This window comes from Meriones unguiculatus, chromosome 16, assembly GCF_030254825.1.
Source record: "Meriones unguiculatus strain TT.TT164.6M chromosome 16, Bangor_MerUng_6.1, whole genome shotgun sequence".
Taxonomy (NCBI): domain Eukaryota; kingdom Metazoa; phylum Chordata; class Mammalia; order Rodentia; family Muridae; genus Meriones; species Meriones unguiculatus.
In genome coordinates this window covers 396,834-678,515 of record NC_083363.1, presented here as the reverse complement: position 1 = coordinate 678,515, position 281,682 = coordinate 396,834, and the positions used below count along the sequence as shown (strand labels likewise).

Genomic DNA, 281,682 nt, shown 5'->3' with positions numbered 1-281,682 from the left:
GGGGCGGCTGAGGACCAGGGTGCATCAGGATCTCCGCTTTCCATGGAGGCTCCCGAGCTGGGCCCGGGGTTGGTGGAGCGTCTGGAGCAGCTGGCGACGTGTCCGCTGTGCGGGGGCCCCTTCGAGGACCCAGTGCTGCTGGCGTGCGAGCACAGCTTCTGCCGTACGTGCCTGGCGCGCTGCTGGGGGACCCCGGCGGCGCCGGGCGCGGAGGCGGCGCCCCCTTCCTGCCCCTGCTGTGGCCAGCCGTGTCCCCGACGCAGCCTGAGGTCCAACGTACGGCTGGCGGTGGAGGTGCGCATCAGCCGCGGGCTGCGAGAGAAACTGGCGGAGCCCGGGGCCCGGACCGGGAGACGGCGAGGGGGCCGCATCCCCACCATGGGCTGCCTAGACCCGCACGGAGAGGTATGGCGGCCGCCTTCGGGGGTCCGGGTTGTCGGTAAAGAAGAGGTCTGTGGACGTCCTAGCAAAGGTGGAAGCGATGCTTTGCTCTCTGAAGCGCTGACAGAAACGTAGATAGTTTCTGTCTTGGCACCGGGAAAGCAGAGGCAGGAGGACTGCTGCAAATTCAGGTTCAGTTTGGTACACAGAGCGAGTTCCAGTCCAGAGATGGCTACATAGAAAAGAGAGACGGATTTAAAATAATTTTATTTTATTTTTTAAGAAAAAGAGGGAGAAGAGGGGAGCTAAAGGAGGGAGATAGTCCAGTCTTGAGTAAGTAGTTTAAGAAAGGGAGTCAGGAAAAGCTGGAGGGAGTTGACAGTTGGTCAGGGGAGGAGGCTGGACAGATGCCTGGAGTCTTGTCAGAGCTGGAGGGAAGAGGTTTTAGAGGCAGAATCATGCTGGTGGTAGTTAGAACACGGAGGCCCTTGGAGATTGCAGAAGCCTCCTGCAAAGCCAGGACTGAGCAGGCTCACAGGTGGAACCCAGAAAGGGAGAGGGGGTACAGACACCCAGGTTAGGGATCGGAGCCCGGGAGGGTGGAGATAGGACTGAATGAACAGTCACTGGAACCAAGGCTGAGCCTGGGTACAGAAAAAGCAGAAGTGGGAGTGAGGAAGCAGGAAACTGGCAAATGGGGTGCGTGGTGGGGGGTCAGATCCAAACGCAGCAAGCGAGGCAGGGGTTCCCCTAACAAGCCCTAGCCGAGCTGTGGGTTGTTACTGTTCTCAGCTCCTCCCAGCTCTCCAGGCAGGGGCGGAAACAGGTGGAGGCCAGGTCCGGGTGAGCAGCTGGCGGGCCTCCGGGTAATCATTGCAGTTGCAGCCCTAAAATCTTCTCACTAGGCCTTCCCCGAGCCCCTTTGTACATCAGCCACTCCCATTCCTTTGTGGTACCTCAAGACAAACGCATATGGCTCCCCCCCCCCGCCGCCCCCGGTTAGCAGCCCTTCTGCCCCGGGTCTGGCTTCCACACTTTGAAGGCTTCACAGTCCTGATTAGTCTAGGTGTAGTTGCCTTCCCTTTTCTCCCTCTTGCCTCAGTGGATTTCTTAGCCATCCTCTCTAGGCAGCAGAAAAGAGGGACGGAGGAACCCCAGTGTTTGGAGGGGAGGGAATCCAGCGTCCTCTTCTGGCTGCCAAGGATCTCTGTGAAATCCGTAGGGCCTCTTGGGGCACTTCTGAGTTCAGGGGCCTGATGGTAGACAGACATAAAACAAAGAGCCCAATAAACGCCACCGAGCTTTTAAGACAAGAAAGGAAGCAGCTTTATTGTTAGGCTTGTATATAGCGAACGACTCCTAAATCAGGGAATATGAGTGTGTGCTCGCCTTTTGTGGTGAAGGGGTGGACATTTGTCAGGAATACGCTCGAGAAACTGGAAAAAGGATAGCACTACAGATAGAGAGCATGGGCCCAGGGAGGTCAAACAAGAGGTAAGAGGTCGGTATGTTGAGGCTGTGGAAGGGAGAACCCTCGGAGGATGGAGAATGCGTATAACAGTCTGGATGGAACTAGGAGCATGAGGAGAAGGTGATTTTGGAGTGAGCAGAAGGGAAGGCCAGGAAAGAGGGAAATATAGAATTAAAAAATGGAGCAGAGGTGGGGGTGAGGGGATCGTGTTAGGGGTGGGAGGGTGCCCACCACTCAGAGCTCACTTCAGGCAGAGGGGAGGACCTCCCACAAGATGAACCCGACACTCACACCATCTTTTCTTTTGCCCACACCAGGATATGAGGAAAACATGGAGAAGGTGAGTTCCATTTTTACTGTTTCTTCCTTTCTACTGCTTGCAGCTATAGCCATCACTTCCTCTCCCTGCCCACATCTTCATCTCCACTCACCAACAGGCTTTCTAGAATGTAGCCTTGTACCTGTTTCTGTCAAGAGAGAGTGGGTTAGGAGTAGGGAGTCATCAGTACCAGCATCAAAAGACAGGAATGCTAATAACTTCCTGACTCTTCCTTCATCTGTCCAGATTTGATGTTCCAACACCCAAGCCTTCTCACTCAGAGGAGGATCTCCCTGAAGATTACCCTGTGGTGAAAAACATGCTTCACAGACTGACAGGTGAGAAGGGAAGAGGAGAGTGGATCACACTCCATGTTCTGTTTGCTCTTTTTTAGCTCCCCAAAGTGCTCACGCTCCCTTTGGTATCAGTTTTGATTTCCTAGGGCCAAAACAACAAAGTGCCACAAACAGGTGTCTTTAGCAAACATCCATACCTCAAAGTCCAAAGGCTTAGGAGAGGTCTGTCTGTTCCATGCCTCTTTCCTGGCTTCCAGAAGCCTTGATGCTTCCTCAGCCCAAAATGTGTCCAAGTGTCTCCTCCCCTTTTTAGGGTAGCAGTCATAGGACATCAGAGTCCATCCTAATGATCTCATTTTTTTAAACCTCATTACCTTTGCAAAAATTCTTATCCCACATAAAGTAAATTCAGAAAAATTGGGGAACAAATTGAGCCAGTCCCCCACCTCACTCCCTCCTTTTTAAAGAGTGTCTTTCTGTGTATCCCAGGCTGGCTTGGAACTCTAGTTTCTCCTGTCTTTGCCTCTAATGTGCTGAAGCTGTGGGCATGTGACACCACACCTAGCCAGGAGGCACAATTTAACCCAGAACAACATTCTTAATTCCTCAGATCTCTGCCACTTTTGCTCATTCTTCTGTGTACATCCAAATAGTATAAGATGTCTCTCAGGGGCCCCTGCTGCTACCCTCTCCCATTGCTCTTCTTGGGAAGGGTCCCAGGACTCCAGCATCTCTTTCCCCTTCTTTGCTCACTCCCAAGATAACTCTCCGTCCTTTAAGTAAGTGCCTAGAGATGCTCCACCACTTCCTTAGTCACCCATCCATCCTACTTAATCCAAATTGCTTCTAGCTTCTAATGCAGAAGCATTTCCTTAAAGTGCCCCATAGCTAAAAGGTCAATGGCTCTTTCTGGTCTCCTTGGCGATCTCTCCTTTGGCCACACCTCCTACAGAAACGCGCCTGTTCATTCCCCTTCCGGAGAGTAAGTGGGCTGGTTTTACTGAGTATCTTGGATTCCTCCTTTGCCCCTCCCTTGATCACTTTGGTTCCTATCAGGTATCAGTCTCTCAGTAATTTTGCAGACCTGGCTCCCATGCCCCACCCAGATGCTGCAGATTCAAGGGTTTCTGCTTTGTGTTGTGCTCGAGAAAGGGTCTTACTGTGTAGCTTGCTATGCAGGCTGTCCTCGAATTCAGAGAGATCTGGCTGCTGGGATTAAAGGTGTGTACCACCACAGTCGGCTTTCAGGTTTAAGTATTAGTCCCCTTCTCTCTAGAGGTTCCATCACTCTTCCTCCAACAATATCAATACCAGACAGCCTCCCCTCCTGTCTCCATGCCCTGGACCAGCATAATTCCTGTCAAAGTCCAATTCCACAAAGATGGTGCCTCAGAGTACAGAGTGGCCAGCCTCCATCCGCTCGGTGCCTTAGTCTTGTCCGATCCCAGGCGCTCTTTGAGTTGTTGAGATGACTCATCAAGCTCTGCCCTTAAGTGCCCTCAATGCCCTTCACGCGTCTCTCTCCGGACTCAAGAAACTTCTCCTGTGTCCCCCCCCCCTCCCCCCCCGTCTCCTCTTCTGCAGCTGACCTGACGCTCGACCCTCGTACAGCGCACCGCGGTTTGCTCATCTCCTCTGACCACCGCGGCGTGAGTCTGGCTCCACCCGGAACGCCGGCGCCGCTCGACAGTCCGGCTCGCTTCGATCAGCTCCTGGCGGTGCTGGGTGCACAGGGCTTCGCGTCAGGCCGCCACTGCTGGGAGGTGGAGACCGCGGAAGGCGTGTCCTTCAGAGACTCTACTGCAAAGGATGAGGACCCAGAAGGGAGCTGCTATGCGGTGGGCGCTGCTGGGGAGTCCGTGACGCGTAAGGGCCTCATCAAGCTGTGCCCATCGGAGGCTGTATGGGCCGTCGAGGGCCGCGGCGGCCGCTTGTGGGCGCTCACGGCCCCAGAACCCACACTGCTAGGCGGCGCCAGGCCACCGCCGCAGCGCATTCGCGTGGACTTGGACTGGGAGCGGGGCCGTGTGGCCTTCTACGACGGCCGCTCACTGGACTTGCTCTTCGCCTTCCAGGCGCCGGGCCCGCTAGGGGAGCGCGTCTTCCCCCTTCTCTGCACATGCGACCCCCGTGCCCCACTGCGCATCGTGCCGGGAGAAGGCTGAGCTTTTGCTCTCCAGTTCCTACCCCTAGCCTACCTAGCTGGGATGCTTGAGACTACTCTCCAAGCAGAAATCCCCGTCTATTTCAGTGATCTTGTCTGTACACCTGTCGCAGCAGAATTAATAAGCACCCTTCACCCACTCACACTTTTTTTTTCCCTCCCAAAACAAGACCTCCTCTGGCTTGTACATCCGTGCCTTTAAGGCAGTGTGGTCCTGGGTCTGCCCGAATACAACCTTTTTCTTGAGTTCTTTCTGTACCATTCCAGGCAGGGATAGAGTAAGAGGCTGTCTGTACCACCAGTACTCGGGAAAAGTCCGAATCCCAATCCCAAAAGGTCAGAGGCAGATCCACAGCAGGAAGGCTGGAGCTTCCTCCTGACGTCCACTCTAAGGATTTCCCTCAAGAAAAACAGGTCTTAAAACTAGATGCGTAACTCACAACCTAAGCCTCTTGGGACTTGGAAGCCTAAAACATAAATGTTGGGATGCATAAGCAAGCCAGTCTGTCCTCCACCTTCCTTCTGTGACGCTTGCAGCCTTTTTCCATTGAACACCCTCCAGGAACTTCATCTTGCACACAAAAGAACCAATGGTGCTACCTCCCTTCTGTGCCTGGGAGCAACCGAGGCACCCCAAACGTCCTGTAGTCATCCATGCTCCCGTGTATAAATGGGCCTGTATTTAACACGTTGTGCAATGTTGGGTTATTTATTTTTGTGCATCTGTGGCAATAAAAGAGATCTCAGAGGTGGCATGGGTTTTGCTGATCTCTGTACTGTGCACAGCTGGAGGCCTACAGAACAATGCCAGAACCCAGCGCCAGGTGAGGAGCGCTGGGAGAGCAGGACATCTGGGTTGGGAGAGACATCAAAGCCTAGGAAGGAAAAGGGTAGGAGTGTACTGCAGGGGCCCATCCCCTCATCTCTTTGCTTTCTCCTTCTTTCCTTTCAGGGACTCAGGCCCCTCATATCAATGCTGAAGCTCAAAGATTAAAGGCTGAGAAAATCGTTAGCTCTAAGTCAGTGGTCTCAGCCAGCTTTGTCAGAAATGTATTCATGACTATTTTTGGTTCCACTTTCCATTAGAGGCGTGAATAAGAAAGACCTTTCCTAAGTCCTTTTGAGGGCCAGAAGGGGTAGAGTAGAAGGGCTGGGAGCCCTATGGTCTCCATACAACCTTACATCCCACAAGCAAGAACTAAGATTTGGAATAACTGCATAAGTGGAAGAACTATAAGCCAGGATTAACACACAGAGCTTGAGTGCAAGATTGCCTGGAGTCTGACTGGGGCCCTGGCAGTGAAAGCTGGGACTGTTGAGAACCCAGTTTAAGTACTTGGGACTCAAGCTGAGGGTGCAGGTGGCCAAGGTAACTGGATCCCAGGACAGGTATTTTGGCAGTGAGAACAAAAGGGACAGGCTAGGACAAAGATGCCTGGATCCCAGGCAAGGGAGCAAACTGTAAGGAAGGAGAACCCAGATGCTTGGGTTCTGGAACAGCAGCAAGTCAGAATTCCAAGACCTCTACCTACCCTCCTCTCCCTCTTCTCTATCAGGCAGGAGAGGCAAGAAGGGGGCAGGAGAAGGGATCAGACCATGGGTTGAGTCCCCATGTAGCCAGATGGATACATTTGGGGCCAGGCAGACACATGAATAATGGAGACAGGGATTTAGTGCTGCATAGGTCCTGGAGGGGGCTGGGAGGGGTCAGGAGGCTGTGGAGGAGTGGTTGGGGTGGGCCCTGGGGTTGTGTGGCGCCGTCCTCTGCGGTGACCCCGTACACAATGTGTATGACCACAGCCTTCCTCTTCATCCTCATCACTCTCAGTAGAGCTCTCACCAAAGGCCCGAGGCTTCTCATAAATACAGCAGCCTAGATGTAGAGGGAGGGATCCGGTTAAAAAGGACGATGAGCATAAGGTTCAGTCAGGTCCATGCCACCAGACCTGTGTGAAAATTCTCTCCCACCAGTGTCTCCTCCTACCCTTCCAGAACCCAGCTTCCTCAGCCTCCCACCCCAGAAACCCCAGGGCAGCCATGCATGCCCCTTGTCTCTTCAGAGTCAGAGCACCTTTCTCCCACTCTTGCCCCTCATGTCTTGGTACCTCGTGGTTTTATCCCCACGCCCACCTACTTTCCTTTCTACCAGTGAGAGCACTGTGAGACGGTGGCTAGGGTGCTGGGACCCCCACACTCACATTTTGAGGAGCGGCGCCCCATGTGTTCATTGTCCACAGTATCACTCGTCCATTCCACCTTTTTCTCTGGCTTCCGTTTTCGAAGTTTAATGGTTAGGCTCCGATTCTCCTGTAAGGTTAAGAGGTATGGGCCCATCTAGCTAATCTCCTCCTTCTCCAAAGAAAGCCTTCATTCTTTCTTTTCTCATCTTTAGGCCCAGGGCTCCCTAGTCCTAGCCACTTATTCTCTAATGTTCTGGCATCTCTGGTAATAATTACTAAACTAATCAGCTCCTTCAACTCGACATTATTAAAACCAACGCACCTTTCTCCCTTTGAAAGCAATTTGTTTTTGCAAAAATTATGGTGGCTCATTTGCTTCTCTCCTCTCTGATCTGTCAAAATACTACCTTCACCTTATTTTTTTGTTTCCTCACTCCCTCCGCTTTAACTCGCATCCGTTACATGACTAACTATTGGTAAGTACTTGTCTTTTACGCTTGTCTCCAAAACCGTACTTTCTCAAATGGCGTTTCATTTCCTCCCCGTACCGTACTTGCTCTTTAACCCAGTTTCTGTTTATTACGTACACAGACCGCCACTCCAAGCCATAGCAGCTACACCCAATTTTAACTGCGAGTTAAACGTTCCTTGACCAGTCACTTGCACCATCTGAGCCACTCCAAGCATTTCTAGTCCCTTGCGATTTTCCTAACGAGAGTCAACCCCACATGTCCCAGATCCCAAACCCTCCAACTTTTCAAACCCCCATTTTCCTCCCGGTACCTCCCAGACCCCTAAAGAGGCCCCCCTGCCCGCCTTTCTCACGGGCTCGGTTGTCACGGTAACCGTTGTCTCAGTGACGGTCTCACTCAGCCCGGCCCCTGCCTCCGCCATGGCTAAAGCGAAAAGCGAGGAAGCGAGATGAGACACCCTTCCCTTTTTCTGCGCCTCTGAGATCTAAGAGAACCGGTACACGATTCGGAGTAGTGGCCAGGACCTCTAGCTTCTCATCCCCCCCCCTCCTCCAGGCCCTCTGCTTCCCCACCCCTGGGGATAACCTGTCCAACCCCACTTCCGGCCTTTCACTTCCGGTTGTGACGCAGCCTGCAGAACCCAGTTTCCCTTCCGCAGCACCGCTTGGGCCAAAGCAGGCGTAACCAGTTTAGTTCCGCCGTAATGTAACAGTGCGCAGACGCCGCAGGTCGCAGAAGTGATGTCATTGTCGGGTGTGGTAAGGCGGCCCAGGGCCTAAGTTCATTGGAGCACAGAGCACGTGAGGTCTGTGCGCCTCTTCTGTGTGCTTGTGTCCTTAAGCGTGGGTGAAAAAGTAGGTGGGTCAGGGACATCTTCGCCAAGTTCCATTTTATCATTCTGCCGAGAAGCAGTTTTCCAGGAGCAGGAAACGCATTGGGTTCTAGTCCTCTCCCTGTTTATAGGTATCCGAGCGAAGGCACAGTAAACTTGGGGTTTTCTGACGTGGTAGGCCCTAAGAAGAAAGGATGAGAACACCCAGACTGCCATTTAAATCCTACTTCGAGGGATACAAAGGCTAGGTGCGAGCCAACAATTCAAATTCATCTGGGTAAATTTTGTTGAATCTCACTATCCATCCCCAAATCCCAGTTTTTGTTTCCTTACAGTGAGAAACTAAATTTAGATAGGATATATGCATACTATGCATAACTGCTTTTTTAAAAAATTGTGATGGTTAACGTTACATTTAGGCTTACTGTGCTTAACATTAAAAAAGCAAAAAATGCCTTTAACTTGTAAGCCCCTGGCTTTTATAGGTCGTACACTAGCAGCCCATCCACCCACCTCTCTTGTTTAAACTGACATTGAAGATTCAACCAGCCCTTCCACACAGGGTTTTCTGTGTAGCCTTGGTTATTATGGAACTCGGTCTGTAGACTAGGCTGGCCTCAGAACTGTGAGATTGACCTGCTTCTGCCTCCCCAAGTGCTGGTATTAAAGGCGTGAACCATCACCACCTGGCAATGAACTACTCTTGAATTGACTGATTCTATAAGATAGTTCTAGTAAGCCTAACTGCTATTTCTGCTTTTGTATCAGACTTGCTTACACGGCTCAATGGCTGGTACAACTGCAGGCATGTATGTTAAGACCCTGCCTACATGTAGACAGAATACGTGTAATCTAAGTCTTGAACAGATGTGATGGGATGCTGCACCTTGGGAGCACTCTCAGTTGCAGTCCTGGTGCCATGAATATTTGATAAAGCCCCTTAATAAAATGTATTTATGGTCAAGGGAATCTCTGAGCAACCTCGGACCAACAACAACCTCATTCTAGACTCCGTATACCTTAGCCTTAGGTTTCTTGTTGTTTTGGTTTTTTTTGGACAGCTGTATCTCTGTTTCACTTAAATTTCCTTTGGAATAGACAGATTATTGTTATTTCTGGTTGTTAGGCATTTTCTTAGGTAGCCCAGGCTGGCTCTGAACTCCTTCTGTAGTTCACCATCCTCAAGCTCGAGACCTTGTCTCTACGCCTGAAGTGCTGGGATTACAGGGCATATACTAACAGCCTGATCAGAAAGGGACCACGAATAACACACATAATGTCAAGGTTTCATAGAAAATAGACCTTTAGTAAATTCAAGTAGGGGAAGGAGTATTCCGGGGGCAGTGATTTTATTCTGAGGACAAAGCACTGAAGCCAGAGAGGACAGAGCAGGCATCAAAGTCTTCACCTTCCAAGAAGGAAGTATTGTTGCTGAGTTGCCAGAATAAAAAGGTCAAGAATCTTCCTTTTCCTGAAATCTATGGAGAGAGAAAAGACTTGTTATATTTAACCAAAAAGAATTTCTAGCAGTGTGAGATGAGATACAACCCACAAGGAACCCCCCTCCCCCCAAGAGAGGGTTTCTCTGTGTAGCCTTGGCTGTCCAGGACTCACTTTGTAGACCAGGCTGTCTTCAAACTCAGAGATACCCCTGACTGCCTCCCCAGGTGCTGGGATTACAGGCGTGCACCACCATGCCTGGCTTGAAGGACTTTTTCTTATGACAGGGATGGATGAGCTTCCCCCAAACAATCCTTCAACTCTAACCTCAAAATTACTAAAGTCTAATTATTACCTTTGAAGTATGCAAAGATTTTCTGGGACAGAAAATGACTAGCCAATAAAAAGAAAAAAAAAAAAAAAAACACTTAACTGTACTTCTTAAAAATGAAAAAACTTGTAGCTGGACATGGTGGCACAGATCTCAAAGAACCCTACAAATGCCAGAAATGCAGCCTTCACCCAGACCTTAAGAAACCCAAAATTTAAGTTCTAAAAACCTAGCATACAGTCAAAAAAATTACAAGGCAAAAAAGTACTATGAGACAGTCAGCAGAAATAGGTAGCATTGGACCCACCAAAATGGTGAATTACCACACACAGAGACATGTTTATTCAATATATATGTAAAGAATAAAAGAAGCAATTCTAGATGGTTAACAGGAGCTGGGAAGTCGGCTCAGTGTTTAAGAGTACTTGTTGCTCCCGCAGAGAAATCAGGTTTAATTCCTACCACCTACATGGTGGTTCACAACCGTCTTTAACTCTAGTCCCAGGGAACTGGAGTCTTTTTCTAACCTCTGTAGCTACCAGGCATGCACATAGTGTACTTACATACATGCAGGCAAAGCACTCCCACACATAATAAAATGAAATGTTAAATAAAACCGATTGGAAATGTTAAAATGACTAACAGGCTAATTGGATGATTCATGAGGCTTGAAAAAAGGGTAGTGAGAACTGAGGTGCTGAGGAGACGGCTCAGTGGGTTCAGTGTCTGCTGCACAGACATGAGGACTTGCCTTTGGCTTCCTAGCATCCATTTCCAAACAGAAATACTGGGTGCGGTGGTCCACATGGGCAGAGTGGGCTCTAGTAGGGCTGGGAAGCATGAGGCAATGACAGGCAGGATGAATATCCAAAGCTCATTGGGTAGCCAGCCTGAACTCCAGGCTCAGAGACTCTGCCTCAAAAGATAAGGCTGGAGAACTGGAAGTAATGGCACACACCATTAATCCCAGTACTCTGGAGGCAGAGGCAGATCGGTAGCTATGGGTTTGAAGCCAATCTGTTCTACAGAGAGTTCCAGGCCAGCCAAGAATATAGTGAAACCCTGTCTCAAAAACAAGAAATGCAGAGAGAGAAAAAAAGACACCTGATGAAGCCACCCAATGTCTAACTTTGGCCTCTAAAAGTACACGTGCACAAATACATGCTACATCCACATGAAGACATGAATATACCACACATACTAATAGAAGACGGAATTAGTGACCTGCAGGAAAGATATGGAGCAGTTACCCAGAAGACAAGAGAAACAGAAATGGGATGGACAATACAGGAGAAATGTGAACGTCTAATAAGTAATTTGAGAACATGGGGACAAGCAATATTGGAATGAGATAATGGCTGATAAAGTTCCAAGTTGGTAAAAGATAAGTCAGTTCTCAGCTTCAGAAAACTAGTAAGGGCTGGGTCTGTACTTCAGTTGGTAGCTGCTTACGTAGCTGTCATGGATGCTTACATAGCTGCCATGAGGTTCTGAGCTGGATCCTCAGCAACATAAGAAACATCTGTGGGGGCACATGCCTGTATAAGAAACAGCTGTGGGGGTACATGCCTGTAATCCTTGCACTGGAGAGGAAGCAGGGTAAGAAGATCAAGAAAGAAAGGGGAAAAAGTCAAATAAAAATCCTAAACAGAGCAAGTAGAGTGCTCAGGGTACAACTGAGCGTAGAACACTTTTTCACATGCCAAGGCCCTGGCAGGAAGAAGGGAAACAACAAAAAGCTACAGAAAGCCACTCACTAAATGTTCCACAGTGGAGCTACACAACAACAACCAACACAAAGAGTGCTTCTAACTACTCAGACCACACACGTTCTTTCAATCATGCAAGATTAATTATGTGAAGTCACCCCTTTGCAGTGGAAGATTTCAGCAGAGCATACCACCATGCAAAGAGATGTATACTTCCTGTGTTTTAAATTTTCCCTTCTAGTAGTTTTTGTTGTTTCTTTGTTTTGCTTTGGTGTCAGAATCTCAGTGTCGCCCAGGCTGGCCTTGAATACACGATCCTCCTTAGAGGCATGTTTTACCACACCCAGCTTTCCTTTTACGTATCTTAAAAAGTTTAGTTCCCAGGCTATAAAAATAATGAGAGCTGTTGAGATAGCTCAGCAGTTAAAAACTCATACTGTTGCAGAGGGTCCAAGCTTGGTTCTCAGCACCCACATCCAACAACTCAGAACTATCTGCAACTCCAGCTCCAGGACCCGCCCACCTGGTGGGCACCTGAACATTCGAATATGCAGATACAAACACCTACACGTAGCCAGGCAAGGTGCCGCACACCTGGGAGGCAGAGGCAGGTAGATCTCTGTTATGAGTTCGAGGCCAGCCTGGTCTATAAAATGAGTACAGGACAGCCAGGACTACACAGAAAAACCCTGTCTCAAAACAAACAAACAGAACCCATCTACACATAAAGAAAATAAACATCCTTTTAACAAGTCAGGTGGAGTGGTACATGTTTGAATCTCAGCATTCAGGAAACAGGTAGGAAAACTGCTTAAGATTTGAGGTCAACCTAGACTGGTTGGCTGATAGTTCAAGGTGAGCCTGAGTATTTAGTGAGCCACTGTCTTGAAAAACACAAAGTAAATAATAAAAAGGGTTACAAGCCTCCGTATTATGGACTGGATCAAGTTAAATACTTAATACAAGTCTGTCACTGATTTCGTTGTCTGCAAGCATTGAAAAAGAGCAGAGGGAGGGAAAGAGTCTCACTTGCAGTTAATACAGGTATAGAAGACAGTCTGTCCTTCATCAGCTGAGCGCATCTGTCTCGTGTGGTATGCCATTCCCTCGTGACCGCACCGAGGGCAGCGCCTGTCAACCTAGGCAGAAACAGAAGCATTACGGAGACCTAGTCACAAGGTCTGCTTTCGTACAGGGATCAGACTACTACAACTCTGACATTCTCTGGGAGCAAGTCCTTACCACTGGTCCCTGGGATTCAGGCCCTTCGTCCACAGACATAGGTATGACCGCCCCCAGTTTGTGGAACACAACTGAGGTCTTCACTACCTTCCCTTCGAAATCTGCGCAGGAAGTTAAAAAAAAAAAAACAAAACCGTAGCAATGGCGGAGGAGGCAACGAATCCCAGCAACTCTCCCCCCAGGTGGGTCACAGCCTCCCTTCGGGTTTACCCCCTGGGTCAATGTCTCGGGGACAGATTCCTGTTCTGGCTACCGCCTCCGGGAGGCCAACCGAGGCCGAGGTCACCCCCACCGGGGACCCTCGGCCGGGTCTCACCTCGCACATCGATGGAGAAGGCGCAGCGAGGGCAGATGACAGTATCCTGAGCTCCAGGCAGCGGCAGGACCGAGCCACAATCTGGGCAGAAATCCAAGTCTGACTGAAAGTTGGAGCAGGGGCGGGCCAGCTCCATGGTGGAAGGGAACTGAGAAAAGTTTATTAGTGAGGCGCAGGAATCTTGCCTTGGAGGCGACTCCCCATCGCGTCCCAGGCGTAATTACCCGAGTCCTCCTCTCACCGACTCGCCTCACCGCAGCGTCGGAGGGACGCAGAGGGGCCAGAGGCGGCTCACAGCCGCGGGAAAGAGCGTCGAGGCGCGGGGCAGCGAGTGCGCTTGGCGGGCTAGAGCGCCTCCGGGCCCTGGCGGCCGTTGGGTCGTGACGTCATAATTAATGGCGCAGTTAGCGAGTTTAAGGGAGGGAGCCGCACCTCGAGCGGACGGAAATTAACGGCGGCACACGCTCTAGCGCTGTGACTTGGATTTAGCAAAAGCGGAAAGCCAGTGTTAGCCACCCTGCTACTTTCCCGCTCCGCAGTAATCCTCGATGTTATTTGCTTTCGCAGGGAATCCTATACATAGCAGGGGAAGAGGGCGGGCCGAAACGCCCCCTTAACACTGTACTGATTTTCCAGAGCAACTGATTGCGTTGGACTGAGAGAACCACAACTCTGCCATTTCCTGAGACGGTTTGGTCTTTGGGAAGTGCAAAAGCAAAGTTAAGAAGCGTTCTTGTTCATCCGTTTGGACCTCCTGGCCGATTGTCGCTCCCTTCCGTCATTTTTGGGCAGTTCTGAGCTCTTGAGTGAGTCATTTTCGTAAGGAGCGTGGAATGGTGAGGGTGAAGACAGAGGACGAATAAAGCATTTGAGAAGGAGCTTAGAGATTTGGCAGTGGTGTAACAGGTGAGACTAGGGCTCTTCTTCCCTTAGGCTCCTGCTAGATGAGGGAGGCTAGCGTTAATCAAAAGCGCCTCTGGATTTACTAGGGATTAGGTTTGGCTTTCACCTGCAGACCGACTCCCACATCCCTAAGCTCCGTTCACTATTGTTTACATACCTGCCGTCCACTAAGTGAACAATTGGCTATCTAGAAAGTCATGTCGTTTCATTCATTTGACGCCCACGAAATAAGGAAAACTTGTGTGCCGAAAAAGGACCAGCTTGAAGATGTGTTCCTAGCCCTCCAGCAGCCAACCTGATTGCCATGCCAAGTCTGGCCTCATAACTACTTTCTGAAGGACACAAACTCGACTGTTTCAATAGGAGAGGCCCTCATCTGTCTTTCTGTGCAATTAATGTAAGAGCAAACCATGGGGAATGCGTTAAAAACCCTCAGCAATATGCCAAAGAGGGCAGACCCTGTCTTTTTACTTAAGGGTGTCAAAGTGCTTGTCTAGCAAAGTTCTATTGCTGAGCCCATGATGGTCAGACATCTTAAATTTAACCTGTGTCTTCTTTCAAAGTAGAAATTGAAATTAGCCCAACTTTTCCTTTAAAATTTGATGTTCATCAGACATTCACCATGGTTTGACTGCTACTTTACTGCAGTGGAGGAACACAAACAGTAGTAGGCATGACTTTCCTTTCCCAATATTTAGCTAAATATTTAGCGCCTACCAGGGGTAGAGCTGAGACTGGGACTCCATAGTTGAAATCTGTGTTCTCTCTTTCAAAACGGATGAATAGTCAGAATACAGAAAAAAAATGACTAGGTGCTTGAGCCAGGGTTATAAAGTCCACAGGGATACTTGCACATGCGTTAAGACAGGTGCAGCACGCATGCCTGAGTGGTGGTGCATGCCTTTATCCGTGCACTGGGGAAGCCGAGGCAGGAAGATTGTGGGTTTGAGGCCACAGAGCAAGGCCTTGGGCTGCAGAGCAAGGTCCAGCCAGCCTCAATATGTAGCAAACTCCTGTTTCTAAAATAAATATGGTCCTTGTATCCGTGTGGGTGTGGGCATGCACACATGACTGCTGGGAGGGACCCCAGGGCCTTGGTACATCCTTTACTACTAAACTAAAAGATGCTTAGCTTCTGTGTGATTAAAAACAATCAGAAGTTTGAGACTTAAAATCATAACACTATATTTAATGCCTTGTGCAGGAAATGAATGAATGGAGCTGTTGAAATGGCTCAGTAGTTAAGAGCACTCACTAGCTGTTTTTCGGAGGACCCTGGTTCATTTCCCAGCATCTGTGGGTGCTCACAACCAGTTCCACTGGATCCAGTCCTCTCTTCAGACTGCCACAGACACCTGGCATGCAAGTGGTGCACAAACGTACATGCAAGCAAAACGCTCACACACATAAAAATATAAAGAAAAAAATGCAAGTGTGATGGTCATTATTAGTTCATGGAGGCAGGGTCTCACAGCCCAGGCTGACCTAGAACCCACAGTGACCCCCACCACAGCCTCATCAGTGTGATTACTGGATAAACCCTCCACGTCAAGCTCTAGGATGGTAGTTTTTTCAATCTCAAACTATACGCAAATGAAAATGTCTAAGAAGGGATGGAGGAGATGGCCTAGTGGTTAAGAGCACTCCTAGGGAAGCCAGGTTCAATTCCCACCACTCACACAGCAGCTAACAATTGCAATTCCAGGGAAGCTGATGCCCTCTTCTGGTTTCTGAGTGTACTACATGCATGGGGTACACAGACACATGTAGGCAAAACAGCAGTACACATTAATGATAGAAATAAATTTTTCAAAAATCTCTAAGAAGTCAGTGAGAAAAATATTCGATATTAGAGCCTCTCCAATATTATAGTTTATTATTTGTAAATAGGCATTATAATTCATACACTTCCAAAGATAAATGATCAATTTTTACAGATATTTTTAGGTTTACTTACATGTTTCAAATGTTTTGGCTGCATGTATGTGTGTACCACATGCATGCCTAGTGCTCACGGGGGTCAGAAGATGGTGTCTGATCTCCTGCAGCTGGAGTTACACATGGTCATGAGCTGCCATGTGGTTGCTGAAACTCGCACCTGCTCTGAAAGAGCAGCCAGTGCTCCTAATCACCGAGCCATCTCTCCAGTCCCAATAGTGACTGATTTAAAATATTTTAATATATTCCTCTCTCATCTATTACATCCCAATTGCAGTTTCCTCTCCCTCCTCTCTTCCCAGCCCCTTCCCTTCACCTCCCCTCTCCCCCAGATCCACTTCTCCCTTCAGAAAAGGGTAGGCCTTCCAGAGATAACCATCTAAACATGACATATGTTGCCATAATACTAGGCATATCCTCTTGTTAAGACTGGACAAGGTGACCCAGTAGGAAGAAACGGGTTCCAAAAGCAGGCAAAAGAGTCAGAGACAGCCCCTCCCCTCCTACTTTAGGTATCACACAATATCACCAAGCCACACACACAACCATAACATAAATACAGAGGACCTAGGTCAGACCCATGCAGGCCTGGTCTGTCGATTCAGTCTCTGTGAGCCCTGGTTAGTTGATTTTGTGGACCATTTTCTTGTGGTGTCCTTGACCCCTCTTGGCTCCTACAGTCCTTCCTCCCATTCTTCTGCAGGCTTCCCCGAGCTCCACTAATGTTTGGCTGTGGGTCTCTTCATCTGCTCCCATCACTTGCTGGATGAAGCCTCTCTGATGATGGTTATGCTAGGCTCTGGTCTACAAGTATAGCATATATCATTAGGAATAATTTCATTGACTTTATTTTGGTTTTCATTTTTCAAGACAAGGTCTCTCTGTGTAGTATCAGCTGTCCTGGAACTCTCTGTAAACCAGAGATGGCCTTCAAATCAAAGAGATCTGCTGGCCTTTGCCTCCCAGTGCTTGGATTAAAGGCATATGCCTCCACCGCCTGTCCACTTTTTAATTTATTATTTTTATCATCATTAATATTTATTTACTTCACAGTAGTGTTTGGTTTGGGCCTAGGATTCTAGTTTCTGGCCCTCTAGGCAGTGTCTGACATGGGCTCTCTCCCATGGCATTTTATGTCTATGGGTACCATCATGTACATCTGCACACCAGAAGACAGCATTGGATCTCATAGGACTACAGTTAAGACAATGTCAACTGCCATGTGGGCGCTAGGAATTGAATTCAGACCTCTAGAATATCAGCTAATGCCCTTAACCACTGAGCCAGCTCTCCATCCCCTAGTAGTAATTAGTTTTTATGTGAAATGAAAATTCCCCCAAAGGAAGGGAGAATCACTGTGATGAAGTAGACTAGGAAGACTTCATGGAGACCTAGGACTTACCTGTAGAGGGCAGGTGGTTGACATTCACTGAGGATTTCCCATGTGATCTTCGTAAGCCTAAACCACATGTGCTCTTTAGGACCCTGAGAGGCGGGTCCTTATATCTGCACTTTATAAACAGGGAAACTGGCACAGACATTGGCTTGCTTTCCCTGCATCAGACCTTGAGGAAATTGAATTATGGTTCAGTTTTATTGCCGTCAGTCCCCAAAGCCTTTGTTTTTGACTGTAGTTTGAGGGTCCCCAAGCTGTGTGCCAGACAGCTTCAGTGCCTTAATGCGACCTCACAGTAAACTCAGGTTTGAGCAGAAATGACTCATAAAAACTTGGTGGGCTTCATCTGTGGGGCCATCAGCCTGATAAACAAACTCAGGGGGCCACAGCGCTCTGCCTGCAGGGTTTCAACAGGGAATGGCCTGGAAATGAATGTAGGGTGAAGGATGATTGGAAGCGTCAGTCAGTCAAACAGAGGGCCAGATAATCAAACAGGAATAGACTTTTGGAACAAAACCAAGCAAAGATGCTATATGTGCTGATAGAGGCACAGAGGGCCTGGCTGGAAAAGGCGCACAAAGACAATGAGCTGCCCAAAGGAGAGACTAGAACTATCTCAGAAGATAATAGAGGCTCTGAGACTATTTCTTCCCTCTGTGAGTCCAAAATACCTGATTCTGAGTGGTTTACATTGAGTCCAAAGGAAAGGTATGTTTCATATAAAATGAATGATCTTCATAATTTTGCACTATGGGAAATGCAATGGTTTCTCAGTGGAGAAATGGCTCTAGTTCTTGGCCAAAACAGTTCAGTTCTTTGACTGGGATGATAGGTGAGTAATTGTGGCATCTCCCACATTCAAACCTACCTTTGCTTTTTAATCTTTCAGACTGGCTTGGGCAAAAGCATCCAGAGACCCTAGGATTGCAGAAGGCCAACTGTCTCCACTGGAGAAAAGGATCCTGGTAAACTATCTGTATACTTTACAGTTTGGAACTACTCAGAAAAGGAACCCAAGGTTTAAAATCCTTCTGCGCAGGTGACACTTTGAGGCAGGGCTCCTCCAGCAGCACCTTCTACTCTTGTAAATTATCCCAACACCAATTTCTATATATTTTAAAAACAGCTATATATTTTAAAAACTAGGGAATACTGCATGCTTTCAGAACATCCAGGCTTGCCTGGGAGCATGGGGCGTAAAATTTAACTTGTTACTGTAAAGTAAATGAAAGGTGTCTGTGTATTTGTGTGTGTATGTGCATGTCTGTCTGTCCACCTGCTTATGATTTCAGGGTTCTGTGTTTGTGCCACCACTCCAGTCCCAAGACTCCTTTGTTAATAGTATTGGGGAAAGGGAATTGCTTTTAAATGTGTTTAAAGGAAAAATTATAAAATTCTGAACCTCACTTTAACAGCGTTGTGGTGGTGTGCATACAACAGCAGCAAGAAACTTGGTTACTCAGAAACGCCAAGAGGAGAGGAAGGTGCTCTGTGGGGAACAAGCTCATTCTCTTGACTACTGGCTTGCAAGAGCAGAGTCTTACTATAATAAAAGAATGGTGGATATGATGAAAAGGGAAGGTGCAGGGGTTAAAGCAAAGAAGAAAGTGGAAGAGGAAACATCACCAAACATAGAGGGGCAAGAAAAATATTACTGTGTATCTGAGAGAGAGAAGAAACAAATAAAAAGGCACATTCGTAGAGCAAGCCAGGCCAGAGAATTTAAGACCAAAACCTGGAGACAGCCACGATTCAGTGAAACACTACCCAAAATAATTTTGCCAGAAAAGCCTAGCATCCCAAAAGAACAGAGAAGAAGGCAGGTAAATGAGAGAGAACTGCTCCAAATTAAAGACCATCAAGAACGCATGATTCGAGGGAGGGAACTTCTAGAGCAAAGACTCAAAGAAAGAATCTTGAGAAAAAGCCAGAGCCAGATTCCACAACCAGAGAAGCGCAGTCGAGGGAAGAAAGAAGGAAAAGAGTTTGAAAGGGTAGTTGCATACCCACTTTTCCAGCCGTCCAACACAAGTCGGATTAAAGTGGATATTCTCATGGAAAAATACCCGGATGAAGAGAAAGTGAGCAGAATTATAAAACCGTATGGAAGGAAATTCTTGGCTGTACCACCCTTTTTGAGAACTCAAATAGGAAAATTAAAGGATCAGTAAAGTTTCAGACCTTTGATAATGAAACCATGTTTTTTGGGGGTGGTGGTGGGAGGTTAATACAGGGTTTCTCTGTGTAGCTGGCTGTCCTGAAATTCACTTTGTTGACCAGACTGGCCTGGAACTCAGAGAACCACCTGCCTCTGCCTCCTGAGTGTTGGGATTAAAGATGTGTGCCACCACCTGAAACAGTGTTTCTTATATGAACCTGTCTTTTGTGTTCTGGTTGTCTGCATAAATTGATAAATGGTGCTATTTCTATTACATACATACATAGTTATTGGGTAGTTATTTATGGTTTACCTACCTATTTTTTAATTACTTTGTGTTTGTTCAAATTATCCTTTGTTTGTTTTTCAAGACAGAGTTTCCTTGTGTAGCCTTGGCTGTCCTGGACTGGCCTCAAAGTCATAGCAATCTGCTTGCCTCTGCCTCCCAGAGTGCTGAGATTACAGGCGTGCACCACCACACCTGGCATGCAAATTATCCCTTAAAATTTTTTTAGATCATATTTTTGTGTATGAGTGGTGTGTGTGTGTGTGTGTGTACACCACAGGTCATTATGGAGGTCAGAGGACCACTTGCAAGAGTTGCTGCTCTCCTTCTATCATGTGGGTCTGGAGATTCAACTGAGGTCATCAGGCTTGGCAACAAGAGCCTTTGCTCAATGAGTGATGTTGCCAGCTCTGCTTATCCTTTTAAACAGTTTCCTTATTCGTAGTGTGATGGTATTTATGGGGGATTATGACCATTGTGGAACACCATTATTCACTGTTGTTTCAGAGATGTTAGTTCCCCAAGCTGGGAAGACCTAATTGCACAATAATGATGAATAAGGATTTTTTTTTCATCTGCCAGGGTCTCTGGTTCCTCCTGTTTCCAACTTTGAAAGTTATCTTAATAATGTTACCACAGTTCAATATAATCTTACACTTTGATGGGTACTTTGATGCCTTCACTAGAGAAATATTAACCAGGCTCTAAAATTCTGGCTTACAACGTGTAATTTAGTTATAGGAAAGCTTTAATTTTGAGACTCTTCCTATGTACTAGGCATTGGGTTCATTACTGGAGATGAGGCAATGTTATGGGAGACTTTTCCTGGGGGAGACATGAATAAACATCTACTCGCCCAGATAAGACACCAATGGCAGACCAAAGAAACAGTTCCACAAAAGTCCAACTTGGCAAACACGTTAGTTATTGGGATGACTTACATGAGCATGGATGTTTAAAGACAGCTCCGTATCACCAAAAAGCCTACCATACTGTGAGTGATAATTTTTGAAAGCTGGAAGCCTGCACCTCTCTGCAGCACTCGCAGATATCAGACAGGTCAGAGAGTCTCCCCTCTCCAGGTGTCATTGCTTTGGGAGGGCTCTTGTGGATCTTCTGGATTTCAGGAACTTCCTGGGAATCAGCAGTGTGTACTGCATGAGTCTTAGTGCCCTCCTCCAGAATGGAATGCTTAATTCAGCAGAATCTTCTCCACAACCCTGAAGAAAAGGCCTTGTCGTGGAGTAGTGAAGAACTCATGGTGTGACTCACTCTGCCACCAGGTAATGTGTGTTGAGGGTGATGATAAAGGGATGTACAGGTGCTGTGCGAAGAAAGGCCCTGCCCACTTGAGCAACCCTCTCTTAGCATACGTTCAACTTCAGGGTTAGGCAAACCCAACCTTTCACAGACACATGTCTTCAGAACTTATTGAAAACCATGAAGCAAAAACTATGAATTTAGTGAGAATTTATTCACCAAGGTGAATGCAATTTAGTATTTCAATTCAATTATTTGCCTGCTTTCTCTTGAGACAGAGTCTTTCTATCACATAGCTCTGGCTGTTCTGGAACTCACTGTGTAGACCGGGGTGACCTTGAACTCACAAGAGATCCACTTGCCTTTGCCTCCAGAGTACTGGGATTAAAGGCATGTGTCATCACACCGGACTTAATTTTCCCTTCTTAAAAATGTATTTGTTTTATGCATATGGCTGTTCTGTCTGAGTGCATGTCTGCGCCAGGTGAATGCTTGGTGTCCAGGGAGGCCAGAAGAAAGCATCACATGGAACTGCGGTTACAGAGCGGTGCGGGCACTATGTGGGTGCTAGGAACTTGGATCCTCTGGAGGAATAACCAGTGCTCTTAACGACGGAGCCATCTCCCTAGCCCCATCAACTCATTGTCTTTATTATTATGTTTATTTTGTGAGTGTGTATGTATGTATGTACGTATGAATGTGCATGTGTTCGAGAACAGCATGTGGGAGACAGTTCTCTTTTTTCACTGTGTGTGTGGTAAGTGTGGTGTGTGTGTGTGTGTGTGTGTGGTGTGTGGATGTTAGAGAACAGCATGTGGGAGTGTAAGACCTGGGGTCTCACAGCTCAGGAGCTCAATCGCGCCCTTCCCAGAAACTCCCCCAGACCAAGACTCGTTGCAAAAGCAAGAGGTTTATTAACCATTGTACAATGGGGTCACCCTTGCCGGTCAGCAAAGAGTGGCACCGGGAGACAAAGGCCTTTAGGTTTTTAAAAGAAAAATTGCGGGAAATTTGAAGTTGCAGTTTTGGCAATTTAGGATTGGATGAGGAAGTTATAAAGTAAGATAATTGGTTAGTCTTAGGTGCTCAAGCTTGGCCAGTCCTGCCAAGTGTGGATGCAGCTGCAATTTAAGGTGGGGGTGGTTAGCTCATCCTTGAAGATTAGGGGCTGCGGACTTTTGGCTGGAGGTCAAAAGCTACTCAGAAGAAGTCTAGGTTCGTTGCTAAGAAACGCTATCTCAAGGACAAGGGTCTGGTCCTCCTTTTGCTGAGTGAAGGTCATTGCTTGCTTGCCCTTTTTTTTTTATATCTGTCCTCACAGATAGGGTCACATTCCTTTACTCTCTGGAAAGGTACTAAGAGGCTTTAGCTTAACCTGGACCTAAAACTCAAAACTATAGGCTTTAGAAGACATATAGGTTACAAAGTTAGCCTAACCCTTTCAGGAGATAGTTGTCTTTTTTCACTCTGCGAGTTCCAGAGCTTGAGTCTTCAGTCTTGGCAGGAAATGCCTTTGCTTGCTGAGCCAGCTCACCGATTCCTTTTCTCAGTACCAAAAGCTGAGAAAGTAGAAATGCACAGTTGCTGAATGGAGAAGCAGAGACAAAGCCTTGGTGTCCTAAGGTTGCACACTCAGTCTGTGGCACTTCTGACAGGGTGTGCGCTGGCTATCACCGGCTCTGTGCTGGCCAGTAGGGCGTCTTGCAAGAAAGCAAATGTCTGTATCTGTGTTCTTCAGAAGAGTAGCCGCTTCCTGTATGTGGCCATTGACCATCCAAAATGTGGCTGGTGTGCCTGAGGAAATGAATGCTTCCTTATTTTTTGACAGAGTCTCTAATGCGGTTGAATTTAAATGTCCCACGTGGTAAACATTGTTAGGGTTTGGGCAGCCGAGTTATATGGCGGGTTCTAAGTCAAGTCACACGACAAGTTCCACGTGGGAGGTTTTATTAGACAGTCTCTGGGTGAGGCAGAAAAAAGAGGAGGGCCTAAGTCTCCCGTAGGCAACCCAGGACAATCGTGTGCTTGTGTCACTTTGGTGTTAAGGGGTCCTGTCGCTGCTGAGTTTCTGGCCACAGAGATGCCTGATGTTCTGCTTGTCAGGTCCTCTGGGGCTGGTCATAGAGATGCCTGTTTGCCAACTCCAGCACACTGTTCCTGCCCCCCCCCCCCCCCGTCAGCTGTCTGTGTTTGACACTGTTCGCTGGTTTGAGAAGCTGCTCCTTATCGCACATTAGTATCCGTCTAGTTTCCTTTGTAATTCTGAGGTTCACTAACCCCTTAAAGAGACTGAAGTGTGTTATAGACAACTTCTTTATGGAAAGAGCTGACTTTGTTGAAGCAGTGATGGAGAGTTTCTCAATCAAAAAAGCCCAGGACCAAATGGACTCACTACTGAGTTTGAACAGACTAAAGATCCTCAAATTAGAATATAGAAAAGGAACACCATCAAACCCATTTTATGAAGCTAGCCAAACTGAACAACACTAACGTGCTGGTAAGCATGGATACAAATTTCTCAAACATACCTATAAACCAAGTTTAACACAGATTTCTAAATCATATACCATGTTCAGGTTGGCTTCATTCTAGACACACAAGGATAGTCAGGGTTCCTTTAACCAACATTCATCTGTGTTGTAAATGTGTGAAAAAGAAAAGTAGCCAATTGTATTTGAGATTTTACAACATTTGGACATTACAACATTTCTTACTGAATTAAATTTAGCACAAGGACAGAGGAGGACCCGAAAATGATTGTGTAAGTTAAGGATGAAATTCCTTGTTAGCAGAGGTGGAGAAATTCAAATGAAGTAGTGGAGTTGGGAGATATTGTTGGGCTAAAGGAAAACATGACATGTTAAATGACATTTAAAATCTTGGAAATGACTAAAATCAAGAAAGGAGTGATTGGTAAAAGAAAGGAAATGAAGATCAACCCCCGCCTGTATGCTGAAGTGACTACCCAGCTTGGGGCTTTCCTGTGCACATGAGTCCTGGAACAACAACATTGGTTGTGCCTGGTGTAGAGTGGGATTCTGTATGGCTTGGGCTGAGGTTATTGATCACACAGCAGCAAGAATGTAGGCCAGCAGCCTCTAGGCTATATGCGTCAGCCTCACAGCTTGTTGCATAAGTGATTGCCATGCCAGCTGTGGTCATTCACACTTGTAATCCTGGAGGATTACCAAGAGTTCAAAGTCAGTGTTGACTATTGTTTGCTTTTCTCATTTTTCTGACCAAATTCTTTGCAGAAGCAACTAGAGGGAAGAGGAATTTATTTTGGCTCATGATTTAGGAGAGCAGAGTTCATCATGGTGAGGCGATTGCAGGAGCACGTGGTTGGCACTCCATGCATCTTTCTGTGTCAGGAAACAGAATAGGAATGCTGGTTCTCATCTGCCTCTCTCCTTTCTCTTCTTTGACTCAGTTGGGGGCCCCAGAGTATGCAATGGTGGAACCCAAATCCATGGTAAGTCTTCCCTTTCAGTTAATTCTGTCTTGGAAACACCCTCAAGGACATTCATTCTAAGGCTGCGTCTGTGATTTCCAAGCCAGCCTGGCATACAGTATGAAACCTTGCTTTAAAAAATGTTCAGCAATCTAAATGGTGGGTCTTAGAAAAGACATGAACAAGATTTGAGGCCACTGATATCAGGGATCAAAGCAGCACACATGACACATATGAGTTTCAAATGGGCGTTTAATTCTTTTTGAGAAACAAAAGGGAGGAGGACATGTCATCAGTCCTGAAATGTCATGTAAAGAGATATCTTGTTTCCCCACCCACAGAGTAGAGAATTTATGAAACAGTTCATATAACAAAAGTCTGTGACTACTTGATACCTGAAAATTCCCTAGAATGATTTCTTGTTTTATATACAAATAGTAAAATCCAATTTCTTATTTAAATGCAAAGGAATTTTATGTGTGAAATTGGTGCTTAACATTCCACAGTTATGCACAGAACCCACAAATGGATCAACATCTGGTCCCATTCAGAAGCCACTGGGCACAAAAGCTACTGACCACTCTGGAGCTGGTCACCGTGGATGAGGCAGCATCTGCGACTCCCCCTGGAAACTCAATGTGGCAATGCCAAATGCATTCTATGCAATTCCAACTTTTCTTTATCACCAAGTAATGAATCAAGGTCAAGCATGTGGTTATGCCCATCTACCAGAATGTTTGGGAAAGTGATGGAGGGATGTGGTCTCTGCCTCACCTCTAGTCTCTAATGCACTGTTTCTCAACCTATGGGTCATGACCCATTTGGCAGTCTGTAAGTGTAGTGAGAATTCTGGAACTTTGGCTTCTTTAAAAAACATAAGGATGTGTTTTCATTTTAATCCCAGATGTGGGGATAGGGACTTCTTCACAGCAGCTGACTATGATTGTCTCATGCTCTAGCAGAGGCATGATTTTGCCACCTGCAGACAGTTACTGTGAATGTGTGATGTTTGGAATTCTGGGAACTTTTCAGAGGGTATCTAAATGCTAGAGTCCTGATAGGTGGGGTTGGTGGTTGGTGGTCATTTAGGGGGCTTGATTGTGGTTTGTTAGTAGTCATGCTCAAAGAAGAAACAAGAAAAAAATTAGATTTGGGAATCTCTCTCTCTCTCTCTCTCTCTCTCTCTGTTACACACACACACACACACACACACACACACACTCTCTCTTTCTCCTATATTATGACAGGAAGATGAAACCAGGGGGATAAATGGGGAGGGGAAGAACCCACAAATTACCAAAGACCCACTAGAAGCAAAGAAGAAATAAGAGGAAAGAAGTTAGATTCAGGGATCTTTATTTCTTCCCCCCCCATCCTTCTCTCCTATCTAGTGATAGGGGGTGGAACTGGAGGTGGAAATAAAGGGTGGGAAAAAGAAGAACCCACAAAGTAGCAAAAGTCCGGCTACACCTAAGACCATTAGGAACTGAGACACGGCTCTTCTGGTTTCAGGTGAGACCACCCGCAGGCAGAAATGCCCACATATGGGTTTCCAGAACTGTATTAAAGGGTTGAAGAATTAGGAAGGTTGAGAACTACCTTTCTAGTATGTGAAAAGTGTTCAAATGCTGAGACGTGTCTCAGGAGTGGATATGGAATGGAGAAAATTGAGTGTAAGGACATTATTTTACAACTATGGAAAGAAAAAAACCAAAAAGGGTATATGATTATGGGTCCTAGAGGAAACCCCTAGCCTTGGATCTCAGATCAGGAAACATGAACGAAAACACTTTCTTTAAGCTTTGTAGGGTGACAAATGCCTATAATTCTAGTGCGTAGACAGGATAATTTGGGGGCAGAAGCCAGCGGGGCTTCATAGTAGTACCCTGTAACCAGTCAGGGAAAAGTAGAGCATTACCACACCCCAGGAACCATTATCCTCATTCATAGCCTAGAGATAACTCTTAGCCATGATTTATGGTAGTTAATATCTAGATTAACAGTTTTTACTACACAAGAATGTATTTTAAGTGATATTATTTACAGTTACTTTATGAAAATGAAATTCTATTCATTGATATTTTAACTCATCCCTGAAGATGTATAGAACTATAAATGAATAGGATAAAAACTAATTACATGGTCTGTTTACATGTTTTGCATTATTGATACTTTTTATTTCCCTTAGAGTTATACTTTTACAAAGAAAAAGGAACGATAATAATTCTATCCTTATGTTTCTGGATCATGTGTGTAGGACTTCCCCCAGACATGTTTGTTGTTCAGTCGCATAACAAACCTTCTCATTCCACTTTTCTCATTCCACCGTGGTTATATACACATAGTGAAGACGTCTGGGCATGGTGGCAAACACCTACATACTCAGGAGGTAGGGGCAAGAGAATTGTTGGAAGTTCAAGGTGCTGTTTGGCTCCATAGTGATTTTCAAGCCAGCTTAGGATACACAGTGAGACTCTGTGTAAAAACAAGAAAAGAAAAAGTCAAATTAATAAAATTAGAGATGAAATGGGGAACATTAGATAGTAAAAAATTTTCAAAATATTCAAGAAGTTACAGGACCATCTCAATAGATGTAGAAAAGGGTTTTTGACAAAATTCAACATGCTTCATGATAAATTTAAGCCCTCAAGAAACTAGAAATACGAGATGTATCTTAATATAATAAATGCTATATAAGACAATCATAGCCAACATTACACTAAGGGAGAGTGGGGACTGAAAACATTTTTTCTAAACTTGGGGTGAGATAAAGAATGCTTACTCTCTACTCTTTTTGGTTTTGTTCTTTTTTAGATATGGCCTCATATGTAACCCCAGTTGGCCTGGAACTCACTGTGTCCATGAGGCTGGACTTGAACTCAGAGTGATTCACCTGCCTCTGCCTCCCAAATACAGGATTAAAGGTGTGCACCACCAAGCTTGGCTTATTCTCTCTACTCCTATTCAAAGTAGTTCCTGAATGAGCCAGAGCAGTAAGACAAATGGACCGGGACACCAGTAAAAGAAGAAGTTACATGATCTTTATTTGCAGATGACATGATCGTATGTTTGAAACATGTAAAATAATTTCAGCAAAGTTCAGGGAACAGAGTTCACACACAAAACTTAGAAGCTTTTCTATGTACCAATAAGAAAGATGGTGAGAAAAATCAGGAAAACAACTCATTCATAGTTGCTGTGAAAGAGTCTAAATACTTAGAAATAATGATAAATATGGAGGTTAAAGATCTCTGTAAGGAAAGCACCAAATAATCCTGTACATGGTGGCTCATCTGTAATCTAGCACTCAGGAGGCCAAAACTTTGGGCCCAGTCTGGTTTACATAACTAAGCAAACAAACAAAAAACAGTTAAGAAATGGAAGATCCATTGTGAACACACAGATACATACTAGAAGATGCTCATGAATATACAGAATATTGTGGCTATGGCTGTAATACTGAAAGCAATCTAGAAATTCAGTGTAATTCCCGCAAAAATCTCAATGGCATTCTTCGAAGAACTAGAAAAAGGCAATGCTAAAATTGATATAGAAGAAAAAAAAATTCTTGAATAGCCAAAGTAATTCTTGGCAGCAAGAACAATGCTGGAAGCATTATAGTATATCTCTAATCAGCATGGGACAAGCACAGAAGCAGGCAAATAGACCATGAAAAAGACTAGAGGATGTAGAAATAATCTGGTTATAGCCACTTAATTTTCAACAGTAGTGTCAAAAATAAATTGGAAAAACAAACTTGTTCGACAAATGCTGTAGAAAAAAAAAACTAACACTGTATCCTTATCAGCCTATAAACAGTCAATTCAAAATAGATCAAGAATTTAATATAATACAAAATTATGACACTGCTAGAAGAAAACACTGGGTAAAACACTTCAAGATATATGAATAAACCAGAACATTAGGAAAAGTTACAGGGCACAGGAAACAACACAACAGAACAGAATGGAGAATAGAAGTCTACAATATACAATTAAAAAAACAAAACAAAACATCATGAGCCAGATGTTGTGGTACTTGTCTAGAATCCCAGCATTTGGCAGGCAGAGGCAGGAGACTCACAAATTCAGCCTCACAGACTGTGTTTAAAAAACATAATGATAAAAGTAATAGATGATTCTTCTGGTTGAGATGTGAATGGATTTGTGGAGAGCAAGCAATAAAGTGGAAAAAGCAATCAGAAAGTTATATTGGACTACTAATATTCCCCAGGTGTGAGCAGAGAAAAATGAGTGGAAAATGGCTTTTATATTTATTTTAAACGTGGATAATGTGAATACAACATTTCTACCAGGTCAGTACAGAGAATAGAATGTGTGTAAGATGACACCCCCACACACACAAATTAGGGCTATATATTATGGTTTTAATATCAACTTGTCACTAACTAAAATCACCTGAGTAGGGAGCCATACCTAAAGAATTGTCCTGATTGCCTTGATTGGTGTGGGAAAGGATATTCCAATTGTGGGTGGCACCTTCAGGTAGCAGCCTACATAAAAATGGGCATTTCAGAAAAGTTTATCTCTAGTTTTTGCCTCCTTGGCTTTCCCTCTTTCGACTGAGGGATTTGCCCTGTTGCTGTTGCTACTGCTGACTCCTTTGCTGATAACAGAATGTGTGTTTCCAAGCTTTCTAGGAGAAATAGGGAAGAGCAGCTCTTCGAGAACTTTGTGGGCTCCCTGTGCCAGCCTGGGACTGCTGAGGCACCTCGCTAGAGGACTGAGGACACCAGTTGTCGTCCCACAGAGAGACCACAGCTGTTGAGGCAGCAGCCTCAAGGATGGAGTAACTACTGGCTTCTCAGCCCTCACTTGTTTTTAAAATCATTTAACAAATTCATTTCGGAGAGAGTGTGAGTGTGTGTCTGTGTGTTTTTCTCTTGAGAATCCTGACTAAAATAGTCTGGATTATAATAGCAGAACAGAGTTGTGTTAGAAGACAAGGAAATGGCAATGAAGCAATCATGTTGGTCTTGGCTAGATGAGTCTGGAGGTATTTGGGAGACTTGTCAAGAATAGAGAAATAGGTTTGAGTGGCATTTTAAATGCTATTTGAAACCTTGGAGAGGAGTAGAATCACAAAGGGAATGGTTAATTGTTGAAAAGAAAGAGCACAAGGACTGAATCTTGGCTCAGTGTTCAATCATCTCATTAGAATGTACACCTGAAGCAGAATGCATGGCTCTGGAGTATGTCTAGAAAGCTCAAGACCAGAAGCCCAATACTTTCCAAAGCACAGGAGTCTTCTGGATACCACAACAAGATTCAGGAAGTCTGCTTTAGAGCTGATGTTCTGAATTTATAACAGGCTTTGGACAGAGGCTGCTGGTCTTTAGATCCTATAGAAAGAATGACATAGAAAGGGATTGCTAGGCTATGTCACCATTGTATCTTGCTACATAAATGCCTTCTGGAGCTAGTGTGGTAGTCCATACCCATAATCCCCACACTCTAGAAACAAAGGCAGAAAGGTTGCTGGGACTTCAAGGCCGGTGTTAGTTTCTGTATTAATAACTTTTCTCACTGTTGTGACAAAAACATGACAGAAGCAACTTAAAAAAGGGTTTATTTTGGTTTGTAACTTAACATACAGAGCACCTTGGCATAGAGGTATGGCAGTGTGGCTGGGGCACCTCATCTCCACTGATCAGGAATAAGGCAGTCAGGAATACTTGCTCTCATACAGCCTCGTATAGCTTTCTCCATTTTCTATTTTTATTCAGTCTTGGGAACCCTGGCTATGGATGGTACCAACCAAATTCAGTGTGGGCTTTCCCTCTTCAGTTCACCCTGTCTGGAAACACCCTCACAGTACACTCAGGATATATTTCCTAGGCGATTCGAAATCCAGTCAAGTGGATGCAGAACTCTGCAGAACTGTCCATGCAGATCATGACAGTTACACAGTGAGTTGGAAGCCTGTCTGGGATACAGCATGAGACCCTGTATAAAAAAAAAAAACCAACAAAGTGAGTCCTGGGCTCTACGATCCATATAAAGTATGGATCTGGGAAGAGACCTGGTTAGTTTAGAACAATATTTGTGGTTAGTGATGTCAGTGATCAGAGCAGCACACGTCTGGAGAAGGGTCTTGGGCATTTTAAGAATTTTTAAGAGAAAAGGCATATGTCCTGAGTTATCATGCTGACATTGTTTTCCCTCCCATGGGGTGTAGCCTCAGATGGGAGATTTAGGAAGCAATTTACACAACAAAAGTCTCTGAATGGTTGTTATTTGAAAATTCCCCAAACTGGTTTCTTACTCTTGTTAGAAATAATGAAATCCATTTTCTTATTTAAACATAATTTTTATATATGATATTGGGGCTTACTTGATTTAGAACCAAGTTTAAGACATCAGAACCTAGAAATAGAACCTGTAAGCCTGTCCACACCTGGTTCCGCACAAGAGCTGGGGCATAGATGCCACTAATCACTCTGCTGGTGCCCCTCCCTGCTTCTCCTGGTAAATATGTGGCAATGTCATCCTTGCCAAAATGTATCCTTTGCAGTTCCAATTTTTCCTTATCTCCCTTTGCTGAGTCAGGGTCCAGCATATGGTCCCTCAGCTTGTGGAGCTGAGAACTCATGCTATTCCCAGTTGCAGGAATATTTGTAGAGACTTGGTCTTTGCCTCCTTGCTAGACTCTCTTGCAGTATTCCCTAGTGTGTGAAGAGAATTAAGTGCTGGGTGGCTAAAGGGTGAAAATAGAATGAGGAAAGTCAATTCCTGGAGAAATTATCTGCACAGAAATATGTCATCTTTCATCTATGGGAAAAATGACCAAGAATATGCAGTATTATGAGGTCCCAGGAAACCTATGCCTGGACATTAAGCAAGTGTCTAAAAGTGTGGCTACAGATGTACAGCCGTATCAGGAAACATGAGAAAAGACACGTGGGCAGAAAGAGGACCAAAGGCCCTCATGAAGCTGTCCCTTTAGCTGTCATCTCTCTGTTTAACTGATAAGAATCTACAGAATCACAATATGAAATTCCTGTCCATCCTTTTCACAAGTGCTTTACAAAAAGCTATGTTAATACACATGGTCCCAGATCGGATAAGCATGCTTGCACATATGTGCCTTGTGGTAACAAAATATGAAATAGGCAGATTTTAGATAGGGCTTGGAATTTCCCAGTAAGACAAAAATCCTCGGATACAAACCCTTCCCTACCTCTGCTCCTCTTCTTCCTTATCACAATGGCAGCCACAACTCCAGTGACCAAAACTCCAAAAAGCATCAGACCAGCTGTGATTCCCATGATGTGGATGATGGGATGAGGTGTCTCTAGGAAGTGAAGGAAGACTGAAGACCTGATGTCAGCTTTCAGCCATGACCTTGTTCAGGTCTTCAGACTGGATTGAAATTTTTCTGGCAACAGATTCTATGTCTGTTCTCCTCCTTACCCCATTTCAGGGTGAGGGGCTCAGGCAGCCCCTCATGCAGCACATGGCACGTGTATCTCTGCTCTTCTCCTGCAGGCACCACCACAGCTGCCCACTTCTGGAAGGTCCCATCCCCTGCAGGCCTGGTGTCCACAAGCTCCATGTCCTGGGTCAGGTCCTCCCCATCCAACTGCCAGGTCAGGGAGATGTCAGCAGGGTAGAAGCCCAGGGCCCAGCACCTCAGGGTGGCGTCCCCTTGAGGTCTGGGGTGGTGGGTCACATGTACCTTCGGGGCATCTGAAGAGGAAAAGTGGAAAATTCAGTCATTTTGTGTTCTTACTAGAATAATGCAGTTGTACTCATGTGACAGGAGAAGTGTGGTGGAAGAGGAGTACAAATTGGCACAGTAGCCTAGATTCAGTCACCTGGAAATGTATTCCTTGGCAAATTCTAGGTTACACTAGCCTAGGATAGGGCACTCCATTTTTCCACTGGCAAAATGGATTTGGAATACTGACTAGGTAGGGTCTGAGAGAGTTCAGCACCACTGGAATCAGTCTCCAAAGATACTGGAAACCCAGAAGCACTCTTTTCCTTTCCAATGTGAAAGAGAGAGGTGATATTCTTCCTTGGGAGACTTGAGCCCAAGTCCAAGGGTAGTGCCCCATGGTCCCTTCGGCTGCTCTGTACCTGTGCGCAACAGGATCTCCTTGCCCAGCTCCAGGTAGCTACGGAGGGTCTGCACACACTCCACCTCCAGGAAAGCCCCGACCATCTCAGCCACACCAGAGTCCTTCCACCTTTGCTGGGTGATCTGAGGCGCTGAGTCAGCCACATTCCACCTTTTCAGGTCTTCGCTCAAGGCAATGTAATCCTGGCCATCGTAGGCATGGTGACTGTACCCTCGGAGGAGGCGCCCGTCCGGCCCAACGGTGCAGCCAGTTATGCACTGGAAAGTGTGAGAGACTGGCCCCGCCTTCACAGTTAGCTCTGAGTGCCCACCTGGCCCCAGCCCAAGGGTTTGGATTTAGACCTAACCTGGATTAGCCACAGTCCTCAACTCCCTAGCCGAGGATCTCTATGGCTCCTGCAACCTCAAGGCTAACTCTCAGTCCCAGGGATCCCAAGAAACTAGAGAGGGTAGGGGGACCTGGGTGGGCCGTGACCTCTGACTCCGGGACACTCACCATCCTGGCTCTGGTTGTATTCTTTGATTGCGTCCTCTAGGAGACTTTGGGCATTCTGTGCGTGATTCTTGACTCTCAGTGTCTCTCGCTCCCAACGCTCTGGCTCTATCTGCTTCACCCACAGCGCTCGCGGCTCCAACCTCTGACTCTGCTCATTGCTGTCGAAGTGCGCAAACTGCAACTCATCCACGTAGCCAAGGGAGATGAACCGGGGCTTCAGGAGGCCAGGCCCGGACATGGCGATTTCAAAATAGCTTAGCGAGTGTGAGCCTGGGATGGGTGTGCACGGTAAGAACTCAACCCTCTTTCCTTCTCTAGGGACTCAGTGCAGGGAGGGAAGCAAGGCGAGGGGGTGGAGACCCACGGGCAGAGGCCTCTCATCTCCAGGAGCCCAGAAAGTTCATACTTCCGTAGTGCTGCGCCCACTCTGCCCATTCCACACTCTTCCCAGCAGGACCCTGTACTCACCGGCTTGGGTGGGAGTTGGAGCTAGGGCAGCCAAGAGCAGCAGGAGGAAACTTTGGGGAGCTGGAGTCCTCATCCTTGGTGTTTCAAAGAAACTGGAGAAATTAGGTCCTTGTTCCTCTCTGTGGCTTTTATAGCACTATGTGGGAAGAGACTGCGGTGACTCTGATTGGCTTTCTCCAGAATTCGGACATACACCGAGAGAAAGAACACTTGTTTAAGGCAGGAAGACAAAGGAAGTGAGTGGAGAAATAAAACCCAGGGCTGAGGGAAATTCCCAGCCTTTGGCTTCCCCACTCTGAAAGACAAAACCTGAGACACAGAACCCTACCACCACCCCATTCCTCCTGCACTCTTTATCGCAGTGTCTCCTTGCTCCCTTCCCCACCTTCAGGAGCCCTGCCAGTCAGAAATTCTCAGTGTTTTAGTTTTAAGATCTTTATTCGGCTTTACAAGATAGGTTCTCTCTCTCTTTCTTTTTTCAAGTATAAATTTATTATTTTTGTTAACTTTTTATTTTTTTATATTAATTACAGTTTATTCACTTTGTATCCCAGCTGTAGCCCCCTCCCTCATTCCTTCCCAATCCCACCCTCCCTCCTCATTTCCTCCCATGCCCCTCTCCAAGTCCACTGATAGGGGATGTCCTCCTCCTCTTCCTTCTAACCTTAGCTTATCAGGTCTCATCAGGACTGGCTGCATTGTCCTCCTCTGTGGCCTGGCAAGGCTGCTCCCCCCTCAGGGAGAGGTGATCAAAAATCCAGCCACTGAGTTCATGTCAGAGACAGTCCCTGTTCCCCTTACTAGGAAACCCACTTGGACACAGAGATGCCATGGGCTACATCTGAGCAGGGGTTCCAGGTTATCTCCATGAATGGTCCTTGGTTGGAGTATCAGTCTCAGAAAAGACCCCTGGGCCCAGACTTTTTGGTTCTGTTGCTCTCCTTGTGGATATCCTGTCCTCTCCAGGTCTTATTATCTCCCCCTTCTTTCATGAGATTCCCTGCACTCTGCCCAAAGTTTGGCTATGAGTCTCAGCATCTACATTGATACACTGCTAGGTAGAGTCTTTCAGAGGCCCTCTGTGGTAGGCTCCTGTCCTGTTTCCTGTTTTCTCATTCTTCCAATGTCCATTCCATTTGTCTTTCTGAGTGAAGATTTATCATCTTACCCAGAGTTCTCCTTCTTGATTAGTTTCTTTAGATGTACAGATTTTAGTATGTTTATCCTATATGATATGTCTAATACCCACTTATAAGTGAATATATACCATGTGTGTCTTTCTGCTTCTGGGATACCTCACTCAGGATGATCTTTTCTAGACCCCACCATTTGCCCACAAATTTCATGATTTCCTTGTTTTTACTTGCTGAGTAATATTCCATTATGTAAATGTACCACAATTTCTGTATTCATTCCTCAACTGAAGGACATATGGGTTGTTTCCAGGTTCTGGATATTACAAATAAAGCTGCTATGCAGGTTATATCGATCAGCATTTACCATAGTAAAAATGTAAACTATAGGTCATGTGATGGTTTGAGTAGGAATTGACACCCCCCCCATAGGCTCATGTATGTGAATGCTTAATCATCAAGAAGTGGCACTACTTGAGAAGAATTAGAAGTTATGGCCTTGTTGGAGTAGGTGTGTCCTTGTTGAAGGAAGTGTGTCATTAGGGGTCTAGGATTTCAAAAGCCAAAGCCAGGCCCAATACTCTCTCTTCCTGCTGCCTGTGTATCCTGATGTAGAACTCTCCACCATGTCTGCCTGCCTGCTGTCATGCTTCCTTCCCCTGTGATAATAACAGACTAAACCTCTGAAACTGAAAGCAAGCCTTGATTAAGTGATTTCCCTTATAAGAGTTGCTGTGGGGGCTTGAGAGATGGCTCAATGGTTAAGAGCACTGTCTGCTCTTCCAGAGGTCCTGAGTTCAATTCCCAGCAACCACATGGTGGCTTACAACCATCTATACCCTTAACTGCTCTCTTCTAGCATGCAGGTGCACATGCAGATAGAGCACTAATATAAATGCATAAAATAAAGAAATAAATGAAATCTTAAAAAAATAAACATTCTTTTAGAAAAAAGTGTTGCTGTGGTCATGGTGTCTCTTCACAGCAACAGAGACGTGATTAAGACAGTATAGTAGACTGTAACCCCAATACCCCAATATTTAAGAGACAGAGACAAGAAGCTTGTCACAGTTCAAGGCTAGACTGTGGTATATCCTGTCTCAAAAAAAGGGGGGGGCAAGGGAGCGGGCTCAGCAGTTTAAGGCAGTTGTTGCCAAAGACATTATATGAGTGTATCCTGGGAGCCCACATAGTGGAAGGAGAGAACCAGTCCCTGCAAGTTGTCCCCTGACCTTTGCCTGGCACTGTGATGCAAGGAACCATGAAGGTGGCCTGGCCAGTATGCCTTGGTATATATCATAGGTTTTTCAGGTGAGAGTTCATGGCTCTTGGGGCACTATGTGCCTCCAGTTCCTGAGAGACTGAGGCACTCCCTCAGGCAGTAAAGTGTTCAGGCCACTCTGTAAGCTACTGTATGTTCCCTTAGAAGTCAAGGAAGCAAGGAAGCTTGACAGGACAATGGTCTGAGGCATTAATCTTGCATTCCCTGTATAGCTTACAAACATCCAACTACAACTTAGCAGTTGCCATTATATTGTTTCTGATAGGGGTATAAAAACTCTCTCAGTAAAAAATGTCACAGTCTCAGTCTTGCTGTGCTCCCTCCAACTAGAGCCTGGTTTAATTCCTGGACCAGCCATATCAGGTAACCTTGGCCCAGTAAGTAAGAGCAGATGCTTACACTGTGGCATACTTGGACAAGTGGACACACACACACAAACACTGAAGGTGAAAAAGGGAAAACAGAGCAGAGTAAACAGTGCTAGGGCTATAGAGTTTGGTAGAGTTTGGTAGAGTGCCTACCTACATTGCCCTAATCCCTGGGTTCAGTCCCAAGCACCGCATAAGACCAAGTGTGACGGCAATACAGTGATATGATCACAGGGCGTGATTCCAGAAGGCCTGGATGTTTAAAAGCATGCTCGGTTCCAAGCTGGGGGATGGTGGTGCACACCTTTAATTCCAGCACCCAGGAGGCAGAGACAGGCAGATCAGCCTGGTCTACAGATATCCAGGGTATCCAGGGCTACACAGATAGTTGTTTTGTCTCAACAAAACAAAACAAAACAAAGAATAGCCTAAGTTTCATAGCAAATTGGAGACTAGCCTGGGCTACAGGGGATCCTGCGTCAAACAAAACCCTCCAAATTTGAAAAACTCAAAACAACAAAAAGCTAAAGTAGTTTTCACTTTTTAAGGTTTTTCATTGTGTGCATTCATTTTACATGGTAATGTGTTACAGCATAAGAATGTGTCCGTCAAGTATATAGTGCAGGTTGGACGTACCCCCACTGCCTTTCCCTCCCTCCACCTCTCTGCTATTACCCATAATCTGTACATTATGATTTTATCTACCTATATAAAATCTAGAAATCACAAGTGACAGAAAAGGTGATAATTTGTGTTTCTCAAACTGCTTAATTCAGTTATTAGGATGGTCTTCAGTTGGCTATTTTCTTGCAAGCTACATAACTTTTGTTATTTCCTTTGGCTGAAAAATTCCAGTGTGTGTGTGTGTGTGTGTGTGTGTGTGTGTGCACATTTTCTTTATAGCTTCTGATTTGAACACTTGTGTTAGTTTTATAACTTAGCTACTATAAATAATGCTGCAGTAAGTATTTGTGAAAGTAGCACCATGATGTGTTGGCCTTTCAGATAAATAGCCACGTGTGGTGTAACTGTGTTGCTCATTATATGTGTTTTTATTTTTGTCTGCTTTTTTGAGACAGTCTCCTGAGGCCAGGCTGGCCTCAACTTAGGATGACCTTGAGCTTCTTATCCTTCTGTCTCCAACCACTAAGTGCTAAGGTTGCAGCCTATTGAATCATGCTGTTTTATGCTGTGCTGGGGATAGAACACATAGCTTTCTGCATGCTAGGCAAGGCTCCTCCAAATAAACTACATCCTCAGCCCTATTACTAGACTAGTTTATATTTCCATATATGCACTCTTTATTCATATTCTAGACAGCCAGTGTGTGTGTGAGAGAGAGAGAGAACGAGAGAGAGACCTGGGGTATCAGTCTTCACATGCCACCTTGTTATAGACAGTGTCTCCTTTTGCTCTCAGAGGCATATGCTAGCTGGACATTCACCTTTTGGGCAATTTTCCTGTCTCCATTTCTTATCTCCCTGTAGGAGTGCTGGCATTGTGGATGCTCTAAATTCTAGAGTCTAGAGTGTTCATCTTTACCTGGATTCTGGGTTGAACTCAGGCCTCACACTTAAGCAAGCCATATCCAGGCCCTATTTCTTATTTCATAAGAATGAAGTGGAATGGAATGAGATGGAATTTCAAAATAGGTTTAATTTACATTCCTCTAACAACTAATGAAATTGTACATTTCCATATATTTATTGGTCATTTGCATTTTATAGTTTAAGAACTATTTCTTGAATTATTTCTTAAAATATTTGTTGATTATTTGACCTTTTTAGTTTTGTATATTTGAAATATTAATCTTTTGTTAGATGTACATCTTTCAAGATTTTCTCCCTTTCTGTAGGCAAGCTCTTCACTCCATTACCTGTTTATTTTGCTGTTCAAATGATTTTTTAATTAAAAAATATTTTCTGTGTGTGTGTGAGAGAGAGTGTGTCAGTAGGCAACTTGTAGGCATCAGTTCTCTCTTTCCATCTCATGGATCTTGGGTATCAAACTCATTTTTTGGGCTTGATGGCAGGTATCTCTACCAACTAAGACATATTGATGGCCTAGATGTTTTATAGCTGCATGGGGTCCCATTTCTCAAATTTAGGCAGTATTTCTTAGGCAACCGGAGTTCTACTCAGAAAGTCCTGAGTCAGGCCTGATGGCATGCACCTTTAATGCCAGTACCCAGGAGGCCGAGATAGGTAGATCTCTGTGAGCTCAAGATCAGCCTGGTCTATATTGCAAGTTCTAGGACAGTCAGGCAACATAGAGAAAAAGTCCTTCCCTATGTGTATATTGAAGTATTTTCCCACTAACAGTTTCAGTTTGATCCATTTAGAGTTTATTTTCATACAAAGGGATAGAAGTCTAGTTTCACCCTTCTACATGCACATATCCAGTTTTCTTGGCACCATCTCTGTGTCTGATGTTTTATTAGTATATTTACCTTTTCTTTTAGTCTTTATATTTCCTTTTATCATTTCCGTTTCTTTAATTTTTGTCATAATCTTCATTGCTTCTTTCTGTTTACTGATTTGGGAGTTTGTTTGTTCTTTAAAGGTCCTCCGGTGTGTTAGATTATTTGAGATTCCTCTGACTCTTTAACATTGTTACTTGTAGCTATAAAATTTGCTTTCAGAATTGCTTTCATTGTATTCCTCAGGTTTTGGTATGCTATGTTTTCACTTTCATTCTGTTCTAGGAGTTTAATTATTTCCTTCTCTATTTCTTTGATAGCTTGTTTGCAATTTCCATGAATTTGTATATGTTCTATAGTTCTTATTTATATTAGTTTCCATTATGAATGGATAGAGTAAAAAAACATATTTCACATTTTTTAATATTTGTTTTGATGTGCTTTGTCCTATTATATAATGTGCTTTAGAGAAAGCTCCATGGGCTTTCTGAGAAAATGTATTTATATTTTTCATTTTTGCAATTCTCTTGTCTGTATAAATAAAAGGTGCTGGATTTTCATACCTGCTTCTTCGTTTAATTATCAAAAGTGTTTGTTAACATCACCATACCACTGCATCAAAAGTTTTGTTGATATGGGTAAATTGTCATAGTGGATATGGATATAAGTTTTTTAAATTATAGTTTTTCCTTCTTATTACTGGAAACAAATATTGCCAACTGATGTTCATTTTTGAGAAAATACTCCTAGAATTTCAAGTGTAAATCATAGTTTCTCTGTCATTAAGTCTTCCAAGTAAATGGTATTCCATTATAGAAGGCAAATTATTGTTATCGTCATTGTTATTATGTTATTGTGTTTGTGCGTGATGTGAGGGAGGCACATGTCATGTGCACTTGTGGAGGTCAGAGGATGAATTGTGGGGCCACTGTTCTTTCATCTTTCTGTGAGTCAAGTGTCTTTACCCACTCAACCATCTGACTAGTACAAGAAGTGCAGTTTCAGGAAACAGTTTTTTTGAGACAGACATCTTAGAATGTAACAAAATTCATTGCGTGTATTTTCTACACGACCAAAGACACAAAAAAGATGAAACTCAAGGGGTTAATCTAATGAAGTTAACTTTTATTTCTTAAAGAGGCTCTTAAAGAATACTGTAATCTCAGTATTCGGGAGGTGGATGCAGGAAGATCAGGAGTTCAAGTCCAACTTCAGCTACATATGAAGTTTGAGGCCAGGCTGGCTACATGAGTGTATTTCAGACAAAGACACACACACACACAAAATACATTTTTAATTTGAAACTTTTTTTAATCATGTAAGTAACTGACAGACGGTGTATGTGCCAAGTAATTGCTATTATAATTCAGCTCCACAGCTTAACTCATGTCAAGATACCAACAGACTCAACTGTGAAGCTCAGCACAACAACATGGCAGGTAAATTCTAGAAATGAAAAAGAGTTTGATCTAATAGAGCTCAAGAAGAGTATCTCAGTGACTTCAGGTCCATGGGACATGCCTCAGCAACTACTTTCTGAGTCAGGTATGGCACTGGCCACTATTCCCAGTATTCAGATGCCCAAAGCCAGAGAATGCCTGTGAGTTGAGAACCATCCCGCATATGGTTTAGAAGCTCTGTGCCCTTTCTAAAGGGTGAGGGTGAGAAGAATGCAGAACATTTAGGGACAGTTAACTATTTTTCCAGGGATTCAGTGAGATTAGAGAACATACAATTGACATGGGACCCATAAGATGAACCTATTTGCAAATGATTTGAAAATATTATTTTTGAACACTGAATAAAATTTAAATAGATAACAAAAATATGTGGCAAATGTCTATCTATGATGTTGACAGGCTTTCTGCCATATAAGGCAATTAAGGAAACAGAGGAAGAGGACCAAAGATAGTTGGCTTCTGTTTTTGTGATTCAAGACATTAGGCAATTTGGGGACAAAGCCCTTACTCAGCATCTAGTACTAACCTCCCTTACTATAAAACAAGCGGCATTCCAGAGCGCCATATTTAAAGGTGGCAGTCCTTGGTCTCTTTAGCTTCCGATATCTGAGACGTCCCTAGAAGTCTCACACATTGGCCCCTTTGAGGTGGTTTATCAGATAAAGGTGCTTCCCACCAAGCCTGAAAAAAAATGAAATTTTTTGAAGTGAAACTTGAAATTCCATCTCAAGTTCTGAAATAGTGGAAGGAGAGACTCTATCTTCCTCCATACCCGCATCATATTGTGTGCACAGGACACACATGCACACATGCGCACACACACACATGCACTCGCACAAATTAAAAATAAATGCAATTTTAAAAAAGAAGTTTCCCACACTAAAATCAAGTTGATGGATGAGGACAAAAAACTCAGGCAAGGAATCAAAGAGATCTTTGATCTCAGGCAAGAGATCTTCAAAGAGACAAAAGAACATAAATTAGAATAAGGACAAATAAGGATTAAATAATAAATCTAATCTATTTCCCCATCTTCTACTAAACCAGTCTTTGTTTCTATTATTTTTATTAATTTTTCATACTACACATATATGCATACATGTATACACATATTTGGAGAGGGAGTTGAGACAGGTGTCTCTATATAGGCCTGGCTGTCCTGGAACTCACTAGTAGACAGCCTGGCCTCTGACTCATACAGATCCTCCTGGGTCTGTCTCCCTTGTGCTGGGATTAAAGGCATGAGAACCAAACCTGGCTTTTCATACACTATAGTTCGATCATGGTTTCCCTCTCCCCACTTCTCCCCAGATCTCTCTCTCCTCTCTTTTTCTCTAAAAAAAAGAAAAAAACAAAACAAAACAAAAAACAGTAAGACAAAAAAAAAAAATCAAAACAAAGCAACACCAGGGTTAGGACTGTGTATCCAGTCCTCCTTTTCGGTGATGAGATTTTTGTCTGTCTTGAGCCTCTTCAGGTCTTGTGCATGCTCTCACAGTCTCTGAGTCCCTATGTGCATCAATCCTGTCATGTCTAGAAGACGGTTTCCTTGGCATCACCCACCACTTCTGGTTCTCTCAATATTTCCACTTCTTCTTCTGCATACATTTATGGCCCTTGAGGGGAGGGGTTGATGAAGACATCCCATTTAGGACTCAGTGTTCCAACGTTTTCCATTCTTTACACATTGTCCAGTCATGGGTCATGTTAAGCCAGTCTTTCATTTCTCAGAATAAGTTAGAAATAGTTCAGTCTCACTTATCTTGTGTAGGAAGCATATAAAGAATGCATATCTTTTCTCAGCGTGGTGATATACTTCTGTAATCTCAGTACTTGAGAGATGGAGGCAAGAGGGTTAAGGTCAGCCACAGGCTCAACTACATACTTCCACCTGGCCTGTGTGTCTAAATCTGTGTGTTTGTTTGTTTGTTTGTGTGTGTGTGTGTGTGTGTATGAAACAGGCATGGTAGCCCATGATTGTATTCCCAGTACTCAGGAAGCAGAGTATTAATAATGGGTACTAACTCAATTCAAGACCACTTTGGTCTATGTAGAGATGGGGAAAAAGTCAGTGAGTGACGCATTAAGGAAGAACTTGAGAGGGATGTTTACAAGTTTCCTGTCTTTCCTCATGAAAGAGGCTTAATAGAAGAACATTGTGTGGGAGGAAGTGGATAGAGGTAGGCTCTATGATTTGGGGAAATATCTGTCTAGTTTGGGTGTGCTGTCTGACTCTGGTATTTGGGAACTGGACCTGGCAATCTTTACAGTCACCTATAGGGTTGGCCCTACAATTATCCCGATCAAGTTTGCTTTGCGGTATGTCAATCTAGATTTCTCTCTCTAAACATAAATCAGAGTAGCTGGGTGTGGTGGTGCACACCTTTGATCCCAGGCAGAGTCAAGCAGATTTCTGTGAGTTCTAGGCTAGCCTTGGCTACAAAGAGAATTCCAGGGCAGCTGTGTCTGTTACACAGAGAAACCCTATCTCAAAAAAACCAAAACATAAATCAGAGAGAAACAAGTTCAGGTGTAAGGAAGATGTAAAGAGGCTGCTTACTACAGACCAGGGCACATTTTCCTCAGGGAATACAAAGAATTATGGCACTTATATTTTATGTAAGTCCAATTTTATTTCTGAATCCAATTTCCTTCTTTCTTTATTGACAAGATTAGGCTTATAGGAAAAGAAGTGAAAACAGAAATTCTGTTGAAAAGGGGAATTTATTACCTGTCCCTTCTGTATCTTTCCTCTAGAGTCTGGTCTTTTCCTGGGCCACACTCGTGAGTTCTGTGGTCAGCGGCAGTTCAGCCTCGTGTGTGTGAAGCCCACAGCGGAAGAGACTTCCTGTAAGTCATCATTCTCTTCAGAGAGTTTCAAGTCTAGACAGGCTCTCCTGAATGAAGGACTGGAGAGGTGGCTCAGTGGGTACGGTGAGTGCTACACAATTATGAGGACCTGAGTTTGGATCCGCAGCATCTATACAAAAGTCAGGCATGACAGCATGTGTATTTTAAAATTCCAGCACAGCTGAGCTAAACAAAACACTGGAAATTTAGAAATGAACAATAGAAGAACAGAGCTGCTGTATAAGGACAGGAGGAAAATCAGTCATGTTGGTAGTTGGGAGAGTTGTCTGGAGAAATAGGTTAAATATTTGAGACCATGGAGTAAGTGATTAGCTGTTGAAAAGAGAGAGCAAGGACATAACCCTGGCTCAGTGCTCAGTCATCTCATCAGAACCTGAAATGGAATGCACAGCTCTGGGACTGTGTCTAGAAGGCCCGTAGACCAGAGACTTAGCATGCACAGGAGTCTCCTGAACATCTCAGCAAAATTCAGGAACCATGGTGCAGAGCTGAAACTCTCTGAATTTATAACAAAGTTGGCATAGAGGCTCCTGGCATCACACTAAGAGCCCCAAGGCAATGCATCACCCTCACTATGGGCCCACTCCTGAGGCCAGGTACGATAGCTCATGCCTCTATACCCGACACTCTGGAACGGGGACAAAAGGACTGCTGAGACTCCAATGTTCACCTGGTTTTCTGTGATACTTTCTTTTCTCATTATTGTACCCAAAATACCTGACAGACGCAGCTAAAAAGAAGAAAGATTTACTTTGTTTCATGATATAAGAGGGTGCCATCCATCATGATAGAGACAGTATGGGTGAGCGCATAACAGCTAGAGCGTGTGACCGGGATGCCTAAAATCAGTGGATGATGAAGCCAAAAGGATGCTGCTTCTCATCTGGCTTTCTCCTCTGCCCCCAGCTCAAGGGATTGCTGGGCTTGGGGTGGAGGCCGAGAAATCTCAACTTCAGATACAGAAGCTTAAAATAAAAAGTTTATTTCCTGAGCTCAGGGAGGCAGTCAGTTTGGGATCTGAACCGCCTCACCTAGGTGAAGCTATATTACATACTTAAAGGTGAAAACTACAATTAGCTCCCATGGGGGCGAGTAGGATGGGGGTACAGTGGAACAGGGTAGTCATCTCTGACTCAAGTTTTTGTTTGGTTAGTTGGGTTTTATTTTTTCTATCTAGACAAGCATTTCTAGCTGACATTTAGTTTGATTGGTCCCAGGTAAAGTTTGTGGTTAGGCCAGCTGTGCTTATGGTTAGGGAATTTCTGAGAACAACAAAGACCATAGAGTATGCTGAACATAAAAATAGGTTTTGGTCAACCTCACCTTGGCAGAGATTTTTTTTCTGTATCAGAAACAAGCTGACATGTTGTGGCTGTTAGGCTTAAACAGCTGCTTAAGATACAGTTAACTATAGCTGTTAACTATAGTTAACTATAGCTGTGAACTATAGTTATGCTACTCCAAAAGAGCAGGCCTCGTCAGGATGATGTCATCTACACTTAAGGTGGGTCTTCCCTCCTCACAGACACACCCAGAACTGCATCTCCTAGGGTATTCTAAATCCAGTCAAGTTGACAGTGAAGAAGAGCCATCACAGCTACATACTGAGTTCAAATCCTGAGGGTATACTATGAGACTCTGGAAAAAAGAAAACTGGCCATTTTGGTGCGTGCCTTTAATCGCAGCACACAGGAGGCAGAGGCAGACAGATCTCTCTGAATTAGAGGCCAGTCTGATCTACACAGTGAGTCCCACAACAGTTAGAGCTATATAGTGAGACCCTGTCTTGGAAAACAAAACAAAAAACAAAAGGACGGGTGCTGTTATAAAGAAAGTAAATCCCAGTCATTCGATTTCACCAGTGAAGACTCAGGAACCAGATGCCGGGATTAAAACGTACTAGCTCAGAGAGGCAGAGAAAGCACCCAGCTAACATTCCTAATCAACCCATGTCCCAAAGGAGAAAGCCAAAAAGCTAAAGAGCCCAAGGCCAAAAGCCTGCTAGCTCAGCTGACAGCCCAGAAGGGAAAGACAAAAGCTAAAGAGCTCAAAAGCTAGAGAACTTTTTTTTCTCCATGCTGTCTTAAACACCCTTCAACTCAAAGCCCCTTTTTACTGCTTAATCCCAGTCAGCTGGTTTCTTGCTCCACCTCTCAACCATAGGGTTTACTTTTTTAAATCCTGTGTACAGACAGCTTGGATTAAAAGTGTGTTAGGGTTGAACCACACCTTAGGTTTTTGCAGCTCACAATCTTGGGGCTCACAAGGGGATCAAATATCCTGCAACAGGCAGGAAGTAAGTCTTGGGCTCCATGATCAGGTATCTAAATGATGTGTCTAGAAAGAGACCTGAGTGTTTTTGAACAAGATTTGTTACTGATGTTAGCAGTAATTACAGCAATATGATGGGGAACGGTCATATATGGGTATATGTGTGTTTTTAATTAATTATTTTGGGCTGAGAAGGAAGGGAGGCATATATCATTAGCCCTGAACTATGTTAAAGAACACCATGGGTTTAGCCTCAGATAAAAGATACAGGAAATGATTTACACAAGGAGGTTTCCTGAATGGGCGCTCTGAAAACTCCCTAACCTGATTTCTTGATGCAAACAATGTGTCGGGGAAGGTGCTTTCAGTTTACCAAGGAGGAGGAAATGTATGGTTGAAGAATTTGTCATAGGCCTTGTTGTCTTCTGACATACAGACGCTGTCTCGTGGAGATAGAAGGAACCAGACAATCATGAAGAACATCAGCGTAAATTTGGTTCTGGTGTCAGAGGCTTAGGTCAGCTGGGGTAGCAGTTGATGCCACTGCACTCTAGCATTGGAGCATGCCTGCTCCACATGAAAACATTTACTGGATGGGTCAAGGGCAGCTTGACTTCTGAAGCCTAGAGAGCTTGGTGAAACGTCTGTGAGATATTCTCGTTAGAGAATTTTGCATCTAGGCAGATAAGGAAAGAAAGTAGGAGATACGAGGTGGACGAGATGGCTCTGATGGCTTTTACAGAGTGCCTGAGCTCTGTTCCAGCCCCACATTGGGTGGCTCACCCCTACAGGGAACTCCATTTTCAGGGATCCAAGTCTTCTGTCTTCATGGGCACCTGTGCTCATGTGCATATACCCCAACAAAGAACATATATGCATGGTTGAAAATAAAAATGAATATATGTCTTTTTTTAAAAAGAAGAAAGCAGGAGGTTTGAGGTTTGGTCTGAGGTTGAACAGAACCACTTTCTTATTATTCTACACAGTCACATTAAACTTAGACTTTCTGGTGAGAATTCAGTATTAGGAAGGCGTGGTGGATGTTATGTGGGCCTGATGACACAGGATTGTTCTTGTGTGTGTTGGAGGGGGGGTCAGATAGGAGGGAGAGCTTCTTGAAATGGTCCTGGCTGTCCTAGAACTAACAATGTGACCAGGCAGAACTGCCTCTTTCTGACTCCCGAGTTAGGAGATTAAAGGCATAGACCACCACACTCAGTATCACTCAGGACTGTTCTTATCATTGAAACCCGACTCTGGATTCAATTTAGATTCTGAATTCTTGTAATCTCCATTTGAAAAAGGTCAGATGAGACGCACAGATTATAGAGTTGAAGATTTTCAGAGTAGAGGAGGAGAGTAGGCAGTGGTTTGACCCTTCCAGGAGAGGCGATTGTAAGTCTGTCTTTATCGGGAAACCTTCTGCTCTGCAGTAACCCTAAGGATCCAGGAACTAACTTCAGGTAGCTTTCAATTAAAGGTCCTCCAGGCAATCCAAATATCACTTCTTCTCTGTCTTAGTGACTGGTTTATTGCCAATAAATCAAAAACCAATATTGCCAATAACTAATACAACTTAGAAAAGAAAGCATTTGATTGGGGCTTGCTTACAGTTGCAGAGGGTGAATGCATGACAGTCTTGATGGGAAGCATGGCAGCAGGCAGGAAGGCAACAGTGACTAAGAATTTACAGCTAACCTACAAGTTGGAGGCAGTGGTGGGGCTCTGGTGGAGGGGGGGCAGAAAGAGAGAGATATAGAAACAGAGAGAATGATGACTGGGCCTAATGTGAGTTAAAAAAAATCTTTTAAAGATTTATTTATTTATTTATTTATTTATTATGTATATAGCGTTCTGCCTGCATGTGTGCCTGCACACCAGAAGAGGGCACCAGATCTCATTATTAATAGTTATGAACCACCAAGTGGTTGCTGAGATTTGAACTCATGACTTTCAGAAGAAGAGACCTCTTAACTTCTGAGCCATCTCTCCAGCCACTGATGTGGGTTTTTTGAAACTTCTTCAACAAGGCCACACTTCCTAATTCTTGACAAACAATTCTACCAGCCAGAGAACAAATATTCAAATACATGAGTCTTTGGGGGCCATTCTCATTGAAACTACCACACTGAAACAGATTTAGATAAGTTTTAATTAAAGATCTTTTCAGGCAATTCAGTTGTCACTCCTCCCAAAGCCAGAGAAATAACTCAGGTCTCGTTGCTTTGACCAGTATCTGGAGGCTTTCGGTTCCAGTCCTTGTTACTTTTTTATTTTTGACAAATTTATTTAGTTTTATTGTAACAAAGCAACTTGTATAGTTTTCATGTTTAAAACTGAGCATTTTTGCTTTCCAGTGGAAAGAAAAAATTATAGTAGAGTGTCAATTCCAAATAAAACCTTGCGAGTTCTGCTGGTTCTCTCACTGAATGGCAGTGCTCAGGGTATTAGGAGAGGATTTTATTTGTAAAGTGTCATCTTAAGCTGAAAGGATATCTGTTAGACATCACAATCAAACATACTAAAGGAGAAGCCATGTTGTCACGAAATGTCCACTTAACCCATGCAGACAGCTCAAGTCCAACCTTTGCTGACCTCTGCCCTCCTTTAATTTTTTTTTTTTTCATTAAGGGGAAGTAGACAGACTCTCATGGTGGTAAACCCAAACTGTCCATATTCACATGGGAAATGGTGCAGTCTCTGAGCCCACTATGCAGAAAGAAGGAAAAAGCTAGAATTCTGTGTACTGCTTTACAGGGGCCAACAACCCTCCAGCGTCCAGCAGAGTGAAAGGACCCAGTTTCCTCCACCCTCATCCCCACCCCACAGCACAGCGGTGGTATTGATTCTACAGGTTTTTAAAAAATTAATTTATTATTTTTATTAATTATAATTTATTCATTTTTGTATCCCAGCTGTAGCCCCCTCCCTTGTGCCTTTCTAATCCCACCCCGAATTCTACAGTTTTTGAGACAAGAAGGGATAAAAATAAATGTAGAACACAAAGGTGGAGATTCTTTTCCCATTTTATTTTGCTTAAGATATTTTCAAAAAATAAATTGAAAACATGGTGTTGAGAAAAGGAAACTCAAAAACAGCCAAGTGAGCACAAGAGGCAGAGGGAAGAAATAACGGCAACTCACTCCCAGGGACTCGAGAAACTTGAGAGAGAGAGAGAGAGAGAGAGAGAGAGAGAGGGAGAGAGAGAGATTTTTTTAAGTTCATTTTTTTTTGTATTTTTTTTATTTATTACAATTTATTCACTTTGTATCCCAGCTGTGGCCTCTCCCTCATCCCCTCCCAATCCTGCTCTCCCTCCCTCTTTTCCTCCTGTGCCCCTCCTCAAATCCACTGGTAGGGGAGGTCCTCCTCCCCTTCCCTCTTAGCCTAGCCAATCAGGTCTCATCAGGATTGGCTGCATTGTCTTCCTCTGTGACCTGGCAAGGCTGCTCCCCCATCAGGGGGAGGTCATTAAAGAACCAGTCCCTGAGTTCCTGTCAGAGACAGCCCCTGCTCTCCTTACTAGGGAACCCTGAGCTGCCTTGGGCTACATCTGTGCAGGGGTTCAGAGAAAGAAATTTTTAAAGTTTAGAATCAATTTGTGGGTCTTAAATTCACCCTCCTTCTTTCTCTTGTCTTCATCTTCTTCACTTTCATCCACATCCCCTCTTCAGTCCTTCTTCTCCTCCCCTTTCTTCTTCTCCTTCTTCATCATCAGTCTTTAGTTTTCTAAGCTACTGATTATGAGGGCAGAATACTGCTAAAATTTAACTAGCTACCTAGAATTCTGGCACATATAAAGAGAAACAGGGTCAGTATTCATCATTTCTCTAACCAAAGATTAGAGGTCACACCACTATCATTAGAACTTCCAGTTCCTAATCTAGTAAAACTGTGCGTAGTCTTGGGGTGCAATTAGGGTTGTTGGTCCCACATGACACATTTAACCCACATGGCATGTACTAATCCTTAGGGGATATGTCCTCTCATTTAAAGACAAGTCAGTTACTCTTCCACTGACCCACTTTTTATAAAACCTGTAAACATTTGAACGCAAACTCTGTGGTTCATGCATTGAGGGGACTTAGACTCTCAGAGTTTTGCTTTTGTACCAGGCATAGTGTCTTGCACCTCTAATCTCAGTTTCCAGGAGCCTGAGGCAGGAAGATGATGGGGAGTTCCTGGCCAGCTCCACTACATAGTAAGACACAAAACTGGAGCAGGAATTGTATCTCAGGAGAGAATTTGCCTGGCAGGCAGGAGGACCTTGATCATCATCCCATAAAACTTGGTGTGGTCGTGCTCATCCAGAATCAATAAGTGGAATCAGGGCCTATTGGAATGAATCAGCAGTTAAGAGCACTTGCAGAGGACCTGAGTTTGTTGAGTGGCTCATAACCATCTCTAAGAGATCTGAGGATTCAAGAATCTGGTCATCAATGGCACTTGCAGAGATGTACACACACACATACACACACACACACACACACACACACACGCACACACACAGAGAGAGAGAGAGAGAGAGAGGAGAGAGGAGAGAGGAGAGAGAGGGAGGGAGGGAGAGTAAATAGATGCATTTAGAAAATAGAAGCAGGAAAATCAAAAGTTCAAGGTCATCTCTGAATACATATAGAGTTAAAGATAAGCCTGGCTACACTGGACCCTGTTACAAACAATGGCAACAGTAACATAACTTAAGAAATAAAAGTTAACCTTTGTGTCTGTAAAGATTCTATCTATGAGGCAAGATTCATGGATTTTGTTTTTCTTTTTCCTGAAGTGATTTTCAAACACTTGTATAGCTACTTATAATCCAACTACATTGTCCTGGGTTTGTCTCTTTACATCAAGAAGCAATTCCTGACCAGAGCAAAAATGAGATTTCTATATTCTGTCCTTTAGGATCTAATGTACCAGGTCTCTGAAAACTTGTATAAATCTTTCACCAAGAGGCTTGGGTGTTCTTTCTTCCGGGTCCATAATTTTACCTTTTGCCTGTTACTATCTTATGAGAGAAAGCTTCAGATATTGTCTCCTACAGGTTTCAAAATCAGAATCTAGTTGAAGTACTCTCTGGTGGGAGAGAGGCAGAGCCCGGGGACTGCGTCTCCTGAGGACGTCAGGCTGTCATGGAGCATCGCTCTGCTTGCTGCCTTCATGGTTTCCAACCCCTCATAACCTGTGAGCTGTATGGAAACTGAGGGGCTTCCAGCCCCTCGCTGGGCAGTGTCATTGGCAGTTACAGTAATAGTGCTTGATCTCTTCCAGGCATTGCTGCTGGAAGCAGGTTCATCATTCAACCACCCTTGGAAAGAACTTAGAGGTGTAGATCTTATTAATGACCACCGACCTCAGAAAAAAATTGAAAAAATAGATTGTTCAGTAAGGTTAGGTAAGATATGTTTGTCAGTGGTTCTGATGCAGGAAGTCTTGAGGAACAATTTGAAGTTCAGAAAGGCACACTCTTAATAGTTGAGCCAGGGATTCAACTATTTGAAGTGTTTGTTTGTTTGTTTTTAGGTTAGGGAGAAAGAACAATAGCCCAAACTAGCACTGGCTGATGTGACAATCTCACTGAAGCTGGGCTGGTGATCAAGATGATGATTAATTTCTTGTACCCATTTTTTCCCTCAGCTTCCTGATATGATTTAATAAAAATTGTTAATGAGTAGCTGTGCACCCTGAGGATTTAAGTAGAAATGAGTGATTGTTTTTATATAAAAGTTTGGATTTGTGATACTTTTAAGATTTTTATAAGATTACCTTTTAAGATATATAAAAAACGATTATTTCTTTGTAACCACAATTGCAGCCTACCAGTAAAGAGAAATTCACTGAAAAAAATTACCTTGCTTGCTTACACTTTGTTAATCTTTGCTTATACTTTGTTAATAAGTTGCTTAGTGACAAATGTGTGTGGGTTCTTGGGAATAATTTGTTTTTCACCCATAATAAATAAAACATTTGATCATGTGAAGGTATTAGAAAACATGTTTTTCTATATATTCATTGTGATCATTCACTAGAAGAAAATAGAATGTAATCACGTTCTAATTTTTATGCTACTTGAGAGTTTTGCTGGGATATATAAGCTGTGGGATATAAAAATAAAGTTGCTGAAGCTTCCTCTTTAGGGCTTCCTCCATCCATCAAGTGTGTGTATATATATATGTATGTGTGTGTGTGTGTGTGTGTATGAACAGTTGCTGGAGTTTGCTACGTCCCCCCAATATGTATGTGTGTATGTATGTAAAGATGGATGAAGCTTTGCTCCAGCCACCCAGTGTGTGAATCTCTCTCCCCCTGTGTGTGTGTGTGTGTGTTTGTGGTTTCTTCCCCCACTCAATTTGTTGTTGTTGTTGGCTAGCAGCAGTTCTGGCCAATAGAATCAAGCTTTGAATTCTCACAGGAAAGTCAGCTGAGTGATCAGTCATCAACTCTGTTTCCCACCTCGGTTTACCCTTGTGATGCTGGGGCTGGCCTTCATCACAGGAGACACTCCTGTGTAACATGGGAATGCTGGGATCACAGCTCTAAGATAACACACTTGGACTGGGGGGATTCAGGATCATCAGGCTTTCCGAGCGAACATCCTTACCTGCTAGAAATCTTGCTGGGCCTTCTTCCTTTGGGTTTCTTCATACTGAGGATTAAATATAAGCCTGGTCCATGATAGGAAAAGGCTCTACCACTAATCCACATCCCTAATACTCTTTACTCACTAACTTTTGTTAATTGGCCTCAAATTTACAATCTCCCTAATTCACTCTATAATCTATAATCTCTCATAGATGAGATTACCAATGTGAGTATAGCTGGCTTTCTATTTTTTTTTAAGCTATCATAATATCACCTTCACTTGTAAGGAAATATAATTAGTTTTGGTATAGTGGTGCATACCTGTAATCCCAGTCTCCAGGAAACCGAAGAAAAGGGATTTCAAGTTTAAGATTAATCTTTGCTATAGCTCAGCCTGGGCCATATAATGAGATCTTGTCTGACACACAAATAAAACAAAAAGAGAAAAAGAAAAGAATGTTAGTGACATAGTTCAGTGGTAAGGTGCATGTGCTAAGTCTTGTTTCAATCCCCAGGTCTCAAAAAAATGCTCAAAAAGAAAGGAGGGAGGAAGGAAGAGATGGGACCACAGAGGATAATGACAATTCAAGAAGTAGAGGACTTCAAAATTCAGTTCAATAAAGAAAATGACAAAGCTTCCAAGTTGAATGAATCCTAAAAGTAAACTAGCACAAGTCTGTTATAGTTGTTTACTATAAGCTGGCCATGACGGCGCACACCTTTAATCCCAGCACTCAGGAGGCAGAGGCCAAGGGTGTGAGTTCAGGGGCAGCCCGGTCTACACAGTGAGTTTCAGGAGACTTTGTCTCTGTCTGTCTGTCTGTCTGTCTGTCTCCCTCTCTCTCTGCATACATATATTTTTTCTTTGTTTTGTTCACTAGGGGGTCGGGACTGTGGCAATATGCTTATCTTGCTAGCATTAGACCCTGAGTTCGACCTCCAGAACCGATGTAAAAACGCTTGGCAGAGTGACATAGCTTGTAATCCCAGCACTGTGGAGACAGAGGGGTGGATCCCTCAGACTCACTGCCAGCCAACCAAGCCCAATTGGTGAACTTCTGGCTTTTGAGTAACTCTGTCTCAAAAAGAGGTGGGTTTGTTTTTGTTTTGTTTTGAATGAGAATCGGTGTGTTCATTTCCCAGTATTCTCCAAATCTAGCATACAGGTAACTTACAGCAGTGGGGCAATTTCACATCCCAAAATCCCAAAAACAAGTGTAGCTGGTCTTTGCTACCTTGTAGGTTCTTCTTTTCTGCACCCTTTATTCCCCTCCCCATTTTACCCCATGACTAGATATGAGAGAAAGAAGGATGGTCGGGGGAGATCCCTGAGTTTAAATTCTTCCTTGTTGTTTCTCCTTTGGACACACCCCCCTGAGTGACCAACAACCAACAACCTCCCCGTTCAGGGCTGCAGCATTTACCTTCTGAAAAGCTCCCAGGGTTCCAAAAGCAGAAACTGTCTGCAACTGGAAAAACCACACCTCTGCTAGAGCACGAGGCAAACTGTAATCAGCTGCTGTGAAGCAGCCTCATGGTCCCACGCCCAGATTAAAATAAAAGCACGTTCTCAAAATATTTCTGTGGTTTTTAAGGAAACCAAAATTTGAGAATTCTCACTACAAGTAAGAGCCCGTGTAAGGGTTCCGTTTATCCAGATATGGATCCTTCATGTCCATTTCACAAGCTGCCTTTTTGTCTCCTGTCACTGTATATGAGTTGTGTCATAATACTCTCAGGGAACCATGTTTAAATCCCAAGTCACAACCAATGCTGTTTTTTATCCTAAGTGTTTTTCTTGTCTGGGTAAAAGGCAATATGTAAGTGAGCATGCATATACACAGGTGAAAGGCCAGCAGTGATCAGGTGTCCACAAGTCAGGCTGAGCATCACTACTGCCAGGACTTTCTGTGTGCTCTCCCCACACACAAATGTCTCTCTCACACACTTCTAAAGGCAGTTTCTGCCTAAACTGAATGGGTTTTGCCATTGAAATATGTATATATAAATGATATTGTTGTCTACAATTACTTATAAAGAACATTTATCAAACTGGAATTTTACTGACTTTTTTTGATCTGAGTTGCTTGTAGGTTGTTGTTTGGTTTTATTATTATTATTATTATTATTAATCTTTTCATCACTGGGAAGTAAATTTATAGCCTGATATATGCTACACAAGTGCTCTAACCTATGTTTCCAGCTTCATTAGAATTTTTAAAATATATCCATGTAGATGTGTGAAACTGTAGCTCTTTCCATAAATGAATGTTACAAATTATTTTGTGTGTTTGCACCATCTGTAACTTTTGTTTCCCTTTCTTTCTTTCTTTCTTTCTTTCTTTCTTTCTTTCTTTCTTTCTTTCTTTCTTTCTTTCTGAAAAAAAAGCAAGTAAGCATTCTGTGTGTTTCTGGCTCATATGTGCAGGGCCTTCTCGAGGACACATTTGTTGCTCATTCACACAGGCCTGTTCCTAGAGCTTGCTACCTTTCCATATCATTGTGGTTTAAACCACAATGAAATTGAAAAGCTTCTGCTACATGAGACCCTGTGTGTCAAGAAATGAAAAAAAAAAGACTCAATAAAATCAGAAATAAAAAATTTACATCAAATATTAACAAAATTCAGAGTATCATTAAGAAGTACTTTCAAAATCTTTCAATATATCTTGAAATTTAGAAGAAATTGACACATTTCTTGATATTTGTGAACTTTCAAAATTAAACCAGGAGGACATAAACAACATTGGGAGAACATTTTCAAATATATATAAAGGTCAGGACTTTAGGAAAAGGACTCATGGCTCAGGAAGTCATAGCAAGAACTGACAAATGAATGCAATTAAAGCTTCTGCACAGGAAAGAAAAGAGGAAGTGGGAGAAAATCTTTACTAGCTGTACATATGAAAGGAGATTAATATCTATAATATATAAATAACTCAAAATTTTCTACTGGATTATGAAAACAAGGTAAAGATGACAAGAAAATTTCAGAACTGTGTGACAGACATGGAGAAATGCACGTCAAACACTCAGGTGCAGAAACTGCTTGCACACAGATAATGCAGCAAGAAGAGTGTAGACAAGGAGCTCCAGAGTCAGCCTCACTCATGCTAAGTCGTTGCTGAGGCTACATGTGGTAGGCTCTACACCCAACATCCCAGAAACAGGACAAAGCGTTTCTGGAACTTCAAGGCCAGTCTGAGTGGCTGTATTAGTTACTTTTTTTCATTGTTGTGATGAAATAACTAACAGAAACAAATTTAAAATATTTATTCAGATTCATGATTTAAGAGGGTCCAGTCCATCTCAACATAAAGCATGGTGGAGTGCTCAGCAGCTGTGAGCACGTGGCTGAGACTCCTCAGACTTGAGTGGTTCAGAAAGCCGAGAATAGAGAAGAATAGAGATCTCATCTGGCTTTCTCCTGTCCTTCCTTTTAGTCACTCTTGGTCCTAGCCCAAGGGATCGTGTCACCTAAATTCAGACTGGGTCTTCTCTTCACATTTAATCATCTCTGAAAACATTCTCATAGTCACACCCAGAATCGTTTATCCTTGGAGATTCTAAATCCAGTCAAGTTGACATCCAAGAGTAACCATCACAGCTACACAGTGAGTTCAAAGCCAGCTTGAGGTACTGTGGGAGAACATGTCAAAAAGTAAATAAACAAAAAAGAAAAAGAATTAAGTCCTGGATTCCATACTCAACAATCTAAATGATGGACACAGAGAGAGGCCAGAATATTTTGGGAAAAGGTTTGTGACCACTGATGTTAGTGGTGAGAACAGTATACATGATGAAAAGGGTCTTGCATGGGCATTATCATTACTATCATTATTATTGTTTTTGCTGATGCCCAAGGAAAAAAGGGAGAACATATATCATCACTGTAGATCTGGAATGTTCAGAACTGCATACTGTTTTGTCTATCATGAGGTATGATCTCAGATGAAAAGACATAGGATGTAATTATATAAGGAAAGTCTATGATTGGTTGCTATCTAAAAACTTTCTGAACTGATTTTGTTTTGGTTTTGTTTTGTTTTTCCGAGACAGGGCTTCCCTGTGTAGCTTTGGCTTTCCTGGACTCTGAACTCATGTGGTAAAGCAGGCTGGCCTCAAACTCACAGAGATCTGCCTGCCTCTGCCTGCCTCTGCCTCCCAAGTACTGGCATTAAAAGTGTGTGCCACTACCACCCAGTTGAAGCCTAAATTCTTATCATTTAAACATAAAATAATTTTATATGTGATATGAGAATTGGAGATTATTTTGTTTTGGAAAAACCCAATGAAGCAAATTTTGACCCATCAACACCAGGTCCCACTCAGGGTCCACTGGACAGAGGAACCTGAAACTGATCATTTCACTGACACCCTGGTCACTATGACAGAGACAGTTCCCCTGCTGCTTCTGAAAAGTGGATATGACAATGTCATCTTTGCCACATACAATCTATGTGGTTGCAGCTTTGGTCAAGGTCCAGCATGTGGTCATTAAACTGATCAAGCTAAGGACTCATGAGGTACCCAGCTGTAGGAACATTTGAGGAGGGGATGAGGGGCGTGGTCTCTGCCTCATTTCTACACTCTAAGTGGGCATTTCCCTAGTATGTAAAGAGGTCAAGAGCTGAGATATGGCCAAGGGATGGAAATAGAAGGAGGAAAGATCTGGGAAAAGAAAAAGACTGGGGGAGAAGCAGAATGATGATGTCCTAAAGTACACCTATAGCCCTGGAATGTAAATGGTGCTAGTACATAGAGTCCCATGTTGGGTAAACACTCATGTATAGACGTGTCTCCGTGTAAGAAACAGGAGATAGGCACATTTCCATGTAGGGCTTCAACTCTGGAGATAAACCCTTCAGACACCAATCCCCTCCCTACCTGCACTTTTCTTCCTCATCATTACAATGGCAGCCACAGCTCCAGTGACCACAACTCCAAAAAGGACCACACCAACAGTTATTCCAATCTTGGGCCAAGGAGGCGGCTCTGAGAAGAGAGGGTGGGAAGAGAGTAGAGCTGAGGAGCCCTACTCAGCTCAGCTCGAAGCTTACTTGGGGTCTCCAGAAGGCTGCCTGTTTTTCCTGACAAGAGGCTCTGTGCTCAAGCCCCTCCTTACCCCATCTCAGGGTGAGGGGCTCAGGCAGCCCCTCATGCTGCACACGGCACGAGTATCTCTGCTCGTCTCCAGGAGGCACCACCAGAGCTGCCCACTTCTGGAAGGTCCCATCCCCTGCAGGCCTGGTGTCCACCACCTCCATGTCCTGGGTCAGGTCCTCCCCATCCCTCTGCCAGGTCAGGCTGATGTCAGCAGGGTAGAAGCCCAGGGCCCAGCACCTCAGGGTGACGTCTCCTTCAGATCTGGGGTGATGGGTCACATGTGCCTCTGGGGGATCTGGGGGAGAGTTGTAAAGTTCAGGCATTTTCTACTCTTTCTAAGGATTTAAGCAGCATTCGTGTGACCACCCTGGCAATGCACAACAGAACCGAGAGTCTACAGGGTACAAATCCACACAGTAGCCTGCACTCGGGCATAAGGATAATATATTCCCTGGGAAATTCTGGAATCATGAGGAGCCAGGCCAGTAGAAGACTCCAGGTTTCCCACCACGAAAAGAGAATTTCAGGTCCCAAGTAAGCGGGGCGCTAAGAAATTCAACATCACTGAGTCAGGCCTCCAAAAACATTGGGTGTGGACAGCGCACTGGGTTTGGGAGAGGCCATGGTTCACAATGGGGTGCTGGCTGGTTATTTCAGAGATCTCGCTTCAGTGTCAGCGACCCTGTGAACGTTCCCGAGAAGGGTGGACCCTTGAGAGAGCCATGCTCTGGTTGGTGTTGGGTCGGTGAACTCAGGAGCACTCTTCCCCTCCAGGTCAAGAGAGAGAGCTAATTGCCTTTTCCCAGCGCAGACGGAGGAAGTTCCCGGCTGTCCCTCTTACCTGTCCGCCGCAGCGTCTCCCTCCCTATCTCCAGGTGTCTGAGGAGGGTCTCTGCGCATCTCCCCTCCAGAATGGCTCTGATGCGCTCTGCCACGCCGTCGGCTTTCCACTGGCGCGCGGCAATCTGAGCCGAGGCGTCGCCGGCGCTCCAGGTGCTCAGGTCCTCGTTCAGTCTGAGGTAATCGTTGCCGTCGTAGGCGTGCTCATAGTACCCTCGGAGCAGCCGCCGGTCGGGCCCAACATCGCAGCCGATTAAACACTGGATGGTGTGAGAACCTGGCCGCGCCCCTGAGGTCAGTACTGCCCGTGTGGACCCGCCCCCCTCGCCCTGGGCGTTTGGACGACCTGATACCACCCGGGTCTAGGCTCCAGGTGAGAAGGAACCTTGGGCCTAGGGGCCTGAGGAACTCGCTTGGGGCCCGCTCACCGTCCTCGCTGTGGTTGTAGACTCTCATTGCCAGGCGCAGGTTTTCTCGGGCCCTCTCGGCGTAACTTTCGGCATATTTCACCTCCTCCTCCCAAAACTTCTGGCCCATTCGCTCTACCCATGACCCCCGGGCCTTTGTCCTCGGACCCTTCGCCTCGCTGTCGAAACTCATGAACTCCGTGTCGTCTATGTAGCCGACAATGATGACTCGGGGCTCCAGGACGCCGGGTTGGGATGTCGTGGTAACGAAATAGAGCAGCGAGTGTGAGCCTGGAGGCGACAAGCCATAAAGATGCCAACCCTTCCCCGGGCACCCGCGGTCGGTGCTCAGGCCGGCGGGGAAGCGGACGCCGGACGCGGGACGCTGGAGAGCGGAGCACGGGCGACCCGGTTAGCTGGGCGAAGGCGGAGACGCGACTTCCCCGGAGCTACCCTCGCCCTCTGGGCAGAGGTTATTTCCCTACGGACTCTGCACTCACCCGCGTGGGCCTGGGACTCGGTAAGGGTAAGAGCCAGGACTGAGAGCGGTAGGAGGATGGGACCCAGGGCTGCAGCCCCCATCCTGGGTGTCTGGAAAACCTGGAGGAACTGAACCTTGTTCCTCTCTGTGAAGTTTATAGCCCTGTGGGTTGAGGGCAGATACCACAGTGACTGTGAGTGGTTTTCTCCAGAATTCAGAGATGCAGTGGGACTGAAAATGTGTGTCCAGATGGAAGGGCTGAGCAGCTGACACAGGCGGTGAGCTTGAGTAACAAACGCAGAGGCGAGGAGGAGAAGACGGCTTTGGGCGCCCTCTCTCTCCTGTCAACAGCGTTCCTTTAACATCCACTCTCTGAATCGCGATCAGGATTCAGGGTCTCTTGTGTTCGGACGTTATTGAGGACCTCCAAGGGTTTTTATGTAGGTTAGGTTATGACATTCACCATGTTAACGGCGGAAACTTCTGCAGCCAGGCGGGGTGATGCACCCCTCTCAGTCCCGGCGCTTGGAAGTGAGAGGCGAGGGATCTCTGAGCTCCAGAATCTCTCTGGTCTACAGAGTGAATTTCAGGACAAACTCTCCAAAACCGGAACCAAAACACACACACCACCACCACCACCAACAACAACGAAATCCTGAAACTCAAGTGGCTCGTGACTGCTGATGCCTTTAAACCCAGCACTTAGGATGCTGTGTTGAGGCAGAAAGTTTGGTCTGAGTTTGAGGCCAGCATGGGCTACATGAGACTGAAAATTTTTTAAAGATTTTATTTATTTATTTGTTTGTTTGTTTGTTTGTTTATACATATAGTCTTCTGCCTGCATGTGTGCCAGAAGGCCATAAGAGGGCACCAGATCTCATTATAGATGGTTATGAGCCACCCTGTGGTTGCTGGAAATTGAATTCAGGAACAGCCAGTGTGTTTAACATCTGAGCCGTCTCTCCAGCCGGTGACTGAAAATTTTTAAATTTATTTTTATTTATATTTATATGTGTGATTGTATACTAGGTGCATGTGGTTATCCTCAGAGGCCAGAAGAATGGGTCAGATTCCCTGAAGGTAGAATTGCAGGGTTATGAGCTGGGAGCCCTGGGTGCTGTCAAAGCACTTTTTTTTTTTTTTTTGAAGATTTACTTATTTATTTAATGTATATGAGTGCTCTATCTGCATGTACACCTGCATTCCAGAAGAGGGCATCAAACCCCAGCATAGATGGTTGTGAGCCACCACATGGTTGCTGGGACTTGAACTCAGGACCTCTGGAAGAGCAGACAGTGCTCTTAACTGCCGAGCCACAACTCCAGCCCCTTGAGGCTGTCTTAAAATGTTGAAAAAAGACCATTTACAGATGTAACTTCTTATTCTCCAAGTGAGTGGTGGAGAAGCCTGTAGTGACTCCTAACTAGTTTTGTTTCACAGACTTGATTCACAGCATCAACAGATTAACCTCACTATGTCAAGCACAAATAGGACAAATAAATTCTAGCAGCTCTGTCTTTGGCTTTGTGCATCTCATGGAAGTATCTAAGTAACCTCATGGTTTCCTCGAGTTTCAAGAGCTACTGTTTTCACTGAGCTTAGTGACACCTGCCTTTATTCACACCCTCCTAAGAGGCGGAGGGAGGGTGCTGCTGAGACTTAAAGAACAGCGTGGGCTATATAAAAGCCTCTGCACCCCTCTCTGCACCCCTTCTCTGTGTAGGAGAAGAATGCAGAATGTCACAGAAGATCCACAGACTTGGAGAACATCAGTGGTCTGTTGGATCCAGAAAACAGGCTGGTTTGTAAAACTGTTGGAAAATTTCTCTCTTGGGAGCAGAGCCTGGGACTGAAGTAGATGACGACGGCATGTGGCAAAAGTCTGTCCAGGATGCTGGCAGCTTCCTTCCACAGAGCCAGTTAACAAAACTGAGGAGAGGACCAAGGGTAATGGCTCCTGTTTCAGTGATTCAAAACCTTAGGCAGGTCAGGGGACACTAGAGTAAAGCCTTTGCTACTAAACATCTTTATTTAACATAATCGGCCTGCCAGGGACATTATTCCAAAGTGGCAGTTCCTGGACTTTGTCGTTTCTCCTATCTGAAATTCCCTTAGAAGTTTCACACAGAAATTGGTAGATGAGGAGAGGAAAATCAGATAAGTAATCAAATGGCAATAAAATTTCAAAGAGAGAAAAGAACATAAGTTAAAATAAAACTAAATAGAACAGAACACATCTAAACACATTTCCCCGAACCCCATTAAACAAACATCACATCCCTAATTTAGTCACAGTGGTTTGGCCTCATGTGTATGATGAATATATATCTTGTGTTATAAGAAATTCCGAGCAAATCTAAGGCACACGCCTGAAATCCTAGCACCTGAAAGGCGAGCTTAGTCCAGTTGGCATATTTGTGTGTACATGTGCACACCTGTGTGTGTGGTCTGTTGGGGTAGGGAATCAGTGAATGACCCACAGAGAAATGTGTAGAAGTCTTCTCTTTAGGAGAACTCAGCAGGGAAGGAAGTCTAGCTCTCTACCCTACGGTGCTGTCTGCCTCTAGGGCTTGGGAATTGGCACCAGCAGTCTATGATTATCTGTAAGGCTGCTGCTTTAATTGTCCTGGTCTCATTTTTCTGGAGAAATAGTTTGGACCAAGTCAACTCTAAGCGTTTTGAGGTGAGCTTTGGATTGCCCCGAGCTGTAGCATGTCATAAGTTACAGCAGGTTTTTGCAGCCATTGATGTTTAGATTTAGAATCTTCATGGCTTCATTTAGCACGAGCTTTCTGAAATATGAGAGCCTGGAAGGATACCCTGTTTGTTTTGTTACATGATAAGAAATTATCAATGTAAGGTATGTGACTGGAGCTCTTGGAAAAAGCTATAGAATATGAACTATAGGTAAGTATTGATGAAAATACTGAGGGAAATTCTCAGTATACTTGAGATATTCAACTCCAAGTTAATATTCTCCCTTTACAAATTGAAGAGAAATGACAATTCAGGGCATAAGGTAATCTAAAAGCAAGATGCACACGGGATGGTCATTGGACCTAGGACACATGAGGGAATAAAAATAATTCATGGTATTTGAATATTTTTCTAATCGATGGATTTGATGTGTGAGTCCATTTTTTTTCTTCCTTTATTGAAAAGATTGGAGTTAGAGGTGAGGAAATAAAATTAGACATCCTGTTGAAAAGGAAAATTTTCTGTGTCTGGTGAGGGGTGTTGTTGGGGTTCTGAAGGGAAAGCTTTGTGTCTTTCCTAGGCAGCATGTTGGGGGTTGGTCTGGTGGTATGGTGGTATACAAATACTACATTCTGGGCCCCAAGATCTGATTACAGTCCAGACAAGTGCATTCTCACAAATGCTACTGTGTAAACTTTGCTCCCCAATAGTTAAATGGTTAAATAAAAGAGGATGAACAGCCTAGAACTGTGAAGAAGAGAACTAAGCTGGGATTCAGTTCCTGGGCTTGGGGTCTCAGGTAGGGACCATGAGGCCAGGAGAGGAGCAGAAGAGGCAGGAAAAGACGGAGAGAGAAGACATGGCCTGATGAAGCAGAGTCAGCCCAGACAGGACGAACGAAGATTGGCAGGTAACCTGGGGAGTGAGGCTGCCAAGTAGCTTAGAAAATTAGTTTAACCCATACCTGCCCATTGTGCTTAAAGCTTGTTTAAATAGGTCAATAGGTCTCTATCTCAATTATGGGGGAACTAGCTGGCCTTTTTAGAAGTAATAAATATTCAACAGCAGCAGCACCCATTGGTCTGTGGTCAGCAACAGTCTCATCTCCATGTATGCTTTTCTTAACACCTTGATTCTTCAACATCTTCAGCATCTTTGTTCTTTCTTTAAAGCCTTCCTTGCCCTGTGGCTGCTTGCCTGGCCACGTGTCTGACCTCCATGCCAGTATTAAATGGCCTTTATCCCTTTTTCCTCCACTCCCCTCTTCCTGGAAGCTGTTGAGGCTTTGCAGCTTGCTTAAAGGTTTCCCTTTTCAGCTTGGTATTGACCTTGAGATTCTTGAGTCTAGTCTTAGATTACTTTATTAAGAACCCCAGATGGAGACCCAAATTCCTCCTGTATCCCAAATTCTGCCTGTGAGAGGTGGAAGCAGAAAGGTAAGGAATTCAAGATCATTTTTAACTACACAGCAAGAGTTTGAGGCCAGCCTAGCCTAAAACAAAAGAACAAAACACAAGAGGGGGAATCCAAATGGTCCTGTAACCAGACAGCCAGCATGACAGTGGAGCAAAGGGATGACTTAGGGTAAGATATAGGTAGACACATCACTCCAGGTGGGGCCCTCTGGGACATCGTGTGTCCATAAAAGAAAGTTGGTCGGGCTCCAGATGTGTTTGAACATGTGTTCATACATGTGCATATGGGTACATGTTTATGTGTTTGCTTGTGTGTAGCTCAGAATGGCCTGGAATTTTCAGTCTTCCTGCCTTCTGTGTGCCAGCAGTGCAGGTATTTGTCACTAGGCCTCGATCTCACCGAACATAGCAAGGGAGATCTGGACCCTGGGGAATAACAGGTACAATGCGAATGAAGTGTATTTGCACTGCTACGACAACACGCCAGGGACGGCGTAGCTCATACAGAGCAGCGCTTCATGTCTTAGTTCTGCAGGCTGGCTAGTCCAAGGTCAAGGGTATGGCTAATTCAGCGTCTGGTGGTGCTCACTCACTGGCACGTGGACACTGTCTTCTTGCTAAGTTCTCAACATGGCAGACGTGGGAAATAAGCTTTCTGGGTTTGCTGTTGTGTGGGGATTAATCCCATTCATAAAGGCTCCCCATCCTGATCTCATTATTTCCAGTCTGTAGCCTAAAATACCACCACATCCAGGATTAGGCTGAAAATATGAACTTTTAGACCAACTGGCCTGGCAGGGATGAGAATAACACTGTGCCCTTCCTTCGAACACATGACTGAATTAAGGTACTCAAGGAATTGGAACTGTCCCAGGAGTCTCATGCTGAGAGACATGTGCTGAAACCTGGTGCCAACGGAGGAGGAATTTGTCTCCAGGAAAGATCTCTCATACACCTCTAGTAACTTGTGCCTCCTTGTGGGATGAGACTACAGACAACGGGGGGTTAATGATAAGCTAGGCCACACCACAGTCACACAGTTAGGTCACAGCCTAATTATGCATGTCACTTCTCTTCTGTTTAAATATTGTTCTCAAGCGAGGATCCTGAAAGTAGTCTTGGGGGCTGCTAGACCTCTCTATCCTTCTTACCAATGTAATCTCCTTTCTTCCTCCTGCTTTATACTATTTGACACTTTTAGTTACCTTGTTGAACAGGCAGCTGACCACGGCTTGTTAGGGCTATGAGGGGCATAGGCTCTGACTTTAACTCTGGTAACAGCCTAGGCTAGCCTTACTTTCAATCTCTCTCTCTCTCTCTCTCTCTCTCTCTCTCTCTCTGACAGCAAAGGACTCCATAAGCCCTAGGGAGTAGGTAGGGCCCTGCTTACTACTGCTGAGCTGCTGAACTGAGTATGTTGCTTTCCGAAGCCTGTTGCTGCTCTTAACCTTATTTTTGCAGTTAAGACAGAGCCTAACTGGTACTACATGCCAGTGTCTGCCAAATGTTCTGTCCTAATAAGATCTTGACATCACGCCCTTCAAGGCTTAGGTAATGTCATGCCGAAAGAACATCAGGGCTGGAGGACGGGGGGGGGGGAGTGCTGCTGTGAGGTGCTGTCTTTCGGACATGACACAGCCATTACTCTCCAGACTCACAGTTCATGCATGAAGCAGGTGGGAGCTTGGTGGGAAGAAGGGGTACAGCGGGCATTGGAGGGTGAGAAAGGGTAATGGTCTTACATGAAAATGACCAAAGTGCATCAAAAATGTGTACAATTTTCAAAGAATAAGTAAGGCGTGCTAGAAAAGAAATGTTTGTGAAGAAAGTGGCCTAGAAGTATACAAAATAAATGATGCAGCATTGATCTGCCTACCTCTGCCTCCCAGATGCTGGGGTTAAAGGTTTGTCCCACCATATGGCACTACCGGCAACCACCTTCTAGAGCCACACTTCACCTCCTAAACATTCCAGAGCAGCACCACCACACAGGCTCAGGTGTACAAGCACATGAGCCTAGGGGATATTTTATAGTCAAACCGCAATCCTGAAACAATGCACAGTTTTAGAGATGAGCCTAGAAAATGTTCAGACATTTCCTCTACAGGGAGCCCTCCTTGTTACTTAGCCTCTCCTGGACCTGTGGGTTGTAGTGTGGTTATTTATCCTTTACTTAACTGCCATCGTAGCTCACGTAACTTGAGGCCCAAGCCACAAGAGGGAGCCATGCCCAACACTGTCTGGATGGTCAGGAAGCAGAAGCTAAACAGCTCAGAGGCCTAGGGTAGAACCAAACACACAGGGCAGTCAAAAAATAAACATCAACGCACTGATCCTAATGATATTCTACTATACTCACAGATGGGGAGGCTGTGTGGGATGGATTATATGAGAAAAGTCTAAGGAAAAAGAAAGGAAAGTGGACAGGAAGTCTCAGCTTTCCTGTGTAAAGGAGTCTCCTGGACATCTCAACAAGATCTAGACTGTCTGGGCTGAAGTTCTGACCATACAGCTGCGAGAAGGTAGACCAGAATCTCCTAGGTGATACATCAGTCTCACTCACAGAGGGAGCATGAGTTGTTCTTAAAGCAGGTTGTAGACCCCCACAGTTGCAATAGAAGCAAGTGTTAACTCAGGTTAAGACAGAAAGGTCCACAGGAGCAGAATTTGTATCACTTCTCTCAATAATTTAACAAAACAAGACAAACACCTGAGAGAAACAGCTTAAGGCAAGAAGATTTATTCTGGTTTTAACAACCCACACTGGCAGGAAAGACATGGAGGAGTTCATGGCAGCTGGAGAGAGTGGCTGGGAAGACTCCCATCCCCACGCATCAGGAAACAGAGTGTGGGAATGCTGGCTCTCCTCTGGCTTTCTCCCTTTGCTCTTGTCTTCAGTCTGGACCCCCAAATAGAGTGTTGATGTCACACACACTCATTGCAGCTCTCCCCTCCCCAGTTAATCTTCTCTGGAAACACCTTCACAGATGTCTCCAGAATCCAAGTCCTGGGACATTCTAAATCCAGTCACGTTGACAGTGAAGATTAGCATCACATCTGCATAGTGAGTTCCAGGCCAGCCTGGGGTGCAGTGCAAGGCCCTGCAGAAAAGAAAACAGAAAGGAAGTAACACCCTGCTTTATGTAAGACAGTGGTGTCAGGAAAGAGGCCTGAGAATTCTGGAACAAGACCTGAGGCCACTGATGTCAATCACCCAAGCAGCACGTACAACAAAGAACAGTCCCAAATGGGACTGCCCTGAGAACTTACAAGTCACCAGCCCTGAGTTGCCATGTGAACAAGTACACATGGTTTTCTCTGCCACTGAGTTCTCTCTCCTTGAGTTTAGCCTCAGGTACTAGACTCAGTAAGCAATTCATAAGGTAAAAGTCCCTGACTGCTGGTTGCTATCTGAAAATTCCCTAGAGTGATTCCTGACCCATAGGCACAAATAATGGAATCTAAATTCTTATCATTTAGACATAAAGAAATACAGACTTTTTTTGTAATCCAAAATCCCAAGCTTGGGTCTTCTTATCTAGGAACAGAACACAAAAGCCCAACAACACTGGGTCCTATGCAAATTCACTGCTCCTGCCACTGGAGCCAAGACTCAGGCTGTGCCCAGCTGCAGGGAGGTCTTAACAGAATGATGGAGGAATAGGTCTCTGCTTCCTTTCCGACTTCCAGTGCTGGGTGAGACTAGAGGTCAAGGAGTGGAAACACAATGAATTACCTAACTACATCCTTTTCCATCTCAGACGGCATAAGGGCAGGGGAGAATGCAGAATGATTTGGTTCCAGAGGAAACTCCTAGTCCTAACCTCAGGTATACTCCAGGGGCAGGCGTGCAGACAGACCTAGAGCAGGCTCAGGAAACGTGAGAAAATGCAAAGGAAAAAGGTCAAGTAACCCTCCCAAACTCCCATTTCCTCCTCCTGAGACTCTTCCTCAGATTTCTGTCCACATCACTAGAACCCTCCATGTGAAACCTCTCCTCTATTTTCAGGTGTTCCTTACAAAGTTAGCTTAAAAAGTGGCTGAGAAACATGAATGGAGACACTTTATAGTAACAAAGCAGAAGATGGGCACATTTGTATCCAGAGCTTGAAATTTCTCAATCAAAGCCAAGTCTCAAACTCCATCCTTACCTGCACTCTTCTTCCGCATCACAATGGCAGCCACAGCTCCAGCGACTAAAACTCCAAGGAGAACCAGAGCAGCAATGATCCCCATGATGGGGGTGGTGGGAGAGGGAGGAGGCTCTGGGAGAGAAAAGAGGGGAGGATAGAAGTGGGGGACCCTGGCCCTGCTCAGGCTCTGCAAAAGGGCTCCTCTTTCCCTAAGGACAGACTCTGCCCACACACAGCCTCCTTACCCCATCTTAGGATGAGGGGCTCAGGCAGCCCCTCATGCAGCACATGGCACGTGTATCTCTGCTCTTCTCCTGCAGGCACCACCACAGCTGCCCACTTCTGGAAGGTCCCATCCCCTGAGGGCCTGGTGTCCACAAGTTCCATGTCCTGGGTCAGGTCCTCCTCATCCCTCTGCCAGGTCAGGCTGATGTCCGCAGGGTAGAAGCCCAGGGCCCAGCACCTCAGGGTGATGTCACCTTGAGGTCTGGGGTGATGAGTCACGTTTGTTTTGGGGGGGTCTAAGGAGAAGAATCAAAGAAAACCAGTTCCTTCCAGTGGACCAGTTGAACACTAATCATGTGATCATCCCCAGAGCTGGGTTGGAAATTTAGAGACCAGCACTTCAACAACATGGACTTGGGATGTAGAAATACCTATTCCTTGGAAAGCTACGACAGAAGCCTTGTGCCTCTGAGTGGTTAAACTCCAGTGATCTGAATAGTTCTAGTGTGGTCTGTGAACACTGGCAGAAAGGGAGAGATGGAAAGAGGGCTGCCAGTCCCTCTTTTCAGGGTTGGTACCCCTTTATCCTGGAATTGATAGAATCTCTATTATGGTTTGAATGTAAACTGTTCTCCCGTGGCTCAGGGGGATGCCGATGATTGTCCTGGCATACTTAGGAGGGAGTTGGTCACTGGGAGGTGGGCCTTGAGGGTTGTAGCCTGTTTCTAGCTACCCTGTGCTTCCTGGTCTGCCCAGAGGTGAGCAGGGTTCCTAGGCTGTGGTCCTGAGCAACTCCCACCCCTGTGTGCTCCCTTAGGAACTGAAAGCTGAGGGCTGGAGAGCAGCACTGTGTTCTTCCTCCTGGAAGCTGCTCCTTGTCGGGAAGTAGTCACAGAAATGAGAGAAGCAACGAATCCAGCCCTTGAAGCAAGGGTGTGTCCTGTCAGATCTGGAAATGGAGGGAGGCTTCCTCTGCTCCAGACCAAGGAGAGGAGGGTGTTAGTATTTTGGAACACAACCTGCTCCTGTGTTAGTTACCCAGCAACCTATGGTGTCATCATGTGTTGCCAGCCAGCCAGATGACCACACCTGGAAGGCGTGACTGTGCCCCTTAAAGGGCCGATACCGACAGGTGGTCCCTCTCTTAATTCCCTCTCTTACCCTCTTAATCTCTCTCTCTCTCTCTCTCTGCACCCTATCCCTCCTTCCCTCTCTCTCCCCACCATGTCCTGCTTCCCACTCCCTCCTTACCCTCCTAATAAACTTCCTGCAGAGAATATCGGTTTACCAGCCTCATTGCTTTTTAAATAATAACAGAGGGTGTTTGATGACTTTCTGGGAGGCATGAACAAGTAAATGTTCATCCCAGATACGGCACCAATGACCAGTGTCTTAGTACTGTTCCATTGCTGTGACAAGACAGCATGGCCAAGGCAACTCATAAAAGCTTGGGAACAAACTGCTGGAGTTGGCACTGGCTTTCGAATGCCACACTTCTCCAACAAGGCCACACCTCCTCATCCTACACAGTCCACACTGAAAACCTAACAGTCAAATATGGGGGTGGGGGCGTGTGCACGTGCCAACCCCTGCACATGCTCAGCACATATATGAAGGCCAGAAGCAAACTTGTGGGAGTCAGTTCTCTCCTACCAAGTGTGCTCAGGGTTCCGAACTCAGGTTGTCACGCTTCATGACAAGCACCAAGCACTGAGACATCCTGCTAGCCCAGTAATTCCTTCCCATTGCCTCAGATCATGCAGTCTTCGGTGAGTAGTCCCAAGCACTGGATTTCTCTGCTTCACAGCACTCAGCTCCCATCTATAAGGATGCCCCACAACCTCGGGAGCCCTGGGAGAGGGGCGGTTATTTAATCTTTTAAAATGTTTTGCTCGTTTCAAGAAGTTTAGAGCCAGAAGATTCCTTAATCATCATTAAGGCCCCACAGGCATGCTGAATTGTAGATTTTTGTCTGAATTAAAGGCTGGCCTGAGGGGTGTTCTATTGTTTTTACTTTACTTTCTTTTTATTGTTTTATTCTTATCACAGTTTCCAAGTGTTTGGATTCCAGAAGCTCAGATCTATGCTTCCCTCACCCCCACCTACCCAGCCTTGAGGACTGCTAAGCCAGCACCTCCATTCTGGCTCCCCTCCCCCTTACATTTTGTCTCTCCAATTTGAAGTCAGTACAAAAGGTATCATTTGCATTTCTTCTTCCCATTGTACTTCCTCCCTTAGGTGGGCAAGTTCTCTCCAGGAAGATGGCTCCGCCTCAGCTGCAAGTCTCATGGCCCACTGCAGAGGCCACACAGCTGCTGCCACTCACTGCCTGCTTAGGAGCCTGCCCCACAGGTGTTACTCCAGAAATGGCTGTTGTTAGTGCTCATGCCATGTAGAGGAAGACTACCCAGGATTCCCAGTACCTTCAGCTGGAGCAGTCTCAGGTGCAAGTACTCTCCTCCATGCCAAAGGCCATGCAACTGTCAGCTGCCATCCCACTCCCAAGGAGAACACAGAGCCACACCAGTATTTCCTGCCCCATGGATGGTTTAGCTTCATTTGCATGTCTAACATGCTACAGCAGGAACCATGAGACTTTGTCCAGGCTTTGGAAACATCCTGCTGTGTCCACTCAGATATCAAATGCCTCATTACTTTCTCTGGAGAGATATGATCAGACATCTATTTATCCCAGCTAGGACCCAACAACAGATCAAAGGATGAACTCTATCCAAGTCCATCTTTACCATCCAACACTAGTTGGACAAACTTGTAAATTTATTGAAGGTTAATTACATGAGAGAGGAGGTGCTTAATACTCAAATACAACCGCATCACTGAAAATCGCACTCCAGCATGAATGGCAAATCACAGAAGATGCCTAACTGGAGTTTGCTACCTGTGGACTTCATCAATTAAGCTCACCCCATTCCCACCCTCACCCAATCCTGCTCTGCTGGAGTTTGCTCTGTAGACAAGGCTGGCTGAGTTTTCCTCTGGGATTAATGGCATTAGCCATTCCACCCATCCCATTAATTAACCATCTAACCCTATACACACTGGCATTTCTGTAGACCAGGTGCAGCTGGTAGAATTCCTTGTGATTGGGGAACAAGGAGGGTGTGAAAGCCTAGAATCCCTAGGGAGGGCTATCACTGACACTCTCATTTTGTACCATTAACAGCCCATGTCATGCCTGGGGAACAGTATTTCTCAATAGCTGGTTTAGGAGATGGTCCCATTCTCTTTTCTTCCTACAAACCCTTCTCAAGGGACACTAGAAGCTACCTCTCATACCTGCACGCTGCAGCGTCTCCTTCCCTTTATCCAGGTATTTGAGAAGCCACTCCATGCACCTGCCCTCCAAGAAGATCCTCATTACTGTTGCAACACCAGCTGCCTCCCACTTGCGCCTGGTGATCGGAGCCTCCTTGGTGTCCACCACGATCCAGGAGCGGAGGTCCTCTGACAGAGAGATGTAATCCTGGCCTTCATAACCGACATGCTCATACCCACGGAGGAGGCGGTGGTCTGGCCCAATGTCACAGCCGAATAGCGACTGGACAGTGTGAGACCCTGTGCAGCCAGAGTGGTCAACAAGGCCTCTAGGTTAGCCCAGGGTCTCTAGGTTAGCCCAACACACAGCCTGCACGCGATTGGTCAAAGCCTATTTCAAACTAAAATGAAAGCCCAAAAAAATTCTGCAGGCTTCTGCAGCATGGCGGGAACTTCCGGCACTAACCCAAAGTATGTTTCCAGGGCCCCAGGAATAAGAACTGTAGAGTAGCCTTCCCGCCTAGGGTCACTCACCACTCTCTCTGGCTGTCATAGCTGAACGGGATCAACAGTTTAATCCCGGCGATCACTAAGGTGCTCCTGCTGAGGCGTGTCACTTCTTCCAAACGCTCTGGCCCTGGGCCATAAAAGGCTCCCGGGGCTCCACTCGCAGGCCTGCCTTGTTGCTGTCGATGCTCAAGATTTGTGTGTTGTCCACGTATCCCATGACTATGAACCGAGGTTTGGGGTAGCCACGACCATACAAGGCGGTGACGAAATATTGCAGGGAGTGTGAGCCTAGGGGTGGCCCGCGGTGACCCTGCATCTGGCTGGACCTGAGGACAGATGCACCCTCTGGGAGAGCAGGGCGCAGGGCTCCTGACTGGAGAAGGGAGCCTGGCAGAGCTCCAGGAGAGAGGAGGTCTGGCTGGGCGAGGGCAGAGAGGTAGCTTTCCTGGTGCTCTCCCTGCCAGGTGCCCCTGCGCCTCCCCTCAGAGGCAGTTTTGTTCTCCACCTCGCACTCACCTGAGCAGGCCTGAGTTAGAGCCAGGGAGGCTGACAGTAACAGAAGGACCCGCCCCAAGGACCCCATCCTCCTTGTTTGGAGAACTTGAAGAAACTGGGTCTTTGTTCCTCTCTAGAGTTTTAGAGCTTTGTGGGTTTGTTGGGGCGGATCACCATGACTAAGTGGTTCCCCGAATTTCCCACATATAGAAGAAACTAGAATGTGGGTGTCCAAACATTACTGGGGAATAAGCGGTTCCCTTTTGAGTTCTTAGAGTCTTCTTGATCAAAAATAAATAAATATAACAACAAAACCAGACTCAGAGTGAGGCTCCAGGACCATTTCATTAGTTTTGGCAGGGGTGGAGGAGAAGACTAAAGCACCCATTAGGTTAGCAGCTGCTATCAGGAGTAACAGAGAGGAGAATAAAGCCTTTTGAGTTAGGGTCAGCAATGAAGGACTGTAAGCAGCTTTAGCAAGTGTGGAGGGACTGCTGGTGGGAATGTAAACTTGTACAACCACTTTGGAGAGATATCTGCGCTTTCTCAGAGGATTAGGAATAGCGCTACCTCAAGATCCAGCTATACCACTCCCAGGCATAGATACAAAAGCATCTCAAGTACACAATAAGGACATTTGCTCAACCATGTTTGTAGCAGATTTGTAATAGCCAACACCTGGAAACAACCCAGATGTCCCTCAGTTGAGGAATGGACAGAAATTGTGGTACATTTACACAATGGAATACTACTCAGCAACTAAAAACGAGGAAATCATGAAATTTGCAGGCAAATGGTGGAAACTAAAAAAGATCATCCTGAGTGAGGCATCCTAGAAGCAGAAAGACACACATGGTATATACTCACTTATAAGTGGATATTAGACATATAATATAGGATAATGATACTAAAATCTGTACACCTAAAGAAGCTAATCAAAAAGGAGAACCCTGGGTAAGATGGACAATCCTCACTCATAAAGGCAAATGGGACAGACATCAGAGGAGAGAGAAAATAGGGAACAGGACAGGAGCTCACCACAGAGGGCTCTACCAGCAGGGTATTAAAGCAGATGCTGAGACTCATAGCCAGCCAAACTTTGGGCAGAGTTCAGTACTATGTCAGATCTTATGAAAGGAGGGGAGATAGAAAGATCTGGAAGGGACAGGAGCTCTACAAGGTGAGCAACAGAACCAAAAAATCTGGACCCAAGTGTCTTGTGAGACTGATATTCCAAATAAGGACCATGATGGAGAAGTTAGAACCCCTGCTCAGAGGTAACCCATGGCAGTTCAGTCTCCAAGTGGGTTCCCTAGTCAGGGGAACAGGGACCATCTCTGACATGAACTCAGGGGCTGGCTCTGAGTTCTTTGATCACCTCTCCCTGAGGGTGGAGCAGCATTACCAGGCAACAGAGGAGGACAATGCAGTCAGTCCTGATGAGACCTGATAGACTAGGTCAGATGGAAGGGGAGGAGGACTGACCCTATCAGTGGACTTGGGGTGGGGGGGGGGGGATGGGATGAGAAGAGGGAGGATGGATGCAAATGGGAAGGGAAGAGGGAGGGGGGTACAGCTATGATACAAACTGAATAAACTATAATTAATTAAAAAAGAAATTATTTAAAAAAAAAAGAAAAGAAAGAAAGAAAAAGAAGCTGTGTAGGGAAAAAGCCAGGAATGTCAAAGAAAGCATATTGGAGATTTTGTCCCAGATCAAAAGAAGATATAGAAAAGGGAAAAGAAGAGGTTGACCTTTGAAGTTGGAAATCAGAAAAGCAACAGGCTTAGCAATGAATATCTACAAGGAACTGAATTGAGGAAGAGCGTCCAAGAATGTAGAAAAGTACATTATCTCATTTGGGTTAAAATTAGTTTCCATTTTTTCGAACAAAAGGAAGTTACACCAATGGCCTGATACTTCCACCTTTTCCACAGAGCCCTGGCTGTTCTGGCTTCATTTTGTAGACCAGGCTGGCCTTAAACTCACAGAGATTCACCTGCCTCTGCCTCTGCCTCTGCCTCTGCCTCCCCTAGTGCCACCATGGTCAGTTGGGTGTCCATTCTTAATGACCCCCAAGCCAGGCTAGGTCATGTTTGTCTAGCTGCCTAACCCTGGCAGAAGGTCCTGACAACTGACAGTTTGTGAGCTGGAGAAATAAACCCTGGGACCATGAGGAAGCCTTGATCCTTAGACATCTGAAAAACAAGGTCTGAGACCTGGTGCTTTCCTAGCGCCCCTTCCTCTTGTACCTAGACCTCTTTACCAGCGTTTCCCAGAGGCCTGGTGCAGAGCTGTGTGTGTCAGGAAGTCCCAACATTTTGGTTTCAGGATCTCTGTATGTTCTAACACACTACTGAGAACCTCAAACAGGTTTTAAGCAGGGTACATCTATCCATCTTTCCCAGGATAAAACCAAAACAAAGTCCTGGAAAGATGGCTCAGCAGTTAAGACCATGTGCTGAGTTCATTTCCCAGCATCTATGTCCTGAAGCTCACAGCTGTTGAGTTTCAGACCTGGGACAAATGGCTGAGGTGCCTATTTAACATATGAAAGCAGCCCTGGCCTCCAAATCTCCCAGCAGTCCTCAGCCCCTACCTGTTGGGAGTGGGGTGGCTGGCATGTTCTGAACTCTCCAGTCTGGCTGTCCTTTGCCCCCACCCCCACCCCCACCCCCAGGCTCTTCCCTATATTAATCCAGACATTTTGGTTACCTTTGGCCTCCTGGCTGCTGCACCTGGTTCCCCTCCCACTTCCTTTCCACCTCTCTCCACAAGGCCCAGCTCAGCCTGGTCATGTCCATGCTGGACTCTCCCAGATGTCCCTGGCTATGCTCTCCCTTTCATCTACAATAAACTTTCTCCTCACCATATGTAGGAGCAGTCACGTCCATTCCTTTGTATTTCTTTCCTTTCCCCCATTCAACAGTCACCTATAACTCAGCTCTAGGGAATCTAAGGTAGGGGCCCTTGAAGTCAGTGAAAAGAAAAACAAAACCTTGCTTTGTGTCCCAGCAAGGTCTCTGAGCATGCATCACTTGACCACTCTCCTGTAGGCCCTGCTTGCCCTGTGAGTCCTCTGAGACCTTGAAGAGCAGAAGCTAGCATGCAGTTTTGTCTCTGCCAGAATGACTTTGCCTCATCCACTGAGCGGCCTTCCCCTCTTCTACCTCCAAACCATCTTTATTATTTTTCCAGTTTGTTTTGCTTCTTACTCTATGCACATGGGTGCTTTGCCTGCATGTATGTATGTGTACCCTGTGAATGAAGTATGTATGTGTACATGTATGTATGTGTACCCCGTGAATGCAGTATGTTTGTGAATATGTATACATGTATACCCTGTGAATGCAGGATGTATGTGTACATGTATGTATGTGTACCCTGTGAATACAGTATGTATGTATACCACATGAATGCAGGATATGTATGTATATGTATGTATGTGTACCATGTGAATGCAGTGGCCACAGTAGCCACCACATCCCCCAGGACTGATAGTAGAGATGGTTGTGAGCCACCCCAGATCCTCAGGAAGAGCAGCCAGGGCCTTAACTGCTGAACCACCTCTCCAGCTGCATGGGCCATCTTTAGGATCCTGCCTTTCTTTAGGTTTTAAGGTAACTAATACAATTATGTTACCATGAATGGGAAACAGAGAAGCAAAAAAACAACAACAACAAAAATTGAAATCTCTGTTTTACTGTATTTCTTGCTCTTATTTGATTTCTTTCTGAAAAGGAGTTCATCTGAGTCTGTGGAATGCACATGAAAGCTGTTTTCCTTAAAAAACCTTTGATCAGAATCACAGAACATGTTTGATCCCACACAAACATGGACATAAAAATATTTTCAAAATTATGTAACATTTTAAAAAATATGTAAAATATGGTAGTATGTTATGGCCTGTGACCAAAGGATGAGCATGTGGGAAGCCAGGCTAGGGAAGAGGTTTGCCATGAGTTTGAGACCAGCCTCAGTTATAAGTGACCTTACTCAACCAAAGAAACATAGAAGAGTCTGGGTAGTGGTGGCACATGCCAGCCTAGACTAGTCAATGTCAGGACAGTCAGGGCTACACAGTGAAACCCTGTCTTAAAAAACCAAAACAAAACACAAAGAAAGATAAACAAGCATTCTTACATTTTTCTGCCATGCTACAATTGAATAACAGTAAAATTCACTGAGCAAATTTGGTTTCCACAGCAGGAATTTTGCAGATAGTTCTGCTTTCCTTGGTAATTTAATTGAAGCAAACTCATACCCTTTGATTCTAATCTTAATTGCCAACATTAACTCAAATATGACATATCACCCAGTAAATATATGGATATATGATGCTTACAGAATGGATTCAAAGGTTAGAGAGGTTTCAGTAGCATTTCATGATACTTCAGAAGTGGGCTTATAGGAATGTAAATCGGGAGCTGGAGAGATGGCCCGGATTAAGAGCATTTACTGCTTTTATGGAGGACCTAGGTGTGAGGTTCAGCATGGACCTTTGAAAACTCCATATGAAAATGGATTTTGCCCTTTCTGACCTCTCTCCTTTTCTTTTCTCCTTTATTTTTTTATTTTTTACTGTTTGCACCCTGCTTTGCTAACCTCTTCTCTACATTCCTCCAGCCAAATGCAAAGAATCTCTAACCAAACCTTTAATCAGTTGCTTTTACAGGACTATCAACCTGTCCCAAGGAACCTGATGCTGATGGCCATCCGGTATACTGTGATGGTGGGAACCAGCTGTAGCTTGAGAGTGACAACGTCCCTAATTGGCAGGAAGCAACCTGAAGAGCCAGCTATGCCCCCATTCCCACCTCCCACCATCTCATCTTCAGTTCCTCTTTTTATCATAACCAAAAGGGAGGAATATTAGTAATCAGGCAGCTCTGCCATCAGACCCAGGAACCTGGCAATAGCAAAGCATGTCAACATCAGTGCATCATCGTGGGCACAACACCTTCTCTAGCTGCCAGAAACCACGTGTTGGTGCCTGAACACCAACGTGCTTGAAACCACGTGTTGGTGCTGAGCTGCGACAGCTCTTCAACAGCCACAAAGCACGCTCTACCTCTTGCACATGCACGGTCACCTTATAAAAGACACCGTCCACTTTGCTCTGGCCTTTTCTTCTTCTTTCCACTCCCCCCAGAACTGCTTCTGTGTTCTCTTCCCTCATAAGCCAATCACATGAGGCCTGCCTTGTGGTGTGACTCCGTGGATTACACCGTTCAGCTCCATCTTCAAATTCCCAACCATTATAGTGCTGGGTGTCTACTTCTTTCTGGGATTCCGGTGAAGGAGATGTACCCTTTCCCTGGTTGGGTGTGTCCCATAATTCTTGGGCCTGGTTTCCCTGATACAATTCTCATACACCCACGTGCTCCCCCAACACTCAGGATGAGACAGCATGGTTCATGGGAGTAGAAGGTCAAGCTAAACTATTGTACCACTCACTTTTCTCATTAGCACTAAAATAAATACCTGAAAGAAGAAAGAAGCAGCTTAAGGCAAGAAGATTTATTCTGGTTTTAACAACCCACACTGGCAGGAAAGACATGGAGGAGTTCATGGCAGCTGGAGAGAGTGGCTGGGAAGACTCCCATCCCCACGCATCAGGAAACAGAGTGTGGGAATGCTGGCTCTCCTCTGGCTTTCTCCCTTTGCTCTTGTCTTCAGTCTGGACCCCCAAATCAAGTGTTGATGCCACACACAATCATTGCATCTCTCCCCTCCCTGGATAATCTTCTCTGGAAACACCTTCACAGATGTCTCCAGAATCCAAGTCCTGGGACATTCTAAATCCAGTCACGTTGACAGTGAAGATTAGCATCACATCTGCACAGTGAGTTCCAGGCCAGCCTGGGGTGCAGTGCAAGACCCTGCCGAAATAACGGTGGGGAGGGTTAGAGGATGGCTGAGTAGTTAACAACACTTTTGATCTTGCTAAAGACCAAGGTTCGTGTTCTACCATCTACACGGTGCCTCACAACTGCCTGTGACTCCAGTTCCAGAGAACCTAGGCCGTTTTCTGGCCTCCTCAGGACAGTGCACACATAGTGCACATAAGCTCAGGCAGGCAAACACACACGTACAAAATAAAATAAAGAAATCTTTATTGCCATGGACCGGCCCAGTCGGGCTCCCATTGTCCTCGGGAGAACAAGGCTTTGGACAGGAATATATGGTTTCGGCGATGAATTGACAGAGAGACACCTTGATGGTTTTGACTCTGCTGTGACTTTACTGAAATCAAGCTAGTATTTTTATAATGATTTCACAAAAGGCACCTTAAAATTGGCATACTTCCCAGAACATTTAGTCTTTTACCAAGAATACAAAGTTTACTTTTTAACTCAAAATGCAGTCAAACATAAAGCAGTGCCCAACAAGAAATCTTGGCCTAAAAACTTTTTGATCAGAGCAAACAAAGAAAAAGAAACCTCAAATGTAGTTTCATTATTACTAACCAGTGAAGAGGAAAGTCATGAGCTAAGTCAGATGCCTGCCAAAATCTTTTTCTGTATCAAATTCTAACTACACCTTTGTTAACCATCCTCCCATATGTCCTAGGCTCTATGCCCAACTATCTAAAACAGGTCTGGGAAGAAGCCCAAGTATTTTATATGACAAAGTTCATGGTCATTGATGCCAATCATCAGATATCACCCACAATAAAAAACAACCTGAACTAGGAATATAATATTTTCCCTGAGAGATAAGAGAGAACTCGTGTCATCAGCCCTGACTTGTGATGTTGGTAGATAAGAGGCTTTCCCTCTGATGCAGCCTAGCTCCAGGTGAAAGACTTAGGAAGCAGTTAACATAATGGAAGCCTCTTACTCTTTGCTATCTGAAAATTTCCTGAATGATTTCTAACTTTTAGGTAAAAAATACTGCAATTCAAATTCTTGCCACTTATTAACATGAAGGAATTGTATATGTGATATTGGAGGGCTAAAGTTTATTTTATTACAGCACCAAGTTTGAGAATTCACAGCTAGGAGATACAAGCCTATCGAAGGTACCACACAGAATACATTGTCACTGCCACTGGACACAGGTGCTGGTCGCTGTGGGTCCCTGCAGCTCCTGAAAACCAGATGTGGCAATGTTCCCTTGCTACAAAAGCATTCTTTGCAGTTTCAGCTTTTTCTTCTCACCATGCTGAAGCAAAGTCCAGCATGCAGTCATTTGACTGGGGGGGACCAAGGACTAAGGCTGTGCTCAGCTGCAGGAATGTTCTTGGGAAGGTGATGGAGAGCTTGGTTTGTCCTTCCTTTCTAGACTCTCAGAGGGTGTTTCCTTCAAGTATAAAGAGAGTTTAAGAGCTGAGACAAGTGGTCAAGGGAAAGAAATAAAGTAGGAAAAGTCAACTCTTAGAATAGACTGAGTAACTACATCTTTTTCCATCCATAAGAAGAAAAAGATGGAGAAAGATGCAGGGTGGGAAATCCCAGCAGAATTCCTGAGTTCAACACCTAAGGAGTGTTTTAAGAATTATTATCTGAAGACCTGGAGCAGAATCAAGAAGGGAGATATGCAAGAAAAGCCCAACTGCTGGCATGTCCTGTTCAATTACATCAATGTGAGATATTTGTCACTTCTTTTCAAATGCGCTTTAGAAAGCGCTACAACACGAGATCCTAGACTGGGAAAGCACGTGTGTATGAATATACCTTCCAGAAACAGTAAGACAAAAGCCCTCAGACACACCCCAGTGCCTACCTCTGCTCTTCCTCATCACAATGGCAACCACAGCTGCAGTGGACACAGTTCCAAGGAGAACCAGGCCAACAATGATTCCACTGGTAGGGGTGGTATTCTTAGGAGGGTCTGGGAAGGGAAGGGAAAGAGAAGGTGTGGGCTCTGGCTCTCAGCGCTCAGCTGTGACCTTCTCAGGGTCTCCTGAAGGGCTCCCTCTTTTCTTAAAGATCATCTCTGCACCCACACCACTCCTTACACCATTTCAGGGTGAGGGGCTCAGGCAGCCCCTCATGGTTCACATGACATGTGTATCTCTGCTCCTCCCCAGAAGGCACCACCACAGCTGCCCACTTCTGGAAGGTTCCATCCCCTGCAGGCCTGGTCTCTACAAGGTCCATGTCCTGGGTCAGGTCCTCCCCATCCCTCTGCCACATCAGAGTGATGTCTGAAGGGTAGAACCCCAGGGCCCAGCACCTCAGGGTGCTGTCTCCTTCAGGTCTGGGGTGATGGGTCACGTGTGCTTTCGGAGGATCTGTGAAAAAGAGTTGGATAATTCAGGCATCTTGGCTTCCTTCCTGAACTGAAGCAGTGGGAATGGCGAGAACTCGGGTGGTTGAGGGATTTAAGCACCATGCAGTATTCTAGACTCAGACATCCAGGACAATCTACTCCTTTGGAAAGCTCTAGAATCAGAATGAGTCAGACAAGATGGGCTTCAGGACTCCCATGGGAGAAAGGAACTTCTGGTCCTGATTGGGTGAGAGCCGAGAGTCAGACTCCAAAGTGAGAACAGGCCAAGAGAGGCCATGGCTCACAAAGGGCTGTCCAGCGAAGGAAGCTGTTGGTTACTTCAGCCATCTTCCCTCCTGAGACAGACTCTCAGCAGTCCTCAGGAGAGTCGCTCTCTGTCTGGTGTCTGGGAAGCAGCACCGCAGCCTAGCCCGTTTTCCTCCCTTGTAGGAAGCTGGAGCCCCAGCTGGAGGGTAGGTGGAGGAGATCCTCTGGGAAATTTATATGTCTAAGGTACCTGCCCGTAGCAGAGGCTCCTTCCCAATGTCCAGGTAGGTGCGGAGCCACTCTACACACTCGCCCTTCAGGTAGGATCGCCTTTGCTCGGCGACACCAGCCTCCTCCCACTTGCGCAGTGTGATCTGCGCCGTGGTGTCGCCGGCAATCCAGGAGCTCAGGTCCTGGTTTAGGGCGAGGTAATCGCGGCCGTCGTAGGCATGCTGCTCGTACCCGCGGAGGAAGAGTCCCTCTGGCCCCACGTCGCAGCCAGACACACACTGAAAGACGTGAGAGCCTGGCCCCGCCCCCGGTCGTGTTTGGACCAAAAACCATACCCGAAACCCAGTCAAGGGTCCCCTGCGATCCAGGGTCCCGCAGCCTCGGGCCAAACCTCGGACCTCGTGACCTCACTCCTGGCCCCCGGGTCACTCACCATCCTCGCTGTGGTTGTAAACGCCCATCGCCTCCCGCAAGTTCACTAGGGAATTCTTTGCAATGTCCTTGACGGTCCTAGTCTGCCGCTCCCAATACTCAGGCCCCATCTGCCTCACCCACAGTGCGCGAGGCTCCATCCTCTGACTTTCCGCCTGGTTGTTGTAGCACAGGAACCGTGTGTCGTCCACGAAGCCGACGAAGATGAAGGAAGGCTCCCTCAGACCAGGCTGGGACACAACGGTGGCAAAGAACTGCAAAGAATGGAAGCCTGGCGGCAGGCAGACAGCGGTGAGACCCAGCCGTCCTCCCGGGACCGGTGGAGGCGATCCTGCCAGGAGAGGAGCAGGCACGGGGCTGGGATGCAGAGTGGAGAAAGGGGCTGGTGGGTCCGGCTGGGGGATTCTGGGTGCTCGCTCCGTCTGCCAGCGGCCATTTCCCCCCTGACCCGCACTCACCAGCTCGGACCTGGGTTAAGGCCACAGCCCCGGTGAGCAGCAGCGGTAGAAAGGCGGTGACCATGGGGCTTCCCATCCTCGGTGTTTACAGGCCCAGAGCGATTGAGACTTCTTCCTCTGTGGACTTTATAGCATTGTGGTTTGTGTGGAGAGAATGAATGGCTTTCTGCAGAATTCAGACATGCAGCGGTGTGTGTGTGTGTGTGTGTGTGTGTGTGTGTGTGAGAGAGAGAGAGAGAGAGAGAGAGAGAGAACACGTGTGCAGGCAGGACAGATCCAGGTGGTGAGCTGGCACAGAGCGAGACAAGGTAGCATTAGGAGTCCAGTGGTTGTAGTGGCCAGTTGCTCCCAAAATGTACATAACTGCTTCTTTGGAGGACTAGTTTGGACAAAAATCAAAAGCAGAGTTGACCTGTGGAGTGCCCTAAGGTAGCTCAGATCCTAAGTCAGAGCAGGTTTTTGTAGGCATTGACGTTTGCATCTGGAGGCTTCATAGCCTCATTCAGCAGGAGCTTTCTGAATAGTGTGTACAAGGACACTCGGTTTTATCTGGCCAAGAAATTACCAGCATGTTGCATGAAGCTGAAGAGTAGGTAAAGGCTATGGAGTCTAAAACATCTTTAAGTACTGAGGAAAACCCTGAGGGAAATTTATATGTCTAAGGTGTTGGACTCCAGATTGATTTTCTCCCTCCAGGTGGGAGTGCACGGAAAAATAGCAAGTTGGAGTGTGAAGCAATCTAAAAGAAAGAGGAGCAGAGGCTAGTTACTAAACCAGGCACGTTACCCTGAGGAAATACAAAGAATTACCATACCTAGGGGTTTTGTTTGTTTGTTTTGGTTTTTGCAAATCAATGCATTTGATTTTTGAGTCCAGTTTTCTTCTTCCTTTGATGATAAGTTCAGCTTTAGAGAGTGAAGAAGTGAAGAAATGCGACTGAAAGGAAGAATTTATTCCAGGTTCTGCATCTGGTGAGAGGTGGGTTAGACGGGAAGGTGTGCTTCCTGCCCGGGAAGGGTCATGAGTTTGTGGTCAGCAGCAGCAGTCGCCACGGTCATCTTGTGATCCTGGAGCTAGATGTCACGCATTGCTCTCCTCTCAGATCAGTTTCCAAAAAGACAGCATAGCAGGAGGCTCGAGGTCTCCTCGAGGACATGGAAATAAAAACACTTTCTTATGATATTATACGGTGACATGAAACTTATATGACAAAATTTTCTCTAAATATACACTGGCCAGAGACCTAAAGAGCCTGAGGCACTTAGAGTGCCTGATAATATGTGGTTGGCGGTGATAGTCGGACAGTTTAGCAGGTAGTTCACAGACTCCAGCAGCTTGAGAGGAATCAGAAATGTGAGGTACTCACAATCCCTGTGGCCCAAGACTAGGAAAAAGCACAGCTCTAGTTCTGAATCTTCCACTTTCACTTCTAGGATGCGACTAAGGATTATTGACTCATTAGAGTATGTGGTTTCATCTTTATTGGAGGGGAAAAGGAACCCTGTGGGTCCTGATCTTTAGGGAGTGTGCCCTTTAAACATCCCCCAAAAGCAGTGATGCTGGGTTTCTCCTGCAAGATTTGTTTTCTTAAGAGCAATTATTTAAAAAACATTTTAATTAGCCCTATTAACTTCATCTTATATGTGTTTTGCCTTCATGTATGTATGTGTGCCTTGTGTGTGTTTATGTACGCAGAGGTCAGAAGGCATAGGATCCCCTGGGACTGGAGTTACAGGTGGGTGTGAACCAGGCAGATGCCGGGAATTGAACCAGGAATTGAACAACACGTGTTTTAACCTCTGAGCCACCTCCCCAGCACCAAGATTTGTTTATTTAAAAAAAAAATCTTTCTTGCTGAGTGTGGTGATGCATGACTTTAATCCCACTAGTAGCAGGTGGATCTCTGTGAGTTCAAGGCTAGCCTGGTCTACAAAGTGAGTCCAGGACAACCAAGGCTACACAGGGAAACCCTGTCTCAAAAAAACAAAAACAAAAACAAACAAATAAACAAAAAAAAAACATAAAAAAAAGAATGTTCAGCAGGAAAGCAGTGACCAAAAAATTAAATCAACTCAAAGGAGAAAAGAAAACAGACAATAATGAGAAAAGAAAAAGAAAGAAGGAAAAGATTGGGGGGGGAATTTATCACTACAAAAGCAGTGAAGATACATAGAAAGTGAAAAATGGAAAACAAGCAAAGGACAAAACAAACAAACAAACAAAACCATGGACAGCTCAAAGCTCCCGCGCGAGAAGATCACAGCAGAGGCAGGGCTGCCAGGGGAAAGCCAAAGACTGCCCTTTGATACAGACCCAGAAAAGCATAGTTGGCCGAAGCGCTCTATCATAAATACAGAGTGGAAGTATGAGTGGAATGAGGACATGGCTACAACTAGGACCAGTTGAAGGGAAGTTTGTGTTGTGGATACGAGGGAGAATTCTGGGAAGGTGCAGACTGAACTGGAACATGGAATGGGGATGGCAGGAAAGAAAAGAGAAACGGGGACAAGAGAAGGGCCATGAAGCCATGGACAAAGAGGCCAAGAGTGACCCAGGAGACCAAGAGAGCACTGTAGCCAAAAGGCTGAGTTACAGAGCCATTTATGAGGGAAGGGAAGTGGGGAGAGGGCACGGGGGTGTCATGAGAAGTGCTGGGAGGGGCCACAGGTAGTGAGTGAGACTTGTCTTGGGTTTCTCTGAGACCTAAAAAGTAGCCACACAATTCTTTAGAAATGATGTATAGAAAAACAAGAAGTGAAAATAATTTTGAGGGTGAGGGCGAAGGGTTGAGACAGGGTCTAACTACGTAGCCCTGACTGTCCTGGAACTCACTGTTAGATTCTGGCCTGAGTGCCTGGATGAAAGGTGTCTGCCTGCATCCCTAGCCTGTAAAAGGATTGATTGATTGATTGATCAGGTTTTTCAAGGCATGGTTTCTCTGTGTAGCCCTGGCTGTCCTGGAATTCACTCTGTAGACCAGGCTGGCCTTGAACACACAGAGATCTGCTTGTCTCTGCCTCCTGAGTGCACCACCATGAGCATTCTTACTTAGTAATAGCAAGCTATTTCTTTCTTATGATCTTCAGTTTCTTCCCCTGGACTAGGGAGATTGCTGGTTCTGACTTGGGAGCAGCTTCTATCTCCTCCCCTCCAGAATCAAGGGTAACCTTTTCTCTTTCTGCCCTCCTCTCAGCCCCTCTCCTTGTCTGTTCTGGCCTCAGTGCTTGGTTGAGTGAGAGTTTTCTGGATATTCCCTCACTGGCCTTGGCATTTGAAATTCCTGTTGAAGCTCTGAGAAGTTGTGGTTTCCAAGACTGACTTGGCATCACTGGCTGCGTCAGCCCTGGGCAGGAGCAGATGGAAGAGCCCAGCTTCTCTCACCACCAGGAGCTGGGCCACCAGTTGCCTCCTCCGTGATTCAGTGTGGCCAGAAACTCATGCACAGCTTTTCCACCTGAGGCCTGAATGTAAGGTTGATCTTTGGATATACAACCTGAGAAACAGCAGACTCCAGCATTCCTGATTTCAGAACGTGCTGTTGGATATTGTTTCTCAGTGGTTCTTGTTGAGGTTCAGACTCTGTCTATTCCAGGATGTGAGTTCCTGACCACAGTGTGAAAAATAAAAATAAGAAATAAATAAATAATTATACTCAGGTCTAATACAAACATGTCTGAAAAGCTTGTTTAAATCTTTCAACAAATTCTTAAGGTAAACAAACCATGACTCAGATTTCTGACAGGTATGTCACAGTTCATTCCCTGTAATTCTGAAACTGTGGAGGTCAGGCAAGAGGCATTGTCTCAGGATCTAGGCCAACCATGGGTGACACAGCGAGAACCTATTTCAAAACAATCAGAACAACAACAAAAGCAGAAGGCACATGGTGGAGCCAGACTGGAAGACAGGCCACAAGTGCTTCAGATGGCGGAGCTGGAGAAGCCGGAATGTTGCCACAAGACACCAGACATAGATGCTGGGCACACAGCTGCAGGATATTATGAATTAAAGTGAGTTTGGGTGTAAAGTTGACATGGATAGACTTACAATTAATTTTTTTAAAAATAATTTACTTTATATAATTTTATGTGCATTGGTGCATCCCCTGGAACTGGGGTCACAGACAGTTGTGAGCTGCTGTGTGGGTGCTGGGAATTAAACCCAGGTCACCTGGAAGGGCAGCCAGCGTTCTTAACTGCTGAGCCATTTCTCCAGCCTCATGATTAATCTTCTTTATCAAGTTGTCTGAATTCAGAATCTCCTAGGAAGCACCCTTCTGGGCATACATTTTAGAGAAACAAAGTCCCGCCTGAATGTGAATGGCACAGGCCTAGTTCTCAGACTGAATGAAAATGGAAAAGGAGAATGCCAGCTGAGCTCTGTCATCCCTTTTTCTTTGCTTCCTGACCCACCCAGATGTGAACAGGCTCCCACCAACAGCACTGCCAGCTGCTCCTGTAGCCTTGTCTTCCCTGCCTCAGTAAACTGTTCCCTCAACTGTGAGCCAAATAGGCTTTTCCTCCCTGTGTAGCTCCCTGTGAAGCATTTGGTCACAGAAATGAGAAAAGAAATTTTGTAGCAAGTATTAGTAAGAATTATAGGCAACAGAAGCTCTCATTCCTTGCTGACAGGGTTACAAATAGCACAGCCACTATTCCAGACAGTCAGTAGTTTCTCTAAAACTAAGCAACTTACCATACAACATCCAGTGGCCACACACCAAGAGCAGGGTGCACAGCTCCATGCGGTGCGGGCAGCATTTCACATCTCTGGGCTTCTTACCTGCATGGTCCCAGTCAAACTGAAATCAGCTGACGTTCTTCAGTATGCTGGCCCAGTCCTCCTCAAAAGTGCCAGGGTTATCAAAATCATGGAATGTCAGAGGCATTGTCACAGCCAGAGGAGTCTTACAGATCAATTGAGACTGACCTGTGGATAATGTCCTAGAAAAGAAAAAGGACATTAGTAACAACTAAAGAGGTAAACAAAATATTTGTAACTTAGTGTCCATATAGTTTCATGAATTACAAATGTATGATGATGTGAGATGTATTTTTATAAGAATTTGTTATTGTTATTTTTTATATTAATCACACATTATTTACTTTGTATCCCAGCCGTAGCCCCCTCCCTCATTCCCTCCCAATCCCAGCCTCCCTCTCTCATCTCCTCCCTGCTCCTTTCCAAGTCCACTGATAGGGGAGGACCTCCTCCCCTTAATCTGACCCTAGCTTATCAGGTCTCTTCAGGACTGGCTGCAATGCCTTCTTCTGTGGCCTACTAAGGCTGCTCCTCCCTCAGGGGTGTCAAAGAGCCAGCCAGTGAGTTCATGTCAGAAATAGTCCGTGTTCCCCTTACTAGAGAACCCACTTGGATACTGAGCTACCATAGGCTATATCCGAGCAGGGGTTCTAGGTTATCTCCATGCATGGTCCTTGGTTGGAGAAACAGTCTCATGAAAGACCCCTGTGCCCTGATATATTTGGTCCTTGTGGAGCTCCTGTCTTCTCCAGGTCTTACTAACTCCCCCTTTTTTCATATGATTCCCTGCACTCTGCCCAAGGTTTGGTTATGAATCTTAATATCTGCTCTGATACACTGCTAGGTAGAGTCTTTCAGAGGCCCTCTGTGGTAGGCTCCTGTCCTGTTGTTTTCTCTTACATCCAATGTCTATCCCATTTGTCTTTCTAAGTGAGGATTGATCATCTTACCCCAGGTCCTCTTTCTTGTTTATCTTCTTTAGGTGTATAGATTTCAATATATTTATCCTATCTTATAGGTCTATATAAGTGAGTATACACCATGTGTGTCTTTCTGCTTTTGGGATACCTCACTCAGGATGATCATTTCTAGGTCCCACCATTTGCCTGCAAATTTCATGATTTCCTCGTTTTTAATTGCTGAGTAGTATTCCATTGTGTAAAAGTACCACAATTTCTGTATCCATTCTTCAACTGAGGGACATCTGGGTTGTTTCCAGGTTCTGGCTATTACAAATAAAGCTGCTACAAACATGGTTGAGCAAATGTCCTTGTTGTGTACTTGAGCATCTTTTGGATCTATGCCTAGGAGTGGTATAGCTGGATCATGAGGAATCACTATTCCTAATTGTCTGATTTCCAGAGTGGTTGTACAAGTTTGCATTCCCAATAGCAATGGAGGAGGGTTCCCCTTTCTCCACAACCTCTCCAGCATGTGTTGTCACTTGAGTTTTTGATCTTAGCCATTCTGATGGGTATAAGGTGAAATCTCAGGGTCATTTTTATTTGCATCTGCCTGATGGCTAAGGACGTTGAGCATTTCTTTAAGTGTTTTTCTGCCATTCTACAACCCTCTACAGAGAGTTCTCTGTTTAACTCCGTGCCCCATTTTTTAAATTGGATTACTCTATTTGTTGCTTTTTAACTTCTTGAGTTCTTTATATATAGTGGATATTAGCCCTCTGTCAGATGTAGGGTTGGTGAAGATCCTTTCCCAGTCTGTAGGCTGTCATTTTGTTTTGATGACAGTGTCTTTTGCTTTACAGAAGCTTTTCAGTTTCATGAGGTCACATTTATTGATTGTTGATCTTAGAGCCTGTGCTGTTGGTGTTCTGTTCAGGAAGTTGTTTCCTGTGCCGATGAGTTCTAGGGTCTTCCCCACTTTTTCTTCTAATTGATTTAATGTGTGTGGTTTTATGTTGAGGTCTTTGATCCACTTGGACTTTAGTTTTGTGCAGGGTGATAAATATGGATCTATCTACATTTTTCTACATGTAGACATCCAGTTAGACCAGCACAATTTGTCGAAGATGCTGTCTTTTTTCCATTGTATGGTTTTGTCTTCTTTGTCAAAAATCAAGTATCCATATGTGTTGGGTTTGTTTCTGGGTCTTCTATGCGGTTCCATTGATCTACCAGTCTGTTTCTATGCCAGTACCACGCAGTTTTTATTACTATTGCTTTGTGTATATCATGAGATCAGGGATGGAGATACCTCCAGACGATCTGTTGTTGTACAGGATTGTTTTGGAAATTCTGGGTTTTTTGTTTCTCCATATGAAGTGAGAATTTTTCTTTCAAGGTCTGTTAAGAATTGTGTTGGTATTTTGATGGGAATTGCATTGAATCTGTAGATTGCTTTTGGCAGTATGGCCATTTTCACTATGTTAATCCTACCAATCCATGAGCACGGCAGATCTTTCCATCTTCTGATGTTTTCTTCAATTTCTTTCTTCAGAGACTTGAAGTTTTTCTCAAACAGGTCTTTCCCTGGCTTGGTTAGAGTCATCCCAAGGTACTTTATGTTATTAGTGGCTATTGTGAAGGGTGTTGTTTCCCTACTTTCTTTCTCGGCCCTTTTATCTTTGGTGTTCAGGAAGGCTTTTAATTTTCTAGTTGATCTAGTTGATCCTGCCACTTTGCTGAAGGTGTTTATCAGTTGAAGGAGTTCTCTGGTAGAATTTTTGGGGTCACTCAGGTATACTATCATATCATCTGCAAATAGTGATACTTTGACTTCTTCCTTTCCAATTTGTATCCCCTTGTTCTCCATTAGTTGTCTATTACTCTAGCTAGGACTTCAAGTACTATGTTGAAGAGATATGGAGACAATGGGCAGCCTTGCCTTGTCCCTGATTTCAGTGGGATGAGATGTATTTTTATGTACATGTGTGTGCTTGCCTGAGTTCATAAGAAGCACATACCTGCAGTGCCCCTGAAGGTCAGAGGTCAATTGTGAGCCACGATGTGCATGTTGGAACTGAAAACAGTCCTGTGCAAGAGCAGACAATACTCTTGGCCTCAGGGCTGTCTCTCCAGCCCAGCAGAAGGTTTCAAACAGAGAAACTGGAGTACCACCTTTGCAGTTTCTCTGGAAATATAAAAGCATTCTAAGTTTCATTTCTTTTTAAGATTTATTTATGTGTATCTGTGACAGAGGAGCTGGAGTTACAGGCTTGTTGTGAGCCATCCGATGTGGGTGCTGAGGATCAAATTCAGGTCTTCTGCAAGAGCAGTACTTACTTGACCTCTAAGTCACCTCTCTAGTCGCATACATTCTAAAATTTAATAGTTCATGTTTAGAAAACAGTCTTCATGGGACAGCCAGTGTTGTTCACTCGCTAAGCAAGTGCTCTGGGTTGAATTCCCTGGTTCTGTATTCATTTGTGCGACCCCTGACCCTCACCCTAACCTCACTAACCCTTACCCTCGGAAAGGAAACACAAAGTGGAAGTAAACAAATAAACAAAAAAATCCGTTCGGTTTTCCTGTTGACATCGAGGGGTTGGAGAGAGAAATACTCAGAGATATGACAGGATTGCTTCTAAGAGCTCTAGTGCTGGGCTCTCAGAAGCGTGTTTATCCCACTATACCCTTGTCCATGGTCAGTAATCATTCCAGGCTGATTCCCAGACAACCCTGAAACAATCTAAAAGGATAGAGCAGCAGCGCCCTCGTGTGGCCGTGGTATTGAGAGCTTCCTGCGGAAACTCGCCCAGGGTCACCTTTGGCTTTCAGCTGTACTATACCAGACCCAGAACTCAGAGCAGAGTCAGGTTCGGAGTCTGAATGCTTCCTACCTCCACACAAACTCGTGCGTTCTCTCCACTGAGTGAGGGCGGACCCTGGCTCCCGACAGAAGTCTCCAGCTTGACTGCACAGCTAGTAGTAGCTCCCATTTGTACTTGGACTTCTCTCCTTCTGGGAAGCCGCCCCGAACTTTCCACAAATAAGATGGAGGAGGAGCCAGAACCACCAGGGCTTTGTCCTGGGAAGACGGGGAGGTCCCAGAAGTCAAAATGGGAGAAGTTGAGACTGGGAGGGAGGCCTAAAGGAACGGTGGGTGGAAACCAGAAAGAAGGGGCCACAGGAAGCCTAGTCCGGGCTTCAGTACCTCAGGGGTGGTTCTGTTGGAGGCAGGCTAAGAGCTTCCAGCTAGAAACATAGATAGCTTTTCACACAGATAGCGACCCACTGAAATGTCAGGTTATGAAAGGCGGAAAGCATGAGAAAAAAGATATCAAAGCATTTTAAAATAAGTTATATTTTCATTGTGTTTTATATGTCTGGAGTATTTGAGTGATGAACAAAGATTTGTCCAGTTTCTCTTCAGGTTTTTTGAATGTTTTTGTGGTCATTCGGTTTCTATAATTTCCAAGCATACTAACAGCTAAGAATTCTGGAGGTTAGCCGTTTATAGCGTTATGGTTTTTGTTTGTTTGTTTTGTGATTTTAAACAGGGCCCTTCTCTGTAACCCAAGCTTGCTCCAAGTGTGCTGCAAGCCCATCTCCTAAATGCTGAGATTACAGGCACGTGATAGCATCTGGCTGTTCATCAAGGTGTTTTCTGCTTCAGTGTGTGTTGGCTGGGGGTGGGATGGGAGAATAAAGGACAGACTCTGCCTTTTAAGAACAGACCTCCGGCATGGTCTGGTTTCCTGGAACCCAGGGTTTCCATACATTAGCCAAGTATTATACACTGACTGCATCAGCAGCTATATTCATATTTTGGACTTCAGCCTCTCTGTGCTTCCCTTGTGAATACTGTCAACACCAGAGCTGCTGGGGCTGCAGTAATTTGCTTAGGGGTTGGTAAACACACATAGCTGCTGTGTTAGTTTCTACTGCTATGACGAAACACTATGACCAAAAAGCAAGTTGGGGAAGAAAGGGTGTATTTGGCTTACACTTCCAGATCAGTGTTAATCCTTAAGAAAGTCAGGACAGAAACTCACACAGGCAGGACTCTAGAGGCAGGAGCTGATGCAGAGGTCATGGAGGGTGCCTCTCACTGGCTTGCTCCTCATGCTCAGCTTGCTTCTAGAACCCAGAATCACTAGCCCACGGGTGACACCACAATGGGCTGAGACCTCCCCAAAAAATCACTAATTAAGAAAATGCCCTACAGGCCTGCCTACAGCTGGATCTTATGGAGCATTTTCTCAGCTGAGGTTCCCTCCTCTCAGAGGAGTCTAGCTGGTGTCAAGTTGACACAGAACTCTCCAGCACAGGTACAGAGACCACAAACTTGGTCAGAAGACAATTTGGGCAAGTTGGTTCTTGTTTTCCACTGTGCAAGTTCTGGGATTCAAATTCAGGTGTTTAAGAAGGTGGACAGTGCTTTTACCCAGTGAACCATTTTGCTGGCTGTTTTTTGTTTGTTTGATTGATTTAATACAGGGGGGAGGACCACAAGCACTGAAAACAACATGCCCAGGGCCTTCACCAACATCCTGCTAAAAGACAATTTCTGCAAGAAATCATCATGGTCCATGAACTGATTTTGTTATACTAATGTGAATCCAGGCCCAAAGAGTTCCTATATTTAAATCCTTCTGTCCCCTCCCTTTCCCTCCCCTTTCCTTCCCTCCCCTCCCCTCTCCTCTCCTGTCCCCTCCTCTTCTCCTCCCTTTCCCTCCCCTCCCTTCTCTTCCCTCCCCTCCCCTGCTCCCCATCTCTTCCTTCTTTTTCCCTCCCCTCTCTGGCCGGCTTGCTTTCTTTCTGAAGAAAATATCTTACAGTTTTAGAAGCTTCACTTAATCATGTCAGAGAGGGTTCAACATGGGAAGACAGAGCAGTTCACATGACAGTGAACAGAGTGGAACACTAACAGGAAGGGGCCAAGGCAAGATGTATTCTCCAAGTACATACTACCAGTGGCATACTTCCTTAAACCGGGCCCTGGCTTCCACAGCTCTACCACTTCCATTGGATCAGTCTATTCAAACTTTGAATCCATAACTGACTTAAATTCCTTAATAGGTTAGAACATTTGTGATGTAATTGTTTCTAGAAATAACTTCACATGCATACCCAGATATGTGCTTTATCAATCTCTGAAGTATTTCTCAATTCATCAAGTTAACTGTTAAAAACGGATCTCATAGTCCAAGCTGGCCTGGGGCTGATTATGTAGAGCAGGATGCTCTTTACTTAACGTTTGCTATCTTCTTGTCTCAGCCTTTCAAGTGCTGGGCTTGCACTTGTGTGTGACTATGTCTGGCTCCCTATTCAGGTTTCTCAACATAATTAGGCCTATAGTCTGAGCCCACACTCTGGCAGGGGATCCCTGGCGTTTAAAGTCTGCAATGGTAAAGCACACATCTAATGGCTTCCTGGTTGAGGTAGAGTCTCAGGTAGCCCAGGCTGGCCTTGCACTCACTATGTAGCTGAGGATGACATTAATCTTCCTTCATCCACCTTTCCATGCTAGGATGACAGGCAGGCACCGCCACACCCCAGAGATGTTCTTTTTAGTAGTGAAAAAATCATATTTCATAGCCAAAAAAAAAAGTCTGCATTCTCTAAATCAAGTTGCCTCTGGAAAACTTAGTGTAGAGGCACTGAAACTGAAGAGTCAGACAAGTCCAGGGTTATGAGAGTGAAGTTTACCAAGGATTTATAGACAGAAGCCTTTCTTAGACATCAGCAAAACAGGTTTCTGCTTTTCCAAGGCAGGAGGAAGGCTGCTGAGCTTGACGAAGGTGGGGAAGAATGCACCGGGGCTTTCTCGAAGGTTCTGAGCACATCAAACGGATGGGAAGAGTCTAGGTGGCAATGGAGTGGCCAGCATGAACCCCTGAACTGTTGTAAGGGCTTCGTTTCCTGTAGTGTTAGAATGTGTGCGTGGGCTCCCTGGTGGGCCAGATGCCCTGTGCAACCGGGGACTTTGCTCCTCTCAGCTACATCCTTGTCCTCACCTCAAGAGCTACGGACCGAAAGCAGGTACTGCAGTCCAGTGAGGAGAGAGGAAGTCAAGGCCAGCATGGGCCTGCTCCCTGGGGTGAGGCGTAGGTGTGTGCTTCACGGTGAGGCACTGGGCTGGATATCAAGGCCCTGCCTCAGAATAAATAAACAAATAGATGCAAGGCGGACAGACAGACAGATGAGTTTATTTAAAATTGAAGATCAAACTAAATCAATTAACTATGGATGCCCAGTTTTGTGAATAAATTAATTTGAAGCCAGGATGGAGAATAGTCATTTCTTCATTTTGACGGAAAGCGAGCCCGTTGACCTCACTGCCTCCCTGTCTCATGTAGTCTAAAGGCAGCGGTAACGTACATGATTGCTTCAACCTAGCACCTACTGTGTTTTATCAACGCTTTCCCACCTACTCTGTGCTTTGGCTGCTTGAGCCTACAGATAAGGGCTGAGTGTTATGATTCAATTGAGCTTGATTAAAAGAAAAAAGAAAAGACTGCAGTGAATTTGGGGCGTGATGGGTTAGTAAGAATTGCCCCTGGTGTGATATAGGCGCTGTCTGCATTTTTTTATATCGTTTTTATTCACGTGTGTCTGTTAGTGTATGCCACATACGGACAGAGAAAGTGTGGGATCCCCTGGTTACAGGCGGTTGGGAACTTTTGGTCTGCGCTGGAAAATGCCTTGGGTCGTCTGGACTCCCCTGTAACTACTGAGTCACCCCATAACTACAGAGCCCCGTATGTGTCTGTTGAGTCTCCTTGGGTGCCTTCTTGGTATTTACTAAATGTTGCTCCTGGTTCCTTCGCTTGTCTGCGAAGCGCTCCAGTTTTCCTCGGGTCTCACCAGGAGAGAGCTAAAGCCTTAGTAGTTGTGTCTTTTTCCACTGTGCGGCCGGGCTGGCCAGGAACTCAATTCCATCTGCCTAGTACTGGAATTATCCAGGTTCAGTCTCCGGTCCCTTCTCCCCTCCCCCTCCGCACACACCCCTGCGCCTCACCCCAGGCTGCAAATACTTAATCTTGGGAAGTGGGATTCCCTAGCGCAGGTGAGACCCGTGGTGATAGACCGTGGGCGGGGCGAGGAGCCGTGGCGCGCGGGCATTGGGCTTCTCGCCTACCTTTCTGACCTTGGCCCCGGCCACCTGAGGTGGGTTAAAAGCGGATCAGAATTGAGGGATTGCGTAGCGGACTCCTGACTTCGGGCGGCACCGCCTTCCTTCTGGTTCAGGCTCGAACGCTCCCGGCCTTTGGTGGGTTGTGAACCGGCGTGGGCGTGCGCGGGCCAAGGCGACGGCCCCAGGAGCAGCGCTTGGACGGCAGTGCAGCGGGGGACGGCGGGCTGCGGAGCTCCGTGCCGGGTTGCCGGCCGCGGTGAGAGCGTGCGGGCCCCGGGCGGAGCCTGAAGAAGCCTCCCCGACCCGCTCCACCGGGTGGAAAGGCTCGCGCGGCTGAATCCCCGGGGTTTCGGGGCTGGGGGCAGGCAAATCCAGCAAAGCATTTGGTGTGCGAGCATTTCTCCCCAAACTGTGTGTGTGAGAGAGGCGGCGTCTCAGAACGGAAGACAGACAGACAGACAGGATATCTTGAGGTTGATCATCCCGTCTCGGCATCCTGAGCGGAGGGGTTACAAGCAAGTATTACTGGGGCTGGCCCTACTCCTCAGATTTCCGAAACCGTAAATGGGTTTTAGTTGGAGAAGTGGGCCCGGGATTGAGAGATGGCCGAACATACCCTCTCGAAGGGCGGGCCAGGCCAGGGTGCAGGTGAACCCACTTGGGACCTGCTGCCAATTAACAGCCAAATCTTACTCGGTCTCCTTCCTTTCTCAAGGCTCCAGGACCAAGGAAAGTACAATCGGAGGTAAATGAGGGAGGAGGTGGGTGAAGGGAGGCAGTAGCTGTCGGTTGAGCGCAGGTCCGGAAGGCGCTAACATAGAACTGTGTGGAATGTGGATGGTTGGGGGGGGGACAGGACCACATCTGCACATTTCAAGCGACAAGCGACAGTCTCAAAGGAAGAAAGAAAATCACCTTCAGACCCTAGGAACGCAGCTTTCCTGGTGACTTTTGGGGGGTTGAGTTAGCAATTGTTCCTTGCTGGTATTTTCACTCTTGTTAAAGAATTGAGAGGAGAAGGGCAACAAGCTTTCAGCCTTTGCGCTTCCTTAGCACAGGGAGAGGAGAAGTGGAAACGGGTGACTGTCTGTCACAGGAAGGCGGCTTCTTTGTCCTTTTAAATCAGAGCATACATTTTTTCAGAATGAACAAGGACCTTAAATGCTGTCAGGTTATTGTCACTGTGCTTTACAGGAGTCTGGTTGTACAAGTGATAACCTGACTCACGATGCCAAGACCGAAGATGATTCAGATGATGGGAAAGACGTAATCACTCAGTAAAGTTTCTATTTGCGGGTTTAAGAAATCAAACTTGTCCCTAGACTAGCTCTGTGTGGTGTATGAGGGCAAGTACTCTGGCAGCCTCTTCATGCTGTGTAGCGGCCACAGGCTGCACTCTCTGGGAGGGGACACACACGCTACAGTGTGCCGTGTTGCTAAGCAATGAGGTTCTGTAGGTTTCAGCCTACGAGGTCATCAGGGAACAGCTCCGTTGTGAATGGTGTATCTATGTGTTAAAAGGCTAAGTCCTAGCTAGAGCTTGGGTATATAGAAGGCTCAGTGGTACAGCACTTGCTTACTGTGAACAGGCCCCTCATCTACTGAGCCTCAGAATATCATACACACATTCAGGTCACAGAACCCGTATTTTAATTTTTGGTTCTGGAAGAGATACTTACTCCCATGTTTCCAACGAAATCAAATCAGAAAGGATGAAGAGACGGACTCTGTTACTCGACACGTTTAGGTATGTAGTTTTCAGTGGTGCTGAGTCTAGAATTAAAAAAACAAAACAACAACAACAAACCTCTCACAGATCAAATGTCCTGGGACAAATGACTTACCACCTACACTTGAAGTCTGTTAAGATGGAACCATTGTGACCACACTTGGTACTGCCAAGAAGGCTCCATCACAGGGCAGGAACTTAGTAACTGCGTGCAAAGGAAGCACATGTTTCTTATTCTCCTTTGTCTGATATTATGTATTTTTCTCTAACCTCAGATTTCTAGAAGTGGGGACCAACAAATAGTGGCTAGACGCAGTCTGGAATAGAAGGCAAAACACCTAGGACCAGCCTGGCATTACAAACAATGGCAGCTAAGGAAGAGGAGGTAACCAGAGCCCTGAACTGTATGGCCTGGGCTTGGAGGGAACTAAAGTTGTCAGTTGTGAAAGAGGAGAATTTGGACAGTTGACCAATTAAAGAAGACCGTCTCTTAGAGTAGAAATTTCTGTTACAAGAAGCAGCACCATGTTCTGGGGCCCTTGCAGAAACTCTCCTTCTTCCCAGTCCCTGGAAGGCAGAGAGTCACAAGGAGCCCATCAATCTCAGTGACCAGAAATAGATGCCACTAAACACGTGTTGCTCCATAGGGTAGGTAGTATGTTATCTACTTGATGGAAGCCCAGAAGAAAGATGATGGTGGAGGAGTTGAGATGGCTCAGTGTATAAGTTCTTGTTTCACAAACATGAGGACCCAACTTGGTGTCTTCAGCCCCCACATCAAAACATCATCATCAACAGAAAGAAAGAAAGAAAGAGAAAGGAAGAAAGAAAAAACTAGGTGCAGCAGATAGCCTTGCTCCAGGTTCAGTGAGAGATTTCTCAAAGAAAAATAAAAGGTAGAGAAAGACAGAGGAAGATACACATGCATATAACAAAAAGATTAAGACTACCAGTGAAATCCAGCAGCAGAAGGGAGGAAACGTGGTGGAGATATGGTAGGGCCTAGACTCCCTGAGGCTTCTACCTGCCTGTGGATATAATAGAACCTCAGACTATCCCAGACCCAACAGTAGGATAAAAGAGGAATTTCAAGATTTTCTTCTATCTTCCATACCACCCTGGCTGGGATCCTTTCATGGATTTCATCAGAGTAGCAACCAATTTTACTTCGTTTCTCTTCTTAGTTCAGAGATTTCTTTCTTCCTTTTTCTGCATCCATCCTTTTCTTTCTGGCTTTGTGTCCTTCCTCACACTTGTTCTTTCCACTCATGGTATTATCTTTCTCTTAGGTATAAATTCTCAAAATCTTGAAAGTAAATCAGTATTTTATAGTCTAGATGAGAAAGTTGCACACCACCATACATATAAGGTCAAATAAGAATCCTTTATTTTAGCTGGTGACCAGGAGCAGGCTAGTGCCTTGTAAAAACTCTTGGCATGGAAGCTCAGGGGTCAGCAGTTAATCACGTAGAAAGGCAAAGCCACGTCATCAGGTATAGGTTAGGGGAACGTGTAGTATGTGTACACTCAACAGATTTTGGTTATGCACTTAGGCTGTGGTCAGGATCACAGAGCACCCTGAAGGTATTGCCAGGGCAGATGTGACAGTGCAGAGGCTTAGGGCCTAAAAGTCCTGAGCAGACGCAAAGCAGAATTGGAGAAGATGGTGTTGCCCCACTCACTTCAAGTCTTATTTATGTTCTAAGGCTGCCCAGCTGATCCAGATAACAATCACTTTTGAGGATTTGGAAGTGAACTTCACCCAGGAAGAATGGAAATGTCTGACACCCACACAGAAGACCCTTTACCAGACAGTGATGTCAGAAACCATCAAGAACCTGACATTTGTGGGTAAGAGACTGAGATACCCCCAGCACTCTCCCTGTCCTGTAGCCTTAGACTATATGGTTGTATTTTCTGCTCGGACACATCAGAGTTGGTCCCTAGTTTTATGTCTGAAAGATTTGAGTCACAAAGTTCAGGGGTAAAAAGTAAAAGAAATGCAAACATGAATGGTGGGCGGGGCTTGGAAGTAGAGGTCGGAAGACCAGGTCAGGGTGATTCTCAGCTACATAGCAAATTCAAAGGTACATGGGGAGAAAAAACTCCCCTGAAACTGGAGTTATGGGTGGTTGTAAGCCACCATGTGGTTACTGGAAACAGAATCCAGCTCCTCTACAAGACCAACAAGTATACTGAACTGCTGCGCCATCTCCCCAGCCCTGGATTAATGTTCTTAAAGCAAGTGCACAGGAGATTGCCTCTGGTCTGCATAAGACATAAAGGGGCTTAGCATGGGACCAGTTTGCTTCATTTCCACACTACACACAGTCTTAGTAATACATCTCTTCATTTGAAAGGGTGGAGAGAATCTAGAGCCAGATTGCCTTGTATACTGAGAATTTGTCGAAAACAACAAAAGTGTGCCACCCACCCCACAAAATATGGCTCCACTCACAGCTAAAATATTTACCTAAACCATATTAGAACACCATGTAGAAAGGAAAAGAACAGAGGAGTTCGAGTCTCTATCCCCTGAAGACAACAGGTAAGAATTACAAAAGAAGCTGGGTGTGGCAGCTCACATCTGTATTTGAGGCTGCAATCATCTCACAAGACCAAGTGTCAGCAAAATGGTTCAGAGGTTGGAAGTGCCTACCATCAAGGCTCACAATTAGAATTTGAAATGAACTCGGTGGAAGGAAAAAAACAATCCACTGACCTCCACAAGCACGTGGTAACATGTATACTTGCACACATGCAATAATAAAAGTGAGATTTTAAAATTGAAAACAACTGCAAAGAAGAGAGGTAAAAAGGACCCAGGACAATCCCAGAATGGTGAGCATCAAAGCTCACTATAGCATTTCAATATCTTTATATCTTTCCATTCTGGTTAGACTTGGGACTAGAAAAAACACTTGAGATCAAACTTTTAAGTGCACCGACTTAATGCTGAAAACAAGTAATCTAGTTTCCAGAACTGGAGAGGTGATGTGTGTGTTGCTTGCCAGTGTTACCCTTTCATTAAGAAGTTCTTCCCAAGAAAAAGTGGAGAAACAAAGTTGACAATGTTGAGCTGGAGAAGGCTAAGCTTGTTCCTGAGGTGAGAATGAGGAATTGATAGGAATGTTAATTTACGTTGGCCATACTTCCCAGTTTGCTGAGACAGTCCTGGTGTGGTGCTGCTTATTCCAATGCAATAATTAAAATCATCACTTTTGACTCCCAACTTGCATCATATAGTAGTCATCCCTTGGGCTAGAGATTTAGCTCACTGGCAGAACACTCGTTTCCACAGCACTGGCGGTGAGTCCTGATACCTGAAGGGGCTGTGTCTCAGTGGTTCCTGAAGCAACAACCACAAATTTATGTGTTTGTTTTACAGAGCTCTGGGGACTGAACCTTGGGCTTTGTGTATACTAGGCAAGTGCTCTAATGCTGAGCTATATCCCCAGCTCCTGAGTTGTTGTTGTTGTTTTTTTTTTTTAATACTAGACACAGTAATAAATTAACTATAAGATAGAATAATTATAATCTACATTAAAAAGTTCTATGAGTCTTTTCAGGAGGGAACTTTCCATTTAATGATTTTTGTACTGTGGCTGACACATATGAAATCAGGGATGAGGGGAGGATTCTTGCTTCATCATGCAGGGATATATATGAGCAATATTGAGAGTGAGAAGATTGTTTTCAAATATATAAGTCACTATTTAGATATTTGAGACTATAGAAGACTCTTATGAAATTTTTATTAGCTGCTATTATTATTAATTTGTTTTTCCTATTTCTATATAAGGTTCAAGGGTGAATGGTTGAGTTTTAAAGGCTGGGAAAGAAAAAGTGACTTGTATGAGTGCAAACCTTGTATTGGAATTCTCATAGTGAAGTGTGTTTTTTCCTGTCTTCTACCATAGCAAGTATGCAGAAACCTCAAGAACCTGGCGCACATCTGAAAGATGAGGAGAGTGCTGATGAAGAGGAGGCTTCTGTTTGCAAAGGAGTATTCAAGGGTGGACCACTCCTTTTCTGCCTGACGTGTGGCAAATGTTTCAAAAAGAGTGCCTTCCTCCTTAGTCACCAGTTTCCTTCGATGTCCCAGAGGGCTGCTAGCCACGAGCCCCCGCTTAGTGAAGACAGGCCTTTCTCTTGCCATATCTGTAACAAGACTTACCGTGATGCTTCCGGACTGAGCCGTCACCGACGCATTCATTTAGGTTTCAAGCCCCGTGCGTGCCCTGTGTGTGGAAAGTGCTTCCGGGATCAGTCTGAGGTCAAACGCCACCTGAAGGTACACCAAAACAGGAAGCCAGTGGCTGGCAACCAGCAGCATACCGTTCCACCTACTACACCTGGATCCCAAGCACCCATCCTCAGGCATGTAAAAGTGATTCAGGGACCAGTGGCCAGGGCGAAGGCACGTAACGGCATGGCCTCTTGCCTGGATGTCAGAGCCAAAACTGCTGTAGTGAGGCAGACAAGAATAACGATCTCTTGCCCCTTTTGTCCCGTAACTTTTATCAAGAGGGTCTGTTTCTTAACCCACATCAGCTTGCACTACAAGGGTCAATCCAGCGAAGAGCCCTCCCACTCATCCAACACACCCAGGAAGCCAACGATCTTTTCTTGCCCTGTTTGTGATGACTGCTTTAGGGAAAAGGAAAGCCTGCTGGAACACTTGTGCGAAAAAACATTGTTTACATGCGCGGAAATCCTGGGTCATTTGCTTGGCTTTCTTCCTAATCCCTTGGTGCTTCAGAGTAGTTCACAAGTAGAGGAATCGTCAGGGGAAGTAGCGGGATCGTCAGGGGGAGTAGAGGAATCGTCAGGGGAAGTAGAGGAATCGTCAGGGGGAGTAGAGGGATCGTCAGGGGGAACGGATGATGGATAAAGACAAGACATAAAGAGGAAGCATGTACGCAGTGAGAAATAAAAGGCCTGTCTGGGGATGGTGAGAGCTAGTGGCTAAACAGCCGGACCTCCGGAGTTTGAAGGAGTTTGAAGCCTGAGGCTCCTGTGACAGAGAAAAGAACTGACCCCTGACCTCACACATATATGGGTGTGTGAGGTCACACACACACATCTCCCCACCCCACAAAATAAATACAGTTTTTAAAACTAAAAGAAGTGGGTCTAACTGAGGTCTTTGTGTTTTCTGAAAATTGGCCTCTGGCCTCAGGAGGCTTCAGTAGGAAAAGGAGTAGATGATGAAGGAAAGACACGACAAAGAAAGGAAAAGAAGTGTGCAAGGATAAATTTGTATTAATTAGCACCTAGCTTGTTTGTGTCTGGTAGACCATCAGGTAGTAATTGTTGGGAAAAAAATAACAGTGTGTTCTGAGAAAAATGAAGGAGAAAATGAGAGGCAGGAGTATGAAGGACACAAAGGTGCAGAAAGTAGAGAAGCAGACCCGGTTCTCAGCCCTTGTTTCTCAAGGTCCGCCAACCATGCTGCCAAAGGAAGACGGTGGCTGTCGTCAGTTTTCTTTACTTTCCATCTCCAGGTTTTGGCTCAGGTTTTTATATTCATACTCCGGCTCACTTAGCTTTCCCTGACACTGTGGGCTCTTCTCTGTCCCTAACCCCCTACTCTCTACATTGCTGTTCTTCACAGTCTTGACTTGTTTCTTTTTGGAAGAAGCAGTCACTATTTGCAGAGTTGATGTTCTATAGTTTGTAATATAGAAGTTCTGGATATCCTGTTCGGTGCAATCATTCCTGTATTTCACTGGTACATGGGTGTCTTCAGATAGACTATCTGGCCTTAGCCATGGGGTATTTTCTGGAGGAAGATTGAGACAGGAGTAAAAAGATGTGGGAGCAAAAATTAAAGGAGGAAAGGAGCTGAGGAAAGGAAGATATTTCAAGAAGGGAATTCAAGTTCTACTTGGAATCCAGAGTGCTTCTGTAGATGTATATTGGAGAGTCTCTGTAACAAAGAAGCCAACAAGAGACATCCTCAGGGACCTGCCAGGCTCTCCTTCACTCCAGGAAGATACACCATCACTCAAAAGGGGTTTCCTAGAAAGAAAGACAACTTCAAAAATCTGCCAGTGAAGTCACTGAACCTAAGAGATAGAACGTTCATGGGTCATGTTATCTCTGCCTCCCTCCCCAACCTCCTGGTTGGTCTTGAAGGAAGGTGAGGTTTAGGATAACTCTTATGGAGCATGCCCAAGGAGGCTGAAGAAGTGGGATTCTGGCCAAGTGGTACTGAAAGCTCTTGGGTCAGCAGGTAAGAGTGGCTCACCAGCTTCTCTGGCACTAAAAACTTGTCTCTAACAGTTATTCCCTTTCCTTTTTCCTCAAAGAGTCCTTCCAGCCCTTCCTGGGAGTATAGTCTCTCAGTAACCATCTTCCCTGTGCTGGCTTTTTTTTTGTCCAGTTTAGAAGAAAGAAGAGAAAGGTTGGGTATGGAGGCACATGCTAGCACTTAGAGACAAGAGGCAAGAGAATTGCCATAAATTTCCAGACCAGGCTGGTCTACATAGTGAGTTCCAGGGCTGCACACTGAGACTTGTTTCAAGAGTGGAGAGGGGTGTTGGGGAGAACTTACTTAGCTCTTCAAGAAACTGTCCTGTAAACAAAGAGAAATGAGATGGTGGGTGATCAGTGAGATTCCTCCTCACCACCTCACAGCCTCCCCAGAAAACCCTCCATTTTCACTAAGGGGTCCATGCATCTCATTTAGTGGTTCTCAGTGTCCCTGAGGATTCTGATGGTGAGCATACAGACACACCAGAAAGGTGGTCCCTGCCCTTCAATTTAGAACTTTGGTTCCACTCTTTCCCATCCTGGTCTGCCCGAGTTCCCGCTGCATAGTGGTCCTGTTTGCTGCCCACACACTGCACCTGCTAGTCTTCGATGCAGCCAGTTGTAGCAGATGATCAAGGCAACCAGGGGTCCAAGAACGGGTACAATAACAAACAGTGTTATCTTCCAGCAGGGCACCCTCAGGAAGTGAGGATCTGAGTGGTAGAGCAGAACAGAGTGTTTCCCTTTATCCCCCACCACTTCTCAACCTGACGCCCCAAATACCAAAGGACTTCTGGACAAGCTATAGACTCCATGTTTTGGATGAGCTGTGCTGTGCCTTTATTTTCATTAACTTCTAATTGAATTTAGCTTTTTCAGCTGATTTAGTGTAGAAAATAATGGGTTTCATGATACTTTTCATACATTGTTCATACCCGCTATGCACTAGCCCTCCTTTATCCGCATCCCTAGCATTTTTGTTTGCTTTTTCGAAGACAGGGTCTTGTGTATCCCTGGCTGGCCTTGAACTTAAGAAATCCTCCTGCCTCAGCCTTCCAGGTACTGGGATTACAGGTCATCAATCCTGCTATCCCTAAGGTTTTATACATGTGTCTGTGTGTATATTATATATACATATATACTATGTATTTAGTATAATATATATTTACTATATATATTATAGTAATACAATAATTTTGAATATCTAATATATAGGAAAACAGCAAGAAGCAGGCTAGGGATGCAGCTCATCCCACATGTTAAGGGTTCCTAGGTTCAGTTCTCAAAAAAATACACACAGTATTAGTACTATGTATTAGTATTATAATACCAAGATATGAAAATGATTAAAAATTTAGACATTCAAATCTTTTACGTAAAATCCTGGGAGCTGGGAATGTAGCTCAGTTTGTAGAACTACATTCTTGTAGCTTGCCTACCATGCACAAAGCTCTGAGTTTCATGCCCAGCACAGCTTGCGGCTAGGCTTCATGGCTCACACCTATAATCCCAGAACATAGGAGGCAGAGGCAGGGAAATCTAAATTCAAGGTAAGCTTTGGCTACAAAGCAAGTTTGAAGCCAGCTTGGAATACATGACAGTCTGTCTCAAGTGAATGGGGTCAGCGAGATGGATTAGTTGATAAAGGTGCTTGCTGCTAAACCTGAGGGCCTGAGGTGATCCCCAGAACCCACATGGTGGAAGAAGAGAACCAGTTCCTGCAAATTGTCATCTGACCTCCATGAGAACACCTGCCCACGCTCACCCACTCACACCACACACACACACACACACACACACACACTCACACACTCACACACTCACACACTCACACATGCGCATACTTAAATTATTTTTCTCTCAGGATGTTCAGAGACTACATGTGTGACATCCACTAGCCCAATGTCAAGTGCTAAGGTGGAGCCATTAAGTGTACCAGAAGGTCTGAACAGGGTTGTTCTTGGCCTCAGAAAGAAAGGCTGCTTAGGAAGATTGCTCAGGGCAGACATTTTCTAATTTGTATGGAATCTATTCAACAAATGTTTGGGTACCCTTCTGTTGTTGCTGTTGTCCTGTGGCTGTGCGATCTGAAGTAAAGAAAATGCAAAGATGATTCTTGAGGAGTTACTGTTCTAGTTGGGGTATGCATGGTTGCATATGCATTTTCCAGCAGTGGGAGTTGAAGGCAGAAGGATTGGATGCCCAAGGCCATCCTTTAGGACATAGCAAGTTTGAGGCCAGCACAGCCTTATGAAACCCTGACTCAAAAAAGGAAAGATACTAGTAGTCTTTATTTTTCCTTAAAGGAGCCTTCCCTGATGTGCCTTTGGGCTGTACTCCTGAAAACTAACCCTGCCATATAAGTATGCCAGATGACTTTTTAAAAATTTTCTGGCTGTGGTGGCACATATCTTTAATCCCAACACTGGGGATGCAGAGGCATGTAGATCTCTTTGAGTTCAAGGCCAATCTGGTCTTCATAGTGAATTCCAGGTTAGCCAGAGCCACATAGTAAGACCATATCTCAAAAAAAATATTTTATTTTTATTTATGGTGTATGTCTTGTGTGGACAGATGTTTGCTCTGGGGTCAGGAAATAGAACTTAGTTCCTCTAGGGGAGCAGCAGACACTCTTAATGACTGAGCCGTATCTTTAGCCTTAGTAGTTGTGCCTTTTTAAAGTATATTTCATTTTTTCCACTAGGCAACCAAGTTTTTGTGCAAAGGATCTGTTATCTAATTTTTATAATTCACAAGGTGAAAAGTATATAAGAAGTTTTCATTTGTAAAATTTATGTAGTGCCTGACCCTGGAATGTGGTAATACATTTTTGCTATATTCCTACAGATCTTGAATGCAAAGAAGTAAGATGGAGGGACCTTACAAAAAGCCACTGGTCCTGGTCCCCCAGGCCGCAAGTGAAATCCCACAGTGACTTGGGAGGGCTGGGGTATGTCTGAACTTACCAAAAGTCCGATGGAGATTCTCTGAAAAGAACAAATGAAAAAGGATTCAGCAGGGCACTGAAAGGAGAACCTTTTCTGAAAGGGGATCTATTTAAATCACTTAATGATGGTTTTAGTGCTGACACAAAGGAGCTATTGGATTTTATGTCTACACTGGCTAAACTCAAGTGAAACAATGACATTTCTAATTTTTAACTGCTTATAGTTTTAAACATTGAAGTTCCCAAATGAAGGAAGCACAGAGCATTGGGTGAGAGGCAAAAATGGTCTGAAGAAATGGTCATTTCAGGCAAGCTAAAACAAGACAGGAGGAACTGGGGACGGAGGGTGACTGGAACTCACCAACTTCTGCTCGAAGTTTTCCTAAAATAGAAAAAAACAACAGTTTTTTAGTTTGACACTATGAGGACCCTTCCACACCCATCACCTTGAGCATTTTTTGATGGTCTGGGAGCCTCTTTGGAGAGTGGGGAGAGCTCTGGATTTAAAACCAAGGATTCAGGCTCTTTCTGTGGGCGTTGTCTGAATTAGATAATAAAGACTACAAGAGCCTGGAGGTGAGGGTGATCTGGCTGTCATCCCAGTGATTGCCAGGGCTGGTTATGTTGATCTAGCTGGTTTCTTTTCTTACAATGCCATGGATGTGTCCCTCCCAAAGCCGCTTGTTTAGCTGGAGAGAACAACCTTCCAGAAGAGCAGAGCCCACTCTTCTGTGGTCACTGTTCTTCGGTTAACGGTATACAAATAGCTGTACTTCATAGATAGAGCCCCCTTTCCCTGCCCCAACATTTAAGAATGCAAAACTCAGAACTGTCCCTCAGGAGCCAGCAATACTCAAACCACACGAATTGTTTGTTTTTCTTATATGTAATTCTCAGTCTGCGTGTGCACATGTGAGTACATGTGTCCCTGGAGTCCAAAAAAGCTTGTCAGATCTCCTGAAGTTATGGGTAGTTGTGAGTTGCCTGACGTAGGTGCTGGGGATGGAACTCAAGTTCTCTGTAAAGAGCACCACAGGCTTTCGGCCCCTGAGCTGCCCCTGAAGCCCTACCATAAGGCTCTACACCTTCTATTATTCCCTGCTCAGCTCATTTGGCCAAGTAGACTGGCATTTTGTAAATATGAAGCCGCATCTCACTGGAAGGAGGAGCTAGATGTTTAGTGAGCGACGGCTTTATGATTGAATCTGTATTAGGCATTTTCCTCTCTACACTTCCATGGTTTAAGAGGGAAAAATCTGTCCCTACCCAGAGACTTGGAGAACCTAATAATTTTCCTTATAGTTGGTGTCTACAGTAGAGTTGGATCCTAGCCTGCCTAGCTCTGTCTTTCTGCTCTATGCAGCCATGATGGTAGAGGGCATTTTCCTTGCTGTGGAGCAGGTAGTCAAACATTTGGAATGATTTTAAGGTAAAAAAACAAAAACAAACCCCTCACTGTGGGGCTGGCACAGTTAGTACAGAGTACTTGCTGTGCATAAGGCAGGGCCATTGTTGATCTGACATTTGCCTCCTTTCCATGGCCCAAACCCTCCTTGCTGCTCTATTCCTATCAGCAAGAGGAGGTGGAATCAGAAGACCTTATGCTTTGGTCTGGGAAGGACATAGTGTAAGGAGACTCTGACTGCGGGTTCTGGCCTGAACAACTGTTCACAGTCGAATGGAAAAGACAAGGGGACAGTTTCTTTAGTGCATTCTATGCGGCAAAGACTTTCATTTCAGAATCCTTACTAAAATGTGAAGTAGCGGGGTTGGAGACATGGCTCAGGGTGAAGAGTGGCTGTAGCTTCTGTAGAGGACCCAGGGTTCAGCTCTTAATACCCATGTTCCATTTCCAGGGATTCTGACACTCTCTTCTTGCCTGTATCACACCATTTGAGCAAGTCACTGAACCACCCCTAGACTCAATTTCTTCCTCAGCAATGAGGCTGTCAGTCTTACTTCACTGTAAATACAAGGTCCTACTATTATCTGAAAGCATTCAGTAAAACATGTTATGTAGTTTTGAACCCAGAAGCCTTAAAACTACAGACCAGGAAAGGATCCTGACAGACCTGACCGCTGTCCATACCTCTCAGCCTGTGCTGCAGGAAGAGAAAGACAAGGCCCACAGAGACCTGCAGGAACAGTGTTGGCAGAAGTGCAATGAGAACCAGCACCCCAGGGTTGATCCAGTAGAAGGGATCTGAAAGGCAAAAGTAATGTGTCACCCAGCCTGCTTCCCCAAACTGCAGAGCCTCTGTTAGGGCTGAATAAGGGAATGAACATCAAGACTTAAAAATGCTGACACATCCAGGCATGGTGCCACATGCCTGTAACCATAGTATTCAGGCATGGCGCCACATGCCTGTAATCATAGTATTCAGGGGGCTCAGGCAGGAGAATTGCTGCAACTCACAGGCCTGTAAGACCTGCCTGCCTTAGCCTTATTCTTGATGCTAATGTGGGCTTGTTTCTAGAAAGGGATAATGTGGCCATTGGTTTTTCTTTCTTAAACAGAGCACGTCTGATCTTGAACTCCTTGTCCTCCAGCCTCTACCTCCCAAATGCTGGAATTACAGGCCTGAGCTAAAACTTCCCAGATTTTATTCAGTGTTGTGAATGGAACTCCAACCCTTCCCCTCTCTCTCAGACAAGCAAACCAGGAGATTACTGAAGGGATGTGGAATGTGGAAACCAACTCAAAGGAAAGCATTCTCCCCTGAGGCAAAACGTTTAGTGTGTTCAGTGTGTGTTCTGCTTCACTCCCCAAATCTTTCTTGTGATGAGTTGGGCCTCAGTGAGTATGCTGGAGTTGGCAGTTGAACTGGGAACTTGCTGAGAGGAAGAGAAAAAAATCTGTATGCTGAAGTTCTGACCCTTCACTTCTTTGTGAGTGAAAATTCCTCAGCAAAAACAGCTGTGTGAAGAACATTCTGTGGCACAGCTATTTTCATGTCCCTGCAAGCTATCTCTAGAAACAGCGCTTTGTTACTGGGCATACAATGTGTCTTCTGGTCTCGGCCTGGCAACAGTCACCCCCACCTCAGATACAAAGATGATGGATTGTCTGATGTTGGCACTGCAGGTGGTGAGGAGAAGGGAAGGGGTCAGAGGCTCAGAACACTTTTGTTCTTCAATTACATAGCAATTAACTCTCAAAGCTCCCTCTGTCTATTTTCCTATCCATGATTTAACCACTCTGAGCAAGACAAATAACTCCAGTGTCAGCCATCACACGAATCATACTGACAACGAAGTATGAAAATGAAGCAATGGTGCTAAAGGTCTCCTCCACCACTGTGTGTGCATGCGCTTAATTTATTTAATTTTAATTTATGTGTATATTTGTGTGTGGGTATATGTGGGTGGCTTTGGAGACCAGGGGAAAGTATCAGATCCCCCAGAGTTGGAACAAAATTCTGGTCCTCTGCAAGGGCAGCAAAAGCACCTAACCACGGAGCCATTTTGCTAGCCCCTTGATTTTGTTTGTTTTGTTTGAGACGATCTCTTATATCCTAGGCTGGTGTCTGACTTTTCATCCTCTTGACTTTAACTTCTAAGTGCTGGGTTTACAGGCTTCAGTTTCTAAGATCAGTTTATGCAGTGCTGGGAATTAAACCCACAGCTACTTGCATTCTATTCAGTTGGTAAGCACTCTACCAACTGAATTATTTCTATTACACGTACACAAATTATATCCCTGCCATACAATGCACACACAAATAGGCACACATACACACAAGAATTATATCCCTGCCATACAATGCACACACAAATAGGCACACACACACATACACACACAAGAATTATATCCCTGACATACAATGCACACACAAATAGGCAGACACACACATACACACACACACCACACATATGTGGAGTATGTGTTATATGTATGATGTATATATATGCATTTATTATGTATACATATATTTAACTACACACCCAAACAGGGACATGTTTTTATGTCTTGCTCATGTCATTCAGCAAGCTATCATGGGAAGCACCCACGCTCTCTGGTATGGATCTAAAGCAATCATTGCAAGCTGAGCATGGTGACTCATGCTTTTAGTTGCAGTGCTCCAGAGGCTGAGGCTGGAGGATTGCCCAAGTTATATATACACGTAAGCTAGTTGTGGTGGCACATGCCTTTAATCCCAGCTCCCAGCACTTAGGAGGCAGAGACAGAGGGACCACTATGATCTTGAGGCTAGCCTGGTTTATATAATGAGTTCCAAGCCAGCCAGGGCTACATGTTGAAAAGTCACCATAATCATAATAATACAAACAACTGAAGTGCACAGGCATTTGTTTAGCTTAGATACCATCTTTTATTTAACTTCGCTTTCTTAGCCATGAACACTAACTCTGATTTCAGTTTTCCAATTCAAAAAACAAAGTAACTAGCAGCCACAGCATAGGAGTCCCTGTTTACTGAAGTATCTGTTCCTTTGGAATTGATCTCAGAATTGACGTGTTTGGGTATCTTACTTGAATAACTGAGGTGTGAAGGGGAGGTCACACTGCAGATTACCTTGGTGGACTCACCTTCCACTTTCAACTCCATAGCTGCCTCCTCTTGGTAAGAGTGGTCTCTGAAGAAGCAGGTGAAGCCTCCTTCATCTGAGAACCTCACGTTCCGGATCCGGAGAGTAACCTTCCCCTCAGCGATAGTCTCTTTCAGAAGCTCTGTGCGTCCCCGGTATTCAGGTGCTTGCTCTGCATCTTGGTCCTTGCCGTTTCGGTAGAGATGAACCACTCTAGAAAAGGGAGGGCGATACCACCCCACCTCCATGCCAGTGGCATTCTTCCCAGGAGATATGCGGCACGGCAGCTCTGCTTCATCCCCAACTAAAGCCCGGATGGGATGCCCTGGTCCTATCACTCTGAACTGTCCTGTCCAAGACATCAAAGAGGGGAAAAGAAAGAGTCAGATGTGACAAGTTCATCATAGGAAAGCTGCTTCAAAAAAGGGGAGGAGGGAGGAGACACAATTTTTTTCATTTTATTTATTTTTAAGACAGGGTCTTACTACGTAGCCTTGGCTGGCCTGGGACTCAGAGATCTTCCTGCCTCTGCCTCCCAAGTGCTGGGATCAAAGTTGTATCACCACACCCAGTGATTTGTTTGTGTCTACATCAGCACACATGAGTGCAGGTGCCCACAGAGGTCAGAGGCATTTGGCCCCTCTAGATCTGTGGTTACAGGTTGTTGTGAGCCACGGATGTAGCTACTGTAACCAGACCCTAGTCTTTTGTAAGAGAAGTAAGTTACCTCAGAGACCTCTCTCTCACCCCTGATATTATTTTGAGACAGGGTCTTGCTCTGTAGCCCAGGCTGGCCTTGAACTTACAGCAGTCCTCCTGTCTCAGCTTTTTAAGTGATGGCATTGTGAGCACATGCCACCATTCTTGGCTTAGGACAATGACATTTTTTCTTTTAAAGGTTTAACATTTGTGCCAGTGTGGGGGAAGCATATCACCTTTGTGCACTCTTGGAATCCATAAGAAGCTGGGGTTACCGGAGGCTGTGATCTGCCCCAGGTTGGTGGTACTGGGAACCCAACCTACAATCCTCTGCAAGAGCAGCAAGCATGCGTAACAGCTGGGCCATCTCTCCAGTGCCTTTTTCCATTTTTGAGAGCTGGCACTTATAGCTCAAGCAGGCCTTAATTTTCCGTGCAGCTGAGAATGATTTGAATTTCTGGTCCTTCTGCTTCCATCTCACAAATGCTGTGGTTACAGGGGCTCACTAGCATGCTGGGTTTAAAAGTTGTAAACGGAATTAAAGAGCCTCAGTGGGGATCCTCTTTTTTTTCTTTGACAATGTATGAAGTAAGCAGTCTAGTTAAAGATATGTTCTGAATGCCTGAGACAGAATACTCTCACATGAAATCATCTGGACAATGGCTTCCACTTTTCAACCAGCTGTGTTCACCTCTGACTCATCAACTGGGAGTCTTGCCTCCTTCTTGGAATGTGGCCTACTATTTCTAAGTGCTTTCTAGCCCTCTATCCTCACACTTTGTTCCCCACAGTCGCTGTGGAAGTCACATACTCTGGGGATAGCTGCTTCACTCTTCTTTATCAACAGGACCTTCAGCCTTGTTCTGGACCATTCTCTGAACATCTCCCCAGTGAGATTCAGCTACTGGCAAGTAAGCTAGGTTCTTTCTTATACCAAGGGCTAATCCTTGGGGCTAGGCCTCCATCAATCACATGGCTCCCTGAGGTGTACCTCTGTCTTCTATTTCTTTATTTTCTTCCTAGTTGGGAAACAGGCTCCTGTATAACAACTCATTGCTGCCTGATTCTGCAGAGCAAGTTGTCAAACATAACAAGATGTTATAACTGAACTGTTTATTTCTAATATTTATTTTTTGTGCTATTTTATTTTGTCATTCAGGTCATTTGCCCACTGAGCCATTTCACGGACTCTCAACAAACATTTGTCGAATTTACCACAAATAAGCATAAGATGTTCTCTCTCATTAACTCTGCCAGCACCTCCAAGATGTTATTGTCCTCTTTTGAAAAGTGAAAAAGACAAAACTAGGGGCTGGAGAGATGGCTTAGCAGTTAAGAGCACTGACTGCTTATCCAGGGGACCTGGGTTCAAATCCCAGCACCCACATGGCAGCTCACAACTGTCTGTAACTCCAAGATCTGACACTCTCACACAGACATGCATGCAGGCAAACACCAATGCACATAATAGAAAAATAAATAAATGTTAAAAATTAATTTATTAAAAACAAAAACAAAAGTAGGGCTGGGAATAGAGCTTAGCTTGCTCCAGGCCCCAAGTTCAATTCCCAGCACCATATGTTTGAATTTTATTCCACAAGAAGCCTAGAAGGTTACTAAAGAGAGAAAGCATGCCAGCAGATCCAAGTGTAGACAGGACACTCATATGGCCGTTGAGGTTATTAAAGGAGGTAAGCCCCAAATACCGCATTCTGGTGGTCTCTTCCCGGCTGGAAGGAGCATGCTTACCTGCAGAGCTGGATGACAGCTGGAGGAGAAGGAGCAGGGAGAGGAGGCAGCGGTGCTGAGAAAGGCTCCACAGACTGGTCTTCATGGTTACTGGGGAGAGTCCCTGGCAGTAGGGTCAGGTCAGGCTGAAGCCCTGGGGGTGCATGTCCCTCTCCCCAGGAAACCTGAAGGGAGAATCTGGGAGGGCCCTATGGTCCAAGCCCAACCTCCATGCAGGCATCATCACAGCTGTGCTCAGGGGAATGGCCCCTCGGCACAAAAGGACTACAGATCCATCAGTGACCAGGGCTTGCCTCCCCTCCCCTCACAGCCCTGGAACAGTGGCTGCCTGGTACTGGGCCATTTCTCTTTTCCCCTCCCTGCATCCAATCTTGGGAAGGACATGTGGTGCTGGCAGTCAGAGGGGCTTGTTTGTGGGTCTGTAAGGCATGTTTAACCCCCCTGCCACCAAAAACTATCTAGGGGAGAGGGATTACTGAAAGTGTTTAAAAATATCAGCCTTGACTTGTTGTGTCTATTGTCTTTTTGTGGGTGGAAGTCTTGTGTATACCAGCCTGCTCACAAACTAATACCACACAGGATGACCTTCAACTGTCTTTATATCCTGACTACTGAGATGATACAGCAGCCTGTAATTACCACACCCTCGCCTAGTCTCCTCTTCCTTCTCCCTACCCCAAGTCTGAGACATGCTCTCCCTATGGTTGGCAGTCCTGGTACTTGACATATAGACTAAGCTAGCCTTGAATTCACAGAGATCCACCTGCCTCTGTGCTGCCATGCTATGTGCTATGCTGATAACAACCTGAACCTCTGAACCCGTAAGCATTAAATGCTTTCTTTCACAGGAGCTGCTGTGGTCATGGCATCTGGTCATAGCAACAGAACACTGACTCAGACAGTAGAACATAACTGATTTTCTACAAGGTTTATTAAAAACACAAACCAAACAGTTAAGGGACAAGCTAGAGAGATGGCTCAGAGTTTAAGAACACTGGCTATTCTTCCAAAGGTCCTGAGTTCAATTCCCAGCAACCACAAGGTGGCTCACAACCATCTATACTGAGATCTGGTGCCCTCTTCTGGTGTTCAGGCACACATGCAGGCAGAATGCTGTATACATAATAAATAAATAAATCTTTAAAAAAATAAAAAGACTCCCTTTTCTTGCTTGGTGTGTTGACCCATGCCTGTGATCCCAGCACTAATGGAGGCAGAGGCAGGTGAGTTCAGGGCCCACCTGGTCTACAAAGCAAGTCCAGGATAGCCAAGGCTATACAGAGAAACCCTGTCTTGAAAACAAACAAACAAACAAACAAACAAACAGAAAAGACCCTCTTTTCTTCAGCTAGGACTCAAATAGGAAAATTATCTGAGACAACGGAGAAGCCAGGTCCCTTCCTCCTAGGAAAGGATCAGTTACCCTATCCCACAGTTAACTGGACTTTCTTAGCCTTTGTCCCATGGCTTCCAATAAATTTTAACATGGCCTAAACGTACTTTGGCTAAACTGTAAATTAATTTATTTTCCATTTATCAGTTTGCGTCTTTTTTTTAACATAGAGAAATTATGCAGGATATGTATTAAAGGATCTCAGGGCAGAGCAGCGGTGGGGCATTTGCGTAGCAGGGTGGGTGGCGGCACCTTCTGTGCTTTTAATAAACACAGCGTAGAAAATCAGTTATGCTCTACTGTCCGTTCAGTGCTCTGTTGCTGCGACGAGACGCCATGACCACAGCAGCTCCTGTGAAAGAAAGCGTGTAACGCGGCTGGCTTACGGGTTCAGAGGTTCAGGTTGTTACCAGCGGAGCGCAGAGCATGGCAGAACAGAGGCAGAGGTGGTATCTGAGAGTGCTACAGCTGGATCGGCGCCCGCAGGAGTGAGACACTGGGCCTGGCTGGAGCGTTTGAAACCCCCAAACCCACTCCAGCAAGCCACACCCACTCCAGCAAGGCCACACCTCCCAATCCTTGTCAATTATCACCGCTCCCTAACGATTAAACACTTACATTTGTGACAGGAGCCATTCTTTTTCAAAGCACCACATCAACTAATGATTAAGATGTTACGTTTCAGATATTATCAAGCAGGGCAGGCAAGGTGCTGCATGCTGTGATGTCAGCGCTTGGTGGTAAAGGCAGGAGATACAAAGTACACTGAGATGGAGGACTGCCTGGGCCTAAACAAGAAAAGCCCAAGCAAAACAAAACAAATGAAAACAAATAATAATAAATAAATAATAAATAAAGAAATGTCTTATGTGTCTTCTGTTATTGTGATAATAATAATTATGATGATGATGAAGTCACTGTATTTTTGTGTTTTAAGAAGAAAATCATGTAGCGTAGTGAGTCAGGAGAGCCAAGCATCTGCTTGCTTTCCATTCTAAATGGGAGGCAGAAGTGCTGGTTTAATCAAAACCAAGCCAGGGCTATCCCGTGGAAGAAGCATTTAGCTGTTCAGAATGTGGGCCCATGTGTGACTGAAGTATGTGGGACAGCTTGAGAAGAGAACTCGAAGGCATAGTTTATTTTGCTCTTCTCACAGTGTAAAGAGTTTCTTTAGCCTGGCCTACATGCAGGTTCCAGGACAGCCAGGGATACTCAGAAAAATCCTGTCTCGGGGGAAAAAAAAAATAATTTGTTTATTGGAGCTGTAGTCTCCATGGGAAAAGACTGCCGGAAGAAGCTTCCCATTCTGGATCGGAAAGCCAGCGCAGAACGTTTTCCTTCAGCATCTTTTCCCTCTCTCTCTTCTCCATCTCTGCATTTCCAGGATACCTTTGCAGCAGGCCCTTGACTGGAGGAGGCAGGAGAGGTTTTTAGTCTGCCCAGCAACAGTGACGCCCACGGCCTGGCCACTCGCTATTGGTTGCCAGGGACCTTTTGGGGTGTGGGCTGTAGCGTCTGTCCGCGTCGCTTTGACACCCATCTCCTCAGGAAAGACCTTGCTACCCTTTTCGCTTCAGGGTCGCTGCTTCTGGTCACCTGCTTTTCCTCCACTCCCGTTTCATTTCTGTTTCTGTGCAGTGTGGACCCGGCAGCCATCCAGACCAGGCTGGGGAGGCCCCGCCCCGCGGTGGGCTGTCAGTCACCACCGCGGCTCTGACGCCGGCGACGTGTGCGGGCGGTTTCCGAGCTGAGAAGCTGTCACGTTGCAGACGATCTTGGAACCTCACAGACGCTCCCGTTTGTTTCCTTTTCTGGGGATCGACCCAGGACCTTACAGACTAGGCAGGCACTCTACCTCACAATTATAGCCCATCTCAGCCCATTTTCCTAGTAGAGAAAACTATAAAACGGTGTACTTATGTGACCTGGAATTCCTAGAGCTCTTTGAATTCTTTTTGTTTGTTTGTTTCTCTTTTTCGAGACATGGTTTCTCTGTGTAGCCTTGGCTGTCCTATACTCGCTTTGTAGACCAGGCTGGGCTTGAACTCACAGTGATCCATCTGCCTCTGCCTTCCTGAGTGCTGGGACTATAGGCGTGCGCCACCATGCCCACTGCACTATGGATTCTCATTCCAATATGAAGGACCTTGTTTCCTCATCTGTGTCAGAAGTGGAATTCTCAGAAGTGGAATCCTCAGAAACGGATTCTGGGTCTACACCTTCCTAGCTGAATGAGAAACGTCCGAGATCCTAATCTTGCACATGAATTAAACAAACCTCAACTTCTGTATTTATAAAACGGGAACTATTAAAGAACCAGCCTACCTCCATCTTAGACGTAAAAGCCATTTATAGTAAAGATAAACTAGGTTCATTCCTGTTTATGATTATGATTAAACCTCTGTTTCTCAAGGATGGGGCGAAAGCCCCCTAGTAGCCTTAGGTACACATGGTTCTGCACTGCCTACTCCAGGAATGGCGTCATATATAACTTTGTTTAAAGAGTTGTTTATTGCTATCTTGCACCCCTACCTTTGTTTCAAAAGGTTTTACGACCACGTAAGGCTGCCCTGTTAGTCTACGCCTGTAATCCCGCCTACTCTCCCCCTTTTGGAGACACGGTACCCCCGACCCATGTCTTCCTCACAACCAATGCTGACCTCCCGAACCCTGCCTTAGAGGGAGGCAGCCCGTGAACATGAATGAAAAATCTTGCTTTAATTAATCTAGCCGTGATGATTTGGTCGGTAGTCCTTCTCCTCCCATCTTTGGGACTGACGCTGCAACACTTCCTTCGTGAAGCAGAGGGTACATAAAGGTGTTTGGTGCCGCTCTTGGCTCTCAGTAGGCAGAACTGCTATGCAGAGTGCTAGCCAAAGAGGGCAACACTTTGCTTTATTTCCCCCTGAATACTGATCGCACTTCATTCTCACCTTCTTCCAGGAATGTAACAGTGAGGAACACAGTACAGAACAAGCTGTGAAATGAACGGCAACCTCCCCACCCTCTCTTTACATACTCAACCTCAATAAACTTGTGAAAAGGATGAAAGAGAGGTATAGAGGGGGGACCTAGGCGGATCGGGGGTGTGAACACGATCAAAATACATAATATGCACATTTGAAATTCTCAGTGAGTTAACAAAAATGTTATATTAGAAAAGAATGACTGGGGGGCTAGAGACGGCTCAGAGGTTAAGAGCACTGGCTGCTCTTCCGGAGGTCCTGAGTTTAATTCCCAGCACCCACATGGTGGCTCACAACCATCTATAGTGAGATCTGGTGCCCTCTTCTGGCGGGCAGGCACATATGCAAGCAGAACACTGTATACATAATAAATAAATCTTAAAAAAAAAAAAAAGAATGACTGTCTAAAGGTTGGGGCTGCAGCCCTCTTGGAACTGGGATGTGTCAGAGCTCAGTTGGAAGCATGCAGAAAGTCCTTGCTCTGAGCAGGAATCCAGTGCCAGCCTCAGAGGGCTGAGGCCAGCCTGGCTAAATAAGTTCATTTTTCAAACAGATGAACAATTAGACAACCAAGGACAAAATTTCTACCGTCTCATCTCTAGCCTTTCTATTCAATTCTTTTTCAGGCAGTGATTTTGTCCTCAGACACCTTCCTGAATTGTGACTATAGGTCAACAACTTGGTCTAGATTACAACTAATTCATGTTTCCTCAGGGTTCTCCTCCTCCCTATGGCACCCAGTACTGGGGATTGAAACTAAGGGCTTCCGACATGCTAGTCAAGTGCTGTACTACTGAGAAACGCTGCTAGCCCTAAAGAAGTCATTTTCAACAGGTTGGGAGAAAGAGGATGTGGGAGGGAGGAAAAGGTGATTGACCTGTGATAAAAGAGCTTTGGTTACCTTTCAGGGCCCAGGCACAAAGGTAGGTACCTAGAGTTAGTGCCTCTCACCGTACCTTTTCTCTTTCCTTACTGTTATTCTCCACATCCATTTCTACAGCTTCTGAGTCCACAAGTCCCTTCCTAAGTCCTTTCCCTTGTGTCATTTCCCCTCCTACTTCAGGAGGGGAAAAACATTAGTTTTCCCCACACCAAACAAGATACAGGTTTTTACAGTTCACAATCTCCGGGTTCACAATGGGATCAACAGATGGCCTCATTGTCCATCAGAAAGGCATAATCAGAGTTATCCAAAGTTGCATGAATGGTAATTATGAAACTGTTGAGCTCAACAACAGTGGTGGAAACCTGGGGGTCTGTGTAAATGGAGAACTTGAACTTCTTTCTATAACCAACAGAAGGTCATTCTATCAGCAAAGAGGTGAACCCAGAGCCATGTTCTCTGCCAAAGCTGTGGAAAACCAAGAAGCCCGGAAGACCTGTGTTTTGGTCAGCCTGTGTGCGAATTCAGTTCAAGACAGTCAGTGATCTCTTTGCCACTGAGGTAGTAGCCACAGGCATAGTTATTGGCAGCGGCTCAGGGTGGAAGAGCTGATAATTTCATCAAAAACTGTGGGCTTCAGGTCTAGGAACTCTTTCCCTGGGCATATGTTTGCCCACACCTATCTCACTGAAGAAGATGCTGAAGGAATTATCTCCCACGATGGTCTCTTTATTTGGCATGTGGCTATCAGGCTGGACTCCATGTTCTAGGCAGTAGAGCTCTTAGCAGGCATTGCTCATCTGGATGTCAGCCAGCCCAGTTCGACAGCATTCACATGTGGTAGCTGCAGTTTAGGAGGTAAGGATGACAGAAGCAGACACAATCTCAGTTACTATCCCTGAGGAGCTAAGACTTGTAAGCAATGCAACAGTAACATTCTTAATGTAACTCATGGCACTGTTGACTGGTCATGGACTTATGGCACAAAGGCTGAGGCAGCTTAGTCTGCTGACACTGGAAACTAGGGGGACTTTGTAAGAACCTGCAATCTATAAAGAGTCTGGAACCAGAGCTGAATGAGGATGTGATAGGAGGTAGGGTTGATGTGGCCTCTGTGATTCTGAGTTATCCTGCTAGTCATGTCCTGAACAGAATAGCATTTCAAGCAGCACAGCCCCCACTACTTCTCTGTAAGGTCTAATGTAGCCTAGGCAGCCTTGACTGGCATATAAGGCTCACTACAAACTCTAATCTTCCTGTCATTATCCTTCAAGTGCTGGGCTTTCAGGGTTTTTTCATCATGCCCACCTTCTAGTACAGAGCCTGCTAAACTGGGTTTAACTAGGAATTTATGCCTAGTTGTATTCAAATCATAGCCAGAAGCTGTCTTGAAGCTTACCAAAAATGTATTTTTGAGGAATGTATTTTTTTTATTTCATTTAGTGTTTTTGATATATTTTCACAGTGAACATATGGACTTTATAATAATAATTTTTGAAAAGATGTTATACAACAAACAAAACTGAAAAAAAAATTTGCTCTTTAGACTTGCTCCATTTCTAAAGAGTTGCCTTGTAACTAATGCCATCTAATGGGCTAATTAAATAATCAAGCTCTGCAGGATGGCACACACTTATAACTCCAGCATTCTGGTGGCTGAGGCAGAAGGGTTACCTAGAGTTTGTGACTAGTCTGATCTATTTAGTAAGACCTTGTCTTACACACACACACACACACACACACACACACACACACACACACAGGTGTTCTTCTTTCCGGTGGTACAAGAGCACAGAGAAGTTGCATGCATGCAGGAAACTTCAAAGGACAGGGTGAACCTTGACAGAACAAAGCCCCTCACTGCAGTTACACAGAGTTCACACTTAATGCGACAGCAGGCCATCAAATGATGGTAAACCATCTACATGCAACTCAGCAGAGAATATTAACCACTGATACCTGTCAGATAGATTTTTACATCCTTACACCATTTTTCTGTTAGTGTGTTTATTTCTCACAATAGTTTATAAGATACATATTCTAACGTCATAGATGAAGAAGTAGAGGCCAGAGGGATTGTGGAAAGACCATGAGTAAGATGATTATTGTCTTAATAAGGTCTAAGGCCTTAGCTCTTAGGTCACCAGATTGGCTTCTTCTTAGAGACATTTCTCATATCCATGTGAGTACTTGAACTGAGACTCAGGAAAAAAAGAGTTAAAATGTTCTCTATCACATAATGTGATAATAATATCCCATAATTCTCTATCACATGTTCTTTCCTCAAAATGTTTTTACTGATATATACTCATGTTAACTATGTTTGAAAATGCAGTTTATTACATTATTGCCAACACTTGATTTAATTTTTTTGAAATTATGTGCATATGTCACCAAATAAAACTTCAAGTGCCATGTGTGGATTACATTTTTTTTCTGGTGGTTGCTAAAGGGGTCCTATATACCTACCACCCCCAAAACATCCCAGGTTATTGCCCCTTCCTATTGATTACTCTCCACAGCCTGAGGTAAGGTCCTGTTGCTGAACACACAATTTACTTATGTGGTTGAACATGGAGAAATCCTGCTGGTGCCCAACCAGAAATTTCACCCCTACTGACTGGCATTCCTGGTGCTGGAAGGCACTCTGCAGGCTACTGGGGGAAAAGTATTCATTAGGATCTGCCAGCCTTGAACCTTATGCCCTACAACAGCAACCTGTCTGCAAAACAGACCAGCGCAGTAGTGGCACAAGTGTTACGGGAGTAACTTTGTGGGTGTGAATGAGAATACCCTTCATAGGCTCGCATATTTGAATGCTTAGTCACCAGTTAGTGGAAATGTTTGGCAAGGATTAAGAGGTGTGGCTTTGTTGGAGAAGTTTATAACTGGGGTGAGCTTTGGGGTTTTAAAAGCCCACTCCCGGCCAGTCTTGCTCTTTCTCCTCCTGTTGCCTACAAATCAGAATGTAAAAACTCTGAGGTTCTGCTCCAGTGGCATGTTTATCTGCTCCTTCCCGTGATTGCCAGTTTTGCTCAGTGCAGTCACGTGAGTACATTAACCACACTCCAGGGCAGCCTCATGCTCAGAAGTGGTTGGCGAACACAAAACAGGCTCTGGGGTTTTTGTTGTTGCTTATTTTTTTTTCCCCCACTTTTTTGTTTTGTTTTTATTTTTATCTTTTTTTTGGACAGGGTTTTTTTATGTAACCTTGGCTGCCATGGAATTCACTCTGCAGACCAGGCTGTCCTTGAACTCTCAGAGATCTTCCTGTCTCCACCTCTGCAACGCTGGGAATAAAGGTGTGCGCCACCACAGTCTGGCTTTGTTTTGATTTTTTTCTTTTTTATTGATCGAGAGGAAGAAGAAAGAAAATGAAATTGGGTAAGAAATGAAGGATCTGGTAAGAATTGAGGGGGGAGAAACAGTATGATCAAAATATATTGTATGAAAACAACAATAATAAGATTAATATATATAAAGGAAATGATGTGTACGTATATGGGATTTGTGCACTCGTATATAGTGCTAGCAGAGTGTGTTGGATCTGCTGGAGATGGAAGTACAGGGTATGTGTGTGACTGCTGAGAAGTGAGCTCTGGTCCTCTGTAAGAGCAGGGTGTCTATTTCCCTTCCCACCTCTCACACATAATCAGTACTGACTTTGTGCTGTTGAGCTGTAGACTTAGAGTGAGGAACACATCACCCCTAACTCCTTTAGGATGCAGGAACACTTGTGTGGTGCATTTATCCTGATATTTCTTCCGGAGTCCATCTGCTCAAGGCCTCCCTTTTTTCCTGGCAATCCCTTATCCTCTGGCACTCCTTATCTACAGAGAATGAAAGGTGGACACTGGCACAGGTGAAAATTCACTACCCATGTATCTGATTTTGGAGCAGGCACTTGGGATAAACTCAAGAACCACGGTCCTTTGATGGGCATTTTCGGAAAGCAACTAGAGTGACAACAGCCAGGCACACAGGTCCACATTACAGAACCCTGGTACTCAGGAGTCTGAGGAAGGAGGATCTTCAGTTGGAGGCCAGCCTGGACCATATTAGACCCTCAAAATCAAACAAAAAAGGAGAGGAGAGAACCTTAGGAGAGGAGGGAGTGGGAGGAGGAAGAGCAGGGGCAAGAACAGGAGGAGGAGGATTGATTAGGCCCCCTTCTTGGTAGGTACTGTCTCACTGTATTAGTAATCTGACTTGGCCACATTTATTAACACGGCTATGTGAAGTAGAACTTGTGTATGCATCACAGATCATACAATGTAGGCAGGGCCCAGAGATCCTCCTACTTCTAGTGCTGGAAAGAAACTTCAGTCTCCTAAAGACAATAGCTCTGGGCAGGAAGTAAGGTCCCTGGCATATCGGCATCCTAGACAGCATTTATAAATGAAGCAAACAGGCAAAGAGACTGATAAAAGATGCCAATGATAAACAGCAGAGGAATCTACCAGAGAGCTCCGCGTATAGCCCAGCTACACTGCTGGCAGCTCCACAGAAAGATGAATCTACTCCCAGGAGAACTGTTATCCAGGTAACGATGGCCCTAGTGGATTTATCTGTAGCAGCACTACAGAAACACAGAGATGTCTCAGGAAGATGGAGCCTTGCGATGTTTCCAACAGCTGCACCTCAGGTCAAGTAGGTTCTTTGCAGTCAGTGTTTTCATCTTCCCGTGCTACATGAGTCTGAGCTTCTTATTAATAGAACAGAAATAGTAGTGTCTCTGTCAGAAAGGTCCCCCCTGCCATCTGCCCTGGGGCTAGACTACATTGGAGTAGCTCCCACAACCACCTTCTGCAGTCAATCTTCCTAGTGTGATTAATTACTTAATCAATCAATTCATTCATTTTTTCACATATTTAGTGTGTGTGCGTGTGCACGTGTGCGCAAGAGCATGCACGTGTGTGTGTGTGTGTGTGTGTGAAGAATATGGAGGTCAAGATTCTGTAGTAATGGGAGCAGGGGTTGTCTCTGAAATGAACTCAGGGGCTGGCTCTTTGACTACTTCCCCTGAGGGAGGAGCAGCCTTATCAGGCCACAGAGGAAGACCTGATAGGTTTGGGTCAGAGGGAAGGAGGACCTCCCCTATCAGTGGACTGGGGGAGGGGCATGGGAGGAGGTGAGGGAGGAATAGTGTGATTGGGAGGGGATGAGGGAGGGGGCTACAGCTGTGATACAAAGTGAATAAACTGTAATAAATAAATAAATAATTTTTAAAAATAAAAACATTAAATAAATAAATAAAAAGAATATGGAGGTCAAAGGACAATTTGCGAGGGTGGCCTCTCCATTAAAACATGTGCACCCTTGAAATCAGTCTTAGGTCTTCAGGCCTGGTGACAAGTAGCTTTACCTGCTAAGCTATCTTATTGGGCCCTATTTAAAATTTCTCAACTCCGTTTTTCTCATTTGACATGTGGAGATGTCAGGACAGGACAGAAGAACTTGGGAAATATGGCTCATTGCTAGAGTGCTTGGCTATATGTACAAGGCTCTGAGTTTTGTTTCCAGCATAACACACACACACACACACACAGAGAGAGAGAGAGAGAGAGAGAGAGAGGGAGAGAGAGAGAGGGAGAGACAGACAGACAGACAGACAGACACTAAGAATGAATTAGAAGAGAACATAATGTAAATTACCCACCATTAAAGGTGTTCTGCGCAGATTCAAGTGTAGCAAATATTGAAAGCATCTGAAGGTGTGTATGAGTCATGCTGTTGTTCCAGAGTGACGGTTTGAAAAGACAGGCGAGGAAGAGTAAATCCAGCAGGTGTTTATTTACTCTCAGTTGCTAAAGCACTGCTAGTAGCACACCTGTTCCTGGCTTTCTCCTCCTCTAGGATCTCATGTGGCTCGTGGTTTTCAGGGTCTGGGCAGGACCTGCCTGCTTTGCTGTGGTAGGCTCACCAGTATATATACACACACATATATAATTCTTAGTTTATTTTAAATATTTAAAAACCTGATAATTTCATAGTTACGGGAGTATGAATGTGCACCAAATTTGTATTGGTAAAAACTGAGGCTGGTAAAAACTGGTTTAGGCTCTACTCATCAGTTAGCCTATATTCATCTATATTGTAAAGATAAGCTTCAGTGATTTGTTATTGCTTTGGCTACTCTAACACTTAATTAAACTGTGCTCTTTCATTTATTACATAAGCGCTTACTTGTGGAGACATTATTTATAGAGGTACTTCACACTGCCAGCTTGGTAACCTGGCTATTGGCTCAGAGTGTGCCTGAGGCAGGGAGATGTGAGCTGGAGAAAGGGTTATTTCACTGATGTTCTGTGAATTCTAGACTAGACTAGACTTACTTGTGTATGGTTGCAATGGCATGACAGCAGTAAGCAATCTTCCCACCCCCTTTGCCTGGATGAAGAAGCAAGGCCAGACCGTCAAGAACGCACACTGTGGCCTGAATGTTTGTTTCCCCTGGTTCCCAGTTCATATGCTAGGACCTAATGCACACACAGTGAGATATAGTCAGAGGTGGCCATTTGGGGAGGTGATTGGTGTTTTTAGGAGAGCCCGCTTTGGCTGGGGGATTTGGCTCAGTGGGAGAATGATTGCCTAGCACACACAAGGCCTGGGTTGGATTCCTCAGCATGAGGCGGGGGCGCAGAGGTCCAGGAAGAGGAGCTTGTGCATCCCCTCCACAAGCACACTGTCGATGCAACTAGGTGGGCAGCATCTGTGAAGAAGCCATGCAACCTCAAGCTTATGCTTCCAACTTCCAGATACACCAGCAATACATTTCTGGTTGTCGTTGTTCTGTGTGTGTTTTGTTTGTTTTTTAGAAGCTGTCTGGGGTAAGGGAGAGAGACAGTGTTTCACAGTAAAGCCCAGAGGCCTAGCCTGGGACTCACTATGTAGCCCACCCTGGCCTCTGACTCTATCATCTTTTCAGCCCCAAGCTGCCCAAGTGCTGAGATTGGAGTCATTACACAGCTCTCTGCAAGTGTTTAGTTACACACACACACACAAACCGAAATAGTGATGCCCAGAGTGGAAATAAGACCAATGCCTTAATTTTGAAGTCTTATCCTATACATATTTTTAAATAACACAAGATATATGGGACAGAAAGGTCCCTGAAGAACAGGTCCTTCACTCTGGAGGAAAGGAGTTCATGAAGACCAAGCAAGGGTCTCAGTGCCACTGGCACATGCCTATAATCCCAGCACTCAGGAGGTGTAGGCAGGAGGATTAGGACTTTAAAGTTATCTTTGCTACCCATTAAATTTGAGAGTTTGGGACCAGACTGTGCTACATACTTAAGACCATCTCTCTAAAACAAAAACACCAAAAAACAATACTTTAAACAAAACAATAACAATACAACCATACAGACAAACAAACCCCAGAGACTAAATGCCACCTTGGTCTCAAACTGTGCGTGACACAGACTGGCTTTGAGCTGGTCTTTCTCCAGCCTCATTCCTCCACGTGCTCAGGTTATTGGCAATTGTGCTATGCTTGGACAAAAGTAAACTCTGAAATGTAATGTGAAGAATTTGAATACAAGGATAGGCATGATGGTACATAGCTTAAGCTCCAGCACTCAAGAGGTAGGTGCTGGAGGATCACCATTAGCCAAAGGCTGCCCTATTTTATCAAGTTGCAAGCCAGCCAGCACTGCACGGTGAAGCTGTCCAGTTTTTAATTTGGGTGCAGAATAATGAGCTGAAGTTCGAGGGCTTCGCTGACTTCTACCTGTGCTGCCCTGTTTTGCTGTTTACTCTCTCCAAAGCGGTTTAGAGCAACTATTCACTGTGGTGATGTGAGGGCCAGGCGGCATCTACCCAAGGAACCCACTGTTTTCTACATCATCAACAAACTGGGCTACTTTGGTTATTTTGTTTTCATGGCTTCCGATGCTGTTAAGCTTTATGCTCTCTGGGGGTGGGCAGGAGTTAGAAGGGGAATATGGGAAACAAAATAAACAAGAATATTGGCCACTCTCTGGGGAACTAAGTGGAAACTCCTGTTTCCATAGAAAAATGACAAGAAACTGCAAAAAGGAGCCAGCATTGTGAAGGCAGGCTTTGTATAGAAGGGATTGTGCCCGAGGACCTTTCTAGAAGAGAGATACTTTTATATTTGTTGTAGAAGGAAGTGGAGGGCTAGAGGAATAATGGAACACTTAGCATGTGTGAAGCCCTAAGTCCAGCCCCAACATTCTATCTCCCACTAAATACATTATCTGCGGGAAGAATAGTGCTAACACTCTGTGATTTGGGGAAAGTTCTAAACAGATGTCTTGAGGAACATGGACAAGGTATTCTGGAAATCATAGTGGAGAATGCAAAGGTATGAAAGGAGAAAATGGTAGCTACAGAGTGTTGTAGAGATGAGTGTATCAGGATGCTTATACAAGGATTTGTATAAGCATTTGTCTGATAGTGCTTTGTGATCCAGAGAGCATGCTTCCTCATGTTTCATTGTAGCAGGGTCCTGCTGGGTCTGGAGGGGTCCAAGATCACATGGTAACACTCAAGACAGGTATATGGCTGAACAGAAGGACTAGCTTTCAGACCCCACCCAGAGCCAGCCAGCTCTTCTGACTGTCTGGGAAACTTCTCTTGCTGGTGTCCATAACTTCAATTGGCCAAATTTCCTTTGTTTGGTCCTGCTGAGAGGGTAGGCCTCTCAGAGAAGGATGGCTGTTATTTCCAGTTTTTAGAAATCCGTCCTACTCTTTTGTTTATTGTTTATCCCAGCGGTCCTCAGTCTCTTTCCAGGCAACATTTAAAAGTTTATTTGGTTTCTTTTTTGTGTTTAGTGGTGTGAGAGGTGGTGCACTTATGGGCTGAGCTGGTGTAAAAGCTATCCTCCTGCCAGATAAAGAGTTACCTCTTATCCAGATTTTCAGAAGTCCCCTGGGACATTCATGTAGGTGAAAACTTGTGTTTAATTATCTGAGCCTAGAATTTAATAGTTTTTCTTTCAATGGTCTGAATATGCAGCTAACTTTCTAGGAATGCAATTACCGTTCTGTGAGAGTTTGGGGAAGCTTGACTTTGCTACCAAGAGCTGCTCAACATTTCCTAAAGTCACTTCATTGATGGCAACATGCCGGAGGTAGTTGAGTCACTGGCTTTGCACCTGTATCAGTGTGTGTTGGTCGAAGTTCCATTTCTGTGATTTTATGGGGAGGTGTAAGCATCTGCCTGTTTCAAGGGAAACTGGGCACTCACACATTAAAATACGGTTTATGTTCTTTTATTACAAATTGCTATGCTCCTCCTTATAGATGGGGAAATATTTTGATCTTTTTAGTTGCGTGAGCAGGGAAGTGATGTAATCTATTATTACCAGTTCGTGGTTTGGGAGTCATTACAAATATTTGTTCTAACAGGGCTGAAGGTTGGGAGCCTCCGTTCTTCTGGGTCTCACAAATATCTGGATTCCTCCCACCTTTTCAGAAGAGCTAGCCAGCAAAGGAGCGTCCCTCCTTCCTTCTCATCTTTCTGTCTAGCATCATTATTAATGAGGATCGCAAGACAGGACCTGTCTTGGCTGCCAGTCCACCCTTAGTCAAGAACCCCTGGCATTCGGCATGGTCGAGTGTGGATGGTCACTGCTCACCTAGAGGTTCTCTTTTCTTACTGTCCCCTCCTTCCTCCATCTACCTCAGTTTCTCTCCTTGACGGCCCTGATCTTCTGCTCCCCGCATAAGTCGGCAAGTAGCCTCCCGCTGGACCAGGGCGCCACTCTGGGCTCCCAGGTGCGGCTCTCCATTTCTCTCCCGCTCAGGGGGCTCCACCCTTGGCTGCCCTTCGGACCCTTGCTCTTTCAAGGTCTGTTCTCCAGGCATTGGCACCTGCTTCCCTCCTTTTCCCAGGATTCAGGTCTGCCTTCTTTCCCTTTGTACAAGCATCCTTTCTCCACCTTCATCCAGGCCCCTGTCTCCGTGCCAGCTCCTCCGTTTAGGCTTGGGTCGCCCCCCCCCCCCCAAGTCTCCAGCAGTCTAGACTGCAGGTGCTGTCCCCGCCCGGTGCGTGAGCGCCAGGGTCCCCTCCATCCTACCTCTACGCCCTCCGGTGCCGTGGGCGGTCTAGGGAGGGGCCGGGATCCGGGGCGGCTCCTGGGGCTCCGGTTGTGGGAGGCGCCCTCGCCCGGTCTCCCCCTCCCTTCCCCCGCCCCGTCTTCCCCAGCACCCTCCTTCCTCCCTCCGCCCGAGAGCTTCCCCGTTCCCGGCGCCGCCTCCTTCCCTCCCGGCACCGCGCTCTCGCGGCCGCCGTCGCCCCGGGGAAGGAGAGACGGGGGTGGGGTTTGCGGGTAGCGAGCGAGGAGGGGAAAGACCCCAGCCGGGCTGGAGCCCGGATTCCTGGGGAAGAAGGACAGGGGGAGGGGAAGCTGGAGGACCGGGGGGGAGAACCGGGAGCAGCGGCCGGGCCTGGGGCCTTGAGGCCCGGGGAGAGCCGGGGAGCGGGACCGGCCGCCGAGGTAAGAGCAGGGCCCCAGGAGCCGGGCTTGGAGAGGGGCGCGCGAGGAGGCCGGTGGACGCTGGGCAAGGCCGACGGTGGGGGCGGGGGTCGGGTGCGAGCGATGGGGCAGCGGGACCCGAGCGTCGGTAAGCTGGGCTAGCGCTAGCCACAGGGGCCGCAGAGAGGAGGTGGAGAGAGGTGGAGTCCCGGGAGGGTGGGGGGCCGAGGGAGGCCGGAGGAGGGTGGGGACAGGCGCTCTCTCCTCCTCTCCCCCAGCCCGTGCGGCTCCGCCCCCGCCTCCTCCGTGGGGCGCCCTCCGCGTCCCGAGCCGCGCGGTCGGAGCCTGGGAGGCGCGCAGAGCGAGATCTGTCTGTCGGCTGGTCCAGGCCGCTGCCGGCGGGCTCCGCCGTGCTCTCACGGCCGCCTTTTCCTCAGATGCTGCTGCTGGTGCTGCTGCTGGCGCCTCTCTTCCTCCGCCCCCTGGGCGCTGGCGGGGCGCAGACCCCCAACGCCACCTCGGAAGGTGCACCCTCCTCCGGCGCCCCGACCTCTTCACCCTGCAGCTCCTTTCCCTGCACGTCTCCATCCCTCATCACTCTCCCGTCAGGACACCCTCCCCCTCCGGCTTCCCGGTCCGCAGCCACTCCACTACTCCTGACCTCCTTTCTGTCACCCCGCATCACCACCAGCATCCATTTCCTCTGCCTCACGTCTCTACACTACACTGCTCTTCTGTGACCCCGAGTTATCTTCTCAGCCCCACCTCCCTCTCCGGGCCCCACACATTACTACAGCGCCCCCGTTCCGTGGTCCACCTTGCTGCTCAGATGGGCTTGTGTGGTCCTCTTCTCTTTAAGCTCCGGTATTCCTCAGCGTGGTCCCTCATTTTAACCACCGAGCATTATGGTCCTTATGATTTCCTCTTAGCTATTTTTTCCCCATTACACTTCTCTGCCAGTGGACTCTCGCATCACCGTTAACCCTAACCTATGACTCTGGGTTCTGTAGCTTGGGGTTCTCAACTCTTCCCACTCCCACATTCCAGTCGTCCCCCCACCTCCGTTTCTGTCCCCACCCCGACCCTACCATTGACCACGCCCTGCTCTTCCTCCTTCCTCTGCAGCGCTGCCTTCTCGCTCCCACGGTTCCACTGTGCCTCCCTATTCCCTCTCAGGTTGCCAGATCATACACCCGCCCTGGGAAGGGGGCATCAGGTACCGCGGCCTGACTCGCGACCAGGTGAAGGCCATCAACTTCCTGCCCGTGGACTATGAGATTGAATATGTGTGCCGGGGGGAGCGTGAGGTGGTGGGGCCTAAGGTGCGCAAGTGCCTGGCCAACGGCTCCTGGACGGATATGGACACGCCCAGCCGCTGTGGTGAGTAGCCTGGGGAGCCAGCCCCCCTCCATCCGGCCATTCCTTTCTCGTTTGCAAACCAACCTTGGTTGTTTTGCCAGGCAGCAATTTAAATCCAGTGGAACGAAATCCACAAATACATTTAATGAATGAGTACTATGTGGGAGGAGGGGTGCCGCTGTGAGCAGCTAGTGGGAGGCAGCAAGCTAGCAGCCAGCACGTTCATTTCATCCTCTTCATTAGGGCATTCATCATTAGATGGAATAATTTTGATTTTCATCTGAGTTGGCCTTTGAGAATCATTAGTGAGAGGTAGGGTTTTTTTTGAGTTATAAAAATATTTTGTTACATTTTGTGACACTTGTCTCCAACTCGATGCCAGTATGAGTCAATTTAGTAGCAGTATAGACCAGCCACGAGAAAAGCCTGGCTGCGTCCAAATGCACGTACATCGACACACCTCGAAGGCGGAGAAGAGCCGCGCTGCTGCTGTTTTGTGTGCTTACAGCTCCATCTTGGGAGCTGTTTCTCTTTTTCTGACAGGGTGTGGGTACAGGGGCTGGGGAGAGAGGGGGAAGCAGGGAGGCATAGGCATCGCACACCTGTGCGGAGCAGGGTGCTTGTGAACCCAGACAACCTGAGCTCCCTCTTCTCTACAACTTGCCTTTCTTCTTATCTTCCTGTCTCTCTACAGTCCGAATCTGCTCCAAGTCTTACTTGACCCTGGAAAATGGGAAGGTTTTCCTGACGGGTGGGGACCTCCCAGCTCTGGATGGAGCCCGGGTGGATTTCCGATGTGACCCCGACTTCCACCTGGTGGGCAGCTCCCGCAGCGTCTGTGGTCAGGGCCAGTGGAGCGCCCCCAAGCCCCACTGCCAGGGTGAGGGGAACAGCTGCCCCCTGCAGCTGAAGGGGTGTTGGTACTGAGTGGGAGCGGGTGGGAATGGATGGATGCTGTGAAGAATGTCAGGGAGGACTTTGCAAAGATGGAGGTCAAATCCCAGCTCTTTACACCATCCATCTGCCCCAGATTTGGCTCTACAGTCCTTTGAATTCACCTTGTTGGACTTCTCTCAATAACCTTTGGAGTGTTCTTTCTGCTTTCAAATCTTGAACCTTTTTTTTTCTTTCTCTTTTTCATCATTAATTTCACTCACTCTCACCTTCTTACTGTTTAAAGGCCGTTTCCCCCCTCCCCCAGAAAAGCCATCCCCATTCTGTACACTTGAGTATCACTCTTCTAGAATTGATCCTTTGCTTTATTCTATAATGGAATTACTGCAAATATTCAGAAGTAAATCGTAAATTACATTTAGCAAAAAGGTCATTGAGATCTGGGATTGGAAACATGGAAAAGGCAAAAATAGGGGCAGAATGATGAGAATAAGATCAGAATTGCTCAGTGGCAGATGGCAAGACCGTGGGCCTTGTGCATACCTTTTACAGCCTCGATCATTCCTTGAAGGAATAATGATTTTGTGTCTACCAGCTCTTTCCCACCTCTTTGCCATTTCCCCAAACATCTCCCTTATCTGAGCACCCAAACACTTGTATATTTTCTTCTCTTCTGGAATGAAAATTAAACTTCAGGGTTCTTCAGTTTTGACTAAGACTTTATTTTGAGCTCTTAAGAATGTGTTCATATGCTGACCAACTTTTGAAGAATTTGCTAAATTTAAATAGCAATCATTTAAAACCAATTGTATTTGTAATTTTTTTCTTAAAGAGACCATAGATTAAAAACAACAACAACAACAACAACAAAATCCAAGCTCTGCAAAACTAAGCTATACCCCGACCCGACCCCTTTTACTTGGTGGCACAAATTCTGTTGTCCTTTGAAAATTAGAAACACCAAGTCCTGACCCGCAGCCCCGCCTTGCTCTTATCCCCAGGCACCCTTCCCTCAACGCAGTCTTCGCTCCGCATGAACAGGTGTGGGAGGGGGCTGGGGAGCAGGCCTGGGAAGCTGGGCGCCACTGGTAACTCTTCTCTGATCCCCGTCTTTCCTGCTGCCAGTGAATCGAACGCCACACTCAGGTGAGATCAGAAACCCTTCCCGCGTGCGCTGCCACCCCACCCCTCACTCTTCGCCCTCCAGGATTTCTTTCCATAGGTTGTGGGTGTCCTGTTACTCATCTCCCCCCACCCATTCTAGTTTGCGGTCCTGTCCTCCTCTCCCTACTTGTTTCTTGCCACCAAAACACGGGGTTCCGTGGGTCGCGCTCCCTCCCCTTTCCCTGCCTGGCCACACTCCTCCGGCTCCCGCTGCTCTCGGACTCAGCTTCCACGCGCGAAGCCCGGTAGGGGGTAGCCTCGCGCCGGAGGACCCCAGGTCTCCTTCGCGGGTGCCTTCAGACCCCGCGGACCTATCCCTGCCACCCGCTACCCAGGTTTTGCAAGGGAGGTCCTCACATCGGGACCACTCACACGGCCCACTCCCGCGAGGCCTCGCCCCCTCCGTAGACCCTTCTCCCCATCACCCTTTCCTCAGCCGCACCATCCTTCCCCTAATCCTCACTTCTCCATGCCAGTCCTCCCTTTCTCCACACGAGTCTTTCTGCAAACCCTTACCCTGCGCTCTCGCTCTTCCCACCCTCCGCTCCATCTCCCTCCTACCCTCTCTCGCTCCCGATCACATCCAAACCCCCTCTGTATCCTCCCCTTTAGTCTCCTTAGTCAGAGACCCCCTCCCTTCCTTTCGCTCTCCCTCCTCTCCCCTCCCCTCCGGGCCTCGGCACTGGCTCCTATCCCCGCCCCCTTCCCGTGACGTCAAGGCCCCCCTCCTAGCTCCTTTTCTCCCTCCTCCCTTCTGTCGGTCGGTCAGTCGGCGAGGAGAGTCCGCGGTGGCGGGAGCCAGCGCCGCCTGGCCCTAGGAAGCCCACGTCTCTGCCTTCCCCGGGCTCCGGCCCCCTCCTCCCCATGAGACCGGGGATGGAGGCGCCTCCCCGACGCCCTCCCAGCAGCCTTCCCCGGAAGAAGTGTCCCCCCTGAGCTGCCCCCACCACAAAGAGGCCTCCCCCGCCCCTCCCCGCCATGGGCCCTGGGGCCCCCTGTCCCCCGGTGGGGTGGCCGCTGCCTCTTCTGCTGGTGATAGCGGCTGGGATGGCTCCGGTGTGGGCCTCTCACTCCCCCCATCTCCCGCGGCCTCACCCGAGGGTACCCCCGCACCCCTCCTCAGAACGGCGTGCAGTGTACATCGGGGCGCTGTTTCCCATGAGCGGGGGCTGGCCGGGGGGCCAGGCCTGCCAGCCCGCGGTGGAGATGGCGCTGGAGGACGTGAACAGCCGCAGGGACATATTGCCGGACTACGAGCTCAAGCTTATCCACCACGACAGCAAGGTAGCTGGGGTGAGGGACAGTGGCCAGGGTGGTGGGAAGCGAGGGCTGTGGATCCTCTTTGGGATCGCGAGGCAGATCCCTCCCCAGTGTGACTGGCCGGGGGAGCTTAGGGATGCCTCAGTGGCTCTCAAGGCCGACTGGACTCTTTCGCAGGCATAGGAGACTCACAGAAGTGGTCGGGGGTCTTAGGTGCTGATCCTTTGGAGTAAGCTATGCTTGGTCAGGGCTGGGCTGGAAGAAACGTCAGAGGTGGACAGCTGGCTCAGGGGTTTACATTTGCCATGGTAACAAGGTAAATCTTGGCGTAGGTTGGGACTGGGAGAACAGGGAGAGAAGGGGAGGATTTAGAGACGAGAGGGCTCTACTTTCTATCAACAAAACAGCGAGGTAAGGCTGCCTGAGTCCTCTTTTCTACCTCGTGGGAGATTCCTGTGAGGATGTGTGGCCTACAGCTCTGGGAAAGAGTAATAATGGTTAAGAGATGAGCTGAGGCACTGGGAGGTATTGGGGTCATTAAGCCGCCCCTAAAACAGCTTTGGGGGTGGAGAGTCAGTGTACAGGGAGGTCAGAAGAGAATGGAGCAGGGGAGGGGCTGGGGAAGAGGGTGGTGACCCTGAGGAACACTGGGCTTCCTGTGGAACTTGGGGTCCTGACTTTAGCTTCTGGTTTTATTATTGTGGCCTGGTGGGTCTGAAAATTGAAACAGGGTGTAGGTTTGGGAAGAAGGGAAGGGAGAGGGTCATGGTGAAGAAATTTTGGTGTTAGAGGATGGTCTATAGTAAGATTTCTTATGAAGTCTCTCCCTGAGTGGGACCTGACATGTCGGAAGGAAGGAGGTTTGGGTCCTCTCTGACACGCAGCTGCAGAGACTTGAGGAGGACAGCACAGGTGGGAGATTTGGCCATTTATACTCGGGGTGTGTGGCACATTGGTGGCACCTAAAAATAGACATGTTCCTCCGAAGGGGGCAGAGTGCTGGGGAAGGGTCGTTAGGGTCTCGGGGAAACTCCCCTCGGGTTGTTTCCTTCCCTGTGGGTCTCACTGAACAAGGCTCGCCACTAGTTTAAAATGCTAGTTTGAACTCCTTAGTCAGGAAGGGATTCCAAGTAGTGTCTTCATTTTCACCCACAGAAATCCTGCCTAAGGAGATGCCTGCATGCAGCTTGCCCTCTGGATGCCTGTGGCGAGAGAGGCAGGGCGCAGGAAAAAAAAAAAAACAAACAAAAGCATGAGTTGTGAGGGTAGGGAGGCAGAAAGAGAAAGTGTCTTGATCTATTTAGAGAGCGAAATAGATAATTGGCTATGAGGGGAGACTGTAGAGAGCCCAGAGAAGGGGCGCTACAGGAAGATAGAAGCCTGGCTTGAGCTCAAACTCATCCTCCATGACAAGCGATTCCCTAGAGGTGTTGGGGACCAAATGGGGTGCGGGGACTAGAAGAAGGTAGAAATGAAGGAGGGGATTTGGCAGAGGATAGGTCGAGATTCTTGGCAGTTGCAGGATGGGAAGTCCATGGAGGGAGGCCTTGCAGTGAAGAATGGGGTGTGGCAGGAATATGTAAGAACAGGTAGAGAGATGAAGCAGGAGATGGCACATACTTTAGGCCCTGTTTTATGTAACTGTAGGTTTCTGAGTATCCTCATTGTTCCTGTTAAATCATTTCTTCAGAAAAAAAGGTAGAGGGACACTTAGGAGCTTGGGAGAAGCTGGGGTCAGTATCTGCTCTAATGTAACTTGAGAAGGACCCCATAATGGGTGTAAAAAAAAAAAAAAAGGTAAAGTTGAAGGCATGGAAATGTTTCAAACCTACAGGTGAGCCCTGCCCTTGACAGAGCAGAGCAGGCAGCAGAGTTCAGAGTACATTTTTTTGGGTGCTCAGACTTGCCAGCTCCCCTGGCTCCCTGGGCTTCATGTCTCCAACTTCCCAGTGTCTCAAATGTCAGGCCTCAGTGGGGAGCAGGCAGACTCCAGTACCTTCTTTATTCCATTTCTAACCCCCTCCACAAAGTTCACTCTCTCCAGACTCCTGTGCCTCCTGTCTCCATTCCCTCTGCTCTGACCCCCCACTGGCAGTCATTTCTTCTCCACTTCTTTTTTGGGGGCTCCAGCAGCTTCTGAAATGTCAGGCTTCAGCAGGAGGGGAACAGACAGTGGGGACCCACGGCTGGCTTTTCCTCCCCCCAATTTTCCCTCCTACCTTTCTTTTCGTCTCTAGCTTTCTTTCCCATTGCGTTTCTTTCAAGCAGATATCTGGTTTGTGGAGAGTTCCATTCTATGTATTTTCTCTTATCGTCCTCATTTTAGATTCTTCCTCACCACCACCCCCCTTTTTCTAATGGACTTGTCAAATGTCAGGACCCAGCAGGAAAGGATAGGGTGCTGAGCAGACCTCCTACTGATCTTCTTGTTTTCTCAAAATGAAGGTGGTAATTTCATTGAGGAAGCTGTCTGGGGATCTGGAGAGAATTTGTTTGTGTTCCTGCAGACTTTTCTAGGCAGATGTTCAGAGCCTATAAACATGGGATGGGGTTGAGGGGCCAGAGAAGACTGAAGAGAGTGGGCTTAGGAATGACTGAGAATGAGCAGAAATGGGAGAGGGTAGAGTATGCATTGATATGGAAGGAGGAACATATAGCAGTGGATATGGCTAAGGTACCAGGTGGAAGACAAGAGAAGGGGCTTAATGAAAGAGGAGAAACTGGAAACTTGACAGGAGGAAGAAGAATGTGGTGATAATGATGGACGTGAGTGATTGAGGAAGGCTGTCTAAGACACCAGGCATAGCACGATGTGTGTATGGGGGATGGGGGAGTGTGGGGCAAGCCTTCATTTCCTTCTTCCCTCAGTGTGACCCAGGGCAAGCCACCAAGTACTTGTATGAACTACTCTACAATGACCCCATCAAGATTATCCTCATGCCTGGCTGCAGTTCTGTCTCCACACTTGTGGCTGAGGCTGCCCGGATGTGGAACCTAATTGTGGTATGAAAGGCGTGCGCCGCTGGGGGTGGGGGTGGGGTCATCTTCTTTTGAGCTATTCTATGTAGAGAGGTTGTTATGTTTAAGAGGACTAGGGAGCGGGACCACTGCCAGGACTCAGCTTATGGGGAACCTGGGCTGGTTGGCTTTCTGGTAGCATTGCCTGAAGGAGCTGTGGGGATCCATTGATGAGGACTTGTGTGTGTGTGTGTGCTCTTGAAAATCACTTTTCTAAGGACAAAGCTGGGGAAGTTTGGAGAGTTGGGAGGAAAATTAGGACCAAGAAAGAGCTAAAGACTAGCATCTTTATTCTTTTTTTCATGGACACCTCCGATCCTTCTGCCTCAGCTCTCATATGGCTCCAGCTCACCAGCTTTGTCAAACCGACAGCGTTTTCCAACATTCTTCCGAACACATCCGTCTGCCACACTCCACAATCCCACCCGGGTGAAACTCTTTGAAAAGTGGGGCTGGAAGAAGATTGCCACCATCCAGCAGACCACAGAGGTCTTCACTTCAGTGAGTCCCGACGGGATGGGACACGAGGTCCCAGGGGCGGTGGCTCTACTGGGGGAGACCTTGATGGTTTGTCAAAAGAGAACACATTCCAAGTGGGCGAAGTGCTTGTTCTTGCTGTAGCCTGGGGAGCACAGGGGTTGGATTTTTGGAATCCTCTCCAATGTCTTGCTTTGTTCCCCAGGCAGATAGGACTCTGAATGAGAAGTAGTGGGTCCCAGTGCCTTCAGGGGTGCAGAGGAATTGGCAGCGGAATGTGGAGTGGCTGGATCGGGTGGGAAAGAAGACGCCCCAGGCAGACAGATAGACAAATGACGAGAGTGCATTTGGTAGTTGACACACAGAGAGGCTTACCCACAGTTTAAAGAGAGATGGGGAGGTTTGCAGAAGTAGAGAGGAAATGGCAGGCTCCACAGTTGAAGAAAATAGCCCGATTCTTCTCTTTGGCTTATTCTTTGGGTCTTCTATGAACTCATTATGTTCAGTGGCCCTTTAATCCTTCCTTCCCACTTTTTCTCAGTGACTCAGTCCATTTTCCTGTGATCCTTTTGTCTGACTGCCCACTTGCCTCCTGAGCTGGCAACATTCTGTCTATTCCTGCTTTGGTTCTCTTTGTTGTTTTTGTTTTTGTTTTTTTTATTTGTTTTTTTCTCAGGGTTAGGAATGGGGCGGGTGGGGCAGCATCCTTGGATATAGACACTGAGGAGGGCCTCATTATGCATCTTGGAAGCTGCCTCTTAAGCCTGGGGGTTCTCTTTTTCATCCTTCCCTCATGGGGTTCATCAGTTTTCACTGAGGCTCTGCCTTACCCTGTGTGTATACCACTGTGTTTCTCATTCCCACCAAGACTCTGGATGACCTAGAGGAGCGAGTGAAGGAGGCTGGGATTGAGATCACGTTCCGACAGAGTTTCTTCTCAGATCCAGCTGTGCCTGTTAAAAACCTGAAGGTGGGTGAGCCGGATGGTGGGCTGCACCTGCCATGGGGTCGGCGTGGGAGGTGGTCGGCTGGAGAGGGGAGCCTGGAAGAGGCAGCTGTTCATCCTCCTAGGAAGGTTTAGGTCCATCTTCCAGTTGCCATTTCTCCACTGCCCATTGAACATTTCTTCGTGCTAAGCACTTGGAGCTGGGAAAGCACTGGCTTAACCCCTCAGGTGCTTTCGGCATCCCCCAGGCGCTCTGTCTCTGCTTCTGTTTTACAGCGTCAGGATGCTCGAATCATCGTGGGACTTTTCTATGAGACTGAAGCCCGGAAAGTTTTTTGTGAGGTGGAGATGGAATCTGGAGCAGGGAGGGGCTGGATGGGTGTCTCCTGTGGTTTTCTCCTGGGTCCTCCTCTCTGCATCTCTGCTCAGACTGACAGCAAAAGACCTGAGGTGTCTGTAGACTCTGACTCCATCACTTGTCTACACTCGAGCACACATGCACATACACTTTCTTATTTACTCTCTTGTGTTTTAACCCCGTCTTTTGTGAGTGGGTGAAGGAGGCATCTTGTTGCCTTCCCTGTGATTTGAAGATTTTAAGAACATATTATTAAATTTTTAGGTTAGCATACAAAATAGTGGGTTTCAAACCTCAAATGCTCCCCTCCTCACTTTGAATGCAGGTCTATAAGGAACGGCTCTTTGGGAAGAAGTATGTCTGGTTCCTCATTGGGTGGTATGCTGACAACTGGTTCAAGACCTATGACCCATCAATCAACTGTACAGTGGATGAAATGACCGAGGCAGTGGAAGGCCATATCACCACGGAGATCGTCATGCTGAACCCTGCCAACACCCGAAGCATTTCCAACATGGTGAGGGTGGGGACCTGGAACCTGGCACTGGGGTGGAAGGGCCTGTGGGAACACTGAAGGGAGGGGAAGGGAAGTGAGTGGAGTCAGGTGGCACGAAGGGGCCTGTGCCCATTTTGTGCTTGTTTGCGTCATGTTTTGTGGGTTCTACCTGTTCTGTGATTTCCTTGGGCGAGAGAGAAAAATCGTGGAATGTACAGTAAGCTCTGATGAGTGGAAGGGCTGTTACCATGGAAACAAGGAGCAGCTGGTGAGAAGTCAAGTGAGGGAGTGGTGTTAATGGTAATGTAGAGGCTTGTACGCACAAGCACACCTTTTCCAGGGAGCTTCTCTAGGGCACAGATGTGTTTTTATTTATTATTATTATTATTATTATTATTATCATTTGTATGTGTGTGTGACTTATGTAAGTGCCTCAGATGGTTGCTTAATATTCACTTTCTTGTTTTTTTGGAGACAGTTTCTCTGTGTACCTCTGGATATCTGGAACCAACCATGTAGATCAGGCTGGCCTCAAACTCATAGAGATCCTTCTGCCTCTGTCTCCCTAGTGCTGGGACTAAAGGCATGTGCTAGCATACCTCATTTGAATACTCACTTTTTATTGATGTGAAATTAGTTTTTAATCATTCTCACTCTTTTCTTTTTTTTAAAGGAATTTTGGATGTGCACGAAATATCAGAAATTCTTTAGCCCCAGATAGTTTTCTAGTGATAGGGCACTTTGAAGACACATGTCACTGTCTTGATTTGAGGGAACCAGGGTAGCCCTGTGTGGGGAGCCATGAATAAGAGTGGGTGTGGGCATGCCCCATAGCACAGGAATCTCCATAGCTCAGCAGGGTCAGCTGGTGTAAGTCCAGCTGTAAAATACCTGCTTTCAGAGAGGTGAACTAATGATGCCTTTAACAATTTTGTGAGGAAAATCGGGATTTTTGATACATAATTTCAGGATCCTAACAGCAGTACTCTAAAATAGATCCGTTATTTACAGCTAGAAAATTGGAGCCAGGGAGGCTTAGCAGTAACTTGTCCTGGGCCGTGCATCTCCTAGTGCCGTGTTGAGTTGGACTCCAGCCTGCTCTGCCTCATCACTCACCGTGGAAAAGCACAAAGCCTGATCAACACCTTCACACCTTGATGTGCAAACACTGTTAAAGTAGTGATAGTGTTTTATCAAAGGAGAAATAAGATTTGGGAATCTGCTTCTGGCAGGAGGTTGTGATTGTAAGTGGGCTGCCACATGGATCCTGGTTACAACTGTGTTCTGGAGTGCTCTATGCTTAGAATACCTCAGTTAAAAACTACAGTGATGAAACACTGGACAAACACTTCCCTGCACAGGACAAGAAGCACAGTCGTGTTCCAGAACCCAGGGTAGTGGAGTAGGTCACCAAAGTCAGAAAGGCTTACTAGTGTCCTAAGTCCAGACCTGCCACTCAAGGGCTCTGTCTTCACCCTGGGGAGAAGGAACTACAGAGACCTTAGAGTTGGGTGAGGGTGTTGGTTGATAGTTGGGCCTTCAGGTAGGATGCCTTTTCTGGCTTTTGGTTTTCAGAGAAAGTACCTTTAAAAAGGTACCTTTAAAGTATCTTTAAAACCTTTTAAGGGCACACAGGCCTTTCTTGAGACCCAAGCTGGAAATGTCAGGTGAAAAAGCCTAGATCTTTCAATAGAGGAGGGAAGCAGCCTTTTCAAGTGATTATCGAAGATTGTAGGTGAGTCAAACAGCACCAAAAGAAGTGGATCAGGGCAGGAGGTGGACTGAAGGGTGGAGTGGACAGAACCATGAGATCTAGAGGAATAGCAGAGTTGCTTTTATCCCGTAGGTATGGCCTCAGGTGTGTTTGGATCAGTTCCCAAACTTCCATCAGGGCCACCAGGAAAATTAGGTTAGTACATAGGTTACTGAACCCAGTCCCTGGGGTTCCCTAGATCAGAGGTAGGACCTGAGGGTTTCATTTCTGGCAAATTTCTGGAGTTTCTGATGCTGCCGATCTGGTCTTGGTGGTTTTCAACAGAGGTTGCAATGTCTGGACGGTGAGAACAGGGGCACTCCTAAATATCCCACAATGCACAGTTCAGCCCTGGCAACAAGAAGTAAACAGTAACCTTTGACTCAAAGGGAAAAATCGGTTTTCATGATTTTCCATGGTACTCTTCTTGGCTGGCGGTCTGGGGTAACGTCATGCTGAGCAGACTAATCCCTTCCCAATATGGTGATTTTCTGATGTAATCTTTACTTTGAACTGGGGATTGGCCAGGTCAGAAAGCTGAAGGACTTGCTGCTCGGAACGTGTTAGCTCGCTGCTGTCTGTGGACGGTTGTCCCTCAAGCGCTTTCACTACAGAAGCAGCACAGGATAGTGCACACAGTAAGCACTTGTGCCAGACACCCCGGGCTGGAACGCCAGCATCGCCGCTCAAGGCAGCCACAGGGCTCTGTGTCTGTGCTTCCTCACATCTAAAATAGACATAATAATAAAGTGCATTCATTGAAGTGTTTGTGGGTTAAATACGACGATTTTGCGCCCGGCACAAAGCAAGGAGAGTCTAAATGTTAGCTGTCACCATCACCATCTTCACCACCACCGTCATCAGCCTCTTTTTCCTCCTCCTGTATAGAGTGGGATGGTGTTAAATGGAACATTAGAATGAAGAGCTTACGAAGATTTGCTGATTTGAAAATATGTAATTTACTTTCACTCTTACGAATTGAATAGTGTGGTAGTCTGAGGAAAAAGTGAGCTAGGTTTTGTATTTTTTCCCATCTTTGAGTTTTTTTAAGCATGTTTGAGTGTGTGTATGGAGATGCCAGTGGAGGTGAAAGGCATCAGATCCACTGGAGCTGGAGTTACATGGGTCCTCTGCTTGACCACTGAACCATCACTCCATCCCACCTGCCTTTTTTGTGTGTTTGTTTTGAGATTAGCCTTACTTACTATGTAGATCTGGTTATCCTTGAACTTCTCTATGCACGCCAGAATCGTCCCGAACTTGCAGTCCTACTGTTCTGTCTGCCTCCTGAGTTTGAGGGTACACACCACATGCACCTCCCTCCCCTGTCTCTCCCAGCGGGTCTTACTGTGTTGCCCAGGTTGGCCTTAGACAGACTCAGACTCACACCCCCACTCCCTGCACATTAGCATCATAAGTAGCTTGGACTACAGGTGCTGCTACTGTTCTTTTTTTGAACTTGAGAGCAGTGGTTATATATAGCTACAATGTGTTAGTGTAAATGGGACCTACAAGATGGAAGGTCGGGCTAGAATTACAGGCCTGCGCATTGAGAACAAAGACGAGGGTGCAACCAGGGAAACTCACAGAGAGAAAGTGTAATGTACTCATACCCAGCATTTTATGTGTTCTTTCTGAATCCTTACAGGAGCTCTTTAACACAATATTATTCCCATTTTAAGGCTGAACAGCCAGTTTAGTGAGATTTAATAACTTGCTTGAGATTTCTTAGTAGGTAAGTGGTTTAATTAGAATTAGAACCCATTCATCTACTTACCCATCCAATGGACTTTCTTTTTATTTAAAGATGTTATTGTTTTAGATTCACAGTAAAATTGAACGGAAGATGCCGCGTTCCTGTGCTTCCCATATGTAACCTTTCCATTTGTATGACCTCTCCATTATCAGATTCCACCACCACATGAGTGTATTTGTGACAGTTGATGATCTCCAAACAGGCCATCGTCACCGAAAGCCTGTGGCTTATATTAGGGCCAGCTGTTGGTGTTTGTATTGTGTGGGTACAGGTGACAAGTGTCTACCTTTACAGTGAGCTGTGCGCAGTGCTCATCCCTGTCCTTGGGCAATGTCAGGGCCCAGGCTGATTCTAGAAAACTGAACAGAAAAGAAGATGTGTTGGTGACTTGGGAACAAGGCTAAAATTTTTTTTTAAATTACATTTTATCCATTTATTTTGTGTATGTGTGCCACAAGATGCACAAAGGTTAACTTTTGGGTGTTGGTTCTCTCCCTCCACTATGTGTTCGAGAAATCCAGCTCAGGCTCGGCAGTAGGTGCTTATGTGTGCTGAGTCATCTCACTGGCCAGGAACAAAGATTCTTCATTCATGTATCATTCCTGCACTAAAATGGCTTGTGAATGTTCTAAATCCAAACAGTTTTCTGTGTAGTGATTCTGTGTACACGTGTTTTGCAGAGAAAAAGTTAAATGTTTTCCTATGTGCTTCTGGTGGTAAGGAAGGGAAGGTGTGATGTTATGTGGAAGGAAGTTCTGAGAGATTCAGCAATTCATTCACCCAAAAGTAGAAAGCCATGCATGTGAGATGTACGATCAGGTCTCTTCTTCCGTGAGACTTACAGGGGTTGCCATTGTTGAGTGCTGAGAGGGGTCTGAGTGGGACAGGGTACAGACCTCTACATCGTGAGGTATGTTTTCCATGGCTGTCACCACTGCTAGGAGGCAGCAAACGGAAGTCATACAAGGATAGCAAGAAGTTAGCACCCTAAAGAACAATCCCCTTGGTTGGCAGGCAGAGTGCAAAAGGCTGTGGTGTCGCCTTTTCTGGATCTTTAAAATTGGAGGAGGTGTTAGCTTTGGGTCAACTCTGCTGCGAATGTCTGAAGGGTGGGAGAACACCAGCGCTGCCACTCTTCATTTCGAAATCCATCTCTTCCTTGGCTCTGCCTCTGCTTCTCTCCTTTGCCATTCATTTTCCAGAGTGTTTATTCATCAGATTTCTCTGTTGTTTGTAGCTCTGAGCTAGCAGCTGCACACTCTTAAGACCATTGGACTCAGCTAATCCCCGTTTAGTTTTGTAGCTTCCAACCCAAGACAGACACATGGGTATAGCTAACGATTTTGTCTGTACATATGGTCTACCCGACAATATGAACACAAACCATCCGCTCAAGTCACAGTGTCTGAGCCAGAACTGAGGCCTCTTCCCCTGCGCCCACACACATTTCAATGCTTTCCTCTTGTTCTCCCTTTGCCCAGACATCCCAGGAATTTGTGGAGAAACTAACCAAGAGGCTGAAGAGACACCCCGAGGAAACTGGAGGCTTCCAGGAGGCACCACTGGCCTATGATGCTATATGGGCCTTGGCTCTGGCCTTGAATAAGACCTCTGGAGGAGGTGGCCGCTCGGGTGTGCGCCTGGAGGACTTTAACTACAACAATCAGACCATTACAGACCAAATCTACCGGGCCATGAACTCCTCCTCCTTTGAGGGTGTTTCTGTGAGTTACAGTAGCTTCTGTTGTGCACCCCATGGAAAGGGCAGGCACTCTTGGAGGACCTCTAGATACATGCATTCTCCTGCTTTCTCAGTTACTTTTCTGTAAAAGTCAGTCTTAGACTCAGGGACGAGGAATTCCCAAACCACAAAACCACACAAACGATGACAATGAAAAGAACTGCTGTGTGTTTTTCAAACTAGACCAGGTGTTTACGGGTCAGGTGAGAACTGAAGGGTTTTTGAAAGAGATTGCAACTTGAGAGTTAATCCCACTCCTTTTAAAGTAAGAAAATTAGTGCCTAATAGGGTTTGGTGGTTGTTCCTAGCCGTCTCTCTGGGAGCTCTCCCTCAGCTCTCAGGGGTGAGGCTTTACCTCAGAAGAACAGTTTCCAGAATCTAGGGTATGTGCATCTGGGGTGTGTCCTACATGCTGCAGACGCCACAAATAGCTTTCATTCAGAAGCTCAATTACATCAAAAACAGGAGGGTTTGGAGTCCCTGATGTTCTCTTTTTCTCCTGCTTTTATCCCTTCTGCCTTCCCTTTCTCCTCAGGGCCATGTGGTCTTTGATGCCAGCGGCTCCCGGATGGCATGGACACTTATTGAGCAGTTACAGGGTGAGCCCAGGCCTGGGAGGCTGGGAAAGGGGCAGGCAGGGGCCTGGGCTGAGTGCTCTCTTGGAAGGAGAACAATGATGAGTCTCAACAAGACTGCCTGGTACCTTTTGCCTACCTTGTGCTGTGTTTGTTGGGCTTTAAATAATGATAAAAAGAACAGTCATGGAGAGGTCTTTTGCAGTTAGTCTGTCCTTTCAGAGAGGCATGCAGGTTAAAAAGAGCTGTTCTTTTCCCCAGTGGCTTCAGTTTTAGTTGAAGTTGCCTGCCTGAGGCTGGACTGGGGGGTTAAGAGTTGTTAGAGTGTCCTGAAAGATCATGGAAAGTTGGGCCTAGGAAGCTGGTTCCTTTGGAAAGGAATCCACTCAGTTTCTTGCTGTGTGAGAACAGCGTTCTAGTCATACATATAGCTGGCTTTTTCCAGATAGCATTTCTCTGTAACTTAGTGCTGAGGAGTCCACAGAGCTTCTGTGAGGTAATCTTTCAGCTCCACCTGACTCAGCCTCTTGTGCTGTGGCCAAGAGACCCATTTCTTAGCCTCCTGTGAAAAATTTCTTTCTCCCTCCACCTCTGCCACCAAATCCTCTCAGCTGCCTTTGTATATGGGACAAGTGAGTCTGGACCTCAGCCAGGGTGAGGTGGGTGTGAGTAGGTGTTTGGAAGAAAGTTGTATTAAGTGTGGCCATGCTGGAGGAGAACTCTTAGGAGTGACTGCATTTTGCTTTGTGGCACTTTGAGATGTATCTTATCCAAGGCATTAGAACCCAAGCCAAAGGGAGAGAGCTTTCTAAAATTAAAGCCACTGGTGGTGGGCGGGAGGTGGGGATCTGCAGTTCTGTCTATCACAAGAGGGAGAACAGGCGGAAATTGTTCAAAGCTTTGTTCAAAGTGAGAGACGTGTTGCTGGGAGAGGTGTGAGGCTGTGGAATAGGTGGTTGGTGTACCCAGGCACCTTCCTCTGTGCAGAGCCTTGTTAAGGGTTATTACTTACTCAGCTTGCCCTGGGAACCACCTTGTGCTGCTGCGAGGCCAGGCTGCGAGGCCAGGCCGCTTGGCTTCTCACAGCACCCTTGAGTTGCTTAGGTCAGTGGCACTATGCAACCACGGAGAGCAGCTCTGAGGGATTAGAATTGAAAAGGCCCAGGGTGGCTTCTTCCTACCCATGGTAACACCTGTCCTTGCTCAGGCGGCAGCTACAAGAAGATTGGCTACTACGACAGCACCAAGGATGTTCTCTCCTGGACCAAAACAGATAAGTGGATTGGTAAGTTCTCCTTTGTTGCTTCTGAAGGACTGTTAGACATTTGATGAGGGAGGGTGCTGCTGGTGTGAGGCTGGTGTGAGGCTGCTGTGACGCCCTGCTGCAGCGGAAATTACAAGAAAGGAGAGGTGAGCTGGTGTGAGGCTGCTGTGACGCCCTGCTGCAGCGGAAATTACAAGCAGCACAGGGGTTCTGAGAAGTGGAAGCTTTCCTCCAGCCTTGATGGTTAGAACTGGGGAACCTCCGTTCCCTATCAGGAAAACAGCTGCTTAACTGTAGCAGAGAAAAAAATCTCATGTTGTTCTTATTGGTTATTTTGTGCATTGTTTTTGTTTTGTTATTTTCCCCTCATATTTTATATATTCATTTGTGTTCATGTGGAAGTCAGAGAACAGCTCATGGGAGACCTCTCCCAGCACCATGTAGGTCCTGGGAATTTAACTCAGATCATCAGCCTTGGTAGCAGGAACCTTTATGCCCCGAGCCATCTCACCAGTTTTTGTTTCTGGTTTTTACTCCCTCGTACCCCCCTCATTTTTGAGCCAGGGCTTCATCCTATAGCTTAGGCTGGGCTTGTACTCCTTATGCAGCCCAGACTCATCTTGAACTCAGAGTGATCTTACTGTCTCAAGTGTTGGGATTTCAGGTGTATTCCACTGTGCTAGGCTCACCTTTCAGGTTTCTTTTTTCTTTAGGGTTTGTTTGTTTGTTTGCTGAGTGTCTCATTATGTAGCTCTGGCTGTCCTGGAGCTTGCTACATAGACTAGGCTGGCTTCCAGCTCAGTGCTGGGATTAAACGTGAAGGCACACCTGACCTATCAAGCCTTTATTTTTAAATGTGTGGTGGCATTTTGTCTGCATGAATGTCTGTGTGAGGTGTTGAGCCCTGGAGTTGCAGACAGCTGTGAGCTGCCATGTAGGTTCTGGGAATTGAACCTGAGTCCTCTGGAAGAACAGTTAGTGTTCTTAACCACCAAGCCACCTCTCTAGCCCCTATCACTCACTTTTTAAAGAGGGAAAGAAAGCAGTTATTTTTGTTGTGCTAAATGATAAGAAATGGGAAGTTACTGGAAGTAGGCAAAAAGGAAAGTTCCTACTGGTGAGGAAGGATGGAAAGGCCACTGAAGGCAGCCTTGTCCAGTGAAGTCTCATTCCCAGTGTGTGTGTGTGTGTGTACATGCATGTGTGTGGCTTGTGTGCCATGGTGTTCTTGTAGAGGTTAGAAGACAACTTTGTGAGGTCGGTCCCCTTCCATCTTTACCCGGCTCTGCAGTTTGAACTGAATATTGCCAGGTTTATATAACAATTGCTTTTACCCACTGAGCTGTCCTTCTAGCCCAGCTTTATTAAATTTAATTAACTTTTATGTATCAATAGGTGTTTTGCCTGCATATATGTGTGTGCTTGCTGCCCTTTGAGGCCAGAAGTGGACACCAGAGTCCCTAGAACTGGGATTACAGATGGTTGTGACCTATCATGTGGCTGCTGGGAATTGAGTCCAGATCCTCTGGAAGAGCAGAGAGTGCTCTTAACTGCTGAGCCTTCTCCCCACTGCCCCTTTTATTTTATTATTGTTGTGAGACAGACTTATTTTGTCAACCAAACTGTCTGCAAAGTTGTTTCCGTCTTGTCCCAGCCTTCCAAGTGTCGCTTCCGTTACTGTGTGAGCTAACATGCCTGGGCTTTGCTTCATTTTTTATTAGGTATTTATTTTTGTAGCTTGAATTAGGGCAGTGTTCTATGTAGTTATAAATGTTCATGGCCTAAATTGGCTTTTTAATTTTTTTTTAAAGCTAAGCAAATTGAAACTAAGTAGGTGTTTTGTGTCTGTCCCCTCCACCCCGAACAAATTTGAGCTTCGTCTTAATAGTAACTGGAAAACCTCGTTGAGACTCTTCTGGCTTTCTGCTTCTGGAGTTGTCTTTTATCCCTTTTAATGGGGTGACAGACAGCCCTATACTGGGCTGGTTCAGCTGTTCCCTTCTTTCATCTCCCTTTTCCTTTGCTGTAAGACAGAGAAACAAAAAACACTAAAAGCTGCATGTGGTGGTGCAGGCCTTTAATCTCAGCACTTGGGAGGCAGAGGCAGATCTCTGAGTTCGAGGCCAGCTTGTCCAGGCAAATCGAGTTCCAAGACAGCTAAGGCTACACCAAGAAACCCCTGTCTCAAAAGACAAAAAAAAAAAAAAAAAAAAAAAAAAAAAAAAAAAAAAAAAATTAAAAATCCCAAAAGGAACAGCAGTCAAAGAATGAGATGCTACAGCACAGGCGCCATCTTCTTATTTTCTGGTTGTTTCTCAAGGTCCCCAGTGTCCTCCAGCCTTCTGCCCACCAAAGCTGCTCAGTGCTTTGAGGGCTTCGTGTCTTCAGCCCACACTGATATCCCTCAGCAGCTTGTCTTTCTCTTTCTCCTATCCTGCCTTTATGCCACTGTCCTCCCTCCCTTTTCTCTCCCCTCCTCCCCTGTGCCATGCAGGAGGGTCTCCTCCAGCTGACCAGACCTTGGTCATCAAGACATTCCGTTTCCTGTCACAGAAACTCTTTATCTCCGTCTCAGTTCTCTCCAGCCTGGGCATTGTTCTTGCTGTTGTCTGTCTGTCCTTTAACATCTACAACTCCCACGTTCGGTAAGTTTCTCTTCTGACTTGAACCTTGGCCCGGCTGCTTCTTCAAGTACCCACCATACTCCCTGAAGACTTTGTGTCGTAGAGAATGGCATGATGACTCAGCAAAACGAGGGGAAACCAGGCATGGTCCCCACCCTTCAGAGCAGTCATCTAGAGAAACAGAACATGCCAGCAGGGCCTTGTGTTGCAGAAGCCCTGTTGCTCCCCTAGGTCCAGCCCCGTGGCGCACCAGTGTTCTTATCCTGAGTATTCTTTCTGCCTGTCCCCAGCTTGTCTCCTTTATCAGTCCTGGGGATAGGGTCGTGCTGTTGATGGCATTTTTGGAGAGCCAAGCCTCTCTGGAGGAGATGGGGTAATTCTGCTCTTTCTCCCACCCTCTCCGCCTCTGCCCTAGTTATATCCAGAACTCTCAGCCCAACCTGAACAATCTGACTGCCGTGGGCTGCTCACTGGCACTAGCTGCTGTCTTTCCCCTTGGGCTGGATGGTTACCACATAGGGAAAAGCCAGTTCCCATTTGTCTGCCAGGTAAGTAGATGGTGGCCTAATGTAGACTTTGCAGAATATGGCTTTCCTAGCCCTCTGAGGAGTACCCTCCCTGTCTCTCCTCTTTCTCTGACTAGCGTTTCCTTTCCTGCCTCCTCGCATCACCCTTCTGCTCTCTCTTTGGCTCTGTCCCTTCTTTCTGGGTGCCAGATCTATTCCATTCTGCAGTTCTCTGGCTGTCTGCAAGGTTACTGGGCATGCCTTGCAGAGAAGAGGGTGAAGTACTGAAGACAAAGGAAGGGGTCTGCGTACAGAACCTGTGAACAATGGTAGCTTGTCTGTGGATTGTGGGCTGAGAGACAAAACTGTGGGCTTTCCCGTGGGAACCTTGGTTGGAGTTTGACAGAAAAACTCTGAAAGGCAGAATCTAAGCAGATAGAGTTGGGACAAGGCACACACTGTCACAGAGGGAGGAGGGCCTTTGGGACCTAGCTGATGGAGTTTCTGGGACTTTAAGGAAAGGCTGGTTTCAAATTTTGGATGTTTCTCTACTATGAGAAGCATCCACTCTTTCCCTGGCACTCTCTCTTTCTTCCACTGTGTTTCTGTTTTGATCATGTATTATCCACACAACATGTGCACACACAGATGATGTGATGAACTCACATCATCAAGAAGTGTCTATTCCTAGTGGGCTCAGCATGCAGCAGGAGAGATAGACAGCTAGCTGCAGTCTGACAGGAGATACACCTAAGGCGGGAGCTGTGGAAAGAGCTGTGGACACAGAAGGGAAACAGTGCCAGTACATGTTTGCGTGGGCCTCAGGAACAAGGTGGTGTTTGCTCACTGAAGGATGACACCTGAAAGGGAGTAGGTAAGGGAGATTGGGGGCACGGGTGCACAGTCAGTGAGGGCCCGAGAGATAGGCCAGGCTAGTGGGTGCTTCATGCTGTGTCACATTCAGCCGTGTGCAGGTAGGTGCTAGATTAGATCGGTAGGCTTTGGCAAGAATAGCCTGGTGCTGTGGCAGTAGTAGAGACAGATGCAAGGAATGGATGAATGCAGAGTCCTGCTCTTCCCTTCCCTTCTGTACTCCTCCTATGCCTGCCTGCGTGTTGTCATCTGGTCATTATTCCCATTGCCTCCTGCAGTTCCATCCACCATGGCCTCAGTCCCACCTATTTCCAGTATCCTTTCTCCCCTTCTAGGCCCGACTTTGGCTCTTGGGCTTGGGCTTTAGTCTGGGTTATGGCTCTATGTTCACCAAGATCTGGTGGGTCCACACAGTCTTCACAAAGAAGGAGGAGAAGAAGGAATGGAGGAAGGTGAGCTACTTCCCAGACCTAGCCTTTGATCCTGGGCACAGAGAAGACCTCTTTCTGACCTGTCTTCTCTGGCTGTTTGCTCAGACCCTAGAACCTTGGAAACTGTATGCCACTGTAGGCTTGCTGGTGGGAATGGATGTCCTGACTCTTGCCATCTGGCAGATTGTGGACCCCTTGCACCGAACCATTGAGGTATCTCATCACTTGAGAGGAGTTGCTGGGGTCAGAAAGCTGGGCAGGGCTAATCAGCTTGGCATCTCCAGGGCTATGTGTGGTCTTGAAGGAAGGCTGGGTGTGCTGGCACATACCTTTAATTCCAGTATGCCTTCAATCGTAAAACTCAAGAGACAGAGGCTGACAGGTCTCTGTGAGTTGAGGCTAGGTTAGGCTACATGGTGAGTTCCAGGCCAGCCAGGACTACATAGTGAGACCTTGCCTTTAGAAAGAAAAGGAAGCTACATAGAGGAGAACTTCTCAGTCTTATGTGGATTAGGGGCACTTCTGTCTTTCCAAGATGGAGCCCTGTCAGAAGCTGCTAGGTTATCTAAAGAAGGGAAGTCTGGGGTCTGGGAGGATGTGTAGGGTTTCCAAGTATCAGAGAAAGTGGGAACAAGCCCTTCTAGTGTATGCAGGGGAATGACACCAGCCTGGAGTAGAATCCAGCACAGTACTGACCCTCATGGGAGCTGGAGAAGATAACAACCACTCATCCTGTCCCTTTTCTCCCTCAGACTTTTGCCAAGGAGGAGCCAAAGGAAGACATTGATGTCTCCATCCTGCCCCAGCTGGAGCACTGCAGCTCCAAGAAGATGAATACATGGCTTGGTGGGTAGGATGTAGGTGGGAGGAGGTGGGGCTAGGGTGGGGGAGCGTAAGCAGGAGGAATGGGTAAGAGCAGCAGGCCAGAGGAGAAGACCATTCAGAGGAGACAATTTCAGTACCCTTGTCACTACACTAAACTTTTCCAAGAAAAGGAGAGCTTTTGCTGTGAGTAGTGTTGTTCAACAGAGGGCCAGTGAGGGTGGGTGACCCGTCATTTGTGACCATCAGCTCCTGGAAGTTTCAAGGTTGTGCGGTCATGGGCTTAGCCTCCCATCAGCCTGACTAACATTCCTCGAATCTATAAACCCACAAGGTGAACTAAAACCCTTAGCCTGGACTTAGTGATCCTGCCTGGAGGGAAAGGGTTGGATATTCCAACGCTCCGGCTCCGTAGGAAGCTGAAGAGAAGTATGGGACAGATGGGTGGTCAGGTGGATAGGGCCACACTGAGAATTTGCTATGTCAGGGTCTGGAATGGAGAAGAGGGCTTTCCTGACACAGGGTAACACAGAGGAACAATGCAGAGCGCCAGTAAGGGAAGGGCAAAGAGAGGGAGAGGATTGAGTTGGGAATGTGATGGTCCTTGTTACCCAGGTAACCCTTTCCTGCTATCCTAGGCATTTTCTATGGTTACAAGGGGCTGCTGCTGCTGCTGGGAATCTTTCTTGCCTATGAGACTAAAAGCGTGTCCACTGAAAAGATCAACGACCACAGGGCTGTGGGTATGGCCATCTACAATGTTGCGGTAAGCTCCCTGACACCTAGGGTTGGTCCTGGAGACAGACAGTAGCACTGTTATGGTGGTAGGATTAAAAGAATCAGAAAATCAGATCTAAGATCATTTCTTTAGAAGTTATAAAACATCGAATACTTTTTGATTTATAAAGTCATTGTTTATGAATTTCCTGAGGAGACAGGAACAAATGTTGATTCACCCTAGATAGGGTACCACAACAGACGAAAGAATTGATTCTACCAAACTCTGACTTGGTGTTCTACTTTCATCTCTGTTGTGATAAAATCCCCTGAGAAGAAACAACTTTGGGGAGAAAATTATTTTAGCTCATAATTCCAGGTGATAGTCCATCACTGGAGGAAGTCAACACAGCACCTTGAAGTAACTAGTCATCCCGAGTTAAGAGCAAAAAGAAATAAATGCATGCATGCTTACTCTTGCTCAGTCCCAGATCCTCTGCCTATGGATTGGTGCCCTCTATAGTGATTTGAGTCTTCCACATCACTTAACAATAAATAGAAATTAAGATCCCCCCCCAAATATGCTCACATACCCAAGCCAACATGATCTAGACAATCCCTCATTGACAATCACCTGAGCAATTCTAGGGTCAGGAATCTAGACTGTCAAATTGACAAAGCTAACCATCACACATGGTGAGCCTACACATTTGTTGGAGTTACTGCAGGAGGGACTCTAAAAAGTCCACTACAGCAAACTCTAACCCTAACCCTGCCCAACTTGCAGGCAGTTCCACAGGAGAGCATTCTGTCTCCTGGAAGTGGTTACTGCTTATGTAACTTTGGGGATGGGCCTCCTGAGTCTTATAATTGACTGAGTTTTACATGTCTCCCTCTTTCTTTGGGAAAGGAATGTTTGAATTCAGAGGCTATACTACACAGCAGTTCAGAAAACACGCTACTTGGGGTTTGGGGTGATGGGTTCTGATTCTTACAAGACAACCTTAGAAGCCACATCAGAACTGGGTGTAATGACATTGGCTTGTACTCCCAGTGCTGAGGAGATGCAGATAAGTAGATCCTTGGTTCTCGGTGACTGCCTCCAGCCACAGAGGGACCCTGTATGAGAAACCAAAGCGGAAGAGGAGTGAAATGCAAATGCACATGCGCTCACAGCCTTCAAATGTACATGCGCTCACAGATGTGTACACACGTGTGCTCCTATTCCACACGTATGTAATACATGTAGATAAGGAAAAAAAGCTTTAAAAACAGCATATTACACCATATCATTTTTCAACGACCTAGTGAAGTCTTCTCAAGACTGAATGCAGAGACCCTGAGGGCAGTGTTGATCTGGAGCTGAGGACTGGTTGGATAGTGCATTCTTGACTTTTGGCTGTTTAAAGTTGAGGATCAACCTGAGCTTGTCTGTCTTTATTGGTTCTCTTGGGGGAAGAAAATCCTGCCTAGATCTGAGTCTCCTAAATGCTGTCTTCTCAGGTCCTGTGTCTCATCACTGCTCCTGTGACCATGATTCTTTCCAGCCAGCAGGACGCAGCCTTCGCCTTCGCCTCTCTGGCCATCGTGTTCTCTTCCTACATTACGCTGGTTGTGCTCTTTGTGCCCAAGGTGAGGTCTGGAGACTTTGCCCTCATTTTGTCCCAGCCTGTCTTGCAGTTTTTCATTGCTCCTTACTTCACCACTTTGCCCAGCCACCTCCTTGCACAGCCCCCGTTCAGCTGCCCCACGCCCCAACCTTTGTTCCCAGATGCGCAGGTTGATCACTCGGGGGGAGTGGCAGTCCGAAGCGCAAGACACCATGAAAACGGGGTCGTCCACCAACAACAACGAGGAAGAGAAGTCCCGGCTGTTGGAGAAAGAAAACCGTGAATTGGAAAAGATCATTGCTGAGGTGTGTGGTGACAACCGTGTCTAAGGGTGGCGGGTTGTCTGTATCAGGTTCAAGTGTTGGTGATTTACAGAGGGCCTCATACGACCTGCCAAGGAGCAGGAGACAGATGGGGAGGGTTGGGTTTCAGTCTCAGCTAAAATTCAGTGTTAGCCCGAGGAGAGGGAGGAAGGAGGCCATGGAGGTTCAGCCGTCCTGAGGCAAAAGAGCAGCCACTGGCAGTAGTTAGGGGGAGGCTGTTGTGAGCCATTAGCTAGTTTCCCACAGTGTCCAAGCTGTAGTTAGGGACCATGCAGTTCTGGGGTGTGGGAATGGCATTCCAACTTTCCTGATGCAAACTTCCTTTCATTTGTTCTCCTTTTTATTTTATGTTTTTAAATTTGCCTATTTTCTTGATGCTGTTACATTCTGTGGCTTTCTTTGTTCTTTTCTTGCTTCACATTTCAATTTCTTCTCCTACCTGTATATCCTGTTTCAACGTCTTCCTGCCTTTCCCCTCCTATTCTACATCACCCTCCTCCCACACTCCCAATTGTGTTCCTTCCTCCAGAAAGAGGAGCGGGTCTCGGAACTGCGCCATCAGCTCCAGTCTCGGCAGCAGCTGCGCTCACGGCGCCACCCTCCAACACCCCCAGACCCCTCTGGGGGCCTTCCCAGGGGCCCCTCGGAGCCCCCTGACCGGCTGAGCTGTGATGGGAGTCGAGTGCATTTGCTGTACAAGTGAGGGAGCATCAAGAAGGATAAGGCCAGTAGGGGAGGGAAGGGTGTAGGGAGAGGGTGGGGCGAGGGCAAGGACTCTTACCTCCAGCCTGGAGAACGTGCTCCAATCCCCCTCTTATAAATACATGTCACCCTGTACACCTGGCGTTGTTTGGCTCTCCAGTGCTTTGGGAAACAGACTGTTTTAACTCATTCATACAGTTATTTTGTATCAGTACTTCACAGTTAAGTTTGAGCCCTGCCTGAAGCTATATTCACTCATGACCCCAGAGGGGCAACTCACCACGTTTTTCTCCAGAGCCTGTCTTGTATCGTTGCTACAGCAGCTCCTCCGGCGTCAGCGGCAGGGGTCCCCCCCACAGTGTTCTTCCCACACTAGCAGGGCTCTCCTTCCACTATCCTTGTTCTTCTACATTTCCTAGTGTTTTCTCCTTAAATGCTGCTTCTTCCGGGGGACTCACTCTCACCCAGGCCCACATGCTCCTTGCCTCTTTGCTTTGTGTGCCCCTGATTCCCAACACACACCCCATCTCCCCTCTCCTGAGGCAGCTGGGTGTGGTCCTGTGCAAGGGCATTTTCTCCTGAGTGCTGCCACCACTGGCGCTCTCCGCATACCCTCACCTGAGAGTGTATTGGTTGTGGCTGTGTGCTGTGGTGTGAATACACAGTGGTTGTTATGGCTGTGTGCTGTGGTGTGCTTGGCTGTGTGCTGTGGTGTGAATACACAGTGGTTGTTATGGCTGTGTGCTGTGGTGTGCTTGGCTGTGTGCTGTGGTGTGAATACACAGTGGTTGTTATGGCTGTGTGCTGTGGTGTGCTTGGCTGTGTGCTGTGGTGTGAATACACAGTGGTTGTTATGGGTGTGTGCTGTGGTGTGCTTGGCTGTGTTTTAGTGTTGAGCACACTAAGCTGTCTCCTCATGTGCACACATCATGTCTTAAGTTTTACTTGTGTGCCGTGGTGCACTGTCTAGTTTCTTTGCGTCTTAACGTGATTGTGTGTGTGTTGCCTGGACTGGCTTCAGTGGCACTCTTCCTGGCTCAGCCTTGTGAATCTTGGCATCACGGTTGTCTGCCTAGCCGACGACATGTCTTCTTCCAGCAGAGCCATGTGCACCCAGCATGCATGGAGCTAGCAGGTTCCCCCAGTTCATGTTTGCTGAGTCCTCCATGCCCTCTCCTCAACATTGCTTACCCCACGTGTTCCCTCTAATCTCTGCTCTCCTGTGAACCACCCTCAGCCTGTACTAACAACCATCCCTCAAAACAGCTGCGTCTTACATTTTCACTGTTATTCTTTTTCAGAACTAAGGGAAAAGAAACGGGGGCAGGTTGGAGACTGTTTCCAGAGGGTAGTGGGTGCACATCCTAACCAGATGAGGGCGTGGACAGATGGACTGATGGGGCGGGAGGCCGCGTCCCTTTCACACTGTGCTGTCTGTTGGGGAGGGATCTCCCTGAATCTCAATAAACCAGGGAACAGTGTGACTCAGCACCTCACCCTCTGCCCTGTGAACTGAGCAGGCTCCTGGCCAGGAAGGGAGAGCCCAGACTCTCAGGCTTGGAGTTAATGAAAAGGCTTTGAAGCGGAGAGGCACAGAGAGATGTGTGATTGATCCGTGCAGGGATTATCAGGGCAAAGCAGGACAAGACTGAGGCCCTGATTAGTGAGTGACATCAGTAGTCAGAAGTGTGGGCTCTGGAGTCAGACGCCATCGAGTCACATGCAGAAATGTCTCTTAATCTCTTTGCTCCACTTTTGTTATCTGGTAATAACAGTAATGACACATTTCTCCGTGGAGTGCATATAGAAACTAGACTAATTATGCATCCGAGTGCTGGGTCTGCCTGGGCCCTGGTAGCCTGTTACTGCAGCTTCCTGGGTTCCCTGACGGTGCGGGCATGCTCTGGGAGCCTGGGGCAGGTGGCTGAGCAGATGTGAGGAGTCTCCTCAGAAAGGAAGAATCACAAGCAAACAATGACTGCCAGCCTCTGAGCATCTTGGGAAGAAGTTCTGATCAAGTTTAATGTGTGAAAAGCCTTGAGGAGAAAAGCTGGAATTTAACTCTTAGTGTCCTTCTGGAGATAATTTTTTAAAGCTTTTTCATGTTGTACCGCCTCCCCCATCCAACCCTTCTCCCCCCCGCGCCCCCTTTTTCCTCTCTCTGCAGGAAAGCTACAGATGTTGAATGGGCCCTGTCATTTCACTGTCCTGTTTATGGCAGGTTTGAAAACAACCCATAGTGATTATCCACCTTGGACCAATTGGATTTAATTTGAGTTTTCTTTCTTCCTGCAGTGGAATATTCTCAGAGGAAGGAGAGGCCTGTGGAGTAGAGAAACCTGCAGTGTAGAAATTAACTGTTGGCCTCAGAAATAGACCAGCCCCAGGTGGACTAAAATTACCTGCCTCCCGAACCTGCATTCCATTTAGGTGGGATAGGGATTGTAAATCAAAGGTCAGAAGTTCTACTATAGCGAGGGGTGAGGCAGACTAAAGCAAGAGAGTGCAGGGACCCAGCCAGAAGCAGAGTTGACAGAAATGCTTGGGGGCACCTCCGGAAGCTTCTGTCCCTGAGCTCAGTGGCTTGACTGCACCTGTATCTTTGCCTCCTCTCTGTAGAGCACCTGCTGGCCCTCAGTGCCCTGCCACAAACCTGTGCTCTTTCTCATCTCTGCCCTGGCCCACATCGAGTTTTCTGTGAGCACTGCTGTTCTGTAATTCATTTAAGATAGTTTCACCCAGGCTAGCCTCACTATGTAGTTCATGATGCCTACTTGCTGAGGTGTTAGGAAGTGTTAGGATTACAGGTGTGTACTACCATGCCTGTTTTTGTTTGTTTGTTTTGTTGTTTGTTTATTTATTTATTTATTTATTTATTTATTTTAAGGAAGCCTTAGCCAGAGCGTGGTAGCTTGGTGTTTATAGCCCAGGCTGGTTTTGAATTCATGGTACTCTATTGTCTCAGTCTTCCATGTGTTGGGTTATGGGTGTTAAACATTGTGCCTGGCAACAATTTTATTTTATTCCTGAGAGAGAGTCTTATTATGTAGCTCTGCCTGGGTAGTCCAGGATGGAATGTGCAGAAGTCCTCATGCTGCCTTCCTAGGGATTACAGCCTTGAGCCACTGCTCCTAGCTCTGTCCGGAAGTGCTGACTAGACAAGTCAGTTACAGTGGCAGGATGTGCTTCTAGGAACTGGGAAAGAGAAGTGAGCAGGATGGCCTCCATGAGAGGAGGGACACAGTGTTATGGAATGGGGTTGTGTGCTCATTACCTGGCCGGGAACCTGCAACTGGGGCAGAGGAGTGCTGTCAGCAGTGGGGAGCAGGGACTCCAGATGACCCCGGCTGCTATGTAGCCTGGTGCCCACAACAGCTTAAACAACATCTTTGTTTCTACGGTCAGGCATTAAAGAACTACAATGAGGGGAATCCACAACTACCTGTAAGTTTGAATCCAGCCAGAGCCAAGCAATTAAGTCTTTGTAACCTCCACGGGTGGGTTTTGTTCTGGCCTAGCAGGCTCCTCGGCTAGGACGAACCCCTACACAGGGCTTTCCACGTGATCTCGTTCTTCTGAGGTAGTAAACCAGACGCCATGTAAGTCCTCAGAGGTTGAGGAGACAGCTGCATATACGTGTTTGTCAGGAAAGCCTTGGGAGCCACACAATGCTCTTCCTACGTTGTGTTAAATGGTTAGAACTGGACTGTTACTCCAGGAAGAACATGCAGAATGACTATACCATTGCAGTTGAATCAGGAAACGTTACCAAGGCTGTCTGTCTCCTGCAAAGGCAGTGCTCATAACTCACCGTCGTGATCACTGAGGTTTCTCTCCCCACCCCACTCCCATTCTTTTTGAGATAGGGCCCTGACCAGCCTGTAACACACTATGTAGACCAGGCTGACCTCAAACTCAGAACTCCACCTGCGTCTGCCTCTGGGTTGCTAGGACTGCAAGTGTGTACCATTGCACCAGCCTGGTCAAACCAGTCTTGTTCATCTGGTATTCAGTGTTTCACCTGGCCCTTGTTCGGGAGCCTTCAAAACCAGTTGACACCTGCCCTTTCTGCCTGTCTTGTTTGAAGATGGCTCTGCTAGTTTCATCTTCCTCTGACAATACTCAGTAACCTTAGGCTACCCAAGACTGGCAAATTTTGGCTTATTCACTAAGGCTGTTAGGACAGGGTATTCTTAACATCCTTTGTAGTCTTTAAACCAAAAAGCAGTCATAAAAGTGGGCTCCACGTCGGGCTGCCTCAAGCAGGTGATTAAAAAACCACGTTAGCAGCCATTGTAACTGCATTCACTTAGCAGCCATTGTGACTGCACTCACTTTTATAGCTCCCTAGAGCAAGAGGCAAAGCTAGACTGTGGTGTGGCGGTTCTCAACCTGTGGGTCGTGACCCCTTGGGGGGGGTGAACAACCCTTTCAAGGGATTGCAGCCTATCAGATATTCACAACTATCAGATATCTATCAGATATCTGCAACAGCAAAAGTACAGTTAATGAAGCAGCAACAAAATGACTTAATGGCTGGGAGTCACCGCAACATGAGGAATACTATGTTTAATAAATACTATGTGTAAGTATTAGGGAGGGTTCGAACTGCTGCTTTAGCGACTACAAACTGAAGGAAGGACGTTTCCCAGTACAGGGGCAGTTGCACAGGAATACAGGTATGGGCCTGGCAGGCTCTGGTGCAGCAAAACGGTGCATCTTCTGGTGTAGGGAAGAGGAAGGGGACAATTCTGTCACAGGTTCTCCAGCTGAGGTTCTGCAGGCAGGTAAGAGATTAATGTGGAGTTAGCATGGTTATGTGCACAGGCATTTACGAATACTAGTAATGAACACATGGAGGGTGGCGGGAACGGCCTTATACAGAAAGTTAGTCTACCCAAAGAAGAAGGGTTTCACTTCTGAGTAGCAGGTGCAGGGGAGATGTGTTACAGGAAGGAGAGCGGGGAAAGTTTGGTAAATACAGGCTGTGAATAAAAATTTGTTATGTAGATTTAAGTAAATGCCCTCCTGGAGGGTAAGAACGAGACCTTTTCAAATGTAAATTTACTTTAGGAAAGGAAAATTTGTTCCCTGCTGAGCAGCATTCCTTGAGGGGTTGATTTCCTGCAGCCTTTAGCTCCAAGTAATCCACTTGTTAAATAGGCCTGTGTTAGAGCTGTGTGTTGTGTAGGGTGTGGTGATGTGCCTTTAATCCCAGCATTCACACGTCAGAAGCGGGGGCCTCAGAATTTCAGGCCAGCCAGGTCTACACGATGAGACCTTGTCTCAAAAATAAATGCAAATATGAAAAATAAAACTGTGTGTTGAAGGATTAGTCTAGCACAGGCCTGGGGGTGTGGTTAGCAGCGTGAGACTTGGAAGGCGAGCTTTGCTGGAGGCTGAAACAATGCACAGATGCAGGCCCGAGCTTTTGCACTAATGTTTCAGACTTGTGTTCAGTACACACGTGGTGGAGACCCTAAGTACTGTAGGTTGGAAACTTAGGGGTTCTTGAAAAGCAGTCTGTCTAGTCACGCCTTCAGGATCCTTGGTTCCTTGCTTTGTCTTTCTGAGGCTCCCCATCCTGATGCCACACACTGAACATACCTGGTAAGAGACTTATTTGGGGGAAGGAAAAGGGAGAGGAGTTACGGCCTGAGTAGGCCTTGAGGGTAGAGAGAAAAAGAGACAGAGGGAGAGCATGGGAGAAGAGAAAGGAGCAGCGTACTCCCTCCACCTCCAGAGAAAGTCAGGGAGAGCAGGAAAGGGGAGAGAAACCGAGGCAGAGAGCGCCTGTGGCGGGCAGGGTACATCACCTGGCCTAGGTGATGTCAGGACCCTAAAGGCCCCTGAGGGCAGGCCCGTTGAATTGCCTGCACAACAACGTAACAAGGCCACAGTTTCTTCTCAGATAATGCCAACTCTCAAGTCAGCACATAATTTAAATTTTATTCTCTGCTTTGGGTCAAGTTTCAAGAAAAATGTCTGCCGTGTATTGGAGAAATCTGGGGTTTCTTGGTCCTGTAGATCAAAGAATTTAAAAGGGGACTCAGGAACACTTGGGGACAATTTTTGGAGTTGGGTTCAGGGAGAGAAAAGATAGGCAACCCCTAAATCTCAGCTGCTGGCAAGAGGAGAGAGCTGGCTAAGACAGGGAGTGTTAAGCTCCCTGAGTCTAGAAAGCATGGGCTCAGCGGTGGATGTCTGAGCAGCTGTGTGGGAGGTGTGTGCTGTGGATATGGCTCTTCAGAGAAAACAAAAAAACTGCCCAGAGTGTCAGGGCAAGCAGGTTTGGAAGAAGGCTGTTTTCCTGGAATTTAGAAAAGCAGGAAGGATTAGGGATGAGGGTGTCTACTCAGAGAGAAGGCATGTGTTGGTGTGCTGGAACTCAAGCATTTGGAAGCTTCTACCGGGAGGCAAGTCTCAGGGTGGACATGTGTAGTTCAGATTGGCTGGAGGAGAAATTGAGGCTTCTCACTTGGGCTAGGAAGGCTCCATATGAAGCCAGGACTAAGCGCTGGAGGACTGTGCCAGTCCTAGCAGATGACATTGAACTCTCAGTTTTTGCATCAGAAAGAGCTTCTTGCTAGGTGGTGGTGGCGGCATACACCTTTAATCTCAGGATTTGGGAGGCAGAGGCAGGCTAATCTCTGAAAATTCAAGGCCAGCCTGGTCTTCAGAGCAAGTTCCAGGACAGCCAAGGCTACACACAGAGATACCACGTCTCAAAACAACAACTACAGCTTCATAATACTACAAGAATGAGATGGATCAAAGGGTGTAAATTACCTCAAACAGTTCCTGGAACATCCTAAGTCATATATAAGTACATTGCATTAATTACAAAGGCTTCATAATGCTGCAAGGATGAAATGGGTCAAGGGTTTTAAAATACTTTAAACAGTACCCAGGGCACCACAAAACATAAGTATATCTCACTAACTATATCATTAATTACCCCCAGAAACCCTGGCGTGTGCTTCTGTTTAGGGAGGGGATTAGGTGACCTGGTATATCAATGCAGTTCCAGATCTGGCCAGTAGATGGCATAAAAACCGCAGTGCTGAAATTGTTCTTCCTACCTTTTTTATTTTTAATTTTTATTTATTTTTATTAATTACAGTTAACTCATTTTGTATCCAAGATGTAGCCTCCTCCCTTATTCCCTCCCAATTCCATCCTCCCTCATCTCCTGTCATGCTCCTCTCCAAGTCCACTGATAGGGGAGGTCTTCCTCTCCTTCTCTCTGACCCTAGCCTATCAGGTCTCAAGACTGGCTGCATTGTCTTCCTCTGTGGCCTGGCAAAGCCGCTCCCCTCTCAGGGGGAGGTCATCTAAGAGCCAGCCACTGAGTTCATCAAAGACAGTCCATGTTCCCCTGACTGGGAAACCCTCTTGGACACTGAGCTGCCATGGGCTACATCTGTGCAGGGGTTCTAGGTTATTACCATGAATGGTCCTGGGTTGGAGTATCAATCTCAGAAAAGACCCCTGGGCCGAGATTTTTTTGGGTCTGTTGTTCCTTGTGGAGCTCCTGTCCCCTCCAGGTCTTCTTATCTCCCCCTTCTTTCCCTGTACTCTGTCTAAAGTTTGGCTCTGAGTCTCAGCATCTGCTTTGATACCCTTCTGGGTAGAGTCAGAAGCCCTCTTCCTACCTTAAAGAGAAGCCATTCCTGTTTGTGAGCTGGCTGTCTGGCATTGGTAAAGATAACGCTAGGACTGCATTTCAGCCTGCTCCCCCATGGCTTTGCTCTGGTATCAAGCTAAGGGTACTAGGCATTTTATTATGGTATGGGACCAGCAGCATGCATGCTTTTGGGAATGGTCTGACTGGAAGTCTTGGGGCCTAGATTTTAGGCAAACATCCTAACATTGTTTTTGGTTGAGTTTCTGAACTAAGTTTTAGTTTTGTTTCAACTCTTGCTGATTTTGGGAGGGATAAAACAGGAAGAGAACATAAAGGAATTACAAAGAAACTCGGAGGAGATGCAGCAAAAATATGGTGGAAAACAAATGCAAAAAAAAAAAAATAGTGGTAAGGGCAAGAGTGTTGGCTCAGCATTAAGAGCATTTGTGTTCTTTCAAAGGACCAGAGTTCAAATTAGGCACCCATGTTGGGTAACTTGTTTCCTCAGACATCCACACACACACACTCACACCCCGAAAGACATTACATTAAAATAAAATCTTAAAAAAAAATAGTGACACACTGGGAAGGGAATTAGAAACAAAGTCCATGAGATGAGGACAGTGGTGAAGTGATAGATTACATTAAATTTATGTGGCAAAGTTTCACACAAATATATTCCTTTAGTGAATACCCTTTTGTCTTATATTCTGTCATCCACAACAGTGGCAGGATAGGTCTGGAGAGGGTGGGGAGGAAAATTTAAACCTTTTGATAAAGCCATGTAGAATCTATTCAGCATGCCGAGAGTGTCAGCTGGGCTCCACTTCCTTCCCCAGCAGCCTCCAGAAGGCCCTCTTTACCTCCTTGTTCCTCAGGGTGTATATGAGGGGGTTGAGTGCAGGAGTGCCCACTGCATAGAAGAGACCAAAGAACTTGCCCCTCTCTTGGGCATAGGGGTTTTTGGGCTGCAGATAGACAGCAATGACTGAGCTGTAGAAGAGGGTGACCACAATGAGGTGAGAGGAGCAGGTCCCAAAAGCTTTCCTGCGCCCCTTGGCAGAGCTTATCCTCAGCACTGCCCTGGCAATGGCACCATAAGAGACAAGGATGAGGCTCAGAGGCACAACCAAGATGAAGACACTGGCAACAGCCATTTGTATCTCATTGTAGGTGGTGTCCCCACATGATAATCGAATCAAAGCAGGGACCTCACACACAAAGTCATCAACCTGATGGTGGGGACAGAAGGGCAGGCGAAGAGTGGATGGTGTCTGAACCACTGACTCTAGCAGGCCAACAATCCAGGCCACGGCTGCCAGCTGCCTGCACAGGCGAGGGTGGATGATGGTGGCATAGTGCAGGGGCTGGCAGACAGCCACATAGCGGTCAAAGGCCATCACTGTCAGCAGGATGCACTCGGTGGTTCCCAAGGACAGGAAGATGAAGAGCTGGACAGAGCATCCCAGGAAGCTGATGGTCTTTGTGGGACCCCAGAGGTTGACCAGCATCTGGGGGACACAGGTTGTGGTGAAGCAGAGGTCCAGGAAGGAGAGGTTAGAGAGGAAGAAGTACATGGGAGAGCGGAGCCTGGGGTCCAGTGTGGACAGCAGGAGGATGAGTGTGTTTCCTAGGAGGGTGAGGAGGTAGGAACACAGGACAACCACAAAGAGAATCTTTTCCAGGTGTGGGTGTTCAGAGAAGCCCAGCAGGAGGAAGCCCACTGGGGTGCTCTGGTTGACCATGTCTTCTGTGTCTGCTTGGAGGGATGAGGCTGTCACATTAGAGTGATACACAGGGCCTGGTGAAGACAGACCCTGTGTACTTGCCAGGACAGGGAAGGTTGTCTGATGTTTCTCAGGCTTCCTATTCCAGGCCCATCTCCTAACAACTCTTCTTCCACTGTTCCACCAGGTCAAATAGTGTCTGGTAGCTGAGAGGAAACCAGATATGTGGTGGTGAACAGGTGGACCCTCACACTGGCTCCCAGGGTAAAGGAGGCTGATGTCAAATAGCTAAATGTCCTTTGCTTCCTTGGTGCACAGTTTTTAGTGTGTTTCCGTAGTGGCAACCAATTCATCCATGTATCAACTACTATTCTTGTTAACTTTCTGTTTCTAACTTGGTCATTTTCTTGTCAATTCACTCTCTTCTTTTCTCTGCCTTCTCAAGATCTTTATATATTTCTGCTACCCTAATGACTTTGCTTTTTTTCTCTACTTTGAGCTGTTCTGTTTGCCATTGTTTCTCCTAGTTTGGTCTTCCTGACTTGTTTTTGTTTTTTTTTAAAGACAGGATTTATCTCTGTAGCTGTGGCTGTCCTGGAACTCAGAGATCTGCCTGCCTCTTCATTCTGAGTGTTGAGATTAAAGGCATGTGTGATTAAAGGGCTGCTGTCCTGAAAATGGTCTGTACATTTATCTTTTTCTTAAGCTTTAAGATGTCGCTATTGGGCTATGAGCCAGGACAGGGGTTGGTCAGCTGAAGGGGTCAGTGAAAGTCTGGTAATCATTCTCTCCTTTTTCAGTTTACGCTGGATAGACAGTTATATGGACATCTGGTTTCTATAGTATCCTTGCAATGATCTTACTAGTTTTATCAATGATTGAACTGTCTCAGGGTAAATAATACATTTCAGGTCACCTAGTCAACAGATATCAGAACCAAGATTCTAGAGGACATTCCTGAGCCTGGTGTTCGGAGAAATGCAGAAAGGGGAACTGTGGCTCACTGTGCTTTTCTCCTGTTCGTATCCTGATGGAATGAAACCACATGATCACCTGACTCAATATGGGTGATAAAATTCATCTTGATTTGAGTCAGGCATGGTTGCACATGCCTTTCATGCTACATCCCAGGAAGCAGAGGAAAGGAGATTGGTGAGTTTGAGGCGAGTGTGGACCACAGAGTGATAACCTTATGTCAAAAGAAAAACAGGAGCTGAAGAGTTAGCTTTGCAGTTAAAAGTGCTTGAGGCTCCTACGAAGGCCAGAGTTTGGTTCCCAACATTCACTACAGACAGTTCATAACTGCCTATGGATTCAACTCCATGGAATCCAGTGCCCATTTGTGGCCTCTGCAAGCACTGACACACACACACACACACACACAGAAATCTCTCTTTTAAGTAACCTCCAACAGCAGTGCAAAGGGTTCGTTAGCCCCCGGAATGGGACTTGGTTGTCGAGTACACATCTGATAGTTCACAAACGAGAAACGTTTTACTTACCTTCAGCCAGAGAATATCCTCTTTGGCCAGCAATAGCCTATCACCAAACTCTCAACAGGTGCTTCATGCCCAGATGGACATCAAGAGGAAAACTGGGTAAAGATTACTCATCTGTGAATGGTGGCAAGGTCTCTAGAGTTACTCAGAATTATTAATGCTTTGTACCAGGCACTTTTCTAAGTACATGTATGTGCAGTGAGTTAAGAGCTATCTCAGAAAACCCTTATAATTAAACTCTCAGGTTTTGTGAGAGTTAGCTAGAATCCTCTTTGTCAGGAAGGTTAAACTGTGCAAATGGAGCCAATACTACAGACAGAAGCTCTGCATCCTCCTTACAATTATCACTCACAACTCTACATCTCTGCACCTTCTTGACATGACAAGTTGAAGCACAAAAGTTTAAATCAATAAACTAGGGGAATATATTTGTAAGCAATCAGAATTGTGTTAACAACCACAACAAAAGACAGTGATTTTTTCTATAGCACAGATGAGGTCAAGAGAGGGCAATGACATCTCTACCACAAGGATAAAAAAAAAAATCTTTCCCCTCAGTGTGTGGAGAAGTTAGCATCTGTTAGTGGTCCTGGCGGTGGAAAGCCTGACATGGTATTTGGTGAAGAGATGATTCCCAGAACTCCTGTCCTATATAGAAACAACACATGACTTTAGCTGACACCCAGGGGTTCCACAGCCCATAGACAATTAATTAGCCAGTAATTACGCTAGAGAGGGCATGGGACTCTGGAGGAAACTTGCCAGCAACAGTCCCCACTGGAGTAGGTCAATAGTTCACGTACTTCCTCTCTCTCAATAGAATAGTATTTGGAACAGCCAGTATCACATCTGTTCCCTCTACCCACTGTCCAGACATTCCTCTTAATTCTTTTGTTTGTCCATTAACATTTTGTTATACCATTAACACTTCTCAAATTCTTCTCTTTCTGCCCAATTCCTCTGAAATATTTTATACAGTAATAATACAGGACAGTCAAAGCCTGGGTTTGTAGAAGGCTTAGGATATTTGTTTACCCTTCACTAAAGTAAATGAAGCATCATAATGGGAACATCCACGAACCCAGTTTAGTGAAGGTGGATGTAGCCAGGACATGGTTCTACCTGGACCTCATTTTTGAACTTTGAATGTGTAACTTGAATACGTATATTTGGTAGTTACTAGCATTCCACCATGGTTCTTTGGTATATGTAGTCGAACTTCTGGCTACTTTATTGGGTTCTTTTTCCTACATCCCTATATCCATCCCTATCCCTTCTATCGCCCCAACACTAGGTAGGAGAGAAAGAAAGTTAGAGGGGGAAATGGGAATTGATATAGTTAGACTACTTCCTTCTGACCGGGGGCATCAAGTTTCCAGGGGAAATTCTGCTCTCTGTCATCAGGATATCTCCAACCAGCAAGCAGCGATCCAGCAACCAACACCAGCAGGAACCAGCAGCAGGAGCAGCAGCCGCCACACTTCTCTGCGATCTGGCATTTGTATACCCTTTGAAGATTCCCCAGAATTTCAAACATAAATTATTTTCAGCGGGCAAGAGCATGTCCCTGCCAGAATAGGAGACAAATCAGAGTCAGTTGCTGTAGGCAATATGAAGCAACTCCATATCTCATACCTGGAATTATAACAAAAGCATACATAACAGTTCTGATTCAAGACAGGGTTTCTCTGTGTCAGGGACTCACTTTGTAGACCAGGCTGGCCTTGAACCACCTGTCCCTGATTCTTGAGTGCTACGATTAAAGGAATCTGCCACCACACCCAGCCTATTTCTGTGTTTTTAAAGAAACAAAAATTCTCACTACAGGTATGGTGAGTGACAGTTGTAGCAGTGGTAAAAACCCAAGTCTACAGTCTCTCCACACAGGCAAAATAGTGTTATAATCCAAGAGCGTACAATTCTGAGAAGAATGCAAAGGATGGTTGACCTCCTTACTTTAGCCATGTAATTAACTATTCAAATCATCCCCAAACCCAGATGTATCTTAGAGATGATGGAATCCCATAAAGGAAACCTGGGGACAGCTCTAACCAGTGGTGACGCTGGTTTTCATGGGTCTGGGTTTGCATTACTTTCTTTCTGCAGTACAGTGTTACATGTGCTCAATAGGCTCTTTTTTTTAGGGATTTTTCTTTTATTTATTTATTTATTTATTTATTTATTTATTATTAATTACACTTTATTCACTTTGTATCCCCCCATAAGCCCCTCCCTCCTCCCCTCCCGATCCTACCCTCCTTCCCTCAGTAGGCTCTTTTCAAATGCTATCACGAAGAAGGACTAGACTCAGCATAGATTTACAGGTGTGGATGTAAGTTTATACCACAGTTGTCCTTCAGGTCAGAACTCTTCCATAACTGTTCCAACAGGACATAGACAGGTGTCTTTTCAGGCAAACAAGCCCGAGATAGAGTATGTATTGGTTTTTGTACGTTAACTTGGCCTCAGTCTGTCATTTTGTACGTCCTTCTCCCTCCACACCACCTTTCTTCCCTCCCTGGTTTGTACAGACAGGGTCTCCTTATGTATCCGAGGATGGCCTGAAAGTTTCAAGTCTTTCTAATGCTGGTACCAAAGGTGTGCGCAGCATGTTTGTCTGTAGCGTAACTGTGGCCAGTTCTAAACTATTAGTGTGGTGGGGCACATCCTCAACCCAGGAGGCAGAGGCAGGTGGATCTTTGTGAGTTCAAGATCAGCCTGGTCTACACAGGAGGTTCCAGAACAGGCATGGCTACATAGTAGACCTCATCCCCTAAACCCAACCAATCAAACTACATAAATAAACCTATTGATAGGATATGTTGCAACCACATAGAATTGGAAATGCACAGTTATACACTGCTGTCAATGCATAATATAATATTTTATCATCAAGAAGTAATGGCTATAAGTAGCCACAAAACATAAATAAAACTATAACAACTTGGAAATGATGAGTTTAAATATTTATTATCTTTGTTTTGATACGATTTATTTCAATATGAATTTGTATAACTTAACTTTTTAATGCCGTGTGGACAGATTTGTTATAATTCTATTTTAAATCATTAAATGGGCTTTTAAATTTATGTATGGATGTGTGTGTTGTGCAGGGGGGTGCCCACAGAGGCCAGAAAGGGGTGCATAATCTCCTGGGGCTGTAGTTACAGGTGGTTGTGAGCTGCCTGATGTGTGTGCTGGGAACAACTTGAGTCCTCTGGAAGGGCGGTGAGTACTTTCAACTGCTGAGCCATTTCCCCAGACTCAACTCTTTCCCTCTTCTAGGAAAGAGGGATGATTGAGGTGGTCTCTGGTTAAAGGGCATGGGGAATGAGCATAAGTGAGGGCCAAAAAAGGAAGTTATAACCATGTAAACATGACAAGATTTATATGAAAAAGAATATTAGTTGTAGGTTAATAGTGGCCATGTGTGAAGGGAAAAATTGGGCAAACTTGTAAACTTGGCTATGATCACTTTCTCATGGTATCTTGAATACACTTTTAGAATATGAAAAAGCTAACATTTGCTAATCTAAGTAGTGTCTGAAATAGTTAAAGAAAGTTATAGAAATATGTTTAGAAGTCCTGATGAGGGTTCACATGAAATGTCCAGGTTCAGGGCATTGGATGCTTTCTTCTGGCCTCTGAGCACTCCCGCACACACTTGATACACATATACGCACGCAAGGATTCACACATACACATAAAATAAAATTCAAAATGTTAAAAATGCAAAGCCACATAAAATATCATTTTCTAGAGATTATCCACACACATGTACGCACGTGCGCGCGCGCACACACACACACACACACACACACACACACACACACACACACCTATATGACAAGAACCTGACACATGAAACCAGTAGCAAAATTCCAAAATTTTCAGGAACTCATTTTCAATGGTTCAATAATCAAAACAGTTTAAAAGCCACAGAAAGATTAGCCCCTTGATGTTAGAAAGACGTTTCAGTTTATCTACTGATTCAGCATAGTTTTAAATACAAGTAGCAAAAATCATTACCTAAATTTGATTTTAAATACACACTACCTAAAATTCAAACTATTGCTAAAAGTATAGACTTAGAACATTTTATTGCAACTTCTATTTTTAAGGTGAAATTAGAACCAATACCCCAAGACCAATTTTAATGTCTCATTGTTAAACAGCCGATTAATAGCTTTCAGAACATTTTCTTCAGGGTGTATAACATCTTCAAATTTTATACAGAGTGCTTTGTACCAGGATCTTCACTTGTTTGTAAAATTTGCCACACGGAATATTTTCACAGGAGTTTGAAAGTATTTGCCACTACTGACAGTTGAGTTTAACAGCTGTTTTACAGAATTCTAGAAAACTTAGCCATCAGCTTCGTTGAGCCTGTCTTGATTAAGCAGCATCAGCAGGAGGGTGAATGTACTGGGGGCATTAGTATAGCATTTAGTCCAGAAAGTGGGAATAAAACCGTAAGACCTAGGGCTGCTTGCTTTTTAGAAGTTGTTAGAGGCCTGGAGTCTGGACCATGGCACGACATCCCTGCAAAGTAAGGGCATATTCTTGTGTTCACATTTACCACCACTGGTAGCAAACTACAAATGCTTTTGACCACAGGGGAGGCAAATTTCAGTGATGAACTTTCTTCACAGAGCCACTTACTGGTGACTGGCTAGACCACAGCCCGGGAAAGGGCTGTTCTGCTAGTGCACTGCACACGACTCTAGAGTGGAACATCAACGGCGGGAAGTTCTTAGTCTCCAGAGTTGTCCTAGAGTTGCAAGAAAAAAAATATTCATTAGGAAATGTTCTAGCCTGTTACTCAATTGGAGACTAGATCCTTGTTAGAGAAAAGCTCCTAGCCTGGGTATCGAATGTCTTTGAGGCTAGAAATGCTGACCATTGATGGAGTCTGTCAAAGCAACTGCATGATTAAGCTGTGTGGTTACAACACCCTTTACTATAGCCCTACAGCTTGATGTGACATCAGCAGGACTGAGGTTGGCAACACTCGTAAATAGGTACTTCAGATTGTCGCTGTTGCCTTAGTGTCTGTCTTGCTGTGTGTAACAGTCATTCATGTTTCCTTTACCAATTTCTTCCCAGTTTTGTTCACAAAGTCTCAATGTGTCTACCAAGCTGGCCTTGAACTTACAGAAATTTTCCTGCCATAAATATTTCTCTGTTAGGTATTTTTGGAGTCCCTATTTTTCCCCAACAGTCTACAGAAGGCCCTCTTTACCTCCTTGTTCCTCAGGGTGTATATGAGGGGGTTGAGTGCTGGAGTGCCCACCGCATAGAAGAGACCAAAGAACTTGCCCCTCTCTTGGGCATAGGGGTTTTTGGGCTGCAGATAGACAGCAATGACGGAGCTGTAGAAGAGGGTGACCACAATGAGGTGGGAGGAGCAGGTCCCAAAAGCCTTTTTCCATGCTTCAGCAGAGTTTATCTTCAGCACTGCCCTGGCAATGGCACCATAAGAGACAAGGATGAGGCTCAGAGGCACAACCACAAGGATGACACTGGACACAGCCAACTGAATCTCATTAAAAGTGGTGTCGCCACAAGACAATCGAATTAGAGATGGGACTTCGCACAAAAAGTCGTCTATCTGTCTATGGGGACAGAAGGGCAGGCGGAGGGTGGGAGGTGTCTGGACTATGGACTGAAGCAGCCCCATCATCCAGGCCATGGCTGCCAGCTGCCAACACAGGCGAGGGTGGATGATGGTGGCATAGTGCAGGGGCTGGCAGACAGCCACATAGCGGTCAAAGGCCATCACTGTCAGCAGGATGCACTCGGTGGTTCCCAAGGACAGGAAGATGAAGAGCTGGACAGAGCATCCCAGGAAGCTGATGGTCTTTGTGGGACCCCAGAGGTTGACCAGCATCTGGGGGACACAGGTTGTGGTGAAGCAGAGGTCCAGGAAGGAGAGGTTAGAGAGGAAGAAGTACATGGGAGAGTGGAGCCTGGGGTCCAGTGTGGACAGCAGGAGGATGAGTGTGTTTCCTAGGAGGGTGAGGAAGTAGGAACACAAGACAACCACGAAGAGAATCTTTTCCAGGTGTGGGTGTTCAGAGAAGCCCAGCAGGAGGAAGCCCACTGGGGTGCTCTGGTTGACCATGGCCTGTTTCTGCTATGGATCCAACTGGAGGTACTCTCCCATCCTCACAATTTAACGTGTACCGAAGTTCTGCTCTTTGGACCCTTCTGCTTCTGCTATCTTGTCTGCCAAATATCTAGTGTTCCCAAGGAAACCAGAAACAAGTAGATTCTTACACTGGACTCTCCCTGCATGGTTAAGGGCAAAAGACAGTGGTTTAAAACACGGATTCACTCATTTTTATTATCGCAAGCATTTGTTGAGCATATGCTACGCTCTGAACACTGGCCTCCTGTTGAAGCTGTTCCTTCTGTGTGGTAGGAAAGACAATGAATGTTGTGGCTGACTGGTAACCTGGTAAATGTTAGTGTGTATTTATCTTACTTTCTGATTGCATTTGTGTTCTAATTAGTACACGTTTGCAGAAGATTAGACCAGAGGTTGAAATGCAGCCCATGGATGAGATATTCTCCTTCATGAAATGCCACAATCTCCAGTGAGATCAATTTGGGTTCTTGCTGGAAAACAAAGCTTATGGGGCTGGACAGATGGCTCAGTGGTTAAGAGCACTGGCTATTTTCCCAGAGGATCTGAGTTTGATTCCAAGAACCCACATAGGGGCTCATACTGTGTGTAACTGTTGTTCTAGGAGATCTTCCAGGTGTGCAAGTGGTACATACAAGCAAAACACCCATACATAGAAAATTAAAATTAAATAAAAACAATCTTTATGGCTCAGAAAATTGGACTAAATATTTTCCCTCTAAGTGAAAAACCCGTATCTCAACTTAACCCTAACCCTAACAGTATGTATGTGGAAAGAAGTATTAGACCTACAGTGATTGTCATCTGATATTATAGTGACATAATTTCTTAAGAACATAGAATTCTAGGGCTGGAGAGGTAACTAAGTAGTTAAGAGAACAAACTATTTTCACAGGAAATTTGCGTTTGGTTGCCAGCAGTGATGTTGACCAGCTCACAATTACCCACAATTCCTGTTCCAGGGGATCTGATACCTCTGGCTTCCTCAGTCACCCATATGTGTGAATACTCGGACACACATAATTAAAAACAATAACAATGATTTTAAAAAACTGAATAAAAGAGAGAAGATACAATCCCAGCATTGGGCTGGCTTAGGCAGGAAGGCCTGTAAGTTTGAGATAGCCTACAGAGTGAGGCCGTGCCTCACAATTTAAAGCAAAAAATGACCAAAAGCCCCATGCAATTTGCTAATGAAAATCTAAAGTAGGTTCATTTAATTATTTTTTTTCATATAAAGAAAAATTTCGTAGCTTCAGTACAACTTAATCTTCCCTCCCTCTTCTCCTTTCCTCCCCTTCTTCCTTCCTCCCGCTTCATTCCTCCCTCCCTACCTCCGTCCCTCCCTTCTTATTCCTCCTTTCTTTTTTTAAGATAGAGTATTGCTACATTGTAGAGACTCACATAAAACTGATTATGTGGTCCTGAATGAACTCAAACGTAACATCCTCCTGCCTCAGCACCATAATGTTGAAACCTGGGATATCCAAGGTAGAGTTTTGGTTTTGCGTAATTCTTGGTTAATATTGTTCAGATACATTTTTAAATATTTGATTTTTGAAGTAAGTTTATATTAATAGAAGCTACCAGAGTGGTTCTAAAGGCTCCTACATAACTTTTTAAGAGATTCATCATTAAAAAAAATATTTTCACTTACACTATATTCCCAGAGTATCATTTTTATTCTGAGTAATTTTATTCTGAGGCACAAATTGCTGGCATCAAGATCCTCCATATTTTGTTTTGTGCTGGCCACAACATGGTCTCTGGAATAAACTTTATACAGGAAGAGAATTCAGAGAACTTATAATTGGTAGAGTACTGTTACTTCACGAACACCCCATATTCCAACACTGCCCATTTTTCTTCTTTGTTAGGGTTTCTATTGCTATCTTAAAACACCATGACCAAAGGCAACCTGTGGAGAGAAGGGCTCATTTCAGCTCACAGTGCAGGTTATGCTGCATCACTGAGGGAAATCAGGGCAGTAACTGAAGAGACCATGGAGGAGGGCTATACTGGCTTGCTTTTCATGGCTTTATACACTCCAAAACCACCTAGCCGGCGGTGGTACCCCTTACAGTAGGCTACGCATTTTCATCATTAACCTAGATAATGCCTTATAAGCTTGACGGTAGGCAAGATAATGGTGCCATTTTCTCAACTACGGTTCCTCTTTCCAGATAACTCTAGCTTTACTTCACTTGTTTTTTGTAACAGCCCACATCAACTCACTAAACTAAAGCATCTGGGGCCCCTTTCTACATTCCTAGAATGCTCATTAGCATCATTCCCCCTTTACAGAGGAGCAGAGGGTTGAAACAACTTGGCCAACACTGCACAGCCAAGAAGGCTAGGCCTGGATTCTGAGCCCTGTTTGACATCAGGTACTCAAGCACTCTGCTTCAACTGTGTAACCCAGACACAATGACTGTATTCAACCTTTGTTTGCAGATGACCAGAAACAGCCAGGTTAAATGATTTGTTCAGGACATTACAATGTGTGCCACCTGTGGCTTCACTCTTTAAGACACGGGATTTTGTTGGACTATAGAAGAAAATCCCAGGACTTACATGGTCAGGTGAGAGTCTTCTTATACCTTGGCAGCCAAGGCTTCCCCATGATGAGAAGAAGCCTCTGGCCTGAATGGGGCTTCTAGCTGATCTTCATACCATGAAAAGTGAGAGCAAGTTGCTGGCTTGTGGTCATTTGAAAGCCCTGGTTTTAGGGCTCAGTGAGTGGGAATCCCATTCTGAACTTCCCAAAGTGGCATAATCTGGAAATGAGTACTGTACTTTGTCTTTGCTGTCAGGTGAAGAAACATACATTCAGGCCAAATGATTTTCCAGGAGAATGCAATCATGCTGAGCCTTGAACCAAAACAGACTGCTTCAAGCATCAGGAACTTACAGCATTTTACCACCCATATTCTGCCAAAGTCAGAAAGGGGAGTTATCTTCCCTTTTGCTGGCACTGGAGTTAGAAAGGAGGGATCCCTTGAACTCTTATCCCATAGGGGCATGTTTACTAGTTCTGCTAGGGCTCTGGGGCTTCTGCCCACTGATGATTAATTAACCACTGTTGGTAATGATGGTTGAGAGTGAGGAGAAGCGACATCAACATTCCATCAGAATATTCCGTGGTAATAATGTCACTCTCCACTCCTTTGTGTCACCAGGGGGAACAATGACATTATTTTATCTATGGTGTCCTTTTGGGTGTCTCACTTATTTCTCTTAAGCCTTGCTTCAACCTTCTCAATATATAAGTATTATATTTTATTTCTTTTTAATTTACTTTTTATTCATAATCCTGAACTTAATTCTGCAATCCAGCTAGACTTGGAGGGGAATGAGGAAAATATGAAACCCAAAGACCTTCAGTGAGAGCAGAGATCACAGGGCACTGCAAGCAGATGGGATGGAGGTGCTCTCCTGAGCTACAGGAGGGATGGTCTGGTGGGGAAGATGATCTCAAGACAAAAGAGTTAGAATTGTCCACAGTTGGAAGTTGTGACCTTCTTGCTGGTCTTGCCATTCCTGGACCAAAACGCTCCATGGCTTCCATGATGTTCATGCCTTTTTTCACCTTCCCACAGACCACATGCTTGCTATCTACCCATTCAGTCTTGGTAGTGCAGATAAAAACAAAACAAAACTAGGAACCATTTGTGTCTGGTCCAGCATTTGCCATGGAGAAGATGCCAGGAACTGTATGCTTCAGGATGAAGTTCTCATCCTCAAATTTCTCCTCGTATATGGACCTGTCACCAATGCCATTTTTGGCATGTGGAGTCTCCACCCTGGCACGTGAGTCCTGGAATAATTCTATCTAAATATTTTCTCTTCAGTGCTCAGAGCATGAAAGTTTTCTGCTGTCTTTGGAACTTTGTCTGCAAACAGCTCAAAGGAGACTCAGCCCAAGGGCTGGCCATTGGCCTCCTATCAAAGAACATGGTGGGGTTGACGGTGGCTGCAGCCAGCAGCGGCAGGGGACAGCGGGGTCTGCAAAGTCGTATTTTATGTCTTACCTCTTTGTTAAAATTGAGGTACATATTATATAAAACTTTGGTTTTTTAAAATGCTTTTTTTATCATCATATATGAGTTCACATAAGTATACAATGTATTGTGATTTTATTCATCCTCTATTATCTTCTCATTCCACTTATTCTCACATTGTTCTTCTCCTTTCTTCTTCTATTTCCATGTCTTTTTTTGTGTGTGACTCAATGAGTTATATTAGGTTCGCTGACAATGATGTGGCCGAGGATTTATTTACAGGAGCATGGGCACCTAACCAGTGGCCACACAACTGAAGACAGTGTGTCATTCTCCTTCAGCACCATTATATGTGAATGAACCTTAACAGCAGACAGTTTATTATATATTTTGATGTATAAATATATATCAAAAGGGATGGCACTGAATCAGAAGGAGCGTGTGATGGCAATGGTGTTGAGGCTCCCCACTGTATTGTCAGGAGGAGTTGATATGGCCCACGAGTGAAGGTGGGATGAGTTTTCTGAAGAAAAGAATTTCAGTGTAAGCCAATGTGAAGCACAGCTTGATTTCATTAGGAAGAAACTCTCTATAGACTTAAGAATTAGAGATAGGTACTCAGAGCAGGCTACCCACGAAAACGGGTATGTGTGGACTTCACAAGAGAGAGCTGCATTTTAGTTTCTCAGTAGTTGCCACTATTTTTGGCAGCTCTCAAATTATATCTCAAAATGTTTCCCCCTCTTTTTGGTAAATGAAATTATAGGGTAGCTCCTGAGGTGTCTTGGGTAGTATTACAACCTGATAGGATGAAACCACAGGTGGAAAGAGTTATATAGGAGCTTAAGACATGTCTTTTATTATAAATGGAGGTTCTTTCTTGTGAGAGTCCTAGAAAATTACAGGTTTATAGCTGGGAAAGGAAAGAGGTCATTCCTGAAGGAAGTATGTGCTTAGACCTTAAGCCATGATTCACTGCTATTTTAACATTCTTATTTGAAACTTCTCTATATAAAAGAATTCTGCCTCTATGTAGGCAACCTTCATAACAAATGTTAACTGTGCTCCAATTCCGCATTTTCAGCTGGCAAAGCTTAAACTATATTCTGTGATAGGGCCTTCTTTCCTTTCCATGCCCTTCTATTTTCTCACTCTGTCTATCCTTTTTCAGTCTTACTGACTTTAGTTGTTGCTAAGACCAAAAACCTGACAAGAAGCATCACAAGGTGTGAGGGGTATATTTTGGCCTATAGGTTGAGGGGTTGCAGTCCACCATGGTAGGAAGACATGGTAGCGGGAGTGTGAGAAACAGAGATACATTGGATTCATAGTCAAGAAGCAGAGAGTGGATGAAACTGGGACCATGCTATAAAACCTCAAGGCTTGCCTCAATGATCCATTTTCTCCAGCCAGGTGTCAATTTCTAAAAGTTCCACATTCCAAAAGAGTGCCCTTACCTGTGGACCAAATGTTCAAACATATGAGCTTATGGAAGGCTTTCACATTCAAATCACAGCCTCTATCAGTGAAGAAACAGCACCTGGGTGCAGGCAGTTCTTACGCCATGTTGCTATATCTTAATGGTATGAGGCTGAAAGCCTCATGATCTGCCAGAACCTGGGAGGCCACATGGAAATGTCTCATGATTTCAGAAGACAAAGATAGATAGATGATAGATAGATAGATAGATAGATAGATAGATAGACAGATTATATAGATGGTAGGTAGATAGGCATCCAGATAGATAGATGATACATATGGATAGACAGACAGACAGACAGACAGACAGACAGACAGACAGACAGACAGACAGATAGATAGATAGATGGATGGCAGATGACAGATGACAAAGACTTGAGAAGTCACTAGATTATCACATTCTTTCACATTGTAAGTGGCTCAGAGGGCATCTTTTAATTCTCAGATTTGCTGTAATTAAACATTTGCTTGCATGGCACATGCATTTGCAAGGTCTAGAATGCCACAAGGATAGGCTTCCCTTACACAGACATAACAACCGGGGAGAGAAGATACATCCAGAAACAACCGTGAGTGAGTTTGAGTACAAAACCAAAAGCAATAAAAACACAGTGTAAAACAGAGGAATTATCAACAGTTGATAGTGTCTGAACTTAAGGTCTGTAAGGAAATACATATGTTCTCTTTTTCCCCTCTCCCTCATCATAGTCACACTGTTCCACCTTAGGGATTTGGTGTGTGGCCTTGGAAGCTCAACATCTAAATTTTTTTCAAAAATATATTTTATTGAAATAGTTATACACTTTCCCCCTCCCTTTCTTTTCTCCCTCCAGCCCCTCCCAGGTCCCCACCCCCCAACTCTTCACATGTATTCCCTCTCAAGTTGATAGGTTTCTTTTATTATTATTGATATATATATATATATATATATACACACACACACACACAAAATATATATAAATGCAATCTACATATCATAAAGAAACTAAAAAAAATTTTACTTTTATTAATTACAGTTTATTCAATTTGTATCCCAGCTGTAGCCCCCTCCCCTATCACCTCCCAATCTCACCCTCCCTTCCTCTTCTTCTCCTATGCCCCTCCCCTAGTCCAATGATAGGGGAGGTCTTCCTTCCCTTCCCTCGGACCCTAGCCTATCACATCTCATCAAGACTGGCTTCATTGTCTTCCTTTGTGACCTGGTAAGACTGCTCCCCCCTCAGGGGATGGTAATCAAAGAGCCAGCCTCTGAGCTCATGTCAGAGACAGTTCCATGTTCCCCTTACTGGGAAACCCTCTTGGACACTGAGATGCCATGGGCTACATCTGTGCAGGGGTTCTAGGTTATCTCCATGAATGGTTCTTGTTTGGAGTATCAGTCTCACAAAAGACCCCTGGGCCCAGAATTTTTGCTTCTGTTACTCTCCTTGTGGAGCTCCTGTCCTCTCCAGGTCTTTCTATCTTCCCCTTCTTTCATAAGATTCTTGGCACTCTGCCCAAAATTTGGCAATGAGTCTCAGCATCTTCTTTGATACCCTACTGGGTAGAGTCTTCCAAAGGCCCTCTGTGGTAGGCTCCTGTCCTGTTCCCTGTTTTCTAACTCTTCTGACTTCCGTCCTGTTTGACTTTCTGATGATGATTGAGCATCTTACCCAGGGTCCTCCTTCTAGATTAGCTTCTTTATGTGTACAGATTTTAGTATCATTATCCTATAATATATGTCTAATATCCACTTATAAGTGAGTATATACCATGTGTGTCTTTCTGCTTCTGGGATACCTCACTAAGGATGATCTTTTCTAGATCCCACCATTTTCCTGCAAATTTCATGATTTCCTTGTTTTTAATTGGTGAGTAGTATTCCATTGTGTAAATGTACCACAATTTCCGTATCCATTTCTCAACTGAGGGACATCTGGGTTGTTTCCAGCTTCTGGCTATTACAAATAAAGCTCCTACAACACGGTTGAAAAATGTCCTTGTTGTATACTTGAGCATCTTTTGGATATATGCCTAGGAGTGGTATAGCTGGATCTTGAGGTAGCACTACTCCTAATTGTCTGAGAAAGTGCCAGATTGATTTCCAAAGTGGCTGTACAAGTTTACATTCTCAACAGCAATGGAGGAAGGTTCCTCTTTCTCTACATCCTCTCTAGCATGTGTTGTCACTTGAGTTTTTGGTCTTAGCCATTCTGATGGGTATAAGGTGAAATCTCAGGGTCATTTTGATTTGCATTTCCCTGATGACTAAGGATGTTGAGCATTTCTTTAAGTGTTTCTCTGCCATATGATGTTCCTCTATTGTGAATTCTCTGTTTAGCTCTGTATCTCATATTTTAATTGGATTACTTGATTTGTTGCTGTTTAATCTATAAAGAAACTTTTTAATTTAGAAAGCACACATTTGCCCTTAGCTCTCTTTAGAGCTCCCATCCTTCCCCAGCAGCCTCCAGAAGGCCCTCTTTACTTCCTTGTTCCTCAGGGTGTATACAAGAGGGTTGAGTGTAGGAGTGCCCACTGAATAGAAGAGACCAAAGAACTTGCCCCTCTCTTGGGCATAGGGATTTTTGGGCTGCAGATAGACAGCAATGACTGAGCTGTAGAAGAGGATGACCACAATGAGGTGGGAGGAGCAGGTCTCAAAAGCTTTCCTGCGCCCTTTTGAAGTGTTAGTCCTTAGCACTGCCCTGGCAATGGCACTATAAGAGACAAGGATGAGGCTCAGAGGTACAAGCAGGAAGATGACACCTGCAACCGCCAATTGAATTTCATTATAGGTGGTGTCCCCACAGGACAATCGAATTAGAGATGGGACTTCACACAAAAAGTCATCTATCTGTCTATGGGGACAGAAGGGCAGGTGGAGGGTGGGAGGAACCTGAACTATGGATTGGACCAAACCTATAGCCCAGGATACAGCTGCCAGCTGCCTGCATAGGCGAGGGTGGATGATGGTGGCATAGTGCAGGGGCTGGCAGACAGCCACATAGCGGTCAAAGGCCATCACTGTCAGCAGGATGCACTCTGTTGTACCCAGGAGCATGAAGATGAAGAGCTGGACAGAGCATCCCAGGAAGCTGATGGTCTTTGTGGGACCCCAGAGGTTGACCAGCATCTGGGGGACACAGGTTGTGGTGAAGCAGAGGTCCAGGAAGGAGAGGTTAGAGAGGAAGAAGTACATGGGAGAGTGGAGCCTGGGGTCCAGTGTGGACAGCAGGAGGATGAGTGTGTTTCCTAGGACGGTGAGGAGGTAGGAACACAAGACAACCACGAAGAGAATCTTTTCCAGGTGTGGGTGTTCAGAGAAGCCCAGCAGGAGGAAGCCCACTGGGGTGCTCTGGTTGACCATATCTTCTGTGTCTGCTTGGAGGGATGAAGCTGTCATGTTAGAGTGATACAAAGGGGCTAATGAAAACTCATTTTGTGTGCTTCTCACAAGCTTCTCTTCCAGGCTCTTTGCCAATGAGGTTTTTGCCTTCACTTATTTCTCTTGGTCAAACATTGTCTGGTGGCCATGAGGAAACCAAGAATGTGGTGGAGGATGGGTGGATGGGTGGATAGGTGGATGGGTGGATGGGTGCCTTTGACTTCCTAGTTAAAGATGGAGAATGTTGATTTCAGACGGGTTGATCAACTTGTTCACTATTTCAGTAGAAATGTGTTGGGTTCCCTATAACCTCAGTGCTTTTCTGTTTTTTCTTATTGCTGTCTCATACCTGTAATCTCTTGGAGGCAGTAGTTAAATACTGTGTTGTAGGGCTGAGGATGTACCCCTGAGGCCGAAAACTGCCAAACATGAACTGTGGTTTAGATCTGTAGTTTACCTAAATATATAAGTAAATAAATAGAGAAATAAATAAAAATAAACAAATAAAGGGAATTAAAATCAATTAATTTGAATGAATTTCCAGGTTGTATCTCTGTAAGCTTGAAACTTTCATTATTTCTGTGTTGACTTGGTGAATACATTTTGGCATCACTAGAAATATTTTACTTTATACTTTTTATTTTAACAGGTAGCTTATCAGAGACAGAGTAAATCTTTTTGTTTGTTTGCTTGAAATAGGGTCTTGTTCTGATATACAGGCTGACTACCAGCTCAGGGCAATCTGCCTGTATCAGCTTCTGGAATTCTGGGTCTATAAGTGTGCACTACCAAACCTGGCTCAGAATGTGTTATCCATGTGAGTGTTTGGTTCATTTTGAGACTCTGTTCACACATAGCAGATTATTTCAGTTGTCTTGGCTTCTTTAACCACCTACTACTAAACAGCTGTCCTGGTTAGCAAGCAGCTTTGGTCCAGTCACTCAGTCCTCATGAGAACTAACAAGCAGAAGGCAAGAGGCTTGTCATTTTAAATCACTGTGGCTCACAGTTGTGTTATTAGGCCGTAGACAGAAATGTCAGTCATGCAGGCTGTAGAGGGCAAATGAAATTAAAGAGTTCATAGTGAAGGGCATATTTGGGGGAAGTTTCAGGTCAGAAAACTCCACCACTGAAGTGACTGGAAATATTGGAGCATAGCAGGACAACTCAGTGAGGGTGAGGGAGGCTGCGGCTATTCTGGAAAATGAACTGAAGACACAGGGTTCTCTGGTCTGGCAGATGACAGGATAGCAATGGGTGGGTGGGTCTGCCAAAAGTGTTTTAAAATGGAAGAACACTCACTGCCCCATCATTTTTTTCCCCCAGAACCTTCTGTTTTCACTTCTTCCCACCTTTTTTTTTATCCTACAGAATACTTCTCAATATTATAATTTTATATTCAAACCAAAGTATAAACATAGCAATTCTCTGCAGTATAAATAATAAGGAATTCAACCTCTAATGCATCCAATAGCCAGGTTAAGGCTATAAAACAGATATTCCACATATCTTAAAGGGTCCTGAGCATCCCTCCGTAGCTTCCCATTTCCCATGCTCAAAGATGGAAATACCATTCTCAACATTACATGAATTATTCCCTGCCTTCTCATCTCTTTTTTTTCTTTAAAATGCATTGCATGGGGCTGGAGAGACGGCTCAACTGCTAAGGATACTTTCCCTTCTTGCAGAGGACTGTAGGCCAGTTCCCAGCACCCACATGGTGGCTTACACCATCCCTAAATCCAGCTCCAGGAAATCTATGCCTTCTTCTTCATACAGGTACCAAGCCATGTAGTGCACATACACATGTGCAAGTCAGATACTCATGATCTAAAATAAGTGAATCTTATCAATAGTCATCGCGCTTGCTTAGTGCATGCATGTGAAGGTCAGAGGACAACTTGTGGAAATTGCTTTACTTTATTATGAGGATTCATGGAATTGCATCCAGGTCTTCAGGATTGGTGGAAACAGTTTTAACTGTTTCATCTTGCCAGCCTCACTTTTTTTTTCTTTGAGATCAGGGTTTCACGTAGCCCAGGTTGGCCTCAAACCCACTAAGGCTGGTTCTAAACTTCCGATTCTTCAGTCTTTATTGCAGAAATATGGGGATTATAGCACACTTGACTTATTGTTTTGAGATATATTTCATAGAATGTAAAACTTACCCTTTGGAAATATATAGTGGTGTGTGTGTGTGTGTGTGTGTGTGTGTGCGCGTGCGCGCGCGTGCTAAGGCATGCATGCATCTGTAGACCTGTGGGAGACCAGAGGTTGGTGTCCAGTGTCTTCCTCAGCTGAAGTCTGCCTTGTCTTTTTGCGAGCTTACTGATTTGGCTGGACTGGCTGGTCAATAAGCTCCAAGGTTTTCTGTTTCTGCCTCCTCAGTGCTGGGAGTATAGGTGTGAATGTTGCCCCTGATCTGGTTTGTATGGCAGCCCTGCAAAGACTTTATCAATTTCGCCATGAATTTTCACAGTGAATGGTCTGGGGCAAGGAAAACTTCTAAGGTTACCTACTCAAAAAATGCTGGGACCAAGAGAATGCTAGAGAGTGTTCCCCATACCTGGGGGAGGACAGAAAGTAGTGTGCCTAGTGTGAGCTGTCACAGACTGCATTTTCTTGTCCAAAATCCAAGGGCATGAGGCCACCAGATCAGTGTGACTCAAAGCCGCTGATAAAGTCACCCAGTTTTGTATTAGTGCCTATTGCCAGTCATCCTGGCACTCAAGAAGCAGTGGCAGGTGGATTTTGTTTGGTACACTATCTCAAAGCAAAACAAACAACAAACGAAACAAACAAACAAATAACCTGTGTAGTAACAGAACCAAACTTCTAACTCCTCTGAACTCCCTGTCTGGGGCTCTATTGCTGAGGATACATGGGAACCGATATTACACAAGAGAACAGCAAATATTCTACTTACCATCAACTGGAGAAGAACTACTTTCTTTGCCAGCAACTGCTCATGATGAAATTCTTAATTGATGCCTAGGTTCTACATGGACATCAAGAAGAAAACTTGAAATAAGGAAGAATGATGGTCTCAGAAAGGGTAACTAGAGCTCTGGTTTTGGTAGGGACTGCTAAGCTTTACAGCCAGCCTCTTTTTTGAGCACACACTCACGTGATCTGTTAGAACTAGCTTATATGATTCTTAAATTCTCAGGTTTTATGAGATAGCGTTTAAATCATACTTATCTAGAATCTTGCTAGCTGGGAGTGTTTGTACTGTGCAAACAGAACAAACTGCAAATGGAGGCTCTGCATCCCTCCAGCCAGGCTGTTAAGCATTTATCCACACACCTCTGACTGTCTGTTACAACTCTACATATTATCTTCCTTGTTTGCATGAGGAATTTAACAAAGAAGCTACTAGGCTAGTGCAAGATAGTGATAAATACCAGAGTTCATGTGCAAACACAAATGAACTGACGTTCGTTGACCACACTTTGCTGCCTTTTCTATGGGATAAATGGAACCAAGTGGGACAGAGACTTCTGTTAACTAGCAAGGTGTTGGCAAATGGTCTGGTGGTGGAAAGCCTGGCTTTAGGTGTGTGGTGGAGAGAGGGATCCCAGAGGGATTCCTTTCCTATGGAGGCACACATCTCATTAATTCAGCTGAGACCCAGGGGTTCCACAGCCCACAGATAATTAGCTGGTAATTATGGTGGAGGGGGCAGGTGAGTCTCTGGGGAAAGTGTGAGAGCAATGGCCATTACTGGAATAAGTGACAAAGTTAACCGACTCCTCTGTTAGTAGGGATAACCACGGTCATGTCTACTCCACTCTGCCCAGCATTTAGACATTGCTCCAGTTCTCTGATTTATCCACACATTGTGTGTGCGTGTGTGTGTGTGTGCGCGCACATACTTGTGTATATGTAGACAGGTAGAGAAATCTGTCTAGCCGTCATTTGATGTAGGCTATATTCCTGCCCATCACCCATTAGAGCTGGGATACGAGGTTCACATCACAGAGGATGTTTCAGATCAATGGGTGCAGCTGAGAGTCATCTCAGCAGTCTGAACTGTAACTAGAATGTTCATATGTTCTTAGACTGTGGAATCTCTGCGTTGTTTCTTTGATGTGTTGAGGGACAGTTGTAGCAGCCAGAAAGCCCCGAATCTACACTCTCTTCTCCACAGAGGCAGGATACCCAGAACAATGTTATAACCCAAGGGTATATTGGCTGAGAGGTGTGCCATTTGTAACGGATATAGAGGAGTGGTTGTCCCTGTCACTGCGTCATGTGATTAGCATTCCAATGACCACAAAAACTGGATGGAGCTTGGAGGTAACTGGAGTCACACACATGAAGTCAAGAAGCAGCCCCAACTCTGGCTGTCATGTCGGATTATTATGGATCCAGGTCTGGCCACTTGGTGTGGGTGATGAACATTTTATAAGTGCTACCAGGAAGACAGACTCACCTTCCACACATGTAGCTGTATGTTCACACTTAATATTGTGTCCTAAAGAGATATGAGCCTGAAATACAGCCTGTATAGATTTCTGTGCATAACTTATCTTTCTTCCTCCAGCCCCCACTTTGCTCTGGATAAGACAGGGTTTCCTTGTTTCTCAGGGTAGCCTGCAGCTTGTGAGAACTGAGTGCGGCAATGTACACCATTATTCTTGGCTGTGGTGTAACTACTTACGCACAGCCGGTCTTAAACTGTCAGTATGCCATCACCACAGACACGGAGCTGGCAAGATGCACAGCAACAAATTCCCCAAGTGTCTGATAAAGTATTTTATCATCTAGCAGTCATAGATTCAGAAATAATAACAAAGCATAAGTAGTAAAATTTAATAAAACAAACTAGGAAATGATAACTTTAAGTATTTATTACCCTTTAAAATATAATTTATTTGAATATTAGTTTATGTAACTTAATTTTTAAATAGTGTGTGGGCAGGTTTAATATGAAAAATGGACAGAAGAATGATCATGGTGGTCTTGACCAGCATGAGGAGCAAGGCACAAATGAGGATCAAAAGAAAAGTTTTAACATACACATGATGAAATTTGTATTATTTGTATGTATGTGATGATGAATGTAATGTATCAACATGAGAAGGAAAATAGGGCCATCTTGTGAATTTGATTATTATTAACATGATTATTTATTGAAAAAAGATAAAATTTGTATTGTCTGAAATAGCTAAGAAATGTTCTAGAAACATCCAGAAATCTTGTTTGATGAACATATAAATCAAAAACTTTAAATATATATTGAATACAGTTAAAAAATACAATTTTTTTGCTGGAGAGACATATATGGGTGCATGTTGGAATATATAGATGCATGCAAACATATGCATAATAAGAAATTATTACGTGGACCAAGCAGCAAAACCTAACAACAGAAATTCATTGTCAATGATCTTTTAATCAATTATTTTAAAACCACACACAAAGCCCTTTGAATGTTGGAAAGACATTTCTGGCTGTCCATTGATTCAACATAGTTTAAATATAAGCAACAACAATACAAAATCCATCTAGTTTGACTTTAAAAAATATACTGTGTGTGCTTGTGTTTTTTTTTTTCTTTCTTTCTTCTTCTTTTTTCTAAATTCTAGTTTGTTTGTTTAGTTTGCTTTCTGAAGAGAGAATAGGGGTTTGAAATTGGGTGGATGGAGAGGTGGGAACCATCTCAGAGAAGCTAAGGGAGAGGAAATTATGATCAGAAATATTGTATGTGTAGGAAACCTTGAAAGTCAGCTTGATATCCCAAGACCAAGTTCTCAGGATAAAGCAGATTTATTTGTTTCTAAAGGACAGAGGCCAGGGATAAAAGACAAAGACAGGAGGTAGAGGACAAGGGAGAAGGGTAGTGGAACAAGGGGAAGGAACAGTGAGAGTGAGGTGTGTGTGTGTGTGCAAAAGACTACCTTGGCGAGAAGACAGATATGGCTCATAGGAAAATGGCGTTCATAAAGGCAAAGAGGAAACCCCTGTTTAGATGAGGTGCTTAATTTTAATTGGGTATGTTAATTAAGTGAGCAAAGCTGGTTTTTGATAGCTGAACTTCAATACTTTAATAGCTGGACCCTGGAGGTCAGCCTCAGGAGGAGGAAGTGGCCAAATAAGGGAACAGACCTTGGTGGCTAGCTTTAGGAATGTGACCTAAGGGTTTTCAGCAAGTTAGAGGAAATAGGGGTGAGGGTGGGGTGAGAGGCATGGATGGAAGGGTGGGGTGGTGGGTGGTGGAGTGGTGGTGGGTGGAGTGGGGGTAGGAGGCTAGGGGTGGGGTGAGGAGAAGGACAAGGCCTGCCAGAGCCCTGTTTGTGAACTGGCTAGAGCTCCTTCAGTATGAATTTATTTTTTCAATAAAAAGTGTACTACCTGTTAAACTAATACATTATTGTTTAAAGAAATCTGAGAGAATGATTTCACCTCAACTTCTGTTTTTAAGAGTGAAATAGGAAGCAATGATCCTAAGCCTGACTTTATGAATAAGTCACTTATATAGACACAGCACATTTATAATTTTTAGAACATTTCCTTCAAGGTTTGAAATTTCTGAGAATTCTATAGGAAATATTTTTCATCAGCCTCTTCATTGCTTATTTGCAGAATTTGCCACATGAAGCATTTTCACAGAACTTTAAAACTATTTGTTATAGCTAGCAATTATCTAATTTAATCTTTAGTCAAGGTCCTGTTTAATAGCTGGTTTGTGAAATTCTAGAAAACTTAACAGCTGACTCCATTAGTATAATGTATATTTTGTATAAATTTGTTCTACCTTCAAGTGTGGTGATTCATTTGTCAGTTCAAATTATCTATTAGACCTCTCTGAGTAATTTTAAATCTCATTTACTATGTTTCTCAACTTCAGAATTCTGACTTGGACTTTCCTTACTTTTCATGAAAAGTCTAAACCTAAAAGTAATAGAGGAAGGAGAAAAATCCCAACTCAAAGGCTTAGAAAATGTTTTCAACCAAAACATTATAGAAGAAAAACCTTCCTAACCTAAAGAAGGTACAAGAACCATACAGATCACCAAATATACTAGACCAGGAGAGAAATTCCCTTTACCACATAATAAATCAAAATACTAAACATACATAACAAAGAAAGACTATTAAAAGTTGCAAGGGAAAAAAGGCCAATAACATATAAAGACAGACCTATTAGGATTACACACGACTTCTCAACAGAGACTTTAAAAGCCTGAAGGTCCTGGAGAGATGCACTCCAGACTCTAATAGACCACAATTGCCAGTCCAGACAACTATATCCAGCAAAACTTTCAATCACTATATATGGAGAAAATAAGATATTCCATGAAAAAGCCAAATTTAAACAGTATCTATCTACAAAGCCAGCCTTACAAAAGGTGCTAAAAGGAAAACTCCAACCTATGGAGGTTAACTACAACTATGAAAACACAGGAAATAAATAAACTCACACCATCAAAGCACTGATACACACACCACCATCACCATCACCATCACCACTACCACCACCAAAACAACAGTAATCAACAATCATTGGTCATTACTCTCTCTCAATATCAATATCAATATCAATATCAATATCAATATCAATATCAATGGACACAGACTAACAGAATGAGTGAGAAAACAGGACCCATCCTTCTGCTGCATCCAGGAAACACACCTCAACACCAAGGATAGACATCACATCTGGGTGAAGGGGTGGAAAAACATATTCCAAATAAATAGACTTATGAAGCAAGCTGGTGGGCTGGAGAGATGGCTCAGAGGCTAAGAGTACTGACTGCTCTTTCTGAGGCTCTGAGTTCAATTCCCAGCACACACATGGTGGCTCACAACCATCTGTAATGGGATCTGATGGCTCACAACTATCTATAAATAAGATCTGATACCCTCTTTTGGCATGCAGGTGTACATGTAGATAAAGCTCTCATATACATAAAATAAACATATCTTAAAGAACAAGAAGAAGCTGGTATAGTCATTATATACACATATTGTGTAGTCATAGTATCTACCAAAATAGACTTCAACCCAAAACTAATCAAAAGAGATGAGAAGGACACTACGTACTCATCAAAAGAAAAATCAACCAAAATGACATTTTGTTTGATTTGTTTGATTTACAAATATGCACGCAAATTTGTAAAGGAAACTCTTCTCCACTTTAAGTCACGTATTGACCCTCACACACTGACAGTGGGAGACTTCAGAACCCGTTTCACCAATGCACACGTCATCCAGACAAACACCGAACAGAGAAATGCTGGTGCTAACAAACACTATAAACCAAATGGACCTAACAGATATTTACAGAACACTTCACAAAAGAATAAACCTTCAGCTGGGCGGTGGTAGTGCATAGCTTTAATTTCAACACTTGGGAGGCAGAGGCAGGCTGATCTCTATGAGTTCGAGGCCAGCCTGGTCCACAGAGCGAGTTCCAGGACAGCCAAAGCTATCCATAGAAATCCTGTCTTGAAAAACAAAACAAAAGCAAAAAAGAATATACCTTCTTTTTTGCACCTCATGAAACTTTCTCCAAAACTGACCCCATACTCAGGCACAAAGCAAATTTCAACAGATGTAAGAAATTTGAAATAACTCCCTGAATCCTGTCAGACCACCATGGATTAAAGCTGGATAGCAACAACAATGGAAACAAACAAACAAACAAAAAAAGCCTACAAATTCATGAAGACTGAATAACTCTGAATGAAAAATGGATCAAGAAAGAAATTCAGGACTTTCTAGAATTCAAAGAAAATGAACAGACAGCATATTCAAAATTATGGGCCACAATGAAAGCACTGTAAGAGGAAAGTTCATAAGTTCCTACAAAAACAGAAAAACAAAAGAAAAAACTGGAGAGATCTTATACTAGCAGCTTAATAGCATACCTGAAAACTCTAGAACAAAGTGAAATAACCACACCTAAGAGAAGTAGACAGAGAAATCAAACTGAGGTCTGAAATCAATAAAATAGAAACAAAGAGAATAATACAGAGAATCAATGAAACAGAGAGTTGGTTCTTTGAGAAAATCAGTAAGTTAGACCAACTCTTATCCAAACTAACTAAAAAGCAGAGAGACAATATCCAAATTAACAAAATCAGAAACAAAAAGGGGATATAACAACAGACACCGAGGAAACCCAGATCATAAGGACATACTTTAAAAACCTATAAGCTGCCAAATTGGAAAATCTAAAAGAAATGGATAATTTTCTCACTAGGTAACACTTTACCAAAGTCAAATCAAGATCAGATAGACAATTCAAATAGACCTATAATTGTTATTGAAATAGAAAGATCCCCTAACTAAAAAAACCAAGTCCAGATGGTCTCTTTGGTGTGGGAACATACTCTGCAGGCTACTGAAAGAGAAAAGTAGATAAACCTTTGACCTATCCTGAGCACATAATATGCTAGGGCAATGGTGGCATGGAATTCGAGGAAGAAGCCAATCAATATCTGATTTGACCTGAGGTCCACTCCATGAGAAGGAACCCACAATCGACACTGCTTGTGTAACTAAGAACTAGAGACTAGATAGTTCAGAAACCTAGAGTAAAACCTAGGGTAAAAACACTAGTCCAAAAAATTAACAAAATGATTCCTAATGACATTCTCCTATACACATAGATCAGTGCCTTATCCAGTCATCATCAGAGAGGCTTCCTTAGGCAGCCAATGGGAACAGATGCAGAGACCTACAGCCAGATACCATCAAATCTCTCCCCTTAGAGCTCAGGGAATCCTGTGAAAGAGGAAGTGGAAAGAGTGCAAGAGCCAGAGGGGATGGAGGACACCTGGAGAACAAGGTCCTCTGAATGAGCTAAACAAGGTGCATATGAGCTCACAGAGACTGAAGTAGCAAGCACAGGGCTTACATGGTTCTACTCTGGGTCCTCTGCGTGTATATTATAGATATTACGTTAGTATTTTTATAGGACCCCTGACTGTGAGAATGAGTGAGTCCCTGACTCTCGTGCGCACCCTTGAGACTCTTTCTCCCTGTTGGATTGGTATGTCCAAATTCGATAAGATAGTTTTTGCTTCATAATATTGCACTTTTTTTGGTCATGTTTGGTTGTTATATCTTGGAAGCCTGTTTTTTCTCATGAGAGACAAAGTGTTGCACCCAGATTATGAGACCTCAAAAGACCACCAGAAGTGGAGTCCATTGCAAAACACATAAGAATCTTTTTATTACAAGCTCTAGCCCAGGTTGCAGCAACTTCCCTGATTAAAGAGAAGGAGTGTGGCCCTGAGCTCTAGGGAAACAGGGTTTTTAAAGAGAAAAACCACAGGCGGGGGCTCCAAGCTTTGGGTAGGGGGTTTACTTTAGGCGCCTGGCCATCTGGAGAGTATTTGACCAGGAGTAATGCCTGGAATGTGTTGATTAGCTGCTGCTAAGAAACGTCCGTTAGCACTCCCATTGCTCACAAGCTAAGGGCCCTCTGGGTGGGGACCAAAGAATGTGGTCTGGCCTGATCGCTCCCTGCAGCGGCTGGACACGTCTTAATTAACCCAGTCCTTTGTCTAAACTTTTACTCGGGACTTCAGTCGTGCTGCCCTAAGACTCTAATTTTAAACTTTGGACCTCTCAAAAGGGAGTGGATTCAGAGTGGAGAGAAGGTGGGGAAGAACTGGGAGGAATACAGGGGAGAAAAACTAAATTATCAGGTTATATTGTGTAAAAACAGAATCTGTTCCCTTTCTTCCTTCCTCTCTTCTTCCCTCCTTCCCTCCCTCCCTCCCTCCCTTCCTCCCTCCCTCTCTCCCTCTCTCCCTTCTTCCTTCCTTCCTTCCTTCCTTCCTTCCTTCCTTCCTTCCAGACCGGTTTTATTTCTGTGTAGCCGTGGCTGTCCTGGACTCATTTTGTAGACCAGGCTGGCCTCAAATTCACAGAGATCTTCCTGCCTCTGCTTCCCAAAGTGCTGGGATTACTGGTTCTTTTATTTTCAATAAAAGAAAAAAAAAGATAAATAAAAACTTTAATAGAAAAAAGCACTACCTCTTTTTAAAATTTATTTATTTATTTTTTCATTTTACACCCCATTCTCTCTTCTCCTTCCAGTTCCACACTCCCACCCATTTCCCTCATACCTCCTCAAAACACTGCCTCTTTTTTAAAAAAGATTTATTTATTTATTTATTTATTTATTTATTTATTTATTTATTTATTTATACAGCATAGCAGAAAAGGGCACCAGATCTCACTATAGATGGTTGTAAGCCACCATGTGGTTGCTGGGAATTGAACTCAGGATCTTTGGAAGAACAACCAGTGTTCTTAACCTCTGAGCTATAGCTCCAGCCCCAAAATACCACCTCTTAAGAACAACTTATTTAACACATTCACAAAACTACAAATGAAACATTAGCCATTTTACTTGTTTTAAATCTTTCTTGGACAATAAAAAGATGCTTTAATGAGACTGACATGAAAAAGGGGTTAAAAGAAATGAACCAAGTACAGCAGATCTTTTTAAATCCCCGTCTTCCCTACAGAGGCATGTGATGTTCCCCATATCAACATAGGGATTTTGTGTTGATATAACTGAATTCCCACATCTATTTCTCAGTGTAACATTTCAACAAATAGTTTAAATACTTAGAGTTGTGTTATTCAGAGCTAGTACATTACACTAGTAAAAATCCCAGCTTAAGCAGAGAATGGGCTCTAAAATCCCAACCCTTGTGTAACAGAAGGATAGGAAGGAGGATCAGTGGACTCAAGTTCATTCTCAGCCACATAGTAAGCTCCAGGTAACCTGTCTATACAAAACAATGCCTAACAAAACCCCAAACCAACTAACCTACCAACCAACCAACCAACAAACAAAACCAATACAGCAAAAACCATTTCAAACACTGTTTTCAGAGGAGACTTGAAGTAGATGATATTTGGAAGGTGGAAGGGAACCAGTGCAGTATTTTAAAGATTTATTTTTTTTATTTGTTTTATCTATGGGTGTTTTTGCCTATTTGTCTGTGTATCACATGCACCCTCAAAGACCTGGAGCAACAGACAGTTGTTAGCTGAGAGACCAAAGACACGAAAATTGTTTTTTTGGGTATTATTTGGGGATTTGGAGCACAGGCCTGAGTGAAAGCCAGCCAGGTGGAGACATGTCCAGCCACCTGGGGAAAGGAACTAGCTTTACCACATTCTTTTCCTACCCACTAGAGATACAGTTGTTAGGAAACTGGCCCAGATAGCCAGGCCAGAACTGCTTGTGGTCTTGGTGCCTAAAGTAAACCAATCATTTCAAAAGTCAATTTCCCTTAAAGGAATGCCAAGGCATATAACTCCCTGCTTGTGGTTTTTCCCTTTAAAAACCTTATGCCACTAGACTGAGGGGTTGCATTCCTCTCCTGCTTCCACAGGAAGTTTGTGACCAGGGATTGAGCACATATACAATAAACCCTCACGTATCTGCAGGCGAGTTGATTCCTGGTAGTCTTTGGGGTCTCACGAACTGGGCATACCATAGCCATTGTGTGAGTGCTGGGAATGGAACCTGGGTCTTCTGGAAGACTGGGCTGTCTCTCCAGTCTAAGTGCGGGATTGTATTTCATTCACTTTACTGTGATTATAGCAGAAGGTGTGCTTAAAACAGCTACCAATGCCAGGAATTATGATAAAATTACATTAATTACAAGTGTGACTATAACACTGATGTTTATGAAAAGCTAAATGACAATGTGGAAAAATAAGTTGCAATGATAGAAAAGGACACACAAAATGTAAATTTAATAAAAGAGTTGACTGTCCGTGGAGTGACTTGGCCCCCACCTTTGGGTTCTGAAAAGGGCCACCTGGCCCTCCACCCTGCAGGTTGTCAAGGATACCACAGAATGTGTTAATAGCTAACTGTAATCAGGCCTCCACTCCACAGGTTGTCCTATATCCCAGTAATGTCTTAAATACCACGGAATGTGTTAATGGGTCCTCCACTCAGCAAGCTATCGTTCAGATATCTTAGATATCTTTCGGTTTGGCCAGGTGGTTTGCAACAATTAGCCTAAAGGTCACCTCGCTTGCTGAGCCCCCCCCATCTTACCTTTCCCTGTAACACCAAGGCTTAGAATTCCCTGCTTGCAGTTTTTCCCTTTAAAAACTGCTCCTCCCTGCCCTCCCCCAGACTTGAGGGCCTTACTTTCTAACCTGCTATGTCAGGGAAGATTGGCGGCCTAAGCTTAAGCTTGACTAAAGATCCTCATGTTATTTGCAACTGACTGGACTCTAGTGGTCTTTTGGGGTCTCTCGAATCTGGTACAACATATGAAGTTAATGACCTGAAGTCCAGACTATAAGGAATGATATAAACACTTACTTAACAGTAAAAGATTCCAGAATACTGTACACAGATATGGGCCACTGGCCTGAAGATGCCATATCTAGTCAGATAAAAAGCGTACCCAAATCCTGTTGCTAAAAATACTAAACCACATGGAATTCCATGGATTCACAGAAAGGAAAAGAAAGACCCAGACCTGGCAACAATTTATTTATAGTCCATGAGACTGGAATTAGACTGAGCATAGCTGCCTTCTGTTTGGATAGGTTACTGCACTCAGTAACTGTGAAAAGCCAAAACTCATTTACAAACAGAAACAAAAAGTACGCAAACTGAGTGGGCTAAGAAAAGGAAAAGCCTTAGACAATCAGAAAAAAAATTCTTTCCATAAAAACAGCTTCCTTCATGATGTTTGCTTGGTGCGTTTTTAAATTAGCTTTCCCTCCCTCAACCAAAGAGGCTAACCCTCGTGTGCTGTCTACCAAAGCCTCTGCTGCTTTGTTCTTTAACCCCAGTAACTGAAGGCTTCCGATGTGATAGGGGCTGGAGTCTCTGAAATAAATTCTTGTTTCCACATCCAAGGTTTCTGTCTTTCCCAGGCAGGATAGGGTAGTTTGCTTACATAATGTATTTGTTGAGATGTGATATTTCCTATTGAACACAATAAATTTCTCATCACTTACACAAACATTCTACACTCAAACTTTTCTGAGTTACTAGGAGGCAAAAGCACAACATTTTTCCTGATGTCTCTAGAAAGTACATGTATTAAATGACACTTTGTGATGTTTACCCCAGTAATTTTTAAATGATTGAATCCAAGACTTTGCATTGGTTAGGAGTTGACTCCAGCACCTAGTTAGCTTTCTTTTTAATCATAAGGATGAAACACTATTTTAAATAGATAAGTGGATAGTTCCATAACTAGATCAAGAATCATCAATATCGTTAGAAGCTGAGTTTTTCAGTGATTTTCTTTAACTGCTTTCTCTAATTAATAATCACTGATTTTCAATGTGTTCTTGGCTAAGCCGTTCCACGTCTTTCCTCACGTTGGGAACTTCCCAAATCACCTTAGAGTGACCAGACAATGTCCATTCTCCTGTAGTTCTCAGGGCTGAGGAGGCTTCGCACAACCTGAAGGCAACAGCTCTTTCAGCGTTTATACTGGCAGTGTGATGTTGGCAGAGGCATGCTGCCCGTCAACATTGAGAGATGGCACAGATAACTCAGTTTGGTTAACCAGGAGTCTGTCGTTTTTCCTTGCGTCCCAAAAGAGCCAACGGTGACGTCGGGAGCTGTTGACGCAGAGGCTGGAAGAACTGTGGCTCACCTTGAAAGTTGAGCCACCCGGGCTGCATCATGCTCAGGCTGTGGTTCCAGACCACCACTCGGGAAAGGTCACATGGGTGAACCCTCACTGAAAGCAGCGAGGGTGACCCTGTAGCCATCAGTTCCCTGGAGTCTTCCGGGTCCAACCCCAAGGCAAGGTCAGCTCCGGGCTCCAGCAGAGCCCGGCGGAGGACTCAGCAGCCACCACTATGCATGCAAGGTTCTTCACGTTCCAACTCTGGCGCCCTGACAGGTTCTTCAGGCCATGCCTATCCCCAGGCAGGGAAGGCTAGGAAGGTGCAGGCCACCCTACGTGCTGGCTCATAGGTAGGTTGAATCTTCACATGACCGGGGATCTTGGCAGAACACACAGAGCAAACTTGGCTAGCTCTGTGTTTCAATCTTTTTTTTTTTTTGTTAACTTGATAATTGCTTTGGAAAATATATATTATGTTACATATATTATGTAAATAATATATATTGCTGTGGAATACATATTATGTGTAATATAATATATATTTACTCATTTGAACAAATGCATATTCACTGCTTGACATCTTTTCTTCCAACAGCGCTCCTTTATGTCTAATCTCTCTCTCTCTCACACACAGTATAATATATAATATAATATAATATAATATAATATAATATAATTAATATAAATCTCTTGTGGGCAATATTTATTTTCTTTGCTGTGTGTAGCTGTTGATGTCTCTACTTAGGAATAACTCAGCTTTTAAAAATTATTTTATATGTATATATATTTTAAGATTTATTTATTTATTTATTATATGGCATCCTGCCTGCATGTATGCAGGCCAGGGCCAGAAGAGGGCACCAGATCTTACTATAAATGACTGTGAGCCACCAGGTGGTTGCTGGGAATTGAACTCAGGACCTCCGGAAGAGCAGCCAATGCTCTTAACCTCTGAGTCATCTCTCCAGCCCTATTTTATATTTTTATTATTGGAAACTGAGTGTAGGACCTCAAGCATGCTAAGATGTGTTCTGTGTATCACTGGGCTACACCTAAACTTTATTTCTTTAGATTCAGGGTCTCTTACAGATATGAACCACCATAATAGATCCAAGTTTTTTTTTTTTTTTTTTTTTTTTTTTTGAGGTGAGCTTCCTATGTATTTCCCCAGGCAAAAGAAAGCTAATTTTGGTCAGCCAGCAGTTGGTTGGAGATTTTGTGCTTAAACTGAACCTGAGAAAGAACATGTCAGTCTGAGACGTTAGCCTAGAGCTGGTCTCCATGGATGGCATGAAACAAGGTTATTGCGATGGGCGATGGGGGTCAGGAGTTCTGCTAGGGTGAAACCGCTTTTATTTGGAGCGGATAGAAGACAAAACCGAAAGCCTGGAGATTATCAAACCCAACAACCCCTCAGCAATAAACAACTAGGAAGGTCTGAGAGCCAGTCTGAGTTTGCAGAATCTCAGACCCCACTCTTTCCGGCAGATTTACGTGTCGCTCGGGAGATGTTTTCCAAGTCCAGGCAGCTTATAAATCTACACTGGCTTTATTTTCTATCCCTGTCTTCAGCAAGATAAATAGCCTCCGTGGAGGCACGTTGAGCCCAGCTCTAGACTGACGTGTCTCAGGCTGACATGTTCTTTCTCAGGTTCAGTAAAGTTAGTTTTGGTTTTTTATTGCCCTTTCCAGACACCAGAGCTTGCTGAATTGGCCTCAGGCCTTCACTGCCTTGTGCGTTAGAACTTGCTGTTGCATTTCCGGCTGACTTGGCAGTCGGTTGCTCAAAACAAGGCTGCAGTTCCACCCTTCCCGGGATTCTGGCCCCGTGGCCCATTTGAGTAACCTTGGTTCATGCTATCCATGGAGGTTTGTTCCAGACTAACATGTCTCAGACCTACACTGTTCTTTCTCAAGTTCAGTACATTTTCTTTTTTTGGAATTTTGAATAAGTGGAATTTATTGTACGATTTTATTTCCAGTATCTTGAAATAATGAGTTTTATTTATTTTAGATGTATTTATGATTTCTAGGGAGATTTTCTAAGCTTCTCGTACAGCTATTCTGTTTCCATTGAATTTCAGAAAAATATTTATTTTTATTATTTTTAATTACATGTATGTGTTTATACAAGTAGGTATGTGCATGTACAGATGCTTACAGAGGCCACAGGTGTCAGATTCCCTGGACCTGGGTTGTGAGTCTTCTTATATGGGTGCTGGATCTTCTATAAGAGCAGCCGAACCACCTCTTTAGAGCATTTTTTTCTTCCAGTACTGCGAATTGGACTTGGAGACTCACGCACTCCAGGCAAGTGTTCTCCCATGAGGTACGCCCCAAGTCCTCTGCTTCCCCCCTACTGAATGTTAACTACACTCAGTAAATAAGATTCAGAGGCTCTGGGAAATGGTTCACTGCTCAGGAGCACTTGCTGCTCTTGCCAAGGACTGGAGTTTGGATTCTAGTGTGCATGCACGGTAGACCACAATGGCCTGTAATTCTAGGCCTAGGGATCCAAAGCCTTTTGGCCTCTGTATGCATTTGCACACTCCTGAGCATACTTACACAGAGACAAATATTCATAGGTAAAAACGAAGTAAATCTTAAAGAAATAATTCATGGTAGGTTTTAAAAGAAACATCAATCATTAGATTGTTTCAAATTTATTTGTTCTTATTTTATGTTTATGAGCCATTGGCTGCATATGTAAATATGCAGTATGTGGGTCCCTGATACCTACGGAAGCCAGAAGAAGTAGTTCAGTCTCCTGGACACAGTTTTAAGTCACTGATGGGTGCTGCGAACTGAACTTGGATTCTCTGCAAGAATATCCAGTGCCCTTAACTGCTGACCATCTCTCCAGTCCTCACAGTAGACTTTATATTGACTTTAGTTTGCAGTTCTAGAGTATATTCCTTGCCAAATCTCTTTGACAAATTCTTTCATGAACCTTTATTCCTGGACAGGAAGAAGGCTTTTCTCTAGGGAAGACCTGCCGGGTGGGTTGACTTCATCTGGGATATTGGACTAGAATAGGAGGTTCACAGATTTCTGTGCTACTTGTTCCATCTCTGTAACTCACCAAAATTCCTGGAACTGAAACACTTCATCACTTTTCTTTCTTTATTTTAGAAAACATGAGGAGGAGGAGTAGGAGGAGTTATGACCCAGAACAAGAGTATCCCTATGATTCTTAATCAGGAGGCATGGATGTCAGTTTCAAGAAGAACTTTTTCCAAGGTCACCAGTGAGGTCATTTGGTTCTCCTGAATAACTCTGTCCCTGGCTTGACTTTGGAAAGAATCCCATGTAGGAACAGACGGAAGGGGGGGGTATCTCTGGCTTCTTTCTAGTTATACAATGGTGGAAACTCCAAATCCTGTGGGTTATGTCTTTGTGTTGAAGTGGCACACGCCTTTAACTCCAGCACATGGGAGGCAGAGGCAGGTGGATCTCTGTGAATTCAAGGCCAGCTTGGTCTACAAAGTGAGTTACAGGATAGCCAAAGCTACATAGTGAGACCCTGTCTTGAAACAAAACAAAACAAAACAAAACTAAAAACAAACAACAACATCCCCAATCCTATAATGAAGTATAGAGTAATGGTACAGACATCTAGGAAAAATGGACACAGGCATTGAGAATTTATAAACAAATGAAGCCATTTAAAAACTGAGTGGAAAAAACATAAATATTAACCATTTTAAAATATGAATTAAAGATACTTCTTCTGTCTCTCTGTCTCTGTCTTCATCTCCCTTTCTGTCTCCCTCTCCCTCTTCCATAGACAAAAGACAATAAATGTGAACTCTTCCTAGATAGGACACCAAATATAGGCCACATAAATTATTCCATTCAAGTTGGAATTAAATTACAAAAAATAATAAGTAAATCATTCCATTCCAGCTTGGTCAACTAATGAGTTTATCGCAGTGACTTACAAAAGAATGAGTGATGTGTTACGGCCACAGCTGTATCACTGAAAAGCCTCAAGTAAGCTTAGATGAGGACACATATAAGTGTCTTACTGGGGCCTGGTGTATAACTTGCTTGCAGCTAGATCTCTGGAGAGGTTTCTCTCTTCCAGTTGTGTACTGGTTATGTCATCTCAAAGAGAAATCATGAGCTTCCTGAATTTTGTAAGATTTTTCTCTTCTAAGTTTCTTGAGCCTGATGAACCTCCTTGATCAGTCCAGACAAGAATGCTTCATTTTGAAGAAACTTCTAGCACTCTTCTTTCTTCTCTTCTGCCTATATAACCTATATAACTGTAACTTATTACTCACTAGGTCTACTGTTATAGCTTAGATAGGTATAAAAGAGTAAGTAGACTTGGGAGTTCAATTTTTTCACAAAGGCTTAAATTCACTTTACTTTGGAAAGTGCACTAATTATTTCTCCCTCAGCTCTCCTCAGAGTCCCCATCCTTTCTCAACAGCCTCCTGAAGGCCCTCTTTACCTCCTTGTTCCTCAGGGTGTATACAAGAGGGTTGAGTGCTGGAGTGCCCACTGCATAGAAGAGACCTAAGAACTTGCCCCTCTCTTGGGCATAGGGGTTTTTGGGCTGCAGATAGACAGCAATGACTGAGCTGTAGAAGAGGGTGACCACAATGAGGTGGGAGGAGCAGGTCCCAAAAGCTTTCCTGCGCCCCTTGGCAGAGCTTATCCTCAGCACTGCCCTGGCAATGGCACCATAAGAGACAAGGATGAGGCTCAGTGGCACAACCACAATGAAAATACTAGCAACAGCCATCTGGATCTCATTATAGGTGGTGTCCCCACAGGATAATCGAATTAGAGATGGGACTTCACACAAAAAGTCATCTATCTGTCTATGGGGACAGAAGGGCAGGCGGAGGGTGGGAGGTGTCTGGACTATGGATTGGACCAAACCTATAGCCCAGGATACAGCTGCCAACTGCCTGCATAGGCGAGGGTGGATGATGGTGGCATAGTGCAGGGGCTGGCAGACAGCCACATAGCGGTCAAAGGCCATCACTGTCAGCAGGATGCACTCTGTTGACCCCAGGGACATGAAGATGAAGAGCTGGACAGAGCATCCCAGGAAGCTGATGGTCTTTGTGGGACCCCAGAGGTTGACCAGCATCTGGGGGACACAGGTTGTGGTGAAGCAGAGGTCCAGGAAGGAGAGGTTAGAGAGGAAGAAGTACATGGGAGAGTGGAGCCTGGGGTCCAGTGTGGACAGCAGGAGGATGAGTGTGTTTCCTAGGACGGTGAGGAGGTAGGAACACAAGACAACCACGAAGAGAATCTTTTCCAGGTGTGGGTGTTCAGAGAAGCCCAGCAGGAGGAAGCCCACTGGGGTGCTCTGGTTGACCATGCCTTCTGTGTCTGCTTGGAGGGATGAGGATGTCAGACAATGTATTTCTGTTTATTTTGTAAAAGCTCAGCCTGTGTACTTATCAAAACATGTGAGGTGGATGTTTCTCTTCTTCCTCTATTCTCCAAGCTTTCTTCCTCCTTTCCTCTATTCCTTCTGGTCAAAGTTTTCTAGTAACTGAGAAGAAATCAGAAATGTCCCGGAAAATGGGTGGACTCTCACACTGGTACTTCTGACTTCTCAGCTGAGGACAAAAGACACTGATGAAAAACATAAGTTCATTAATCACTTAATTTTCATTGTTTAAACAAACATTTATTGAGCACCATTTATGATCTTAACATTACAACTACTGATTTTGTTCTTTATGGGTATCAGCAGCTATGAGAATCTGTGTGGTTGGATTAATGACTTGATGGTAAACATTAGTCTAGAATTGATCTCATTTTCTAAGTGTGGACATGGATTTGTTGACTGCTCATATTCTTTTTCTGGTACAGTTTTTCAGGAGATTTACTCAGACACTGATATCTGTCCCATGGTTGAAATTTTCCCCTATTAAATGACTCAATTCCCAGAGACCAATTGGCTCATTTTATTCTTTTCAGAAACAATAGGAACATTCAAGGTGGTATGAGTACAGAGCTTGCTTACTTTTTAAAAATAATCTTTATGACTTACTAAACTAAAAGCAAATGCCTTCTCTTCATTTGAAAAGCCCTGTCCTTAATGTTTTATCTTACAAATATGGAAGAAGCCAAGATAAACACAGAAAACAATAAAATAATTATTGTCTAATTCTGTAATGACACAGTTTCTTAAGGACATAGAATCCCAGCACTGGGCTGGCTCAGGGAGAAGAGACTGTGAGCATGAGGCAGCCTGGCCTCTGTAATGAGGTCACTTTTCAAAAAAAAAAAAAAAAATAGAGGTTTAGAAATGGAAAGCTGAAGTAGGGGCATTTTACTTTTCCTTTCACATAAAATAAAATTTAGTAACTTAAATACATTGTTTTCTCCCTCTCTCTTTTTTGAGACTATTACATTGCATTGGTATTTTCACTTTGACTATATAGCCCTGACGAGCTGTGAGCTTGAGAGCCTCTTGTCTCATTATCATTATGCGTAATTTGCGCATCCAAACATAGTTCTGGTTTCTCTTAATTCTTGATTATTTTTTTCATATTAAAATTAAAATACTTTATTTTGTGCTAAGTTTAAATTTACAATCAGGTTGCAAGTTAGTTCCAATGAATCCTGTATCACTGAATCCTCAGTGATAGTAATCAAATGTCAGTATTTTTATTCACTTGTATTCTGATCTCTCTCCTACCTCTTTTTTGGTTTTTCAAGACAGAGTTTCTGGCTGATTTAGATCTCACTCTGTAGACCAGGCTATCTTTGAACTCAGAAATCTGTTTACCCTGAGTTTAGGAGTAAAGACTTTGCCAGATTTCTAATATTCAGTCCATACTCCTACTTTGTTGATGTCCCAACAATGCCCTTTATAGAGTACGGTATTTTGCATAGGATCCAGTCAGAATTCACATGCTATGTTCAGCTTTCCTGTCCCTTTCCACTTTTTGTAGTAGCTAAGTCATTGAGCTAAGGGATCTGGTTTGAATATTGGACAATGTGAACAGACCATGTGTCCGAGCTCATAGGCTGAAAAGGTGAGTGAATCTGAAACCCAACAGGATACTGAACATCCTCACAGGATCCCAGAACTGAAAGCCATGAAGAAAGTTACTGAGTGGGGGAGAGCAGGGCAGTAGAGAACAGTGTTGCACCCTGGAGGAGTGATGCTACTTTTGTGAAAGAGATGAGATCTTGGGCACGGAAGCCCACCTTGGAGGTGGCAGGCAGTGACAACCACTGTGACAGCTGAGAGGCAGAGTCCCGACAGGCTGATGGGTGAGGCCTGCAGAGGGGATTGGTGGGTTTGTCTCCTCACAGGTCCTCTCTTGTGTGTTTGGAAGTTCTGTGCCATCCTTCCTCCTCCAGCTTAACTCTGTCTCCTCTCCTCCTTTTCTTTTATTTCCTCTCTGAGGTAAGAGCCCTTTCAAACCTAAATTTTAAGTGCTTTATTGTTAATAATTTCTGCAAAAGGCTGTTTAAGTCTTAAAAGTCATTCACACACCTCTCGTGATCACACTCACTTTCTACCCCTTTAGAGGCAATCACTCTTATTATTTACAATAAGTTCTCTCATGCTGTCTTATAGTGCTACATTCTTGTGTTACTAAAAAGCAATCCAATAGTTTCTTAGCTGTGAACTCCTCAATACTGTGCTTTCTGTGTCCCTGGCTTTCTTTCTCTCTGAGTCACTTTGGGTTTATTATTTTCAAGCTCTTCAATATTCATCATTCTTTGTTCTCGTGAGTGTGTGTGTGTGTGTGTGTGTGTGTGTGTGTGTGAGAGAGAGAGAGAGAGAGAGAGAGAGAGAGAGTGTGCATGTGTGCTGTGTTTCAAACCATTCCCCTGTTGCTTGATCTTCTAATTCTGAGACACCACCAAAATTCAAATATTACGTGACTGTCTTCCAGTTATTTCTATTTTCATGGATGTGCTCATTTTCCTTCTCTTCCTTCATTTCCTTCCTTCCTTCCTTCCTTCCTTCCTTCTTTTTTTGGTTGTTGTTGTTTCTTAAAACAGAGTTTCTCTGTGTAGCCCTGGATGTCCTGGAACTTGCTCTGTAGACCAGGCTGGCCTTGAATTTACAGAGATCTATCTGCCCCTGCCTCTGCCTTCCAAGTGCTGGGATTAAAAGCATGCACCAGCACTGCCTGGCTTTTGTTTGTCTGTTGTTTGTTAACTGAGCACCAAGGACCTCGCCATGTCCTGGAAGGAACAGGGAATGGGTCGCCATATACGCCCTTGATGCTGTTCGCATCACAGCTCTGTCACCGTCTGCTGAGAAGTTCCTACACATCCAGCCCCATGCTACATTCCTAGAATGCTCATTAGCATCATTCCCCCTTTACAGAGGAGCAGAGGGTTGAAACAACTTGGCCAACACTGCACAGCCAAGAAGGCCAGGCCTGGATTCTGAGCCCTGTTTGACATCAGGTACTCAAGCACTCTGCTTCAACTGTGTAACCCAGACACAATGACTGTATTCAACCTTTGTTTGCAGATGACCAGAAACAGCCAGGTTAAATGATTTGTTCAGGACATTACAATGTGTGCCACCTGTGGCTTCACTCTTTAAGACACGGGATTTTGTTGGACTATAGAAGAAAATCCCAGGACTTACATGGTCAGGTGAGAGTCTTCTTATGCCTTGGCAGCCAAGGCTTCCCCATGATGAGAAGCCTCTGGCCTGAATGGGGCTTCCAGCTGATCTTCACACCATGAAAAGTGAGAGCAAGTTGCTGGCTTGTGGTCATTTGAAAGCCCTGGTTTTAGGGCTCAGTGAGTGGGAATGCCATTCTGAAATTCCCAAAGCACTCTGCATCAGTGGCGTTATCTGGGTATGAGCACCATACTTTGTCTTTGCTGTCAGGTGAAGTAATGGAAACACAGACAGCTTAAGTAATTTAGTCAGAACAATATAAGCTGAGCTGACACTTGAACCAGAGGAGACTGACTCCAGTAGTTCTGGATGCACCATATCCCACTACCATCATCCAGAAAGTTGCCATCATTTGGTTGGACTGCAGGCAGAAAAAGGCACCAAGAGAAGGATCCCTGAACTCTCATCCCATAGGAATACATGCTCATTAACCCTGCCAGGACTCTGGGGCCTCTGCCCACAGACAGCCAATTAGCCACTGTTGATAATGATGGTTATGAGTGAAGTAGAGGATGTAGAAGAGATATGTTAACAGGTTAAATAGTTTACCATCTGTTCATCTCTGTCACTAGGCAGTACAATGACATTGTTTCATCCCTGTGACTCTTTTGGGTATATTATCCCTTTTCTCTCCTCTCATTTCAACCCACTCCATACTTAAGTATCGTGTTTTATTTCTTTTTTTTCTTTTGGTAACACACAGCAGAATGGGCCTGGGAGGAAGCTCGTTTTGCAAAGTGCTGGCAGTGCAAGCATGAGGACGCATGTTTTGTACCTGAAGACATATTGCAAAAAATCAGGTACTTGCTTGTAATCCCAGTGCTTGGGCAAATTCATAAGGATTGCTTGCTAGCCACATTGTTTAATCAGTATAGCATGCCATTAAGAGGGACTGTCTCAAAAAAAAATAAGGTGACACAAGATGTTGATATCTGGCTTCCATATACATGTACGCACGCACACGCACATACAAGCATGAACGAACACATACATATAAATTTTGAGATACAGTTTACATATAATGAAAAGCTCAGATTTTAAGCATGTAGTTTGGTATATTTTGATAGTCTCAATCAATACACACACATTCCCATCACTCTACAGACTTCCCTCTGCCTTTTTAGAAAATTTTTAAAATATTCATTTTTAGACTTTCACTTATGTGTATATGAGTTTATACCGCATGCACGCAGGTGCCCTTAGAGGCAAAGAAGGGTGTTAGATTATCTGGAGCTCGATTGCCATTGTATGTGATCCCTCTGAGGCAGGAGCTGGGAAAGGAACCCAGGTCCTCTGCAAAAGCAGCAAGTGCTCGTAACTGCTGCTCACAGCTGCTCCAGTTGTCACAACCTCATGTGACAACTGTACCACCCAAGACGTGTTTAGTAGTCAGGCCGTTGAAAGGGAACTACGTCCTGTGGGAAGGACTCCTGTAATTGGCATTAGTATCCTTACAAAAGAGACTCTTAGACCTTGCCAGATTCTTTCATCATCTGCAAGATGCCACTGGGTGTGAGTGAGAAACCGGCCCTCACTAAATCATGGAATCTGCTTCATCTTGGATTAGGCTCTATAACTCTGAGAGGTAAATTTCTATTATTTTTTAACCATTAAGTTTGTAGTGTTCTCTTAAAGCACACTAAATGAATAAACATAGTGTGGTAAGAACCAGAAATGAAGACAGAGTGACTCTGGCACACCCATAAACAGCAAGGCAAGGACAAGGCATGGCTTATACCTCCACTAAAGCTACAATGAGTGACAATTTATTATCTACATGGACATAAAAAGTAGAAAAATCTAAATTTCATTTTCCTGGTTCTTGTTGAAAACCAAAAAGCATGGGATTGACTCAAAAAGATCATATGATTGCAACAGTTGTGGGGTTCCTAATTCTTGTTATGACCAAAACACACAGTAAGAAGCAAGATAAAGGACAGGTTAATTGTAGCTTCTCATTTGAGGGAATATAGTCCATCACACGGGGAAGGGAGTACAGCTTTCATTGCTGCAGCAGTGGCAGCCTCCTTCCTGCCCTGGGACTGTGGAGAAGGGAGACAAAATGGCCTCTCCTGTCAGCGCCTCAGCGGGAGCTAACACCTTTCCGTTTCAGAATACCTATTGCTGCCATGGGAGCTGTCCATGATGACAACCTTTCCTGCTTCAGCCTACTGCCTTCACAGTAGACTCTTTGTAAGTTTTGGACTCTTTGTGGACTTTGTAAACCCTCAAGGCAGAAATGTGACCAGACTTCTACCTTCTCCTGGGAGCAGAGATAGCCACTCCTGGATTCATCCCTCCTCTCCTGGGTTTGTTCCTCCAATAAATCTCTTTTAAGAGATTTACTGCCTGCTGTGACTCTTTCATCAGAAGAAGCAATGAAGAAGAAGAGAAGAAAGAAGAAGAAGAGAAGGAGTGGAGCTCAGGCTCCATAACTCCTCAACTCATCAGGCATTGGGGTGACTCTCCCCTGGGAGCTGCATCAGCTGGAGAAGGAGCAGGGCTTAGGATCCTATGCTACTCACCTCATCAGAGGTTGGAGTGATCCTCCTCTGAAAGCTGGTGGTTAGATATTGTTTAATGGTCATGAGAAATCCCAGAATGTGGTGGAAAATGGGAAGGTGCTTGTTCTGGCACCTTTAATTTCCTGGTTGAGGGCTAAGAAAGCTAACATAAAATAACAGGGTAATTAATTTATTTTTGGTACTTCGATAAGACTTCTTCAGCTACTGTTTTGTCCTGAACACCATAACACTTTTAAATAGGTCACCTTTTCATCTAGGAACAATTAGTAAATATATTCTTTTGACAATTTTTTAATGCCAAATATATCTAAGCAGGGCTATTTTCTCCTCTGGAGCATGTATTCTTAGCATAGGTGATCTGACTCCAGAGTCAGCACACATGAGGAAATCTCTCTTGTGTGTTAAGTGATCCCAACCACAGAGACACCAATGAAATAGCTTTTGTATCTTCTTCTTTTTTTCCTATTGTACTAGATACATGATGGCTTTCCATACAGATGTGAAGCCTCAGTCTCATGAACATACACGGTGATAGGATAAAAATATTCTGCCAGTTTTCTTGTTTTGGGGCTTAAAAACAAAAAAAAAAAATACAATAATATCTTTTATCATCTTCCTATTAGAGTGTCCATCTTGCGTTAACAGCTGTCTATTATTTCTTTGCTATTTAAACACAGCTTGTCCCTGTCACTCCCATTAATGCTATAACAAATGCTAGACACATCTGCTCCTCTCCATAGTGACATCCTTTTTCTCTCTGAAGAAGTAAATGCTCTTCTCAGTGTTCTCCCTGTACTCTCCCCCAATTTTTGTCTCGTTCCCTTTACAGCACTGTATCTTTCCTATCAGAAGCTTCTGTCTGTGCCTTATTTATTCACAAACTAACTGTCTCACATTCTTACTGTTCTGGCAACCTGCCATACTTAGCTTTTTCTCAAATCTCTCAAATTTATATCTTGTTTTGAATCTTTGCCCTCACCTATTTTCTGTATTTAATGGAATGGTCACTTTATTTTTCCTTATTATTAATTCTACACATTCTTGCATTCATTTACTCCTTTTCTGATTATGAAAGTTTCAGCCATCTACTAGATACTGCAAGGCTCTAGGGTATAATTTCCATGATGACACTGTCTATCATTTCAACACTTACCACCTTTTGTGTGTTTTCTATAACCCAGCCATTTTACTAACTAATCTTGAATAGATGGTTCTCATGACAGCCCTCCAAATTAGTTAATATTATCCCCTTTTTACAGTAGAAGAAACAGTTTCAGAGATGTCAAGCAACCTGCTGAAAGTGACAAGCCAATAAGTGACAGAGCCAACACTCAAGATCCCAGTCTTCCATTTCTCAGACACTATTGAGGACACCTGGCTACTGAGGAGCTGTCGTAGAATACACTTGTTTCTTGTGATAAAGTCAGAATCCCTGGTAACCTTATTTCCAGGGATACCCTATGAGCAAGAGCTTCTGGACTAGATAGACTCTCCCCTTGATTTACATGATCAAAACTAATAGCTAACTAGGAAAGGATGTTGATAGGAGCTGAGAAATTAGGTAAGGGAAATGCTTATGAAGGCTTATTTCCATGGTACTTTATGTTCCAAGACTTGGGCACTAGTACTAGCTTCCATTTAAGATAAAGAAATAAAGGCCACAGAGGAAAAACTGTTCTGGAAAGTATTTCTAGAAGCCCAGAGCCTGAGATGTGAACCTAGGCAGCTGGCTAAAGAGGCCATGCAGTTACTGCAACACTCCACAACTCTTTGTCTATTATCTGGAGGGAGCTCTTCACTGTGGGACTCTTTGCTATGATTGTAAGTGTTATAGTTCTGAAGGGAAAGTCTTCCCCAATGCAAGTGTTACAGCTCTGAGGAGAACTCCCCAATGCACATGTTACAGCTCTGAGGGGAAAGGTTTCCCCAGTGCAGATATAACAGCTCTGCTGGGAATGATATCCTGGTGGTTGTGAGCCAAGGAATACCATAAAGTCATACTGCATAACAGACCTCACACAAGAGATTTATTGAGAAAGACACAAGAGGGTGGCTGCCTCTGATCAGGCAAGAAGCAGCAGTAAATTGAACAGGAGACAAGCTTTTTATAGGGTTTCTTGGGGGTCAAAGTTTTCCAGGCAGAGATTTTCAGGGTGGAGATTGGTGAGATTTCAAGTCAAGCCCAAGGATTGGTGGGTTTTAGTAGTGTTTCAAACCAGAAATAGACACAGATCTTTTATCCACAATGGCCCTTTCCACCCAGTCTTGTCAATAGCTTTTTTAGTGGAGCTGGAGGTATAAAGAAAAGCATCTTACCAGGTGAAGTGATGCATACCTTTAATTCCAGCACCTGGGGGAGTCAGAGTTAGGTGGTTTTCTGTGAGTTTGAGGCCAGCCTGGTCTGCAAAGTGAGACCAGGACAACAAAGGCTACACAGAGACACTCTGTCTTGAAAAACCAAAAACCAAGCCAACCAACCAACCAACCAACCAAACAAACAAACAACCCAAAACAAAAACAAACAAAAAAGCAGTATTTTCGAGGAGACAGGTAAGGGATTCTAGGATTCTCATTTCCCTAGGGGAAATAATTATCACTCTGCCAATATCATCAGCACGATAACCTACAATTAATTAGCCACTGCCATTAATGATGACACAGAGGACTAGAAATGTGACAACAAGATGATCCATGCAATGTGTGCAAAAGCCACCCTCTGTGGCCATGTCATTGGGTCTAACAGGGCATGGCTGCCTCCCAGTCCCCTCAGTCCTCTTGTTCTTATTCAAAGTTCTGTACTTTGTTTAATTTCCTTTCTTCTCTTATGTAATATTTATTCATCTTATTTAACTTTTTGGTTAGTGTGCAAATAAATGAAATTTTCTTGGATATGTACCATATCATTATGACTTTCTATTTTGTCTCCCAGGTCTTCTTCCTCACTTTTTCTTGATCCCCTTAATATAGCCAGACTTTCTGGATATTTATTGAATTCTTTTCTCTACCACCTTTCTCCACCCTTATTCCATCCTTCAAACTCCCCAACTCTAGGTAGAAGAGAAAGGAGAATAGAAGGGAAAGGGAACATTGTTTATTGTTAGACTATTTCCTGCTGATTAGGGGCATTGAGCTACGTGGGGCAGGGTTGATTTTTGCCAACAGGGTATCCAATTTCTCTCTCACTCTCTCTCTGTGTATGACCACTTGAAAAGCCACAAACCCCACCACAAACAATGCCAACCAGCAACGGTCATGATGGTGGCAGCAGCAGAAGCAGCAAGCACTGCAGCCCTCTCAGAGTTCTCACATTTATACATCCTCTCAAGAGTCCCCAGAATTCCAAGTGTCATTCTTGCAGATCCTATCTGCAGCTGGCAAAATCACGCCCCTGAGTGAGCACAAGGCAAATCATAGTCACCTAATGGGGACCATCGGAAGCAGACCATATCCCACTCCTCCCATAACATTTCTGTGTTTTTAAAGAAACCCAAAAATTCTCATTACATTTTCCCTTTTCTATTTTAAGTCATTGAATATACTGTGTTTAGTGAGAAATTATGAACAGAGACATTTTCAGTGAACTAAAAGCTCTTCATATCAGTGGTCAAGGTTTTCAAGAGACATCTTCTCAATTCTAATCTTTATAAGTTTTGATGATATCCACAGCTCTTCATTTCCTGTGGAAACAAGAAAAACAATGTTCCCAACTCAAAACTATTGCCTGTTTCCATTCTGATGTTAACATATCCTTTTAATATATAGGTTGATTTAATTCCACAATTTTTCTATGACCCAGTGTCTCTCAGTTGCTGTTGTTTCTTTTTCATTAGCATTCAAAGAGTTTAGAGTTAACAAAACATTATGTAGTCTATCTGGGTGTGTCTCTTTGTTTTAGAAGAATTTCTTTTAAAGTAGGGTTAGATCTTTCTACAACTGCTTGTCCTGTAGGAATGTGTCCTGTATACCATGCAAAGAATTGTTCCATCTTACTGGAGATGTGTACAAGGACATTATCAGTCTTAATTTGTGCAGGTACCCCCATAATAGACATTACTTCCAATAAATGTGTAATTATAGAATCAGCCTGTTCATAGCTCAAAGCAGTTGTCCATTGAAACCCTGAATATGTATTCATAGTGTGGTGTACACACTTTAGTTTTCCAAATTCTGCAAAGTGAAACACTCACCTACCAGATTTTATTTCTTTTGATACCCGTAGGGTTATTTCTGGTGAGTAATGGAGTTTGCTATACAAAGAACAAGTAAGACGTTTTCTTATAATGTCCTTGGCTTGTTGCCAAGTGATAGAAATGGTTTTCTTTAAAACTTTACTCTTAACATGGTGTTTTTCATGAAAATTTGAGGCTGCTAACACATTTCCTATTAATAATTGGTTAATTTCCTCATTTCCTGTGCTAGTAGACCTGGCAAGCCTGAATGAGACCGAATATGGGTGATATATGATAGAGAGTTTCTATTTTTGGTTGTCTGTTGTAGTTGCATAATTAACAAGGTCAATTCTGAATTATCAGGAATAAATTCAGCAGTAAAAACTATTTCTGCATATTCAGAGTCAGTAATTATATTAAGAGATTCAGGAAAATCCAATAATACCATAAGAATTGCATACAACTCTAAGTTTTGAACCAAAGTATGTGGCCTTTGAACTACTTTATTTTGCCCGACTTACAGCCTGCCATTCCCAACTTATTTGCATCAGTATAGAATGTAAGTGCTTCAGGAATTGATGTTCCTGTAACAATATGTAGGAAAATCCAATTAGCTCTTTTTGTAAACCAAAGATGCTTTTAGGATATTTGTTGTTAATTTCTCCCAAATAGTTATTACAAGCTCTTTGCTAATCTTCATTAATTACCCATAATGACATAATCTCAGCATTAGTAAAAGGCACTATTATTTCAGCTGAGTCTATTCCAGACAATTGACATAGTCTTATTCTACCTTTTATGATTAAATCACAAACCTTTCTAAGTATTTAATTTTTTTTTACTTTGTTTATATGCTATCAAAGTCCATCCTATAATACTGCCTTCCTTTGCATAATGAGTCTAGTAGGAGAATGAGTTGACAGCAAAATAACCAAAACACAAGCCTGGGATCTAACTGATCAATATAAGCATCTCACAATCTCTGTTCTACCAGGGTTAACTCTTTCTCTGCTGCATCTTGGACTGTGTAAGTCTGAACCTCTGGTAGGCCTTAGCCAGCTAATATCATGCCTTAATTTCTGAAAATCATTAAGAATTGGATCTCTATGGATTTCTATATTTTTGTGGTTGAATTTTTTAATAGACTTTATTTTATAATCCAAATAGCTAACAGAATCTCCTCTCCGTATTTTTTCAGGATCAATCTGTAACCCCCAGCATGGCAGAATTATTTGTGTTTCCTTAAACATTTTCTCCAAAGTATCTGCATCAGAATCAGTCAACAAAATATCATCTATGTAATGGTAAGTAACGGATTGAGGAAATTGCCTGCAAAGTATTTCTAGCAGTTGTTTCACAAAATCTTAGCATAAAGTTGGACTATTTAACATTCCCTGTGGAAAATCATTATTATACATAGTTATAATATTGACATATTGATGTAAATATTATTATACATATGTATAATATTATATATATTGACATAAAGTTAGACTATTTAACATTCCCTGTGGAGAATCATTATTATATATATATATATATATACTATGAAAGCAAACCCTTCCCTGTCTTGCTTATGCAAGGGGATTGTGAAAAAGCAATCTTTTAAATCAATTACTATCTTAGGTCATGACCTAGGTAATAAAGAAGGTGAAGGAATTCCAGGCTGTAAAGGACCCATTGGTTGAATTACTCTATTCACTGTCCTTAACTCTGTTAATACCCTCCATTTTCTTGATTTCTTTTTTATAACAAATACAGGAAAACTTCATTGTGGGTAGACTCTTCTATATATTGAGTCTCTAGCTGCTCTTGTACCAGCTGCTCAAGTGCTTGTAATTTTTTCTTAGTTAAGGGCCATTTATCTACTTATACAGGCCTGTCATTTACAGGCAACCATTTTAAGGATAAAGCCATTGGTATTTCAGCAATGGCCTTCCTTTGGAAGCTCAATCCCTATAATGTCTTGTGTTTAGACAATTGGCACAACTGTGATTGTTTTTGATGACACATATGAATACCTTCTCCAGGGACAGCTACCATTTCCCCCCTAACTTCATCCTGAACTGTCTCTGGAATTGCAGGAATATTAAACTGAGTACTCCACTGCTGTACAAGATTCCTTCCCTATAAAGTTAGGGTATGTCAGCCACATAAGGTCTTGACTTTCCTGTTTGACCTTTCGGTCCTACACATTTAACTCATCACATACTTTGTTTTATTTGAGATAGCCTTCCAATTCCTAAAAACTGTGTATAAACCTTTTGAAGTGGCCATTCCAAATTTCAAGATTTGGGGAGAAATGATAGTTACACCAGCTCCTGTATCCACCAAAACTTCTATCTCAACAATATTTAATTGCAATTTTAATTTTGGTCTCTGATCATTAACCACTGTTTGCTAGAACACATTTTCCCCCATACTTTTAAACCCTCCTGTTCTTTCTACTGGCGTAGCTTTGCCTTTAATACAGGGAAACAGTAGCATCTGAACTGTCATATCACCTGAATTAATTTGAATGTATTTTTTACATAGGCCATAGTTTTCATTTCTCCTTTAAAATCTCCATCCGTTATTCCTGGATGCACAATGAGTCCTTGGGAGGTCAACCTGCTCTTTCCCTATCATCCCCACTGTTTCTGGAGGGAAAGGACCATAAATTCCAGTGGTTATTTTGCAACATTGACTTTTTGGGGATACTGTTAGAGAGTTATAAACTGCCAAGTCTAGAGCAGCACTGCCTACAGTAGCACTTTATTGCATGAGATTGGCAATACTTAGTTGCTGTTTTTCTGACTGCGTGCTATTTCTTGGCTGACAAGAAAGAAATGGCTTGTATTTTTTTTTTTTTTTTTTGCTGCAGGGACTCAAGCTGCCAGGGTCTCCCACTTCATTTTCCAATAGCAAGAAACTGCCTTGGATAGCGCTCTTGGACCTATATTCATTGTTTCAGTGATATCCCTTGCCACAATGCCTGTGGACTCCAGGAAGCCTAGGTGTTCTTTCTGTTTAATATTTAGGAAAACCATTTGTAGGCATAAGGTTATTGTGTAATTCAAATGCTGACTTCTGTACCCTCACCCCCATATCCGATTGCAGTTCTTGTTCTGAGAATCCCCTGTTTCAATATTGTGTAAACACTGTTCCCCAATTGTCCCCTGATATGCCCTGAGCAGGGGAGAGAATAGGGCTGGACTTCTTGCCAGCCAGGGGAGGGGAGTTAGAGGAGGAAGTAGGAGATTCAGCCATGGGCAGATTTCCAGAAGGAACCAAGAGAGAGCTCAGCAAGGAAATCTACAAAGTGCAAGTATCTCGGGCAGGCATGCTGGAGGGAAGCCAAATTAGCTTAGAGGGCTAAGAACAGAGTTAAAATTGCTCAGTCCTTGTGTTGTGGAGCTTGTTGAAATAATATAATGGAGTCTCAATTATTTGTGTGATAGTTGGGTTAAGAGCGAAACCAAGAAACAAACACAGTTTTGTAAAAATAGTGTTAACAACCATTGCTCCTAGAAAAGGTGCATTCACTGTTTTAGTGGAAAGTCCTGTATTTCTCACAGTTAACACACTGGGAATTTTGAGATCTGAGACTTTAGCAGCTTGGTCATGGTCTCTTTGTAAATGAATGGATTTCTCACAATTGAGGCACTGGGTATTTTGATATCAGAGACAAGCAATAGCTTGTCCTATGATAGTAGTGTGATTTTGTGAGAATCAATATCCACTTATCCACTGGTGATGCTTGCATTTTTAATGGTTTAATAAATTTTTTATATCCAGCATTTGAATTCCCAAACACAAGGGTCTCTATCAACACCTGCCTTGCATTAGGGTCTGATGCAGCCTTTGTTCACAGGTGAGACCAGTCTTTATAAAAGGTCAGTGAAGGCTTCCCCAGATCCTTGTATAATCTTAGTAAATGAGGTGGACCTTTCCAGGAATCCTCAACTTTGTTCCAGGCTCTTAAAACCACTAAATTCTATAGTGGCATCATTAAATCAAATCTGTTCTTGTAGATAAAAAAAATACCCTTCACCAGGCAACTGATGTTTGACGATATCCATTCCCTTTGCTCTGTTCCCTTGTTTAGTTTAGTATTTGTGACTTCTTCCCTCCACCACGTTAACCACTGTAACTGCTGACCAGCTTCTAGCACAGCTCTTACCACCCCCTTCCAATTTTGGGGAATAATTCTATTTTGCATTTTTAGAATTTTACTAATTCTAAATAAAAAATTAGAATTTGTAAACAAAATTTTTGATTTGTTTTACATAAGGTGAATGCATACCATAGAAAAATCATAGCCTCTTTAGAAAGCCTCAGATGTATCATTTCTATAGGACACCACCCTATTTTGTCATATTCATGATCAGCACCATTAGCAGGCATGTGCTGTACAATTACTGTGAAAACCAACGGTGATTTAGTAATTCCAGGCTGCCCCTCCTCTATCTTTGATGGCAGACTTGGTTCAGTATTAACTCTTTCTTTCAAAATGGTCTGTTTCAGCTTTTCTTTGACCCTGTCTCCCTTCCGGGTCTCCTCCTCTTCTTGGCCACCTGCCGAGTTCCTCGTCCTGCACATGGACTGTGGGGACTAGAAACCAAAAGTGTATGGTCCTGGGCAGGGCTGAGATCTGTTTTGTGCAGTTTGTTTCCCTCCTTTCTCCTAGGTGAAACTCCTGCTCACTGGGTCTAAGCTTTTTATTTCTCCCTTTTCCAGGGTACTTGATTTTCAAGTGCTTCCACTTCTACCTGAAATTTTCCCAGTTGCATAGCCAACTCTGCAACCCTTTCAGAAATGAGAGAGTAGAGTGGCCCTTCTGGTTTTCCCATTTCAGTTTCTAGCGTTCTTCCCTTTTCTTTTGCAATTTTTCCAATTGCTCAGCCATTCTCCCAGCCTTTTTTGAGACAGAATATAGGAAGAAAATTCCTCCCTGGAAGCAAAGCAGGGGATATCCTAATGGCAGCAATCACAATAAACCTTTTGCTGAAGTCTTGAAACAAAATATTTATTCTTTTTTTCTCTGTGGTTTCCTCTATGGCATTTTAAACCAGAGTTCTCATTCTGCTTAGCCTTATGTCTGGCACTACTTTTTGGCTACTTTATTGGGATCTTTTATTAGAATCCTTCTCCACCTTTATTCCATCCTTCCAAACCCTCAGCACTAGATTGGAGAATAAGAAGAGTAGAGGTCAAAGGGGTCATCATCACTAGACTACTTCCTGCTGATTAGGGGCATTGGCTTCTTTGAGGCAGGCAGAGCTGACTTTTTTTTTCCCCAACAGAATTTCATTTCTTTGCTTATGACCTTTTGAAAAACTGTAGCAAATTGTAATCAACAGCAACCAACAACAACAGCAGCAACATCAGGAGGAGCAGCAATCAACACAGCCCCTTTCACAACAACCAGCATATACCCTCCCAGATGCCCCCAGAATTCCAAATGTCATATACTTGCATATTCTATCTGCAATTGAAAAAATCAAACCAATGATAGAATATGAGGCAAATCATAGTTAGTTACTGTAGACAGTCTGAAGCAGCCCCACACCTCACAACCAAGAATCAAACAAAAACATTATTTTTGTGCTTTTGAAGAAACCAAAAACTTTCACTACACGTTATTTCTCACAAATACTTATCCCTTCAGCTTTCATGTCATAAATATCCCATTACCCTCTCTTGTTCTCATTTCCTTGCACTTTACACCTTTTCCCTCTCTCATAGTTCCCCTTTTAAACTTTTTATAAATGTAAATATTAATTCTTAATATAAGAGAAATCACAATATTTATCTTTCTGAGTCTGGTTTGTTTTTCCCAACTTAATGATCATTTTTCCTGTGAATGTCTTAATTTCATCTTTATTTATGGATTAAAAAATTACATTCTTTTTATTGCAAAATATTATTTATTTTAAAAAGATTTATTTATTTTAATTTTATGAGTATACATGTTTTGTTTACCTATACTTTTGTGTACCATGAGTATGCAGTGCCCTTAGAGACTAGAAAAGGGCATCAGATCCCATGGAACTGGGGTTACAGATGGTTATGAACCACCATGTGGGTTCTGAGAACTGAACCCAGGTCCTCTGCAAGAGCACCAAGTGGTTTTATTTTTTTTAGACAGGATTTCTTTGTGTAGCCCTGGCTGTCCTGGACTACCTTTGCAGATCAGGTTGGAGACCTACCTGCCTCTGCCTCTCTGCTTACTATAGCAAGTACTCTTAATCACTGCACCATCTCCCCAGTTCCACCAAAATTTTCCTATATTTTCATTTGTCCATGAGTGTTTTTGTTTTTGTTAGCTGTTCTTCCTCCTCCCCCTCTTCTTCTTTTTCCTCTTCTTTAGAGACAAGGTTTCTCTTTGTAGCTGGCTGTCCTGAAACTCAATCTGTAGACTAGGATAGCCTTAAACTCAGAGATCTGCTTGCCTCTGCCTTTGGTGCTAGGATTAAAGGGGTGCATCACCATTGCCTGGATTTTTCTTTTTTCTGTTTCTTGGTTTAGCAAGTGACTTTTTATGATGTGATGGTTTGAATGAGAATTACCCTCATAGGCTCTATGTTTGAATGCTTGGTCCTCAGCTAGTGGAACTGTTAGGGAAGGATTAGGTGTATTCTTGTTGGAGGAGATATTGCCCTGCTCCAGCAGGTGTGGCTTTTTTGGAAGAAGCATGTCACTGGGAGTGGGCTTTGATGTTTCAAAAGCCCACGCCAGGCCCATTATCTCTGCCCCCCGCCCCTCTGCCTGCTGCCTGGAGTTCAGGATGTAGTTCTGTGATACTTCTCCAGCACTATGCCTGTCACCATGTTCATCACTCTGATGACAATGGACTAACTCTCTAAGCAAGCCCAAACTTGTGGGGCACATAGACTGTGTTACTGGGGAAACCAGCCTGAATATAGAGTGAGATCAAGATGTATCTAAACCCAAAAATCTCAACTTGTGACTGGCAAGAATAAGGATCTCTCCCTCCCTGTTCTGTGCGCACATGCCCTGGAGCATGTAGTCTTGCGACTCCCACCCTCACAATTTTTGAGGTAGTCATGTAGCCTAGCACCTGGAATTCCTCTCCATGCAAATAAAGCAGTCACAGCATCTCAGCCCAGTCAATAATGTTCACTCACCCAAAATTTCCTACCCGCATCCCCAAGGTTTCTATAGCCCTTATTCCCCGCCCCAATAAAGAGAGCTGCATCACTGGAAGAGCTGTCACTCAAAGGGCTGTATTACTTAAAGAGCTGTATTGGAGATAGCTACCTCCCCTTGCCCCCTCCTCCCCAGCACTCTCTGTGGAATTGGGATCCTGCAGACTCCCACTCCCAACCCTCACCTGAGCTTCATGTCTTCAAAACCAGCACACATCAAGGCCTGGGCACCCTGCAGTGAAACCCTGGCTCGAGAAGGACACCAACTAAATATTTTTCTTTTCCAAGTTGCCTTGTCATATCAATAAAGCATAGAGGGTCTAAACCAAAAATAGATGGTCATTAGCCTATCAACTAGTGATGAGTACTGAAGGAAGTTCCTATTGGTGGAGAGCTTATTGCCAGTCTTATTCTGAGGCAACAGCAACAAGGAAGAAATATATCTCTTCTCCCTCTCCAGTTCCCTCCTCCTCTCTACCTCTTACCCTTTCTCCTCTACCTCTTTTTCTAATTCTTTCTCTTTTCTTTCTCCTATTTCTCTTCATCTTTCCCTCTATTCTTCTATGTTTTTTCTAATCATTTACCCATTTATCCATCTAATTTAAGTAAGTCATGTGCAGCTAAAAGAACTTCAAAACCCCAACAATAGGACAGAGCACATGGTAAGTCTCTCATTTTTATACCTCAGGTAACTGAAGGGCAATATCTTCACTTTGAGGTATTGTATGCAAATTTTAGCATACAAACATGCATACACACTTTCTTCTGTTATAAATAAAGACTAATAAAGACTATTTGTTTTTCTTTAGGAGGTTTAGGGCAAAAGGCCCAGTTCTGAGGGTTCCAATCAACTAACCCTTGACCAGTATGCCAATCAAAGAAACAAGCATTGGTGAACAGCAGAGAAAGAGATCTCACTGTGCCTAGAAGTGGGAAGAACAAATGGTGGCCTTTAAAAAGCTGATAGAAACGGTGAGATTTTATAGAAAAAGGAAGCAAAGCAGGAGCTGAGATGGGGCAGAGGCGGTGAGGCTGGTGCCCTATTGATTGTAGCCCAGCCCTGACTCTATAGCGGCTTCAGGGGAACTTGCCTAGTTCTCCAGGTGGCGACAGTCGCTCACAGTGCTGTCCCAACGCCAGCTGCCACCTCATTCAGAGCGTGACCTCATCAGGAGGCAGTTTACTAGGTTTGCAGTAGCATGAGAGTAGTTTCAGTTTCTTGTCATAAAGATGTTTATCAGTCAGTCCTGACCTTCCTGGAATCCAAGTTCTTACCAGGAAAGAGTGAAACTAAAGAGGCAGAACTAGAGTCAGTTAAACCCATGGCTGATTGCTTTCTCCACGTTTAGCATGATATACACATTTTAAAACTTGATTTTTTTCAGTTAATTCTTCTCTATATATTCATTAATTTAGTCCTCTTGATATTTGTTGTCTTCATTTTTATTACAAATAATAACATGAATACTTCTCATTTCATCCACTATGAGTATTAGTATAGAACTGCCGGGTTAGAAGATATGTACATTAAAACATTTAAACTTATTTTTAATCACAAACTTTGATACAATAAATAATACATACAACAAGTATATAAACTTTAAGCATAATAATATCATAGTGGATGCCCCTGCTTTTCAGTTTCTTTAAAAAGAATTACTAATTATTGTCATTCATTATCTCTTTTTTGAGATTCTAACATAAATTACATCATTTCTCTCTTCCCTTTCTTCTTTTCAAACCCTCCCATATACCTCTCCTTGATTTCTTTCAGCTTCACGGCCTCTTTTGTTATTAATTCTTGTTAGATGCATACGTATTCCTAAATATAGCCTTCTCAGTCTACAGACAAGTAACTGTATAATGATACATGTGTGTAAGTTTTTGAGGCTGACCATTTGTTATTTTATAACTAATTGGTTTGCTCTTCCCTGAGGAAGACTGTTTCTCCTTCTCCCAGAATTGCTTGTAATTCTTTATGTAGGGTTGAGGTCTCTGTCTACTTTGGCATGTTTATTGATATCCTTGTTCAGGTCATGTTTAGACAGTCATGTTGATGAAATTTTATGAGACTAGCTTCTACATTACTAGGAGACACAGTCTCAAAGCAAACTTTTTGATCCTCTGGCTCTTACAACTTTTCTGGCAGTTCTTCTGCAATGTTCCCTTAGCCTTAGGTATGGAAGTGTTTTGTAGGTGTATCCATTGGGCTCATTTGATTGGTTGTGGTTTTCTATAATTGTCATATCTGTGGCAAAAGGAAGTTTCCTTGATGAGGCGTGAGGACTGCACTTATCTGTGGGTATAAGAAAAATATTTAGAATGTAGTTAGGACTATTCTGGTTTAGTAAAGCAGTGATTGTAGGCTCTCCTCCAAGATCCATGATGTCATTAGCTTTGGGCTGTTGAGTAGGTTACCGGTACTAGGCATGATTTTACTCTTGTTGCATGGGCCTTAGGTCCAACTGGAGAGCTGTTGGCTACTGCCAAGGTGTACTGTGGGGCTGCCTGCAAGTTCCATTTCTGGTAGAGAAAAACTGCAAGAGGCAAGAAGAAAATCTGGTTCAGCACGGCTTAATTAGCATGGCTGGTTCAAACTTCTGGAGTCTGCCACCAAACAGTTTATTTTGAATATTTAAACACAGCACAACTTTGGGAAAACGTTTTCTCATGACAGCTATCACAATAAAGCTTAGGAAATGACTACACTGAAACTCCCTTGCAAAACGCATATCTTTTGCAAAGTACCTGTGACTTCTTCCACAATGGGTTCTATTGACTGAGAAGCAATGTTCAGGGTAAGGGTCTAAGGAGGTTATAATGCAATGCTGGTGGTTGTGATTCATAGCTGGGTAGGATGGTTGGTTGCCTCCTTCATTTTGAAGCTAGCATGTGCTTAGTTATCTTTTATATATATGTGTGTGTGTATGTGTATATCTGTATGTAGGCATGTGCACATGACTACAAGTGCCCAGAGAGACAAGAAGAGGGCTTTGGATCCCTGGAGCTGAAATTACAGCTGGTTGTGAGCCACCCAAAATGGTCCTCTGCAAGAGCAGTACACATTCTTAATTGCTGAACCATCTCTCCTTACAGTTATTTTTAATTTTTTAAAGACAAGGTCTCATTGTATACCTTGGCTGGCCTGTAACTTAACAGGTAAACCAGATGGCCTTGGATTCACAGAGATTCACTTGCCTCTACCTCTGGAACGCTGGAATTAAAGGTGTATCACCATGATCAGCTTCTTTTTTCATGTGTTTACATTTTGAAATGATTAGTATAATAAAAACTATTTGGAAGAATAGGGCTTGGGATATAGCTCAGTGGTAGAGTGGTTGCTTATTTACAAGAATACATATAAATGGAGAAAAGTAGCAGGAAAACTACAATATAGCAACAAAATTCCTAAAAGCAAATCCAACCAAAATATCCCTGTAGCCTTCTCTTTTTTCTGTTTTTCCAGGCAGGAGACCAGACCTACAGACTGTGCATGGTAAGCAAGAGCTCCATCATGAGCTACACAAAACCTCTGTGTATTAGGTCGTACCCACACGTCTAAGAGGCAAAGAGTCAACAGCATTTTCCAGGGCAGTGGGTATTTTTACTTTCATATGTTTTGTGTATTTACATAGCTATGTTGTCCAAAATGTTATATTATTCAACTAGCCTGTGACAACTTCACTTTAGAATATTTGTTTTAAAACATTTACCGATAATAAAATTAAATATACATTACATCTCTTAAGAAATGAACTACTTTATTTTGTTAATAATAGTAGCTTAACTCTGAATGTAATTTGAGAAAAATGTCAGTGTGACTCCAAGGGTCTGATTTGCTCTTAAATATCTTCAAGTAGCTCATAGCATTTAGATTTAGTTTCATTTTTGTTAAATGAACATATCCTGAATTTCAGAATATTTCCCCTCTTTGTTCTTAATATAGTTTTGCTTGGTTTGAAGATCTATAAATACTTCTTCATGCAAGTCTTCGTGGTCTTGCGTTCTTATCAGTGAATCAGATGATAAGAAGGAGGTGATGGAAAAGGAGAGGGACAGGAAGAGAAGAAGGGATCAGATTCCAGATGTATTGTTTATATTACTTGAAAACACACTATTTCCCAGAATCTAAGTCCTCTCTGGTGGGGAAACCCCTGAGGTAGCTTATCCAAGGAAAAGGATCTCAGACTTGCCCTCATAGTCACTCCATACTGGAAACCCCCAACTGCAGTGGGTATTTTCCCTGCTCTTTCCTTTCTATGAATGCAACAATAATATGATTAAAAGCCAAGGACCATAGTAGTAAAGATGTGTATGGGATCTTGTTGACTAGCTAGTACTCTCATGACTGTAGTGGGTTGGTCTTGTTTATCCCAATAGATGCCAATACGTCCCCAGAATATGAAAACAGCAAATGAGCTCATGTTTAATAATCTTATGCAATTTTCTGAAATATGAATTTTCACTAAATGTTACTTTTGTTATTAATTTTTTAATTTATTCTTTCTGTTCCAGATAACAAGCTTGGAAGTGCTGAAGATACAAGAACACAATCCTCGCGCTTACTGGGATGACAGACAAGCAGATGATTCTATTATAGCAAAATAGCGATAGACAAAGTTCAAAAGATTTTCCGAGGAAATATGGGAAGGTAACCCAGAACTGGAAGGAAGAGGTAGGGAATCCTGGAGGCAATGCTGCCTTCGTTGTGGGTAGTGCTGGGGGAAAGGCATGCTCCCTGGCTGGGGAAGGCAGCCCTCCATGTGCTCAGGAAAATGGAGGAACTCTATTGATGAAGCTGGCCGTGCTGACTTGCAGTGAAACAGATCTGTAGTATCAGCTGACACAAATCATCTCTAATAAAAGTAATTTCTAGCAATAAAAACCTGGCAATGTACTCTCCTGGCAGCTCTGATCAAAGGTCCTTGCTATCTGTGACTGCAAATGCTGGCACCCAGACACTCACTGACGCAGAGGACGCAGAGTGAAAACGGTAGGAAGCTGTTGGTAACATCTTACCATCTACTCGCCCGCTGGCCGCTGGAGAGACATGAAAACGTAAACACCCTGGCAGGAACAACAACATTCTAAAAAGATATTTATGCCCCTCTGTTGTTGGTTATTAATATTTCTTATTGATTTATCTTTTAGTTAAATTGCAGTTATTCCTAAAACAGCTGTATACCCAAATCACCACACAGAGACAAGGATGTATTTAATTAATCTAGAGCACAATGCTGGGTAATAATTACTCCATCCTAAACCTTCAAGCCCGCATAGCTTTCTTCCTTTCAGATTTCCCACATTATAGTTGCTTTTTAGTCATATCCTAGGTCTGGTTCATCTCTCTTGGTGTTTCCAGGTCCTTTCCTCTCAGATCCCTTACTCCCACTTGCTTCTTTCTCCTACCCTCCGGACCATGATGTCCCACCCTATTTTCTCCATTGCTCAGCATTGGCTGGTTGTTTTATTGACAACACAGAGAACAAATGGAGACAGGTGATGCTTGGAATAAACATCACAATGCGATATCCACATTGAAACCAGATAGTGGGGTGGAGAAATCAGTATTTGAATAAACAAGGGTAAATTGTACACAGCCTACAAGAAAATTATACCAATACCCCTCCTTTAGCTATCAAAACAATGGATCTTCTTAACACCCAAATTAGAGTCTCATGCTGGGAGAAGGGGAAGACTGATATCAGCCAATCTGGTACCAGCCAGATTGAAGAGAGGAGCGTTTGTCTTTTGGAAAGAGATATCACACAGTTCTGACTACTTGACAGGCCACCATGCAGGACAGACTAGAGCCTAGATGATGATGATGATGGGAAGGACCACACTTTAGCTAAACCCCTTTGTAAGGAGTTCACCTGGCTTGTTTATTGCCTCATGTCAGGGACCTGAAGATGCACTTGAAGGATCACTGGGCATCTTTGTCTTTTTTTTCCTAATGTGACCACTTTGAATAAGTCTCTTTTCTCTGCTTGTCATGGCATAAGAAGGACGGGTTGCCAAGCCTAAGCTGTTAGGGTTTCATGGTCCAGCTCTGGCCCAAATAATTCTGAATAAATAAATAAGAAAGTAGTGACTACAGATAGGAATTAAAAGTAAGGGAAGCTTGTTGCAGACCAAGTCTGGCAGTTTATTCTTTCTCTTCTGACAGGCCCTCTTTGCCACATCAGTGCAAGGCTATTTCCCATTCACCTTCAGAGATAACATTTTCTGCTGGAGACTGATGATGCTTCAGACTTCTGAGATCCTATTGGACCATGGTGGCAGCTAATGGTCATAAGCTGAAATTTAACTCATTGAGAACAGGTTGCTGGAGAGAGAGAGAGAATCGTAAGGACAGCAGAACAAATGCCATCCAGTATATTCCCCCCTTCATGTTATTCCATATACATTAACAATCTTTTCAGTTTAACTAATGACTATATAATAAGAGCTTCAAACATAATTTCATTAGGGCATTGAAACATTTGAGTAAACTTTTGAGTTGCCTTACTGTACACAGGTACTCCGTAATTCATGTTCTTCAAAATGGAACCTCCTAGAATGGAATGAGATTATTTAAGATCCTTCAGTAGGAGAAGGGGGGGGGGATGGACACAGGGAACTGCCTCGAAGAAGCTATCTGCAATTGGTACTGCCCAGCAAGGGGGGACATCCATTTTCTAAAATGGAGTATCGTTGTGTCAATTAACTGTACTCTAAGGCAGGCCTCATGCCCAGACGTCGTTGCCCAACCCAAAGTTAACTCAATAGTATTTTTTTTGTGTTTGGATTTTTTTGTTTTGTTTTTGCTTTGTTTGAAGGCTTTTTTTTCTCATGGTCTTTATGTTTTTTGCTTATTTGTTTTTTTCATTTTTGTGCTGGTGTGTGTGTGTGTGTGTGTAGAGACACAGAGAGAAAGGTTGGGTGGGTAGGGAGGTGAGTAAGATTTGGGAAGAATTGGGGGAGGGAAAACCTGATTGAAAAAGAAAAAAAATAATCTTTCAGTGGGTGAAGGTATACTACACAGTCACAGAAAACAAGGGGAATAACTTGGAAAATTTACAGGCTCCTTTGGGAAAAAACCAGAAGCATATTTAATAAACAATTTTGAAAATTAGTTTCATGGAATGTCCTGCCTGAGAAGCCAGTGGCAAACTTGGAATATTGGGACTGTGGAGTTTCCTGAGGACACACAGCCCAGTCACAGTCTTGGTCTCATTCTAGCAAATCTTTAGAGTGAGGGAGCAGCCCCTTCACCTGTCTCTGGCCTCAGGCAGAAGGGAGGCATCTGAGAGTCAAGGTAGGAAACCCAGGAACTGTGCTGTGTATCCACAGAAAGGAAGGAGTCAGGATTTAACTGTCGGTTTTGGATTATTAAGTAATTTGCTTGGTTTGCAGGTCCTGAGTCAAGTTAGGAACTATATTAGAGGTTCAAGAAACAAGAATCCAAAGTAAGGTGTCGTGTGTGTGTGTGTGTGTGTGTGTGTACACTCTGGGGGTGGGACACTTAGAATGGCCTCTAGTTATCTAATTTTATAAACCTATGTTAAAAGAGGGGCGCATATTTCTACAGCACAATGTATGTAGTAAGTGGCACCTCAGGACTCCGAGTCATGACTGCAGTCCAGGTTCACTTAGGCAAGGAGAGAGGGCTATCAAGCAGCACAAATTATCAAGCCAGGGATGCCAAGATTAGTAGTGGCTGGGCAGTAATAAGGCAGGATTGGGAGAGGGTAGTGGTATAGTCAACCAATGAAAAATTATTATCCTGGAAGGGACATTTTATGTTCCAAAAAGGAGTACAGATGGATTGGCTAAGGGGAGAAGTCTGTGTACAAAGAGTGTCCATTATCAACTCCACCCCAACAAAACTGAAAGTAAATTCTTGATAACAAAGTTTGTTAGTAAACGGGACAATCCCACAGCAGTCTCGGGGATTTCCAGCACAGCTACTCACATATAAGCAGGCATGAGGACTCTTTTCTCACTCAGCCTCTGATTGCAGACATGGCATCCTGCATCTGTGTAAGTTGGGGTCTGATGGAAGAATGGGAAGGAAAAGTATTTCCTTGCGTGGGAAATACAGTTCCACAATTCAGGAGGGGACAGTGGCCTGGAGGGTGAGGGGTTGGGTGAGAACCATTCAGAAGACACGGCAGGCATTGATAACCGCACAATAGGAAGAGGGTGCTCTGGAGAGAGTTGGGCATTTGACCTCTTAAACTACGTTATTGTGTATTGTCACATGTATTATGCGCACGTATGTGTAGAGTCGGGGCCAGAAGATGACCTGCAGGAGCCACTTCTCTCCCTCCACCACTTAGGGCCCAGGGATCAAACTTAGGTGAGGCTTAGTAACAAGAGATTTTTTTTTTTAACCAGCTGAGCCATTTTGCCAGCCCCATTTAGGAGAAGTGGTGTGGCACTGTGGCACTGTGCTTTGTAAGGCTGGCAAAATGTGAACTTAAGGAAATAACTTTCAGTTTTCAACCGTAAGCTTCTCTTTCTCTCCAAAGAAAAATTTCACAAATCTCATTTATCTTAAGTTACTAGTGACCTAACACATTTCATTAAACAAGGATATGATTCCCATGCAAAGACCTAACAACCAGGGCAAAACCTCTGCTGAAGAAGTACCTGAAACATCTAGGTTGGGAAAATGTTTTTGAATGGCGTATGAGGAGGATTTACAGCACTGATTCTTCCTCATCTTAATTCTGCAGCAAATGAAGTTAAACATAGATATAGTTCCTATCTTCTGTGAGTAGGATTCTGGTCTAATTAAAAGAGGATATTATGTTCTATAACAGTAGGTATAAAAACACAAGAAATACAGATCAGCTACTAATCACAGCATCACCACAACACGGACATTATCAGATAGCAATGATGACGTTAATAAGAATGTGATAGTGTGGAGACTTTGTAACTTAATCAGGGTCCATTCTGAATTAGCCACAGAGGATGGGGCATGCCTGAGAATACCCTGTGAGGCTGCCAAGTCTTGGAAATTGGCTTTGGATTTGTTTAAGAGTCTGTGTACATCTTTTGAAGCCTTGTAATGTTTTTGTGTTTATATCTGGCTTTGAAGAGGAACCTTAATAAGGTAGGGAATGGTAGTTACATTGGACACACATTGAACATATATCTCAAGAGGAATGAAACTAACGTTCTGATTTGTATTATAATACAAACGAAAGTTTTGAGAGAGGGAGAGATTAGGATAGTTGGGAAGGAGCTGGAGGGCCAAGCAGGAAGAAAAGTGAAGGTGAGGAGTAGGGTGTAGAGGGCAGCAGGCATTCTAGGGTACTCTCTTGACTTTCTTTGCTTAGGTTGTCCATTCAGAGCAATGGCCATTGATGACCTTTGACACCAGTGAGAATGACAAAGTGAAGAAGATAAATGAGCATATCAGATCCAAAACCAAAGTCTTTGTGCAGGACCAGATCCTTTTGCTAGGCTCCAAGGTCCTCAAGCCCCAGAGAAAACTGTCGTCTTATGGCATCGACAAGGAAACGGTCATCCACCTCACCCTGAAGGTGGTGAAGCCCAGTGATGAGGAGCTGCCCCTGTTTCTGGTGGAGTTAAGCAATGAAGGGCAAAGGCACCTCCTCCAAGTTCGAAGATCCAGCTCAGTTGCCCAGGTGAAAGACATGATTAAGAGTGAGACAGCTGTGAGCCCCAAGGATCAGATCGTGACTTGCAATGGAAAGAGGCTGGAAGATGGAAAGGTCATGGCTGACTACAACATCAAGAGCGGCACTTTGCTCTTTCTGACAGTGCGCTGCATTGGGGGGTGATGATGGGGATGGGGTGATGAAAGGATCAAAGCCCATTTTCTTTTAGCTATTACCAATCATACCTCTGGGTGAGATAAAAAAAATAATGAGAGTGAAATAAAGACTTGATCTGAGTGGGTGAATTAAGAATATTTGTCAAGTCTGTGCTTCCTTGTTTTTAATAATAATTCATCATGTGGCAGGATTGTTGTTGAGAGCAAAAACTGAAACCTTAGTCAGGTGTGGTGGTGCACACTTTTAATTCCCTGGGAGTCAGGGATAGGTGGATCAATGAATAATTACTGAAGCAAATTGAGTCCTACTTTTAAAAAAGAGAAATAATGTATTATGATTTTTTTTACTGTAACAGGATCACAGTCAATAAATGATTTATAAATTCATTCAATCATCTTTTAATTTCTAGATATTTGATGTGAAATAAAATCAAGCATCTTCTCCATCTGGTGTGTCTAACCCTAACAAAAGTTCATCTCTGGTTAAGGAAGGGAAGGAGCTGACTTCTGGGTTCTTCTGACAGACAGCTCTTCCTTCATCAGCAGGTCGCTGCTCCTGTCTTGGGAACTGGAGTCCCTTTCTCCACCTTTCTTCTCTTTGCTCCTCTGTCTCACTCCTGGTCAGATGCAGGCTTTTCTCATAGCCTGATCATGAATGCCTTCCTCTTCATATTCTGCAGATGGGATTCCTAGCTTAGGCCCAGCACAACTGCCTGTATTTACAGACATTCTTTGTAGTGTTCTGAAGTGGGCATTGGTCACCTTGCTAAGTCTGCAATAGCTGGAGACTGGCTCCACTAAAATGGAAACCATATCCTGTTTCTGGAAGGGATCTCTGTAAGGTAGGGCCCATGACTTCCTTGTTAACCAGAGGGACCCCATCTGACAGCTGAGGCCATGGAATTTTTCATGTTTTTTGTTTGTTTGTTCGTAAGCTTGGGGAAAACTAAAGGTCAGCACCAGGGTACTCATCGTCTTATCTCCATGTGGAATCCACAGGGCCGGCTACAAACTCTCCTGAGGACATGGCCTCCTTATTCCTCATGCTTCCTTTCTCACGGAAGTCCCAAGAGTCATTTACCCCACCACCATATATGCGTGTTTATCTATTTCAGGTCCCCCCACACCCCAAGAATTCAAACCCTACCCGGCAAGAGAAAGGGGTCTCCTTCCGCTAATCCAGGAATTCTGAAGGACAAAACTTGCAGATTCCCATGCAAAGACAAACAATATGGGCATCCTATTTCTGGGCCCTGTCACTGTCCTATCTGCCGCCTCCTCACACTTCGCAAGAGCCTCAGCGCCGCCCCCTTCACTTCCTTGTTTCGCAGCGTGTAGATGAGAGGATTGAGCGCGGGTGTGACCACCGTGTAGAAGAGCGAGACGAACTTGCCGCGGCCCTGGTTGTAACTGTGCGTGGGTTGCAGGTAGGTGTAGGTGGCGGAGCCATAAAACAGGCAGACAGCGGTCAAGTGAGAGCCACAAGTGCTCGCGGCTTTCCGCCAGCCGGCGCGGGACTGCATGCCCCAGACCGCGCGGCCCACGGCGGTGTAGGAGGCCAGGATGACCGCAGAAGGCACCAGCAGGATGACCACGCGCGCGGCGAACATCTGGCGCTCCGTGGCGCCGCGGCCGTCTCGGCAAGCCAGCTGCAGCAGCGCGGGCAGCTCGCAGATGAAGTGGTCCAGACGGCGTGGCGCGCACAGCGGACGCGCGGCCAGCAGAGCGGTCTGCGCCGCGGAGTTGGCCAGGCCACCGAGCCAGGAGGCGCCGGCCAGCGTGCGGCACAGCAGCGGCGAGGCCAGCGCGGAGTAGCGCAGCGGGCGGCACACGGCGGCCGCGCGGTCCAGCGCCATGACCGCCAGCAGCACGCACTCGGCAGAGCCCAGGGCCAGGGACGAGCACAGCTGCGCCAGGCACCAGCCGCGCGGCAGCTGCAGCACAGGCCCGCGCAGGCTGGCCAGCAGCGGTGGAACCACGCTAGTGGTGAAGCCCACATCCACCAGAGCCAAGTGGCAGAGGAAGTAGTACATGGGAGTGTGTAGGCGCGAGTCGCGGATGGCCAGCAGCACCAACGCCGCGTTGCCTGTCAGCGTTAGTAGGTAGCAGAGAAGGACCAGTGCGAAGAGGACCGGCTGCAGGGAGGGCCAGTCGGTGAAACCCATCAGCAGGAAGCGCTCCTCTGAGCTGTGGTTAGCCTGAAGGGAAACTCCGAGAGGATTCGGAAGGATGAGACAAACATTTTAATGCTAGAGGGCGCGACAGCACAGGACTTCCGGAGAATCTCTGCGATTTGAGGCCAGTCTGGTCTAGTGAGTTCCAGCTCAGCCAGAGCTACATAGAGAGACCCTGTCTTACTGCTATTCACGACAAGGACACACTCCACTCTGAGGCTTCTGCCCCCGTTCTCCATGAAAGTGGGCCTTGTCTAAAGCTAAGCCTGGAGAGACCAAGATAGAGCAACATTGCCACCGGTTTTTGTTTATGTAGCAGTTAAAGCCAAGAGAGCCCTGAGCAGACCAAGCCAGCCAGGTTTCACGCTCAACTCTGCTCCACGAGCAAAACAAAGTGCATGCGCTTCTTGTAAATGCCTATATTATACAAAAACAACCAATTAGCCAACGAGTATATGCAGCTATAGACTTTCTACGGAACTAGACCAAATACGACAACTGTAGCCAATCAAATAGTTTTCTCTTTATTCTCCTTTTCCTTCCTCCTTGCCTCCTTCTTTTGCCGCTGCCTCTTTCCTGTTTCCTTCCTTCCTTCCCTCACTGCTTTCAGCAGGGTCTCATGAAGCCCAGGTTGGTCTTCAGTTCTATTTGTAGCAGAGGATGGCCTTGAACTCCTGACCCTCTTGTGTACAGCCCCAGAGAGCTGTGATTATAAGCATGAGCTACCATGCCCAGCCTCCAAGCAAATGTTTTTTTTGTTTTACTTATATGTTTATCCTATCAAAATGTTCCCTTTGTTTTCCCTCTGTGGCTCACTGACTTACTTCTGCCTGATTTAGGAACAGCTGCTTTATCAAATAAACTCCCTAAAAGTTTTATTGTGCCTCCATCTTTTTCCCCTTGAGAGGACTGAATCTGGGGCCTTGTGCTTGCTGGGCATATGATCAATACTGAACTATGTTCCAACTCCATGAGTTTGTTTTTAACATGTTATGCTATGGTCTAACCCATGGAGGATACTAAGAATGCACAGATCCTCCTTCTGTGAATGTGGCATCCAGGCTCACCACAGACTAGCCTGTTGGAGGAAGAAATGCTTCCTGTCAGACCAGAAATGAGGAGACCTCAGTCCTAGCTAGAACCATCTCCTCTGGCTGCTTTTTGAGATGTGAAATCACTTCATGTCATTCTGCCTCTGTTTTGTCCTGTGTGAATGGTGGAGTTCAAAGTGGATGACTTCTTGGATTATCAAAGGCTTTTCTGTCAACCATTTCTCAAACAAACTTAAAAAACGCAAGAAAGAAAGAAAAACCTCAATTTCAAGACTATAGGTATTGATGCTGAATTCAATATTTGGTGGTATGGAAATCCTCATGTTTGGTGGAATAAACAAAAAGTACACAGAAATCTTTCACGCTTGTTTTATGACAGATATCATATACATAACTTATAAAAACACTCACTGCTTTTAATAAAAAATCACTGTCCTCTGGGCTGGCAAGACGGCTCACCAGGTAGAGGCACTTGCTGCCTATGGCCTGAGTTCCATCCGTGGACCCATAGAGTGAAGAGAACTGACTCCTTCAAGTTGTCCTCTGGCCTACACATGTATGATGTGGCAGGCATTTTCTACACCCAATCTAGCAATCACAATCTTTTACATGTTTTTAAGGAAGTAATCCCTCTCCCAATTTAAACAAAAAACAAAAAACAAAACAGCTTCACTTATCTTCACCAGGCAGAATAAGTTTTAATAAAAAGAAGATGCAGGGCTAGACTCCTTAGGTTTGAGTCTTGATTCTGCTACTTTCTAGCTGATTATTGTGGGCATGTACTTAAATGCTCCTGTTCTTCACATAGAAATGTAACTTTGTAACAGGAGTTAAATACACAGAGTGATTTGAATGGTGCCTGGCACTCAGCAGGTGAGTGTCAGCTGTTATCCCTAGGTTATAAACCAGTGTATGCATTTTTGTTTTCAGTGTTTGGTACTTTTTGGTTGGAAACTGAACTGAGGGCCTCACGGATGTTGAATATATATCCCCCAACTGGTCACACAGTGAATCACACCTTTGGCCTTGAGAAATAGTTTTGCTTTTCAAGACAGTCTGATTATGCAGTCTAAGCTGGCCTCTAACTCAGAATTGTCTTGCTTCCTTCCATCTTGAGTGCAGAGATTACAGGTGTGTGTTTCTGGACCACTCCTGCTCCAGGAAACGAGTGGAGACAGAATTGATGTGAAAATCGATTTCCCTTTCATATACTAACTTTAATATTCCCTTGACTGGAAGTCAGGCAGTGTCCACTGTCACAAAGTTTGCAAATGATATAAAATTTTAACTCAGACCTGACTAACTCCAAGGTCTTGGCTTTATAGGTTCTTGGCTTTATATGCTAGACTGTGGAAGATGAAAGGACATACAAAGCCTTCTCTTTATTTCTAGACAACTTTACAGCATTGGAACATAGATAAAATATTAGACATGGCATTTAACTTTGTGAAGTAGTGGTGGCTAGAGGTGTTGAATTACAAAAACTCAAATTCTTCAGTATTGTGATTTCATAACCATGTATCAGTATAGCTAGGCAAGTCTGAAATCCTTTAGCTTCAGACATTAAAACAGGTACACACTAATACAATTTCACAATGTCTTTGTGTTATGCACAAATTCCCAAGAACACAGTCATAACACACACACACACACACACACCACTGATGATTTTTCAGAAGGCAAATCTGTTGTAAATTGTATAACATGTCTTTAAAGGCTCCCTTGATTTTCTAGACTGTGACCCCGCGCTGCAAAAACCATTTATTCTCAGGGCAATGTAACACACTTACCTTCATGTCTGGCCCCTGTTTTAAGACTGAGTTTTCGTGGGTGTCTTGCTTGTGTTCTGGATTCTGTGGTTTTGAAATGAGAGGGAAAGGTTAACAAAAGACGAAAATACTTGGCTGTGTTGGCTGCTGGAATGAGTAGCTGAGATAAGAGCCAGGCATTCCAGGAATTAGACAAGGGGTGGGTGCCATCCTGTTCAGCAGATAAGTAAATAAATGATTTGGGAAAAGGAAGCACAGGTGACTGAGGGTACAGAGGCAGAGGAGGTGGGGGCCGTTACTGCAGAGCCCTGTGAGGGTACAAACAGGACACAAGCTTGAGTTTTGTGGTGGTAGCTGGTGACTGCACTGAAAACATCCTAAAATCTAATGGGAGAGAGCAGGGGAGAACATTGACACCTCTTCTCACAAGAGAAGAAACAGAGGAATCTGCTTTCCCTACTCCTTAGAAGAGGGGAGGCAGCTCTGGGAATCTGTGTCTCACTCCCATAATTAACATTTTTCATGGAGGTGTCCAGAGAGACATTCCCTAAGGGAACGGAGGGGAAATCCTGGAGAGACCGTCCTTTCCGGGCACTGTGTCTCTGGCAGGGTGTTGAGGCTAGAGGCAGCATGTTCCTCTTATTGTCATTTTTACTCTGCTCATTCACTGACTGACCTGCTGACCTGCAAATACGTCATGTCTGTATTCAGCCTTAATCTACCTAACAATCCCAATTCCATGCCCAGACCTGACAGAGTGGAAGGAGAGAACTGACTACTGCAAATTTCCTCTGACTTCCTCATCTGGGCTATTGCACACACATGCCCACACCCCACTACCACTGCACACACAAGTACACAGATGTAATGAGATGTTTAAAAAATGATGACTATTACTGTTTGGGTAAACTCTAAGTGTATTTTCACTTTTTAATGTTTTCTTGGTTTTGGCATGTATTTTGGCAGAACAGTTGCATGATAGGACATGTGACCAAAACTGATATATCCAAGGGTAGCACATCCTTGAGGGGAATCCAAGGTTTTATTTTTAATCTATATGGTGTAATATGATGTGCCTTTTGGTGAATGGGATCCACTATATGTACAAAGATGCCCCTCAAATAGTTAATGGACTAGAGCAGCAGTTCTCCATCTAAGGGGCTACAAGCGTCACCTAAGACTATCTAAAACAGACAATGTGTTTCATAACAGTAGCAAAATTACATTTATGAAGTAACAATGAAAATAATTTTATGGTTAGGAGGTCACCACGATATGAGGGACTATTTTAAAGGGTCACAGCCTTAGGAAGGTTGAGAATCACTGGGCTAGAGAATATGTTTTATTTTAATCTATAAAACATGTCCTGCTTACTTTTATGTTGCTGTGACACAGCACCATGACATTAAAGGTAACATTAAAAAAAAAGAGTTTATTGGGGGCTTACAGTCACAGAGGTTTAGGGAGGTGGGGAGGGCCGAAAGGGAGAGAAAGAGAGAGGAGAGAGAGAAATGGCATAGGCTTTTGAAACCTCAAAGCCCACCCCCAGTAACACACCTTTAACAAGGCTATACCTCCTAACCTTCCCTGAGTAGTTTCACCAACCAGAGACCAAACAGTCAAATATCTGAGCTTATGAAGTCCATTCTCATTCAGACCACTACAGCTGTCCAGCAATGGTGACACAGGCCTTTAATCCCAGCACTACAGAGACACATGTAGGCGGATCTCTGTGGGTTCGAGGCCAGCCTGTCTACAGAGCTAGTTCTAAGACAGTTTCAAAATGCTGCCTCAAAAAAAAAAAAAAAAAAAATCAAGAAAAAAAAAAAAAACAATTCAAACCACCACAGTCACTATCCTGAAAGTAGCCAAGTATGGGTCAGCATTGTAGGCAGGCTATGCAAGCGGTGGCTTAGAGTCTACTGTGGTTGAGAAGACAAACAACTGAGGTTGACCTCTCTGTTTAGAAAGAGCCTGGCCATGTGAGGAAGGAGTTATAATGTGAAAACCACATGTAGATGGTATGTTCCACATTTTGCAGGAAAGAAATGGAAAAGGGGGATGATAAGATAGGCACATTGTCTGGTCATGCTGACACTTCCGGTTGTCAGGCCTTGGGGAAAGAGAACAATTAGATATGCGGTAAGAGTCTTGCCTGGGATCCAAAATCTTAGAACATGTGGAAGAGTTAGACAGTAAGAAAAAGCATGTAAAATGACAAGAAACATCTGAGATCCAACCGTTAATACAGAGGAGGGCAGGAAAAAAAAATCTGTGAGTCAGCATGCAGACAGGGCCTTAATAATGACTCAGCAAACCAGGCTATGATAACTGGGACCTTTCCAGCATCTGAACTTTTTTCTTTTATTATTATTATTATTTATTAAAATTTATTCAATTTGTATCCCTGCTGTGGCCCCCCTCCCTCATTTCCTCCCAATCCCACCGTCCCTCCCTCTTCTTCCTCTATGCCCCTCCCCTAGTCCAATGATAGGGGAGGTCCTCCTCTCCTTCTATTTGAACCTAGCCTATCAGGTCTCATCGGGACTGGTTGCATTGTCTTCCTCTGTGGACTGGCAAGGCTATATCCCACAGAGGGAGGTGTTCTGAGAGCAAGCAAGCCACTGAGTTCATGCCAGAGAAAGTCCCTGGCTCCTCTTACTAGGGACCCTACTTGGAGACTGAGTCTATGGGCTACATCTGAGCTGGGTTTTTAGGTCCTCTTTCTGCATTATCCTTGGTTGGGGTATCTCTTCAGGGCTCCCAGGGCTCAGTTTTTATGGTTCTGTCAGCCTCCTTGTGGAGCTCCTGTCCCCTCCAGGTCTTTCTGTCTCCTCCTTCTTTCATAAGATTCACTGCACTCTGCCCAAAGTTTGGATATGAGTCTCAGCCTTTGCTTCGATACTTTGATCAGTAGAGTTTTTGAGTGATAGGCTCTGTGATAGGCTCCTGTCCTGTTCCCTATCTTCTCCTGCTTCTGAAGTCTATCACATTTGTCCTTCTGAATGAGGATTGAGCATCTTCGCTAGGGTCTTTCTTGTTTAGCTTCTTTAGGAGTATAGATTTTAATATGTTTATCCTATATTTTATGGCTAACATCTACTTATAAGTGAGTATATACCATGTGTGTCTTTCTGCTTCTGGGTTACTTCGCTCAAGATGATCTTTTCTAGGTCCCACCATTTGCTTGCAAATTTCTTAATTTTCTTGTTTTTAATAGATGAGTAGTATTCCATTGTGTAAATGTACTACAATTTCTGTATCCATTCCTTTGTTGAGGGACATTTATGTTGTTTCCAACTTCTGGCTATTACAAATAAAGCTCCTAAAAACATGGTTGAGCAAATGGCCTTGTGTAATTGAGCATCTTTTGGATATATGTCTAGGAGTGGTATAGCTGGATCTTGAGGTAGCACTACTCCTAATTGTCTGAGAAAGCACCAAATTGATTTCTAAAGTGGTTGTTCAAGTTTACATTCCCACCATCAATGGAGGAGGGTTCCCCTTTCTCCACATCCTCTCCAGCATGAGTTGTCACTTGAGTTTTTTATATTAGCCATTCTGATGGGTATAAGGTGAAGTCTCAGGGTCATTTTGATTTGCATTTCCCTAATGGCTAATGAGGTTGAGCATTTCTTTAAGTATTTCTCTGCCATATGATGTTCCTCTATTGTGAATTCTCTGTTTAGCTCTGTACCCCATTTTTAAATTGGATTACTTGATTTGTTGCTGTTTAACTTCTTGGGTTCTTTATATATTCTGGATATTAGACCTCTGTCAAATATAGGGTTGGTGAAGATCCTTTTCCAGTCTATAGGCTGTTGTTTTGTTCTGATGACATTGTCTTTTGCTTTACAGAAGCTTTTCAGTTTCATTAAGTCCCATTTATTGATTGTTGCTCTTAGAGCCTGTGCTGTTGGTGTTCTGTTTAAGGAAGTTGTCTCCTGTGCCAATGAGATCAAGGCTCTTCTTCACTTTTTCTTCTAACAGGTTTAGTGTGTCTGTTTTTATGTTGAGGTCTTTGATCCACTTGGACTTCAGTTTTGTGCAGGGTGATAAATATGGATCTTTTTGCATTTTTCTCCATATAGACATCCAGTTAGACCAGCACCATTTGTTGAAGATGCTATCTTATTTCCATCGAATGGTTTTGGCGTCTTTGTAAAAAATCAAGTATCTGTAGGTATGTGGGTTTATTTCTGGGTTTTCTATTCAATTCCATTGATCCACCATTCTTTTTCTATGCCAGTACCATGCAGTTTTTATTACTGTTGCTCTATAGTACAGCTTGAGGTCAGGGATAAAGGTACCTCCAGATTGTACAGGATTGTTTTAGAAATTCTAGGTTTTTTTGTTTGTTTGTTTTTCCATATGAAATTGAGAATTGTTTTTTCAAGTTCTGTAAAGAATTGTGTTGGTATTTTGATGGGAATTGCATTGAATCTGTAGAGTGCTTTTGGCAGGATGGCCATTTTCGCTATGTTAATCCTACCAATCCATGAGCATGGGAGCTCTTTCCATTCTAATAGCTTCTTCAATTTCTTTCTACAGAGACTTGGGGTTTTTTTTCATAGTGGTCTTTCACATCCTTGGTTAGAGTCACACCAAGGTAGTTTATGTTATTTGTGGCTATTGTGAAGGGTGTTGTTTCCTTAATTTCTTTCTCAGATCTTTTGTCTTTTGTATACAGAAGAGATACTCATTTTTTTTTTTTTAGTTAATTTTGTATCCAGCCACTTTGCTGAAGGTGGGTTTATCAGCTGAAGGAGTTCTCTAGTAGAATTTTTGGGGTCACTCAAGTATACTATCATAACATCTGAGAATAGTGATGCTTTGACTTCTTTCTTTCTGATTTGTACCCCCTTGATCTTCTTTAGTTGTTTTATTGCTCTAGCTAGGACTTCAAGTACTATGTTGAAGAGATATGGAGAGAGTGGGCAGCCCTGCCTTGTCCCTGATTTCAGTAGGATTTATTTAAGTTTCTCTCCATTTAGTTTGATGTTGGCTATAGGCTTGCTGTATATTGTCTTTACTATGTTTAGATATGTGCCTTGTGTCCCTGAACTCTCCAAAACTTTAAACATTAATGGATGTTGAATTTTATCAAATGCTTTTTCAGCATCTAAGGAGGTGATCATGTGTTTTTTTTTTCCTTCTGTTTGTTTATGTGGTGGATTACATTGATAGATTTCTGTGTATTGAATCACCCATATCTGAACTTAAAAAAAATTAGCACATATATATTTGACTTATATATAATTTAGTACATATGTAAACATATATGTGTATCCACACATATAAATGTATATATACATTTATATGTATATATGTATATATATGTATGTATATGTATACACACACACACACACACACACATATATATATATATATACACACACACACATACACACATATATATTTGAAAGAGGGTCTTATGTGTAGCTTTGGCTGGCTTGGAACTTGCTATGTAGTCCAAGCTGGTTCTGAACTCATAAGGATCCATCACCTATCTCTGCCTTTCAAATGCTGGAATTAAAGGCATATACACTATTCCTAACTCTGAACCCCCTTTTTAAAAAGAAGAAAAAAAGATTTGTTTCTTTATTATTTGTGTAGTATTCTGCCTACATGCCAGATCTCACTATAGATGGTTGTGAGCCACTGTGTGGTTGCTGGGATTTGAATTCAGGACCTCTGGAAGAGCAGCTAGTGCGCTTAACCTCTGAGCCATCTATCTCTTCAACCTCTCTACAAGGAGAGAAACAGAACCAAAAAGTCTGAGCCTAGGGGTCTTTTGTGAGACTGATACTCCAAACAAGGACCATGCATGGAGATAACCTAGAACCCCTGCACAGATGCAGCCCATGTGTCCAAGAGGGTTCCCTAGTAAGGAGAACATGGACTGTCTCTAACATGAACTCAGGGGCTGGCTTTTTGATCACCTCCCCCTGAGGGGGGAGCAGCCTTACCAGTCCACAGAGGAAGACAATGAAGCCAGTCCTGATGAGACCTGATAGACTAGGGTCAGATGGAAGGGGAGGAGGACCTCCCCTGTCATTGGACTGGGGAAGGGGCATGGGAGGAGAAGAGGGAGGGTGAGATTGGGAGGGAATAGAGAGGGGGCTACAGCTGGGATACAAAGTGAATAAACTGTAATTAATAAAAGTAAAATAACATTTTTTAAAAAAGAAGAAAAAAGAGATGTGAAAAAAAGTATTCTTTGAGAATTTGCTTAGTCTGAGCAGAAGTGACCCATCTCTTCTTCTTCACTCTTAGTGGGATTTTCCCAGCAAAGGTCTGGAGCAGCAGTAGAATGGGAGTGGAGCAGAGGGAGTCAGGTTGTGTGTGGTCTACATTTCCAAGGATGGATGGTGACCAGAGAAGTCTCCAGAATTCAGTTTCTCCGCTTATCTTGCATCTGCTCTCTCTCTTGGCCACCAGGAGGACTGAATCACTGGGGGGACATCTGGGAAAGGAGATGGGAGTAAACAACTGGCAGCTAGCATGACCTGCTTCCCCACTTTGATAGCTTATTGGACTATCTGGTCTCCTTCATGGGTGATATTAAAGATGGAAATTATGGATCCCCTTTTGTGTTATCCCCCTTAAATTTCTACTCGTCTTCTATTTCCCAGTGACTGTTGGGCTGTGAAGCTCAAGGTCTGTCACTTGATTAGCCCACCAGCTTGTTCCTGTCATTCACGTTTAGTTAGGAATCCTGGATATTGCGGACACCGGTGGCATAGTGTATGGAGATTTCATTCTATTTATACTTTGCTCTTTCTTGGGGTGGGGGAGAGAGGTGATGGGAGTTGTTGCTAGATCATGAGCCTGACATTTTAAGATGCTGTAGCTTTAAGAGAGACTGGATTTGCTTTCTCTAAGGTTCAGGAACATTGTGGGAACAGAAAGAATGTAAGAGCCAAAGAATGGGAAGAAATCCTGTGAAAATCCTTTTTCTGAACATGACGTGGCTGCTGTGTTCATGAAATCACAGCAGTGGTGGTTACTTGAACAAGAACAACAGAAGCCTAGGCCTATTAATATTCCTTGATGAGTGGGGAAGAGGCCTGTGAGACGCCTCCTGTAACCATGAGAAGTTACAGGCAGCCAATGGTATTAGGGAAGGAAATCATATTCCACGTTGATGTAGTCACTGGTAACTTGTCCTTGTTCAAGTACGTAAGTTCCACCTATGTGACTGTAATTAAATGCAATGAAGTGTGGACTCATGAAAAAGACAAGAAGGCTGGAGTGATGTCTCAGCAGTTAAGAGCATTGGCAGCTCTTCCAGAAGACCTGGATTCAATTCCCAGCAACCACATGGTGGCTCACAACTGTCTGTAACTCCAGCCCCAGGGAATCTGACACCTTCTGTCCGCTGCATGCATGAGGCAAGCATGTGATGCACAGACATACATGCAGACAAAATGATCATAGACAATAAATAAATAAATAAGACTTGAAACAAGGAGAAGGAGAATTTGGTAGGCGGGGGAGGGGGTAAGGGAGGATAATGTAGGGGCTGCAGAGATGGCACAGCAGTTAAGAGCACTGGCTGTTTTTTCAAAGGAGTTCATTTCCCAGCAACCACATGGCAGCTCACAGCTGTCTGTAATTACAGTTGCAGGAGATCTGTCAGCCTCATACAGGCACACGTGAAATCAGAACACCAACGTAATAAAATAAATATTTTTTTAAAAAAGAGTATAATGTAAAGGAATGGATTTGAAGTACATTATATGTGTATACAAGAAACTGTAAGAGAGAAAAAAAAGAGAGCAGATTTAGCAGTATGGGAGTGATCTAGTCATGCTTCCCTAACGCCCAGCCCCTCTTCTCTCTTTCTCACGCCTGCTTCAGTAGGGACAACCCCTGTTTTATGAGCCCTAGGTAGCCTGGAATCCCTATTTTCTCTGTTTTCTTGATGTCTGGCATATAGCAACCTACATCATATATGAGCTTGTAGCGAAGCCTTAGATCAGCCACCCGCTCTAGAAACCTGTCGTAAAGGACGCTCTTTGGCTGGGATTCAGACCAAATCCCTACTGTGGTGGTCAATGTTAATAAAAAAAATTTCTTTTCCTGAACTAAATCTCAGCTCCTATGCAAACCACCCTGGAACAAAATCTTTTACTCATTTAAAACATCTGGGTGATCAGAAACTTAAAACAAGAAGCATTTCCTGTCTTTTGTGGGACCTAGGCAGACAAGACGCAGGAAAGAGTGATGATGGAGAACCGGAAGGGCCTTCCTCGGCAAAGCTTAAGGAGTTTCAGTGGTGGGAGTGTCGGGGGTGACAAGCCCCAAGTGAGCGGCCAGTCTGTTGGTCTTTCACCTGGAGTCAGTCTTCCTGGGAATGCAGTTTTTCCCATGGTCCCATGGGCTTCTGTAGTGTTTGTTCCCAAATGCGGTGACTTACCTGCTTAGCCACTGGAGGAGCCATTGTTAAACATGGTTGGTGGAGAGCGTCTTTCCTCCAGCTGACGTATTTGGACCAACTTCACTTGATTGCGAAGTCTTTGGAATGTATTTAAAGTTACTGTTTACAAAAGCTTTTGCTTCAATTTTCGAGAGTCGCCCGTCCTTTCTCAGTACTAACCATACATCGCCTGCGGACATCAGGCGAGTAGACGCATGCTGCCACCATGTGGCTAAATAGTGCAACAACAGCTTTTGTGGTTCTGGAGGGCGCTCACATCTTAAGCATAGAAATACTCTCTTGAGCTCCTGAAGCTTAGGGCAGTAACCCTCAGAGTTTTATCTGGTTTGTACCTTCATCCACACGACAAGCTTTTGCATGTGTAAGTTCTCCGGTGCTGATGTTGCTGCTGCCCTGACAGGTTCTGAGCTATTATTCCATTACCACAGGCTCTCACCTCCTATAGATAAAAAGTGAGTTGGAGTGTGTGCAAACTGTTGAAGAGGTGTCCTGCTCAGCGCAGGGCAATTATTCAAACTGTCTATCTATCTCCCTAATAGGGCATTGGGGTAGCTCAAAACAGCCTTGGGAAAAAATGAAAGGAGATGAGGCTTCTCCTTTCAAGTTCTCTTATTCACTGGGTAAGTGGGGGCATGGACAGAGCTGGACTTGGCTCAGTTATAACTTTGCAAATACCCTTTCTGCTTCCATTGCACCTCTAGATATTCAATTTTTATTTTTTCTGTGATCACTGTCTTGTGTTTTTTTCCAGATCTTTTCCTCTAAGCTAATGGCTTGAGCAACTTGTAGACCTACTGTTTCAGGAGGCTGCACTCTAACATCACCCATGCCGAGGAGAGACATTTTCTGGGGGTGGGCATAGCCAGGCATCCTAAGATTTTGCCTCAGAGGAATTTCCAGATTGGAGGCTGGATGCTTAGGTGCAGCTCACAGACATGAGAGAGGAGGGGTGGTACGGCACATGCTGCACTCGGGAAAGAGGCATCATCTGATGTTTTGTTTTCTTAATTCTGGTGGACCTTGATTGCTGTAAGAAAGCTTCTTTCTGTGTCTTAACTTGCGGACATCTATTGTCTGATGGAAGTGTATGTGAACATAGAAAACATAAATCTTTCTCCTAACCTTATTTCCTGTCTAGACTCAGAATTAATGAATTTGTAACGTTGTTACCTAGTATGTTTACCATAGAATCAAGTGGACATTCTTAAATTTGGCTCAAGGTCCTTTGGCAGCTGGAGAAGAGGCCGTCCTCTCTGATTTTGTCTTTGTAAGAAATTCAGGTACAGGAAGCAGAGGATCCCCAGGAAGACAAGCGCAAAGCTTGTTAAAGTCCTTTAACCCAGCACAGAACATTTAATTCAGACTTCTGCTTATCGTGGTGACATGTGGTGTTTGCTCAGGTCACTGGGGATTTTGTAGCAGTGGAGCTCATAGCCTAGGGCTTCAGTCCTAGGCTATTATAATTTATTATAATTAATTCAGTTTTCTCAGAGACAGGTTTATACAGCTTAAGCTATTCTGGGATCAGAGGCAATCCTCCTGCTGAGACTGTGAGTCATTGTACCCGGCTCCAAGTCTTCAGTCCTAACTTTGAAAATTATTTATTGTGTGTGCTTTTATGGTGGGCATACATGTGCTCATGAACCATAACACATGTGTTGAAGTGAGAGGACATCCTGTGGGAGTTGTTTTTTTCCTTCTATCTTGTAGTTTCTGGGGATTAAAATTAGGTCCTCATGCTTGGTGACAAATGCCATCACTTGATGAGCCATCTCTTCAGTCCCCAGTCTTAGCCCACAAGCCAGGGCTTTCTCCAACCAAAAACAACTCCTGTCTTCATGTGATGTGTCTACTGTACATCTGTGTGTGTGCAACTATATACATTGAGGGCAATGAACACACACATAGTCACAACTTTTCACAAATACTTCATCTGTAAAAGTAAAGAACTGTACAGACCCACACTTTTATCAGCAGGTGGAGGCATGAACTAAGGTCTTACATGATGGGACACTATTCAGAAATGAATATGTCATACACCATCACATGGATGAATCTCAAAACAATTATATTGAATTGAAACAGTGAGACCAAGAAGTCCGCTCACATGAGAATCTAGAAAGGCAAACTGATCTGTAATAATGAAGTGCAGCTGAATGGTTGTTTGTAACTGTAGGGAGGGGCAGAAGGGAAATACTGCAGCAGGGCATGGGGAAACCGCTGGGGGATGTGTACATTGAGGGTTGCGCCGATAGTTTCACGGCGTCTACATACATCAACACTTGTCAGACAACACATTTAAATATATGCAATTTATTATATATTAATGATGAAAAAAGTTGCTAGCAGGATGTAGTGGCTTTTCCTTTAATCCCAGCACTAAAGAGCTTGTAAGTGAAAGGCCATCCTTAGCTGTACAGCAAGACCCTGCCTAAAAAAAAAAAAAAATAAAGGGAAAAAGAAAAGAGAAAAAGGCATTGCTGTCAGGGCAAGAACAGTACTGCTGTTCCTACCATGAAGATGTGAGTCTCATAAAGCTGCCTCTATGATCTTCTCCAATGGAAACTAATGGCGACATGGCAAAGCACCCGTTAACTGGAGAGCCCTCTGAAGGAAGTGGAGTTGGAGGTAACCAGGAGATGGATATGGTGCATTTTAAGTGTTCAGTTTTGCCACCAGCCTCACCCCTGAGTGTGAGAATCCCAGTGATCAGAGGAAAGGCAGTGCTGCAAATCCTTCAGGTATGACTTTCCTTTCTGTTGACATCATGATGGTTATGAGATACCAAAAGTATGCAGGTTTCACTCACTGGTAAAGTGGGGAAGGTCGTGCCATCTTCCTGGGAGCTGGCAGAGTAATCATCTTTGCGTATTTTTCCTTTAGTTCTGGGGACTGAGCCCAGGGCCTCAGGCTCACTAGGCAAGCACTTTCCCGCTGAGCCAGCATCCCCACTGCAAAGGTCCGGGTACTCCCCAAGTTTGTGTTGTCTGAGAACAGCTTCCTAGGTTCCGCACCTTCTCTCCAGACAGGGACTGTCTGGACAGAGTCGCCACCCTGCATTTAGTCAGTTTGACCACAGTGTCAAGCAGAGCCCCAAGAGCATAGAAGATGATGAATAAGTGCTGGCAAAGTTTTCAGTGTTGGAAATAGTGAAAAACGTGGATTTTATTTTACATTTTTTCTTCTTTTAAAATTAAATTAATTGTTTGAGAATTTCATTCCTGTATATAATGCATTCTGATTACTCCCCCTCTCACCATCCTTCAGGAATTTTAATTATTAGTCAGTTCTTAATGTATCATCTTGGTCCTCTGGGAGACGCTTATTTCTTGAGAGAGGATTTTACTCTCTAGCCAGGAACTTGCAGTAGTCCCCCTGCCTCAGCCTCCCAGGCATGGGGCTGGGGAATTGCATCACCAGAACTTCTCATTAATTTGCTCTGTTCTCCATGGGCTCTTGTGCTGCATTGCTGTTATATTCATCTTCAGTGTCCTGGATGTTTTTGGCTTGTCCTACTGATGGGGCACACTTGCCTGCAGCCTTGTATGACATCTTTCTCTACCTCCCTGTGAGTTTCCTAAGGACTAACCTCAGTGACAAAAATATCCTTCTTTCCCCAGCAAAGGCACACACTGTGGAATGGACGTTACTTTCTGTGCAAACCTGACTCAGTGTTAAAAATATTTGTAGAGATGACCAGGTGGCATGGGTCCTCACAAAGCTTCCAGAGAAACTGACTCCCGTGTAATCTCAGCTTATGGATGAAGAGATTGAAGTGCAGAGAGATTATATCATTTGTTTGTGATCACATAGCTAATTAGAAAAATTAGGATTCGAATTCAAGCCAGGTGTGGTGGCACACAGCTACAATCTCAGCATTTGGGAGGCAGAGCCAGGGTTAGGCTCCATACTGTGTTTGAGACCTGCCAGGCTCTGCTAGACTTTGTCTTAGAAAACCCAACACAAACTACATATTTGAATTCAAGTGTTTCGACGTCAATTCTTTCAATCATTGTGCTGTATCAATGTGCATAAGATATAACCTCCACGATCCTTTTTCGATTCCCTTTTACTTTGTTTGGTATGGTTTTGGTTTTTCGAGAGAGCGCTGGTATTAAAGGCATGAGTCACCAGTGCTGGGCCAACTTGTTTTTGTAAAATCAACCCGTTGCAACAGAAGGTAAAACAGAGCGGAGAGAATCAGTGTCTTTAAAGGTTAGTCCAAGTCTCCTCTCCTTTGATTCCTGGTAATTTGAAACCTGGGGTTCTGCTTGGGAGTCATCTCCCACTTCCTTTCAAATCTCCGAGGGCCCCATTTTCTGGATGCTTCTTTTTAGGGCAGCCTTGACATCTGCATTCCTCAGGCTGTAGATGACAGGGTTAAGGATGGGGGTGATCACAGCATAGAAGAGGGACAGCAGCGGGTCCGTGGCTGGGTCGTAGCTGGCCTTAGGGCGGATATAGATAAAGATGGCAGTACCATAGAAGAGCGACACCACTACCAGGTGAGAGGAACAGGTGGAGAAGGCCTTGCGGCGACCGGCAGCCGATGGGATGCGGAAGATGGTGGCCAGGATCCGACCATAGGAGCTAAGGATGAGGCCAAAGGGACACAAGATGATAAGGGCGGCAGCCAGGATTATCTGCAGCTCATTGAGCGACGTGTCTCCACACACCAACTGCAGCACCGGCTGGATCTCGCAGAAGAAGTGAGGGACAGCGTTGGGGCCACAGAAGGGCAAGGAGAAGATGAAGGAGGTGTGACCCAGCCCCACGAGGGCCCCGCAGGCCCACGCTGCGCCCGCGAGCTGCACACACACCCGCCGGCTGAGCAGCACCTGGTAGCGCAGGGGCTCGCAGATGGCGGCGTAGCGGTCATAGGCCATGGCAGCCAGCAGGCAGCACTCGGTGGCACCGAAGAAGAGGAAAAAGAACATCTGTAGAGCGCAGCCGGAACGCGGGATGTGGCGCCGGCCTGTGAGCAGGTGGTGCAGCAGCAAGGGCACTGTGACCGACGTGTAGCAGATCTCCAGCGCTGAGAGGAGGCGGAGGAAGAAGTACATGGGGGACTGCAGCGCAGCGTCTGCGGAGACCAGCGCCACAATGAGGAGGTTGCCTGCCACCGTGAGCAAGTAGACGACTAAGAAGAGGGAGAAGAGGAGGCCCTGCAGGTGGGCCAGGCGCGAGAAGCCCACCAGTACAAACTCAGTCACCAGGGAGGAGTTGGTGCCCATCTTGCCACAGCCTGCGGCCAGGAGGAAGGGGCAGAGGTGACCCCTCTGCCTGGGGACTTCTTTTTTCTTAGGCCACCAGGGCCTTTGAACTGAGGTGTTCAGGCACAGCCATGTTACACGCAGGCAGCCTAGGAGCCTTGGGTCGCGAGTGTGTCTCTATCTCCCGGCGCTGTCCCTGCCCTCAGAAGTGCACACTGAATCCAGACTCCAGTGCACTGGCTTGGGTGGCTCTGTCCTCTCTCTCACTTTTATTTTAGGTTTCAATTATATCCCTGGAAGGCCTAAAGTCACTATGTTCCAAAGCAGTCTGCAATTCACCTCGATCCTCTTGCCTCAGCTTCCAGAGCACTGGGATTACATCAGGTAGCCACCACGCCCAGCCTTTTCATACTTCTCCATTTCCCATTCTTGCTGGGGCGGACATTTCCTTCCCAGACGAACCAGAATTTGATCCGCATTCGGAAAAGAAAAATCCTATTTCAAGTCAAGGGCATTTCTTGTCCTGTTTCCCCTCTAAATCCTTTATCTTTTTCCCCCTCCAATTTGTTTCTCTCCCCTCTCAATGTGTTTCTTCTCTGATCCATTCTTTCTCCCTTTTCTGAAGCCTCTCTTTATTTGCTATCATCTTACTTTAGAGTTCACAGGCTCCATTTGGTAGGCAAAACTCAAATTAATCACCTCTTTGAGCAGCTTCAGGAAATAAAGCTAGTCAGGGGAGCAAAGATCTCTGTAATAAAAATGCAGTAGAATACAAGGCTTTCTTCAGTTGCTCCTCTCTGCATCTTGATGTGTCTCAGATTCATCCTTTTATATCATAATACAAATGAAACTCTCCAGACCCTACACTAAAATATACTAACATGTTGCAGTTCTAAGTACAGAGAGTAAGCTAATAACATCAGAAGCCAAATTCATTCAAGATCACAAATGTATCTGTCATGTATTATATACATATACAAACACCATTACAAATAGCACTGTAAGTACATATAATAAAAGATACACAACTAGAAAGATGAACTTAAGTAGATACATACATTCAAATGCTATGCAAAAATATACATGTTCATTAGAGCCATGAGCCCACATATCTGTCTCTGCTTTATTTCACCTACACATTGGTTCTGCTGTCATTTAGTCTCCCTTATTTCATCCTGGATGTCTCAGAGTTTTCCTGCTTGGGAACATGGTCACTGATAAAGGCAAGTGATGCCTGATGACTTGATAATTTTTTTCCTCCTTTTGTAACACAGGTCCCTCATCAGGAGCATTTTCTTTAAGTCTCTCAGGACCCAAGTCTCCCAGCACGTACTGCTTCCCAATTGGGAGAGCCTCACAAAACTAATTAATGTTATTTTGGAGTCTGTTCCTTAGATGGCAAGAAGCAGAGGATGACCTGTGAGAACTTTTCACAGACAACCTCAAGGACTGTGGTCTCTCTCTCAGCTCTCATATGCTATCCCCGGTCACCCATTCTCTTCCTCACGGTTTTCTCCTTTCCATCACTTTAGATATCATTACATCTATAAAACCAGGAATTCTGCTTATCTTTGATATATTGTTTATTGATATTGTTCAATAATGAATTTACTGTGTGTGAGTGTATGTGTGTGTGTTCATGTGTCTACATATGGAGATCAGAAGTTGATGTTGGGTATTTTTGTCTACTGTTTTTTACCTTATTTTTATTTATTTGTTGAGACAAAATCTTACCATGAGGCTCTTGCTGGTCCAGAACTCACTGTGTAGACCAGGCTGCCCTTAACTCTTTTAAGACAGTTTGCCACCACTCCACCACTGAATGAGCCAAGGACAGGGAGCCTTGTCAGGAGCCATTGTGTTAAAGGAGCTCATTGGGTGGGTGGGCCTTCTGGAAGGGGATCTGGCATTTTGCCAGATCTGTACTGGGATGCACCCCATAATTGCTTCCAACCTCTGACAACCTTGTCCTTTGTGCACTGCTGCAACCATTCCTTCAGTTGCTTTTGTGTTTGCTTCAAGAACTATTCCATCTTTAGAAACCACCCCATGCTGGTAGTGACAGTTTTCTGAGTTTTTGGAAGCTTGAAACCCCCCCCCGCCCTCATACTTTTTTTTTTTTCAGAATCTGCTTCCAAGATGGCATTCCTGTGGCAATTATCAAAAGAAAATCCCCCAGCCGTTGCCTGAAACACCGGCAAAGCCGCCATTTTCCCAAGAAAGTTTTTAAAGGAGTATTTATTTAATAAGCATAAAACATTGGCAACAAGCTACTTGATTTCACAAGAGGCAAAAGTGTATAAATTTTGCATGCATGTACTCAACTCACATATGCTCATGAAGCTCACACCACCAAAAGCCTTAGATATCAAAATGAGCATTAATTGTGGTAAATTCAGTCATTTGAAAAGAAATTGTGAGCAAGCTGCTAAAGCCTCAGAGCTCAAATGGCCAGTGTGTTATATCTGGGAAATATGGTACGTTCCTCCAGAGAAGTGAATGAGCTTTTTCTGGTAGTACTGGGTCCTCAGCAAGAATGTTTAAGTTTCCTGGAGTTTGACTAATAAAAAGGAGTCATTTGACTAATGAATGCATGTCCAAGAGAGACATAGGAAACAGCCAAAAGAAAACAGCTTTGGAGTCCTAGCTCGAGGCTCAACAGCAAAAGTATGAGCCATTCCAAACAAGAACAGCTGAGAGTTACAAGGTTATCCAGAAAATATTGATCCAAAAAGCATTTGGTTCTTTGATCATCCTTTTAAGAAAACAACAGCAATTCATATTAAAAGAAAAGCCATTTTTTTTAAACATAAAGGGGAAATGTTGTGGATATAAACATGTTTTAGTTTTGATCCCAGGTGTAGGATATGGGACTGATTCAGATCGTCCACAGCAGCAGGCTATTTGCCTGGTGCAGGCTCTGAGAGGGGCCCTTTGTGAGCGGCAGATAGTTTACTTCTGAGGACTCTGAGAGGGAATAAAGGCCAGAGTCCTGAGATAGAAAGGAGGAGCTCCAAGAAAGAAGGCTGCTGGTGCTTCCCCTTGCTGCTCCTGATGGCTGTTGATGCAGTTTGAGAAGTTGAAGATACCCTGAAATGAAGACTGGACTTCCCCCAAGAAACCCGACGACCCTAACCAGCAGGAAGTAACTAAGAGAACTATGTCCCCTCTCCCACAAACCTTTTCTCTCTCCTACCTGGTGTTGGGGTGTGGAGTAGGAGGAAAGCGATATTAAGAAACCAAAATAAAATAGAGTAAAAAATATGCCAACACCCACAGGTGCTTACAAAGCTGGGAGCCTCCTTGTTGACACCTTACCACAAAGCACATAGAAAATACAGCTCAGAGTTATCGTCACGACAGGGTTGGAGATGAGGGCCCAATTCTCAGAGGCAGGATGCGAGGCTAAGCACTGCACTCAGGGTCAGCCGCTTTGGACCCAGAGAAGAGCATGTCTGATTGCATGCGGGTTGATGCCCCAGGTCCCGCCTCTGAGAAAAAGGTATCGGACGGTCTGATGCTCTTTGGGTGGATGACACCTAAATGAACATCTGTACAAAGTCCCAATTTATTTCTAATATCAGAGATCAGACCTCTACTCTTGCCTGATGCGTCTAAAACAAAAAGGGGGAACTGTAGAGAGCTGCAGAATGCTATGCCTTAAAGATGGAGCTGGTTTCCGCCTTCCACCTTCCCGATGGTGAGTGCTCTCTGTCACGAACAACTCCACATTTGGCTAAGGCCGAGGATCTGGCTTGCTTCCATGTATGTGGACCTATCTGCATTGCCCCCGTGGCACGCCTGGGTTGGCTACCCAGAGGCTATTTAAGCTGTGGGCTGGCTTTCCCCGGGGTCCGAGGATTGTTCAATGTTCCTGAATAAACTGCATTGAAAAAAAAAAAAAAAATAGAAAGAGGAGATTCCAAGACAACCTAATATTGACTGTGTCACGTGGTTATTAGTGATTATTCTTGTGCAGACATGTAATGAAAAAAGTAAGCAGGGAAAAAATGCAAAATGCAAGATTTGAGGCAAAAACAGTAATCATGGTTTCTTTGAGACAGCTAGCAGATGTAATAATGACACGGAGAACTTTTAGATTTATTATAAGCTTTTGGCACTGTAGCTGGGCAGATTCTCAGTTATTCTAACCTGACCATACTGGCCTGGCCTACATCCCATCACTTGGTCCATTACCTGCCATCTTAGTCTTGTTCTGGCAACTGCTTTTTCATCCATGTCCCAATGGTAACACCTCTCCTCCTCTCCTCCCATCTGAGACCCTCTTTCTGGGTTTGGAAGTCCCACCTTCCTCTCCTGTCCAGCTTTTGGCCATTCAGGCCTTTATTTGACCAATCAGAACATGATGGAAAACAATGTTTACATAATACTAAGTTGGGAGATGATTCATGATAATGACAAAATCAAAGTCTGGCCTGCAATCAGATCTCTTCCAAAACAGAAACCAGCATTTGAACAATACAAGGAAATCTTCACACAATGAACAAAAAGATTATCCCTACAAATAGCCCCTGAAAAATTTAATATTGGAGCCAAGAGATAAGTTTAAAGAAAAGCCTGATACTAAAAGTAATAAAGGGAGTGGTTGGTACCCCCAAGGAGAGACCTCACCCAACTAAATTTGAGGGATTTTCTCCACCTAAAAAGCAACTACGAATCAAAGCTTATGCAAATATAATTCAAGGAGGGTGCCAGGTTCCAGCCCAAGCTGGCTGAACTATTCTGGCAGTTTTGGTCACTGGGTTCTGGTTAGAGAGTCAAGAACAATACAAAAGTAGAAGGGTTGTGGAATCTTCCTCATTAGTTCAGGAAAGCTGCCAAGGCCAGGAGTCTGACAGGGGAGTCCCTGCATGGAGACTCAGATAGGCCATTTCATGAAGCTGTAAAAGTGATGCCTAGATTGCATTGTAGACTCCTCAGGCGTTGGAAATACTAGAACTGTGGGATATATGTCAGGGAGTGCTGAATACAGGGTGTGGAACCAGCCCAAGAGGCAGATGTGTGCTGCAGTCCATATAGCTGGAAGAATTGGGAGATTCAAAGAGCCATCTAATCCCTTTGTCATCAGATATGGAGCTACAGGTCATGGAATTTTCCCTACTGGGGTTAGGTCTTGCTTGGTCCAATACTTCCTCACTATGTTCTTATTTTCTCCCTTTTAGAATGGTGATGTATAGTTTGTACCACTGTATTTCAGAAGGATGAAATTTTATTTTTGCATTTGCAGAGGACTACATTTAGGAGATTGCTTTGAGTCAGAGAAGAGATTTTGAGTTTTTTAACGGTATTGAGATTGTGAAGGGCTATGGGGATTTTTGAAGTTGGACCAGATGCATTTTGCCTTATCATATGGCTAAAAACCTATCAGGGCCAGGGAGTGGAATGTAGTGGTTTGAATAAGAATGGCCCCCATACGCTCATGTGTTTAAATGCTTGGCCCCAGACAGTGAAACTGTTTTAGAAGGGTTAGGAGCATTAGGCCCTGTTGAGAGAGGTGTGTTACTGGGGATGGGCTTTGAGGTTTCAAAAATTCATGCTAGATCCAGTCTCTCCCTTCTGCCTGTGGATCAGATGTAAACTCTCAGCTACTGGTCCAGGGTCATTCCTGCCTTCCTGCTGCCACACTCTCTGACATGGTGGTAATGAACTCACCCCCTGAAAGTGTAAGCAAGCTTCCAATTAAGTGGTGTCTTTCATAATTTGCCTTGGTCATGGTGTCTGTTTTAGTTAGGGTTGCTATTGCTATGAAGAAGCACCATGATCAAAAGCAACTTGGAGAGCAAAGTATTTATTTAGCTTATGCCAAATCAAAGCAAATGTAACTCAAGGAAAGGAACAGGTCTTATTACACTTCCACAGCACTGTTCATCATTGAAGAAGTCAGAACAAGTATGACCAAAGATACTTATAAAATAAAACATTTAATTGGAGGCTTGCTCGCAGTTTTAGAGGGTGGATTCATGGCACCGCAGTAGGCAGATGGGCAGGCACAGTGCACCGTGCTGGAGCAGTAGCTGAGAGCTTACACCTGATCCAAAAGCAGGAGGCAGAACATGCGCACAGGTGTGTGTGTGTGTGTGTGTGTGTGTGTGTGTGTGTGTAGTCTGGTGTGGGCTTTTGGAACCTCAAAACCCACCCCTTAGTGGCACACCTCCTCCAAAAAGGCCACACTTCACAATCCTGCCAAAACTGTTCTACCAACTAGGGACCAAGCATATGGGCCAATGGGGCTAGTATCATTCAAACCACACATCAGTAATTAGTATGAGGCCAATAAGAGGAAAAATAAAAGAAGAAAAATTAGATAGTAGGAGAGACAGTAAAAAGGAGATTAGGCAGCTGCAGTTAAATGTAGACATTGTTTTCTGTGGGGCATCACTTGGCCATTGGTAGGATTGTGGCCAGGATTTGCAGGTAGCAAATCCACAGTGAAGTCCAGGAATTCTGGGATAATATGCTGCTCAAAATATATCCTATTACTGAAATGGTATGTATGTGTGCATGAAAGTCAAAGAGCTGGCTAGCATCACAGAAGACTTGGTTGATTTAGTTTGGTGTGCAGATAAGATCTGTGCAAAGATTAAGGAGGGGAACATGGGCATAAGAAACCCACAGACCATCATATTGAATCCAGAGTGGCACATGCCAGGGGACTGAACAATACTGTGCAGTAGATTACATAACAAATGGCACCAAAGCATTCAAAAGCCATGTTAGTTGGGGCTGAGAGATGGCTCAGTGGTTAAGCACATTGGCTGTTCTTGCAGAGGACCCAGGTCCAATTTACAACACCAGCTCACAACTTTGTAACTCTAGTTCCAGGGAATCTGGTGTCCCCCCCTTTTTTTGCTTCTGTGGGTACTTGCATGTGATGTACATGCATACACTCAGGCTTATACACATAAAATAACAAAATAGGGGCTGACAAGTAGGCTCAGTGGTTAAGAACACTGGCTGCTCTTCCAGAGGTCCTGAGTTCAATTTCCAGAAACCATATGGTGGCTCTCTATAAAGGGATCTCATGCCCTTTTCTGGCATGCAGGTATACATGCAGACAGAGCACTCATACATTAAAAAAAAAATCTTAAAAAAAATGCGATGGTGGAGGGTTAAAGAACTCAATGGCAGCCAAAGGCAAAGAAAGTAGTACTGGGTGTTGCAGCTGGGAACTGTGGGAATTTAGAAAGTTGGAGAGACACACTGAATGAGGTATATTGCAGCTTAACCAAGGAGGGACTGCAGGCAATAAAAAGCACACAGGAGTATGAAGACTTCCATCCAGAGCCACAAGGAGCATGACAAAGATATCACCTAGCAAAAGCAAAAAGGAAAGCAGGAGGAGGAGGGAGAAGACACCACAGCTGGAGAGGGGTCAAATTACAAAATCACAGAACAATGAATTCAGTAAGCACTGTATGCTTGATCTTCTCCACTCAGCCTGGAGGGTCCTCTGGGTAAGGAAATCAGTTGGGGTGAAGGTCTCAGATATCCTCAGGTACAAGAGTTCATGAGCTCATACACACATGAAGTTGTCTCTGTTCTTCCTTTTGGAGCATGCACACAACCAGAATAGTTCTGCATTTCCCCTTAACCTACTTTCCAGTTGCCTCTATCTTTTTTTTTTTTTTTTTTTTTTTTAAATAGAGAGCGCTCTAAGAGTAGAGTGCTGGATGTTCAAGGCTATTTCTTACCAATAACTGGAATGCCACATTTCCTAGGAATTCTCTTCAGATTGATTAGGGAAGACCACACCCACAGCTTTACTAGCCTAGACCACCTTTGAAGCATTTACTGCTGACCTTAGGGTCTCCATCGCTCTCTTCTGTTCTCCTGCCTCTCTATCCTCCCTTCCCACCATTCTACCTCCTAAAAATGAGAAGAAATTCTTTAATGTCTACTTAAACCTATGGTAATACATGTTTTCATTTACCTCTGAAGTTCTAAAATCTGAATTTTCTATTCTTCCTTTTTTCCCCTAACTCCTCATGCCTTGGACAGTGGGGTTGGTTATGTCATATTCTGAAAATCCTAACGATCTTTCTGAGCTACTAGAGGGCGCTCTGGCTCATGACCACTGCTTCAGGGCACCTTTTCATCTCTGATCTGTTCTAAGTGAGAAAGCACCATCCTCCATGATGCTTGGTTGGTTCTGTGGAACACCATTTGCTATCATCTGTTCCTACTCCTTTCTCTCCCTCTATCTTCTCTATATGCATGCAAAGGGAAAACATGCAAAGATTCACATCAGATTCTTACATTGGACTGAGGAGACCATGATAGACTAGATGTATATTGGTTGATTTAGAATCTATTATATTTTTATTTTGTCTTTCTTTCCATTTGTTACATTGTGCAACTATATGAAAGAAAAATATAGCTGATATGAATCTCATCTGGTATGGAGTATGAGTTAGGGTATCATAGCATCATAGGTGAATTTGTTGCTGAATAATTGGAAAGAGGCTGGGAGTTGGCAGTGAGATGCCTTGGGGGCAGGCATTTCCCCCCAGTGGGATGGAAGGAAGGTTTCTTGTAGTTCTTTTAGATTCTGCTCCAGTTTTGGTCAAGCCAACATTCAGGAATTCTTTAAAAACTAGGAATAATACCTCAGTGGGTTGCCTCATCTTGTTCATTTATGGCTGCTGTGTAAATCTGTAATTTGCTCTCTGGGGTCTCTTCTGCCAACCTTCCCTTGTGATAAAAGGGCTCACAGTGAAAGGGCAGGATGGCTTGGGAGCTAGAAGAGGGCATGGAGGCTGGAGAGACCAGCTCAGAGTTGGAAGGTGACAAGGGAGGTGTTTCTAGTCAAGACCTTGTATTATTTCAAAAAGGAAAAAGCTGAATTGGAAAATTCAGCCATTCTGAAGTCTTCAAGCAAACTTTACCTTTTCTTCAGTTTTGTCCGTGGAGAGCAGGCTGCTCTCTAAAGCTTCCCAGGTGAACTCCTATTTATGTATAACATTTCACAGCTTAGTTCATAGAACCTTTAAAAGAGCTAAAAGGCTAGTTTTGACAGCAATTTTCCTCTAATTAGTAACAGATTTCCATTAACCTTGAAATCCCAAAAGCCATTTTGAAGTAAGCATTTCAGGAAATCCCCTTTGATTCTTTCAAGGTCCTGATGTTACTGTTTTCTCCACTGGATCATTAAAAGATGATTCCAGGTGTCCCCTCACTTCCTGGTCATTTAGAGGAAGAGGCAGGCACTCCCTGCTCTGGTTTTTGTGCTGCTATGGACACACAGCAAATGTTCTTGTCTTGGCCCTTGTACCTTATTCTCACAGTATGGGAAAACTTGAATATGCTTAAAATTATATGAATTTAATTTAAATCCTTTGAAATTTATTTATTGTTTGTCATTCATAAAATAACATGTTTATCATATATTATAAAGTACATAAGAGAGTAAAATTTTCTTATGTTTTAAAGGTAAGTTGCAAATTATAATTCAGCATCTATTCCTTTAAATGTCACATTAACTGCTTGGCCAGAGTGGTGATGATTTTAGCTGAGAGCTCTCTGTTGTCTCAGAGTCTGTGTCGGTTGGATGAGAGCTGCATCTCTAACCTAGGATTATCTGGGAGTCATTGCTCATTAGACAAGTAGACAGATATTTTTCAATATTTTCATTTTCTGACCAGTTAATATGATCAAAGTCAACCATCCTCCCATCCTGGGAGTTTTACAACTGCAAATTCTTTAATGTCTACTTAAACCTATGGTAATACATGTTTTCATTTACCTCTGAAGTTCTAAAATCTGAATTTTCTATTCTTCCTTTTTTCCCCTAACTCCTCATGCCTTGGACAGTGGGGTTGGTTATGTCATATTCTGAAAATCCTAATGATCTTTCTTTTTTATATAAACACACTTCATGTGGAGAACTTTAAAGATGCTGAAGACCAGGTCCATGAGAGGTTTACTGGGCTGATTACTATACTTACCTGTGTTTGATAGTAAGGATACAAAGTGCAGATTTGACTTAGAGTAGATAGAATAATCAAGAAATTACAGGGTGAGGGAGTGCACAGTTCATGCCACACAGAGCTGCAGATGGAGCAGTGGGCAGGGAGGGTACTGAGAGAAAGAGCTGGAGATGGAAGCCGACTCTGTACAGAACCCCGGTCAGGAGAAACCACACAGACTTACCTCAGAGGAGAGGTTGTTTTACATATTAGGTATTTGTTGTACGACTTTGTTGTTCACCATAGTAGACTGAAAATTTATCTCCTGGGGGTGTGGTTAATCCCAGCATCTGGGAGGGCAGCCTTTGCTGAATGAACTTGCTTTTCATCTGCACCATGCCACTCTGCTGGCTAGTAGCTCTCAGCCAGACTTTGAGGCCAACAGGGAAAAGTAGTAGATACAGTTTGTGACCAACAGAGGGGCCACACTCAACTGCTGACCACCTCTCTATCTTACCTCTTCTTGATCAATGGTTCTCAACTTTCCTAGTACTGTTGTGATCCTCAACCACAAAACTACTTCATTGCTACCTCATAATGGCGATTTTACTACTGTTATGGATATCAATGGAAGTATATGATATACAGGGTATCTGTCAAAGGGTCATCTGACCCACAAAGAGGTCACAACCCACAAGTTGAGAACCACTATTCTTGATATCATTCGGCGATGAATCTCCTTGATTATTCTTGGCTACTTAGCTCTGCAGTCTCTTTCATTCTCACATGTGGCAACATATCTTGCCTAAGAATCTAGTCATGGTTTCCTTTCTGTCTGGAATACCCTCACCTACTTTTACATTTTCCACAGCTTTAGCAGGCTATTCAGCACCACTTCTCTGGGAACTATTTCAATCAGGTTTAATTCATCATCTTCCTCTCAGTGTGCTGCAATTATCGACTGATGTGTGTATCTATAACATAAGGCTCCTTAAGGTAAAGGCCTGTTTTTATTGTAATCCTCAAGGTTTAAAATGATATGCTGTATATATTCAGTATGAGATTGCTAAAGAAAGAAATGTGGTTAGGCAAGAAGACCTCAGGGGAGACATGAAACAAGCTATCTTGTTATATCATTAATTATTATTAATTATTATATCTCTAGAATGTAACACTAGTGCTACACAGGACAAAAGAATGTGATTCCATGCAATATACAGATTTAGTCTGTGGCAAAGGCATAAACAACATACAGTTTCCTGAGACTCTTGGCCCTGAGCCATTCAGTTTCACCTTCTTAGGCAGTGGTTGTGGGGTGTTTGTGTTAGACAGCTTGGATTTTATGTTATAATGGTGTATGCTTGTGTTACCACTATGGAGTAGAAACAGTTTAAATTTTATGAGACTATGTGTGTGGTTTTCTCTTGCTTTCTCCTCAACCATTCTCCTTTGCTGCCAGCAATCCCATATATTCTTTCTGTACTAAAAGCCAGACATCACTTGGTCGGCACGTGAAGTCACACCTGCTACACCAGGATCACCTCAGCTGTTCAGAAGCACTGTGCTCCATCAAACCTCTGCACCTACACATCTTTGCACACGGACACTTCCCAGTTCACTGTCTTCTGGCTGGCCCATTGCAATCTGGCTTATATAGGCTTACCTGCTACTGTCTTCAGGAAGCTTCCCTGATCTTGATCCCCACGCCCTCTGCTCCACAACCTGAGTCTGAGGTTCTCTTCTTTTTGCTTCCACAGCTCCTGCACTTCCCTCTCACCATCACTTAGCACACCTTAACTAAAACCTCTAGTGAGCTAAAAGAAAAGAAAAGAAAAACCAGGAAAAACCAGTATTTTAGAAGGTTATTTTGATAAAAGATTCTCAAAACTAAAGACGAGAAGGCTACCCAGTGGGCCATTGTGCACACTGGGTATAGATGAAGACACGATAAGAAATCAAAGGAATTGGTGATCCTTATATGACTGTGATGGAGACCAGAGAGGCTGTTGAGGTAAAGATGATTAACAGTGACCATGAAATTCCAGCAAACATTTTAATTCTTTTGTGGTAGTTTTGGCTGTGGTTATAGAAGCTAAAAGTTTGTTGTCAAGAGACACACATGGTGGTCACTACACAAAAGTTTTGGGTTTTATTGAGATACTGAATATCGGTAAGCTTTCTTAGGCCTCTAGGAATATGCTACATTAAAGAGTATGGAGAAAGAAGAGCTGAAGTGATAATAACTAAAACAAGAAAAAGATAAAGACTAGTTTAATCCATCCTTACTTTTTACTCTGTCGTCTTGTTTTGACACTAACAATCTTAGAGCTGCAAGAGAAAACGGACATGCAAATTTCTCCAGTTACTGTTAAGCCCTGCAGAAAACTGAATGATCCCATGGAAAGCATCTCCAGAGGAAACCAAACTGTCACTGAGTTTGTACTTCTTGGCTTCCATGAAGTCCCTGAGCTATTCCTCCTGTTCTTTTCTGTGTTCACCATCGTCTATGCCTCCATCATCACAGGGAACATACTCATTGCGGTGGTAGTGGTCAGCTCCCAGAGACTTCACACACCTATGTATTTCTTTCTGGCAAACCTGTCCTTCATCGAGATTGTCTATACCTCCACAGTGGTACCCAAAATGTTGGAGGGCTTCCTGCAGGAGGCCACCATCTCTGTGTCTGGCTGCTTGCTCCAGTTCTTCATCTTTGGCTCTATGGCTACAGATGAATGTTTCTTGCTGGCTGTGATGGCCTATGATCGCTACCTTGCAATCTGTCACCCCTTACGATACCCACTCCTGATGGGGCCTCAGTGGTGCCTGAGGCTGGTGCTCACAGTCTGGCTGTCTGGCTTCATGGTAGATGGACTGGTTGTTGCTCTGATGGCCCAGGTGAGGTTCTGTGGCCCTAACCAAATTGATCACTTTTACTGTGATTTCTCACCTCTGATGGTTCTGGCTTGCTCAGATACTGGAGTGGTCCAGGTGACTACATTTATTCTCTCTGTTGTCTTCCTGACTGTCCCCTTTGGGCTGGTTCTGATCTCCTATGCTCAGATTGTGGCAACTGTGATGAGAGTTCCCTCTGGGGCCAGGACAAAGGCCTTCTCCACCTGCTCCTCTCACCTGGCTGTGGTGTCCACGTTCTATGGAACACTCATGGTCTTGTACATTGCACCCTCGGCTGTCCATTCCCAGCTCCTCTCCAAGGTGGTTGCCCTGCTCTACACAGTGGTCACTCCCATCTTCAACCCTGTCATTTACACCTTGAGGAACCAGGAGGTGCATCAGGCACTAAGAAGCCTTTTCTTTTGCAAACCAACTGAAATGTGACCTAAGAAGGAGGGCAGTCAAGATTTTTCTATTAGACTTTCAGTTTCTTGATTGAAAACTCTCCCACAACGGGCTGAGGATGAATAACTTTGTTCTTCCTCAGAATTCCCCTTTAGTCTTCTGAACTATGCCCAGGGGAAGATAATAGTTCAGCATTTTTCAAATGTTAGTGTGGTGGTTTGAATGAGAGTAGCCCCATTGGCTCATTGCTTTGAATGCTTTGTCATCAGGGAGTGGCACCTTTTGAGAAGATTAGGAACTGTGGCCTTGGAGGATGTGTCACTGGGGGTGTGCTTTGAGCTTTCAAGAATTCAAGCCAGGCCCAGTGGCTTTTTCTCTTCTTGCTGCCATGGATCAGATGTAGAACTCTCTGCTACTTCACCAGCACCATGTCTGCCTGTGTGCTGCCATGCTTCTTGTCATGATGATGGACTAAACCTCTGAAACTGTAAGCAAGCCCCAATTAAATGCTTTCTTTTAAAATATTGTCATGGTCATGGTGTTTCTTTATAGCAATAGAATACTGACTAAGGCAATTAGTTTAAAAGATTATATAAACTAATATAAGTTTTTAAATTGAGTGCATCATAAATAGTGCTCTGATTTGATTATCATACAGTGAAGACATGTGTTGAATTGCCATTCTATAGCCAGTTAATGAATGTAGGCCTTCTACTACTGATAGATGAAAAAATTAAAGAAAGAAAATATTATTGTTGAGCCAAATTTAGAATTAATCCTTATTTATTATTACCATAGTATTACTTTTAAGAGTTCTTTATGTTTGTGTGTGACTGTCTACAAATTGTATAATAGAATTTGAAATCTGTCTTTCTACTAAATAATACATTGTGAATAAATCTTATGTTAACTTATAGTCCTTTTCTATTCTTTTGAGCTTCTTCATATGGAAAACCATGACTAACTAGTTTAAATAACCTTTTGCTAGGAATGTTTAGCTATATTTAACTTTTAAAAAATCATCTCAATTTTTTAAAGATGTATATTTTTCTATAAGAAAATTTCAGAACATAAATTGCCAGGCCTAATGATATATGTATTTACAAATATTAAAGGTAATTTTACATTACTTGTTTACTTTGTGACTTTTTTTATAGAAACATACACAAAAATAGAGCACAGTGTAGTGGCGGTGAGCGCACACTTTCTAGAAAATTCAGAGGCTCAGGGTTGTGCTGGTGGCAGATTGTGTATATATTTCACATATGGAGTTTTAGTACGCTTTCCTACATATAAGAATAGTTTTTCACTAGGCCAACAATGGATAGTTGTGCCCATGATCATTCAGACCACGTTGGTTGAAGGGTCCAATGTATAGACCTATAGCCATAGTCATACAAACCACCTTGCTTTGTCTTCAATGGATAGTCCTACGTCTACAGTCATCAAGACTACCTTGTTTAAACTCAGCGGGTCTCAAAAGACATGAACATAGGAGTAGACTTACAGGGTAGGGAAGAGCTTAAGGAATAATCAGGATACTTTAAATTTAACACCTTAAATTGTCAAAAAACAAAGTTAATTTGTATTGTAATTTAAAAATGCAAAAACAGACATAAAGAACAACATGCTTGAGAGATAGCTCAGTTCTTACCTTGTAAGTACAAAGACTGGAGTTCAGTACCTCAGAACCTACCTAGAAAAATATAGGATCAAAGATCTGTGAGTAAATTAGAGACAGATTAAAAAGGGAAAAAGTTGTGTGATTCAAATTGTTTTCTAATCACATAATGCATGGTTCTTATGCATAATATTGTGCTACTCTGCTAATGGCCTGCTGGCTAAATAATGTTAGTGTAGAACATTGTGATTTAATGAAATGCTCTGTACTATTCTTAAGGTAAAAGAAAAATAAAAATACAGGTATAGTGGTGGTCCTCTCTTGAATTCACAGCAATGGGAGACAGAGGCAGACAGATCCCCCAGGACTTGTTGGCCAACCAGCCTGTATTATCTGACAAGTTCCAGTTCAATGAGAGATCCTGCCTGAAAAGACAAAAGGAGGACAATGCTGAGATATGATAATATGAGTCCTGGGGTTGTCCTCTAGCTTACACATTCTTGCTCATGCATGTGCATGTGTGCCTGTATATCCATGCACACATACACACACATACATACACACACACACAAACACACACACACACACACACACACACACACACTCACACACATGAGGGGTCTTCCAATGTTCATGGACTGGCAAAACTAGTATTGGAGAATTGGCTATATTAATGAAATAATTGGAAATATCCATTAAAATCCTAATGTCATTCTTCACCAAATCAGAAAAAAAAAAAAAAACAAAAAACACCCTAACATTCATATGGAGGCACTAAAGTCCATGAATAGTTAAAGCAATTCTAACAGAAAGAAAAATACTGGAGGCACCATAATACATGAACTCAAACCATATTACAGAGCCATAGAAACAGAAATAATTATACTAGCATAAAATGGGCATTCGGAAGCTGAAAGAGAAAAGAGGACTTACATGTGCTCCCTCACATATGCAAATATGCACATGTAAAAGCCATTAGAATGGCCTACCAGGCCATTAGAATATTTGATATAATTTCCATATTGCCTTCAGGACTGTCTATACAATACAACTTCAAATTTCTCTACTGATCAGTAGCTGACTTCACTACTGCTTTTCACTCACTCCTTTAATACCTCACAGCATGTACTTAACTGTGACTCTCAGAGGTCATACATGTAGGACTTATCCTAATTTTAGTTCCTTTGTTAGAGTATTCTTGTATCTCTTTGACTATCAAATATACCTTTTATTCTGCTTTTACACCACAGTCACAATATGGAGATGTCAACTATCAACTATTTTGCTGAAGTATTTATTAAGGTTTTAAACTAATGTTTGTCGCCTTCACAGGACAATGCAGACAGAAAATCAATATGAATTCCCTCTCCACTGTACATCTAGTGTTTGACACAAAAAGGGTAGCAAACATTCATGATGAATGGATAAATATGTTAATGGAGACTGAAGTAAGAGTGGGCAATGCAGTGTTTTCCTGTGTGGTTTCTTTCCATGTCAACACTTAGATGTGATGGTGATTCTTGATTGTCAATTTGACGACATCCAAAATGAACCAAAACCCAAGTAGCTGGGAACACTCAGGGATTTTTCTTTCTTTATTTAGTTGTTCACTTTACATCACAACTGTAGTCCCCATCCTCTTTTCCTCCTTGTCCACCCTCCCTCCCTCTTCTCAACCCACTCCCCTCCACCTCAGAAAAGAAGGGTCCCCACTAACCCACCCCAGAAGGGTTTTTATTAATTAAATAATTTAAAGTGGGTTGACCCACATTTAATCTGGATCCTTTGACGTGGGAAGATCTACCTTAAATTTGGGCCACACCTTCTGATAGCAGCCTATATAAGAGACATGGAAGAAGGAAGCTCTTTGCTCTTTACCTGCTTTCTTTTACTCTGGATGGCAAATCCATTTCTACATTGGCATTGGAGCCTACTTCTTTGGGATTCTGGAGTATACTGAAGATAAGCTGAAACACCCAGCCTCATGGATTAAACAATTACTGGAGTTTTGGATTCTTGAACTTTCTGTTGGTAGACAAGTACTGTTGGACTAGTCAGACCACAGCCTGTAAGCTACTCTAATAAATCCCTTTATATATGTATATACCCTGATCATGGTATCAGGCAACAGGAAAGTGACGAAGGCTGTACTACTTTAATGAAAAAGTTAAATGTATATTAATTTTACCAGTTCTTTTCCTCTAAAGAACCCCGACTAATCAGAAATGAAACACTTTCCCCTATGCATTGTCCCACTAACATGTATAACAGTTTCCAATAAAAAATTACAATGTCTTAATTGATATATATATCTTAATTGAAAAATAGGTAATTGTGCTGATTGGAATGAGGAATGTTCTTCATAAGCTCAATTTTGGAACACTTTGTCCCCAGTTGGTGGAAGTGTCTGTGGAAGTTTTAAAACTTTTAAGAGATGCAGCCTTGCTGGAGGAAGTATGTCATTGGAGGCAAGTCTTGAGAGTTTAGTTTTGCTCCACTTTTGGTTTGCTTTCTTGGTTACTATGTGACAAAATGTGACCAGCTAGCTCCTGCTGCGGTGCCTTCCTTGCCATTAAGTATGGATTCTCCTTCTAGAACTGTATAAAATAAACTCTTCCTTTCATAAGTTGCTCTTGATCATGATATTTTATCATATCAACAGGAAAGTGACTAATGCAGTACTACTTTAATGAAAAAAAATTGAAAGAAGGACAAAAATTTAAACAGCAACCAGTATTATTGTCACAATTTGTATTATCCATGCAAAGACATGATTAAATAAACTCTTATCTGAGAATTATAAAATAGAAGCAAGAAGGAATAAACCTTGAGATTCCAGGGTCTATGACTTGTTATCCTTTCAATCTTCTGCATACATTACTGTTCATACCAATCATAAATGTATTCTAGTTAACCATAGTTGAAAGCTTGTCAACAGCAATACAACAGGTTGAATGTCTGCATTTTCTCTCATCAGGTGATCACTGTGTCTTTGAAGGATGACATCTACATCTGTGGTCAGCAACCTCAGGAATGTACACCAATATATAATGTCGGAGGAATGGGGCTATATAACACGCAGTGGTTCTCCACTTCGTTAATGAAATTGTGTCGAACTCGTTCTTCGTTGTATTTAAGGATCACTCACCTTTCATCTGTTCCCTTTTGTGCCTCAATTGGAACGTGCAGAAGTAGCTTCATCTATAGGAGTCATGACCATTGCTGGCTGTGCGACTGCAGCACGAAGCATAAGCCACCCAACAAGACCGTATTCAAACAGTACCTGTGGTCCTTCAGCTGTTTCACCAATTATAGAAAGTGCACCCATTCTCCTTTTATCTCCTGATTTTTTTTTTCTTTTTTTGAGATAGAGTCTTACTATGTAACTCTGGTTGTCCTGGAACTCACTGTGTAACTAGGCTGACCTCAAACTCACAGAGATTCACCTGCCTCTGCCTCTGCCTCTGCCTCTCACGTACTGGTATTAAAGACATGTGCCACCACAATTGCTCATCCCTGCACACTTTTTAAAGTTATCATCTGAATTCTCCACTCTGGAGTAAAAAAACTTTACATAGGTGTGACCTAAAAATTCATAAAATGCCTCAACTTTCAGCACATTTGTGACAATCATGTTAGAAAGATAGCCAGGGAAAAAGATAATTCCTGCACTTTTGCCTTTTAACTTCTTATGAGCTGGGCTTGGAAGGTCTGGCCCATTAAAGAAAGAGTGATGCCTTTTGTCTTAGAGCTGGGGCTTAGGGGTGGGAGGCACACAGGCTTCTGAGCAAGTGATGCTCTCAGGCCTTGGTGGGGGCCAGAAGCACACAAAAGGTCCAGTCCCACCATCTTCCCGGCTGGCCTCACAACTAGTACTGCTGTACTGACATGTGGCCACAGGACATGTGTTCTGAGGTCCTGAGTGTGCAGTCTTCTGGGAACTGACCTGCATCAGTTTTTAAAAATTGTTTTCATGACCTCTGTGTTTCTTGCTTTTTAATTTTAAGCAATATCTTTACTTTATTGTATTAAATTGCTTATTTAGTTATTTCTTACTATTCTACACTTACAAATAATTTTAACATCATAGTACATTCTTCTGTCTTAAATTTTATTATTTCATGCATACAAATGTTTGCCTGAATGTATATCTATGTACAATGTGGGTAAAAATTGCCTAGGAAGGCCAGAAGAGGGCCTTGTATTCCGTGGAACTAGAGTTATATGTAGTTGTGAGCCAGCACGCTTAACCACCGGGAATTCTCTCTACCCTCTAGCATCTAGCACATTTTTCTACACTGTTTTCCTATTTTATTTTTTGTTTATGGCCGGAATTAATGATTAGTGGGTTTTAATTTATTTCTACATCTTGTATTGGTTTGATTGTGATGCTGTTACAGTGTTTGTTTTTCTCCTTGCTGAGTGATACTAGTAACTGAGCCTTCATGACAGTCTCCAAACAAAGCTGGAAAAATTACCTAAACCAGAAGATACACAACTGCAACACAGGCAAGAAGAATGGAAAAGCAAGACGACATGAGTCTTCTAAGCCCATAACCCTCAATTACTGAACTCCACATCTGTAAGAGGGTACTTGTTTTATCTTTATGATTTATATAAAATATAAACCAAGTCTAAAGTGTTTCTGGACTTGACCGCTCCCTCCTCTGCTTCTTCCTTTCCTCTTCTATACCTTCCCACACAGCACACCTATTTCTGGAGCCGCACACTTCACTTCTTTCAGATCCTGAGTGGCAGCAAAGTGCTATGCACCTCTGATCCATCTTCCCTTCCCTCCCATTGATTTAAACGGTAGTGTTGCAGGTCTGTGTTTCCACTCCCTTTAAGAAGCTCACACCAGTGTCATATCAAAGATATAATTAAAATGATCCCCTCTACAAGTTGATTTTAGATATCTTTCATATATAGACCAAATGATAGGTTAGATGCAAAAGTAGGAAAGAAATCTAGTTTTCTATTAAAACACAAAAATGTACCTGAAATATCAAAAAATGTAAAAAGATTGAGCTCTTCTCATTATCCTTTTATTTTGGAAAATAGCTATTTTTCATAAAATATTATTTCTATTAACACATAATAGGATAATTCATATTCTAAATGCATTACTTCAAAAACAGCTTTAATTTCTAGCCTGATGACTGTGTGGCACATGAACTGTGTCACCGGGGAAATCCACATGGAGCTAGATCAAGGTTGAGACCTGTCCAAACCTGGAAAATCTCCATCTTGAGACTGAGGGAGTAAAGATCTCTCTCCATGTTCTGTGCCTGCATGCCTCAGTCAGTGTAGCCCTGTGGTCCCCACCCTCACAGTTCTCTCTCGAGGTAGTCACAGTAGCCTAGCACCTGGAATTCCCCTCCACGAAAGTGAAGCAGCCACAGCATCTCAGCCCAGTCAATGATGTTCACTCGCCCGAACACCCCTACAGACCTCCCCAAGGTTTATACAGCCCTTATTCCCGTCAGTAAAGAGAGTGTACCACTGGAAGAGCTGTGTTGCTCTATCACTTAAGGAGCTGTTTCCTTCAGAAAAGGCTCTCTCCCTCCAGGCCCTCTCCGCTGGACTGGGATCCTGAGAATCGGCCTGCACAAACTTCATTCCTTTTGGTCTGGCACTTGTATATATGTGTGCATGGAAGCCTGGAGGGGAAGAAGGGGATCCAGACACAACCCACTGAAGCAGTTACTTAATTCCTGAGAACATACAGGGGTCCTGAAACCTTGAAGGGACTGAAGGAAATGATGCGGCAGAGAGCTACATAGAGGAGGGCAGGGGTAGGGCAGTGTTCCCGGTTCCTGGTGGTGAGTGTAAGGGTCCTGAGCCCACAAACAGATCTGGAGTGGGGAATCCTCCCAGTATTAGGGATTTCTCATCAGTTTCACTTTCTGACCCAAGCTGTAGCAGATCCTTCTGCTTGGACGCTAATGACTTTAGCTCTCTACTCTCATTGGGTCACAGGTTCGTAAAGAAGTCAATTAGGATGGAGGTCTGCTGGTCCCATGCTCACACTCCATGCCTGTTTTCACACTGTTGTGTCGCACGGCCAGGCTCTGGAGGGGCCATGGTATGTCGGTATCTAAGCTTCAGCGCTTAGGTAATGAGCTGGTGAATCCTATGAGCTACACGCGTTGTGGGTGGGACAGGAGGGTCCAGAGGGTTGGGAGAACAGACACACACAGCCATGGACACCTGCACAGCATTTTCTGTGGACCCTGCTTCACTGCTACTGCAGAGAAAGAGAGACAGAGACAGAGACACAGACAGAGAGACAGAGGGAGACAGGGAAGAAGGGAAAGGAGGGAGGAAGGGAGAAAGAGAGAGAGACAGAAAGAGACAAAGGAGGACAGAGAGACAGAAGGAAGGGAAGGAGTGAGACAGAGGAGGGAAGAAAGGATGGGAAGGAGGGAGAGAGGGAGAAAGAGAGACAGAGAGAGACAGAAAGAGACAGAGACGAACAGAGACAGAAGGGGGAAAGGAGGGAAGAAAGAAGGGAGGGAGGGAGAGAGAGAGAGAAAGGTGAGGGACTGGCTGAGAGTGGAGCAGAATCTTGTGCGGGAGGTGGGCTAGGCTTCTCACACCTTACAGACTGGCTGTGGTTTGGGACCTGACAGGGCGCCTCCTCCACTGGCACACTCAGTTTGCCCATGATGGTTGTGATTACATCACTCTGAACGAGGATCTGGACCCTGGATGGTGGTGAACACGACAGCTCAGCTGTCCAAGCATAAGTTTGGAGGCAACTTGTGTGCAGGGCAGAAGGAAGCCTGCCTGGAGAGGGGCAGGAGCCGCTGCAGCTCGCAGATGAAGTGCATAGGGTAGCTTCTCCACCTGCCCCTGGCTGGGGCTCAAGTCTCCAGAGGAGGGAGGAAAATGAGATCAGCCGGAACGGGTTTTCTCATCCAGCATCAGAGAGCTGCTCTCCCTGGGCTCATCCTTCTCTCCCAACAGTTCTGAGTAAGTTTCAAGAAGGGAGAAGATCCCAGGAATAACCAGCAGCAGCCCCCTTCCATCTGCAGCCTTTTTTGAACCATGACCTCCCTCAGGCCCACACACTCAGCTATTGGAGACTGACTCCAGTGATGCTGAGTCTCTCAGCCCCCTAGGTAGGACCAGAAGTCTCTCTCTCTTTCCTGGTAGGAACCTGAAACCTTCCATCCTTGGCTATCTCTCCCTGATTCTGGAATTTTGCAAATAACAAATTATTAGACTACTGTGTGGGATTTTTACTCTTTCCAGTTGTTATTATCAGGTATGAGACTGGACATACTGGGAAGAACGCAAAGTTCCCAAATTTTCCAACTCTTCCCCTCAGAACCCCCAAACGGCAATGTGACTCCAGTTTGGAAGAGAAAGTCATCCTGAGGGGCTGGGCCCTGGAGGCTTCTATCCTGCTGATATTACCCTGACCTGGCAGCAGGATGGGGAGGACTAGAACCTGTGGAGACCAGGCCTGCAGGGGATGGAACCTTCCAGAAGTGAGCAGCTGTGGCGGTGCTTTCTGGGCAGGATAGACACTCACATATCATGTGTAGCATGAGGGCCGCCTGAGCTGCTCACCCTGATATGAGGTAAGGAGGGTGTAGGTGGAGATTGTCCTGCAGGCTCAGAGCAGGGTCAGGGTTGGCAGTTGGTATTGTCAAGACTGAGATTTTCCAGAGAAGTCTTTCTTCAACCTCATTGTGGTAGTTGTTGCTGTTCTTGTCCTCCTGAGAGCTGTGGTCCATGTGATGTGGAGGAGGAGAGATAGGTGAAGGGCAGACCTGAGTTTTCTTTCCCACTGGGAGACTCCGGGTCCCAGGCCCTTTTCCTTGAGTCCTGCTGATGTGTTGTTTGGGCATTAGAAATACTCTGCATGTACTGTACTTAGACTTTAAACCTGGCAGAAATTTTGATGGTGGGTAGCATGGGGACACTGTGTGATTTCTTTTTCTTTTATTTTATTAATTACACTTTATTCACTTTGTATCCTCCCATAGTCCCTCCCTCCTCCCCTCCCAGTCCCACCCTTCCTCCTCTTTCTTCATGAATGCCTTTCTCCAAGTCCACTGATAGGGGAGGTCCTCCTCTTCTTCCTTCTGATCTTAGTCTATCAGGAGTGGCTGCATTGTCATCTTCTGTGGCCTGGTAAGGCTGCTCCCTCATCAGGGGGAGGTGACCAAAGAGTAGGCCAATCAGGTTATGTCAGAGGCAGTCCCTCTTCCCATTACTATGGAACCCACCTAGACACTGAACTGCCATGGGCTACATCTGTGCAGGGGTTCTAGGATATCTCCATGCATGGTACTTGGTTGGAGTATGAGTCTCTGGGAAGTTCCCTGTGTTCAAATTTTCTGGTTCTGTTGCTCGTCCTCTCCAGCTCTTACTATTTCCCACTTCTTACACAAGATTCTATGCACTCTGCCCAACAGTTGGCCATAAGTCTCAGCGTCTGCTTTGATAGTCTGCAGGGCAGAGCCTTTCAGAGGCCCTCTGTGGCAGGTGCCTAGCTTGTTTCCTGTTTTCTTCTTCTTCTGGTGTCCATCCTCTTTGCCTTTCTGGATGGGAATTGAGTGTTTTAGTCAGGGTCCTCTCTCTTGATTAGTTTCTTTAGATGTACACATTTTAGTAGGTTTATCCTATGTTATATGTTTATATGAGTGAGTATATACCGTGTGTGTCTTTCTGCTTTTGGGACAGCTCACTCAGGATGATCCTTTTGAGGTCCCACCATTTACCTTCAAATTTCATGATTTTCTTATTTTTCATTGTTGAGTAATACTCCATTGTGTAGATGTACCACAATTTCTGCATCCATTCTTCACAAACTAAAGTCCAAGTGGATCAAAGACCTCAACATAAAACCAGACACATTAAATGGGTTAGAAGAAAAAGTGGGGAAAACCCTAGAACTCATTGGTACAGGAGAAAACTTCCTGAACAGAACACCAACAGCACAGGCTCTAAGAGCAACAATCAATGAATAGGACTTCATGAAGCTGAAAAGCTTCTGTAAAGCAAAGGACACCATCATCAAAACAAAAGGACTGCCTACAGATTGAGAAAGAATCTTCACCAACCCTTTATCTGACAGAGGGCTAATATCCAGTATATATAAAGAACTAAAGAAGCTGAAAAGCAGCAAACCAAGTAATCCAATTAAAAAATGGGGAACAGAGATAAACAGAGAACTCTCTGTAGGGGAATATCAAATGGCAGAGAAACACTTAAAGAAATGCTCAATGTCACTAGCCATTAGGGAAATACAAATCAAAAGGCCCTGAGATTTCACCTCACACCCATCAGAATGGCCAAGATAAAAAACTCAAGTGACAACACATGCTGGAGAGGTTGTGGAGAAAGGGGAACCCTCCTCCACTGCTGGTGGGAATGTAAACTTGTACAACCACTCTGGAAATCAATCTGGTGCTTTCTCAGACAACTAGGAATAGTGCTTCCTCAAGATCCAGCCATACCACTCCTAGGCATATATCCAAAAGAGGTTCAAGTACACAATAAGACATTTGCTCAACCATGTTTGTAGCAGCTTTATTTGTAATAGCCAGAAGCTGGAAATAACCCAGATGCCCCTCAACTGAAGAATGGATGCATACAGGTTTTTGAAGTAAGATCTAATAATTTTTGGATTTCCTTGATGTCTGTAGTTATGTCTCCCTTTTCATTTCTGATTTTGTTAATTTGGATACTGTCTCTCTGCCATTTAGTTTGGCTAAGGGTTTGTCTATCTGGTTGATTTTCTCAAAGAACCAGCTCTTGTTTTTGTTGATTCTTTGTATTGTTCTTTTTGTTTCTATTTTATTATTTTCAGCCCTTGGTGGATTTTTCCTTTGATGAGTATAAAGTGTCCTTCCCTATCTCTTTTGGTTAATTTTGGTTGAAAGTCTATTTTATGAGATACTAGAATAGCTACTCTAGTTTGCTCCTTGGGTCCATTTTGCTTGGAAAACTTTACCAGCCTGTTACTCTGAGGAAATGTCTATATTTGTTGCTGAGGTGTGTTTCCTGTGTGCTGTAGAATGATGTGTCCTGTTTTCTCAACCATTATGTTAGCCTGTGTCTTTTTATTGGAGAATTGAGTCCACTGATATTGACAGAGAGCAATGCCCAATGATTGTTGATTACTGTTAATTTGGTGTTAGAGATGTTAGTATGTGTGTTTATGTGTGCTTTCCTTCTTTTGTTCTTTTTGGTATAGAATTATTTACTGCCCGTGTATTCTTGGGTATAGTTAACTTCCTTGGGCTGGATTTTTCCTTTTAGTATTTTCTGTATGGCTGGCTTTCTAGATAGACATTGTTTAAATTTGGATTTGTCTTGGAATATCTTGTTTTCTCCATCTATGGTGATTGAGAGTTTTTCTGGATATAGATTGGCATCTGTAGTCTCTTAAGGGTTGCAAGACATCTGTTCAGGCCCTTCTAGCTTTTAGAGTCTCTGTTGAGAAGTCAGTGTAATTCTGATATGTCTGCCTTTGTATGTTACTTGGACTTTCCCCCTGCACTTTTTAATATTCTTTCTTTGTTCTGGAGATCTAGTGTTTTGATTATTATGTGGCAGGAGTATTTTCTTTTCTGATTCAATCTAAGCAGTATTTTGTAAGCTTTTGTATGTTTATACGCATTTCTTTCTTCAGATTGGGGAAATTTTCTTCTATGATTTTGTTGAAAATATTTTCTGGTCCTTGGAGCTGGCACTTTTCACCTGCAATGATAGTTACTATTATTCTTAAGTTAGGTCTTTCCATAGTATTCCAGATTTCCTGGATGTTTTGTGTCAGGAGATTTTTAGATTTATTATTATCTTTGACTTATATATCAATTTCTTCTATTGTGTCTTTTATGCCTGAGATTTTTTTTTCTATCTCTTATAATCTGTTGGTGATGCTTATGTCTGTTGTTCCTGGTCTCTTTCCTAGGCTTTCCATCTTTTTTTGTTTTCTTTATTGCTTTTACTTCCATTATCAGGTCTTAAAAAGTTTTATTCATCTCCTTCACCTGTTTAATTGTATTTTCTGTATTTCTTTAAGGGATTTATTTATTTCCTCTTTACAGGTCTCTATCATCTTTATACGATTGGATTTGAGATCATTCTCTTGTGCTTCTTATATTAGGGTATCCAGGGCCTGTTGTGGTAGGATCAATGTGCTCTGCAGGAGCTATATTGCCTTAGCTCTTGTTGTTTGTGTTCTTATGCTGTCTTCTAGCCATCTGATTGTCCCTGGATGTTCCTGTTTGATGCTGGAGTGTCTGGCTTGGTGACCTTGGGAGGAACTCCTGGATGAAGCCGGGGTATCCAGTTTGGTGACCACAGGGTAGTGCCCAACATTGGGGCTGGGGACAGCTCACAGCTCAGGGCAGCTGAACATGTCCCTGGGCCTCTGGTGGAAGGAGGCTGTAGTTCTAATTTCTTTCTCTTGCATTTTTATTTTTGATTTTCCTTGTGCTGTTTTCACTGTTCTTCCCATTGTTTTGGTTTCATCAGCTTTTGCATTTGTGGTTTACATATTGGCTCTGTCTCTTAATCAAACCTTGACTTCTGTCTCTCCTCTTCACCTTTTCTCACACTGGAGGCTTTCTTTTCACATTAGGAGTCTCAATGCTGGGAGAATTTCAGATGACATGTTGTTTCAAGCCACAGGATCTGTGGGGGCATGTCAGGATGAGATCAGAAAGCTTTTCTGAAGTGTTCTCAGTTCCACATATTAATCCCCCTTAGGAAATTTCAACTCCCAGAGGCAGAGTCAGTGGTTGCACTCACACCTAGGCTTTTAAGTGGCTTCTGTGGACCCAACTAAGTCCTATACTTGTAAGCAAGGACTTAGTTTAAATCTACTTCATCTATTTTTTGCAAAACGTTTTGCCAAATACGCAGATATCAATAACCTTAATCTTCTTGACAGTTTTACTTAAAAAAATAAAGCAAAACTAATGGTACTCCACATATTAGAAATATATTATCTTAACTGTTAATAATCAATAAGTGAATATCTAGATTATTGAAGATATCAAAAGAAAATGATACTTGGAATCAGTTGTGTTATTTTTTTTATTTCTTGTTTTGGGTACGGCAAAGTGTTGAACAGTTATATCATGATGCCTAGAACAATTCAGTGCTGTTGATTTGTGGTAGTGTTAGCAATTTTCTATGCTGTACTGTCACTGTGACATGGACAATTGGTTAATTTTCATCCCTAACTTTCTTTCCACTTTAAATTCCAGGATATTTTTCCAGAGAGTCCTCAGGAACGGACAGTAGAGTTCCACCTCTACCTGAGGAAATGAAAGGAAATTTGGCTAAGAAAACTTATTAGGCCATGGAGACTTTTGTTTTCAATTAAGGACTAATTATAATTAGACCTTATTTGGAAGTAGTGATTTCATAAGACAGCTCTTTGCTTACTCTTAGAATAATTCTAAGCACTAGGGACAAGTTCTCTCAGGACTTCTATTTTTAGAGTATTATGATTTTTAGACTCTCATGATTTTTAGAGCCAGCAGATTTTTCAGAAGGTGAGAAATAATTTTCAGAAGACAATTTATCCGTTTGGACTCAGTGCAAATAACTTATCCTTGTGGACAGAGCCCATTTCTCTAACATGAGGTTTCGCCTCATATATTTTTCTATTATTTACCATCACAAGAAGCAGAGCCCTGAAGATACCCTTTACATGTCCAGTCAGGTAAGAGAAGGAAACTAGAGACATGTTGGGAAGTTGCCCATACTTTCTATGCTGTGACCTGTCTCTTGCTGGCATTAGAACAAGTGTTTAAGATATAGAGGTAGTTTCCCGTTTTTATAATGGACAAACTCTTTATATGGATCATAAAAACACTTTCTTTCCACATTTTTTTAAATCATGAAACATGATTTAATATAATCTGTCTGCTCAACAATTACACAAAATTATTTGCAAATATAAAATATGTTTAATCTAGAATGCTGCTGTAGCTTTGATGTGAATTTAATAATACATACTTGTTGCCTAAGATTGTTACTGATCATTAACAATTCAAATTGCATAAAACAGGTAGAAGAATATGTGGTAAAACAATCACAAGAGAATAGTCAATATAAACTATGCTGTCTATGCTTGGAGATAAGCATTTACTATAGCTATAACGATTCCAGCAGCCAAATCTATACCCATCATTGCTATAGTCATATAGTCACAGCCCTAGATTCTTAAACCAGATGTGATATAACCACATCTGTAGGATAGACATAACCCTGGATTCCATATGCTTGCTACAACAGCACATTGTGGCAAACTTTAAATGTTCAGCTAAAGGAGAAATAGTCAGCTTTAGCAAGAAGGAATACTTCTTTCATGTCATCTCATTGTGGTTGTAGCAAGCCACAGGCACTGCTAATATCCTCAATAAGCCAGGTGGTGGTTAATAGCCACATATTTCATTTGATAAGACTGAGCATACTCATTAAAACAGACTTTGTTCTTGCTGTGTTAACCCCTCAATTTATTTATTTATTTTTATTTTTTAATATTTTTTATTTTTAAATAATTTTATATATTCATTTGTATCCCAGCTGTAGCCCTCTCTCTCTTTCCCTCCCACTCTTCCCCTCCCTCCCTCATCTCCTCCCTGCCCCCTTCTGAGTCCACTGAGAGGGGGTGTCCTCCTCTCCTTTCATCTGGCCCTAGCTTATCAGGTAGCTTCAGGATGGTTGCAATGTCCTTATCTGTGGCCTAGCAAGGCTCCTCCTCCCTCAGTAGGGAGGGGAAGCTCATGAGTTCATGTCAGAAACAATTCCTGTCCCCCTTACTAGGGAACCCACTTGGATACTGAGCTACCATGGGCTATGTCTGAGCAGGGGTTGTAGGTTATATCTATGCATGGTCTTTTGTTGGATAAACAGTCTCATAGAAGACCGCTGTGCTCAGATATATTTGGACCTTGTGGGGCTCCCTGTCCCCTCTAGGATATACTAATTCCTCCTTCCTTCATATGATTCCCTATACTCTGCCGCAGGCTTGGTTATGGGACTCAGCATCTGCTTTGATTTCTTTCCACATTTTTATCATCATGTCTCATTCTCAATTCAACATGCCTAGTTCTTTAGGCATCCATTGTCCAAGGCAAATCTCTAATCTCTAAATACTAAAACTGTAGTGAAAGAAATCCTGTCACCCAGAGAGAAATGTGGCAATCAATGTACTCTAATACTCAGGGAAACTTAGTCTCTGGTTTGTTTCTTGTTGTTGTTTTTTTCCAATATATTTTTTGGATGCAATTCTATTTTATAGGTCAGAAAAACTAAAATGATGGTTAGCATTTAGAAGATTATTTGCATTTTAAAAAGCAGTAGTAAGGATTTTAAATATACTACGCTGAGCTATCAAAAAAAGTTACTCTGTTGGAAGATGGTCTATATGGAGGTGGAGTAGAGGTTAATTCTAAAAAATCATGTCCAAGGTAAAACCAAAAGTGCCATGGGTTCTAGAAGTTTCTCTAGTTAATTCCCCTTCCATCTAGTCACATAAAATTAACTTCCTCTTAGAACTCCAACCATTTTTTATTTTAGGAAGTGACTCTGTGTGTCAGTCTCTTCAGGTTCTCTTCCAGTTCTTACTCTTTACCCATGTTCTCAACTCTTCAAATGTCCCACATATCCTAGCTTGTCTTTCCAAAGATGGAAAAGCTACACATGGCATCTATTTAAAGAAAAGGAACAGAGAGGAAGCTACCTCACCAATCTTATCTGCCATTGTCAGTACAGCCAAAGGCCTTTGATAAAATAGCCAAAATAAAAAAATTAAAGAAGTAATCAGTGCAAATTTTGTTCTAAGTAATGTCTTAAAATGAACTACTCATTTATAATTTCTAAAGAGTTTAATCATTCACTGAATAAAATATTTTAGGCCAATTCAACAATAAGTGAAGATGAATGTATTTCCTTATTAAAAGGCAGAATTTCTTATTGTGAAAAGTAAGGAGAGATAAAGAAAACATGTTTTATAACTGAGAAGAGCTGGCAACTTGCGGCAACTTTGAAGAGTATTGGTATAGAGCAGACAGACAGACTACCACGGCCTGATACAACCTAGCTTCCAGGGACCTACTAAAGGAACTGTAATGAAGGTGAGTTCAAGTTGGAACATACCTCCATAGCTGAAGCATGGGTTTGTTTCTGGCAAAATAAAGTGATTTAAAATATGTCGTAAGACAAAAGTAGGTTTTCTAGAGACCAAAGCCATAAGTTCTTAAGAAGACAGATTTTGGTGAAATATGAAAGGAACTTGAGACCACAGAAAACAGAAGTTTTGTATCAGAGAAGAAAGTCTGACCACAAGTAGACAACAGATATGCACAGCAACATTTTTCATTGACCATGTCATTTGATTTCTTGTTTGAGGAAATGTTCAGGCCCAAAGTATAGTAAGACAATAAGTCTATCATCTAATATTGAAACAAGATTTTCAAAATATCTCAAATTAACACAGACTATGTGATTTTGATCTCCCTTCCCCTTTTCCATTAAATCAGGTTCACCAGGAAGAGATAACAAAATAGTGTCTTCAGCACTGATAATCTAAAAACAAGTGAGTACTGTGATTTTAGGGCTTTTCTACATCTTCAGAGACTTTAAGATGAAATTATTTTATTCCTGACTCATTATTAAAATTTCTCAAGAAGTATATCACAATATAAAGAAGGATATAGCAGAATATTTAACAAGCAGCATATCACAGAATTGACTTAGAGATAAAAATTTTTAATTGAATGTAGAAGTCTGTAGCCAGAAAAGATGATGTTTGGACAGCAGGATGCAAAACTCTCAGAGAATAAAAGTGTTAATGATGACTCTAAAATTTAAAAATAGTTAAGTCAGAAACCATGGCTGTTCAAGATCTAAATAACCAAATATTATACAGGATCTGATGCTGGCTTATACAAAATATTGATTCTTCTTTGTCATCCTCTTCTTCCTACTTTGCTTACCATGAAAAAGATTGATTTGTCTCATTCCTGATTGTGTTCCATAAACTGTGTTGTCTTCTCTTTTAGGTGATGTTGAATCAAACCTGTGTCAGTGAGTTTTTCCTCCTGGGAGTGACAGACATACAAGAACCACAACCTTTTCTCTTTGCTATTTTCTTTACCATCTACTTTATTAATATAACTGGGAACGGAGCCATTCTGATGATCATCATTTCGGATCCCAGACTCCACTCACCCATGTATTTCTTCCTGGGAAACCTAGCATGTCTGGATGTCTGCTACTCCACTGTGACAGTGCCAAAGATGCTGGAGAACTTCCTCTCCACAAGCAAAGCAATTTCCTTCTTGGGATGCATAACTCAGCTTCATTTCTTCCACTTCCTGGGTACTACAGAGTCCCTGCTGCTGGCAGTGATGGCATTTGACCGCTTTGTGGCTATCTGCAAACCACTTCACTATTCTGTCATCATGAATCGCCAGATCTGTATCTTAATGGCTGTCACCATATGGACTGTTGCTTTTCTCCATGCCTTGCTTCACTCTACAATGACATCTCGTTTAAGGTTCTGTGGTTCCAATCGTATCCATCATTTCTTCTGTGATGTTAAGCCATTGCTAGAGCTGGCCTGTGGGAACACTGAGCTCAACCTTTGGCTGCTCAATACTGTAACAGGCACCATTGCCTCAGTCCCTTTTTTTCTAACATTTCTCTCCTATTTCTACATCATCACCTATCTATTCCTCAAGACCCGCTCTTGCAGCATGCTCCACAAAGCACTGTCTACTTGTGCCTCTCACTTCATGGTTGTTGTTCTGTTCTATGCTCCTGTTCTTTTCACCTACATTCGTCCAACCTCAGGCAGCTCTCTGGATCAGGACCGAGTCATTGCCATCATGTACAGTGTGGTCACTCCTGCTCTCAACCCACTCATCTACACTTTGAGGAACAAGGAAGTGAGGAGTGCATTGAATAGGAAGATGAGAAGATGGCTCTGACTTGAGGAAATGTAAAGAACTCTTCTGCTGCATAAATAACCAGGCAATGTGAAATTAAGATATATTTCTGAAATTAAGATATATTCTTATGTATAATAGATGTACACATATATTTCTGAACAAATTGAATGATAGAAAATATGTGGGATAATATGATCTAATGGTATTAACTGTTAAAGCAAGGAAAACTTGAACTTGTGGGGCTGTAATCACAGAATTTGGTTCCTGAATTTGGTTTTGACATATTAGTTGATAACATTGACTTGTGACATACTCTATTGTGTTTTGTATGTAACTGAGTATAAAAATATGTGTATACTACTCACATTTAGGATAAATATTCAGTGTTTACACTTGTTCATATGTTGATTCATATTAGTTGGATGAATATCATTATGTTTTCTTATTTTGAGAAATTATTAAAACCATGGTTACTCAATTGGAAAAGTTAGTTGCAAATCAGAAATGAGCTGCTGAAAAATTTTACAAAATATTTCTTTTAAAGCTGATTCTGATTCTGTTAAAAGTAGGCTTTTGGTGGTGGGTTGGTAAGTTTTTATTTTAAAAATTGTATTATTTATTATTATTTTTGACACAAGGTTCTGTGGCCCAGGCTGGCCTTGAATTCCTCATGCTTTTGCTTCCACCTCTCAGTTGCTGGGATTACAGGTGTGTACTACCACACCCAGCTTTAAAAATGTTATACAATATATTTTATCAAGTAAACATATCGTATATATGTCAACGTAAGGATACTGCGATATTTTATATGTGGTTGTTCATATCCTTATAGTCTGGTTAGTAACTTCTCTTTTCCCAGCAACATTCTGAATGTTGAGTAACCTTAGTTACCAGTATTCAAGTAATGGAATAAAGTCCAAGGTGAGAGCTCTTCTTGTGGTTAGGTTTTTTTTAAAAAACTATTTATTAAATGTTTGTGTTTAATATTTACACATGCATATAATGTGTTGGGGTCTAATCTACCCCCTACTCCCTCTTCTCCAACTCCTCTCCTATATACCTTTCATGCTTCCCACCCGACTTCAAGTGCCAGCTGCAGTTCTGGGGAGAATAAGCCTTGAACCTCACCTGGACAGCACAGCAGAGCTGACCCTGGTGGTGGGGATGCAGGTGAGTCAGTCCTGAGGGTGTGAGGAGGGAGAGCTGGCCCTGCCACTCCTCTCACATGCGGTGGCATGGGTGCAAAAGTGATGCCCTTCCTCTCCTGGCTCCTCACCACCTGTAACATCTTGCCTTAGCAATACAGTAGAACTCTGTATGGGGACAGGTGAGCCAGCCCTGAGGGGGTGAGCAATGGAAAGCTGTCCTCTACACTCTTCTGCTATGAAGTTGCCTGGTGTGGGGGCCTGAGTGATCTCTGTCCTTTCACTCCATACCACCTGAGGAAGTTGGAAGAGCTAGCCCCAGGGTCATGAGAGCTGCTGTTCAGTAGTTCTGGCCTTGGTAGAGGGGGTATGGGTGAACCAGTCCCAAGGGTGTGAAAGCAGGAGAGCTGGCCCAGGCCCTCGTGGGCGGTAGCACTTGGGAGAGTGGGCTTTGTGCCTTGACTGGGCAGCATAGTAGAGCTGGTTCTGGAGAAGTGGTTATGGGTGAGCTGGCCCATAGGGAATGATTGCAGGAGAGCCGATATTGCCTCCTGCTGATGGCAGTGGATAGCCTAACTAGAGCAGTACCGGAGACCTCACCCTGGTGGTGTGCTGACCAGCTCAGCTCCCACCCAGGTCCAGATCCAGGCTCTGAGTTGGCCCACCCCAAAATGAACATCATCTGCAAATGGTTGGGACATGTGAAAGGACTAATCCAAAGCTGCAGGATCTCCATGACACAGGGCAACAACAGATAACCAGGAGGTGTCCCAGGAAGGATCCAATGTTGATCGTGTCACAGAAGCCAGAGATTTCAAACCAGACCAACGACTCATCTCAACGAACATTTGCAAGTGGAGATGTGTGGACAGAGGGATATGCTGTGGGACACACTGTGGCATACTACAGCTTCCATGATGAGATGTTTTCTATGCTTTGTTGTTGTTGTTGTTGTTGATGATGATGATGATGATGATGGGGGTTGTGGTGTGTGTGTGTTATTGTCATTGTTGTTGTTGGTGGTGGTGGTGATGGTGGTGGTGGTGGTGTGTGTGTGTGTGTGTGTATTATTTGGGAAGAGTTGCAAGTGTGAAGGGCAGATATGAAGGGACAGGGAGATGAGCAGGACTGGAGTGCATGATGTGAAACTCACAAAGAACTTTAAGGACAATATAAACAAACATCTTCAAGAAACTGCGGAGACACTACTCCTTTACTATGCACAGTGTGTGGGTGTGTATCCTGTACCACCTAGCAGGAATCCCAAAACATTACCTAAGATGGGAAACCACTACTGGCTTTCCTGAAAATAAGCAAGTTCAGAGCACATTGGATCCCAGAGAAGTGAGTGGAGGCACCCAACTTCTCCGGGTACCCCACAACAAACAAACAAACAAACAAACAAACAAACAAACAAACAAGTAATTTTTTGAAGGCACAACCTAGGCAATTTAAATAGAAACAAAAAACAGGTCTCTGTCTTTCTCCTTCCACATTGTCATGCCTATAGTTGGTTTGATTTTTATGTGTCCTAAGCATAAAACAGCTTTGTCCACCAAACCAGGCATCAAGCTAGGATGAACAAAGGACTGCCATTTGCTCTGACCTTGACTTTCTAAGTCAAATGGGATGGACATCGGAAGAGCGAGAAAACAGGGAACAGGACAGGGGCCTACCACAGAGGACCTCTGAAAGACTCTTCCCAGCAGGGTATTGAAGCAGATGCTGAGACTCTTAGCCAAACTTTGGGCAGAGTCCTGGGAATCTTATGAAAGAAGGGAGAGATAGAAAGACCTGGAAGGGACAGGAGCTCCACAAGGAGAGCAACAGAACCAAGAAATCTGGGCTCAGGGGTCTTTTCTGAGACTGATACTCCAACCAAGGACCATACATGGATATAACCTAGAACCCCTGCTCAGATGTAGCCCATGGCAGCTCAGTGTCTAAGTGGGTTCCTAGTAAGGGGAACAGGGACTGTCTGACATGAACTCAGTGGCTCCCTCTTTGACAACCTCCCCCTGAGGTGGGGAGCAGCCTTACCAGGCCACAAAGGAAGACAATGCAGCAAGTCCTGATGAGACTTGATAGGCTAGGGTCAGATGGAAGGGGAGGAGGACCTCTCCTATCAGTGGACTGGGGGAGGGGTGTAGGAGGAGATGAGGAAGGGAGGGTGGGGTTGGGAGGGGATGAGGGACAGGGCTACAGCTGGGATACAAAATGAATAAATTATAATTAATAAAAAATAAATTAATTTAAAAGTACCATACTGCCAACAAGGTGTTTCTTTTCTCATTGTCAGAGGTGTGTGTGTGTGTGTGTGTGTGTGTGTGTGTGTATAAATGGAAGATACTTTTATAGAGGCTGTATTTGCTGTGGCCAAGAAGTTCTGGTGCACTCCTTTTTTTTTTCTGTGAAGCTGATTACAGTATAAATAAAATTTAAAGAAAGAAGGGAGTAGGGTTGGTGTGGGGAAGGTGTTTAAAGGTAGGAGGGAACAAGAGTATGTAATGGAAGAGGAAAGGAAGAATATTGCATATTTTACCCTATAAGTCATATAAGTAAGTATATATACATAAAAGCAGAAGGAGAAAAGGACTAGCAAGGGAGTTATTGGGAGAAGTAGTTGTCTCTATGAAACCTACTTTTATACTCCAGGGAGATTGCATTTGAGATGTATTGTATAAGAGAAGACTAAAGAAAAAAGAAAAAAAAAACATGCTGAAGAAGACACCTTATTGTGTGAGAACCTCAGCTCTGCACATTTTAGCAACATTAATATTGTGAAAATGGCTACATTATCCAAAGTCATACACAAATTTTGCATAATTGTCATCAAAATACCAGTGCCATCCTAAAACATTTATTTATTTATTTCCCTTTATTCACTTTGTATCCCAGCTGCAGTCCCCTCCCTCATCTACTCCCAGCCCCCCCTCTTCTCCTATGCCTCTCCCTCAGTCCACGGATAGGGGAGGTCCTCCTCCCCTTCTATCTGACCCTAGCCTTTCAGGTCTCATTAGGGCTGGCTGCATCATCTTCCTCTGTGGCCTGGCAGGGCTGCACCCCCGAGGGAGGGTGATCAAAGAGCAGACCACTGAGTTCATGTCAGAGACAGTCCCTGCTCCCCTTACTGGAGAACCCACTAGTTGGGCTTCCTCTGTCAGTGCCATTTTTGGCAGAGATAAAAGGAAGTAATTTCATATGGAGTTTGAAAAGACCTTGAAGAGCCAACAAGAAGAAAGAACATTGCTAGAGGTGTTGTAATATTTGATTCAAGCTATTCTATTGAGAAATAGTAACAAAGATGTTTTTAGCACAAAAACAGAGACCTAGACCAATGACCTAGACCAATGAAATAGAAGTCACAAAAGTAAACTTACATAACTACAGTTATTTGGTTTTCTTCTTTTTGCACATACATATATATTTGAAGGTGCGCAGGCACATGTGTTTCTGTGTTTGTGCATTTGCTTGTGAAAGTTTGAAATTTATGTTGGGTGACATCTTCAATCATTCTCCATTTTATTGAGGGAAGGCTTTTCACTGAACCTGGAACTCTTTGATATGGCTAGTCTAGCTAGCCAGTTTTCCTCAGGAATCTCCAGTCTTTGCCTTCTGAGTGTTGGCATTTCAGGTTGTTACAATTCAAGTCTGGCTTTTAGGTGGGTTAGGGAATAAAAAACTATTTTTCTCATGATTGCACAACAAGTGCCTTATCTGCTGAGCCATCTCTCCAGCCAACATTGAAGATGTCCAGGCAGATGTTGGGGAAAAGATAGTCTACTGAACAAGTGATGCTAAGGAAACAGGATATCTTCCCATAGAAGATGGCTAGATCCCCAGCAGTCATGGTAGTTCCAGCACTTGGGAGATAGAGGCAGGAAAGTCAAAAGGAGAAGACAATCCAATTGGTTATGTTGATGTGCAAGGCCACTCAGACCTGTGTGGTTCAAGTATCTGAAACTAAGGAACAAACTAAGGGAAAAACTGGAAGAAAACAGAAGGAACAGAGAGGAATTGTCTAAGGATATTTTCCCTATTGCAGGTAGGGAAAAGTACCCCATTTGTTTTCACATCTATCCTGCTCAGCACAAGGGACATGCTCCCTCAGGA

At 44.3% G+C, this 281,682-nt stretch overlaps 19 protein-coding genes, 2 long non-coding RNA genes and 1 pseudogene across 28 annotated transcripts in view; 8 read left to right on the top strand and 14 right to left on the bottom strand.

Moving 5' to 3' along the window:
* Positions 1-5,383, top strand: part of Rnf39 (ring finger protein 39) — a 5,687-nt gene extending 304 nt beyond the window's left edge. The window contains exons 1-4 of the mRNA XM_021662483.2: positions 1-405; positions 2,170-2,192; positions 2,418-2,509; positions 4,052-5,383. The exon at positions 1-405 is cut by the window's left edge and continues 304 nt beyond it. Of these exons, the coding sequence (XP_021518158.1) occupies positions 43-405; positions 2,170-2,192; positions 2,418-2,509; positions 4,052-4,632 (1,059 nt within the window). The 5' untranslated portion in view covers positions 1-42 and the 3' untranslated portion in view covers positions 4,633-5,383. The remainder of the gene's footprint in view (positions 406-2,169; positions 2,193-2,417; positions 2,510-4,051) is intronic.
* On the bottom strand, positions 400-4,195 carry LOC132648274 (uncharacterized). Of its 2 annotated transcripts, none has more exons than XR_009586638.1 (3): positions 4,057-4,195; positions 2,144-2,319; positions 400-1,634 (listed from the first exon to the last, which is right to left on the bottom strand). It is a non-coding gene; the product is annotated as an uncharacterized LOC132648274 (long non-coding RNA). The 2 variants fall into 2 exon arrangements; XR_009586639.1 differs by lacking the exon at positions 4,057-4,195 and adding an exon at positions 3,628-4,055.
* On the bottom strand, positions 5,322-7,989 carry Ppp1r11 (protein phosphatase 1 regulatory inhibitor subunit 11). The gene is made up of 3 exons (XM_021662484.2): positions 7,637-7,989; positions 6,830-6,938; positions 5,322-6,504 (listed from the first exon to the last, which is right to left on the bottom strand). The coding sequence occupies exons 1-3, from the start codon at positions 7,703-7,705 to the stop codon at positions 6,302-6,304; spliced, it is 381 nt and encodes a 126-aa protein (XP_021518159.1). The 5' UTR covers positions 7,706-7,989; the 3' UTR covers positions 5,322-6,301.
* Positions 7,990-9,401: 1,412 nt separating this feature from the next.
* Positions 9,402-13,542, bottom strand: Polr1h (RNA polymerase I subunit H). Of its 2 annotated transcripts, none has more exons than XM_021662478.2 (5): positions 13,396-13,542; positions 13,155-13,302; positions 12,839-12,939; positions 12,626-12,735; positions 9,402-9,594 (listed from the first exon to the last, which is right to left on the bottom strand). In XM_021662478.2, the coding sequence occupies exons 2-5, from the start codon at positions 13,288-13,290 to the stop codon at positions 9,570-9,572; spliced, it is 372 nt and encodes a 123-aa protein (XP_021518153.1). In that variant the 5' UTR covers positions 13,291-13,302; positions 13,396-13,542; the 3' UTR covers positions 9,402-9,569. The 2 variants fall into 2 exon arrangements, with proteins under 2 accessions (XP_021518153.1, XP_021518152.1); XM_021662477.2 differs by having other exon boundaries at positions 13,379-13,534.
* Positions 12,884-19,734, top strand: LOC110564930 (putative uncharacterized protein ZNRD1-AS1). 3 transcript variants are annotated; one of them, XM_060368971.1, is made up of 4 exons: positions 12,906-13,020; positions 13,791-13,960; positions 18,281-18,356; positions 18,807-19,734. In XM_060368971.1, the coding sequence occupies exon 4, from the start codon at positions 18,948-18,950 to the stop codon at positions 19,560-19,562; it is 615 nt and encodes a 204-aa protein (XP_060224954.1). In that variant the 5' UTR covers positions 12,906-13,020; positions 13,791-13,960; positions 18,281-18,356; positions 18,807-18,947; the 3' UTR covers positions 19,563-19,734. The 3 variants fall into 3 exon arrangements, 2 of the variants coding, with proteins under 2 accessions (XP_060224953.1, XP_060224954.1); XM_060368970.1 differs by lacking the exon at positions 13,791-13,960 and having other exon boundaries at positions 12,884-13,020; XR_009586637.1 differs by lacking the exon at positions 18,807-19,734 and having other exon boundaries at positions 12,886-13,020; positions 13,722-14,060; positions 18,281-18,495.
* Positions 19,735-31,326: 11,592 nt separating this feature from the next.
* Positions 31,327-33,686, bottom strand: LOC110563046 (H-2 class I histocompatibility antigen, Q10 alpha chain-like). The gene is made up of 6 exons (XM_060369978.1): positions 33,614-33,686; positions 33,146-33,415; positions 32,649-32,924; positions 31,980-32,255; positions 31,717-31,860; positions 31,327-31,337 (listed from the first exon to the last, which is right to left on the bottom strand). Exons 1-6 carry the CDS (start codon positions 33,684-33,686, stop codon positions 31,327-31,329), a joined length of 1,050 nt encoding a protein of 349 aa, XP_060225961.1.
* Positions 33,687-55,257: 21,571 nt separating this feature from the next.
* LOC110563052 (class I histocompatibility antigen, B alpha chain-like) lies at positions 55,258-59,081 on the bottom strand. The gene is made up of 6 exons (XM_021659994.2): positions 58,853-59,081; positions 58,374-58,643; positions 57,947-58,222; positions 57,125-57,400; positions 56,887-56,994; positions 55,258-55,638 (listed from the first exon to the last, which is right to left on the bottom strand). The coding sequence occupies exons 1-6, from the start codon at positions 58,932-58,934 to the stop codon at positions 55,607-55,609; spliced, it is 1,044 nt and encodes a 347-aa protein (XP_021515669.1). The 5' UTR covers positions 58,935-59,081; the 3' UTR covers positions 55,258-55,606.
* A 7,264-nt stretch (positions 59,082-66,345) lies between these two features.
* On the bottom strand, positions 66,346-71,672 carry LOC110563053 (saoe class I histocompatibility antigen, A alpha chain-like; annotated as a pseudogene).
* Positions 71,673-77,108: 5,436 nt separating this feature from the next.
* LOC110563045 (patr class I histocompatibility antigen, A-126 alpha chain-like) lies at positions 77,109-81,266 on the bottom strand. The gene is made up of 6 exons (XM_021659986.2): positions 81,191-81,266; positions 80,734-81,003; positions 80,320-80,595; positions 79,549-79,824; positions 79,314-79,421; positions 77,109-77,467 (listed from the first exon to the last, which is right to left on the bottom strand). The coding sequence occupies exons 1-6, from the start codon at positions 81,264-81,266 to the stop codon at positions 77,418-77,420; spliced, it is 1,056 nt and encodes a 351-aa protein (XP_021515661.1). The 3' UTR covers positions 77,109-77,417.
* An 11,551-nt stretch (positions 81,267-92,817) lies between these two features.
* On the top strand, positions 92,818-100,815 carry Zfp57 (ZFP57 zinc finger protein). The gene is made up of 5 exons (XM_021659997.2): positions 92,818-92,908; positions 94,105-94,247; positions 95,186-95,257; positions 97,427-97,571; positions 99,641-100,815. Exons 1-5 carry the CDS (start codon positions 92,818-92,820, stop codon positions 100,612-100,614), a joined length of 1,425 nt encoding a protein of 474 aa, XP_021515672.2. The 3' UTR covers positions 100,615-100,815.
* A 147-nt stretch (positions 100,816-100,962) lies between these two features.
* On the bottom strand, positions 100,963-112,176 carry Mog (myelin oligodendrocyte glycoprotein). Its single transcript, XM_021659982.2, has 8 exons — positions 111,921-112,176; positions 109,474-109,821; positions 107,015-107,128; positions 105,287-105,307; positions 104,945-104,965; positions 102,575-102,691; positions 102,280-102,300; positions 100,963-101,744 (listed from the first exon to the last, which is right to left on the bottom strand). Exons 1-8 carry the CDS (start codon positions 112,003-112,005, stop codon positions 101,731-101,733), a joined length of 741 nt encoding a protein of 246 aa, XP_021515657.1. The 5' UTR covers positions 112,006-112,176; the 3' UTR covers positions 100,963-101,730.
* Positions 112,177-127,496: 15,320 nt separating this feature from the next.
* Positions 127,497-153,422, top strand: Gabbr1 (gamma-aminobutyric acid type B receptor subunit 1). Of its 3 annotated transcripts, none has more exons than XM_021659989.2 (23): positions 127,497-127,632; positions 127,890-128,136; positions 128,788-128,991; positions 129,665-129,850; positions 130,990-131,010; positions 132,152-132,312; positions 135,157-135,291; positions 135,637-135,807; positions 136,652-136,753; positions 137,006-137,071; positions 137,413-137,604; positions 142,574-142,816; positions 143,369-143,432; positions 144,616-144,693; positions 147,167-147,317; positions 147,712-147,844; positions 149,011-149,127; positions 149,212-149,319; positions 149,859-149,952; positions 150,567-150,694; positions 152,149-152,277; positions 152,417-152,560; positions 153,108-153,422. In XM_021659989.2, the coding sequence occupies exons 2-23, from the start codon at positions 128,049-128,051 to the stop codon at positions 153,279-153,281; spliced, it is 2,889 nt and encodes a 962-aa protein (XP_021515664.1). In that variant the 5' UTR covers positions 127,497-127,632; positions 127,890-128,048; the 3' UTR covers positions 153,282-153,422. The 3 variants fall into 3 exon arrangements, with proteins under 3 accessions (XP_021515664.1, XP_021515663.1, XP_060224951.1); XM_021659988.2 differs by having other exon boundaries at positions 127,500-127,632; positions 128,049-128,136; XM_060368968.1 differs by lacking the exon at positions 127,890-128,136 and having other exon boundaries at positions 127,504-127,632.
* An 8,262-nt stretch (positions 153,423-161,684) lies between these two features.
* LOC110563049 (olfactory receptor 2H2) lies at positions 161,685-162,725 on the bottom strand. Its single transcript, XM_060368969.1, has one exon. It carries the CDS (start codon positions 162,650-162,652, stop codon positions 161,720-161,722), a length of 933 nt encoding a protein of 310 aa, XP_060224952.1. The 5' UTR covers positions 162,653-162,725; the 3' UTR covers positions 161,685-161,719.
* A 6,470-nt stretch (positions 162,726-169,195) lies between these two features.
* On the bottom strand, positions 169,196-170,257 carry LOC110563051 (olfactory receptor 2H1). The gene has a single exon (XM_060368929.1). The coding sequence runs from the start codon at positions 170,255-170,257 to the stop codon at positions 169,319-169,321; it is 939 nt and encodes a 312-aa protein (XP_060224912.1). The 3' UTR covers positions 169,196-169,318.
* Positions 170,258-178,171: 7,914 nt separating this feature from the next.
* On the bottom strand, positions 178,172-179,124 carry LOC110563054 (olfactory receptor 2H1-like). Its single transcript, XM_060368928.1, has one exon. It carries the CDS (start codon positions 179,108-179,110, stop codon positions 178,172-178,174), a length of 939 nt encoding a protein of 312 aa, XP_060224911.1. The 5' UTR covers positions 179,111-179,124.
* A 14,623-nt stretch (positions 179,125-193,747) lies between these two features.
* On the top strand, positions 193,748-221,184 carry LOC132648273 (uncharacterized). 2 transcript variants are annotated; one of them, XR_009586636.1, is made up of 6 exons: positions 193,748-194,072; positions 202,199-202,326; positions 203,061-203,157; positions 210,250-210,355; positions 219,669-219,698; positions 220,718-221,184. It is a non-coding gene; the product is annotated as an uncharacterized LOC132648273 (long non-coding RNA). The 2 variants fall into 2 exon arrangements; XR_009586635.1 differs by lacking the exons at positions 202,199-202,326; positions 203,061-203,157.
* LOC110563050 (olfactory receptor 2H2-like) lies at positions 196,881-199,338 on the bottom strand. The gene has a single exon (XM_060368967.1). It carries the CDS (start codon positions 199,061-199,063, stop codon positions 198,125-198,127), a length of 939 nt encoding a protein of 312 aa, XP_060224950.1. The 5' UTR covers positions 199,064-199,338; the 3' UTR covers positions 196,881-198,124.
* Positions 221,185-224,118: 2,934 nt separating the features above from the next.
* Positions 224,119-226,382, top strand: Ubd (ubiquitin D). Its single transcript, XM_021659980.2, has 2 exons — positions 224,119-224,227; positions 225,535-226,382. Exons 1-2 carry the CDS (start codon positions 224,210-224,212, stop codon positions 226,000-226,002), a joined length of 486 nt encoding a protein of 161 aa, XP_021515655.1. The 5' UTR covers positions 224,119-224,209; the 3' UTR covers positions 226,003-226,382.
* Positions 226,381-228,232, bottom strand: LOC110563042 (putative olfactory receptor 2I1; the record flags this gene model as incomplete). Its single annotated transcript, XM_021659983.2, has 1 exon — positions 226,381-228,232. A coding segment is annotated over one exon (981 nt), but the record flags the coding sequence as incomplete, so codon positions are not given.
* A 15,496-nt stretch (positions 228,233-243,728) lies between these two features.
* Positions 243,729-244,667, bottom strand: LOC110563043 (olfactory receptor 10C1). The gene has a single exon (XM_021659984.1). It carries the CDS (start codon positions 244,665-244,667, stop codon positions 243,729-243,731), a length of 939 nt encoding a protein of 312 aa, XP_021515659.1.
* Positions 244,668-256,937: 12,270 nt separating this feature from the next.
* On the top strand, positions 256,938-257,982 carry LOC110563044 (olfactory receptor 11A1). Its single transcript, XM_021659985.2, has one exon. The coding sequence runs from the start codon at positions 256,970-256,972 to the stop codon at positions 257,906-257,908; it is 939 nt and encodes a 312-aa protein (XP_021515660.1). The 5' UTR covers positions 256,938-256,969; the 3' UTR covers positions 257,909-257,982.
* Positions 257,983-275,517: 17,535 nt separating this feature from the next.
* On the top strand, positions 275,518-276,512 carry LOC110563039 (olfactory receptor 12D1). Its single transcript, XM_021659979.2, has one exon. The coding sequence runs from the start codon at positions 275,537-275,539 to the stop codon at positions 276,461-276,463; it is 927 nt and encodes a 308-aa protein (XP_021515654.1). The 5' UTR covers positions 275,518-275,536; the 3' UTR covers positions 276,464-276,512.
* Positions 276,513-281,682: the final 5,170 nt, after the last annotated feature.

What these genes read in the sequence shown, in the direction of transcription:
- Ppp1r11 (XM_021662484.2), bottom strand. Translation starts at nt 7,705, where the DNA reads ATGGCGGAGGCAGGGGCCGGGCTGAGTGAGACCGTCACTGAGACAACG. An exon ending in TTACCGTGACAACCGAGCCC is followed by an intron (nt 6,939 to 7,636) that starts GTGAGAAAGGCG and finishes TTAACCTTACAG; the next exon opens with GAGAATCGGAGCCTAACCAT. An exon ending in GGGGCGCCGCTCCTCAAAAT is followed by an intron (nt 6,505 to 6,829) that starts GTGAGTGTGGGG and finishes CTCTACATCTAG; the next exon opens with GCTGCTGTATTTATGAGAAG.
- LOC110564930 (XM_060368970.1), top strand. Translation starts at nt 12,980, where the DNA reads ATGGCGGAGGAGGCAACGAATCCCAGCAACTCTCCCCCCAG. An exon ending in CCCAGCAACTCTCCCCCCAG is followed by an intron (nt 13,021 to 18,280) that starts GTGGGTCACAGC and finishes TTAATCTTTCAG; the next exon opens with ACTGGCTTGGGCAAAAGCAT. An exon ending in CACTGGAGAAAAGGATCCTG is followed by an intron (nt 18,357 to 18,806) that starts GTAAACTATCTG and finishes TCACTTTAACAG; the next exon opens with CGTTGTGGTGGTGTGCATAC.
- Polr1h (XM_021662478.2), bottom strand. Translation starts at nt 13,290, where the DNA reads ATGGAGCTGGCCCGCCCCTGCTCCAACTTTCAGTCAGACTTGGATTTC. An exon ending in CTTCTCCATCGATGTGCGAG is followed by an intron (nt 12,940 to 13,154) that starts GTGAGACCCGGC and finishes CTTCCTGCGCAG; the next exon opens with ATTTCGAAGGGAAGGTAGTG. An exon ending in TATACCTGTATTAACTGCAA is followed by an intron (nt 9,595 to 12,625) that starts GTGAGACTCTTT and finishes CTCTCTCCATAG; the next exon opens with ATTTCAGGAAAAGGAAGATT.
- LOC110563046 (XM_060369978.1), bottom strand. Translation starts at nt 33,686, where the DNA reads ATGAGGACTCCAGCTCCCCAAAGTTTCCTCCTGCTGCTCTTGGCTGCC. An exon ending in TCCAACTCCCACCCAAGCCG is followed by an intron (nt 33,416 to 33,613) that starts GTGAGTACAGGG and finishes CACCCATCCCAG; the next exon opens with GCTCACACTCGCTAAGCTAT. An exon ending in GGAGATCCTGTTGCGCACAG is followed by an intron (nt 32,256 to 32,648) that starts GTACAGAGCAGC and finishes TTTCCTCTTCAG; the next exon opens with ATGCCCCGAAGGTACATGTG.
- LOC110563052 (XM_021659994.2), bottom strand. Translation starts at nt 58,934, where the DNA reads ATGGGGGCTGCAGCCCTGGGTCCCATCCTCCTACCGCTCTCAGTCCTG. An exon ending in CTACAACCACAGCGAGGACG is followed by an intron (nt 58,223 to 58,373) that starts GTGAGCGGGCCC and finishes GGGCGCGGCCAG; the next exon opens with GTTCTCACACCATCCAGTGT. An exon ending in GCCCCTCACCCTGAGATGGG is followed by an intron (nt 56,995 to 57,124) that starts GTAAGGAGGGGC and finishes CTCTCTTCTCAG; the next exon opens with AGCCGCCTCCTTGGCCCAAG.
- LOC110563045 (XM_021659986.2), bottom strand. Translation starts at nt 81,266, where the DNA reads ATGGGAAGCCCCATGGTCACCGCCTTTCTACCGCTGCTGCTCACCGGG. An exon ending in CTTAACCCAGGTCCGAGCTG is followed by an intron (nt 81,004 to 81,190) that starts GTGAGTGCGGGT and finishes GCCTGCCGCCAG; the next exon opens with GCTTCCATTCTTTGCAGTTC. An exon ending in TTACAACCACAGCGAGGATG is followed by an intron (nt 80,596 to 80,733) that starts GTGAGTGACCCG and finishes GGGCGGGGCCAG; the next exon opens with GCTCTCACGTCTTTCAGTGT.
- Zfp57 (XM_021659997.2), top strand. Translation starts at nt 92,818, where the DNA reads ATGCCCTGTGCAACCGGGGACTTTGCTCCTCTCAGCTACATCCTTGTC. An exon ending in GTGCCGGGTTGCCGGCCGCG is followed by an intron (nt 94,248 to 95,185) that starts GTGAGAGCGTGC and finishes TGTGCTTTACAG; the next exon opens with GAGTCTGGTTGTACAAGTGA. An exon ending in CAAGAACCTGACATTTGTGG is followed by an intron (nt 97,572 to 99,640) that starts GTAAGAGACTGA and finishes CTTCTACCATAG; the next exon opens with CAAGTATGCAGAAACCTCAA.
- Mog (XM_021659982.2), bottom strand. Translation starts at nt 112,005, where the DNA reads ATGAAGACCAGTCTGTGGAGCCTTTCTCAGCACCGCTGCCTCCTCTCC. An exon ending in CCTGCAGCACAGGCTGAGAG is followed by an intron (nt 105,308 to 107,014) that starts GTATGGACAGCG and finishes TTTCTATTTTAG; the next exon opens with GAAAACTTCGAGCAGAAGTT. An exon ending in GAATCTCCATCGGACTTTTG is followed by an intron (nt 102,692 to 104,944) that starts GTAAGTTCAGAC and finishes TCTACCACTCAG; the next exon opens with ATCCTCACTTCCTGAGGGTG.
- Gabbr1 (XM_021659989.2), top strand. Translation starts at nt 128,049, where the DNA reads ATGCTGCTGCTGGTGCTGCTGCTGGCGCCTCTCTTCCTCCGCCCCCTG. An exon ending in CCCCAACGCCACCTCGGAAG is followed by an intron (nt 128,137 to 128,787) that starts GTGCACCCTCCT and finishes ATTCCCTCTCAG; the next exon opens with GTTGCCAGATCATACACCCG. An exon ending in ACTTATTGAGCAGTTACAGG is followed by an intron (nt 143,433 to 144,615) that starts GTGAGCCCAGGC and finishes GTCCTTGCTCAG; the next exon opens with GCGGCAGCTACAAGAAGATT.
- LOC110563049 (XM_060368969.1), bottom strand. Translation starts at nt 162,652, where the DNA reads ATGGTCAACCAGAGCACCCCAGTGGGCTTCCTCCTGCTGGGCTTCTCT.
- LOC110563051 (XM_060368929.1), bottom strand. Translation starts at nt 170,257, where the DNA reads ATGGTCAACCAGAGCACCCCAGTGGGCTTCCTCCTGCTGGGCTTCTCT.
- LOC110563054 (XM_060368928.1), bottom strand. Translation starts at nt 179,110, where the DNA reads ATGGTCAACCAGAGCACCCCAGTGGGCTTCCTCCTGCTGGGCTTCTCT.
- LOC110563050 (XM_060368967.1), bottom strand. Translation starts at nt 199,063, where the DNA reads ATGGTCAACCAGAGCACCCCAGTGGGCTTCCTCCTGCTGGGCTTCTCT.
- LOC110563043 (XM_021659984.1), bottom strand. Translation starts at nt 244,667, where the DNA reads ATGGGCACCAACTCCTCCCTGGTGACTGAGTTTGTACTGGTGGGCTTC.
- LOC110563044 (XM_021659985.2), top strand. Translation starts at nt 256,970, where the DNA reads ATGGAAAGCATCTCCAGAGGAAACCAAACTGTCACTGAGTTTGTACTT.
- LOC110563039 (XM_021659979.2), top strand. Translation starts at nt 275,537, where the DNA reads ATGTTGAATCAAACCTGTGTCAGTGAGTTTTTCCTCCTGGGAGTGACA.